Raw genomic sequence first — 286399 nt, 5'->3', positions numbered from 1 at the left:
CAGGAGACTCCAAACCCAAGTGAACCGATCCCAGCACCAGATGGAACATCCAGGAAACAAATCCCGGGCCAGAAGGTCGTGGTGGTGCCAACCTACAAAGCTCCAGGAAAACCAGGGGCATTCTCCAGTGCTTTTCCAGCTGGGAAAGGTGGGAGGGTGGGAGCAGTGAGCACAGGCAGCCCCTGGGCTTGGGCGAGGAAGGTGATGCCATTCACACGCTGCCATCCCTACCCTGGTGCCAGTTTAGCCACACCTGGAGCTCCAGACAAGCCAGCTCACATCCCTGACCTTCCCAAAGCCACTGTGAATCCAGCCTGGAGAATCCCCCCTTTCCCCAGTGGAGGATTTCCCAGCTGTGTGAATTTTGGGGGTTTAATACCTGGTCACCATGGAGAGTGAGGAGCTGCATCTCTCTGAGGTGGGATGTCCCCCAGGGGTGGCAGTGCCACATCCAGAGCCTTGGAGCAGCACAGCACCAGCTCCTGATGGAGAAAACAGCTGCAATAACTGGAAAACCAGCAGGATTTTGCTGGAGTTAAACCCTCCTGTGCCTGGAGCAGATGTGAGGGGACTGCATGTGGTGATAAAAGCCCTCAGGACATGGTGGAGATGCCTCCACGCTGCAGCTGAGGCCTCTCGAGCTTAGCAGGGCCAGAGGTGGAGAAATCAGCTTGGAAACTGTTCCAAGAGTTCCCAAAGGCACGAGGTTGCTTCATCTCTGGGGTTAAGGCCTCTGTGTTCCAGCGATGTGGGGCTGGCTGGATCCATGGGATCCATTCCCATCCCTTCCTGAGGCACAGAATTCCCTCCAGGAGCTGCTGATGGAGCCAGGTTAGTGTTGGCTCCTCAATCCATTCATAGGAGAAGCTCAGATCCTGGTTTAGTGATGCCCTTGCAATGCCCAAAAACAGAGGAGCATCTCCTTTGGAGACCTTTCCACCTGAAGGGATTTTTATTCCACAACTCCTTCGTTTTACTCAGCCTTGCAAAACCACCATGAATTTTCCACAGGGGACAAGGGGGGTGATTAACAGGGAGGTGGAACCAAAGCTGAGCAGCTCCCATCATCTCAGCCTGGTGGGTATAACACAATCCAGGCATTTCATCCTCAGAAATCCTTGGGATCCCAACACACTGCATCCCCACATCTTCATTTTTGGAGGCACAAAACCCCAGAGTCTCATCTTGGGGCAAGATTTAAATCCATATTGCTCACAGGGAGTATAAACCCAAGGGCTTGGGGACAAGCTATGGATAAAAGGAGATTTTATTTCCCAAGGAAAAGCCCAGCTTTCAGTCAGCTGCGACCAGCCTGGGCAGAGGGACATCCCCCTGTCCCTGTGCCAGCAGGACACCAGACCTCGTGTACTGAACTATTTCTTAAAGAGCCTCTCCCCCAAGTGCAGCGAGGAAAGTGGCCTGGGCTGAGAGCCAGGGTGCTGGTGGGGGGATCCCAATCCTTCCTCTTCCTTCCTCTCCAGCAGGTGGGAATCCCCCTCCCAGCCCTGGAGCCCTTGGCATGGGCACATTCCCGGCAGCGCTGCCGTGGGCGCCTCGGGAGCTTTGTACCGAGTCACCCCTGAGCAAAGCAGAGATAAGGACAGGGCTGGCAGCCCTCCAGCCTGCACAGATGCTGAATTATTTTGAACTCCACAAATGATTTATGTGCTTGAGGAAGGATCCCAACACCTCCTCCTCCTCCTCCTCCTCCTCCTCTCAAAGTCCTTTTTCAAAGTCCTCCATTTCTCCCTCCACATTGTCCCTGTGGTGTCAATACCTTTACTATGGGCACCCCCCCCAAAAAAATAAACAACCAAGGAAAGGCCAAACCAAATATTTTGTTGAGAATGAAATGGAGTCAAAGCTCCAAGGAGGGAGCAAGAAGAGGTTTTGTTTTATCAGCAAACCGAACACCCTGTTCGGGAGCAAAATGCTGTTTTCCCTCTTGGAGCAGCCTCCTGAAAATGAGGCCAATGCAGTTTTCATTTGCAACACTAATTTGATGAACTCCAGCGGGTTAATGATATTGCTGGATTTAATTAAAGCAGTTGTTAGTCAGGCTGAGTCCCTCCTCCTTAGGAAGGGCCTGGTGCTTTGGAAGCGCTGCTGACATCCAGGACCGGAGCCCAGCCTCTGGCCAGAATCATGGAATCATGACTGTGGGCAAGACATGGGGGTACAGCCCCAAATCCCTGTTTCATCCCCAAATACCCCTTTCAGCCTCATTCCCCACTACAGCTCCAAATCCCTATTACAGCCCTAAAATCCCTGTTTCAGCCTCAAATTCCTGCTTCATCCCCAAATTCCCATTACAGCCCCAAATCCCTGTTTTGTCCCCAAACATCTCTTTCAGCCTCACTCACCATTACAGCTCAAAATCCCTATTACAGCCCCAAATCCCTATTTCAGCCCTAAAATCCCTGTTCCAGCCCCAGATTCCTGTTCCAGCCCCAAATCCCTGTTCCAGCCCCAGATTCCTGTTCCAGCCCCAAATCCCTGTTCCAGCCCCAGATTCCTGTTCCAGCCCCAAATCCCTGTTCCAGCCCCAGATTCCTGTTCCAGCCCCAAATCCCCGTTCCAGCCCCAAATTCCTGTTCCAGCCCCAAATCCCTGTTCCAGCCCCAGACTCCTGTTCCAGCCCCAAATGCCGTGTCAGCCCCAAATCCCCGTTCTAGCCCCGTGTCTGCAGCCCTCAGGTGCCACCAGGTTTGATTTGGGACACCAGAGGTTCCACATTCAGGTGAGACACAGCAGGGACACTCCTGCAATTTCTCATCTCTTCCCAAAACTCCCTGACACCACAGAGTGTCCTGAGAGCTTTGGAAGTGTCCAAGTGCTAAAAGCCCTGGCAAGCCCTGAGGAGCTGTCTCAGCTGTAGCTCTGACTTCTCTCCAGCCTTAAAATAACCCAAACACAGCGGTGGCTGCGCTTTCCATGGAAAATGCTTCCTGCGGGAAGATCCCGAGCGGCTCCTGTGAGTCACTGCGGGGTTACCTGGCACCACTGTGGGCTCTGTCCCCGTGGTGACACCTCTCCCCTCATTTCTGGGCTGGCTGTCACCTCCTCCGTGACTCGGAGTGAAATGATTCCCAGCCTGGTGCTGTCTCTGCCAGGGAAGCGCTGCTGGGAATGCTGAGTGATGGAAAGTCGCGGCAGACCGGCAAATATCCCGCTGTCAAATGTGGGATGAAGGCTCTGGGGTTGTTCTGCATCCTAAAAACCCTCAGCCTCCTGCTCATACTCACCCTGGTCTCTCCACTGATGCTGGACTTGATCTTGGAGGTCTTTTCCAGCCGTAATTCTGTGGGTGGGAATATTTTGCCGGAGGATGCTCTGGCTCCTGTGGATCAATTTTCCAGTCCAGTCCTGCATCCCTGCTCACGGACCAAAACCTTTCACCAAACTGTCACTTCTCTGCTTGGAAAATCCACAGAATTGGATTAATTAAAGGAATAATAATCTCCTAAAAACCAGTGTGATATCCCTGCAGGTTCCCCATCTCATATCCCAATTGCTGCAATGCTAATTCCCAGTGGGATGCCTGCCAGGAAACCTTGGGGAATGAGTAGCCTTCCCTACCCAGGACACAGGGATCCTTCCAGGGCTTTAATTCCCATCCCTAAATCTCCTGTCATTAAGTTAATAACCCCATTGTTTTAAGTGCATCTTCATTTTTGGAGACACAATACCCCAGGCTTTCAACTTGGGGGAAGATTTAAATCTGTTGTAGCCAGGGATGAACCCTTGTCCCTTATGGGACACCTCAGGAGAACAGGACAGGTGACAGAGAAAAAGGGTGACTTCTCCAGTACGTGGAAGATTTTTCAGGAGTAAAAGCATTTTTGAAGGTGTTCAACACAAATACTTTTGATTATTTAGGTTTACAAGAGTGTGGGGTAACAGGACAAGGGGGAATGGCTTAGGACTGGAAGAGAGTGGGTTATGATTAGGAAGAAATTGTTCCCTGTGAGGATGGTGAAGCTTTGGAATAGGAAGTGTCTGGAAGTGTCCAAGGCCAGGCTGGACAGAGCCTGGAGCACCCTGGGATTGTGGAAGGTGTGCCTGCCAAATCAGGGGATAAAACAGGATGGGCTTTAAGATTCCAACCCCAACCAGCCTGGGATTCCATGATTTACACCCACCCTCAGCGTGAGCATTCCCTGTTTGGGGCACAGCCAGTGCCACCCACCCCTGGTGACATCCTGGCTGCTCCCAACGTGGCTCCACACATCCCAACCCTCTGGCCTGTCAGGATTCTCCCTTCCAGCCTTTTGCCTGCAGATGAAGAAGGTTTCCCTTGTCACAGCCCGAGCCTGCGTTTCACATTCTTGCATTTAAAGCACAGACAGGCTTGTAATTAAATCCCGGAATATTTTAAGCACTTGTAGTGATTTGAAGGTCTTGTAACTCAGCATATGTTGCTCTCATAGTAAGCTCGAGTTCTGCCAGCTGCCTGCGTGGGCTCTCCCTGCCATTCCCATTCTCCCATCAATGAGCTGCATCCAGGAGCAGGAATCCTTCCCCAGCCGCAGCAAAGCCTGGCCCCTTCTCTGCCCAGGAGCAAAATCCTGATGTTTTCCCAGCCAAAGGCTCCAAAGCTGGGGAGGTTTAACAGGAGCATGGCAGGAATTCACCATCTCCCAGGCTAGCGAGGATCCTTCGCTATGGTTACAGCAGCCAGGAAGAGAAAACGAAAGGTGGGGGATACTCAAGTGTAATTTTATTTCTTTTTTAAGCCCAGCCAGTTCCCAAAGGCAGTTCCCAAGGCAGGAATGTCACCAGGCAGGAAGCGCTCGTGACCGAGTACCTGACCCACGTGCTTCACCTTCCTCCTGTTTGTTTTTTTCCTGGAAAGAATCCCATCCTCGCCTCCCAGCTGGTAAATATTGCTGTTTCCTCCCATGTGCTGCCAAGTCTGCGAGGCTCAGCTTCATCCTGGCTGCCCCTCGGGGTTTGTTCATGGCTGGGGGCTGCCAGGGACACGGATGCTCCTGGAGGATGAGGAATCCTTGGAGTGGATCCCTCAAATCCTCCCTGTTGGTGCTTGCATGGCACCCAGGGGTGGAGATGTCACCACTGACAATTCCCAAAGCGTCTGTCCTGGAGTACAGATTGGAATAATCCTAATCCTACATCATCATCATCATCATCATCATCATCATCATCATCATCATCATCATCATCATCATCATCATCATCTAATAATAATAATAATAATAATAATAATAATAATAATAATAATAATAATAAATCTATACAAAAGTCAAGTATCTGCCCAGGTGATGCCCCCCTCATCCTTTTGTCCTCCCACATGAGCACGGAGCAATTCCTTGGTGTTAAAGCCGATGTGAATTGTGTCTGGAGCCCGGGGCGAGTGCCTTCAATAAATCATCAAAATCAGGGACATTCCCGGCGTCATCCCAAAAAACCAGAGAGCTGGGAACGCCCCTGGAGTCAACCAGAGCGTTCACACCCTCCCAGCCCGGCAATCCTCAGGCTTCAGGACTTTTGAGACATCCGGAATATTTTCTTTTTTTTTTTTTTTGTTTTAGAGTTGGGAAAAATTCCTGGATGGCAGCCCCGAGGGATTGGGGGGTGGCCGTGTCCCGTTCCTGGAGATTCCCGGGATGGGGCAGCGCAGCCCCGGCTGTTCCCGATGCCCTCGCTGTGAAATTTTCCCAGAGTTTGTCAGGAAAAGTCGCTTTTTCTTGGAACAGCTCATTAACACCGAGAGGAAATCTGCAGGCTCCTGGCCAGGTTTCGTAATGCTCCAGGAGCAACGCGGGGACAGGAGGTTCGCATGGAAAAAACACAAAATTCCAGCAAAAAATGATAAACTTGGAGCTCCCTGCGTGTACAAACATCGCTTTTCCTCTGCTCTGAGCTCAGCAAAAGCGCTCTGGATAAACCACACGGCCGCAGTTTGTCCCAAAATAACTTTTTTAGCGGAATATCCACCACGTGGGGTTGTTGGCTGTGTGGAAACCGCTGCTCTGAAGGGCTGGGGAAGGCTCTGGAAACACAAAATGTTGGATTTGTTCAACCCTCCCCACGCCAGCCAGGGGCTCCGGGCTCCCACACATCTCAGCTTTCCCCGGGAGCACTTCAGGGCGCTAAAAAGAGGGAAAAAAGGGGAAAAAACCCAACCAGAATCTTATTTATTCAGGGAATAAAGTGAAAAAAAATCCTTATTTTATCTGTGAGAGTCAGTCCCATCCATGCTCTGGTGTAAATCCACGAGGGACAACGTGGGAGGAGGAAATCCTGGAGCTCCTGGGGGCTGCCCGTGCCCAAGGCACGAAGGAAAAGCTGCCAAAATCCACGGAACGAGGAGAACCCAGCGCATCCACACCCCACCCACAGCCTCCAAAAGCTGCTCTTTTTGCTCGCCTCACCTTTCTATTCAAATTCAGCCCTGCTAAACCAATATTTATTCAGTTTTTCCCGGTCAGGAGCCACTCCCTGCGTGCTGATATTTCAGAAATGTGGCCGGGTCCCCCGAGGAGCTGTAGCTGTGTGTGTGTGAGGAGCAGAAAGGTTGCACAGGGATATTTTTAGCCTCGTGTTTGTCTGCACAGCCACGTCCCAGAAGAATTTTTGGTTTTATCCCCGCCTGGGGACTCAAATCCGTTTGGGTGAGATGAGCAGCACGAGGAGTTCAGTGTTACCAGCCCATGCAATGGGTTTGTAAACGGAATTATCCAAGCGATAAAATATTCCAGTCTGGCGTGAAAATCCTTGAAAGCGGAGCCGAGCCCGGCTGGAGGGAGCGGAGGGGTGGGAGGGACTGGCTGGGGACACTTGGGTGACTGTCCCTGCTGTCACCCTGTGTCCCCTCGGAGCTCCCAGGATAAGGTTTTCCCGGGATAAAGCAGGCGGCAGGAATGCTGCACATCCTTATTTCTGTGTGTTCTTCCAGCCTGGAGCAGCCGGGGTGTTCTCACTGCCCTCTTATCACCGAGCAGAGGAGCCTGTGCTCAGCGCTACCCGCCTTGGGAAGGGTCAAAATCCCTTCTCCTGCCTGTTGTGGGGACAGAATTGGGGTGATTTAGCTCCTGAATTCCCAAATCCACATTTCCAGCACTCCTCTGTCCCCAGCACTGCTCACCACCCCTGCCCCAGGCAGCAGGGATGCGCTGCTTCCTCACTATCACATTTTTTGGGGGTAGAAAATGATTTGACTGATTGATTTTCTACCTTGCAGGACTGTGGGAGTCTGCCCTGTGCTGCTCCATGGGCCACCAGCTGATTTCAGCCCATCTTTGAGCTGAAATTCACTTTAAACTGAATTTCCTGAGTGCTCTGCCCCGAGTTGCCTCTTTAAATAACAAGAGGTGGAGAAGGAAAATGCCTTCCCAAGCCTCTGCCCTTCCCCTTCCCTGCAGCCACCGCCGGGTTATTCACACCTTTGGTATCCTCACCACCTCGGCTTTAGGATGAACTCATAAACAGAAATATTTTGTGCTCCACAGGGAGTTTATTTTATGGTTTCAGGGTATTTAGCAAGCACTTCATCAGCCCCAAGCTGTGGGCTCCCCCCAGGAAAGGGATGTGCAGGGAATGGGGACAGGGATGGGGTCCCTGTACTGCAGCATCACCACTGGATCAAGAATTGATGGTTTTGCCTTTTTATTAATGTATTAAATTTTATTAATGTATTAAAATACTCTTTTTTTTTTCATTTAAAGGGTTTTTCATAGCCATTAAAACATAATTACAGGACATTCAGGACTTTTGTCAGGAGTTGCCAGGTCCCTCAGCCCCACACGAGGAGAAAAGGAAAACATGGGCAGAAAATGGGAATTGGTGGCTGGAGGCAGGGTGTGCTCATGAAATGTAAGGGAGGAAGCGCTGATGGAGCTTTTTCACATTGGAAACCCGGTTAAAGATGAGCTCAGTGTTGCACAAAATGTACATTTCTCTCCCTGCATCTGCTGTAGGATGAGAAATACTCCAAGGATTGCCAGGAAAGGTGGGGCACAGAGGGTTGGGAGCTCCTGGTGGGGGCTCCTCTGGGATGGGGAGGGAGTTTTGGTGAGGGAATCCCACTCAGGGCTCGTTCAGGCTGCAGCAAACAGGGATGCAAACATGGAAAACCTGCTCTTGGAGCCTCCCATTCCCTCTGTGGCCTCTGCCAGTGACAGATGTGCAAAAACATTTCAACAATGTGCTCCAAACCACTTCCAAATGTTTTCCAGGCTGGAGCAGAGCTGCCACGAGTGCCACTGAGCTGCCCTCGCTCTGGGCACGCTGCCCAGCAAATCTGCTTCCTTTGCTGTCCCAGCAAATTCCTGCTGGGAAGAGGATGCTCCTGAAGGGAGCGGAGAGGCATCACCCTGCTCCCCTGCAGCTGAGGGAATGCGGAATTTTATTTGATTTGATTTGATTTGAGTCATTTCCGTGGCTGCTGAGCCTCCCTGAGGCCGGCCACCCACTGTGGATGCAGTCACCTTGGGTCATTTATCCCGTGTTTCCTCGGGAATCTGGGAATGGGACACAGCCCGTGGTTCCTGGCAGCCTCTGAAGGGTTTCTGGTGTCAGGGACACCTGGATGGACATTCTGGAGCTCTGGAAAAGCATTCCCAATCCTGCCTCCACAGCATCGTCCTCCCAGAGCAGCCGGCGTGACTAAAGGTGAGTTTGGGATCGCTCCAAATTCCAGCTGGCTCCATCCTGGATCTCCCCTCCAACAGCAGCAGCAGCAAATTCCCTGTTTTTGCAGCTCCATGAGCCCCAGACTGCTCCTGGGATGGGATCTGAGGTATCCCAGAGCTGCCACTGCAGGGCTGGTGTTTTGAATCCTGCTCCCTCTGCTATCCTGTTTGGGAATTTATCCCAAATTCCTTCCCCCACAAACGAGATGTGGAGTCCAGGAAAGGAGCCCACGGTGGGGTGGCACCGATGAAGGTGGAAATGCCAGCTCTGCTCACTTCACTGAGGCTTTTTTGGGACAGGGATGAAAAATCCAGCTCCTTTCCATCTCCTGTACTTCTCCACTTCCCTGACCCGGAATTCCACTTTTTAAAATAACTCCATTCTGCAGGAACAGTGTCCTAAAATACACACCTGACCTACTTTATCCAGCTCCCTTCCCAAAATGTCATCCTTGAGCAGCGGGATCTGTGGAGCAGGACACGGCCAGGGGTCAATCTGCTCCTGGGAAGGTGAGGCAATTATTCCCTTTTCCCTAAGGATGAAGGTGGGAATTGGAGCTCGGCAGGAAATCCAGCGTTTGGGTTGGGGACACACAGGGAGTATTCAGGACTTGTCCAAACCACGCAGGAATGCAAACTCTGCTGTGAAATTCCTGGGCTTTCTGCCTCCCAGCCAGTAGTCATCTCCCAGAGCTGGGAATTCCACATGGGAAGAGCTCTGGAAAGGAGGACAACAGCCCCCAAGGCAAGGCTTCAGTGCCAGGCACGTGGCTTGGGACATCTGGCTGCTGTCACCTCCCAGGGCCGCAGGAACCTGGTGCTGCTCATGATCCAGCAGAAATCCAGAGCTCCTTCCCTGTGTCCCAAATCCAGAGCTCCTTCCCTGTGTCCCAAATCCAGAGCTCCTTCCCTGTGTCCCAAATCCAGAGCTCCTTCCCTGTGTCCCAAATCCAGAGCTCCTTCCCTGTGTCCCAAATCCAGAGCTCCTTCCCTGTGTCCCAAATCCAGAGCTCCTTCCCTGTGTCCCAGCCAGCAGCACCACCCTGGATTCAGGACAGGAGCTGTGGACATCAGGACAGCGTTTACATCCCACCAGGATCAGGACAATGTTTACATCCCACCAGGATCAGGACAGCGTTTACATCTCATTTTTCCTTCCATTTTTCTCCCATTCCAGAGGCAAACCCCCTCATTCCTGAGGGTTTTCAGGACATCTGAACCGGTGTCACCTCCCTGGACACCTCTCAACGCCACAGGAATCCGGTGATGGAATTCTGATCCATCAGAAATCCAGAGCTCCTTCCTTGAACCGCCCTGGATTCAGAACCGGAGCCGTGGACATCGGGACAATGTTTACATCCCATTTTTCCTTCCACTTGTCTCCCATTCCAGAGGCAAACCCCCTCATTCCTGAGGGTTTTCAGGACATCTGAGGTTTGTGGAGAATATTCCCCCAGGGAAAGGGGAGCTGTGAGGAGGAGAAAGGACATCCAAATCTCCAAGGATGGATGAGTACATCCAGGAAAACGATGGCTTCATCCAGGTCGCCTTTTCCACCCGCACCCAGGAAGGAAATTAATGAAGCTCCCGGAGTTATTCCCAACTAATTGATGACCTCTTAATGGCAATAAAGCTCTGAGAAAGCACAAATGTATTATGTGGAAGGGCCAAAGTGATAAACCACTCTTGGTGGTTTATCCTGGTGATTTGGGAGAGGGGAATTACAGGGAACTTGATCCCTGCTCCACATTTTAATGGGGAATAGCGTTAAAATTAATCCTGGCACTTACAAATGGTGATTGGGTAATTACAGGTTGATTAATCCAATTTTATTTAGGAAAATGATGAGGGAAGGAGTTGGTAAATGGGAAATGATGGAAAAGTGGAGCAAAGGTGAAACAAAGGATAATTGGGCCTGGCTTTGGAAGAAAAATGGGATTCTCAGGCAAAGGGAATGCAGGAGATTGGAGCTGTCTGGACAGCAGGAAAAGGAGGACACAGGGACAGGGAGGGGATGGCAAAGACAGGTAAGAAGTTGAGCAGGGACAGGTGACAACCCAAGGAGCCAATTCCTTCCAGATCCACATGGAAAGCAATATTTGATATTTTCATTAACGACCATAAAAAAGAGAAGAAAGTGCGTGGAGGGGTTTTGCTGGTGAAATTCCCTGATCAAACCTGCTGATGGCCCCAACTGAAGGGGAAACGTGGACAATTTGGAATCTGAAGGATTGAAATAAAGCACTTGAGGACCTCCCAGTGAAGATCTGAGCTGTGTGGGAAGAGTGAATCGGCCCAAAATGATGGGAGGGGAGAGATCCCAGGAGATGCACAAGGATCTCACTGAGTTGAGAGGTTGGATCAAGCTCTGATCCACAAAAAGGAGCTGTCCCAGATTCCAGGAACTTGGTGCGTTTAATCCTCCAAAATCTGGGCAAAGCAACGCCTGAGAAAATCTCTGAAGATATTTAAGGGCCAGATAACGAGGCAGAGGCGAATTTCTCACAGTGGGAACCGGAGGAACCCTCTGAGATCTGCAGGTTCCAAAGGCCACAGCACTGTTCTGGTGGCCAGTTGGGCAACCAAGGAGCCACCTCTGCTGAGGCCTGGGTGAGTCCATCGTCAGGTGGAGGAGCAGAGGGTTTGATGTGGTGCCTGCAGGAGAAGAGCTCTGATAAACCTGGGATCCTTCAAGTCGGACCAGAAAAACCTGAGGTGCTGCCACCCACCCTGATCCCTCTGAGATAACTGAGGGACAGGAGGGCGGGAAAGGGGCCAGGATTTCTCTGTTCCCACGGGCAGCTGGGAGCAGATCAGATCAACACCGAGAAATGGGAATAATAATTACCTCTGAGTCTCCTGAGACAATTCCCTCCTTCTCCTGGAGCTGCATCCCCAGAGCTGAGTTTTGGGTGCTGTGGATCTCAAGAACCTGATGGGTTTTGAGACTGGGAAAAAATTGAGGAATGTGTTGGTGATAAATCATTTCAGTTTTCCCATGTTTTTACCACAGCAGCAGATCAGAGGAAAAAAGGAATTCTCACCTTCTCCTAAGATCCCACCTGCAGAGCTGCCCCCAGCTCTGGAAACCCAAAAATAAGGATGTGGAGCTGACAGAGAGAGAGGAGGCCATGGAGATGTTCTGATGCTCTGGAGCCAGGCTGGGAGAGCTGGGAATGTTCCCCTGGAGAAGGGAAGGATCCAGGGAGAGCTGGGAATGTTCCCCTGGAGAAGGGAAGGATCCAGGGAGAGCTGGGAATGTTCCCCTGGAGAAGGGAAGGATCCAGGGAGAGCTGGGAATGTTCCCCTGGAGAAGGGAAGGATCCAGGGAGAGCTCAGAGCCCCTTGCAGGGCCTGAAGGGGCTCCAGGAGAGCTGGAGAGGGACTGGGGACAAGGGATGGAGGGACAGGAGCCAGGGAATGGCTCCCAGTGCCAGAGGGCAGGGATGGATGGGATATTGGGAATTGGGAATTCCCAGCTGAGAGAGTGGGAAGGGGCTGGGCTGGGATTCCCAGAGCAGCTGTGGATCCCTGGAAGTGTCCCAGGCCAGGTTGGAGCAAGCTGGGATGGCAGAAGTGTCCCTACCCCTGGAAGTGAATGAGCTTTGAGGTCTCTTCCAACCCAAACCATTCCAAGAGTCCCTAAATTTGGCACCAAAACCTCCTCAGTGGGTCCCAGACAACCCCTCCATGTTTTCCCTGCCCCAGACATCAAAGTTCTCCGTGGCTGAGGGGGCGTTTTCCTACATCCCTCCATCTCCTCACAGGGCTGGAAAAACCAACCCCGGTGGCTGCATGAGGATGCAAAGCCCAGTGAAATCCTCTGCTCCTCTCAGCTTCATTAGCAGGGCTAATTAGGAGGAGCCAATCAAAATCCCCTTTGCAAAACAGGAATTAACAAATGGGGACACGTAAAAGGCCTCAGTTGTGAGTGATTCCAGCTGCTGCATCCACAGCTCCTCAAACTGCTGGACTGGAGCTCAAAATGAGCCAGAGAATCCTGGAATTCCCAGGGATGGGCTGCACTGGGAATGCTCATCCAGGGAATCCAGCCCAGCTCAGTCATGGAGGTTCCCCATCCAGGGAGAAGAATTCCAAACCATTCCACAGGGCAGATTTCAGCATGGGAAGAGCCTGGAAGTCTTTCCCCCTCTCCGTTGGGATGGATTTTTCAGGATTTCCCCATGCCAGGGGAAAATCCTCCTTCCAGGGCCTTGTCTTTGTGCTCATCCCAAGAAGAAACATCCTTGGGATTCCATCCCAATCCCAGCCCTCGATGAGAAGGGAGTTTTCCAACATCACATTCAAGCTTCCCAAGTGAGAAAATTCCCCCCCTCCCATCCATTCTGCCGAGCAGATTTGGGAGAGCCTGGTGAGGAGCCGAGTCAAAATATTGGGAATTCTGCATTCTGTGGCCTCTTCCCGCTGCCAGACTCGTGAGAGGGAGGTGTCAAACACGGCGTCTGCCTGTGGAGATTCATCCCAGAATCCACAGGGATCCCTTAATACCAGGAAAACCCTTTTGGGGAAGGAGGAGTGGGGAAGAGTGAAGCACAGCACGGGGTTTTTCTGCACCTTTCAACCAGACTCTTCGCTTGATCCATGTTTTTATGAATCCCTCAAATATTCTCCTGGCCAGGGCCCACAAGGCAAACAAAAATCTTGGAATTTCTTGCTGTTTTCCCCTATAATTTGCCCGTTTTTCAGATAACCAAATATTGTTCCCTCTGCTCAATGAAGTGCACGCTTTGCTTTGCAAAGTAATGGGAAATGGGAAAGAATTTAAGGAAAAATCCCCTCTGGAGATCCTTTCCTGCAGATAAAACAACTTGTGGAGATGGGGGAATATTTGAGGAGCCAGCAAGTCAGGGAAAAAAAAAATCCTTATCCACTCTTCCCAAGGCTCTGCCCAGTTAAATCCTGAGGCTCCAGGTTATCCCAGCAGGATTTGAAGCCCTAATGATGCTCCAAATTTCCCTTTCCCGGAGCAAGGACAACCCCGTGGAGCAGGCAGGGAGATTCCTGCCCTTTGGAAAAGCATTCCTCAAACTGCTCCTGGCATCAATCATCCCTCTGCAGCACAGCCTGACATCCTCCCCATCCCAAATCCCTCCCCAAATCCCTCCTGCGGGTCAAACACGGGCTGGGCTCAAGATTAATGGCAATTAAAACGTCTCTTGTATAATTTATATCATTCCCATCATGGAAAGAGCAGGAATTGCTGGGGATTGGAGCCCCTCGGTGCCCAGGGCTGAGCTCTGTTGGAACACTGGGGAGAAAACATCAGGGCCTGGGCTCTGAAAATAGAGAAAATGGTAATAAACCTCAAGGTTAGCCCCAAAAATGGCTAAATAAAAATAAATTTAAAAGAAATTATTTATGTCTGGGGAAGTAAAGAAGGAAAAGTTTTGCTTTTTTTTTCTTTTCCCATTTCTTTCCAGGGTGTTTGTCACAATTTAGAGGGGATCTGCTTGGATACAATGAAGGATGATTAATGTTAATTACTAATCACAGAGCCCTGTGATTAACTACATCTCTGGGTGACGCTGCCCCTCCCTGTTATCCAGCAGAGAATTCCAAAAGCATCATTTTCCCCCTTAAAAAACTCCTTTATCCAGCTGAAACCTCAGGATGAGAGCGGAGACACGAACGGGGCTGAGCTGCAGCCCGGAGGGTGATTCCAGGAGGGAAAATTCCCGAGTTTTGATGGAATTCCAGCCTTGAATCCATCCTCTGGTGTGCCCAGCATGTTGAGAGCTGCAAAACTGGTGGGGAAAGGCTGTGGGAAAGGAGCTTTTCCAACCCAAATCGTGACTCCATGATTTCTGATGCCTCCTCTCCAAGAATTTTTTGGGCTCCTCTTCAAAAACGGGGACACGAGGAAAATATCCCTGGTTTTGGTACCCCCAAAATCCCCCAGCAAATCCCACTCCTGGCTTTTCCAGCTCCCTGACCTGCAGCTGCACTTCTCTCCCTCAGGACAAACAGGGGAAAAAAGCCTTTCCAAACTCAGCCTATTATCCTGATAATATCAGAAAAATTGCACCCGACCCCATTAATATCCATTTTTTTCTGGGCAAGAATCCAAAAGCTGCCTTTGGGAAGAGTGGAGGGAGCAATTACCCCATTCCCAATTATCCCTGATCCCGGGGGGCTCCGCTTTCCCCACCTTTATGGCTGGCAGAACAATCCCCCACATCCCTGGGCCGGGAGAAATCAGCCCTAAATCTTTGGGAAGGGAATTTTCCAAGCTGTCACCATTCCTCCCCTGGATTTTTTATTTTTTTAATTTTTTTTTTTTTTTGGTGTTTTAATGAGTTCTCCGAGAAAAGAGGGGAAAAAAAAAATAAAGGGGGAAAACCAGGAAAAAGTGAGGATGATGTCATCAGGCCTGGTTTTATTATCTCAAACATCAGCAGCTTGTTCAGCTGGGACAGTTTTGTTTTCTGTCTAAATAGAGAGGTGGAGGCAACACAAATATAAACACAGAAATATAAATATAGATATAAAAATACAGAGGTGGAGGCAGCACTGCCCCTTGGCCACTGAGGTAAATATTTCACCACGAGAAATGGGAATAAAAGGAGTTTAAAACCATGTTTTGGTGATAAAAACTGGGAGAAATGGGAATAAAAGGAGCATAAAATCATGTTTTTGTTGGTAAAAACTGGGAGAAATGGGAGTAAAATGAGTGTAAAATCATGTTTTCGTGGTAAAACAATGTTCTGTTGGTAAAAACTGGGAGAAATGGGAATAAAAGGAGTTTAAAACCATGTTTTGGTGTTAAAAACTGGGAGAAATGGGAGTAAAATGAGTGTAAAATCATGTTTTGGTGGTTAAACCACGTTTTGGTGGTAAGAACTGGGAGAAATGGGAATAAAGGGAGTGTAAAACCATGTTTTGGTGGTAAAACCATATTTTGGTGTTAGGAACTTGGAGAAATGGGAATAAAAGGAGTGTAAAATCATGTTTTGGTGGTAAAAACTGGGAGAAATGGGAATAAAACGAGTGTAAAATCATGTTTTGGTGGTAAAACAATGTTTTGTTGGCAAAAACTGGGAGAAATGAGAGCAAAATGAGTGAAAAACCATGTTTTGGTGGTAGAAACTTGGAGGAATGGGAATAAAAGGAGTGTAAAACCATGTTTTGATGGTAAAACAGTGTTTTGGTGGTAAAAACTGGGAGAAATGGGAATAAAATGAGTGTAAAACCATGTTTTGGTGGTAGAAGCCGGGAGAAATGGGAGTAAAAGGAGGGTAAAACCATGTTTTGGTGGTAAAACCGTGTTTTGTTGGTAAAAAATAGGAGAAATGGGAATAAAATGAGTGTAAAACCATATTTTGGTGGTAAAAACTGGGAGAAATGGGAATAAAAGGAGTGTAAAACCATGTTTTGATGGTAAAACCATGTTTTGGTGATAAAGCCTGGGAGAAATGGGAATAAAATGAGTGTAAAATCATGTTTTGTTGGTAAAAAACTGGGAGAAATGGGAGTAAAAGGAATGTAAAAGCAGTATTTTTATGGTAAAACAGTCTCCATCCAGAGAGTTTGGGTTATTTTTTGGGAATTAATGTGGTTTTCCCAGCAGAGGTTCAGGTGTGGAGGAAAAGAGGGATGTGGGTGATTGAATTCCTTTCTGTGGGGTTTTCCTGTTGAGGATCCCTGCCCATGGAATTTGGGTCAGAAATGGATAAATAAAGGGCCATAAATTGAGATATTCCCAGGGATGGAGCCAAATCCCACTTGGGTGGTGCAAGGAGCTGATTCTGGGATTCTGGGATAATAAAGCAAAATGAACAAATCCCAGAATAATTTCCCTTTATCATCTCAGAGCCGGGGATGTTTGTGCAGCAGGGAAAACCCAAATCCTATCAACAGGGACAGGTGGTGGCTTAATTGATTGATTAATTAATGAATTATTGGTATTGATGAGAATTTCTGGTATTGATCACCCACCAAAGGTCAGCAGCCTTTTAAACCAGACCCTTCCCTTTTATCCTCTGGTAGGAATCCAGCTGGAATCAATAGGAAAGCTTGGACTAAAGCTGAATTAAATGGAATTTTGATTGAGTCCTAAAGTGGGAAAAAACCCAACTAAACAAAGCCCAAAGTGAGATTTCTGAGCCCTCTGCTGCTCCCGGGGATAAATGGGTTTGGGAAGTGCTGGAAGGACTTGGATTTATTTGGATGGGAAAGGTTCCATTGCAAGTTATTCATTAAAAAAAATAAATTTTTCTGGTTTTTTTTTTGGTTCAAGCTTGAAAAACCAAAAATGTCTGAGTGCATTTTGTGAGAAAATTATGATGGCTAATAGTAATAGTAGTAGTAATAATAACAATAATAACAATAATAACAATAACAATAATAACAATAATAACAACAATAATAATAATAAAAATAATAACAATAATAACAATAATAATAACAATAATAACAATAATAATAATAAAAATGTTATATTATATATAATATATAATAAATGTTATCTAATATACAATATATAAAATATAAAATATAATATTTAAAATATATATAATATATAATATATAATATATAATATATAATATATAATATATAATATATAATATATATTATAGTATAGTATAGTATAGTATAGTATTAATTATATTACATATTATATTAATTATATTACATATAATATTATAATATATATTGATTACCTGATATAATTAAACTATATAAAATATTATATTAATATTACTATATTAATTATTAATCATTAAATAATATATTAATTATAATGTATTATTATATTACATATACTGTATTATACTATATTATACCTATTATATTATAGCAATATATTATAATAATATAAATAATAGTAAATAATATAAATAAATAATATAAATAATTAATAAAAATAATATAAATAAAGACTAAATATTAAATCTCTCTCTTCAATAATATTTCTGTCCAAACCAATATTTTCTGGGAATTTCAGCCAGGAGAAAAAAGCAGTAAAAAAAGCAAAGTAAGTAAAAAAAAGGCAAGTAAAAAAGCAGGAAAAATCTCCTGTAAAAGGAGGAGAATCTTGAATTTTTTCCTCAATTTCCTCGACAGGACTGAGAAGGTGTTCAGAGCTTTATCTACAGGAATAATATCACATCATAATGTAAAATAACAGGGAATTTATCAAATTCCAGCCTTCAAATGTGTATATCTCAGTGTTGAAAGCTCTGTAAAATTCAGAGATGGAAATGAGGATGAGGATGAGGATGAGGATGAGGATGAGGATGAGGATGAGGATGAGGATGAGGATGAGGATGAGGATGAGGATGAAGAATGTGCCCTGGGATGGAGGGACAGTGTCCTGTGTGCTGCTCTCCCAGGCTGGATGGAGAGAGGAGGACAAGAGGAAGGAGAGGGCAGGAAAAGGAAATCAAGGAAATCAGGAGAAGAAAAGAAAGGAAATAAACAAACTTATAAAAAGGAGCTGAGGGAAAAGCAAAACACTGAGAGACGTGCAGTGAGTGTTGTCTAAAAGCTGAATTTTCCACTGATTCATGCTGGATTCACCTCCTGGGCTGATCTGAGGGGAGAAATGTCCCTTTCCCAGCTTTTCAGAGCACAGGGAATATCCTTGGAGAGCAAATCCCTGGGGACGAGGTGAGGCAGGGCAGCAGAGTGCTCTGGAGCTGTTTCTTTTGGAAAAAGAAGGAAATCGGTGTTTAAAACTCAACTCCTCATGGCCACACTCATGGAGCATCCGTGCTCAAACCCAAGCAGCTCATTCAGATCTCCTGGTGTTTTCCAGGGCCATTTTGTGTATTAGACATGAAGTGTGCCACAAGGCCTTGTTTGTACCATCAGAAAAAAGAAATGTTCCAAATTGCAAAGATTAACCTTGTAACCAGCCTGAAGAAACCTGTTAAGTTTTGTAAGGATCCTTCAATAAACACGAGAAACAAGATTCTAATGAGCTCGAGAGTTTACTTCAAATAATAAAGACTGAGACAAGTGGAACTCCCCACGAGGGAGGATCCCAGAAGAATTCAGCCCAGAGAAGGCTGGGAAACTATAGAAAGCTGTATCTACAGAGAATTGAGCCCAGAGAAGGCTGGGAGACTAGAGAAAAGCTGTATCTACAGAGAATTGAGCCCAAAGGAGGCAAAGAAAAGAGAGCTTGGAGAGGGCTGGAAGTTGGGAAAGGGCTGTCCCAGGGCACCTCTGTGCTGCTGTGACGCCGATTTATGCTCAGGAGCCTCTTGGATCAGAGTGAGGAGCTGGCAAAATCTGGCTCCGACCTGACCCTTCCCTCAGATCCCATCCAGGGACAGGGAAAAGAGCTCCTCCATCCCATCCCAAAGTTCAGCCTGGTGGACACTGACCTCCTCAGCCTTGATTACGTAAAAAATTCCATGGAAAAACAATTTAAACCCTTGCAGGGAGAGCTGCTCCTTTCATATGGTGAGAATCAAGCTGAGGGAATGAGTCCTTTAATGGATGAATCCTTTAACCTTGGGATAAAACCCTGGAAGTGTTGGTGCTCTGATAAACCCTAAAATTCCTATAAAATAAACCCCAAAGGCAGCCTAAGGCTGTCAATAAGACAGAGCTTAGTGGAGCTGAGGGGAGAAGGGAAAAAAACCTGCATTAATTCCATCTGCTCTTTAATTATCCACAACAAATCCTAAATCCCAGGTTCTTCCCTCAGCTTCTGTCCCCTCCTGGACTGAGGGATGAACAGGACAAATGGTTTAATCCAGGATATTTTTAGGGGTTCTGTAGCTGTTTGAGGTCTTTTGGGATAAATTCTCCTGCCCAATGTCAGGATGGGGGCATTGAGGTTTTCCCAGTTTGAGGGTTCATATCCCATTCCAGCCACGCTGTAGAATGGTAATCCACAGGTTCCTGCCAGATCCTGAATTATTTGGGATCAAGCTTGCATGGAAAAGACCATTAAAGTGTTTGGGAAGCACTTGGAGTCACCAAGGACTGTGGGATCTCTGGGAGATCCAAATTTGGGGTTTTTGTATCCACATCAAGGCACCAAATCCATCTGAATAAAAGGAATGAGCTTTTGGGGGAAAGAAGGATGAAATTTGGTGTCTGTGGTTCATTTTGTGCTGGTGGGGGGCAGTGGGAGCCTGGTGAGGTCTGTGAAAAGCCAGGAATGGTTGGTGGGAAGCGATCCCAGGTGTGAATTCCAGGAACTGGAGCCTCGGGTGCTCCCAACAGAGAGATTTGACTTTTCATCCAAAACCAGAGACGTGGAGCTGGATGCTCCTGGAAAAGCAGGGCATGGAGCAGCCTGGGGTTAAAGCCGGGTGATCCCAAGACCTTGGCAAGGCATCAGGTGTGGGATGTGATCCCTACACGGATTCTGGATCCAGCCACTTCACGGCGCTGAGCTCCCTCTGCACCCCCAGGTGACTCTCAGGGATCTGTTTGGGTTTCCAACACAACTTTCCCAAGCCAAAATCCAGAGGGATTCCCACAGCTCCAGGCTGCTCCAGAGCATTTCCCAGTGCTGACTCCATCCTAAACCTTGGGATTATGGATTTGCCCCCAAATTCTCCCACAAGCCCAACCCCAAAGCCGTTCCCAGGATCCACAGAGGCCGCTGGAATATTTTCTGGGATGCTGCATGCTCTGCACCACGTTTCATCTCCATGCTCCACAGAATTCCTTCATTTCTCCCATTTTTCCAGAACCATCTGTCCCTTTGCTTTTGGCTCTGCCTCTAATCACTCCCATTCCTAATGAGTGATCCCTGGATGCTAATTAGCATCCAGTCCCATCCATGGATATTTTTCCATTCATCCCTAAACCCCACAGGCCATTTCCCATTATTCCACGGAAGGATATCCCAGGAAGCAGATGCGGGGGGTGTGGTGTGAGATGCCAGCCTGAATTCCATGCGGGAACAGGTCAGGAATGATTTATATCCCCCTCCATTCCCAAACAACTTTGCTGACGGCATCCATTCATTTTCCAGCGCTGAATTCCGGGAGACAAAACATTCCAGGCGGATCCGGCGGGATGTGCTTCACGTGCTGTGCCAAACACGTGTTAAAAACCCAACTACAAGACAATTTTCCAATGAATAAATTCCGTGGATGACTGGGAGTGCGGCAGGAAAACGCTGCCGCGGCGCGGAGCAGATGTCGGATGCTCGGGAAGAATCCCTGCAATTCCTGCTCTGTGGCGGGATGAATTTCCAGAAGGGTTTTGTGGATCCCAGCCCTCGGGGAGGAAGCAGAGCCGCTTTTCCCAGCGTTCATCTTGGTTGCAGAAATGTTTTGGAGCGAGTTGGGGTTGGATTTCCGGCCGGAGAGGCGCGGTGGTGGCACAGGGGTATTTATGGGGTGCAGCTGCCCCTCCCTCCCACAGAACCTTCACGAGTCTCCCACCATCGGATTTCCTTCTGGCTTTGCAAGGTCAGCTCGGAGCACAAAGGCAGGGAAGGATTTCTGAGGGTGGTTTGGGGGTTTTGTTGTGAAAACGTTAAAATTTAACCTTTGCTCTCTGCAGGACTCGTCCCTTCAGGGGGGATTGGGCGGATAATTATCATGGAATCATGGAATTGAGTTGGAAGTGACCCAAAGGATCATCCATCCTTCAGGAGTCCTGCACAGGACAACCCCAAAATCCCACCACGTGCCTGAGGGCATTGCCCAGGCACTCCAAGGATATTCCTGGACCTTAGGAAGGTGGGGGGAGATCCAGAGCTGCTGCAGATGGCACCAACCTCCCATCCCACTCTAATTCCTTCCCCTTGTCACTCATCACTCCCAACATCCACGTTTCTCCCTGTGATCCGCACCCAAAGCTCTTCCTGATATTTAAAGCAGCTTTTTCTCTACCTCCTCCTTGCTAATTCCCCATCTAATTTTAAACCTCATCCATAATGGGAGCTTTTCTCTGCTTCCTCCATGTGTCACCACGTTTTTCCTCATCTTTTTCTTCCATTTGCCACCGGCTCCTATTTACATCTGTGTTTGGAAGAGACATGAAGCAAAACTTATGGCCAAACCCAAACTATTCTATAGAATCCGGAGATGCTTCCCAGCGTGGAGAGTTGCCCGGGAAAGGAGCTTTAAATAAAATCCCAAAAAAGCAGAAGATGCATCCAACTGCTGCTCGAATCCATGAGCTGGGTGTTTTGGCAGGGCTGAAAGAGCTGACAGTCAGCAACTCAGGAAAGGAATTCATTCTGGCTATTGAATTAGAAAAATATTAAAAAACAGGAGTGTATGAAAAGATTAAATTCAATATTCAGATTTTTTTTCGTGCTCTACCAAACAGAAGAGCCCCAGATTGTGAACGCCACGATTCAATAACATTCCTGCAGTTTAGGAAAACGAAGGGAGATGTTACACAACGATGTCGCAATGGGATCCCCACCCAAGGCTGGGGGAAGTGGGCGCCCATCCAAGCCCCTGGGCTGCATTCCCTGCCCAGCCAGCTCCTTTTAACTCCAAATAAACGGAGTTCACTCAGCTTTGACCTTAACTCACTTTTTAATTTATTTTTTTTTAATTTTTTTTTTTTTTTACTAGGAAGTCGTCGGAATGGTCCAACTGGCAGGTCAGCGAAACATCCCGCAGCTGGAGGCTGCCCTGACAGAATTATGGGTTGCAGATGTTGCCTGGGAGCTGTTGGGATTCCGAGCGGGGCCAGGAATCCCTGGGGTGGCTGTGGAGCTGCTTCCCGAGCCTTTGGGGAAGAGGGGTTTGTTTTCCACTCCAAATGAACTTTTAACCATTTGGGGTTTGCTCTGTGTGCTGAAGACAAGTGACAGAAGGCAGGGAAAGGCGAAGATCCAGATCCTGCTCCCTCCCTTCTCAGGAGGAATTTCTTTGTGGAAAGGATGGGCAGGGATTGGAACTGCCCAGGGAGGTTTGGAGTCCCCATCCCTGGAGGTGTCCAAGGAACGACTGGACGTGGCGCTGGTGACAAGGTGGGGATCGGGAACATCTTGGACTCGATGACCTTGGAGGGCTTTTCCAGCCTCTGCCGTCCTGGGATTCTTCATGCACACCTGGGAAGTCTTTTGGAAACGTGGCTCCAGGGCTTGGACATCCCCTCACCTCAGAACCTGGTGTCAACACAAGTCATTGGCCACCAGAGAAAGCCAAAACCTGAAAATTATTTAATTTACTGGGATTATCGTAATTAACAACATTCCAGGTGTAAGGATAAAATGGACAATGCAAAATACTGACTTTGGGTGAAATAATCCTGAGATCGGGCAACTGAAACTATAGAGATCCTTAAATCAGCTCCAGGAAACTGCTGGAGGTCCAGCCTTTGAGCCAAGCCTAGTTAAACTGAGCTCTGTAGGTTTTCCACTCCCCATTTATTCTCTGGAGAGAAAAGGTGCTCTTATCTCCATGGCCTTGTCCACAATTCCATAGGGAAAATGTTATATTTCAACTTTTTTTCTTTTTCCTTTTCTTTTTCTTTTTCTTTTTCTTTTTCTTTTTCTTTTTCTTTTTCTTTTTCTTTTTCTTTTTCTTTTTCTTTTTCTTTTTCTTTTTCTTTTTCTTTTTCTTTTTCTTTTTCTTTTTCTTTTTTCCTTTTCCTTTTCCTTTTCCTTTTTCTTTTTCTTTTTCTTTTCCTTTTTCTTTTCCTCCTTCTCCTTCTCCTTCTCCTTCTCCTTCTCCTTCTCCTTCTCCTTCTCCTTCTCCTTCTCCTTCTCCTTCTCCTTCTCCTTCTCCTTCTCCTTCTCCTTCTCCTTCTCCTTCTCCTTCTCCTTCTCCTTCTCCTTCTCCTTCCTACTATTATTATTAGTAGTATTAGTATTAGTATTAGTATTAGTATTAGTATTAGTATTAGTATTATAATATTTATGTACAAATTCCATCTATTATTCTGCCCATTTTTTCCCCAGAAGTCAGATTTGACTCCTGGAGATGAATTTGTTGTCGAGAAAGCCTCTGAGCATCTCCATGGACAAACTCCCCCAGATGCATTCGCTTCTCTTACACCTCCTGATCACTCCTCAGTTTTTATTGTGGCCCTTTTACCCAATTTAATTTGTAAAATGTGAGGATTCATTAATAATTTTTATCTCTTCAGAGCTGGTGGACATGACAAACACGGGGAGCTCAGCCTGAGGATGTGAAGGTCAAGAGGGGATGAAGATCCTCCTGCAGGGACACGGTGGAGCTGAGTTCCCTGGATCTGTTCCGCCTGGCAGGAGCCCAGGATCGCTGGGAATGGCTCTGGATATTTTTCCAGGCTGTTTTCCGTGCTCAGCTGTCGGTCTGTGAGGATTTGGGGACCATCCTGTGTCTCGTGTGCCCCTGGGATGGGGCTGTGGGGCCGGGATGGCTGCGTGGCCCGAGGAGCTGGGTCTCTCAGGAATCCTTTTTTCCAGGCTGTCCGAGAGCTCCACGGCACTAAACTCCTCTTCATTTCCCTCCAACCTCCCTCCCCAGACCTCACATCGCTTCTCCCCTCGCCATCAGCCAAGAGAAGACCCAAAGTTTACATTTTTCAAGAGAGCACTAAAATCAACAATTTCCTGTGCTCTCCTTGCCCAGAGAGCCCGGCCAGGGAGTCAGGGAGATTTAGGGATAGGAACTCCTGTTCCTGCTTTCCTGGGCTGGAATCTGGGATAATGAGGTGTTCACACTTCACCAAAGCTGGGGGAAGGTGTCAGATCCCTCTTCCACAGCTGGGCTGGAGTCAGGGTGTGAGGGAACATTAAAGGCTGGGAAAGGAAAACAATAACAAACAGAGAAGGGGAGAAAAGCCACGTTGTAAAAAAAAAAAATAAAAATAAAGGGGGGAATAAAAAAGAAAAGAGGTGAGTGGGTGTGAAAGCTCCGAGTTGTGTTTAGGGGATGCTGATGATTGTCCCAAATAATCCCCCCCTTCCATCGGGGTTTTTAGAGGCTCTCCAGGGAGGGGTTTCCCTCAGCTTCTTTTGGAACCCAAACCCTCCAAACCAGCCGGCTCTGAGGTGTGTGAATGAAGAACACAGAAAACTGGGATTAGTTTTTTCTAGAGATGTGGAGAAGCTGCTCCAGGCACCCTGTGCCAGGGCCTCCCCACCCTCCCAGCCAGGAATTCCCAATTCCCAATATCCCATCCATCCCTGCCCTCTGGCACTGGGAGCCATTCCCTGGCTCCTGTCCCTCCATCCCTTGTCCCCAGTCCCTCTCCAGCTCTCCTGGAGCCCCTTCAGGCCCTGCAAGGGGCTCTGAGCTCTCCCTGGATCCTTCCCTTCTCCAGGGGAACATTCCCAGCTCTCCCTGGATCCTTCCCTTCTCCAGGGGAACATTCCCAGCTCTCCCTGGATCCTTCCCTTCTCCAGGAGAACATTCCCAGCTCTCCCTGGATCCTTCCCTTCTCCAGGGGAACATTCCCAGCTCTCCCAGCCTGGCTCCAGAGGGGCTCCAGCCCTGGAGCAGCTCCGTGGCTCCTCTGGATTCATTCCAGCAGCTCCAGGTCCTTCCTGGAGGTGCTGGGATCCCTGAGCTGGGGCAGCTCTGCAGGTGGGGTCTCAGCTGAAGAGGCAGAGCAGCAGAATCTCCCCTTTCCTGCTGCCCACACCGGGATCAGCCCAGGATTTGGGGGATTCTGGGTGCCAGAGGACACAGCTGGGACATGTCCAGCTCCTGTGACAGAACCCTGGGATGAATGGAGGGAATGAGCAGGAATTCCCCCACCTGGAGCCAGGACAGACCACGGGAAGAGGAGGGAAGGTGCAGCAGCACTGGGGAGCGCAGCCTGGAGCAAAGAAAAACATTTATTAAGAAATATTATAACTGTAAACGACCCAGACACAGAGGAGGGATTTTTTAATTTTTTTTTTTTTTTTTTCTTTTTTTCTTGTTTTCCTTTAAGTTCTCTCCAGCTGGCCCGGAGACCCCTGGCAGCAGCTGGAAACCGAAGAGGTTTGGAGCCTGGGAGGAACATGAGCCCCAGACTGTTTGATTGCTCAAACATTTCTGAAAGATTAGCTTTGTCAAAGCAAGCACCAGGGAGGATAAATCACGTGGCTGGAGCTCAGCTCTGTCCAGACTCCAGAGGGGTGAGGAGATGGCAACGAGCTGGAGCTGCAATATCACACGGGAGAGCTTCCCACGTAGACCAGGAATAAAATCCAGGCAGGCACTTGCCCCATCCAAAAAAAAAACCTGGCTCAAGGCGTCACAGAGATGAGCCAGATGTTCCTCTGGTTCAAAAGGACATTAAACCACTATTTTTACCCTAAAAATAAAAGACAGCAGCTTAGAGGAGCCATCCATTTTGTCAGTGCTGTTTGCAGAACCCAGGGGTTAAAGTTAAGAAGAGGGGAAAAAAAAAAAATGAAACAAGTTTGATGGTGATCTTGAGTCCATCTGACTGTGCTGCTTGCTGCTCTTGTTTATTTTTAAATCCTGAGCTTGGAGCAGGGGGAAGGAAAGTCCTTGGAGCTGCTGCTTGTGCCCAGAGCCTGCTGGAGGGTCAGGTCCCTGTGTCCTGCTCCAGAGGGCCAGGGCTGGATTTGACACATCCTGAGGGATCCATGAGGGATTCCCTGCTCCATTCCAGGCTGGTTGAGCGTTACAAACAATCACAGAATATCCTGAGCTGGAAAAAACCCCGCAGGATCATAAATCCAACCCCTGGCCCTGCACAGACACCCCAACAATCCCACCCTGGGCATTCCTGGCAGCATCCCTGGAGCTCTGGCAGCCTTGGGAATGTCACCATTCCCTGGGGAGCCTGGGCAGTGCCCAGCACCCTCTGGGGCAAAAACCTTCCCCTAAACTCAGGCCTAAACCCCTCCTGGCACAGCTGGCAAACTTCTCCTAAGTGAAAATCCATCACAAACTGCTTTGGACGAGCACCAGAAGGAAAACCCCCACCAAGGGGGTTAAGGATCCATCCCAAGCATCCATTCACCTTTCCCAGCACATTCCAAGCCCTCTGTTGTTGTTTTTGATGCACTTCAGTCTAATTAAGCCCAGTTTAAATATAGCACAGCTCTTCCTTTGCTCCTCCAGCCCCAGCCTGGGAGGTTTTTTTCCAGGGCCACATGTAAGAACGATCTGCTTTCCCTCACTTTTATTTATAGCTGCTGTTTGCTACTGGCTGCTTCTCAACCCCAGCAGAACCAGGAATTACCCTTAGGAAAGGGAAGAAAACACAGGCGGGGTGGGTTTAACCCCGATGTTTCCCCAGCCAGCAGGGTCAGAGGCAGAGGATGGATCCTGGCACGGGCACTGAGCACAATCTGGGACACCACACACTTATTTTCCAGCTCATTTTCTACCCACACCTCATCAGAGGTGAAAATTCTTCTCATTTCTCTCATTTTTCTAATTTTTCTTTTTAATTTTCTTTTCCTATTTGTTCTGTTTTTTCCAAGTCAGGAGCACTGATACACAGAAATGAGTCCATGAGGTTTGACCAGGAGTAAAGGAACACCAGACTTTGTACAAATGACTTTGAAAAGATCTTTGCCCAGATCTTTGTTTTTTATTTAAAACCAGTTTCTGTCTAAAGAGGATCTGCTACCTTTGGAGGAAAGACCAGTGATCCCAGGTGCAGAGGGGAAATAAAACAAGATTATTTCTTGCACTGAAATGATCATTATTTTGGGCTTGCCATGAAAGCAGAGATGTGATTTGCCCCAGTTCTGGGTCTTTGGGAATCTTGTGGTGAGGGTGTTCACAGGGGGGTTCAAGACATGAATTCATTGCTGTTTTATTGATCTGCTCAATCAAAAAACCCCACAAATTATTTGTTTTCATCCTACAGCTGTGGCCAGATGTCATGCAGAGAGGAAGAGGAAGAGGAAGCAGCTCTTCCTCCCCCAGCCAGAAGTTTCATTCCATATCCCATGGGATATCCAGGGGTACTTTCCCTCACAGTCACTCAAAATCATCCCCTGAAGAGCCCCATGTGTTTGATCCTATGGAGTGACCCCAAAAAAAACCCCAAATTCCAACTGGGACTTAATTATCTGGGTAATTATATTAATAACTGGGTTATATTACCTCATGTCCCAGCTTAGCTAGAGAGAATTCCAGCAGAAAATGAAGTTAAATAGGTTAAGGGTGCAGCTTTTCCTGGGATGGGATGTTGGGAAAAGCTGCCTCATGGGAAGCTGGACATGCAGGAAAGGGAAGGGCAGGATTTGGGTGGGAAAATATGAATTAAACATGGAAGGATTCTTGGTGCTGTCCCACAAAGGTGAAAGAGTTGGACTTGTCAGGAAAATTAAATCCACAAACGCCAGAGGTTTATGTCCAAAAAGGAGACAGAGGAGTCCTTTTTCTTTATTCGAATAAAGGGAGAGGCCATGGGGCATTCCCCTGGGGTCTCTCAAATTCTTGGAGGGCGCAGCCTCCTTTTTATCCTAATTCCCGGCCGCTTGTCCCTTCTCTCTTTCCCCATAGGCTGAGGTACTTGAGAGGTACAGACTGCCTGGAACGCCTGATACCTGCGGTGATACCTTTCTCCCCCCCCTCCATGCATAATCCCTTCTTAACTTTTATAGAATTCATAGTGTTCTTTTAGTGTCCCTTTGATCTTCTACTGGAATCCATCCCATTGTTTCTGTCGTCTCTCACTGATAGTACATCTTATCAACTGACCCACAGCTTGTTTGTAAAGACAAACCTGTCATTCCTCTCAATCCCTCCTCTTTTAATTTTTGTTAATAATTGTCTTTACAAACTTTAGTTATTATTGACTTAATTTCTTGTTCTTGGGTCTTTTTTGGCTTTGCAATTATTTGCAGGGGCATCACTCTGTGCCCTTTTGTAGCCATCTCTGGGTCAGTAGGCACTGCTACTACCTGCATTCTTTTGATCACATGTTGAATGAGTTGTATGAAGCAAGGGATCATGCATGGTAAAAAGATTAGAGTTGCTACAACACATAAGAGGAAAAAAAGCATTTGTTTGACCCATAGGCCACCAGGTAACCATGAAAACATGTCCCATTCCCATCCTTTCCATGTTTGGACCGGTACATGGGCTAACTTTCTTATTCCTTTTGTTATTTGTTTCACTACCTTTCCATTGTCATCTATTTGCAAACAGCAGTTTGAGTCATTAAATTTTCCACACACCCCCCCTTCTTCTGCTAATAAGTAGTCTAATACCATCTGATGTTGAAATATTGCATTTCTCATCTGAGTAGACTGGTCAGCAAGAAGGTCAAGAGCTGTAGCTGTCTGGTTGATTATTATTTCAAAGACAGCTTGCAACCTAATTATCCGATTTAGATTATAAATGGGTTCTCTGGCACCTGATATTAATTCATTTGGGTTCCAGGTAGCTGGTCCATAGTGTTGTATGATTCGTTCAGGTGGCCATTCATCTTTTCTCCACTTTTGGGTGCTCTTTTCAACCAGGGATGTATCAATGGACCGCTTTTCTCTAATTAGATCATCATATACTTTGATTCCTAACTGATTTCCCTGAACTTGTGGTAGCAGAAAGAACAATGGTCTAATATACCCCACATAACATATTCCTGACCAGTTTGGGGGTAGCCTGCGGTAAGCATTTTGGCCACAAATCCAGTAATGCCCCTTTAGAGCCCAGGTCCCATTAGCGAAGGGACCTTTCCAATTTTCATCATCAACTGGTGGGTCAAAATACACCTTGCTTCCAGGGCCTAGTGGTCCACCAACAATAGTTGCCTCGCCATAAGAATCACAATATTTACATTTCCAAGCTCCTACATGAGGCTTCCACTTGCAATCACATCCCAGATCTGTTTTATTAGATCTGGACCAGAACTTACTGAAAAGGGTTCGAGTTCCATTCCGGTGTTGCCATTTCCACTGATAGTCTCGGACAACATGTGTCGGACTTGTGGAATTATCTCGGGGGCAGCTTAAAAATAAAGGGTCAAAAAACTTATCCTTCCCCACTGCTTTACAGCCTTCAAAATCTTTTTGGTAATTATGGAAGGAACACCTTACTCAGCTACCATTAGTGAGTTTAACATGTGTTTGATTCCATCTGCCTTGATATCTGGAACAGTCATAAGGAGGGCAGTTGGGGGTCCAACAATCTAAACCCAAAGATAAAGTCCAGTCACAAACGCTCTTTCCCACATATGTGCTTCCTGTTCTGTTTAGGCAATAAATGCCTCTTTCAGAAGAATGAAGCTGCCATGGACTTCCTTCTTTGTCCCAAAATCCTGTTTCATTATGGACTTCACTCAGGGTGCTAACCCACCATTTAGGCTCGACTGGGCTGGCTACCCATGGCCAGCTTTCAGATCCCCCCGGCCCCCCGCAGACCCAACAGTTCTTAAGGTTAAAGGTCTTTGCTACTTGTTCTCCTAAAGTAAAAAAATTATTTTCCCACTTTAGACTCCAACTTAACTGAAAATATAAAGGTAAAATTATTAAGAGAGACATTCTAATAGTGTTACAATCTAATTTCTAATTTTCAATTTCACGTTGTCTTCTACACCACCTGTGGCAAGTGAAAGCACAGAAACAGTTTAGCATAAAGAAAGCAATGACAGCATGGATTGGCTCCCAGTGTCTGGAGATTTGAGAGTAGGGATGCCCATACAGACTATTTCAGCAGTCAGTCTGTGGGTGGGCACTCAGGGCTTCCCCCGATGTCGACGCACCAGCTACTGCTCCGGGCCACTCCTGCGGAGTGTCAGTCGTGGCTTCCCATCCTTCTCCTCCAGCTGAGATGTCCAAATCTCTGGAGCTTTAGAGACCTTGACTCGAGTGTGATGTGTCCACCCGTGTTCAGCTGTCTTGACGGCTGTTTCTGTAGTCAGTAACACCTGGAAAGGTCCACGCCACTTAGCCACCAGGGGTGCTTCTTTCCACTCCTTAACTAGGACCCAGTCTCCTGGTTGGATATTATGCACAGCAAAGTCCAAAGGCAGGGTCTGTGTCAGCTGAGCTTCCTGTCGAAGAGATTTCACAAGAGACAGTATCCGAGCCACATACTGTTTTAGATATACATCACTTATCTCTACCCCCGCCCCAGGCTGAGAATTACAAGGATAAGGAATTCCAAACATCAATTCAAAGGGAGATAGTTGAATATCTTCCCTGGGTCTGGCTCTTATTCTTGCTAAAGCCAGTGGTAAGAGCCGCAGCCATGGCATTTTGGTTTCTATCACTAGCTTCAGAAGATGTTTTTTTATCTCTCCATTCATCCTTTCAACTTGGCCTGAGCTTTGGGGATGCCAGGGAGTGTGGAGGTTCCATTGTATCCCTAAAGCAGTCATTACTCCTTTCAGAATTTTTCCAGTAAAATGAGTTCCTCTATCTGAGTCTATTGCTTCTACCATCCCATATCTTGGAATTATTTGTTCCAAGAATACTTTAATAACTGACCCTGTGGTTGCTGAAACAGCAGGGAAGGCTTCTGGCCATCCTGTTAATTGACATATTATTACCAAGAGATATTTAAATTTCCCCACCCGGGGCATCTCAGTAAAATCTACCTGGCATCTTTGGAAGGGACGTACGGCCCAAGGCTTTCCACCCCTGGCCAGTTTCTTTGTAGCTTTGTTATTTGTCTTAGCACAAATTAAACAACCATCAACAGCTCGTTTTGCTAGAACAAAAAGACCCACAGCAACATACATCTTGAGGAAGGTTTCTGCTATCCCTCGGGAGCCCCAATGACTCCCTTCGTGGAGCTGTTTCAGCAGTTGTAAGGCTAAAGCTTTCCGTATCCACTGCTTACCATCTCTTGTAAACCAATTACCCCCTCTTTCTTCTGCCCCACTCTTTTTGACTATCTCAAGTTCTTCTGGTGGAAAAGACAGTTTTTCTGGCAAGGGGGTAATTACTGGGAGCAAGGGAAGTAACTTAGAGATTTCTGGCAACAGTGCAGCTTTTCGAGCTTCTTCATCAGCCAGTCTGTTTCCTATTGCCTCTTCCGAGCACCCTGCCTGGTGTCCCTTGATGTGTATTATTGCTACCTTTTTTGGTAAATTCACCACTTCCAATAGGCGGGAGATTAAGTTCTCATGAGCTAACGTTTTTCCTCTGCAGGTTAATAAACCTCTCTCTTCCCACAGTTTCCCAAATGCATGTATCACACCATATGCATATTTAGAATCAGTAAAAACATTTACTGTCTTGTCTCGGTATAACTCACAGGCTCTCACGAGTGCATAGAGCTCGGCTGTCTGAGCTGACCAGGTGGGCGGTAGCCTCCCCCCTTCCTTTAATTGCTTTCCATTCACGACAGAGTACCCTGTAAACCGTCTTCCTTCTATTACCCTTGAAGACCCATCAATAAACACATTTTCTCCTTCAGGCCACGGAATGTCTCGCAAATCATTCCTTGCCCTAGTCTGCAGATCTATTACTTGAATACAATCATGGACTTTGCCTTGGCTCTCCTCCTCGGGGCCATTCAAACAGGAGGCTGGGTTAAAACTTTCCTTGCTTTTAAATTCTAAATCCTCCTGTTCTAATAAACACATCTCATATTGTAACAACCGAGAGCTGGTCATCCACTTAGAGGCTCTCTCAGTTAACAAAGCTTTAATCTGGTGTGAAACTTTAACAATCAGATAACCCCCCCTTGTCAGCTTTCTAGCCTCAGCGACCATCAGCGCTGTGGCTGCACAGTTTTGCAAACAATGGGGCCAGCCTCTGGCCACCGGGTCTAACATTTTTGAAAAATAGGCAACAGGTCTTTGTGTTCCCCCATGCTCTTGAACTAAAATTCCTTTTGCATGGCCTTGTGTAACATCTACATATAATTCAAAATCTTTTTCTATATCTGGAAGAGCTAGGACTGGGGCTTTAACCAATTTGTCTTTTAACTTTTTAAAACTTTGTTCTCCTTCTGGTGTCCATACTACAACATTAGGACTGTCTTGTGTTAAAAAGCTATATAAAGGTCTGGCCACAACAGAAAAGTCTTCTATCCACACTCGGCAGTATCCTACCAACCCTAAAAACTGCCGCAATTCCCTTTTTGTTTGGGGTAATGGTACTTGTAGAATTCCTTGTATCCTTTCTGGATCAATACACCGTAACCCTCCAGTTAAAATATGCCCTAAATATTTGACCTGTTTCTCTACTAACTGTGCTTTCTTTTTAGACACTCTAAGTCCTTTTTTAGCAAGAAAATTAAGCAGTTTCACAGTAGCTCTTTCAACCATTTCTTCTTGTTCTCCTGATAACAATAAATCATCTACATACTGTAACAACTTAACTCCTGAGGGTGGAGTAAATTCTCTTAGTATTTTTTGCAAAGCTTGTCCAAACAATACAGGTGACTCTGTATAACCCTGTGGGAGGACTGTCCAAGTCAATTGCTGTTTTATCATTTTGCCTCCTTCTTCTTGTTCCCACTCAAAGGCAAAATACTGTTTACTCTCTTCTGTAATCGGACACCCCCAGAAAGCATCCTTTAAATCCAGTACTGAATAGTACTGATGTGAGGAGGGGACCTGGTTCAGAATCGTATAGGGATCCGGAACTGTGGGATGCCTTGATTTGACAATTTTATTTATTATTCTTAAATCTTGCACCATTCTGTAGGTTCCATCTGGTTTCTTAACTGGTAAGATAGGGGTGTTATAAGGAGACATGCATGGTTCCAACAGACCTGCCTTTAGCAGGGACTCAATGATAGGCTGTAACCCCTTCTTTCCCTCCCTTGAAAGAGGGTATTGTTTTTTTGACACAACTTGTCCTGGTTGCTTCAAAGTAATTTGGAGAGGCTCTATGTCTAATTTTCCATATTTTCCCGGGGCTGCCCACACTTCGGGATCTATTTCAGCATAAGCTCTCTCAGACATTTTACACAAAGATATTACAGTGCTGGACTCAGTGTCATTTTTTATAATACTGATTTGCATTCCCATTTTTGCCATTAAATCTCTTCCCAGTAAATTACAATCACAATTAGGAACAAACAGGAACTCATGCATTTCAAACTTGTCCCCCATATCTATTAACAATGGTTGAATAAAATACACTCGCTCATCTTTTCCGCTTACTCCTTGAATAACCAATGACCTCTTTGACATTTTCCCCCCTTTAGGTATAAAATTTAAGGTGGATCGAGAGGCACCTGTGTCTACTAGAAAACACACCTCCTCTCGATCCGGACCCACCTTAAAAGTTATCAAGGGCTCCTGAGTGGTGGGTCCCTGGTATAATGGAAGCCCCTGACATCCCTAACAATCCATTTCCATTATCCTCTGGACTTCTTCCTCTTGTGGGTCCAGCTCTTTCTGTGGGCATTCCCTTTTCCAATGCCCTTCTTTCCTGCAGATGGCACATTGGTTCCTCCCCAGACGCTGTTTGGGTCGGTTTTCCTCTGTCGAGGGGGGGATGCCCTGCACACCTCTTTGTGGCCGACCCCATCCCCTCTGCCCCGGGGGACCCCTTGGACCTTGTGGTTTATTCTTTTGGGGCTGCAAAAACTCTGCCATCATTTTTGCTTTAGCTTTTACTTTTTCTTCATCCCTTCTTACATATATTTGCTGTGTTTTTCTCACCAATTCCTCTAGAGGCTTATTTTGCCACTCTTGATCTTTTTGTACTCCTTTCCTTATGTCAGGCCAAGCTTTAGTAATAAATTGTACTTTTAACAATGTGTCAAAGGCTTGCCCCTCAGGGTCCATTCCCCCATGCTTACGCAAGGCATCCCTAATCCTCTCTAACCAATGAGAGGGGCTTTCATGCTTCTCCTGTTCTAATGACATAGCCTTAGCTATGTTGTTAGTTCTAGGAGCTGCTGATTTGATTGCCCTAATCAAATAAGCACGGTAATCACGGAGGCGAGCCAGGCTGGCCTGGTTATTTGGATCCCACTGGGGGTCCGCCTGTGGGATGGCATCATCCACTATAGGTACATTAGGTCCAGCTCCCCCCACTGCCTGTGGGTGTTCATCTTCCCACAGCTGCTGAGCTTTTTGCAAAATCATCCGTTTCTCTGATGGCCCAAACAAAATCCCCAAAAGAAAATCCCAGTCTTTCCAGGTATAATCTGCGTTTCCCAAATATTCTTCTATCTTTTCCCCCACCCCTATGGGATCATCCAAGTATGGGGGTAATTCTTTTTTCAATCCTCTTATATCTTGGGTAGTAAGTGGTACGACTACAAACCCAAATCCTCCCCCTTGACCTCCCAAAGGGACTTGGCGGAGTGGCATTTGATGGATCCCTGTCTCTTGGGTCCGGGGGGCTTCTGATGCTCTAAATTGAGTTCCCCTTCTAGTTCTAGGGGGTGATATGATATGCTGCTCCCCCCCCCCCACACCATTGTTATTCTCAGGTGGAGCTGTAGGAACAGCATTTCCCTGATCCCTTTGCCCTGGAAGGTGGGGATACAGGGCATCTGCAGCTGCCCCTGGGTCAGTTGGTAACACCGGAGGACAAGACGGGGGAAGGTGCTGAAAAACATCCCAGTCTTCACCATTTTCTTCTTCCCCCCCTTTTTCCTCTTCTCCTTTTTTTCTTAACACATAGATTTCTCCTGTTGCTTGTTTAAACCATATTAATCCACATTCTCTTTCAATCCATCCTTTCCAATTCTCTTCTAGATACCTCCACAGAATTCGACACAAATGAATCTTATCTGTTCCATAAGATGGCCATATAAGTCCATTCGGCAACTTATACTCTGGCCATACATAATAACAATATTTCACCATCATCTCCATAGTTACTTCTGGGTGAATGCATAATCTGTCCCAAGATCTCAGCATTCTCCCCAAGGGACTCTCCGGGGGTATTGTGGGATCGTCATCCCTTTTGCCGAGACCCCTTCCCGGCTGTACCCTTGCACCCCTCCATGGGTGCCCTGTTTGACCTGTGCTACCCTCCATGGGTGCCCTCCCAGGCTTGCCTGTGCTACCCTCCCTGGGTGCCCTCCCAGGCTTGCTCCCCGAAGATCCCATTTTACTCACCGGTGAGGTTTTCAGTGGTCCTTCCCTGTGGACTCTTCACGGACCCCCCTGGTCCGCCACTCGTCTGTCTCCTGGACAGTCTCGGGAACCCAATCGATCGCCCGGTGCCGGCCGCCACCAAGGGGAGCTGATCACCGAAACTGGGTGAGGCGCGCCTTCAGCTCCGCTCGCTGCCCGCCGCCCCGGACGGTGGAAATATCCCGGACCGAGCCCCCAAAATTGTCAGGAAAATTAAATCCACAAACGCCAGAGGTTTATGTCCAAAAAGGAGACAGAGGAGTCCTTTTTCTTTATTCGAATAAAGGGAGAGGCCATGGGGCATTCCCCTGGGGTCTCTCAAATTCTTGGAGGGCGCAGCCTCCTTTTTATCCTAATTCCCGGCCGCTTGTCCCTTCTCTCTTTCCCCATAGGCTGAGGTACTTGAGAGGTACAGACTGCCTGGAACGCCTGATACCTGCGGTGATACCTTTCTCCCCCCCCTCCATGCATAATCCCTTCTTAACTTTTATAGAATTCATAGTGTTCTTTTAGTGTCCCTTTGATCTTCTACTGGAATCCATCCCATTGTTTCTGTCGTCTCTCACTGATAGTACATCTTATCAACTGACCCACAGCTTGTTTGTAAAGACAAACCTGTCATTCCTCTCAGACTCAATCCTTGTGGGATCCAATTCTAAATCAGGATATTGCAGGATGCTGTGATTCAAAGAGCAAAATACAGAAGATACATCCGGAGGGATGGGATTAATTTATATTTATATTTATATTTATATTTATATTTATATTTATATTTATATTTATATTTATATTTATATTTATATTTATATTTATATTTATATTTATATTTATATTTTAATTATAATGATGATAATGATTATAATGATGATGATGATGATGATGATGATGATGATGGTGATGATGGTGATGATGATGATGATGATAATGATGATAATGATGATGATGATGATGATAATAATGATAATAATAATAATGATAATAATGATAATAATAATAATAATAATAATAATAATAATAATAATAATAATAATAATAATAATAATAATAGTAATCTGCTCCAAAGACTTTCCACTTAGAAAGTGAGTGATTATCCCACTTTCTGGAAGTGTGGGGCAGCCTTTCCTTGGGAAACATAGAATTATCCATGTCCTGTATCCCAGCACTGAGAGGCAGCTCAGCCAAAAAATCCTTTCTGGTGTTTAAAATGCTGCAAAAAATCAACATTTCCCCTTGTGTTCAGCCAAAAACCTGCCAGAATTAAGTCAAAGGCAACATCTGTCATTTTAAGCAGAGAATGATTTCGGCCCTGGCGCTGACCTGAATAAGCAGAGCCCAGATCTGTATTTGGGACAGGAGTTTTTTCAGGCTGGGATTCGGAGCTGACCCCCGGGAGAAGCTCCAGTTAATTCCAAGGGCTCCTCCCGGCCCTGCTCGCGCGTCATTCCCACGTTGGATCCGCACAGATCTTTTCATCGAGGATGAAAGGAGAGCAAAATGTTCTGTATTTGCAGAGATGTTGGAAATGAGAGGTTCCACAGCTGCTGCAGAGACCTACATTCCTCCAGGCTGGGCATGGGGAGAAGAGCCTGGATCCACGGGCAGGAATTATGGAATATCCTCCTGAGATCCATCCTCACATCATTCCTGAAATCCAGCTGAGGGATCTCCTGGGGAAAACAGCACCAAACCCCCCAAAATCCCCCCTGAGCTGCCCTGGCCCAGCCTGAGGCCGTTCCCTCTCCTCCTGTCCCTGTTCCCTGCCAGCACAGCCCGACCCCCCCGCCTGTCCCCTCCTGCCAGGGAATTCCAGAGAGGGAAAAGATCCCTCGGGATCCTCCTTTGCTCCAGGCTCAGCCCCTTCCCAGCTCCCTCAGGAATTCTCCAGCCCCTTCCCAGCTCCCTCAGGAATTCTCCAGACCCTTCCCAGCTCCCTCAGGAATTCTCCAGTCCCTTCCCAGCTCCCTCAGGAATTCTCCAGACCCTTCCCAGCTCCGTTCCCTTCCCTGGCCACGCTCCAGCCCCTCAGGGTCTCCCCCAGCCGTGAGGGGAAAATCAAAAACTGGGAGAAAACGTGAGGGGGAAAAAAAGTGAGGGGAGTTTGGGGAGGGCTCTGCTGCAGAGCTTTTCCCTTTTGGATCCTCCTTTTCTCCAGTCTGAGCCCCTTCCCAGCTCCCTCAGGAATTCTTCATCCCCTTCCCAGCTCCATTCCTTTCCCTGGCCATGCCCCAGCCTCTCAGTGTCTTTCTTGTCTTGTCTTGTTTCCATATGGGAAAATCCTGTGAAGCACTGCTCTTTACAAGGTACTTCACTGCTTCTGGGAATTAAATCCCAATTATTTTAGCTGCTCTTATCTGTCCCTCTTAGTGCTTGGCAAATCCCAGCCCAGTCCCGTGGCATTGGCAGGGAGAAAACAAAAGATGCTTTAATGATGATCCAGCCCAGTGTGGGGCAGGGAGCAACAGAGAGCTGCAGGAATTGTTATTATTTGTGTTTGGAAGGTTGGGAAATAGTTGGAAGTATCCAAATATGAGGAATTCATGACTGGGATTTGCCTCTTTGGCTGGCAGAACCTCTCCCAAATATTCCAGCCTTGCTGTGATTCACCCTGGAGGAAATGATGGATTTCAGCTCACCCTGCGCATTTCCCTTGATCCTTTTTGGATCATTTGGACAAACCATTATTCCCTATTCTTTGTTTTGGCCGGGATGAGAAAAAAAAACCAAAATAAAACAGGTGATTGAATCATTTCCCCTTATCTCCAAGCTATCCCAGCAAAAACTCTGCCCAACTGTCTTGGGAATGACTTAGTGCATCCAGTTATTGTGCTCAGGGAGGCTGTGGGTGGCTATTTCAGTATATCCAGGGATTTTTTTTTTCCTATAATTCTCCTTTTCAAACATTTTACAAGCGCTCCAGAGCGGGGAGGTTCCCAGCCTCCCACTGGTTTTGCAAGAGCCCAGCCAGAGCCAGAGGATTTCTATTTGCAGGGGCTCCAATAATACTTGATTTGAAGGAGTACGAGGCTGCCTCGTTTTCCAGGAGATGAGAAAAACTGGCAGAGAAAAGGGGAATAATGGGAAAGGTGGGAAGAGCTCGCTGGCGTTGTACAGGCAGGCAAAAGTGTTTCAGAGCTGTCAGAAAATCACTGCCTGACCCTCATCTTCAACCCCAGGGAGGGAGGAAAGTGTTACCTGGGGCATCAGGAGAGGGAAAACTCTTTTTTGATGATTCCTGCCTTCCTTTCCCATGAATTTCTGAAGGCTTGGAGCGTTTTCCCTGCAAAGCAGCTCATGGCATCTCCCGGTGAACCCCAGTGACGCCCGTGATGGGCACTGTTTGTGGCTGTGATGGGGAGAAAATTGGAGACTGGGATTTCCCCCTGGAGCAGCTGCTTGTTCTCTTCTTAGTTCCATTTAAAATCTCCTTTGGGGGCTGTCATCCCCTTTATTTTTCCTTCCTTTCTCCGTAATTCTCTCCACGCTCCTCCCAGCTGATTTGTGCCAGCCCATGTTCCAAACCCTTTTGCCCAGGCGCTTCCCAAGCTTTGCAGTTGTATCCCTCAACTTTTTGTCCCTTTTCAAACAGTTCCTCTGTGCATCCCTTTCCTGTCACCTGAAGCTTTCCCACCCTGCTGAAAAATCCCACTGAAGAATTCCTGCCTTCCTTGCTGGGCTTTAAGCTCCGAGTTTAAATTATTTTTCCACAATGACGGCCTAATCCTTTCTCTTATCAGCACGGCAGATTAATTTTCCCAAGCATGGTTGGTACCTTGTCTTCTCCCTAATTAGACAGAGACAAATTTTGCTTCCAGATGAGCACGGGCTTGGAATTAATGGCAGGAAAAGCCCCAAAGTAAAGCCCTGCCTTGGAGAGCATCTTCCTCCTATCCCAGCTGGCTCAGCCAAGGCAAACACGGAGCATATTGTGTGTCAACTCGAAATATACTCATCCCTCCAGCTGGGATTTAGGGACACTTCCCAAACATTCTCGGATAGCAACGGGATGTGTCAGCTGGAGCGAGTCGCTGTCAAAGCCTCCCTTCAGCCCAGGGCCAACCTGCTTGGCCAGGGATGTTTCCAGGGCAGGAGGAGCAGAAAGAACTTCCCAAATAATTCCAGGAGCACAGGAGCTGCCACATTTCAGCTGCAAAATTGGATTGGGAGTTTAGTCATGAGCTGAAGGTGTTGTTTGATCCAGTTGTCCTCACACTTTTCCCATGAATTCACCTTAATTGCTCTTATTTTCATTAACAGCTTAATGATCATTATCGTTGTTCAGTCCCTGCCCCAAGGGATGGCACCAGCAGGGATAAACTTTGTGCCAACACAACCCCAGGAAAAGCACTTTGGAAAAGCAAACCCCTTGTATTTCCCTGGGATAATATCCCAGCACATAAAAGCATAAGCACAGAACTCTCACTCCAGGAATTAATTCCTTTAAATCCTCATTCACCTGAAAGCCCAGACCAGCCCCTCCAGACTTCTTCTCTTTTACCCAGCCCAGACCGGAATTTCATTTAATTTTAAAATCCTGCCTTTGGATAAGACCAGAAACAATTCCAAAGCCTCTGGGAAATATTTCCCAGTGTCTTCCTGGAGAAAGACTGAGGCACCCCAAGGCCAAATTCCCTCCTGCTCTATCCCTGTGTGCAGTGGTCCCAGCTCAGGCAGCTGCCTCAGGAAGTCCTCGGCTTAAATTTGTGCTCCCTGCTCCCCACGGGATCTGGTTTGGATCACAGGGATGATTCCACGTCCTGGAAGAGTGAGTTCACCTGCTGGGAAAGGGTTTGGATTCCCTGGATCATCAGTGACCGCTCTGTGTTGAGCCAATCAGGCGCATCCTACAAATACCCCCACTAATTAACATCCCAATTAACACCCTCTTTATTCTTAATGAGCACTCAAGACCAATAAATCCATTTATCTCCTCTTTCTTTCCCACTTAAAATGGCCCTGTGGATGTGGATCACGCCCCAGTACACACAGAGCATCACAAACCCCACAACCAGCAGTGTGGAGAAATTAATATCTTAATCTCATAAAGATTTTTAAATATTAACTTAAGCTGCTGAGGATGGATTATGGATTCAGAAACCAATCACCATTTCCCCCTAAATAACCGTTAAAATAGGAGAAATGTGTCTGGTGTGTCAACGTTCCTCTGCTAAAAGGCCTGACTGCCATGGGAATATTTCTGGGCTCCTGATACCTCATTAAGTTATTTAACAACATTCCAATTTATTGTCCTGTTCAGTGACCACAAAAATTCTTACAATTAAGCAGAGAAAGAGAAAAATAAAAATAGGCATTTATCAGCCTCCCTACAGGAAAGGACACACCAAGGAAATGTGAAATATGGGATAACAGAGGGTTGCAACATAGAGCAAATTCCAAATCTGTCTGTGAATTCCACAGGGAATAAATATGTAATTATATCAGTGGTAGTGGGCACAGAAAGTCTGCTATGGCCTGGTCTGGCTGCTTCAGATTCTGTCTTGAGAGAGAGAATCTCCAGACCCTGGAGCATCTCTGTGGCCTCCTCAGGACTGACTCCAGCAGTTTCTCTGTGCCAGGGCCTCCCCACCCTCCCAGCTGGGAATTCCCAATTCCCAACATCCCACCCATCCCTGCCCTCTGGCACTGGGAGCCATTCCCTGGCTCCTGTCCCTCCATCCCTTGTCCCCAGTCCCTCTCCAGCTCTCCTGGAGCCCCTTCAGGCCCTGCAAGGGGCTCTGAGCTCTCCCTGGATCCTTCCCTTCTCCAGGGGAACATTCCCAGCTCTCCCTGGATCCTTCCCTTCTCCAGGGGAACATTCCCAGCTCTCCCTGGATCCTTCCCTTCTCCAGGGGAACATTCCCAGCTCTCCCTGGATCCTTCCCTTCTCCAGGGGAACATTCCCAGCTCTCCCTGGATCCTTCCTTTCTCCAGGGGAACATTCCCAGCTCTCCCAGCCTGGCTCCAGAGGGGTTCCAGCCCTGGAGCAGCTCTGTGGCTCCTCTGGGCTCTCTCCAGCAGCTCCAGGTGTTGCTGATGTTGAGCCCCAGGGCTGGGGCAGCTCTGCAGGTGGGGTCTCACCCGAGGGGGGCAGAGGGGCAGAATCCCAATCCTTTCCCTGCTGCCCACACTGGGGGATCAGCCCAGGCCACAGGGAGTTCTGGGTCCCACATGGTCAGGGCATATCCAGGTTTTCCAAAATCAACAGTTCCAGGTGCTTCTCCTCAGGGAGAAGCTGCTCTCCAACCCTCTCCAACCCTTCTCCACCCCGCCTGGATTTGTGCTGGCATTCCCTGATCCCCGTGCAGGACAAGCACTGGGCCCTGCTGAACCTCAGGAACTCCGCATGGATCCACCTCTCCACGTCCCTCTGGATTTCAGGAGCTGCCCCTCCACTTCCCTACATGAGATTACAACCAGCTCTATCCACCCACCAAATTCCTATTCCTTATTCTCTTTTATCACCCAGAAATGGGTTTAAAGCTGAATCAAACATTCCAAATTAAATATTTTCTCTGCCAGCAGGAGAAAGTGGCGACGTGACTCGGTCCCCACAGCAGAGCAGGACAAAACCCATTAGTCCTTGATTGCTGCACAGGTAATAAAAGAGTTTTATAAGGAAAGGTTTGTGCAGGGCAAAGCCAAATTATTGCTGAGCAGCCTTGGAGCCCTGTAAGGCTCTCTCTTAAAACAGACCATTAACATATGCACGATTAGGCTGCCTCAATTGTTATGCCACAAGCAAAAATGCAATCCCGTCTTGGAATATCTAAACAGCCTTTTAATTCCAGCGAGCTGGCGCAGGGGGGGAAAAATGCGTTAGCATTAAAGGAATGTGTTTTTTTTAATCACATCTAAAAATAACATTTATGTAACCACCTACCCTGGCATTTCACATCAGCAAATGTCCAGAACCGCCTCGCTCAGCTGTATTAAAATATGCAAACACCACGGGGTTTAGCAGATTTCGGTTTCCTGAAAAAGAACTGCAGAACTCCCAACTTTGCAGGCAAGAGGGAAGTCAGAGCGGTGTCTATTCCAGTTGAAATAAATCATGTACAACGTGTTCTTCAGCAGGTCAGTGACAGCCAGGGCCTGGATAATTCAGTCGTGGAATCATGGAATGGTTTGGGCTGGAAGGGATCTTTGCTGGAAGGTGTTGCTTGTTAGGATCTACAGATTGCCTGGGGAAGCTGTGGCTGCCCTGGACCCCTGGAAGTGCCCAAGGCCAGGCTGGATGGGGCTTGGAGCAGCCTGGGACAGTGGAAGTGTCCCTGTCCATGGAAGGAGGTGGAATGGGATGATCTCTAAAAAAAACAAACATGGATTTGTGGATCCATGAGGAAGACTTTGGAGCAGGTGGTGAATGAAGAGCAGATTCCATTCCAGCTCAGTAGGACAATGCAGCTGCTTTTTTTGACTTCTTGTTCCAGCCCCAGCTCTTCTGCTCCAGCTAAGAAAGCGCAAGATGTTCTCTGGGAACACCTCTGAGGCGCAGGAAAGCTGAAATGGGAATTGGGTCGTGTTTGATAAATACCCAGAAACCCAGTTCCCATAAAAGAATTTGTCAACCCTGCCCTTTGTAAAATGAGGGTTTGAAAAGAGGAGGTTTGATTTGAACATTGGGAAGGAGTTCCTGGCTGGGAAGGTGCTGAGGCCCTGGCACAGATTCCCAGAGAAGCTGTGGCTGCCCCTGGACCCCTGGAAGTGCCTGAGGCCAGGCTGGAAAAGCCTGGGACAGTGGAAGATGTCCCTGCCCTTGGCAGGGGTGGATTGGGATGAGCTTTAAGTCCCTTCCAACCCAACCCATTCCATGATGTTGAGATTTATCCAAGGATCAGGAGCAGCACAAGGCAATGCTTTGCTTGAAGCCCCTCCTGGTGCAACTCTGCTGCCTCCAAGGAGCATTTCCGAGCTCTCCCCGTTCTCTGCTGACTTCCTACAAATCATTTGTTACTGAGATTGATATTGCAGTTATGTAAACATCCATTATTTATCTGCTCTGGCCCTTTGAACCGGATGAGTGCTCCTGGATTTCCATGATTCCGTGTCTAAATTAATCATGGAGCATAAAATCAGTCACCATTTATGCAACATGAAAAGGAAAAAAGAAAGATGTAAAAATAGCTCTTGTGGTGTCAAGATTTCATGCCGTGTTCCCTGGGCAGGAACTATTCAAGCATCCTGCTTTTTCCTGCAGGCCTGTGAAATATTGATGGCTTTTTATTGAAAGGAAAAAAAAAACCTCTCTGAAAATTATCTGTCTCCTCCAGAGAGAGTTGTTCCCTGATTCAGTCACTGACTCCCTCACCACGGGGAGCACAGCAGAATCCCATCCATGGGCAGCTTCCCATCCTCTGGCAGATCCATGTCCTGCATCCCACAGCAGGCTGGCACTGGGATCTCCTCCTGGGCACAGCCAGGAGCCTCTGACACCTTTCTGGGAACGTTTGCACAGACCTGACAACAGAATCCCACAGGGAAGTGTGATGTGGGGAGCTCCAGGGGGGATCTGACAGCCTCCTCCAGGACAGGGTGGAGGTGACTCATCCCTGCTGGATTTTAGCAGGAATTATCACTTCTCCAAACCCAAATGGGCCTTGCCACCCCCATGGAGAGAATGGAGTTGGTTGGGGACTGGGATTCAGCTCCAGGCACTTCATGGAATCTTGGAATGGTTTGGGTTGGAAGAATCCTTAAAGCTCATCTCATTCCAGCTCTTTTGCCACGGGTAGGGACAGCTTCTGCTATCCCAGATTGCTCCAACCTGGCCTGGGACACTTCCAGGGATCCAGAGGCAGCCACAGCTGCTCTGCGAATTCCAGCCCAGCCAGGAATTCCCAATTCCCAATATCCCACCCATCCCTGCCCTCTGGCACTGGGAGCCATTCCCTGGCTCCTGTCCCTCCATCCCTTGTCCCCAGTCCCTCTCCAGCTCTCCTGGAGCCCCTTCAGGCCCTGCAAGGGGCTCTGAGCTCTCCCTGGATCCTTCCCTTCTCCAGGAGAACATTCCCAGCTCTCTCTGGATCCTTCCCTTCTCCAGGGGAACATTCCCAGCTCACCCTGGATCCTTCCCTTCTCCAGGGGAACATTCCCAGCTCTCCCTGGATCCTTCCCTTCTCCAGGGGAACATTCCCAGCTCTCCCTGGATCCTTCCCTTCTCCAGGCACCATCCACAATTCCATGCACTGCTCTGGTCCAGCATCAGGATTTGGGAGACCGCAAGGGAAGAAGGCAGGGAGGGGTAAGAAAACGAGATCTTTGGAACAATTCTTTCACTGCACTGATTTTTCAGCACTTTGGGGATCCATCCCTTCAGCTAATGCTGTGTGAGCAGCAGAATTAAGCAACAGACCACTGAGAAGCCCAAATTAACAATATCATTGAAATAAATGGGCACAAAAGGCTTCTTTTAGGGATCAAAACCTCTGCTGAGTGACCAGATGAGATGTTTTGTTTTGATTGGTGATGTTCCTCCAAGCTTCAGCAGCTGCTTCACGGCCTGATTTGAGCCTGGATCCCAGCAGAAGCCAAAGCCAGCCGCCAGCCTCCTCACACCCCTGTAAGTGAAGGAACAGCCACTCCTGTGGGAATATCCTGGCCATATCCTGCAATATCCCAGCTCAATCCAGCTAATAATAACTGGCCTTGCTTCCCCTCCAGCAAGAGTGGCTGGAAGGAGGAACCTCTCCAAGCTTTAAATAACCTCCTGGATTCCCCCCTCCGGACCTGTGCTCCAGCTGGGAGCAGCTTTCCTGTTTGTTTGTTTGTTCCTTTTTCCTTGCCATGATTGCAGAGAGGAAGGAATCTGGTTCCTACCTCCCTGAACACCTCGGGCTTGGAGAGCAATTACTCAGCACTGCAGGCTCTGGTGGAGAATTAAAGGTCAGGGCACTTTTACTGGGGCTTTTTTATTCTGGGCTTGCACGAGGTCACAGCTGATGATAAGCACATGTTCAATTCCACGTTTCCAAAGCTGTTCACAGTCCTGAAAGTGGCTGTGAAAATCCAAGGAGAGCATTTTTAACCCTCTCTTTTCTCCTGCTTTTAGAGAGGAAGAAGCCTTTGGAACCAAATTCCAGTGAGGCAGAGGGAGGGTGCTGGTGGGACCTCTTCATCAGGGGCTGTGCTTTTGGGTTTTTAGCAAACCCTCCCCCAAGCTGCCTCTCTCCTGGAGGTGTTGGTTCCTTTGGGCTCTGGGGGATTTAATGTGCTCCAAAACTGTTTCTGAAAAGCAGCTCTGACCTTGGCTTGGTACAGGCTGGAATTGCAGACACTGGAGCCTCCAGCTGGAAGGATGGTTTGGAGGAAAACTCCAGGCACCGATTATCCCTGGGACATTCCCATCCTGAGCATCCTGGGGCATTCCCTGCCTGGAGCAGGATCCCACCTGTCCTTATCCCACCATGCCCAAGGTCAGACAAGGTTTTTCAATCCACCACACACCAGGATCTTCCTGGAGGTGGAATTCCTGGCTCCATGGAGCTGGAAATGAGCTGCTGGAGGAGAGCTGGCAGGGGGCTGGGGCAGCTCCTGCCTCTCCTGACCCTGGAATGCTGCACTTCCAGTGCTGATGGATGACCCAGCCTGGTGGAACCCCAGCCTGAGCTCAGCCAGATGTGGGATTAATTTATTGCACCTGTCCAAACAGAAAATATTCCTGTTTTTGTGGGTTCCAGCTTGATGGAGAGTGCCACGCTCAGGTGACTTTGGCCCAGCCTGGTGGGTCTGTCCCTCCTGGGGGTGAGGGGACACCAAGCATCACTTGGTTTCATCCAAAGATGAAACAAGGCAGAAAATCCAGCTCCTTGGAGCAGGAGGCTGAGCTGGGATGTGCAGGGGGGAAAAAAAAAATCCAAGCTCTGCTTCAGCTGCACGAGGAGGAGCAGCAGAACAGTTTGTGTTTTAATTAATAAGGCAATAATTTGGCGTGGAGCATCGTAATGCGGCTGATTCCACACTGCAGCATCGCATCCTGCGGCGGGGGAGCAGCAGGGAAAGCTTCCAGCAGCACAGCCCAGGGCAGGAGGGATCTGCAGCCACCAGCAAGAGCTGGGCCAAAGCTGAGACTTCAAATTCCCAGCGAGTTCAGTGGGATTTTTGCCTGATTAAAGCTTGAGCTGCAGTCCAGGAATTTCTGTCTCTGCCGCAATCCAGCCAGGCTTTGCGCAGGGGCTTGGGAGCAATCTGTTCCCCTTGATGGAGGCTTTTCTTGGAGAGAATTCAAGTTTATTCCATTAGAAAGGGGTTTAGTCTTCCCTTTTTATGGTGGTGGGAAAGAAAAACCACTGGGTAGTCCCTGAGCTGGGACAGCTCAGATTTCCCTTGGTTTTAACCTCCTCTCTCTCCTGAAGGGAAAACTTGCTGAAGGGCTTTAGACTTGAGAGACGACTTTAGACTTGAGAAAGGACTTTAGACTTGAGAAAAGAACCAGAAATTGTTGTTCCTAATAATGAGGGCCAAAGGATCTTGGGGAAGTGAAATAGGATCATAATTAGGTGGGCACCTTCCTTTTGCCGGGTCAAGAAATTGGATAATTCAACTGGAATTACAAAGGGAAGAGCAATTGGAGGAAGATGAACTTCTGACCTTGTAATTACAAATCAGAGCTTGGCAGAAGGTGGGTGGCATCCTGCCCAAAATGACACGACAAAATTAAGAATTAGAAGGGCTAAAAGCCACTGAATGTGGTCTGAAATAGCTCAGTTTAGAGGAATTACAAAAAAAAAACAAAACAAGGAAGAATTTCACTTGGGGAGATAGGGAGAATCATAAGGAAAAGTGAAAAAGGGAAACAAAATCTTGGTGATATCTGAGGGGATTTTGCCTGAAATGCTGCAGGCAGTGCCACATCCACACGTTTTTTGGGCACTTTCAGGGATGGAGACTCCCTGTGCCAAAACCCAGCCATCCTTTCAGCAGAGAAATTTTTCCTGACTTGGAAAAATGTGGGAATGAGAGAAAAATGACAACAGACACGATGTCCTAACATCATCTGTTTGCTGGTTTGGGTGCTCTGCTGGATGGCGGGGACAGGGCTGGTTCTTTTGGGTGGATTTTGGGGGTGCAGACACCTCCAAGCTCCCCTCATCGCTGGGGGCATCCCACCCTGTCCCACCAGCTGCTTTTCCAGCAGGAAAACCAAAAGCTGGAAGGAAAAAAACCATCTCAGCCCCCAGAGTGAAGGCCCTGCCTTTGTCACCAGCTCTCCTTGCACAAAGCTCACTTTATTTTCTCCTCAGCATTCAGGTCCCTGTCTAAAGAAAACACAGAAAACATTCAGAGACTTTTTTTATTTTTTTTTTTCCCTTCTGCTTTGTTTATCAGCAAGATTAAGATTCCTGGCTATGGAAGAAAGGAATATCTCCATTTATTTGTTTCGGGGCATGTGGAGCGCATTTGTTTCCTAGGATGCAAATTCATTGTTCCTGCTCTGAATGAAAGCCCCGGTGCCAAGAGCTGCCGTCGGATTGGGATCTCTTGGCATCACTTTTGCTGCAGCTCCATGCACAGAGCAGGGATTTGAGTCCTCTCAATATTCTGCCATTGGAAAAGCTTTCCCAGTTTAATTCTTAAACTTTCTTTTTGATTATTTCCCCTTTCCTAAAGTCCCCTAAAGGGTGGGATTTTGGAATGTGGGTCACACCACCAGCTGCCTCCACCACCAAAAAACTGTGCGTTCAGATACGATCGGCCGCACTTCCTAACTCCATCTTTTATTTATTTCTCTCCCTCAGGATTTTTTTATAAATGGGATTTACACACACACACACACACAGATCCCAAAGTGGCAGCTCCCAGCGCCACCAGGAAAAGCCGCAGTGTGAAATTCCATGGGATGAACCCCCCTGGGGCTCCCTGTTTGTCCCCAGCCTGGCTCAGGGGCTGCCACCTCCCATTATCTGCAGCAGGGGATGGCACGTTGTGACATGGCTGTGCCTGACATGCCATGTCACCTTGGCAGATAATGACTTGGAAATTTGTGCTAATAATTGTTTTGACTGTTCCCCTGCAATGAGTGGGTTTGGTTTGGTTGGGTTTTTTTTTTTTTTTTCTGTTGGTTTTTTGTTGTTTTTCTTTTTTCCCCCCTCAGCAGAATGTCTTGCACTTAAAGTGATTTTATTAGGGAATTGTTGTTTTTTTACACAGAAAATACAGTTGTGCCAGCTGGAGTTTGGGAGTTGGGATTGACATCCCTGCAGCCGCTTGGGATGGTTCTCCAGGGAAGATTCCACACAGATTCCAACTCCTTGTAACCAAATCCTGCTGCCCCAGACACCGTCACCTTCCTCAGGACCACAACTGATGCCTTCACCGCTGAGTAAAGTAATTTTATCATAAATATCCATGGGAGGATCCATGTCAGGAGAGGAACAACAGAGCTGGGAAAGGGGCTGGAGCCCCAGGAATAGGTGAGGGAGCTGGGAAGGGGGCTGGAGAGTTCCTGAGGGAATTCCTGAGGGAGCTGGGAAGGGGCTCAGCCTGGAGAAAAGGAGGATCCAGGAGGGCAAAGCTCTGCAGCAGAGCCCTCCCCAAACTCCCCTCACTTTTTTTTCCCCTCACGTTTTCTCCCAGTTTTTGATTTTTCCCTCACGGCAAAGGAGACCCTGAGGGGCTGGAGCGTGGCCAGGGAAGGGAACGGAGCTGGGAAGGGGCTGGAGAATTCCTGAGGGAGCTGGGAAGGGGCTGGAGAATTGCTGAGGGAGCTGGGAAGGGGCTGAGCCTGGAGCAAAGGAGGATCCCGAGGGATCTTTTCCCTCTCTGGAATTCCCTGGCAGGAGGGGACAGCCGGGGGGGTCGGGCTGTGCTGGCAGGGAACAGGGACAGGAGGAGAGGGAACGGCCTCAGGCTGGGCCAGGGCAGCTCAGGGGGGATTTTGGGACAATTCCCTCAGGAAAAGATTGTCCAACACTGGCACAGCAGCCCAGGTCAGGGGAGTCCCACATATATCAAGCAAGAAATGTCAGGTTTTGGTCAGAACATTTGGATGTGTTTTTTGCAGTGCCCTCGATCCGGGCTCAGAGTTTGGGCCTGAGAGCCCTCCCTGTCCTCCTGCAGTTCTGCTCCTGGGGGATTTAGGGGATTTTCCAGCCATCCAAAACACCTCATGTGGGCAATCCTCATCCTGAAAATCAGCAAGTCTGGGATTACCTCACGGTTTGGCCAAGTTTTCCCAGCAGGAAAAACAGGATCTTTCCCCAGGCCTACAAAAAGGCCCCTCCCTTACAGAATCATAGAATCCTTTAGGATGGAAAAGACCTTCAAGATTTGGGTTTGGGAAAAAACAGGAAAAAATTTGAATTACTTGGAAAAATTACAGCAAGACAAGCAAGGTAAATGGTTCGGTTTCCTCCCTAGGCAAAATCCAGCAGGAATTTCTGGCCACAGAAATATGCACAGCAGCACCTAAATATCTGGAGGTTCTCCTTCTCTGGAGAAAACACTCCAGAGAATCATGGTCATGTTTTCTGGAAAAATCTATCCTCTCCTCCCCCCAAAAACATAGTTTATAGTAAAGAAATAAATTAATTTAGCAGCATTAAAGCCCATTTCAATTTGACTTGTGAATTTAGTTCTGTGTAGACGTTTATATTATTAAATAGGGTGCAAAGCCTTAATTAAATAAACTGTAGCTCTTGCTGCAGGATTTTATCTGGGAAACCCAAACAATCCCTTCTGACATCATTTAACTTCTCCCTCTTTCTTTCCCTTTTCCTTGTCAAAATATTCATCCCAACTGGCATGTTCTCCCCAAGTATTTAGATTTTTGCAGACATTTTTACAACCTATTTGCATTTTTGTGGAAAAACTCTCCCATCTGTTTATTTCCCTCTTGCAACTGGCTGGGATGACTGGAATTGGAGAGATCAGGGAAGAGCCGGCCGTGCCGGGAAAGAGCCCAGAGTGGCTTTCCCTGGGCTCAGTCCTGGTGTTTTCCCCTCAGAGATATTTTTCTTATCTGCTTGGAGATCCTGCCCTTGAAAACAAATTATCCAAGACATCCCTATTCCAGCAGGTAAAATTTGGGAAATTCCTTGCAGAACTCCAAACAAAACCCTCGCTGACAAAGGCGCTGTCAGAATCTGAGCTGCAGATGCAGCCCGAGGTGAACAGTACATTTTGCAGAAATATCGTGAATATTTTCATATCATATGGGCTGCTCTGACAAGCAGAGAGACTGTTTTCCCTTTTAAATGAAATAATAAATAAAATAAGAAAAGCAGGGCTGCAGGAGGATGGGTTTAGGTGGGATATTGGGGAAGAATTCCTGGCTTGGAGGGTGAGGAGGCCCTGGCACAGGATTCCCAGAGAAGCTGTGGCTGCCCCTGGATCCCTGGAAATGTCCAAAGCCAGGTGGGAGCATCCTGGGATAGTGCAAGGTGTCCATGCCCATGGTTTGGTATGAACTGGATGAGCTTTAGGATCCCTTCCCACCCAAACCAGTTTGGGACTCTCTGGTCCAGCATCCCAGTCCCTGCCTGAGGCTGGTTCGGGCTCTGTGCCCATTGCTGGTTCCTTCAAGATAAATTCCATCAGGTTATTCCCACCTTTTTCTGTAATTTATTTGGTGGCAAGCAGGGGGAATTCAGCCCCTGGAAGTGCAGACGGTGTCACTTTTATGCATAAATTCCAGGCTGTTTAAAATCCATGTGGATGTGGCACTTGGGGATGCAAGCTTAGTGGTGGGGAGAAAGTTGGACTTGATAATCTTGGAGGTCTTTTCCAACCTAAACAATTCCCCAATTCTAAACTCCTTCTCTGGGCAGCTCCTGGCGAATGAAGCATTGCTGGAATTGCTGGGAGTGTTTCACAGCCAGCACTTGGAATGCGCTGTTGGAGGGCGGATCATGCTGAGAACAGGGAAATTCTACATTAATTAATGCAATAACATCAAAAATAAATAGTGTGAGGTTTGTACACACAGCAGATGCTGAAAGTGGGGTCCCTCCCAATCCTGATTTTTCCCAGCATCAGGTTCCAGTGGGATGGGCTGGGCTGGAGAAGCAGAGCCCCTGGGGAACCCAAACTTCCTCCTCCCTGCCCTGAGCCCTCAGGACAATTGTGAGTCAATAACCTTTTCCTGAAACCACTTTATACTCAACCTTTATTTTTTTCCTCTGGCATTGTTCCTTCTTTCCCAGGGGAAATGTCCAAGCCCTTATTGCTCCTCAGGAGGTCACTGGGAATGATGTTATCACTCCATGGGGTCCCAGCACTGGCTGCAGGTGAGCACAGCACATCTGGATCTGCATCCAGACCCCTCGTGGGGCAGAGAAAAAGAAAAGCACCAAAAAGCCACTTGCCAGAGCTAATCCAGGGGGGAAAAAATGTTAAAAGAAAGTTTTTACAAGGGCATGGAGTGGCAGGACAAGGGGAGTGGATTCACACTGGCAGGGCAGGGTTAGATTTGTGATTAGGAAGGAATTCCTGGCCGTGAGGGAAGGGAAGCCTTGGCACAGGGTGCCCAGAGAAGCTGTGGCTGTTCCTGGATCCCTGAAGTGTCCAAGGCCAGGTTGGAGCTACCTGGGATAGTAGAAGGTGTCCCTGCCCATTGCATGGAACGGAATGAGATGAGCTTTAGGGTCCATTCCAACCCAAACCAGTCTGGAATTCCATGATTTCTCTTCCCTGGGCTTTGCAGAGCTCCTTGGACAAACAGAATCACTGTGATGTGGTCCAGACCTGCTGCTGGCTGGGGAGAAGATTTTTCAGTCACAGAACATTAAAATCCTTTAGGTTGGAAGGGACCTTTAAGGTCATCATGTCCAGTTGCTCAGATGTTATTTACAAATCTGTTTTCTTCACCTCAGTTTCTCCAGTGCAAAGAAAAGCTGATGTTTATTCATTAAAACATTAAATAAATCCAGCAGTGCCACAGCATGTTCCCAGTTATCTTTTCACGAGGTTATTGCTATATCCATGGGTTCTCCCCTAGCATTCCAGACAGCAGCATCCACAGAATGGGAAGTGCTGTTGGCCCATCCCAAATTAATTATTTGGGAATTCACAGGGAACCACTGTTTCCCACCTCTGTCTCATGGAGAGCCTGGCTGAATTCCCCAGGAACATTTCAGCCCTCAGCAACTTGCACCCAGCCTGGGTTCCATCTTAAATACTGGAGATTTTGATTCTCCACGAGGTTTTGAGCACCCCCAGTCCAGGGGGTTGTGCTGGAAAAGGCACCTTACGGCTCAGGAGATTCCTGGGATCACTCTGGGAAGCGCCAGGCTCTGTCCTCAGTGCCACCCTGAGCTGTGCCACAGAGGGGGCAGCTCTGCAGCCTGTGCTCCCTCTCCATGTGATGTCCCATGCCCAGGAAGCTCCTGGGATCCGTGGGGAATGATCCAGCCCTCAGTGATGCTGTTTCCATAGATCCAGGCTTTGCTTGGAGCTGGACACAGGGATTTGGAGTTCCCCGCTGCCCACATCCCAAACCTGCTGGTTTGGATGGAGGCAGGAGCTCATCCCACATGGATGCAGAACATTCCCTGCTCTCATTCTGCTGCCACAGGTGATATTTGGTGGGGACATTTGAGCTTGGAAGCACAAGAGCTGTTGGAATTTCACCCTTTTTCATGGATAGAGCCGCACAGCTCTGACAGCCATATCCTGCTGCTCCCAGTTTGGCTCACAGATCTTCTCCTACGTGCTGGAACAACCTGCAAGAGGCTCAAACCCTCCTTCCCTTCCACTTGTGGCCACTGGCATGATGACAGCCAGCAGATAATAAAGAGCACAGCCCAAACCATTGCAAAAGGCAGCGCCGCTCCCGCTGGGAATCCTTCAATCCATGGGTTTGTCTCCAGGAGAGCCCGGAGGCCTGGGAGCTGTTTGGAGAAGAGAATCCAAAACTCGTCCTATCAAACCAAATTGGCAGGAAAGGATCCATTTTGGCTTATCCCTCATTTCACATGGATGTGGAGAAATCCACACACATCCCATTTACGGCTTCGAGGAAATTTCTCCTGGCCCAATCCGTGTGGGACATATGGAATCCATTTTCCCTCACACCTGGCCACATATATTTGTTATGAAAGGTTCATGACTCCACGGGCTGTGTGACCTATTCCCAGGGTGATTGGAGTGAAATGTGTTTCCTGCTCTCCCAAATTCCATATAAACCGAATAAACCAATCCATAGATCCCCAGAGTAATATCCTGAGCCTACAAACACACGCAGGCAATAAGTCAGGGAGGAGGGAAAAATCCTATTGCTGCTTCCCATTAGTGAGCAGCTGCCAGGGGAAGGGAAGGAGGGAAAGAAAAACCCTGGAAATTCAGGAAACAACAGGAACTTTGTCACACTCAAGCCCTAAAACCAGTTTCAAGCCCAGGTGGGGAAACTTCTGATCTCAGAGCTGATGGCTCCATGTGGAAAAGGTGATTTTGGAGCCTCAGGGAATGGGAATGATGCTGCATGCATTGGGGTGTTCAGGCATCATTTCAGTGCACTTGTAACAGATAAAGGAAACTTCTGAAAAATATGAAGAGGGAATTTTTCCTTGGGCAGGTGGGGACTGGACAAGGGGGAATAGTTTTAAACTGAATGAGAGGAGATTTTGATTAGAAATTGGGAATTAATTGTTCCCTGTGAGGCTGGGGAAACCCTGGCACAGGTTCCCAGGGAAGCTGTGGCTGCCTCATCTCTGGAAGAGTCCAAAGCCAGGCTGGACAAAACTGGGGTAATGGAAGGCCTTGAGGTGGAACCAGATGAGTTTTAAGGCCCCTTCCAACCCAAACCAATCTGGAATTCCACGATTCCATGATGCTCTGACCATCACAGCTCAGAGAGTTGGGAAGGGCTTTGGATAATTCCTCCCCCATCCTGCATCCTCCAGCAGGGCACAGCCACATGCTGCATCCCCATGGCCCTGACCTTTCCGGGGAAGCCAAGTCAGCTCCTCTTAGGATCAGCAGCTGGCATTTATCTCTACATCCCATAAATGCAGCACCCTGCTTTTCATCCCAACCCAGCACCCCACTCCCGCTCTGCTCGCCCCCATCACACCGGACAAAAATCCACCCCAATAACAACAGCAACCACAAAAAGTCACTTTAGGGAAGGAGGACGGAACAAGGATCAACCCCGCACTTCCCAACCCTCCCCTCCTTTTCCTGGAGAGAGTTTTCCCTCAAGGAACCGAAGCGAGAGCTTGTGCAATGACTCCGTGCTGATGCAGCAGCACGAAATACCAAGCGAATCCCTTCCAAAAGAGTCGGCTTGGATGTCATTATTTCCTGTTGGTAGACAGAAGGAGAGTGGGAAAAACTCCTGTTTTGGGAGCCAAGCGCTGCTGAGGAGAGCGATTAGCAGATGGCGTGGAAATTAGCTCATTATTATTAATTTGCCAGGCCTTTCCCAGTTCCTGAATTGCCCTTTGGAAGTCGCAAAGCAGCGTGTGCATATGGACAAAAGGAGGCTGCTTTTGGCAGAGCAGCTAATTAAGAGCTGTGCCACCCACTCCCTGAATGGGAACCCTTCCCACCTGCCCCATCCCGGATTTGGGATGAGCGGCGCCGGGATAATGCTCAATAGGGAACCCCCACGCCTGGTGCTTATTAATGTGCTGGTGTTTTGTGTGAAGGAGTTGATGCTGCAAAAGGCCTTTTTTTTTTCTGCTTCTAAGGGGTTTTTGTGGAGGTGGTTAAAGAGACTGTTTAACAGCACTGAATATATCTATTTATTGGGAAATTAATTTAGGGAAAAACATGCTTCAGCACACCAAAAACTCTCCTCCATCCTCTTTCAAACTGGATTTTTTGCCTGGATTGTTGCACGTCCTTTTATTTCTTTCCAGGGTGTCACTGCCCTGTGGAGCTGAGAGAAGAATTTGGGCTGGTAGCCCAAAATTAGCTCAAAAAGAAAGGAGCTCAGAGTCTGAATTTATAGTGACTACATGGCCTCGAGTGGAGCTGCAGTTTCTCCAAGCTCCTTTGTATAAAAGCTGCTGGTGCAAATAATAATAGTAGTAGTAATAATAATAATAATAATAATAATAACAATAATAATAATAATGATGATATGATGATGATGATGATGATTATGATAATAATAATAAAATATTAATAATCATGCAATGGTTTGGTTTGAAAGTACCTTAAAGATCACCCAGTTCAATCCCCTTGCCATGGGCAGGGAAGCCTTCCACTATCCCAGGTTGCTCCATGACCCATCATCATCATCATTATCATTTCCCACACCAATATCAAATATTATTGTCATAAACTATTCAGTATAAATTATAAATTTGTACACTTTAAAGGGACATCCAAAGGTTGGTTAGGGCCACGCAAAGCCATCCCTTTGGATGGTTTTTTCCATCCTCCCCAGGAGCTTTAATCACTGAGACAACTCCACTTGGAAATGAAGCCCCGCAGCCTCACTCAGGCAAATTAAATCCAGCACGGAGGAGATCCCACCCTCGGAGTCTTTCCAGGGCAGGAAAGTGGGAATTGTCATCCTCATCCAGAGTGGCAGCGCTGTGAGCCAGGGGAAGGCTGGAAGTGACACCGCCGCCGTGTCATCGTCGCGACAGCGCTAATTGCCCGTGTGGCACGGCTCCTAATTGATTTCCTCCTCATTAACGATGCTGCTGCGGGGCTTGATCCGGGGTGAAGCGCTGTGGATCTGGACTATGGGGAGATGGGTGAGGGAAAGCTGGGCATGGAAAGGCCGGGAAATGGGAGAGGGAAAGTTAATTAGGGGGCTCATGTTAATGTGGTGTCAGAACAGAACGTGTTGGGGTGAATCAGGGGATACCCCTTGAGTCACAGAAGGTTTGGGGTGGAAGGGACCTTAAAGCTCATCCCATTCCACCCCTGCCATGGACAGGGACACCTTCTGCTATCCCAGGTTGTTCCAGTCTGGCTTTGGACACTTCCAGGGATGGGGCAGCCACAGCTTCTCTGGGAAGTTCATTCCAGGGCCTCCCCACCGCCACAGCCAAGAATTCCTTCCCATTGTCAAATTGCAATCTCCTCTCAGTTTCAAACCATTCCCCTCTGTCCTGCCACCGTCTGCCTGTGAAAAAATTCCTTCTCCAGCTCCTCCTGCTGCAAAAACCTGGCAAGGAAATGTCAGGTAACCCAGGAATCCTGTGCCAGGGCTTCCCACACTCACAACCAGGAATTCCTTCCCAGTATCCCATCTAACCCTCCCCTCAGTGGGAAGCCATTCCCCCTCCCCCTGTCACTCCATCCCTTGTCCAAAATCCCTCTCCAGCTTTCAATATTCTCCCTATTTTCACTATTTTTCACTCTTTTCTATATTTATTTGGAATTTTGAGTGTGCACGGAATCCTTAGGAAAAGCCTCCATGACGTTTCCCTGGGTGTGAGGGGCTGAGCAGCTCCGTGTCATTCTCCAGACGGAAATCCTCGGAGCAGCTACAATGCGCTTTGTAATTAGAGTTAATTAACACTTCTGCAAATTGGTCTTTATTTAAGACCAGCTGCCGAGGAAAAAAAAAAAAAAAAAAAAAAAAAAAAAAGTCTATCAAGCCCATAAAATATTAATTAGCACAAGTGTCTCGTCTGCTACCACTGCGCTGTGTGAGGATGAGATTTGGGCAAAGGGAGCTTTGTTTCCTTGGATAAAGAGTTTGGGAGCAGGAATTTGAGATGGATAAATTCAGATTCCCTCCCCGAGCCCCCCACACGTGTCACAGGTACAGGGACAAAGTCTTGTCCCTTGAAACACAACCCAGCAGCCTGGAAATACGTTTGGAAGCGCAAGGGAGAGGATGTGGGGAGGAATAACAATCAAATTGAATTCACACATCAGTTGTGGGAGAGCCCAGTGGTTTAATCACGGAATCATGGAATGCTTTGGGATGGAAGGGACCCTAAAGATCAAAATTCCAACCCTGGCCTTGCCCCTATCCCAGGTTGCTCCAAACCCCATCCAAGCTGGCCTTGGACACTTCCAGGGATGCAAAGATGTGAAAAACTCTTCCAAATTTATCTCCCCTTTCCCTCCAGCACCTCCTTCCTCTGGGATTTTCCCGACTTCCTTCCCTTATTTTTTTCTGCTCAAATCCACCCGAGAACTTCATGACAAATACTCTTTAAAACAAAGATTTTTTTTTTCCCCCAAACTTTCCTGCTTGTGGGATTTTGTGCCGAGGCCACAGCGGGGCCGATTCCTCCTCTCTGACTGAATTAGGTCAGAGTCTTCTCCAGGCTATAACCATCTTCAAATTATGTGACAGAAACAAATAGGAAATATTTAAAGTTAAGGCTCTGCAAGTACTTTTATTCAACCTAAAGATGGGATCACTCGGAGTTTATATCTGCTTGCTAAAAATTCCTGTAAGGAGCTTGGTGAGGGATAAGAAAATTGGAAAAAATGCCTTTTTTCTCCCTTTCTGTGGAATCTGGATTGGTGCTCACGCTCAGCCTGGAGTTTGCAGGGGAAAAAAAAAACAACTCCAAAAACAAATAGCTGCAGGGAAGGCAAATTGAAATGTAAAAATATCCTGATTTCAATGGAATTTTTCAAACTGGCTTTGCAGTGAATTCACTTGAAAATGTGTCAAGTCTGCATGGAGGCCATTAACCATTCCTGGTGGATCCAGAGAAGAGTTCCAGCAAGGAAACCGTCTCTTTGCAAAAGGGAAAAAAATACTTAATTACAGTTTAAGGCCTGGATGTTGCTTGTGTTGTATTTTTATTTTGTTTTCCAGCATAAACTCAGGAAAGGTTTTAGGGGATTAAAACTGAGCTAAGCTGAAACAGATTCCACACCAACACCAAGGTGGGGGTTTTGTTTTGGGGTTTTTTTTTATCTTTCCTGATCATTTAACAAAGAATGAGCCATTTTCTTTAATTTTGCCCTCAATAAATTACTATGAAATATTAAATTATTAGGAAATTAATAGGAAATAAATAGGAAATCTTAAAGATTCTCCTAAAGAGAGGAGAAGTTGTTTGCAGTGGTGTCACCCCATGGGTCAGCCCGTGCTGGGCTCTGTTTTCCACCATGAGATGCTCACCCTTGACCTTTGTGTCCCCTGCTCCCAATTTTCCATCCTGTTGCAAACCCATTTTCCATGGAATATTTGCTGTCAGCAGCTCACAGTGGTTCTCAGTGGAAGATGGGACTGGAGACACCTCCAGGCAGGCCCCTGAGGGATGTTGGATGCACCCATGGCCAATCCAGAATGTTGGAAACACCCGCCCTGAGGGTGATCCTTCATCAGCTGGAGGGAGGAAATGAAGCACAAGGAGTTTGGGGTGTGTGCTGATACATTCCTGCTAAAATGCTGGGGATTTCAGGAAAAGGGTTCAGGAAAAGCACGGAATTCCCTCAGGGAATGGTCACATTCCCAAGGCTGCCAGAGCTCCAGGAGAGCTGGGACAACACAACAACACTTCCAGGGAAGCACAGGGTGGGGTTTTTGGGTTTCTCCTGGGCTGGGCCAGGAGCTGTATCCATGATCCTCGTGTTCCCTTCCTTTGGGAATGTTTGTGGAAGTGCTCAGTGGGAAAACGTGGTGTCTCCTGGACTGGGAAACCTCCTGTGACGTGCATGGAGAACTTCCAGGAGCCGATGGAGGAGCCTGATCCCAGCAGGAAAAGCTCCAGGTGCTGCCAGGACACGGCTTTGCCATCCCTCGGCACAGAGAACTCCCCGTGAGTCCCACAGGGCTCGTGCTCACCTGGGCAGGTGACAGGATGGGAGGTGGCAGCCGTGGGAGCGGGGAGGGTCGTGCCAGGTGAGACAGAGCGGGAGACGCCGGCACATTCCCGGGAAGATGTTGGAACACCGCTCGCGTTTCCACCAGCCCCAGCACAATGTCACAACAGCTCCCACAGGAATTAATGTGATGGGAAAAGTGCACTGCAGACACAGGGAAAACACTGGGCAGACTGGCAGCTCCGAGATCTGCCTTTTCCAAGGGTGAAATCCAAGTCTGAGCCGTGGCAGAACCCTGTGGAGAGAGGAACGACGTGGATCCCACTCCCCTTTGTGTGGCTCTATAATCCCAAGGAAAAAAAAAGGCTCCCGAAGATTTAAAGAGGCTTTGGCTCAGCCTTTGAATGCCTTTTCATTTTCCCCTATTCATGGATCAAATAGAGCTCCCTGCTCTGAATAATTGCATTTTACCTGCTGAAAACATGGTCTGGAAAGCTCAGAGTGCTTTATTCCTCCTGATGGCACATAAAGCATAAACATTAAGTTTGTTAAAAACAGGGAAAAATAAGAGTAATTTTTTTCTCTTCAGTATAATTTACAAGGGGAAGCATTAGCTCATAAATCATAGGCACAAATTCAGCGAGGATTGAAACACTACACTCAGCAGCAGGCAAATTACAGCCACACCACTCCATCACCCAGGGCTCCTTCCAAGGGCATGGTTGGAAATATGTTCCTCATAAGGAGAATTAAGGGGGGAAAAAGAAGGAAAAAAAGCACTAAAACCATGAGGAAGGAAAGTCCCAGCACCCCCAGCCAAGGAAGGGCTGGATTGAGCTCAGCCCATCCTGCCTGGACTCTCCATCCTCTCAGGGAAGGATTTATCCCAGTATCCCATCCATCCCTGCCCTCTGGCACTGGGAGCCATTCCCTGGCTCCTGTCCCTCCATCCCTTGTCCCCAGTCCCTCTCCAGCTCTCCTGGAGCCCCTTCAGGCCCTGCAAGGGGCTCTGAGCTCTCCCTGGATCCTTCCCTTCTCCAGGGGAACATTCCCAGCTCTCCCTGGATCCTTCCCTTCTCCAGGGGAACATTCCCAGCTCTCCCTGGATCCTTCCCTTCTCCAGGGGAACATTCCCAGCTCTCCCTGGATCCTTCCCTTCTCCAGGGGAACATTCCCAGCTCTCCCTGGATCCTTCCCTTCTCCAGGGGAACATTCCCAGCTCTCCCTGGATCCTTCCCTTCTCCAGGGGAACATTCCCAGCTCTCCCTGGATCCTTCCCTTCTCCAGGGGAACATTCCCAGCTCTCCCTGGATCCTTCCCTTCTCCAGGGGAACATTCCCAGCTCTCCCAGCCAGGCTCCAGAGGGGCTCCAGCCTCGGAGCAGCTCCGTGGCTCCTCTGGATTCTCTCCAGCAGCTCCAGGTCTCTCCTGTGCTGGACCCCAGAGCTGGAAGCTCATGATTATATCTGGGATTTTCCCTCTGGTCCATCAGTCTGTGAGAGGCCCATCAAAACCTGGGTTTGTGGGGCAGAAAGATGAAAACACCAAAATTTAGCACCCCTAAAGCACCACTGGCACTCCCTGGACCCTCAGACCTCATCCCATGGAACAGGGCAGCTCCAGCTCTGCTTTGGCTCAGGAAAAGAGTGTCAGAAATAAGGATTTAACAGCTGGTCTTTGTACTTGCTTCCTCTCCTATTGAATATTTCCTTTCAGGTCCTCCTCTCCCAGCAAATGTTTAAGGCTGGACTTTATCGAGCAGAGCATCTCTAAAATCTGCTTTATGCCCCAATCTCCAAAACTCCTGTTTTCAGATGCAGTTAATTATGGCTGTGAGGGTTTTTTCCCTTTAATTCTTGCTCTGTGACTTATCCAGCAAAGAGGGAGCTTCTCCTCAGCTGCAGAAACCCAGCCCAGATGTGGCTGCAAGAGGTGAAAGGGAACATCAAAATAATTTCTGCTTGTTCAGCACCCAGCTGTGCCCAACCCCAGCACCCAGAGCTGGGTCTGGGCAAAATTTGGCAGCTTCAGGGAATATTTTTACATCCCAAAGGCTGGCAAATACCTCAGAGCTGGAGGCGTGCAACACCTGAGGTTTTGCCAAAAAATTAGTGGAGCAAACTGAGGAAAATGCGATGCCTGTTCCCTATTTCCATTTATTATTTATATTATTTTTTGCATTTTCTGTGGCGTCTCCAGGGCAGAGGTTCCCCTTCCTGCTGCAGGCTGAGTCTCTGCAGTGGGGAAGGAAGATATTTCTGGGTGTTTTTAACCCCTGTTTGTGTTGCTGGGATGGATGGATGGAATTGCTGGGGTGTGACACAGGGAGCTGGGCATCCCTCGCCCAGCCTGGAGCAGGGAAGGAGCTGCTGGGGGTCACCAACAGCACCAAAAAACCTCATTAGAGCTGTGAAAAATTCCCAGGAATGTGCCCAGTGACAATGTTTTCATTCTGGCAGGCAGCAGACGTGGTCTGGGTTAATTTGGAGGTGGAAAACCCTGTCTGCTGTAGCCATGGGGGATTTACAGCACGAGGAGATGCTGGGAATGATGGACAAATGAGTGAGGATGGAATAACTGGAGCCACTGGAGAGATGTTCATGGGCACCCCAAGGCCTGGGTGCAATAATTTCAGCTTGGCAGAGCCGTGTCCGTCTCCTGGAAATTCATGGGCCACCATTCCTGCTCCAGCAGCCAGTGGGAATCCCAGGGCACATTTATTAGACCTGAGGAAAAAGCTTCTCATCTCATTTTTACTGCAGCAATTGATGAGAACGGGGATTAAACTGGCAGCCAACAATAAAAACAACTCCTGAGGCAACCAGAGCCCAGCAAGGCCAAGCACATCTCGAGGATGGGCCAAAACTGTGTTATCACATTAAACCTTGCCTTAGACCAGAGCTGAATTAGATCAGACTAAACAAAGCTGATCTTAAGAGAATTTCTCCTCCAGGTTTTCCAGTGCTGCCTGATGGTGGTTTAGACCCCAATCCTTCACACTCATGCATGGGGTGAGGCTTTGAATATTTGTCACAAGGATATCATGGAAGAATAGAATGGTTTAGGTTGGAAAAGCCCTCCAGGACTGGCAGGAGGAAGCAGCAGCGCTTGTGGGGCAGAGCAGGCTCCTGCACCGGGGTTTGGTGGTCAGCAAACTTCCCCATATCGCAGGAAACACCTGATCTTGTTCCCCCTCCATCCTCTGAACACACCCTGGGTATTTTAAAATTATCTTAAAAATCTGAACAAGCAGCAGAAATGTGTTGAGTTAGGAAGGGAGCTGGTAGAGAGCAGGGCTAGGTGAAAAATGTGTCTTTTCACCCTTCTTGCTGCTGCTTTTGAGGCAAGGAGGTGAATTCTGGGATAGAATATGAGGGAAAAACCTTCCCAAGCTCTTCATCCCTGCAGAGTTCACCCCACACAAGCACTAGATTGCCTGGAGTTTGAGCCTGGCACAAACTTTTTAATCCTTGTGTCTTTCCAGCGAACAGCAGACCTCTGCCAGCAGTAATTGCATGAATTTCTGGAATTTATCTCCATTGGATTGCCTTTGGCATCTAATCCCATAAAATTGCCTCTTTGCTGAAGGGATGTCGTATGTCTGGAGGCGCTGGAGGGGTTAATGTGATGTGTAACCAATGGAAGATATATTTAATGATCTCTGAAATTGCTTCTGTGAAGCATCCCCATAACTGCCACAACTCGATTTACTACAGATCCTGCAAATAACAAATGTAATTACTTGGGAATCAACATAATATTGGGTCAGACAGGCTGATATTCCCTCAGTTTGCTGGAAACTTAATATAAATCTGGAGCAAGTGTCTATCTCCAGTCATATTCCCAGGCTGTGCTCTCAGAACAACATCCAGCATGGATTTCTGGAAAAGTGTTTAAAAAACAGAGCTCTGTAATATTAATTTTTTGCCTTATTAAGGGTTGTAATATTAATTTTTGCCTCATTCTCTTGCCTCATCGCACCAGGACTTTGCACCTTTGCATCATCAGGTGAAAGCTTTTCACTGTCAGGCCGGTTTTGCTGTGTTCATCATGTTCAGCAGCACAGCCAGAGGCGGTTCTGTGTTTCCCAGTCCTTGACATTCCTTGCTGTGCCTCGTGAAGGACGAGCAGATGAGGGAGATAAAAACCACCCTGTGATGGGAATGCTGACGCCCACAGCATCCCCAGTGCTCCCTGCAAAGGTGGTGTGCAATTCCAGCAAGGTTTGGGTCAGCAGTGCTCAGCGAGGCCACAGAGGGATGGGAAAACCTGGATTTTGGGGGCTGTCTCTTTCCCATTTCCTTCAGCAAGCCAAGATTTGAATTCTTTCCCAGCTCCAAGGCTGGAGGGTTTAACTGGAACCAGTCACCTCTTGTGTGCCCGTGGTGGTGGCAGCCAGGCCCTGGAGGGGAAGATCCTCTGGAAAGCTGGGTCTGTCTGGCAGAGGGATAATTGTTGGATAATTTTTGGCTCCCAAATCTTCCTGGGAAGATTCACCTCACCAGGAGGCAGAGGATTTCTGCCAGCCTGGTGTTCCCAGGTCTCACATTGTCCTCCCTTTGGGAAAACTCACTTTGGACCAGGAGAAGACAAGAGCTCCATTCCCTGGGTGCTGAGCAGCTGCAGAGGGAATCATGGAATCATTAAGGCTGGAAAAGCCATCCATTCCAAGGTCACCCCCATGTCCCTGGGCACTACATTCACACATTGCTGAGCACTTCCAGGGATGGGGATTCCTTCCAGTGGTCAGACAGACCAGGATTCCCTCTGAGAATCGGAGGATTTATGAGCACTGAGACTCTCCAGTGGTGATGAGCTCTCCTTCCCAAGCTCCAGGTGTTGGATGATCATCTTGGATAAAATCCCTGCACAGGTGACACCGTGATCCCCCTTCTCAATCCCCTAAAAACACCCCTTCCCAGGCAAACCCCAGCACAGCTGATGCCTCCCACTTTTCAGGAGCCAAGGTTTTATTCCTGAGAGATGAAGGTCCCAAAATCACGGCCCAGGTCCAGGAGCCGTGCGGTGACAAGCAAGATAAAGCGGACAAAGGCACGGGGAGGCTCTCGTGTTGCAGCGCTAATAAATAAAGGTTCTCCGTGGTCTCTCCAGAGGAGAAACATTCCAGTTGGTTCAATAAAACAGGCTATAACAAGAGATTTATATGGAATATATTGGATTTATTCATCGAGGATTGCAGGGACATTTTTTTCCTGCTCCAGGTCCTTCTGCAGCAGCAGCTGCTTATCACCGGTGCCTTTGTGCAGGGGACAGGGCTGGGGGGCTCAGATCCTGCTCACAGACTATTGATTGCAGGCACATCACAGGCAGACAGATGTGTGTGGCTTTTCTGCCTCCAGCAGCTCCAAAATCCCCAACCCAGGTTATCTTCATGAAAAAAAAAAGAAAAAAAAAAAGCATGAAAAATCAGCAATTTTTGGCTGTTCTCCCGCCACATCCTACACCAAAATATTCCTACAGTAGGCAAACAGGCAGGTTTAAATGGCTCAGAGTATGATTAAGGCTAAAGGTGGCTTAAAACATAGCTGTAGGATTTTGCTAAAAGCTGAATTTGGCCTTTTTGGGGCTTGTTTTGTCACACAGAGTGAGCAGCCCTTACACAAAGGCTGAGACACAGATCTAGGTAAGGCCATGGACGTGTGTAATGTACACACCCAGCAGACCCTAATAATGAGCCAAATTAGCCTAAATTCATTAAATTCTCATTATAGACCTAGAGATTTAATTATTTTCTTCTCTAACTGTTGAGCAAATGCTTTGCAAGTACTGCAGTCTTTGCAGCCCTAAATTCCTCTTAGTGAGAGAACTTTCCAATTATTATCATTATTATCTCAAAAGGATCTGACCAGAACCCCAACCCCAGGCTCAGTCAATGCCTCGCTGCCCGTATCAAAGCATGGATAAGGTTAATCCATCCCATCCCAAGGCTTTTTCCACAATAATCCTGTAACCAGATGTCGCAGAAGGAATTATCAGGGAAACCTGGCTTTGCTTGGGCGCTGCTCCTCTTTATCACCAGATTACACCCAGTGAAACCCTGAGAGATTTGAGGCAACCAGAAGCTCATAAAGGAAAAGGGTCAGGAGGGCAAAGGGACAAGGTTTGGATGTCAAGCAAGGACTCGGGGAAGGAGACACAGCCGGGGATCACTCGGCATAAATCGGAGGATGCGGCGCGCTCGTAATGTAAAATGCATTAAGCTGTCAAAATGAAGATCCTGTCTTCAATCATGCCGAGTCCCCCAGGCCCCCATGTTAAATATTACATCAAGACATTTCCTGTCTGGTATTTAGGAGGGGGGAAAAATAAAGAAAGGGAAAAAGCAAAAAGCAAAAAGGAGAGGAAAGGTGGGTTCGGCCTCACGGCGCGGGGCTGTCCCCGGCGTGAGCGACACACCCAGGGTGACACAGGGACTTGGTCTGTGGAAAATTTTGCTCCTTTTCCCCGATAAATGCAGTTGGTCAGTGAGAAGAATTCCCAGGGGACGCTGCCATGCTGTTCTGAGGGAGTTCTGGCTTTTCTGAGGCCCCGATTTCACCTCTCACACCGAGGCCTCTCCCCTTAACTGAGCCCGCCATGGAATGTCCTTGTCCTTCCTTCCTCCCAGCCTGGTGCCTGGGGACACTCAGAGAACTTCATCTGAATTAATTTCTAAAGTGGATTAGTTAAACTTCATTAAAGCCCGGTGTAGACAGCCTTTTTCTGAATTAAGGTGGCCTTAATTTAATTTATGCAGGAGTTTAGTTTGCTTCACTCAGCTCCTGGTGCAGCTCACGGGGACAGCCCCAGGTGGCCTCAGTGACTGTCAGCATTGTCAGGACATTTGGGGACAGCCACCCTGCTCCTCCCTGTATCACCACTGCCATCCCATCCCAAAAGGGGAGCAGGAATGACAGAATTCATCCCAAAAAAGGAGATCAGGAGTGACAGAATTCATCACCTGAACCTGCCTGATGAGAGAAGAACCACAAACCCCATTTTCAACCATGAAAGGCTCCATAAATAAGTGAACCACTGCTTCTTAAAAACTTTACAGCTTCCCTCATAAAAAATGCCAATAAATCCTGTCCTGGAAGCAATTTCAAAGCATGGATTCCTGTCTTTCCTCTTCTGCTTTGATGGTTGCCTGTAAATTCTCGTGGCATCACCTCCAGCCTGGAATAATAGGGAGCCCTGAATTTCAGCTCCAGTGTTTCCAGCTTGAATGCCTGTGTGGAATTCTAGAATCCCAGAATGGTTTGGGATGGAAGGGACCTTAAACCCCATCTTGTTCTATTCCCTGCCATGGGCAGGGACACCTTCCACTGTCCCAGGTTGCTCCAAGCCCCAACATTCCCAGGGATGGGGCAGCCACAGCTTCTCTGGACCCCAAATGTCCTTTCTAGAAAGCAGCAAATGTGTTACCCCCCTGTCCCCGAGGCTGTAATTTCATTTAGCAACAAGAGCTGCAAGAAAAACAGACACTTCCCAAAAATCCTGACCATCACCAAGTCCTTCTCTCCTGATGCAAGATTTGTAGGAAGTTGTAAAGCCCCTGATTAAAGTCTCCAGGAGCTCTGACACCCCCAGGGACGCTGCTTTCCATGGAAAAGCAATTCCAGGGACCAGCCTGAGCAGCAGACATTGGGGGCTGCATTTTGAGCAGTTTTACCTCATTGTCACTGGGTTTGTTTTTTGATGAAAGCTGGAGCCATGCAGATTAAAGAATAATGTCACAGAAGGGGCTGCTCAAATTGAAAAGATCCATCAGATTAATTACCAGGCTTAAAGGAGCTTGTCCATTTATCAGAAACAAAAGCCTTGGGCTTGCCACCAAGATTATGGTATCTCCCATTTTCCAATATTTCCATTTGATCTTGTAAAACCAAATCCCAGGACTGATGTAAAGTGGAAAAGAATTTGCATGGAGCCTTTCCTGCCTGCTGGGAATGCTCACTGGATGCACGCTGGATACTCACCATTCACCTTCACCCTCTGGAGCACTCGCTGCTTTTTATTGAAGTGTTCCAAGGCAGTCCTGGCTGCTTTCCAGTCCTCACCCGGACCTGCCTGAGCCCAGCACGGCCTGTTTGAAATGCTGCATCAATATTTATCACAACTTTGGAGGATAAGGAATATTTTAATCTTAAAACACCTCCCTGGCTGGGGCGAGATTAAATAAATGCATAACTAAAAGATGTAGGCAGTGAGGCTTTCACCCGGCACCAGCGACTTGGTAAAGGCACAGGGAGGCAATTCTGGGGCTCCAGACTCTAAAGATGTGATTCTAAATTAAAATCATCTGTCAGCTCACCCAAAGCCTTTGAATTCACACGTTGCAATTTCCTTTCTGACCATAATAATGAGCACAGGGTTAATAGAGCAGCCTGAGCTTTGCTGTGTGATCTCCTAAAGCTTCCCAGACAACCAGAGGGGTTCAGTTCTCTGTGTCCCCAAAAAATCTGGCATGGCCCAGATGGTTCCTGAGGGAAGCAGGGTGGTGGATTCCCATGGGATAACCTGGAGCCTGCTCCAGGTCCCTGGTTGGAGCCAGGCAGGGGTTGGGGGTTTAACTTTTCCCAGGAAAAAGGGACAAAACAGCCTCAGCTTGTGGCCCAGAGCAGCTGTGTCTGCCCCTGGATCCCTGGAAGTGTCCAAGGCCAGGATGGATGAGGCTTGGAGCAGCCTGGGACAGTGGAAAGTGTCCCTGCCCATGGCAGGGGGTGGACTGGGATAATCAAACCAGTCTGGGATTCTGGGATTCTACCAAAGAACCCATCACAGTTTGAGAAACTGTCATTAGAAGCTGATAGAGCTCACAGGAGGAGGTTTTCCTAAATTTCCTGTGAAATTCCCATTCCCTCTCTGTGGCACCCTGGGAATGGTGTCTGCACCACTTCCCAAGGAGCTGGGCTTGGAATCCATTCCCACCATGGAATTGGAATCAATTCCATCCATCTGGAACTCCACCCCTTTCACTGCCTGCCCTTCAAGGCAATTATCCCTCACCAAAGATCCCGGCTCAGGGAAAACACCATTATTTTTTTGGGAAGGAATCATTTCCCCTTGCAGACACTGCAAACGTGATGTGAAACATCGGGAAGTTTTCCACACGCTCCGCCTGGGTGGGATTTCAGCAGGGAGCAGTTGCAAGGCTTGGAATTGCTGTGGGTTTCATGCCTGGCTGAGAAGCTCGGCAGGAGGCAGCGCATGGATGAGCATTTTGGGTGCTTTCCCTGCGGCTTGCAGACCTTGCCTGAACCCATCAGCCGCGAATTCCGCTTCTCCTGCTTCCCAGCATCTCCCAAACCCGGAGCCAGCAGCCTTTCCAACACACAGCAGTGCAAAAGAGACATCCTGAGCCCCTGGTCCTGGATGAGATCCCTAAATCTGAGCGTGGCTGGGGCTCCTGGCCGCACACAATAAATAACTGAGCTGATTTTCTCAGGGCTCTTCACACTCATGCAAGCAGGGATCGTATTTTGAAGCTCCCACTAAGCAAAGCTTCCCTATAATTTGCTAAATTTATCCCAAACACAATAGCGTGTGTGTAAAGGGGGATCTAAGTATGGAAGCCACTGTTTTAATATAATTGGCCTTTTAGATTAAAAGGCTCTTGTAATAACCTTTTTCTAAGAAGCAGAAAAAGTCATAATTACAGAGCAGCCACACATGACAGATAGATGTTCCAAACTGAGAAAATTAACTCTTCCCTGCGTTTCCTATGGAGAAATCCTTGCCAGGATCAGCCACCAACACTGCAAAAAAGGAAAGACAAAACCCCCTCACTCACATAAACTAATTTTTAGAAACTTGGGGTTTCTCCCTTTTGCCTGGGAAGTCAGTGTGGGTTTTTCTGCTTGGTTAAGGAAAAGCTGACCCTGGCTGTGTAAGCATTTGTTATTTATTATTAGTTTAATACCCTGCCTGTTGCAATGCATCCATTAAATGTGGATTTTTCTGAAGGTGGGACCAGCCCAGCCAAGCTCCAAGGGGCAGATCCAGATGTTGCTTCCCATGCTCCGTGTCCTAAACCAGGAGGTGTAGATGGGATAAAGGGAAGATTTCCCCATGGAAAGGCTCATCCAGCCTGGCACAGTGGTGAAGTCCCCATTCCAGGAGGAATTTAAAAGCCATGTGGATGTGGCACCTGGGGACGTGGTTAGAGATGGGATTGGCAGTTCTGGGAATGGTTGGATGGTCTGGGAGGGCTTTTCCAACCTTAACAACTCTGTGATTCCATGTGCATGGAATACAACGAGCTGCTGCCAAGAAATTGCTGCCAGGAGAAGAATTCCTCGCTGGGATTAGCCGGAAAACAAATATGATGAGATCTTATCCTGATGAACAGAGATGGAGACGTCTGGGAGCTCCAGATGAGAAGCTGGTGATGCACAGAGGGGTCCGTGACCTCTTGTGACAGAGGTGTCACACCGGGAGCAGGGCTGGCACCACCAAAGCAGCACCCAGCTCCCCTCAGGATGCCTGCAAGGCCCAACATTCCCATGCTGGAATGTTTCTGCTTCTTTGCCACCCGAATAAACACCCCAAAGGCAAATCCAGTGCCCTCCATCTTCCATCCTCATGGAAACCCCTGGAATGACTTTCCTGACTCACCGCTCACGGACGCTGTGCCAGCTGCTGTCACTCCACTCTGAGCTTGGAGGTGTTTTTCCATCGTGGCCTGAAACTGTTTCTGGCTGGTTAGAGAGGGAATTTTAACTCGAGCTGACTGGGCTCACATCGAGGAATCACATCCCTCAAACATTTAACGCCGAGCGTGTCCGCGTCAGACACCGCTCCCCCTTCTGCAGAAACAAATCAGAAAATTAATATTTAAAAATCTATCAGTCACAAGATCATTTTCCTCTCCTTAGCAACACGAGAAAGGCATTTGTGACCACCATTTCCTCCACGCTGCCTTTAATTTTTATATATCGGTTTCAGCATTCAAAAAAAAAAAAAAAAAATGGGACCAGTAAATCAGCCCATTAATCATTCCAGTCCAGGAAAGCTCCAGTAAATCACCCAAGTTTTATATCTCTATTTTTTTGAACTTAGGCCCAAGAGCCCAGGGATTGAGGCCATGTGCTATTAATTTGCAAACAGGCAGTTCACATTTTTGCGTGCTGACCTCAGCCCTGCAGCCCCAGGTGCGGCGCGGGGAGAGCGAAACCCGCGGCTGCGGCGCACGAGGAGATGATGTGTCAAAACAAATGTCGGGATTTAGGATCCATTTCACGGGGCCCCAGCAGTGCCCAGGTCTGATTTATCCACAGCTCACTCCCATGATGCGCAGGAGGCTCGAGCAGGGGTGTTAGTAACGAAATAATCCACGGGATTATTTATTGCCGCTAATTAAAGCGAGGAATCTCGTCACACATCCAGAGCTGGCGTTCCTGGTGTCCCTGGTTTTCCCTGGATGAGAGCTGGTACCCTCCTGGGTGCTGGGGATGTCTTGGGGCAGCAGCCAGCGTGGCCCAGGTGACATTAAAGCAGGATTTGTCCCCCAAGCCATGTCTGTCCCCAAAGGCGTGTCTGTCATCAGCAGCGCTCCAGCTGAGCCCGGCTTTGCCCTTCCCGCCCCTCCTGCCTAACGATGCGAGCAGAGAATCTAATGAGGGAGAGGATGTGGAGCCACTGCCAGGGAGGCAGCTCCATCCCCTTCCCTCACTGACCTCTGAATTCCCTGGAATAAGAAAGAGCTCGTTTCCAGCGCTCCCCGCTCTGACCACAGCCTGCTGCCCACGCCGGGGCTGTGGGAACACCCAGGAGCATCCTCAGGCCGTGGCGTCGGTCAGTGGGAGATGGAAGGTGCAGAAAATTCCCCTCCCCGATCTCCCAGGAATGACCCAGGAATGCTGGGCCACCATAAAAATCCACGTGGCTTTGGCTTCACTGGAAAACCTCGAGCATTTGAAGGACTAAAGCCAATTAATGGGTGGAGCTGTGAAGTTTTAACCCTCAAGGTTGGAAAAGCCCTGTGGGATCATCGAGTCTGACCACGAACCCAACACTGCCAGAACTCTGAGCCACGTCAGGGACACCCGTGCCACCCATGGCACAGGGATTTCTCTGCCAAAATTTCCTGTGAGGATCAAACATCCTGAATCCTGGATTCCTGCAGGTCTGGAGCAGGGAAAACTGCAGTGCTGGTGGGTACTGGCAGGGCAGAGCTGTGGTTGGGTGCCCAGCACCCTTCACAGAAAATTTTTGGGCCCCCTTCAAAGTCCTCCCAGCCAAACATTCAGGGGCCTGGAATGAGTCTCAGATCACTGAAATTTATCCCCTGCTAAAGATTTTCATTGTTTCCCCAGCACAAATTTGGTGCAAAACAAGAGGGATATGAACAACAGAGGAGAAAAGAGAGATAAAGTGTCAGGGTTTATTTTTAAATTATTATATTTTGTAATTTTACACTCTGTCCTTGTGCAACCACAAAAAGGCTTTCAAAGGTGCAGCTTGGGAGGCTCTAAAAGGGAAAAACAAATTATTTATCCCACATCTACACGTGATACTTTGTGGGGTGGGGCTGGGGGCAGCAGATAAAAGTTCCCATGTGCTGACCCCGAAACAACACGGCCCCATCACCAGGCATCAGCATTTCCTCAGCTACAAAACAGAGACCTCAGCTCCTTCCCCCTCTGGGCATCTTCAGTGTGGGGTGAAGGATAAATCGAGGCTGGAACTCAGGAGGAATCATGGAATCATTAAGGATGGAAAAGACCTCCAAGATCATCAAGTCCAACTTTTGCCCACTAAACCATGCCCCCAAGTGCCACATCTTGTTTTTTAACACTTCCAGGGATGATGACTCCACCACTGCCCAGGGAGGCCTGGTCTGATGTTTAATTACTCTTGGAGGGAAGAAATTTTCCTTAATATCCAAGCTGAGCCTCCCCTGGTGGCCATTTCCCCTCGATTGATCACTGGTAAATGCTCCACGAGCTCAGGAAAGACAAAAACAAACCCAAAACTTCTCTCTAAAGTCACCTGGGCCTGCAGCTGTCTGTGCCAGCTTCATTTCAGAAATGGGAAATATCTTATCCAGGGATTGCACCTAATTATGAGGCAGGGGTGGGAATGATTGGATAGGGAGGAAAAAAAAAGGGGATGCCTCAAAAACCGAGCGCCGGTCGTCACTTCCCAGCTCAGGTAATGGGAGCCAATGTGGTGGAAAGCAGCACAGTGTGGGTCACTGGGCACATCCCAGGAACTGGGAAGGTGGGGATGCAGCTGCACAGCCCAGATCCTGCCTTCAAAATGCCTTTTGCTGGCTGAATTGTCAGCTGGGTTCAGGGGAGGAGAGGGAAAATGGGGTGAGGGTTTGCTTTGCAGGGCTGCCGAACGTGGAGTGGGGGTAATTAAAAGAGGCAGGCCCTGGAAAGTGAACAGTGAGGAGAAAATGGAGAAATCCATTCTTCCCATCACAGGCCAAGGCTGAAACATGGATTTGTAGCTAAAATAGAGCAAGGCAAGGAAGGTGATGGGTGTTTGCCTGATTGATGAAGGGTTTTTCCCTAAGAGCAGGATCTGCCATCACGACGCTGGGCCTGTTGTGCACCCCCTGTGGAGGCTGAGACTACAGTCCCAGCACCCAAGGGTGCCCCAGCCTCACAGAGGGGTCCCTCTGCATCTCCTTGGGGATATGAAAGCTCCAGCAGCAGGAGGAAAAACACAGATATGAAATCCTGTTCCCATCAGCTCTGACACCTCAGCCTCGCTCAGGCACTCCCAGGCACGGAGAATCCATCCTCCCACAGGGCTCCGGGGATGGAACACGGCACAGGGAGCACCCAGAGGTGTGGGAAGGGAGCTTGTGCTGGGGAGCTCAGGGTTATTGCAGAGCTGGGCACGGAAAAGCCAAGTGACAGTGACTCTGTGATCCTGGGATCCTGTGATCCTGGGATTCTGTGATTCTGTGATCCTGGGATCCTGTGATCCTGGGATTCTGTGATTCTGTGATCCTGGGATTCTGTGATTCTGTGACTCTGTGATCCGTGATTCTGTGACTCTGTGATCCTGTGTTCCTGGGATTCTGTGATCCTGTGATTCTGTGATACTGGGATTCTGTGATCCTGTGATCCTGGGATTCTGGGATCCTGGGATTCTGTGTTCCTGTGATCCTGGCATTCTGTGATCTTGGGATTCTGTGATTCTGTGATCCTGTGTTCCTGGGATTCTGTGATCCTGTGATTCTGTGATCCTGGCATTCTGTGATCCTGTGTTCCTGGGATTCTGTGATCCTGTGATCCTGGCATTCTGTGATCTTGGGATTCTGGGATCCTGGGATTCTGGGATCCTGTGATCCTGGGATTCTGTGATCCTGTGTTCCTGGGATTCTGTGATCCTGGGATTCTGGGATCCTGGGATTCTGGGATTCTGTGATCTTGGGATTCTGTGATTCTGTGATCCTGGGATTCTGGGATCCTGTGATCCTGGGATTCTGGGATCCTGGGGTTCTGCTCTGCCCACCCATCCCTGCCCATGGCAGAGGTAACTTCCATTAAACCCTGACATTTTCCTGCCAGGCTCTTGCAGCTGGAGGAGCTGGAGAAGGAATTTTTTACTCAGGCAGTGACAGGGCAGGGGGAACGGATTTGAACTGCAGCAGAGGAGATTTTTATGAGAATTTTGGGAGGAAATCCTTCCCTGTGTGGGTGGGGAGTCCCTGGCACAGGGTGCCCAGAGAAGCTGTGGCTGCCCCTGGATCCCTGGCAGTGCCCCAGGCCAGGCTGGATGGGGCTGGAGCAGCCTGGGACAGTGGGAGGTGTCCCTGCCATGGCAGGGGTGGCACTGGGTGGGCTTTAAATTCCTTTCCAACCCAAACCAATCTGGGATTCTGTAAAACAGGAATTCCATGAAGGAGAAAGAAAGAAATGAACCCTCTCCCGGCTGTCCCCTCCTGGCAGGGAGTTGTGCAGAGCCAGAAGGTCCCTCCTGAGCCTCCTTTTCTCCCGGCTGAGCCCCTTTCCCAGCTCCCTCAGGAATTCTCCAGCCCCTTCCCAGCTCCCTCAGGAATTCTCCAGCCCCTTCCCAGCTCCCTCAGGAATTCTCCAGCCCCTTCCCAGCTCCCTCAGGAATTCTCCAGCCCCTTCCCAGCTCCCTCAGGAATTCTCCAGCCCCTTCCCAGCTCCCTCAGCAATTCTCCAGCTCCTTCCCAGCTCCCTCAGGAATTCTCCAGCTCCTTCCCCAGCCTCATTTCCCAATTAATAATTGTATTTATGATCCAGCCCTAGGGAAGAGCCAGGTCCTGGTGTCCAGGGTGGGTCTGGTTCCTGCAGTGACCATCACCTGCAAACATCTGGATCTGCCAGGGCTGGGCCAGGCACCTTCCCAGCGCTCCCCCCACCCCTCCCAGGGCTCAATCCCTGGCTGCTCCATCCCTGGGAAGTTTCTTCTCCTCCAGGTTCAAAGCCAGGTCTCCAGGACCTGTCTGCTCCTCAAAGGATGAGTTTATAGGACTTGACAGAGTTGGCTTTTCCCGCTGCAAAGGAAGGAAGTTGCTTTAAGCTCTAAAAAAAAAAAAAAGAAGCAGAACCATCTGGCAGAGCACAGCTGTGGAAATATTATACATCTAATTATTTATAGAGGTACCTGTGCAGGGACCAGATCAGTTCTCATAATTACATCAGGAAAACGCTCTTTTGATATAAAACCAACTCACAAAAATACGCTGGGGGCCGGGGAAAAAAAAACCAACATCATTTTCTTTGCTTTTTGCAACCTCAAAGCAGCAACAAGTTTGTTTTCTGCCGGTGGTCCGGCCTTCAAATGAGACCTTTGGCATCTGAAAGCCATTAAAGTGCACGGTCACAACAGCCCCAGCCATTAGAGACAAAACAAAGGCGCAGATAATGAACCCACTCTTGTTTCTCCTTAAATCAACCGCAGGAACATTCCAGGAAAAAACAGCCCCGGGTGTCCCCGGGGATGTTCCCGGGGAGGCGGCTCCAGCCGGGCCCCCCAGGAGCTGATTTCCAATGGAAATGACACTCTCGAGTCCTGATTTTTATGAGCAGATTTCCCCTTTTTGCTTCTCTGGAAATCCACGGGGAAGAGCTCAAGCGGAGCTGGCTGTGGTCTGAAAATTCGGAATTTCGGGATGCTGAGCGCTGTGTTGAGCGCAGGAGCGAGGGAGGAAACTTTCCCTGAGCTTTCGAAGGAGAAAATCGGGAATTTCTGCAGAAATCCCAGGTTGGGATGCCCCAATCCCTTCAGCCACAGTGTCCATCCCCAGGGAATGCTGGCACAGGGAATCACCCCAAGGTTCAAAGGATTTAACCAGGCAGGAGAAGAGACCTCAGGGAAGGGCTGTAAATTTAGTAAGAGCTTGATAAATGCTCCTTCCGCCTTAATTATCCCAGGAGCTGGGATTTTGTGCCTGCCAGGGAAGTGTCTGGTGCTGGGTTTTGACAGTAAGTGCTTGTGCATCCCAAATTACCCATTATAAATTAATAAAGGAAATGGGAGTTAAATGAAAATCATCCCTGTAGCGCACCTGAAGGGGCTCCAGGAGAGCTGGAGAGGGATTTTCGACAAGGCCTGGAGTGACAGGACACGGGGAATGGCTTCCCACTGCCAGAGAGGAGGGATGGATGGGATTTTGGGAATTAGGAATTCCTGGCTGGGCTGGAATCCCTGGATCCCTGGAATTGTCCAAGGCCAGCTTGGACAGGGCTTGGAGCAGCCTGGGACAGTGGAAGTTTTCCCTGCCCGTGGCAGGAGGTGGAATTAGATGGATTTTAATGTCCCTTCCAACCCAAGGCAGTCTGGAATTCCATGATTTACAAGTTATGGAAGTGCAGAGATGATGAATTCATCCGTCAGCTGAGCCAATGTAGGAGGAAATGTTCCCATGTTTTATAGGGAAATGTCTCAGGAATGAAAACAGTCATTTTCACCCCTTTTCCCTTCTCGTTTCGCACAAAGCAAACTTACAGCCTTTCCAAGAATAAATGTTATCTCAGTTTTTAAATTAGAAATTAAAGTCTTGTCAGCCCTGGGAGACTGGGAAGGAAACTTTGATTATAATACCACAGGAGACTGAAGGCTGGAAGAGAAGGGGGCTTAGTCAAATGGTTTAAAACCACAGTTTTAGGTACTGACAAGCTCTTACAAACACTGGGCCAACGTGATGTCTCATAAAAATTCAGCTTTCTTAGGCTAATGCATCGCAGCCAGGAGCAGGGATGGATTAAATCCCAACCAGGATCTGGGCAAAATGAGGGGAAAACCAGCAAGGAGATTTCTACTGCCTTTCAACACCCGAGTTTTTGTCATTCTGTGGCACAGAAGAGAGCTCAGCCACAAAAAACAAACAAACAAAAAAAAACCAACCAAAAAACCTTTCATTATTAATATTATTAAGATTATTGATATTATTGATATTATTAATATTATTAATATTATTGATATTATTGATATTATTAATAAATAGGAACTCAGCCCTTCCATGTGATGTCATTTTCTCTTGATGCTTGTGGACCATGACCTACAGGCTTTGCTCTTTCCATGCTCCCAGTCCCCACAATGTGCTGCAATCCCAAATTTCACGGCTGGGCCTCGTGTGGAGGTGTGTGAGCAGCAGATTGAGGTTTGGGCTCTGACACCGTGTCCTACCTGTCCCCATCCCAACAATTTAAAGGAAAGAGACTCCTCCAGCTGCTCCTGCAGCTCCTGCAGAGCCTGTGCTCTCCACACTCACAGGGATTATTGGTTTTGAGAAAGGAACCAAGGAAAAGCAGCTTTGGAAATGCGAGGCTGGAGCTGGCTCCTGATCTCTGCTGACAAATTTCTGCCAGATTTCCTGACAAACCCTGGGATCTTGGATGTTTAAAGCATCGGTTTTTACCTGAAAGCTGCTTTCAGGAGAAGTGGGATGCACTCTCTCACATTCTCTCCTTCATTTCTGCTTTCTCCCAATCATAAAAATGTGGAATCTGGGTGAGGGTAAAAGGGAAAAGCAGCAGGTGCTTGAGAGTCAGGTGTGAAAAACCTTTCTTTGTGTATAAACAGAGTAGAGAAGCTTGTGAGGGGCTGATCCCAGTGAATCTTTCCTGCTGTGGGATCACAGAATCCCAAAAGGGTTTGGGTTGGAAGGGAAAGGAAATCCCATCCATCCCACCCCTGCCATGGGCAGGGACATGTCCAACTATCCCAGGTGCTCCAAGCTGGCCTTGGGCACTTCCAGGGATCCAGGGGCAGCCCCAGCTTCTCTGGGAATTCTATTCCAGCTCCTCCTCACCCTCCTATCCCAATATCCCATCTAAATCTCCCCTCCTTTTCCACTCCTCTTTGTCCTACCACCAAAATCAACCTCTATCAAAATGCATTTTCCTTTTTTTTATTTTTATTTTGTGGTTTTCCGCCTCATAACCCACATTTCCCATGGCAATTCCATAAAAAAACCTCTTTCCCAGGAGGTTCCCACCTGCCCTCACTGTTCCACAGCAGAAATGGACAAACCTTTCAGATTTCCCTGGATTTATTGCCATCAAACAGCACCAGAATTTAGCATACATTACCAAGCACGGGCTTTAAATCAAAGGAGCATTTCTTAATCCATTATTTATAATGAATCAATTATTAATGGAGATAGCTTTTTCTCCCCTAATAAATTATTATAAACTCTGCTGTAACACGCTGTACCAATATGTACTATATAAATTATGGGATGTGGTTGGGGTTATGAGGAATTTAAGCATCTCACTGAGACGTTTGCTGGCACGGGGCTGGCAGCGTTGCATTTATTGCAACTTCAAGCAATCAGAGCTCCTCAGTGCAGCTCCTTTATTTGCTGGGAGACAGATCCTTCCATAAATCACCTGGTAAACCTGTATTATTTACACAGCAGTGGGAATAAATGTGAGGCTTGTATTACTGGAAAGAAGAAACTTTTTTCTTGAAGCGTTTTCTGGTTTCTTGCCTTCAGAGCTGAATTTTTTTCTTCTTGTTTCTTGGTGATTTTTCTGGGTTTTTTTTAATTTTTTTTTCTGTATTTTTAGATCCAGCACCATGGGTCTGGCTTTGCTGTGGTTTCCCAACAGAAACTTGTGGTTGAGGGAGGAGGATTTTGCTGTGGCTCTGGTTTTGGGGTCCTGCCCAGAGCCCCTGCAGGACCTGGGCATCTCCTGGTGAGGAGGAGAAGAATCTCCAGAACCACAACTCAGTGGTTGTGGAGATCACAATTCAGGAGGATCAGTAAATGCTAAAGCCTTCAAGAAATCCTTCAGTAAATCACCTGGTAAAGATCTGATGTGAAAAAATGTGAATAAATGTGGAGCTGTGGATTACTGGAAAGAGGAAACCTTTTTCTTGAAGTTTTTTCTGCTTTCTCATCTTCAGTGATCAATTTTTTCCTTCTCATTTCTTGGTGTTTTTTTCTGGTTTTTTTTTTTTTTTTATTTTTATTTTTTTTATTTTATTTTTATTTTATTTTTCTCTGTATTTTCAGATCCAGCCTGGCCTTGGACACTTCCAGGGGCCCAGGGGCTGCCACAGCTTCTCTGGGTAAACCTCACCACCCTAAAAGGGAATCGTAAGAATCACAATGATAATCATTGAAAAATTCCCCAAAATAATACTCAGTGATTCCCTGGCAGGGTCTGGATTTAAGAGCCAGGTGTCTGATATCCAGCACATTAAATCCTGGATATATCCAGGCTAAACCTTCCCACAGCCCTCTCTCAGCCCTGATTCCATCGGAAAACTGCGGAATCCTGCTCCGTGGGACGGCAAATTTACCTCTCCAACATCCTCATTCATTTCCTGAATAAACACAAAGGCCCAGCCTCCCCCTGGCCTGAATCCACACATTCCCAGTGTGCCAGGAGCAGCTCCAAAGGCTCCCAGCCCCTGAGCTTTCCGTGTTGGTGGCGGATACCGCTGGGAGAGCCGCAATCAAAATCCCGCTTTTATCATCATATCAAAGCTCTTCCAGAGACTCGTTTCCATTTTAATGCCTCTCTTCTCCCACTTTTAGTCATTTCAGGTTTAATAACGCTGCATTTAAAGAGAAAGTGAATTCCCTGCTTTCAGCTCGCTTCCTGTGTGGATCCCGATGTGCCATGGTGATCCATGGGTACAGACCCATATCCCAGAGAAGCTGTGGCTGCCCCTGGAAGTGTCCAAGGCCAGGCTGGACGGGCACCCTGGGACAGGGGGAGGTGTCCCTGCCCATGGCAGGAGGTGGAACTGGATGAGCTTTTCCTTCCCTTCCATCCCAACCCATTCTGGAGTTCAATGATCCATGTAAATCCCAAAGAGAGCTGCAATTCCAGGGTCTCTATGACAACGGTGACAAGCCCAGGCTGGCTGTCACCGCGTTTCCTCCGTGCAGGATCCAGGCTTTCCCATCAGACAGGAATATTCCCCCTCCGCTCCTTATGGATCCACCTCTGCCCAATGCGACCAGGAGTGACCAGCAGGTGGTAACAGGAAGGAAAACTTCCTCTCTTCCCGGGAATAGCGAAGAATAACCTCGTTCCTGGAGGTCTGGAGGCTCCAGGAGCTGTCTGTGCTGTTGAGGGGACAGCCATGGTGGCCCAGCTGTCCCCAGTGTGTGGGGACACAGCCAACCCCTGCCTTCAGGAGCGCTCCAAGCCTTTTTTCCCTGGATTCATTCCCCCAGGCTGATAAACCCCGGGATTGCTGCTGTGGTTCAAGGACCTGCCACGGTGCCAAGGAGCATTCCTGCACCAAGAACACCTTTCCATGCTTCTGGCAAAGCTGCATTCACCAATTCAACCCATCAGGATTTTGCCACATGCTCCAACTTTTCCTTGACCTCCTGTGCTGGCCGTGCCCACGACAGGGACTCAAACTTGCAGATCCTTAAGGTCCCTCCCAATCCCAACCACTCCACGGTTTTTCTTTGTTTTGGAGCTGATTTTTCTGTGGCAGGACCCCCGGGATCCCACAGGTGGAAGGGGCCATCCCCCAGCAGCGCTGGAAATCATTAAATTGGAGCGGTTTCGGAGCAGAGCCGCGGGGATGGCGGAGGATCTCGGCCGATAATGAAAGACGCCAGGAACTCAATTTGTTTTCCTTAACGAACAGAAGGTTAAGAGAGGATCCGCTGGCAGCCTCTAATTACTTCTGGAATTTAAATGTGATAATAGAGGGCTCCCTGGCCAGGCAGATGAAAGTACACCCAACCCTGGGCCCGCGAGATTAAAATTCAGCCTTGAATTAAAAGCACCTTTTTAGCAGCGCAGGTTATTAAGCGCTGAAACAACCGTTGAGAGAGCTTCTGATTTGAAGAGGGTTTTTTATTCTCCCCCCCCTTTCCAAACCTAAAGCTTTAATTCAAATAGAAAAGTCCCCAGGCATGTTTTACATGGGAGTTCAGGCCAGATAATCACGATGGCTTTTTGCCAACCTTATCAAGTATTAATGTGCCATCACCCCGCTGCCCTCCTTTTGTGCTCTGCTCGTCAAGCAATAATTTTGTCAGTAAACACAGAGAAGTTCTCCAGTGTGGTGTCACCAGAGGTGGTCAGCAATGAGGAGTCCAGGGCTGTGTCCATAAAACACCCTGGACGTGTCAGGAAACACCTGTGGGTGACAGCTGAGTGTTGTCAGCAAATCCCTGAGGGGTTTTTCCACCTGGATGTTGAAAGGAGGTGCTGGGACAGCAAAGGGTCGGTGGCCATGGGGGCAGTTTGGGGACAGGCTCAGCTGGAGCCAGGAGCAGGAGCTGGAGAACCTCCAGGAGGCTGGAGAAGGTGCCACCAAGGTAGGAGATACCACCTCAGTGGAAGGTGGCACCACCACGCAAAGTGTCACTGTGTCACCACTGTGAGAAGGTGCCACCACCACTCCAGGTGCCACCACCACTCCAGGAGCCACCACAATGGAAGGTGCCATCGCCATGTGAGGTGTCACCACGATGGAAGATGCCACCACCACCACACGAGGTTAAACCTCTTTGGAAGGTGCCACCAACACTCCAGATGCTCTCATGGTGGAAGGTGCTACCATGATGGAAAGTGCCACCACCACTCCAGGTGCCACCACCACTCCAGGTGCCACCACCACACCAGGTGCCACCACCACTCCAGGTGCCACCACCACCCAAGCTGCTGCCATAATGGAAGGTGCCACCACCCCACAAGCTGTCACTGTGACAGAAGGTGTTCCTGCCATGCAAAGTGCCACTGTGAGAAGATGCCACCACCACACCAGGTGCCACCACCATGGCAGGTGCCACCACCATGTGTTGGTTTTAAGCCCAGCTGGAGATGAAAAACCTCAGAGCCGCTCGCTCTTCTCCCTCCTTCTGGTGGAATGAGGAGGAGGAGGAGGATCGAAGTCTAATTTGTAGGTTGAGATAAGGGAAAGTGGGAGTTTAATAATGGAAAATATAGAAAAATTAATAGTGGTAGTTAGTAAGTAATAAATAGTAGTAAATATAAATATAAATATAAATATAAATATAAATATAAATATAAATATAAATATAAATATAAATATAAATATAAATATAAATATAAATATAAATATAAATATAAATAATAATAATAATAATAATAATCTAATATACTTTTTTTTTAAAAAAACCAACAATTTCTCACCATCCACTGAGTGATTCCAGACCCCCCTTCCCAAATCCAGAGCAGCCCTTGTGCGCTGCTGTTTCTCCCCTCCACACCGGTCCCCCGGGGCTGTTTTAAAAATGCACACGTGGAACATGAATCAAGAGCGATTTCCAGCCCTCTGGTTGTGGTTTGTGTTGCTCACACGGTGCAGCAGGTGGGATGGATGGTGGGATGCTCCGGGCTGTATTCCCCACTGGAATGTGCCCTTCAGAGAGCTCCGGTGATTTGTCATCGGGCATGGCTGAGGAGCTGCTCAGCCTTTGGAGAAATCCTGTTCAAGGAGTAATGGGTTCAAAGTGAAAGAGGGGAAATTTAGGTGGGATATTGGGAAGGAATTCCTGGCTGGGAGGGTGGGGAGGTGCTAGGGTGGAATTCCCAGAGAAGCTGGGGCTGCCCCTGGATCTCTGGAAGTGTCCAAGGCCAGGCTGGACAGGGCTTGGAGCAGCCTGGGATGGTGGAAGGTGTTGTGGTTGGAATGGGGTGGGATTTAAGGGCCCTCCCAACCCAAACCATTCTGGGATCTCAGGACCTGCCCTAAACAAGCCCTGTGGTCAGGAGATGTCCCTTCAGTGACAGGAAAAACACCAAATGGGTTTTCAGGGAGCTGTTGGGAACTGGGAATGAGGGCAGGGCCTTCAGATCTTGGTGGCCCCACAGGCAGGGCCAGGAAATAAATGGGTGAGGCAACTTAGGGAGAGCAACTTATCCAAGTGCTGGTGTAGGAAGAGTCCAGGGGAAGTGTCAGTGCTGGCAGAGGCTGTGAAGGGAAGGAATGTTTATTCTGTGCCCTGAGCAGCAGGAACCTGAGCAAGTGCCCTCAGCACATCCCGATCCTGCTCCTCCCAGCCTGCCTCCCTCTGCAGTTTCACAGCTGAGTTAGCTAAAAATACTCCTTTGTCCTGTGCTTTCTAACTTCCTGCAGTTTCTCTGTAGTCAAAAGTGGAGCTCGCTGCCAAAATCAGATACTCGAGGAGCTCTATTACTTATAAAATCAACTGCTACCACGTGACAGCTGCAAACATCTGGAATCCATCGCCCAGGCTCCGTGTGGGACTTGATCCTGCTCAAATATCAGCCTGGAGCTTGAGTTTCTGCAGCTTTCTCAACCCCAAAACAATGCCTGCAGAAAGTGGCTTGCAGATAATCAACATTTCAGGGGGAAAAAAAAAGCCTAAAAATAAAAATTAACATTGTCAAAACAGGAGGATTTTTAAAAGCTTTAATGATATTTTTTTTAAAGCTAAGGAAAGCTTTTTCCTCCCTTTTTTCCTCCAAGGGAGGTGGGAAGCGTTTCTCATCTGTGGGTGTGAAGGGAAACGCTGCTCCCCAGCCCTCCATGAGCTAATCCACACGTGGAGCTGCTCCCTTGGGCAGCGCAGGCTGAGCAGGAAACCTTCCCAGCAGGATATTGGTGTCCTGGGAGGCTGGGGAGGCACAGCTGCAGCCCTGGGAGGTGACAGCCACTCCTCCAGCAGCACCTGGACAGGTCCTGGGGCAGGACAGGCACCTGAGCTGGGGACAAGGCCCTGAGCTCCATCCCGTGGGATGCTGCTCCCCGAGAAATGTGGGGTTCTGTCTGGGATGGAATGCTGAACCAAAGTACATGGATCTGGGACAGGTGGGACAAAAACATCTGGAGCACAGGTTGTTCTGGGCTGGAGGGCTGCCCCAAATGATGCCAACCATTCCTGGCATGTCCCTTTCCCGGCAGAAATGCCAACCTGTGATCCAAACACCACTGCCAGATGAATTCCGTATTTTCATTCAGCATTACTGAGAATAGCACATGCTCCCACCCCACATTCCCAAGATGGATTAATCCTAACAAATCCATCTAAAATTTTACTGTGGGTGTAGGATCCGTGCAGGGGGATTGGGAAGGGTTCTCTGCTTCATGGAAAGGGTGGAAACAGCTTTGTCACCCTCATGTGCAGCCCTCAGGTTACAGCGGGCAGAGCATTCCCTGCCGCTCCTGCTGCACCATCCCAGCTCCTAAAACTCCTGGGATTCATCCTGTGTGGCCAGAAACAGCAGAATGACACAACTACCAGGGTGTAATCTCTCTATCTAACTAGCTGAAATAATTTTAATTAATTCCTATAGAGGTTCAGCTCTGGTGAGATGCAACCACGGCCTTCCCTTCTCCCAGGAGCATCCCAGGGCACGGCTCCAAGTGCTCAGCCCCTGCAGGGGGGTCGAGAACCAAACAGGACTTTGGAGCCAGCTCTTCCTCTTCCCTGACTTTGGAATTTTACTTTATTTCCAGGCACATCTCCTCCCAGCTGCCTGTGCACAGCTGAATCCCCGCGTACGGAATATTCAGCAGGAAAACACGGGAAGAGCCAAGCAGCCTTGTGAGGGAGGCCTGGGAAAAGAGAGGAGGAAAACACCTGCACTCCCAGCCCTATCCCAATTAATATCTGAACATTTTCCATGGAGCTGGGACCCTCTTAGCAGAGAGCTTTGGGAAAACTCCGGGATGGTTTAATCCGGAGTTTCCCAAATTCCCTGAGCAGGTTTGATGCGCACAAAGGCTCAGGCCCAGCTCGCTCCCCCTCCCCTGGCACTGAGCTCCTCCTCTTGAGATGATTTTTATTAATTAAACTCTGAGGTTTTATTAATGAAACTCTGAGGTTTTATTAATGAAACTCTATGGTTTTATTAAGAGGAGGATCAACGTGTAGTCCTGGGCCACTTCAGCAGGCAGGGGAAAGCTCAGGAGGACACGGAATTCCCAGGAGGATTCCAAAGGCAACTCCAAAATTGTATCTATTAATTCCTAAAAATCTCAGCTTTTCAGTGGCACTGAAAACTGAATTCCAGGTTTCTTTTTTCCCAAGTCTTGCACCTGTAGATGGCAAATGACTGATGGCTGCAGGCTCTGCTGGCAAAACAAACATTCCTGAATTCAATCCTATCGAGAAGAGCTACAACTCCAGGGCTTTTCCCTTCCCCACGCTCCCTGGGCAATTCTTGTCCCTGGAGCTCCATAAATCCTTCTCATAAATTAACCAAGGAATGCTAAAAACCCCCAAATTATTGCCACAAGGTCCAGTCAATCTGTGTCTGCCATCTCAGGAGGATCTTCACCTAAAATAAAAAACCCTGCAGCACCTCATGCCGATCCCTAAATCTTCAGCCCCAAACACAGCGATCCCAAAGATTCATATTCCTACAGCCAAGCAGGATTAATAATTTTTGTGCAGTCGTTTGTTTAATTTTCTTTTTTGTCATATCACACAATTTGTCACCCAGGGGAAATGCTCTGCTCCTTGTGTTGACAGGAACAACACCCTCAGGGCAATCCAGCAGCCAAAATCTTGGGATTCACTCTGGTTTCTGACCCCAAAAGCTGTTTTGACACATGGAGTTTGACCCTTTGGGGAATTTACCTGGAGTAAGGGTATCCAAAGTTCTCCCAGCACTGGATGGCATTGTGGCTTCTGGAGAGTGGGAATTGGAACTAATCCAAATTATTATTGGGAGTTAATCCAGGAGTTCCAGCCCAGAGAGAACTGGGAAAAACTTGGTCCATCCTTGGGTTGGTCTCAGAGATCTGGTTAGGAGTTAATCCATGTTAAAGGGATATCATTCCAGAAGGAACTGGGAAGAATGTGGTCAAGCCCCGAGTTGGACTCACAGAGGCTTAATTAGAATTTAATCCCCATCCAAGGGCTTTCATCCCAGAAGGAACTGGGAAAAGCACAGACAAATCCTGGATTTGACTCCCAGGGGTCTGATGAGGACCTAATCCCCATTCCAGGTGCATCATCCTGGAAGGAACTGGGAAGAGCCCTGGATTGGACTCCCAGGGACCTAATGAGGATTTAGTCCCTATTAAAGGGATATCATTACTTGGAAGAACGTGGTCCAACGTGGTCCAACCTCTGGGTTGGATTCCCAGGAACCTAATGAGGACCTTGCCCCCATTCCAGGTGTATCATCCCAGAAAGAACTGGGAACAGCCTGGTCAAGCCCTGGGTTGGACTCCCTGCCATCCACACCCTCCTGCCACACTCCAGAGGTACAAGGCAGCCAGGGAGAGGATATTTTGCCTTTCCAAAGCTGTTCCCATTTCTCACAAATCCCAGATTTTGTTCCCAAACTGCTGCAGGGAGGTTCTCCGGTTGCTCAGCAACTGCTTGATCAGAGCTTGGGGTGGTGGCAACCGCCCGCAATTCCTGCTGGACAAGGAATAGGACAGGATCTGGAGGAAGATGTGGAAATGGAAGGGCAGGCACCGCTCCCTGAGAGCTGGGAAATCCAGTTTATCTGGATTTAGCTGGAATTTTGGGTGGGAAAGTGCCATTTTGTGTGGAAAGTGTAATTTTTCACTGCTCCAGTTATCTGTGGGAAGGAAGGGAATCCATGGCATGGGACAACCCATGGCTGTCACAGGAGTGTTTGGCCCTGCCAGGGAGGGGATTCAGGAATTCAGGAATTCAGGAATTCTGGAATTCAGCCTTATTTTCACAGATTCACAGGAACACAGAGTTTGGGCTGGAAGGACTTTAAGCTCATCCAGTTTCACCCTTGACACCTTCCACCATCCCAGGTTCCTCCAAGCCCTGTCCAGCCTGGCCTTGGACACTTCCAGGGATCCAGGGGCAGCCCCAGCTTCTCTGGACAACCTCCCCACCCTCCCAGCCAGGAATTCCTTCCCAATATCCCATTTAACCAACATTCCTTCAAAAGGAAGCCGTTCCCTCTTATGTTTTCCATGTGAGAAAAACCGAAAGGCTTTGAATGCTTCTCCAGAAGTTGTTGGTTCTCCTTCCCCTTCCCAGCCTTTCTCCTGGAATGACGTCTTCTCCTCTCCCCCCGCAGATTCCCGCTCTCCAAGAGGCAATTACGCTGATCACGGCGCCGCTTTGCAGCTCACAGAACCTTCTCCTTAATTATTAAACACGGGATTTGCATCCCATCCCAGCAGATTCCCTTTGGAGCTCCGGCTGAGCTCGGAATTCCGTCCTGCTGCCGATCCCAATCCAACCTCCCGCTGCTTCCATCTGTGTTTTTCCCAATTTTTCAGCTTTCCAACCCAATCCTGGCCATTTTATGGCTCCCATTCCTTGCTTTTCCAGGGAAATCAAGCACAGCCACTGATGCTGTTGGATGTGCAAAAAAACAAATGTGGAAGTGCTCCTGAAATCGTGGGGGTTTTCCTCAAAAATCCCATTTTTGGAGGTCGTATTTCCAACCACATTTGGAATAGCTTTGGAATGGGGGTAAAAATATTCCTTGATTCTCCTGGAGAATTGGATTCCCCAGGAATTGGTGCTCTCAGACACCTGTGCTGATCCTTATCCTCCAGTCTCATCCCATATTTTATGGGAATATGCTCAACTCCCCCAATGGATCTGATATTTAAAATCCCAGAAATTCCTCATATTATATATTATAATATATGTAAATATATGCATTTTTAATATATATATTTAATTTCTACAAAACACTCATTTCCCAGCACATTGGCTGGTTATTATTCTTTATATGATAATTTTGATGGGAGTATTTTAATTTTCCCAGCATAAATAAATTTCTGGTGTTGGAATATCCGTGTTTTCCCCCATGAGGGAATCTTTAAGCAGAGTTTATTTTCAGGAGCCTCTTTCCAGAAGTAAAACCCTGGTGCAGGTTAACATGCTCCAGGAAATGGGAAAAGGAGGGGAAAAGGAAAAAAAAAGTGGGGAAAAAAAGGTGGGGGTGGGGGAAAGGGGGAAAAAAAAGGAGGGGAAAAAGGAGGGAAAAGAGGAGAGAAGAGAGGGAAGGGGAAAAAGGAGGAATAAAGAGGAGAAAGGAGAAAAAATAAGGAAAAAGGAGGGGAAAAGGGAAAGGGAAAGAAGGGGAAAGGAGGGGAGGGGGAAAAAGGGGAAAAAAAGCAGAAAAAAGGGGGGAGTAAAAGGAAGAGTAAAGGGAGAAATAAAGGGAAAGAAGGGAGGGAAAAGAGGGGGGGGAAGGGGAAAGAAAAAGAGGAAAAAAGGAGGGGAAAGCAGGGAAAAAGGGGAAAACAGACACCCCAAGGAAATGAGAAGATTCTGCATCCTCTCCTGACAGAAAATCCTCTCAGGAAATATTCCCAGGTCACTGGTGCATCCCCCTGCCCCTCCACACTTGAATTTCACTCCCCAGCAGTTCCCAGGCCAGCAAATCCCGGGATGTCCTGGAGCCCCAACTTCCAAGGATTTTTATTTCCATATTTATTTCCCCTCCCTCCACCCCTACAGGACAATGAAATTCGGGCTGGATTTTATTTTGCTTAAAGGAATCTGGAATTCATCCCTGCTCCTCTGGAAGAGGAGGAATTCCTTCCACCCCATCCAGGATTCCTCCCAAAAAATCCTCCAAGGGAATTTTCTCCTGCTTTATCCTTCCTCACCCTCGGTTCAGAGGTCAGGGCCCAAAAAATGAGATTTCTGCTCGATTGTCTAATCACTCTTAATCCCATTACAGCGATCCCAGCCTCCATCTGGCCTTCCATGGATCCCACTTCCACTTTTCCCATTCCTTCCTTTTTATTTCCCAGGATTTCTCCAAGCACATTTCTGTTACATTTTCCCTTTGCTAAATCTGGAATTCTCAACGTTTTTATTTTTACACAAAACTACCTCTCAAATCCTCCAAATTTCTGAATTTTTCATTTCAGAACCAACAAAACTTTACAGAAAATGCTATTTTTTTTTTCAATATCCTAAATTTCTGCTAAATTCCCAAAAGCTGCCTTTCCCTGCATCCTTTGAATAACCTTCTTCTTCTTCTTCTTCTTCTTCTTCTTCTTCTTCTTATTATTATTATTATTATTATTATTATTATTATTATTATTATTATTTTATTTTATTTTATTTTATTTTATTTTATTTTATTTTATTATAACTTTTATTTTCATCTCTAACCCAACACAGCCTGGGTACAGAAATTTTCCACCCTTTCAAGACCTTCCCTCTCCATACATTCCATCCATACCATGTTTTACCTCTTGTTTTTAATCTTAAATATATTAAAAATTTAAATTCATGCTCTTATTTTTAATTTATATTTTTTACCTCTCCTGCTTTTTAGCTGGCTCAGGTGTTTGGGAACTTCTCCTTAACAAAAAATAACTGCTCTGCCCCCAAAAAAATAATGAATACTAGGAGCAGAATTGTGCTGTGGAGACTTTTTTTGGTTTCTCCACCGGTGATCAACCAATTGTGGGATTTTTTTCCACTGCAGGAAAAAGAGATTCTTAAAAGGTGAAGAGAGAAAAAAAAAAACCTGATTTAAAGCAGCGAGCAGAACAAAACTGGGAAGTTTTGAATCCTCAGCTCTGTCATTTTTGTGTCAAGTCGTGCGAATCCCAGGCATTATCCAGCTGACAGGATGGATGCCTGGGATTCTATTTTTAGAATGAGAAATAATCTTAATAATCAGTTTGTCATCACCGAGGGAGGTGTGAGGGTGGCCCAACGCTCCTGAACTCCTGCTCCCGCTCCCTTTGCTGGGAAAAAACCAGGAAAAACAACCAGAATTCCCATTTTCCCTCCTTCCTTCCAATGCTTCCCCTGCCAAGGGCTCACATTAAAGAGATTTGGGTTTCCTGATGGGAGAAACAACTTTGGTTTCCTTGAGATGGGTTGTAAAAGTTTAATAATGAGCAATGTTAGTAATATAAAAAAGTATCTAAAATATAAAAATAAAAATAAAAATAAAAATAAAAATAAAGATAAAAATAAAGATAAAGATAAAAATAAAAATAAAAATAAAAATAAAAATAAAAATAAAAATAAAAATAAAGATAAAAATAAAGATAAAGATAAAGATAAAAATAAAAATAAAAATAAAAATAAAAATAAAAATAAAAATAAAAATAAAAATAAAAATAAAATTATGTAAAAAAAATAAAAACAAAAATAAAATGAAGTAAAAATAAAAATAAAGATAAAAATAAAAATAAAATTAAAATTAAAATTAAATAAAAATAAAAATAATTAAAAATAATAACATCAATAATATTATTAATAGTATTAATAGTAATAATAGTAATAGTAATAATATTCTTACTATATTATAATAATTATAAAATATAATAACTATAAAACAATATAAATATAAAATATTTATATAAATAAATATAAGTATAAATATAAAATATAAACTAAAATAAATATAAAATAATAAAGTATAGAAATAATAATAATAATAATAATAATAATAATAATAATAATAATAATAATAATAATAATAATATCCTTCTCCCCTCCTGCTTTTCAAGTGCATTTTGCTCATGTTCACAATTATTTAGAGAGAATTACTCCCTCTTCCCTCAGAGCAGGTTCTTGTAATGCAGGAGTCAAAAACCATTTCATGATTTTATCCCAGCTTTTTATCCATCCAGGCAGGAAAAGCATCCCTGAGGTGCTCCTGGGATGTGTGAGCTGCAAGAAAGGGAGAGGAAAAGATCATTTCAAAAGGGATTCAGCACCTGGAGAAGCTTTGGAGAAGGGAGGATGTCAGGTCAGGCCAAAGGTTTGGGAATTTTGGGTGGGATTTGAGCAGAGGAACAACCCCAGAGTGCTCCCCTGGAAAGGACAATTCCCATTCCTGGCAGTCCTGATTTGAGAGGATGGAACAGGGCAGGGAAAACCAGAGAGAATCCTGCGACAGATCCTGGGAAAATTGGGAAAATTGGGGTTCAGAGCTGTTCCCAGAGATGTTCCAGCATCCCCAAGTCTCTGGGACAAAGAAATCCAAACACAGCTTCCCCAGAGCTGAAACTACTCCAAAAAAAATTAAATTAAATTCCCCCATCCCTCCTTTGGAAGGGAGAGACAAATATTTTGGGGTGATGGAGCATCTTTTATTGTGTTAGAAATGGAATCTGGGGTTCAGCAGGAGCCTGCAAGGACAACAGGGGGATTTCAGCTTCCCCAAAAAGCCACCTGGGCACCAAAGAAAAGCTTTTTGGAAGGGCACTGGAGGGTTCCAAATGGGCTCCTCCTTATTTAAAAGTCAGCATTGATAAAGTCCAGCGAAGTATTTGAGCTTAAACTCGAGTTTAAGCACTGCTTTGTCAGGGCTGGATGGCTCAAGCCCCACCTGTCCCCATGGAAATGTCGCTTTTCTGTCACCCTAAACCCACCCTGAGGATTTTTCCCCCTTCACTGACAACACAATCCATAAGAAAGAGGAGCTGCCAGCACTGAAATTTGGGTTTTTCCTCTTTAAATGCAGATGGGTTTGACCCTTCCTCCACCTGAGCAGGGATTTCAGCCCATTTTCCTTCAAAATGCAGCTCTGGGAGGGCTCCAGGCACCATCCAGGACCATTCCAGGGATCTCAGCTCCTTGCTGTGCAGAAAAAAATCAGAAATTTTTTAGATTTTAACGGATTTTTTTAGGTTTTCTCCTTCCTCACTCCAACCCCACGAGTTCAGACCTGGAGATCAGAGTCAAATCCACCCCAGTCTGAATTCAGGTGGGGTGGATGTGACAGAAGAACCAAAAAACACCCAGCAGAAAGCGAGGCTTCACCTCTCCCCACCGATACCTGCACACAAAGAAATTACCCCCGAAACGTAAAAGCACATTAGGAAAAACTCCCATTTCTGGGAGGAAAAAAAAAAAGATAAAAAATAGAAGGAAAAAAAGCAAAAAAAGCAAGGCTTGACAGCTGTGTTGAAATTACCTCTGGTAATTTGAACAGAGTGGAAGCTTTTAGATTCGATTGCACCGAAAAAATGTAAAGCATGTCACTTATTAAGCTTTTATGGCTGACATTCAGCCTGGTACCTGACGAGTCTTCCCAGCAATCTGGAGATCAGGCAGCTAAATGTGCTTGGAAATGGGAGAATTGGGGATGTTGGAGAGTCATTACACCGGGAATTAAATGGGCTCTCTTGTTCTTGAGGGTAATCTTACCTCCCCAACAAAAAAAAAAAAAATAAAATAAAAGCGTCTGCAGAAGTCAAAAATCATCTCCCTCTTCGCCATCTGAGCTTTGCTGCTCTTCCTTTAATAACAATAATTACCTGAGTCGAGTGATGAGGGAGGGGGGGACTGCAGCTCCCAGGAAAAAGAAGCCTCAGCTCCTCCTCTGTTGGCCCTGTCTTAGTCTGAGCTTTGTTAGCCCCGTCTCAAAGGTTAAAGAAGGTGTCAGGCATCACCTCTGGCAAGCCAAGCTCTTTTCTACAGCAGGAATTTTACTGGGAATTCAGCGTGAGCAGCTGGCTGGGATTGCAGGGACAAAGATCTCAGCCCAGCCTGTTACAAATCCACGGCAAAATGGAAATATAAAAATAGCTGGAGGGGAAAAAAGAAAAGCAAACCCGCCTGTAAAGTGTTTAGGCCAAATTAACCAGCCCAGAAATGCTTAAAAGAGTTGTTGCCATGGTTTCCTGAGCCGGTAGGATGCTCTGCCAGCCGCGCTCCGCGGTTCTTCCCGGGAATTTGGGAATTCCAGGCGTTTTCAAGGTGGTGGAAGGCTCGTGGCTCAGCAGAGCTCTGCCCTGGCCCAGCTGGGGGTGGTTTTGTGTGTGGGTAAAGCTGTGCCAGCTCCTCTGGTGTTCCAGGTGTCCAAATTCCCAACTTTTCTGGGATTGGGACTCCTGGAGCCCCTCGGAGCTCTCCCGGTTTTCCCGGCAAAGGGAAATGAATTCTTGAAACCCCTTCTGGAAAGGAACCTTCCAGAATAATCCAAACAAAGCGGTTTAAAGACAGCCTTTGGTGCTTCTGGAATGTGGGAGCATCCATGGATCATGGAATAATCATCATTATTCCTGGGATGGGGAATAACGGGATGGGGTCATCCTCACCGAGGATCCCGCTGGGTTTCATGGAATTCCTCACCCAACAAGGAGGAATCTCGGAGTTATCCTAACAAACACACTGAAAAGTTGTGCCAGAGAGAGTTTGTGTTGGATTTTAAGGAAAATTTCTATCCCTGGAGGGATTTCAAAGCTCTTGGATGTGGGACCTGGGGACAAGGAGCAGTGCTGGGAATGCCTGGACTCGATCTCAGAGGGATTTTCCAACCTCACCAGTGCTGCAATTCCCTGAGATTCCACAGTGGACACTGCCACAGTTTTCCATTGCTTTAATTGCCAGGGGTTTTAATCTTTCCAGCAGAAAGGTTGGGAATATCCTGAATTTTTGGTGGGTTTTGGATACATCCCCAGGGCAGAGAGCTCAGCACGGGGACTTGAGGAACACAAACACTGAATTCCCAAATTCCTGAGGCTGACAAAGTGTTAATATTCCCCTGGCCTGACCTTACTGTGCCATTGTCAATTTTTATTCTCCCACTGAATGTGCAGCCCCAGGCAAGAATTTTCCCTCTTTGTCTCTGTTTTTCAATCCATCAAATAACAAAGAAATCCCAATATTTTGTTGGTTCTGAAAACACAGAATGTTTGTCGCTGGTTTTATGTAATGCTCACTTTTCCAAACAATTGAGGCATTGCCTTCAATTATTATTATTAAATAATAATTATTTATTATATTATTATGTGATTATATATCATTCTATATTATTATATATGCTATATAATTATATGTATTATATATATGATATATAATGATATATATGATACATATTGTATCATCTATTATCTATTATCTATTATATTGTATATTGTATATTGTATATTGTATGTTATATATTGTATATAATATATATTGCATATTATATACTGTATGTTGTATATTATATACTATATACTATATATTATCTATTATCTTATCTATTATCTATTATCTATTATCTATTATCTATTATCTATTATCTATTATCTATTATATATTATCTATTATCTATTATCTATTATATATTATATATTATCATCTATCATCTATTATCTATTATCTATTCTCTAGTCTCTATTATATATTATATATTACATATTACATATTCTCCATTATCTATTATCTATTATCATCTATTATCATCTATTCTATATTCTATATTCTATATTCTATTATTATATTGTATATTATATATTATATATTATATATTATATATTATATATTATATATTATATATTATATATTATATATTATATATTATATATTATATATTATATATTATATATTATATATTATATATGATTATATATTATTATCATGTCATTATATATTATTATATTATTAGTAGTAGTAAAGTGCTGGACTATCATGGGAATTAACTCCAGAGAAACAGGATCAAATCCAGGTGGAACCCAAACTTCTCAGCACAAGGCAGCAGCAAACCCCTGGCATCCAAGGAAAACCAAATCCTGTTATTCCAGGAGCCCAAATTCCATGTTAATATGTTGGACTATCACATGAAATAATTCCAGAGGAATAGGATAAAATCCAGGTGGAACCCAAAGTTCCCAGCAGCAAACCCCTGGCATCCCTGGAAAACCAAATCCTGTTATTCCAGGAGCTCATCTCTGGAAAATTTCCCAAGGTTGAGGTGCCACAAACACATTTGTGGGAACGATTTCAGGATTTCAGGATCCGGGGATGTCTCAATATTGAGGATGTAATAAGGAATAATTAGTGCTGAAGTGGTGCCTTTCACTCAGGGTGCAGAGTGATGACCCTGGAGATTGCACCCTGTCCTTGCTCAGTGACACTTCCAGCCCTTCCTCAGCATTCCCAAAAAACCAGTTACAGACAACAAATCACAAATCAACAAATCAAATTCCAAAGGGGGATAAATTATCCTTCAGGAGAGGCTGCCTATCCTTATCAAAACCAGAATTATCTCTGGCAAATGAAGGGAATTCTGGCAAGGCCGGGTTGGATGGGGTTTGGAGCACCCTGGGGTAGTGGGAGGTGTCTCTGCCCATGGCAGGGGTTGGAAAAATGGGTTTTAAGATCCCTCCCCACCCAAATTCCTTCTGATTTTAAGACAAATACAATCCTTGAGGATCTCTTGTTTGATTAGGTATTCAATCTGTGATTCCCAAGGCGGCACTGCAAGTCTGGAAGCTCTTCGAGGTTACTCACATTAAAAAAACTGAGAACTTAACACCAAAAAAAATAATAAAAAAAATTATAAAAAATAATAAAAAATAATAAAATATTGAAATTTAACAAGCCCCAAATCAGCAAGGCTTTGAATATGTTTGAGGGTGCTGACACTGCACAGAGAGGGGTGTGAGATCTGGCCCTGCTCCTGGAGATCCGAGCACAGCCCTGGGAGCGCAGATCAGGCTGGAACGGGGGCAGAGCTCCAGCATCCTCCTCCTCCTCCAAGGGAGGAGAGCTCCAGGCTGCCGAGGAGCAGAGCAGGGTTAGAAATCCATATTGTGGATTTTTAAATTGGCTTTTTGCAAGAATTCAGATGAATGTTATATGTTTTTGCTATGTCTTTTTCTTTTTCTCCTGCTAGCAAGTTTTAGGTGTAGGTAAAGAAGAATTTGGAACTTTAGGGCTAAGTCCTGTCTGTACAAAGCCAAATAACCTCCAGGAAATAGAGGTTTTTTATATAAAAAAACCTGGAGCCCAGGCTGCTATCAACACTGACCCCCTGTAGAAGAAGAAACCCCAAATAAACCAAATAAAAATGTGATAAATGAGAAATTAAAAACAAATGCACATGCTCTAAAAAGGCAGACCTGGGGAGTGGCAAACTAGCTCTTAGAAAAGTTTGAATATGCATTAAAACCCTCCAGCAAAATGAGATAAAAGGGATGTTCCAAAAATATCAAGTTTTAACCCTTTGCTTTATTATCCTTGTCTCATAATTGTCTTTTTGTTTATATTAAACCTCTCATAATTTATTGAGTGAACCTCGTTTTTCACAGCAGGGTGAGGATGGGCATGGAGGGATGTGGGTGGCACTTGGGGGACAACAGCAGAGCAACTGAATCAGCACAGTTAGGTCTGACTTCAGGAGGATTGAAATGCTGTTATTTTGCAGGTTTTCCTCATCTGTCCATCTTCAGCTTCCTCTCCTCTGCAGCTGATTTACCCTGGCTTGATCTGGGGGTGGCTCCAAAAGCTCCAAAAGTGTGGGGGAAATCCTCCAGCCAACATTTTCAGCCGTGCTTGGGAGAGAGGTTTTGGAAGTGCAGGTTAAGCCATATCTGAGTAAGACTCTGCTCCCTCTTCCCATCTTTCTTTGCATCCCCTGCCCTGCAGGAATTTCTGAAAATCCCTCCAGGCTGTTTCTCCCCTATGGAAATCCCATTCCAGCCCCTCCAGGTCTGTCAATGTCAGGCATTAAGGAATCTGCAAAATCCTTCCAGCTCTCATTGGGGCTGGCACAGCAGATGCTGGAGGTTCTCAGTGGGTTATTCAGAAAGTTTGGGAGAAATGCTGCTGAGAGAAATGCCAAAGCCTTCACTCCTGGGGGAGATGTTCATACAACAGAGCAGGGAAAAGCCTCTCAGGGGGGCTTAGTGTGGGCATTAAAACTTTCCACTTGTTCAGGACTGGTTGCATGAACATTTTTTAGCTTTTTTCTAAAAAATAAAAGTAGCCAGATGATGGTGAAGATGATGATTTTTATGCACAGCAAGCCCACAGTGCAGGCCAGGGCATGACTCTTTGTAACATTAAGGAGTGAAAAGGCTTTTGTTGCAATACTGGGAAAAAAATTGTCACAAACCACACAAAAGTGGAAACGAAGATTTTAAAAATTTTTATTTATGGGTGTCTAAACCAACATCAAACCTGTGGTGCCACTGACTGCAGCCTGGAGAAGGGATGGATAATTTCTGTGTGCAGGAAGGGTTAAATTCAGCGCGGTGGTGGCCGGGAGCTGGAGGTGTCTATCCTCCAAAATCCGTGTTTGGAGGGATCTGGAAGGGATCAGGAGAGATCTGGAAGGGATCAGGAGAGATCAGGAGCCCAGGTAAGCTGGGATCAGAGCAGGGCCTCACCTGGAGGTCTCTCCTCTCCAAAATCCGTGTGTTTGGAGAGTTCTGGAGGGGATCAGGAGAGATCTGAAAGGGATCAGGAGGGATCAGGAGGGGATCAGGAGAGATCAGGAGGGGATCAGGAGAGATCTGGAGGGGATCAGGAGAGATCAGGAGCTCAGGTAAGCTGGGATCAGAGCAGGGCCTCACCTCTGAGTGGTGGGAAATAAAGGGAGCATCCCACACAGAGAGAAGAGTGGAAAAGGGTTGGAAAGGACCTTAAGGATCATCTCATTCCAGCTGGAAACTCCCTCCTGTCTCTGGTCACAGCTCACCTGGCCCCGTGCGGAGCCTCGCTGAGCTCACCCGGCTCCGAGGGATGAAATCCAGGGTTTAACACGGGATTCATTACAGCACAGCTTAATTACACCGTGCTTAACAAGGGATTCATCACAGCCTTCTGCTCATCTCAGACATCCACCAGGGCAGCCTGAAATCCCGTTTGTACAGAAGCTCCAAAGGAGGAGCTGGGAGAGCATCGCGGGCAAGGAAAGATGGGAAGGAGCCGCTCCCAACATCTCCAGGGAAAGGTGAGCTGAGCTCGGCTTCAGGACCTGATCCCAACATCTCCAGGGAAAGGTGAGCTGAGCTCAGCTTCAAGACCTGATCCCAGCATCTCCAGGGAAAGGTGAGCTGAGCTCAGCTTCAAGACCTGATCCCAAATCTCCTCCAGGGAAAGGTGAGCTGAGCTCGGCTTCAGGACCTGATCCCAACATCTCCAGGGAAAGGTGAGCTGAGTTCGGCTTCAGGACCTGATCCCCAATCTCCAGGGAAAGGTGAGCTGAGTTCGGCTTCAGGACCTGATCCCAGCATCTCCAGGGAAAGGTGAGCTGAGCTCAGCTTCAGGACCTGATCCCAACATCTCCAGGGAAAGGTGAGCTGAGCTCAGCTTCCCGCAGCTCGGGGATGGAGCAGGAGCTGATCCCAAATCTCCTCCTCCTGCAGCAGGGCAGGACCCCGGCGCAGACCTTGAAATTGCTGCTCCAAAGCATCTGGCTCCCTCTTGCGTTCCCGAGCTTACGGCAGGAGCAGGAGGATGGACAAGGCCCGGCTGGTGGCAGCTGCTCCTGTCCCCGTGTCCAGCCCGAGGAGGGACCCCAAAGGGACCAACCCCGCACCTCGGGGCTCGCAGGGATCATCCCGCTCTTCCCAGAGCACCAAGGGAACTGGGAATAGGATGAGCAGCTCCAGCACACACAGCCTGCTCCATCAGGGATGAGCTGTGAGAAAATCCCACCCTGCAGAAATCCCAACCTGGAGAAATCCCACCCTGGAGAAATCCCAACCTGGAGAAATCCCACCCTGGAGAAATCCCACCCTGGAGAAATCCCACCCTGGAGAAATCCCAACCTGGAGAAATCCCCACCCTGGAGAAATCCCACCCTGCAGAAATCCCACCCTGCAGAAATCCCACCCTGGAGAAATCCCACCCTGCAGAAATCCCAACCTGGAGAAATCCCCACCCTGGAGAAATCCCAACCTGGAGAAATCCCAACCTGGAGAAATCCCACCCTGCAGAAATCCCACCTTTCCTGCACGATCCCAATCCAGCACTGCCACTTGTCCATCCCACCCCCGATGTTCCTTCTCCACCGTGCCAGGGATTTCAGGAGTATGAAAGTGTTCCAGCTGTACAAACACAACAGGACCTTGTTTTCCCAGTATTTTATCCCCATTTTTTTCCCCCTTTGCCATTCTGGGTGGCAGGTGCTGCTCCACTGCTCCAGGCAGGAGCAGAAAGGACAGGGAAAATCCGCCTGGAAACTGCTTTTAGTGCAACACCCCAGCACCGGTGGCTGCTACCTTCAGAGGTGGTGATTTTCTTTAACCGAGTTCCTTTCAGGAGATTTCTTCAAAGGTCAGTAATGGGTGTCAGGAGACAAAGGAAAGCTGCGTTAGGAAAGCAGAAAAATGGATTTGTTTTCCAGCAGATGCTCTACAACTCTTGTAACTAAGGGAAAAGTAAGTACAAGCAGACCAGGTGCTGTCAGTCCTGAATTGGGCAGTCTTACTCGATTTTTCTGGTTTGCTTTAAATCAGAATTAAAATTAATGGTTATTTTTTTATCCCCTTGGCCAGCTTGCCTGATTATCTTCAGGCAGAAATCAGGGAACACTCCCATCCTCTAATTTAGGTGAAGGTGGTCAAGTATCCACAAGGGATTTCTCCTCATTTAAAAGAGAGGGGTGGAAAAGGTCTTTTCACTGGTAACTGCAGCGACCGAAGGGAAGGAGCCCAAAGGAGTTATTTGGAATTAAACTGGATGGAAGCCAGGGATCCTGGAGCACCGACCACCCTGGATGTGAGGGAGAAGCCACCTCGGAAGGGTTGAGCAGAGCAGAAAAGCATTTCCAAGCATTTCCCAGCCCCTCTGGGAAGGGTCCCTGCTGCTTTTCTCTTGCACAAGATGCCACCAAAACAGAAACCAGGGTTTGTTCCTGCAGCCAAGGGAGATCCCTGCTAAACCCATCTCCTCTCTCCGGGTGGGATCCACCCCTGGATGGATGCAGGGAGTCACCAACCACCCTCAGCAGATAAATATTCCCATTTTCATCTGGTTTTGATGCTTCCCGCTCTCCAGCGTGGCCCGACAAAGATGTAGGTGTGAAAGTTGTCTCAGATAATTTCATTGTTACTAACGCGGTTTATTTTTCTTACACGTCGTTCTGGGGGTTATTTTTAAATAAAACAAACTGCTCTCAAAAGCAGAATATTCCTTCAGAATAGGATTGCAATTTTTCAGGAGATGCGACAGCTCTTTTGCACTTTGTGCACTTGGAACAAACGCACCAAGTTTGAGCTCAGCTCAAAGGTGGCAGGGGCAGCTTTGGGGACAAAAAATGTGCAGAAAGGGATTTTTTTTCCTTATGGAAAAGCTCCTTCCTGCAGGAACGGCATCCATCCATCCATTCCCGCTGAATAATGAGATGCACAGGTACAATGGGGAATAGGGGAGGCTTTGTCCTCCCTCCCCTGCAGGAGCAGCGCTTTGTGTCGGGGATGCTGAAGGATTCCAGTCAATCACTGCTGCAGCATCACCTCCCCCAGCCCCTCAGGACAACCACGAGATTGGGTAATATTTTCCTGCTGAGGGATATCCCTCAAATCCTGCTGGTTTTAAGGTGTTTTTAAGGTGTTTTCCCCACTGACTGTAGCGAGGTGCTGCCAGGAGCTGAGCTCACATTTTTCTCCTATTTCTGCCCTTTTAAATTATTATTTTTCTTAGGCTTTTCCAGTAAGTTGTGCCTCAAATCAAAATTTGGCTTTGTATTTTTACAACTCTTATTTATCCCCTTCTGGGGAAGGGCAGCGAGTGAGGGCACAAATGTTTTGTTGAGGTCTCCTGAGCAAGTTTTTTATTCAAATTAATGTGTAAACCTGAGAGTCCTGAGTCAATTAACAGATCCAGGAATAACAGCTGTTCCCAGGATGTTATCCAACACAAACAAATATTTTTCAAGTGGAATTTCATAGGGACAGCAGTGCTTTGCTTGCCATAAAAATAACTGAGAAGGAGAGCTGGCAAATCTCTGAGCAGCCCTCACATGGATTTGTTTGGTTGGATTTATTGGAATATTCATGGTAATGACCAAATTGGAGGGGTCCTGGCTAAATATCCATTGTTTTCCATGGAATCTGCAGGGTGAGGGAAGGAATATGTTTCACTGGGGATGTTCTGGCTGGTTTTCCAGCACACCCTGGGCTCTCCTGGATCACAGCTTTGCTCCTGTCACGGACACCACGAGCCCTGGATCCATCCCAGGTGCCCAAGGTGGGGCATTCCCAGCCAAATCCAGCCTGGAAAAGCATCCCTGGAGCACGACAACAGCTCCTCTGCTCCTTTCCCCCATCCACCACCCCCGATGCCTCTTTCCAAAGCACTCCACAAACAAAACAGCCGAGGCAAAAGCTCTTTTTGTCTCCAGAAGCGACATCCTGGGAAGGAGGGAGCGGCAGATGCGAGAGCTCCGGGAACAATGGGATAATGCAGAAGGGATGCCAAGGACGTGGGGGCAAAGGGGCTGCACAGGGAATGTGAAGAGGAGCTGTTCCAGCAGAGCAGCCAGGATTCGAAAAGAACATTTTATTCAGCAGCGATTTCAAGGTTGGGAGGCTGTGACTGCGAGTGGTTGGGTAGGAAGGAGTTGTTTGGCAGCAAACCAGACTTGAAGGACACCTGAAGTGCTGCTGCCAACTTGTGCTGCTGCCAAAGCTGACTCAAAAACCACCCTCAGCCAGCAGCAACCGGGCAGGGCTCACACAGACACCGGTGCCACTGCTGTGCCAGCTGAGAAAATAGGAAATACCAAAGCTCTGAATCAGAAAAAAAAAAATATAAACGAGGCTCTTTGGAAAAAAAAGAGCAGCTCGGTGTGGATACTGGAAAACAGCACTAATTTCGTTAAAGGATTAGCCTTCCTAGAGGATTTTGTCTGTGACAAGGTTGAAAAACTTCCCATCTCTGCCTGAGTTCAGTGGGGAAGAGCCCAAACAGCTCCAGGGGGAGTTTCCAAGAGTTTCTCATCCCTGAGCCCCTTGGAGAACCTGCAGAGCATGGGGGAATGTGGAAAAGATGAAATAATATTTAAATTATATATATATATATAAAATATCTACAAGATAAAAAATAATATTGAATATATAAAAGAAAATATTAAAAAATATAATGTATATTATTAATATCTATTATTTAAATATAATCTTTAAACATTACTCCCACCCCCCCAATTCAGCTCACTGCTTTGACAGTCATTTTTAAATCACTGCTCTAACAGCTTTCACTGGCATCATTGCCATGGATAATCAGGGATGACAAGAAAGTGCCTCGAGCATTTCTTGGGCTTCAGGTTTGGGCTTCCAACCAAAAACTTGGGATTTGGTTAAAATAACATAGATAAGATGTTTTGGACAACTGCTTTCTTTTGTGGCATAAACCCCTAAAACTTTCCCTGCACATCAAACAGAAGAGCTGGTGCTGTGGATGTTTTGACAAATTATTCTAAACACACAGATATCACAAAATAAAAGCTATTTTCTATATTGGTTTAAAAAAAAACCCTCTCTGTGCCCTTGTAATGGATACAGAAACAGATCTGCATAAACAGAATCTGATTTCAAAGTCTGAATGCCCCCAAATTTTCCCATCAAATCTCTGGACACACTTTCACATCTAAATAACGTGCTGTCAAGAGATGCTGCAGAAGCCTTCACAGCTGGAAAAAACTCCATTATTGCTCCTATGAAAATAAACTTTCCTGTTTCCTCCAGAGAAGAACTTTCAAGGCTTTCTGAAGCCTGCCCATCCCATGTGCATTCTGCTCTGCCAAGTGTCCCAGCTCTCTTCCCAAGGGGGAGAAGGTCCCCCTGCAGATCAAGGTCCCCATTCCTGTCTGCTGTGCTCAGCTCCTCACACAACCTCCCACAGAACTTCCCTGCAGTGTTTCCTACAAGGCTGGCACCCTCAGATTAAAAAAAAACCCAAAATCTCTCTTCTCATCACCTACTCCTTGACAGCAAGTTGGGATGAGAATGCAGAGGTATCAAAAGGAAAATGTGGCTCTTTCTGGAGGTTTAAATTCTTTTTGCTGCCTAAGTGCAGAGATCATTGGTTTCTTGTTCTGACCTTAATTTGGTATTTGGGGAGGGCCAGGCTGGGTCACCCTCCCAGTGAGTGGGACAAGGTGACCCAGAGTGACACAGAGGGAGATGTGAAGTGCCACAGGGCCACAGGCACAAGGCTGGCTGAGAAGTACAAACTCCAGGAGCGCTCCCTCCTACCTGGAGAGCCTCCTCACCTCCTCCCTAAATGCAAAAACATCTGCAGACGTTCCCACCACGTCAATGTGGGTGTCATAAGGAAGGATCAGCAGCCCAGGGTAACGGGCCTTCAGCCTCTCACAGAGCTGTTTGTATCTCTGCTTCTCCCCTCTGCTCTGTTCCTTGAGGCAGATCCTTTCTTTACGTAAAATCTTCTGGAGTTCTACGGAGCAACTTTCAATGATTTCCTTGGCCCTTGATCTGCGAGCAGCACCAGCCTCCCTGCCAGCACTCTCAATGCACACCGTGGTGATGTCACCATCAGTGACACCAGAAATCACAGCATCGTTTGCCTGGAGCTTTTTGGGAAAAAAGCACTTCATGTAGAGATAGATATCCGTGTCCAGAACCAGCACTTGTTTTTCCCTGTGCTCATTCCAGGAATTCCTCGTCTCCACGGCACCTCTGTGCTCCTGCAGCTTCTTCCTCGGTTTCTGATGGGATTTTCCCTCTCTTTTGCCCTCCTCTGAGAGGGATTTTGCCTTTAACAAGAGGAATTCTCTCAGCACTCTGAGTGCTGGGAAGGACCCTTGCACAGCAATTTGTCCATCAGGCTGCAAAGGCCCAAAATTCAAATCCGGGCTCTGCTTTTTCATCTCTTCCACCAAATCTTCCAAAACAAAGTGATGTCTGAAAAGAGCCACGTTGAGGGTGGATGTGACACAGAGGAAGACCTGGAATTGTGAATTGGAGAAGTTAAGGAGTGGTTAGTAAGTGGTTTATAAGGCACTGAGCACAAGGAGATGAATCAGGGCTCACACTGTCGCAGCAGCGGGTCACCGTCAGCGGGTAGCTCCTGGGCAGCCTCTTGTCCTGCAGGAGATGCTGCTCCTTCTTCAGAACACTCTCCACAACTAAAAACAAACCCAGATTCACTTGGTGAGCAGTGGAACAGTCACCTCTAGCCTGCTGGAACCCTTCCTGTACCCAAACACGTGCAGGCCACTCAATACTCTCACCTAATATTTTATGTATTTTACTCCAAATTGCTCAGAGAGACACGAGCCCGCCTCCTTGGCACATTAATTGGCAGAGATTTATTCCCCAGAGCCTGACTACAAAAATAATACGTTATTCATGGCATCAATTTGTTCCTGCAAAACAAACATATCGCTTTGCATGACGAGTGAGTCATTACTTCAACGAGCAGAAATAAAATCCTGAAACTTGGCCTGATTACCAGAGAGGCTTCAGCCTCCCAGTTCTATAAAATCCCAATTTAAAATCATTTGGCTTGGGATCAACATTCTGGGGCTTATTCTTTGGGGGATGGCTGTACTTGAAGACACAAATCTAAAATACCTTCTTGATCCTCAAAGGTTATGTAGGCAACTCCTTCATTCCATGTGGGATACGTGACCTCTTCCACATCCCCGCCGTTATTCCTGGACATTTGGAAGTGGATGGTGAGGATGTCAGCCATGACATCATCCTGCAGGAGGCCAGCTGGGACACCAGCAATGACAATTGTCCTCGTGGATCTGGCAGCTTGGCCCGTGGCCTGTGCAGAGATGGCACATGGTAAATGCAGGAGGAACCTCCCAAATTCCCACCCCTGGAGAGGACTCCCACTCCCTTTGCAAAGTGCGTTTAAGGGTTAATTAACGCTGCTCAAACAGATCTCTCTGCCAGGCTGCCTAGTGCATTACTGTGCACTAAAAAATGGTTTTAAATGCCATTTAAACCCTCTCGGTATCTCCTTAAAGCAGTAAAAAAGAGCATTAAACTTGAGTTTCTCAACTGGAAGGTCCCACTGATAACGTGGTTTTCTCTGCTTTTAATATTCCAAATTAGAAGAGAATGAAAAATTGTAACTGCACGTGGTGCTCAGCAAGGATTCCTTGCACAGTGGAAGGGGCAGATTCCTTGTTAAATGCAGGAGAGCTGGGATCTGACTCAGATCTCTCCAATTATTACATGGATAACCCTGTTAAATCGGGAGAACATCATCCCAGCCAGCCCAGACCCGCAGAGCATGGAACAAACAACCACACACACGATTTCCATCAGAGCCAAAGCCCCAGGAGCAAACACAAACCCCATCCCAAACAGCATCTGCATCCACGTCTTGCTAGGAAGAGCAGATTTTCTTTCCATTCTTATTACACAGACATAAACAAGAACATTGCACTGGGAGTATCACAGCAAAATCCCTGCAAATCATGGAGCACTGACTTAATTTAGTAACAGTTCGCTGACTTTTTGGAAGAAAGGAGGTAAATTTGATTTGTCTGCATGGCAGCGTTTGTGGGAACGAGCTGTCAGTAACCACACTTGAGGTCAGTCACTCCATCAGAATTCTTTAAACTTCTTTTAAGTTGTTTTTTGCTGCCTAAAACACGATCCCAGCTCCAGCCCCAGAGCAGAATGTGCTGCTGATGTCTGTCCAAAATCCCGGCGACCACCACGGCTCTGGAGACAAACCCAGCGAGAGGCTCCGCAACCTCCTTTTATCCCCCGTCAAATTTCCAGAGCCGGGAGCTTTTAATTAATTACAGTAGCCAATTATCCTGGCGGTGAAGCTCGTGTGAGAGCAAGTCCCCGCTGTAATGAGGCAGCACGGAGGGAATACAAACAGGGATTTTCTCACGCCTGGCACAGCCGGAGCTCAGCTCAGCTGCCAGACAGCCCTCGCACCTTCCCAGCTGGTGTTTGGGAGCAACACTCGGGCCTGCTAGTGGGGTTAGGGGAAAAAAAACAACCCAAGAACACACGGTTTGTGCTGAATCACTCCCGAGACGCGTCTGTGCCGAGCAGCTGCTCCCGGGCAGGGATGGGCGCTGCGGGAGGGGCCGGGAATGGGGCCGGGAATGGAGCCGGGAATGGAGCCGGGAATGGGCCGGGAGGTGGGAATGGGGCAGAGGCTCCGGTGACAATCGGGTCCTGCTGTGGCTTCCCGGCACATCCCAGAGTGGGTCGGGTTGGGAGGGACCTTAAATCCCATCCAGTGCCACCCCTACCATGGCAGGGACACCTCCCACTGTCCCGGGCTGCTCCAGCCCCAATGTCCAGCCTGGCCTGGGGCACTGCCAGGGATCCAGGGGCAGCCCCAGCTGCTCTGGCAATTCCAGCCCAGCCAGGAATCCCATCCCAATATCCCATCCATCCCTGCCCTCTGGCAGTGGGAGCCATTCCCTGTGTCCTGCCCCTCTAACCCTTGACCCCAGTCCCTCTCCTGCCCCCTTTCCACCCTTTTTCCCCAGCTCCTCCCGGCCCTGCCCCTCCCCGGCACTTGCCATGGCCGTCGCTCCCACGGGACGGGGATCCCACCGCGATGGGGCTCCACGGGACGGGGATCCCACCGGGATGGGGCTCCCACGGGACGGGGATCCCAGCGGGAACGGATCCTACCGGGAAGGGCCCGGAGCGAGCGGGCCCCGCGGGGAAACGAAAGCGAAAGCGGCGGGGAAGCGGCGGGGCCGCCCCTCAGGCCGCCTCCAGCGCTGAGGGGACAGAGCGCGGCCGGGCCCGCCCTTCCCGCCTGGAGCTGCGGAGCTGGGAACGGCGGCGGGGCCTGAGGGGCCGGGAACGGGCTCAGGGAGCCGGGATGTGCAGCACATGCAATGGAGAGGGCCAGGAAAGGACAGGGAACACCTCCAGGGATCCAGGGGCAGCCCCGGCTGCTCTGGGCACCCTGTGCCAGGGCCTCTCTCCCAGCCAGGAATTCCCAATTCCCCACATGGCCAGGGACACTCCCGAAGGCTGCGCTTGCACAGCTCCAAAGATCCCCGTGTTTAGCTCGGCACCGACGTCTGGATGAAAGCTGCAGCTGGGAAATGTAATTTGGGTATAAAAACCTCGCAGCCCGAGAGAAAGTCACCCCAGAGGGGAGGAAAAAGGATATTGACATTTATAGAAACATCATTCATTTTTACTTTTCATCCCTAAACCCAAACTCCAGCCTTTAAAGCACCAGTGCTGCTTTAAAATTGAACAGGGTAATGATCACAAGCCATAATTCACGAGGGACAAAAGCAAGACATTTACAGACATGGTCTTTAAAATGTAAAAATCTAATTTATTTTCTGGGTTTTAAAAGCTGCAGCTTCTCACTACTCCTTGTGAGTGACACCTTATGAGAATTTAAAGCTTTTTCCTTCTTAAGGATTTACTTCTCAATATTTTATCGCTGAGATACAGTCGAAATTCATCACATTTTACCTTGCTCAGGTTTTTTCCCCTTTCTTTTTAAGGTGTCTGGTCTTAGCAAGTTTTTGAGAGTGCAAAAGTGCACAATCTCCATAAATTCTTCAGCACTACTTTGTTTGAAGTAATTATTATTATTTTACAATGGTCAGGTAATCAGTCCCTGCCTTTGCACACCCTAAACAGTGAGAGGTGCTACAGTCACATGTATCTCACTCGACAGCAAATTCAAAATAAACTGTGCTGTTTGCAGCCCTTTAATTTTCCATATTCAACATTTCTCCATTGCCAATTAACAGTTTGTCTGGAATAATAATCCCTGAGGTATTTTTGCAGTGCTCTTCTCAGTGCACTCTCCTTTCCCTGCATATCAAGATGTCAAATACCCTGAAATTATTTTCAATGTCAGGCTCATGTTAGTTTGGAGTTAAGATTGTTGGGGCCAAACCATTTCAGTCTACAAGTGTGACAAAAGTTCAAACTCACAAGAAGATTTGTTTTCCAAGGATGACAGCAGAAAAGACAAAACATTCCTCCTTGGAAAATTACTTTCTCCAAGCCCTCCCAGCCCCAGCCTGGGATCACCAGATCCCTCAGGGCTCTTACAAAACCAGGTACAGCATCAGCTCAATCCCTGTTTAAAATAACCAAAATCACAAACGAAAATGAGGAAGAAATTTAATTGCAGAAACAAATATTAAAATCAAACAATAAAGCAGGCTATGAAGAGGCAGAAGCCCAACAGCTCAAGGCAGCAAATGCCAGAGCATTTCTTAAGTGCAATTTCTTGGTTTTGCACCCCCTGTTTCCTATTTTAATTCTATCACCAATTTGATATGGTGGCTTTTATGAAATGACAGGATTCTTTCAGATATTTGAGTTCTGGTGGCGCTCAGAACCTCAGCAGGACTGGAGCTGTGTCAGAGTTACCTTCTGAAGCTCTGGCACGTCAAAAAAGCGAGACTGTGAGGAAGCTTAGAGTGGGATTAAATATGGCTTTTGTATCCAGAATGCAAGGAATTATCCACTCATCCCACTGTGGAGTATTTTAAAATCTGCAAGGTATAAAATATGCAAAGTTTCAGAAAATCTGAGATTGTGTTTCAGGGGCTGCTGAAGGCTTGTCTGTGCCTTTAATCTGCAGCACAGGCAGGGAGTTTTGCTGACTTCCTATGCAAAGCCAGTGCCACGAGACAGATCAGAAAGGCAGGGATTGCTCTTTCACAGTAGCAATTTCAGAACATGAAAGCACAGTATCTACACAAATTCCTGTGCCTCTGAGGAACAAAACCTCAGAACTTCACGAGTCCCCTTTGATTTCCGAGGTGGCATTCCCAGTATCCTCCTCAAAACAAACATAGGCTTCTCCTCTGGAGGTGAATTTGATTTTCTCTATCTCGCCCCCACTGTTGGTTGGCTTTTGGAAGTGAATTTCAATCATGTCCTGCACACTTTCTTCATTCTCTTCCACCTCTGGGATTCCTTTCAGCAGAATGGTCTTCTTGGAAACCCTGCAATATGCCTGGGGAGGAAAGAACAAACCTGGATTATGCAGCAGCTGTGCATCCAAAGGAACTGCCAGAGATGGGAATTAAATTCCTCGCTCAGGCGTGGCTGGGATCTCTGACAAGGTGAAGACTTTAATAGTGGGAATTTCTCTGGGAAGAGCAGGAATCCTGGATTCACACTACAATGAAGGGTCTGGAGGGGCTGTGGAGGAGCAGGTGAGGGCACTTGGTTTGTTGGAGGAGAGTGAGGGGAGACTCAGCCCAACCTGGAGCTTCCTCCTGAGGGGCAGCTCCGATCTCTGCTCTCTGTGACCCAGGGAACGGCTGGAACTGGGCCAGGGCAGGTTTAGGTTGGATTTCAGGGAAAGGATTTTTCCCCAGAGGGTGCTGAAACTCCCCAGGGAATGGTGACATTCCCAAGGCTGCCAGAGCTCCAGGAGCATTTGGACAGCGCTGCCAGGGATGCCCAGGGTGGGATTTTGGGGTGTTTGTGCAGGGTCAGGAGCTGGATCCACGATCTTCTGGGTTCCTCCCAGCTCAGGATATTCTCTGATTCCATAATTCTGAGCCCACACCTTAAGTGGTGTGTCTTGCACTCCTTAATGCAGCCACACTCTGGATTTGGGGATCTCTGACAGCAGCAGCCCATAAAATCCCTGCCAGGACTCGCCCCAGACCTGCAGAGAACCCTGCTGGGTGTCTGCACTCTGCAGCCCATGCCTTAATTACAAGGGCCTAATTATATACACAATGCTGACCTGATCACCATCTACTCAAAAAGCAGCAGCCAAGTGGAGGGAGAATGTGATGAGCCAGCTCTGTGTGACAGAGGCACAGTTTGGGCTGAATGAAGGAGTGAAATCAAGGAATGAATGAGCAAATGTTGAATTTGTTGGGACTCTGGGATCCAGAGCTTTGTGACTTTGGAGAACTTTGTGGTCAACCTCCTTCCCAAACAGCCCAGCACAGCCATGTGGGGAGTGCTGAGATAATTCCATCAAGGAAACACAAGCACAGCCTTTAAAAATAAATTACAGCTTCCACACATGAGCTCAGCAGCCTATTTCACACTCACACTTGCTGTTCAGTTCACACAAAAGGAGTGAAAATTCTGCCCATTCTCCCATTTCCCACTTATCTGTTCTGTCAGCCTGGAGTAGATTCTTTTACCTGAAACTTCTTCAAGTGAAAATCAAAACCTGGGGAGACAGAAAGGATGAACCACCTGCCCTCTGTACAGAAAGGGTATTTAGTATGTCCCACAAAGTTGTAGCTCGCTGTAAGAGAGCAAGAAAAAAAACCAACAGTTAATTATTTAATATAATTGAACCAATATTTTATAAACATTTCAAAGACTAGACTCGTCTTTGTGGGTGTAGAAACTGATGGAGGATGGAACACTTGTAGATTCTTCATGTGCACTCTGCAAAATGTTTATTTGGCACTTCCAAAAAAAAAAAATAGTAACATCATTAAATGCCCACAAAAGCTCTGAAATAAATCTAAAACAGCTGCTCTAAGTGGATGTGGCTCCACTGATCATGGAATTCCTTCCAGTTGGGCAATAGGAATCCAACTTCACTGTCATGCAACAGGAGCTAAAATCAAACACTCTCCTGATTTTCTGTTTGCAATGTGAGTGTCTGGCAATGCAGAGGGGAAAAAAAACCAACAGCTTTTTTGGAGAAGTTCTGAAAGAAAGCTCATGAACTGGGAGCAGGTTATGTTTGCTCAAAGAGGATGTAATGAAAAACTGCTTTATTTCCCCACATCTCTGAGGGATCCATGAAATCCCTGTGGGAAGAGTTTGCAACACTCAGTGGTTACCCAGAATGGACAATTTGGCCTGAATTTGGGTAAGAAAATATTCCAGACTCTACCTCCGGGTTTGAGGAATGTGATGACAGCTGTCCCAGACTCCTTGTTGTAGGTCACATTTTCTATTTCTCCTCCTCCTTCTGCCTGCTTAGTTTTGTAGAAATGCAGCTCCAGTTTGTCTCTCATCCAATCTTCAGGAATGGGAAGCTCAGGGATTTCTGAAACGTTGATCTTCTTTCCAGAGACAGTGACATGGAGCTAAAAACATCAAATTTTTGTGCATTTTGTGACTGAAAACACTGGAGGAAAAAAAAAGAGCCTACAGCATTTAAAGACCTTGGATGTTTAGAGCTGCCTATTTCAGTTGTTTACCTCAAAACGGAATCCCATGTCAAGCTGAAAAGACTCCACTGTCACATTTGCTGTTGTGTTGTCCAGGTTCACACAGTGCTTGCTCATCTTTGCCAGCCTCTGGGCAACTGAGAGAAATCAGATGTGAAAATCATTGTTTAATCATTGTAAACCCCAAATTATTCCCCAGTCTCTTAAAAAAAACAAATCTCCTTTTGCATCAGTAAAGGAGAAATAAATAATAATTAGGCATCCAGATCCTAAGCATCCATGTCTATTGCCATAAAATCTCTGTGGTTTTATGTAGGCCAAATAATATACTAACAAAATATTATATCAACTTTAATAATAATGAACAATAAACAATATTATTAAAATAATATACAATAAATACAGCAAGGGCATTATTAATTATACATATAAAAATAGATTTTGAGTGAGAATAGTAAAACTTTTAAGCTGTCAAAAGATGCTCTTATTGTATAAAATATTAACAGAAGGTTTTTTCCCATTCCATTCAAAATAGCCTTGGAGGAAAACCACACCACTACCAGGTGAAATATGTCAGAGACGTTAATTTTATAATTAAAATACACATCCTACCTCCTTCATCTTCAAAAGTCAGCAGTGCCTGGTTCTGATTGAGTTGGAAGGGGACTTTTGTGGCTGCCCCAAAAACACAGTGGGTGTCCATATCCACATCTGCCCCATCATCCTTCATCTCTTCCAGGTGAGTGAACTTCAATTTCATTCCTGCCACATTCTTTTTAATCTCTAACTTTAGAATTGACACAGGAAAAAGAAAATTTGAAAATTACCAATGGTATGAGTATTTTTTATTCCACTGCCTTCCGTGTAATAAATGTCTGTGTGTTTTCATTCCTCTCTGCTTGTTTTCATTCCTCTCACACTTTCGGTCCCTCTTGGGTTTATTTCCATATCCTCTGCCTGCTTCAAATTGTCTTGCCAGGGAGAAAAGGAATTTCAGCTTTATTTTATGTTTAAATAAGTAGAGGTTCAAATGCTGAACAAGTGGCCCAAACAGTTTAAGAGGGGCAAATTCAGTGGGGAGGCTCAGGTTTCCCAGAGAAGCTGTGGCTGCCTCTGGATCTCTGGAAGTGTCCAAGGCCAGCCTGGACAGGGTTTGGAGCAACCTGGGATAGTGGAAGGTGTCCCTGGGCTTGGAGTGAGATGGGATTTAAAGTCACTTCCAACGCAAACCACTCTCTGAAAATAAAAATCTGCCTTCCTAAAAGACAAACTTCCAAATATTTCACTTCCTTTACCGGATTCTTCTGGGACTTGAATTCTTCCATGTCTTCTTTGAGCTTTTCAATCTCTTTCTTCAGCTCAATGTTTTCTTGGTTTAGCAGGTTGAGTTCCAGCTACAGGCCAAAAATAGGAAATGCAAAATTAAACACTTAAATAAGGACAGAAATATATTTCAGCACAATCTGGGCAGTTTCTGCCATGCTGCTGCTCTTCCCTCTTCATGTCCTTCTCCTTCCTCCTGTCTGCTCCGTAATTCCTTCAGAACAATGAATCCTGCTTGGACACGGAGTTCTGTAATCTAGGATTTCCTGGACAGGGAATGTGACAGGATGAGAAGGAAACAGAGATGTTGTCAGCTCTGGCCAGCCACCATCAGAAGGTGCAAAGCCTGACGGTGATAATGACCTTTCCTGGGTATAAATCCAAACTTTTATGATTAAAGAACCAAAATCAGCTTTCAGAAAAATCTCTCTGAGTGTGTTTAAGCTATTAATTATATTTTAACAGCTTGAAGCTGTAATTCCTCATCAGCAGTTTACCAAAACTCACTGAAAGCACCTCCTTGGCAGCCTGTGGAACCTTTTGCTCTTCCTGCACGTGGAATATTGAGGGAATGAACCAAGGGGCTCTAGAACCAAGCAGTTCTAGAAGGAAAAATCTTCAATCAGGGCCTGGCTCTTGCCCAGCTCACTGGGCACTTAAGAAATGCTGATCCTTCAGGTGCTGTGACCTCTCATAGAACAGGGGGTTGGCAAAGCAGTGGAATCATCCCCCTGAGCTTCATCCACTTCACCCAGACCTGAAACTCATCTGTAGGGGAGAATCTTGGAAGAGGAGGACTGGTTTTGGCAGGTTTCATGCCAAAACAGATTCAGTTTATTGCACTGGTTCTTTGCCTGCCAGTGAAAAACTAAAGTGCAGCAAAAAATATGTGGAACATTAGACCAGGACAGCCTGCACACTGGTAAAGTCATGGAAACTGGGAATATTCCTCTCATTTTCCTAATCCACACCTCCTTCCCACCCCTCCAAACACCACCAAGCCTTCTCCATACCTGAAAGTCAGTAATTCTGTCCTTATGCTGTTTCTCTTGCTCCTTCAGCTCTGTCAGCTTCTTCTCTGCTTCATAACATTCTTTATCAGCAATTAATCCGGAGAGAACAAGGTCAGCTTTTACATTTTTAGCCTCTTCAACTCTTTCCTGGATAGCAAAAAAGAAAAATATTTTAAATTTTATTATGATTTATTTCTGCAGGAACAAACGAAACCTTGAGTAAGGCCTTTGTATTTATTTACTTTTAACACTTTGGGTAAATATTAAACTTACAAGAGTGGGATCAACACAAAGTGTTGAAGAACAGAACAAATGAAAGATGCTGTAAATGTGGGGGGTTTTATCTGATTTTAGAAGCATGCAGTCATCTTTATCTCCTGGCAAATTTCCATGATTCCATGTGCTTTACAGAACTTGCCTTCCACATCCTCAGCTCTTCCTTCAGTTTTTCCATCTCTTCCCTGGATGTCCCAAGTGGATCAGCAGGTACCATACTCTGCAGAGAGAAGAGGAACCACGTTGGTTTGATCCTCTGTTGGTCAACATCTGAGACGCCCCAAACAATTAAAAAAAATCTAAAAAATTTAAAAGTTTAAACAAAAAATTTAAAAAATCATTCACTTAGGTCAAATCATTGAATTATTTTAATGGCTGGACAGGACAAAAATCTACTAAATTGTAGGTGGCCAGCCATTATTATTTGCTGATTATCCAACTGCTAAAACCCACAGGTTAATATTTAGGTAACTAATAAATCAAGTTGTCTCCATGTTCTCCCACACAGAACAACGCCCCTCAAACCCACAAATGTTTAATTCTGTGCTTTCTCAGCAGCTCCTCCAGGAGGAGATGTCAATAAAAAAATAAATAAAAGTGATCTTCCAAGCTTGGGGAGATTGGGTAATTAAAGGTAATACCAGGAAGGTGATAAAAGAACCATTTCAGAATTGAAATTCAGGACAGAAGTTCACAAGACCAGGGAAACAACAAAGCCCAAGGAGAGAGGAAATCTCGGTTCTGTTTTGCTTCTATGGCTGCAATATTCTGCAGGAAAAAATAAAATAAAATCCAAAGAGATCTGCTGAAATATTCCCTCCCTTTTTACTCAAGATCACTTAAAGTTTGAATGGGAACCATGAAATTTAGGCACGGAAAAGGTCTAAATTAGATAATCCATGGAAAAGATCTGAATTAGATGATTTTCATGGTAATGCTGGGTATTTCCTAAAAATAATAAAATATAAAGTATTTCTTCCAGTTTCAAATTAAGCAACTGGGAAATACCCATCTGTGTCATAATTAAAATGGGAAAAATATTCCTTCACTCCAGGGATTGACTGCAGAGAATAAAAAGGATGCATGTGCCAACAGCTGGAAGGCAATAAGAAAAAGGATGTCTGTTTTTTACTAAAAAAATTGTTTCACACAACAGTTTCCAATCTGAAAGAAGGAAAAAAATAACCAAGAAAACACAAGAAATGCCAGAAAAAGTCCCATGAATACCACTTAAGCACTGCTGGAGCTGAATCCCAGGAAAAAGGAAATTCCCCTAAAATCCTCCATGAAGACAGATGAGCAAGAGAGGCAGGGCAGAAAGTTCTAAGAGGATCTGTGATGTAGAACCTTGGGAAATGGGATTCTCCCTATGGAAACAGGAGGTGGAAATGAGCAACGTCCCAAGTATTAAAAGGTGGAAGAAGGTGAGACAAGCAGAAGCAGTGGTAGCACAAACCTTCAGTCAGGGATACAAAAGTCAAATACAGATTTTACTCCCAGGCAGCACAACAGGAAATACTTACAAAACCATTGTCTTTTAGAGATGATGGGGGGCTTGTAACATCCATGGAAACCTGAGGGAAGAAATGACAACCTGTGTATATTGATTGGGGATTTTTGATGCAATGGAATATCAGGAATACCAGAAGCTGTGCTGAGCTGAAAGAATTTTTAAACATAAATGTGTAATTTCATAGGCAAAAGTGACAGGTATTGGATATGTGAAGCCTCCTTCCTTCCAAGGAAATAAAAGCCAGAGAGTGATGTGAGGAATTCTGCGGGACACAACTCAGCTTTGCTCTTCTGGTAGTTCTGTTTTTACCTTTATGCTACTTTTGTGCAGTTACACATATGGCAACAGCCTCTATGTTCTGTGCTTGAGAGACTGGAGAAAAAAGGGACCTCAAAGCCCCTTCCAGAGCCTGAAGGGGCTCCAGGAGAGCTGGACAGGGACTGGGGACAAGGGATGGAGGGACAGGACACAGGGAATGGCTCCTACTGGGAAAGAGCAGATTTGGGTGGGATTTTGGGAAGGAATTTCTGCTGGGAGCATGAGGAGGAGCTGGAATGGATTTCCCAGAGCAGCTGTGGCTGCCCCTGGATCCCTGGAAGTGTCCAAGACCAGGTTGGATGGGGCTTGGAGCAGCCTGGGACTGTGGGAGGTGTCCCTGCCATGGCAGGGATGGCTCTGGATGAGCTTTAGTGTCCCTTTCAACCCAAACCATTCTGGGATTCTACAAAACCTGCTTAACACAAATGGAAATGCTTTCACACAGCAGATAATTTGAAAGCTGGAATCCGTTGCCACAACATTTTGTGGAGGGAGATAAAAAGGAATTTGGGGAAGTTCCCAGGCCAGTGACCAGGGGGAGATCCCAAGGTGAAGAGGCTTCCAAGCCAACCTGTGGCTGCCAGGGCAAGGTTTGATCCTCTAAGATTTAGGCTGAATACTCCACAGGTCAGACACTCTCTGACTATAAAGTCCCAGCTGGAGCAGTCCCAATTCCTGACCCTCTCACCTCGGAATCCTCACCTTAATTCTGACCCGACACCACCGAACCTGCTACACCCAGAGGCTTGAAACTGAGGTTATGAATCCCGGAATCACTTTCTGCTTTGGGTCGAGCAGCCAGAACTCAGAAACTTCTGTACAGTTTCCTGGGAAGAAAAAAAAAAAAAAAAAAAAAAAAAAAAAAAAAAAAAAAGGGAAAGTGAAAGCATTAATGATCAGTACCTTCCCTTGGTTTATCCAGACTCCTCCACGGGATCCGAGGGGCTCCCTCACCGCTCACCTCTGGACGGACACGGCCGGGGCCGGGCTGGGGACGCGACCCGCGGCTCCTCACAAATCTCCGGAGCCCTCCCGGGGCTGCCTTTCGCTTTCGCTTCCCGGCCGCGGCGGAGGGAGGGGCCGCAGCCCGGCCGGCCCCTCACACGCCCGGGAGCCGCGGGGGTCCCGCCGGGGCACCCGGCTCCTTCTCGCTGCGCCCGTGTGGTGTGAGGGAGGCGGAGCAGCCGCGGCCGGCCCTCAGCCGAGCCCTGGTGAGGCTCACGGGCACAAATGTGGAGAAAACGGGGAAATCCCGGGGAGAGGCGGGGAGCGGAAGGCTGGGAAAGGGCGCTGGGGCAGCGCCCTCAGGGCGGGCGTGAGGGCGGCCATCGCCTCACGGCGGAGCCGCTGCTCGCCCGGCCCGCCGGGCTCGTCTGTGAAATCGAGTGACACAAACTTAGCGGACTCTGCTGAATTAGTTTGTATAGTAATTTATATTTATTTTATAATTCTCTGGGATTACGTGTTGTATTACAAGAAATACGGTTTCCTTCTCTGGACAGAAGGAGCTCTTGCGGATGGAGGTGCCGCATTCCGAGGAATTAATGTATAGAAGAATTCTGGAGAACCGAATATCAGCTTGTCACCGAAATGTGGCCTCTAAAGAGGTTTCTGGGGAAAATAAACCCACTTTGATTTCAGTGGTTATGATTTTGAGGACGAGAAAGCCGTGGGTTCTCATCCAAGGGAGGGTAAAAGGCTGGAGGGACAGGAGCCAGGGAATGGCTCCCAGTGCCAGAGGGCAGGGATGGATGGGATATTGGGAATTGGGAATTCCTGGCTGGGCTGGAATTCCCAGAGAAGCTGTGGCTGCCCCTGGATCCCTGGAAGTGCCCAAGGCCAGGCTGGATGAGGCTTGGGATGGTGGGAGGTGTCCCTGCCATGGCAGGGGGTGGAACGGGATCTTTAAATCCCTTCCAATCCAAACCATTCAATAATTCCACATAGATAACTAAAGGAAAGAGTCCATATCCTAGACTAAGAAGAAAAATGAAGTACATTACTTTGAGGTTTCCTGTCCAACTAAGCTGATGGATCTTTTAGTGTTCCCCTCAAAATTGCAAACAGACTTGTACTCATTGGCTGAAGGATTTTGTACGGGTTGCAGTCGAATAGCGCTGACTGTTCAATAAATTAATCCTCAAAAATTCAAAATATGCCAAATAGCTGGGGAAAGCGTGAACGCTGACTTTGTCACTTAGCAGATGTGGACTCCACTACTGGAGAAAGAGCAGACGAAGCTGGATAACAACGAAGCTCTGTGGTGAAATTGGTTGGGCTCTGTGAGCACGCTCGAGGAGCTCTGTGCTGGAGCAGCCAGGTTAAGGGTTTCAGAATTTTTGTTTTCACTGGCTCCACAAAGGGAATCTTGGATTGCCCCCTGCTTGGATAGTGATCACCTCATGCCACTGAATTCACTGGGAGTTTTACCCACAGCGTGATTGTTATGGCGGCTTCGAAAGTCCTTATCTGTTTTTCTAGATAAGTGGATGAAACTCTGACCCTGTGTTTGAGGGTTTATTATTGTTTTTATTATTATTTTCTGCCTTGACAATGGCTAACAATGTTTACTATTGCTTTATAAACACAAAGTCGGTTACTAATGAGTAAAAGGGAGAGGTTTGCTGGAGTAGCCAGGGAGGAGGAGGTGGTTCTGTTATGACCTAAGTCCCGCAGATTTTCAGATTCAAATGTCAGAGTGGTGGGCTGCTCTCCAGTGACCGTGGTCATGTTGGGATCTGAAGGAGCTTTATTTCCCTGAACGCCAGGGAACAGGCAACGTCAGTCTGGTTACACGGCCAGCTCTGGGATTTGAGCAGAACAATGTGTTTGTGCTTGTTTGGTAGAGGGAATTTATTGGAGATGCTGACCTGGGCCAAGTTCCTTAAGTGAAATGGGGTTGACTTGGAGTTGATGTCTTAGTGGATTTCTGGGTGTTGTGGATTTATGGTGTTAGCCACATGTGAAGCAGAGTAAAGGGAAAAGCGTGGATTTCGTAACTCTGAGGAGCTGAGCTAAAGGGGAAAATCGAGGAGTAAAATATAGCATGGATTACAAGAAGCTTTACAACTCTCTGAGCTGCCTGCATGAATTCCAAACTTGCTCTTCAGGAGCCTGAAAAACTCTGGACAAGCTCAGGAAGATGAACTGGAAACTTGGAAAGAAAATCATTATTAGAACTCATCTACAGCAAGAAATATTGTGATTAAGCTGGAGGAATTTCACAGCCATAAGGTACATTTTGTTGGTAAACAAAACTGTTTGACCATAGCTCAGTTAAGAATCTCGTGGCATTACCTTCAGAGGGAGAAAATTTGGGTTCTTTTAAAGTTACATCAGATTCAAAGAGGGAAGTGAATGGAGATTAGATGTCTGGGAATTAGTGGTGTCTTCCCTGCTCATCTCCAGTATTTCCAGAGTCTGGAAAATGGGCCGTGCTTTTGTAGTTTATTATTACCTGGGAAAAAGGAAATAAATTTCCAGGTTCTTCTTTAAGGACCTGTGTGTTATCACACAAGCAGGACACAATCAGGGTCACAACCACCTCCCATCCTCAGGAATCCCTACTAAATTACTGAGGAAAAAAAACCTGCAGACCTCAGGCAAACAAAGAAATCTTTCCATAATTGGTGCCGTTGAGGAGTGGATTGGGATCTTATATTTATTGTGTTCTCAGCATATGTAGGTGATAACTTGGGCTTCAAAAAGCAGCATTAAAATACATCTGGGTAAGAGTTCTGTATCTCACTACTGAGGCACCAAAATCTGGAGTTATCAGACCTTGATGTCAATGAGACTCCAAGAACACGTGCATCCCTCAAGAAGTTTCCTATCCTTCAATTCCCTCTTTCTCCTGAGTATTCATGCAGCCAGTCCAGGCTGGAAAATGAACCCAGAACAAAGCTGGCTTTATCTGGCTCGTTTCTCCACTCCAGCTCATCCTGGGCCATCCCAGGGGGGTGATGTGCAGCAGCAGGGTCAGCTCAGGGAGGGTGAAGGATAACTTAGCTCAGGGTGACGGGGCTTCAGCCTCCTCTGATGAGGGACAGGGGACCCCAGCACAGGTTCCACCTTATGTTTCAAGGGGCCAATGTTGTAGGCAGCACAAATGCCTTTTTCAACTCTTTTTTTTCCCAGCAAGGCAAAGGAGGAAAATAGACCTGACAAGGAACAGCCAACACCCTGAGTTTAGGTGTCACATACCTGCCTCACATAAATGTGCAATTGCCCTCCCAACACAGGCAGAAGGATGACATGAACGCTCAATACCAATCTCCATCCTTCCCAAGAAGGATTCTGAAACGTGTCCCGCAGGAGTTGGGCATGTTCCAGCTTCCCTGGGCTGTGTTTCCTGGGAAGCAGCGCTATGAGGCAATGCCCTGGGTAGGAATTCATCCCAGCACGGCTGCTGAAAGCAAACAATGCAGAAGGAATCATCTGAGATGCACATTGTCAGGCCTGAATCCCATTCTTTGGAAAATCTCTGCATGGTAATGAAATAACAAAACTAAACTCATTGCAAATGGCACTGTTGGTGTTGCAGGGAGGATGAGTGGTTTGTTGAGGCAGAATAAATTCCAAGTGCAGCCCATTTTGTGCTGAGAAGATGTAAATGAGAGGGCAGGGAAAGCAGGAGAGCAGCTGTGGAGATGTGCCTGACAAAAGTATTATTCTGTGGGATACAGAATGACTTCCCACTGCCAGAGGGCAGGGATGGATGGGATATTGGGAATGAATTCCTGGTTGGGAACATGGGGACAGGGTGTCCAGAGAAGCTGGGGCTGTCCCTGGATCCCTGGAAGTGTCCAAGGCCAGGCTGGACAGGGCTTGGAGCACCCTGGGATGGTGGAAATGTCCCTGCCCATGGTCTTTAACGTCCCTGCCCAACACAAACCACTCTGGAATTCCATGGTCCCATTAAAAAAAAACAGACACCTTTCCTGTTTCTTGCCAAACTTTGTAATCAGCAGGATTTCTGAAAGAATATAACTCTGACTGCAAACTACCAATATAATCTTTCTGGTAATATTTAAGTAATTAAAAAATAATATCTAAAATAATTTTTGGCAATATTTAAATACATGCCTCAGTCTCTAGAAATGATTTTTTGAGAGCAATTGTGACGTTTCTCCCCCCGCCTTTTTTTTTTGATTCCCCAAATTATTTTATACAACCCATTCTTCTTGAAAGAAGCACTGAGTGTCAAGCAAAGAAAAAGTCTTATATAGAAAGCCATGGTGCAGCTGAGATGAATTAAAAAGTGAGTATGTGCAAGTCAAAACATGGGAATTGTTTGTGTAGATATTTCTAGGAAGAAGAGTAATCCCAGTGTTCTAGAGCCTTGGCCTTGATGCATTCCCAGAAAAACTCATGAGTGGTGAGGAAAGGTCATTTCTGAGAAGCTGTTAATGAGCACTGGGTGTGCTGGGCTTGGTGCACGAGCACTCCTGGTTTGGCTCATCCCACTCCCCAATCCTGACAAACCCTGGGATCTCATCTGACATTCCAGACCTCATCTCCCCCTTTCCCGGCCCTGACTGGGAGCAGTGGCAGTGAGAGCCAATGGGAAGCTCCTGTGTTCAGGGAATGTCCTGAGCTTCTCCTTCCAGCCTGAGCCACGGGGGTTTGGCAGAGGGGAGCTGGGAATGCCCAGCACTGCCTGGAGAAGATTCCCCATCCTTTGTTTCATTCCCAGGTTGTGCTGGAGGCCCAGGGGAAGCCAAGGATTGATGGAGGAGTGATTCCTTCCCTCCTGTGGGAATCCCACTTCCTTCTTCATGGAGACACCTCTGCAGACAGGCCCTGCAGGGGAAATACAGGAGATTTCCCTTTGCATTTTCCCTTTTCCTTTAATATTCCTTTCCCTTGCTCTTTTTCCTTCTCCTTTTCCTTTTTCTCTTCATTTTCCTTTTTCCTTTACCTTTCCCTTTTACCCTTTTTATTTTCCTTTCCCTTTTTCCTTCTCCTTTTCCTTTCCCTTTTTCCTTTCTCCTTTTTTCTCTTCCTTTTCCTTTCTCTTTCCTTTTTTCACTTCTCCTTTCCGTTTCCCTTCTTCCCTTTCCTTTTCATTTTTTTTTCCATTTTTTCCAAAATAACCCAGGCTTCAGTTGTTTTGGATGTACTTATATTTCAATTTCTGCCTTCACTCTTGTACATAAAGCACCAACAACTCTCAGCCCAGCTCATTTCCAAATGTTGCCAATTCCTAAAAACTGTTTCATTTTTACAGGATTTCTTTAAACTCTGTTTTTTATGACACTGATTCTGGCTGAAGATACTTTCCTGTGTCCAGCTCTAAAAGAAGTGGCTCCTAATCCTGAATTTTCTGGTTTAGATCTGACAAGTCTCACGGTAATTCAACATTAAATATCTACTCTGATGTTATTCACAGCCTTAAAATTCACTGAATGAATTTGTGGTTCTATTATTTCACCACACAAAACTCAGAAAGTTTTAGAGAGGAGAAAACTTTTTTAAAAAGTTGGGTAAAAAGCAGTTATGGAAAGAAAGAAAATATATTGAAATATATTGAATTCCTCAGGAATTACCTTTCCCAGGATTAGTGTGCTGTCAGGAGGAGTCCTGCATCAAAGCCTCGGATATTCCACAGACAGTAAATCTTGGTAAATTTGTATCACCAACCTTTGGGGAAAAAGATGATTCATTCCGCTTTCATCACCCTGCTCTAAATTTGGGATATTGATTTATTTAATGGGATGCAGCTGCTGCTATTCAGGGAGGAGAGAGAACGGAATTTCTGGGGCGACACTGCCAGCTTGGGAGCTTTGCAAATCTGCTCGAGTTGGGCTGGGATTCCTGGAAAAGACCTGGATCTGGTCTGCAAACCACTGGATATCAAACTCCACACTTGTTCCACCAGGATGGCAACATGAACATGAAAAAAATATAGGAAAAAAAGTAGGAAAACTGTAATAAAACAGAAGGAAACAGAAATTAACCTAGTTTTCATTAGGGTAGTCCATTGTGGCAATGATATCAAGGAAAACTTTGATTATAAGTTTTTCTAAGGCTGAATTTGAATATTTTGAAGCCATGGAATCATAGAAAACCTTGAGTTGGAAGGGAACTTAAAGCTCCTCTCGTTCCAAGACACCAAATTCAGGCTGAAGTTCCATCCTGCTTCTGACCCAGATGCAAACCCCAGTTTGTCACTTGAATCAGCCACATTGGGTTTGTGGCAGTGCAAAGTTGGCCTAAAATTGTAAACTCATGGATATCCATCTTTAAATGCAGTAATTCATACCCATAGGGCACTTTGGTGGTGCTGTTTAAAAACTCCTCATACTGAGAAAAATAATATTTTTCACTTATTTTGTGAGAGATGCAGAATTCTTGTTTTACCTTTTCAGCTTCAAGTGGCAAGAAATACAATTTTCCATTTATTAGCCCACTGATATTTCTTTCCACACTGCCTGGAGTGGTGTTTAATAATATTTACTCTTGGGCAAGATAATTATCAGAGGAATATTAATCGATTCTATTGTAAACAACAGGGAATTTGTGTTTTCCATTCACAAGCTGCTGAAGTCTCAGAATGAGTGGGAATGTTTAAGAGCAATTATCTGGGTTATTTTGATCCATTTTTGACACTTTGGATGTGGTGTTGATTTAAAAGAACTCAGTGTATTTGTACAAGGGAATTAATCTGGCTGAAGGGGATTGGTTTGCCTTTGGAATTGGTATTTAGGAGTGAAGTGTTCTAATGGCTCTCAGGCTGGTGGATTAAGAGAAGCACAGGCAGAGCATGAAAAATAAAGACAAATTAATATTATAAAAATAAAATGTGATCAGTCACAACCTGCCAAGTGCGTGAACAAAGCAAAGGGGAATTTTAATAAACGTGTAAAGAGGAGGTTGAGGCCACAGTAGTGTAAAAATGACTTTAATGGAGTGATGTTACCATGGGATAGGATATTCCATTTTATTTCATAATCAGAAAGAAAAGAGAGAAAATAGACTTTAAAAAAGAAGTAAAGGAAGGAGAATTGAAACTCCATAAAAAACCCATGCCCACCAGGATAATCTGGGAAGGAGACAGTGGCTCACAGGCACAGGAAATAAAGAAACATCTGAACCACAGGATGGTTGGAAGAGGAAAGGGTGAGTTTTAAAGCAAATCATTTATTCAGTATTTACAGCAGGCTGAAATGCTGGGATTGCCTCCTTTGGAAGCCCAGACCTCCAGCAGCTCATTCCTAAGGGAAGATGCTGATTTGGACCACCTAGAGGAGAAATTCCAAGCATTACTTCAGAAGAAGATGAAATAATCCATACTTTATAAAGCCATTTCCAGCCAAATTGTGCAAGCAGGGATTTCCAGGATTAGGAGGCTATGCCAGGAGCATGAGCTGGCACCACGCTGGATGCTGCAATCATGGAATTCCAGGAGTGAGGCCATGCTAGAGACAGCAGCTGGTTTCTCCTGATCCCACAGGATGGGAACTTTGCCCACTCACATAAGGAAATCCACAGCCCCGCCCTGCACAGAAGTTAGGAAATGGGAGACAGAGATCTCACACATCACGCTAAAATAAATAAATTAAGAGTACCAGAAGAAAAGCTGATAAAATCTTGAGTCATTAGGAAAAGACAGAAAGTTCATTTCCTCAGCAGCTGGAGCAGACAGCGGGAGGGAGGAGAGAAAATCCATGGGCAGAGGGTAGGAAATGAGTGTTGCAGACATGAGGGGACATTTTAGGCAATACTGATGAGACTAATCCCAGTGTGTTATCCCCAAATCCATCTCTGAATCTGGGATTCAGGGGGAATTTAGCCTCAAACTGCAGACACATCAATGTGTGAGCTCCATTTTATGGAGCTGGAGGTTCTGCCTTTGAGCTGACCTTGGACAAGGACAGGTTCCACCAGCACCTCCATATCATTCTCCAGGGTGACAAAATAATATCTGGAATAATGGAATCCCTGGATTCAACTACAAACTTTGGAATACAAAATGAGGAGTGAAGGGTGATGGCCTTGCTGGGAGACCAGGACATGGCACAGGGAGGGGTTTGTCCGAAACTGTGAATATTCCTTTAAATAAGAGTTGCAGACATGAAGGGATATCTTCAGCAATGCCTGCTGAGACTAATCCCAGTGTGTTCTCACCAAATCCATCTCGCTGGGATTCAGGAGGAATTTATCCTGACACTGCAGAGCAGATGAATTTGGTGCTTGGTTTTCATGAAGCCAGAGGTGCTTGCCTGACCAAAGACAGATTCCACCACCACCATATCAGTGTCCAGGGTGATAAGGTCATATCTGGATTATCCCTGTGGAGAATCCCTGCATTCAACTACACCCCTTGGAACACCACCCAAAACAAGGAGTGAAGGAATCTGGTGATGATCTCCTGGAGCACCAGCCCAGGACATGGCACAGGGAGCAGTTTGTCCTAATAATCATCTTTTTCCAGACCTAGGTGACTGGAATTGTCACCTGGATTGTCCAGCTGGGATTCGTGGTGTGGGTGGACACCTTGTCCCACGGGAGGCACAGGAAGAGGAGAGCAGGTTTTAGCCTGGCTTTTGTGGAAGGAGCTGCTGGCAGTGCTGGAATTCTGCATCCCAAGGCATTGGAAGGTGTTAGGCTCAAGGAATCCCAAGGAAAAAGTGGAAGAGAGAGCCTGAACAGGCAGCTCCTGGAGATTCAGGGATTTTCCCTTTTCCCTGCACTCCAGATTCTTTCTGTGTTTTCCACAGCTGTGTTTTCATGCTTGGACTCGATGATCCTAAAGGTCTCTTCCAACCTCGGTGATTCTGGATTGCTCTGGAAAAAACACCCAAGGAGTTCCAGCTTCTCCAAAGTGCAGAGTTTAAGGAAGAATGATGGAGTGCTGGGCTATCCAATGCCATCCTGGGGCTAATAAATTCCTTTTTTAATCCACCTACCAGGACTATCAATCAGGAACAGCACATCAAGAACATGGAGAAGATGATGACTAGAAAGACAAATTTTTCCAATGGATCTCTAAAAATTTTCTCAATTATTATTCCCAAAAATGTCATTTTCTCAATTTCTCATTCCCAAACTCATGGCAATATTTTGCTTCTGAAAACTCCCAACCTGCCTATGCTCAGCTTAGGGGATGAGAGGAATTGTTATTATTCCTTTCTCAGAAGTAATTATTCCTTGCAGTTGATTTATACTTTTGAAGGGCATAAAAAATTATCTCTACTATTTCACACACCAGAGGATTTCTTAGAATTCCCCATTTTTAAAGCTTGGGAGATTACAGGAGTATTTATTCCCCCAAACTGCTTGAACAGAGAGTCTTTTTCCCAAAAATTGTCTCCACGAGCTTGAATGGTCACCAGTGATTCAACTCCAACCTTCCTTTCACCACTGTGAAAATAATTCATATAAAATGCTTTAAAAATTCCTGCAAGGTAAATCCCAGATGTTTCACGTACGTCTGCCAGGCAGTAATACTTTTATTTTTATATATATATAAACATAATATATGTTATATAAATACATATTACATTAGGCCTGCCAAGTTCCCTTGGATGCTTTCATTTTGGATGCATTTTCCTGCTTAAGGCATCTTCTTGTCAAAGTCATTTTAAGTGAAAGAGGTGTTTTAAAAACCTGACTTATTTCTAAAGGACATTTCTCCAGCAGCAAATAAATATCTATAATAGTGTATTTTTATAAATAGATGATGTATAAAGAAATGAATAGTGTATAATACATACCATGAGAGGACGTAATTTTGAAATCTCTGATAATTTGGTGTCTATTTAATACACAAAGAACAAATCTCACATCCTACCTGTGCTCCTAAATTCTGCACATCTGACCCTTTGCATACATTAATTTTGCACTTGAACATTCATATTTTCATAACCCCCCCCCAAATTGTTGTAGTTGGCTTTGTCCTGGCTGGAGCTGCAAGTTGTTTTTAATTTGCAAAGTTTCTTGGCAATCCTTGGAGCCTGTTTGTCTTGGCATCCCCCTACCCCATTACCTATTCCTCAGTGCCACAGGCTGAAAACTCTGTTTACAACATTTTGTGCTTTTTGACTGGATTTCCACAGTTTTAAAACATGGAAGGACATCCCTGAGACGCTTGTTAATTTTATATCTATTTTATATCTATGTAATGTACACATTTTAAATGTTGATGGGTTCAACTCTTTTTCTTGAGAGCAGCTGTCACTATAGGACTTCAGATATCTGCCCTTGGCAAACGTTCAGGCTTTTTATGAGTGAATCCATTCTTCTCTGCTCACATCTGCTCTTAATAATCCCAAATGTTTGGGGTTTGTTCGGCTTTCACATGAAGGTTTTTGTTTGCTTTCCCTAAACCAAAGCACCGCTACGCACAATGGTCGATTCTTGTCTCTCGTTGACGTCGCTGATAAAAACGGGAATCAAGGAGAATCCGACCACAAGACAAAGGAGAGAAGGTTTAAAAATATTTATTACCTCTCCTTTTCCAAGAGAAAAAAATCTTCCCTGAAAGATTAACTTAACTCCAGGACAATAAATAGTAACATCGTTGGCCAAGAAGTTCTCACGTTATCAAATTCTTCTAAAATTGCATCATCTGAAGCCTATAAGGAACAGAAAAAGTTGGGAAATGTCATTAAAATTTCTCCTGTCTTTCCTTAAGTACAACAAATGTGTGAAAAATTCAGAAATCTAAACAACAAGATATCCATAAATATCCGTACAACAAGGCTTTTCCAACAAGAAATCCATAAATAGTGATTTTTCTCGTTAGTCTAAACTGTAAGTGTAAATATTTCACCAATTCTTTCCCCAAAGCCACCATTTCTGCATCACTTTTAGTTTTCACTGGAGCACAAGGCATCCAAGCTAATTACAAGATGTTCTGATGAAGGAAGTTTTGAGTATCCAGCAGGAATAACTCATATAATGATAATTATTTCTGCCATTTGGTTGGGATCTGAGGGTTTCTAAATTCTCCATGGAGGTCCTGGGACCACCCTTCAACTTGTACCTTGTACCTCAGTTTATGGAAAAAAAGTTTAAAATAAAATAAAAATCAAATAAAATAAAATCAAATTGGTTTAAAATGGGATAAAGAGAAGATAGGTGGAAATGGCCTCTTTTTAAAGAACATCAAGTCCAAATTCCTCCTCAAATATCCAGAATAAATCAGGTGTTCTTCTTGTTTGGCTGTTCTAAAACTTAACTTCTAGTTTGAAATTATCTTTGGCTTTTCAGCCTAAATTTAACTTGGGATGGGATGGGGATGATTTTATTGTCAGGCTTTTTCCTCTCTTTAGGTTAAATAGCTCCTCCTCCATTCCCAGGTTCCCCCCAGTGTAAATTCAAAAAGTAAATTCAATTCACAGCAGCTATTTTTAGGGTTTTTTTCTCATAAGAAAAAAACCTTAATTCTCCCACTCCCTCTTCCCCTGAACTCCTCTTCCTACACTTCCATCCAAGTAATTTTTTCTCAATGAGATTACAGTTTCTTAAAAAAAACCAAAATTCCCAATGAAAAGCTTTTCCCTGCATTCCTTTCATTTCAATCCATTATTTTTGGGATTGTTCTTGGGCTCATTCCCAAAGCCATAAACGATGTAATTGTTATATATTCTATACCACAAATAATAAGATATGAATACAAAATCTAAAAGCTAAACTTTGTCTATAAATATTCTCCCTGTGTATATAAATGGAAGAAGAAAGAAAAGTTTGGGTGTTTGAAATTTAAATTCATGCAAAGAGATTCATGACCCACATACACACATTTTTAAAAAATTCCTTCCTCCTCAGTGGTTCATTCATTAAGCTCCTGTGTGGTTTTTTTCCCTTTCTTTTATCACTGTGGGTGTCACACCAGTTTGGGAATCACCAAATTTAGAGTTTACTTTGAGTGCTGGTAAAACCCAGAGAAAAACTTTCAAACTATTTCTTAAAGAGGAAAGAGTTAAAGAAAGAGTTAACAAAGCCACTTATCCCCCTCCAATTTATATAAGATTTGTCTGGGATATATTTAAATGTGGGAAACTTGGAAGAAAGCTGAAGAATGTCAGCTGGATGCTGTGTCCAGCTGTGGAATGTCTTCCTGGTGGTGAGAGCTTCTGCTGGGGTTTGCAGGTAGAAAATTTCCTTTGCAGCTCCCTGGGGAGGGACCAAAATGCCCATTGTTCACTATCAAACCTTTGCTGAGCCTTGCAGTGATTTTCTTGGAGTCCCAGGATCATTGAGGCTGGAAAATCCCTCCAGGATGATCCAAGCTGTGCCCACCTTGTCCCCAGCCCAGAGCACTGAGTGCCACCTCCAGGCGTTGCCTTTTTCCCAGCCTGGAAATGAAACTCGGGATAATTTGAGTAAGGAGGTAATAGAAAAGTGGATCTTTATTTAAAGACCTTCAGGGGCAGTTCTGGAAGGATGTCCACAAAAAACATTTTATACATTTTCATAGGTTTTGGGAAATTAGCATAATTTATAAAAAGCACCCATTAGTCCATCAAGGGAATCAGCTTCACCTCTGACTGTAACAAATCTCTCAGCAGCTCTGTGACAGGAGGTTGGCAACAAGGGACAGGACAAGGGAACGGCCTCAGGGGGGACAGCAGCAGGAATTTCCCCATGGAAAGGGAGGTTTGCAGTGCCCATCCCTGGAGGTGTCCAGGGAATTCCTGGGGGTGGCACTCAGGGCTCTGGATGGGGACACGGTGGGATCGGGCACAGCTGGGACTCCATGGGCTGGAATGACTCTTCTAACATCAGTAATTCTGGGATTCTATAGAGCAGAAAACAAGTACGGATAAAGCACCAACCCTGACCATTCAGCATCCACCACTTGAGGGCTGGAGTGATGAAGAACCTTCCTCAGTGGTACAAGTCATCTGTGCCAAAATATCTGTGAGTAGGCACAGACACCTCCACCCTTCCCTTTCCATCCATCTCATTCCTTGGGTTGCATGCTCATGAGCACGTCTCTGTCCACAGCTCCTGACTCACAAGTTATCAGAACCGGAGGGCAGAGTTTTCCAAGGACTGCTGGTGAGTGTGGAGCCCCAGACCATTTTTCCATCCCCTCATCTTTCCCCCTTTCTCCTCTCCCACTCATCCACGAGGAGCAGCTGCAGGATTCACTTGCAGCCAGAAGGGAAGACAGGCAGACAGCTGTCACGCTGTGAACCAGACCTTAAACTGTGGTTTGGAGGGGAACTTTTGAGCTTGGTTTCCCACTTGCAGAACAAAGAGCAGCTGCTTTTGACACTTGTAGCTTTGTGCTGATGCTGGAGTTCGATTTGCAATTACAGATCCCACGTAGGGAAACTGGATTCAAACAACCAGTGCAAAACATTCTCACCGGACTTCTTTTCATTGATCTTTTCACTGGGAAAATAAACCCGCTGGGAAAATGAATCCACGATGAAAATAAACCCAAATTCTCTATAAAATGAGAGAATGTTTAAATGAGGATGAGAGGGGTGTGTGGGATCTCAAAGGAGGGAATGTTTAAATGAGGATGTGAGGGGTGTGTGGGATCTCAAAGGAGGGAATGTTTAAATGAGGATGAGAGGGGTGTGTGGGATCTCTTGGAGGAGGGAATGTTTAAATGAGAGTGAGAGGGGTGTGTGGGATCTCTTGGAGGAGGGAATGTTTAAATGAGGATGAGAAGGAGTGTGTGGGATCTCAGAGGAGGGAATGTTTAAATGAGGATGAGAGGGGTGTGTGGGATCTCAGAGGAGGGAATGTTTAAATGAGGGTGAGAAGGAGTGTGTGGGATCTCTCAGAAGAGAGAATGTTTAAATGAGGATGAGAGGGGTGTGTGGGATCTTTTGGAGGAGGGAATGTTTAAATGAGGATGAGAGGGGTGTGTGGGATCTCAAAGGAGGGAATGTTTAAATGAGGATGTGAGGAGTGTATGGGATTTCAGAGGAGGGAATGTTTAAATGAGAGTGAGAAGGAGTGTGTGGGATCTCTCAGAAGAGAGAATGTTTAAGTGAGGGTGAGAGGGGTGTGTGGGATCTTTTGGAGGAGGGAATGTTTAAATGAGGATGAGAGGGGTGTGTGGGATCTCAGAGGAGGGAATGTTTAAATGAGGATGTGAGGGGTGTGTGGGATCTCAGAGGAGGGAATGTTTAAATGAGGATGTGAGGAGTGTGTGGGATCTCTTGGATGCTGTAAATGGTGTGACTGGAAACACTCACAGCAGATAGGCTGGCTCCTGGTTTTATTGTACGGAATCTGAAGGCAGCGAGCGCTGAGGAGGGAGCAGAGCTTGGCTCTGTGTCCGTGTGTGCTGCAGCAGCGAGGGATGGGATGGAATTTTGGCCAGGCTGGGAATGAGCAGAGCCAGCCGTGAGTCACATGGGCCGCTGCAGACACCACAGCAGTTGGGTAAGAAGTGCAGCAGCACAATTGGAGCAGCCCCGCTGACCTCACAGCTGAGCACTCTATTTAAGATCTGGCTCCCAGATGTTGCGGGAGGATCGAGGCAGCTGCAGAGCCAGCCTGGAGTGGGAGAGCCGGGAATATTCCCAGCCCCTCGCTGCCCTGGAGATGATTGCGCTGCTCTTCTTCTCTGCCCTGCTGTGGGACGAGGCTGGAGCGTGGGGCTTCAAGGATGGAGTGCTGCACAACTCCATCTGGTTAGGTAAGAAATCTCTTCCTTATCACCAGTGGTTTGCTGCAGGGTAAAGATGAGCTCCCAGCACCGCAGAGCGGAGCTGTGCGTTGGTATCGGCCAAATTCTGCGCTGAAATTTCTCGAAATCGCTTTACCTGAGTAGTGACTGTCCCTTTTTACAAGCTTACTATTTGTGCAGTTTCACTGAGCTGCAGGGAAAGGTAATTATAGAACATTTCATCTGAATGTCTTTTCCTGCAGCAGGAGGTAAAGTGAAAACTGTGTTCATCAAATAACAGTGGCTTTGTTTTGAGGGAAAAAACGAGCCTGGAAAGAAACATTTGCCAAAGGAATGAATTACTTTCTGCATGAGCATACTTCCCATGCCTGGGGTCCTGCATGTGGAAATAAATGATCTGGAAATAATAGTGATAACATTTCCTGGCTTTCTGGAAAAGTGCAGAAATGGGGATGTTTGGGCCATTGGCTTGTTCACATCATTTAGCAGCATGGAGAAGATTTCAAATGGGCAAGACAAAAATGCTGTGGGAATTGGTTCTTGTACCTCAAGTGGGTTTCAAGAGCTCTGAGGGTTCTTTTATAGCTCGTTATAATTATCCAATACAACAGAGAACTGACTCAGGGTAGAGCCTCATTGGGGATGCCAAAATCAAGGCACACACTGAGTGCTCTGCTTTCCAGACAAATGCTTACAAATCCTTTATCCCCCGTAGAATGCCGTGTATTTCCCTGAGGATTTTCAGGAATCCCTGGAGCTGCCTGTGCTCAGGTGTCTCATGAGCCACCACGTGGCTCCAGCCCCTCTCAGAGGAGCCTGCAAAGCACCAGGAACACAAACGAGGCACAGAAATGATCTTTTCCATTTGGCTGCACATTTTTAATGACTTCTCCTTCCCCCCCAAACCTTGGGCCGTGCCTGTTGTGCCTCACAATTCCTGAGGGTGCTCAGGTGGGGAGAGCCCCAAGAAAGAGCAACTGGACAGCTCCAGGCTCCACCTCAGCCATTCAAAAATTTGGGATAACAGTGATCATTTGAGCAGTTTCATGAATTGGAGTCAAATGGAAGAAAAATCTTTTCAATGCTTTAAAATGGAACAACTGTGTGCTAATTGGAATGCATCATAAAATTCTGTTTGGCTACACCTCTAAGCATTTACCAGGAGAGTAAATAAAAATAAACCAGGGGGTAAAAAACCTGATGGCTTTCTCTAAATAAACAAACCAAAACAGAAGTGCACCATCTTGTGTAAGTACAGCAATAACATTATTGAAATGAACCTCAGAGTGCAGTTAATTGAATTACCAATGGAATTCAGTCACTCTGTATATAAATGAAGATAAAACTGGCGAATTTGCAGCCATCCAGTTCATGCTTCTTTGCATTTAAAAATAACTTGAATAGTAAAAGAAGTCACCCCAATTTCAGCCTCACCGTGCCCGAGCATCAGTGGAATAAAACCTGGAGATGCACAGTGACATCTGAGCTTTGCTTTTCTCCTCTTCTGAAGAGGAACCAAACCCAAAATCCAGGAAAATTTCCATTTCACCTTGTCCCTCCACAAACCCTTGGCATATGTAGATGTAAAATCTGGAATTGCTGCCACTCTGGAAACTCTCCTGCCTTTTACCTTTCTCCTTGTCACAAAACCCTCGTGCTCCTCAGCCAGTGCTGCTGCAGGTGCCTCTGTCACCTCCTTGGGAATTCATTCCTGGTGCCAATGGAATTTCAGTGATTCCTGGGTGCCAGTGGAATTTCAGTGCTGCCCAGTTTTGCCACCAGCACGTTGTGACCAGGGATTTATTGCCAGCTGAGCTGGGGGTCAGTGCAGTTGTGCCCAGGTTTGTTCCTAGGCTCGTTCCAGTGCCAGTTCTCAGTGCCATGGGGTTTTCCAGGACAGCTGCTGCACTCTGATCACAATTCCAATTCCTTTCTCATTCCCATCCCCATGTCTGGGGGGTTCAGGGGCTGCACCAACCCCATTTGGTGAAGTTCTCTGAGCAGCAGAGGCCCCTGCCCGGAGCTCTACGTGGCCACCCTCTGCTTAAAAGTGAAATATTCCTCTTTATTTACCATTTAGCATTGGTTTCATGCACATTGTAGGTATTTTATTGGCCAAATTTCACGCTGCCTGTGTTTGTGCAGCAGAGGTTGGCTGCATTTCCCCACCTCCCGCTGCTGTGGGTGAGCTGAGGGTCGCTGTCCTTGCAGGATCCCGCTGTCTCCGTGCTCCAAGGAGGCGTTTTGGGAAGTGGGAGTTGGAACAAACACGGACTGCCAGCCGTGGAACCAAACCACGGCCCTGTGGCACGTGCTTGTGCTCACCAGAAAAATCAACATTTCCTGCAGGTTTATCCACAGGGCCACGAGCTCACCTCCATAAACAGCAATTTGTGCACGTTTTCCTGTGAATATGTGTAGGGAAGTATATCCAGAGACATAAATATGTAAGTGAGGAGCTAACCCTGCTCTGATCTAGGTCTAGGTTTGATCAGGAGCTTATCTGCTCGCACAGCCCCACCTGGAATTAAGGAGAGAGGGGGGAAAAATTTGCCAGTGCAAGCTCCCATCAGTTAATTAGGACTTTCTGTGTCATTAAGTGGGACACCCAGAGGCAGCAGCAGCTCTCAGAGCTGGGGGGAGGACGTGTGTGTGGTCTGTTTTCCCAAAGGCTCTTTATTCACGTTGCAGAGGAATAAAAGAGATGAAAGCCGGTTGCTCCTCACAGGGTGGTGCTGCTGCTGGTCTCAGCCTGGCAGACTCTGTGAAGGGCTGATCTTGCCAGCAATATTCTGGAAAACTCAGTGCCTGTCCATAGTGACATTCCAGCAATAAGTGGGGGCAGATACATTTAGAGGGATAAGATCTGAAAATGATATTGCCAGGTGAAAAAAACTCGGTAATGGTGAGTTTGTAGTGGCAGCTCTGAGAGCTCAAGGAATACCATCAGTGGTTTCCAATCACCTTCCAGCTCCCTTCCCTGGGCTCTGCAGGGATCAATAATGTGGATTCCAGGCTGTTCCCAGAGCAGCCAGGCTCAGATCCTGAGGGATTCAGGGCTCTACCAGCGCTGCATTCCCAATCCAACCCAACATTCCCAACTCCACACACACAGTGAGCTGATTGATCCTGATTTCCCATGAGCTTAGCCACAACAGATTATTGAGTGACTGCAAAGTAATACTTCCTTTGAATAAACTCTTAATTAAAAAGGAGTTTTTGTACCAGAACACACCATGATCCCCCAGCTGTGGGATGTTGTGGCTAATGGAACTGGCTCCTTCAGGAAGATTTTTCCATGTAAGAGCTGTTATCCCGTGCCCATGCCAGTGATATTCCCAGGCATGCTGCAGAAAGAGGCTCTCCCTCTCCTGAGGCTGTTGTCAGCAATATAATTTATTTCTCTAGGCACAAGGCCAGCGACTGCAGGTCCAAAAATCACCCTGGCAAACGTCATCCCGTGTCTATTAAGGGCTCTCATCATTCCTAACCACAATTCCGTGGCTTTTTATATAAACCTCCCCTAACCCTGGCTCCAAGCGTGTCCCTAGAAAATACATCCTTTATTTTTATGCTACAAATAACTACTGTAAAAATGCTGCCTGCTTTCCATCTTTTCTCAGTCACGTTGGCTGGGCAGAGCTGCAAACAGCCATTCCTCTCAGATTATGCTAAATATAAGTGAGACCTAAACAAAAAGCCCCTTCAGATTAGATATGCAGATTGCTGCTGAGACAGATTTCCATGCATATGGCACCAGACAAGTGCAACATGCAAAGATTATAAAACTTGCAGCAGCACCGGCAGTTTCTAGGTTTCCTTGGAAAGCTGTTTTATCTCAGACTTGCCACAGCAAAGTAAAAAAATAATGAAGAAAGTCCTTTAATTTTCTGTGCAGCAGAAATGTCAGCCAGCAATTGTTTTGGTCCTGCCCTTTGTGACACACACTCAGATATTTTTTATTTGACATTTTTCCCCCCTTTAATTTCTGCCTCTCCTCTATCCAAGTAGCTGTGATTTCACCTCTCTGGAGGTTCAAAACAAAGCTCTGATTCATCTTCCAAAGGCTCTGGGAGTTCCAGCCAAAAGGCTGCTGTGATAGGGATGGAGAAGGAGCTTTCCCCGAGTCAGATGGGACACACAGAGCTCGGGATGCTGACCCCACATGGTTCCCATGGCTACTGTCCCCAGAGCCATCCCGGGGGAGCCTTCCCAGCTTTTGTTCCTCTTCTGTTGTTCACAAACTCTCCAAGCACCGACTCGCTCTGTTCTGAACTTCTCCCGCACCAAATCCTACCTTTGGCTGTCACACACACACCTTAGGGTGTCACACACACCTTAGGGTGTCACACACATCCCTTAGGGTGTCACACACATCCCTTAGGGTCACACACATCCCTTAGAGTCACACACATCCCTTAGGGTGTCACACACATCCCTTAGGGTGTCACACACATCCCTTAGGGTCACACACACCCCTTAGGGTCACACACATCCCTTAGGGTCACACACATCCCTCAGGGTGTCACACATCCCTTAGGGTCACACACACCCCTTAGGGTCACACACATCCCTTAGAGTCACACACATCCCTTAGGGTGTCACACACATCCCTTAGGGTCACACACATCCCTTAGGGTCACACACACCCCTTAGGGTCACACACACCCCTTAGGGTCACACACATCCCTTAGGGTCACACACATCCCTTTGGGTGTCACACACACCTTAGGGTGTCACATACACACCTTAGGGTGTCACACACACACCTTAATGTCACACACACCTTAGGGTGTCACACACATCCCTGTGGGTCACACACATCCCTTAGGGTGTCACACACACCCCTTAGGGTGTCACACACACCTTAGGGTGTCACATACACACCTTAGGGTGTCACACACATCCCTTAGGGTCACACACATCCCTTAGGGTCACACACACCCCTTAGGGTCACACACATCCCTCAGGGTCACACACATCCCTTTGGGTGTCACACACATCCCTTAGGGTCACACACATCCCTTAGGGTCACACACACCTCTTAATGTCACACACACCCCTTAGGGTGACACACACCCCTCAGGATCACACACATCCCTTAGGGTCACACACATCCCTGTGGGTCACACACATCCCTCAGGGTCACACACATCCCTTAGGGTGACACACACACCCCTTAGGGTGTCACACACATCCCTTAGGGTCACACACATCCCTTAGGGTGTCACACACATCCCCTAGGGTCACACACATCCCTTAGGGTCACACACACACCTTAGGGTGTCACACATCCCTTTGGGTCACACACACCCCTTAGGGTGTCACACACATCCCTTAGGGTGTCACACACATCCCTTAGGGTGTCACACACATCCCTTAGGGTGTCACACACATCCCTTAGGGTCACACACATCCCTCAGGGTTACACACATCCCTGTGGGTCACACACATCCCTTAGGGTCACACACATCCCTTAGGGTCACACACATCCCTTAGAGTCACACACATCCCTTAGGGTCACACACATCCCTTAGGGTGTCACACACACCCCTTAGGGTGTCACACATCCCTGTGGGTCACACACATCCCTTAGGGTGTCACACACACCCCTTAGGGTGTCACACATCCCTGTGGGTCACACACATCCCTTAGGGTGTCACACACACCCCTTAGGGTGTCACACATCCCTGTGGGTCACACACATCCCTTAGGGTGTCACACACATCCCTTAGGGTGTCACACACATCCCTTAGGGTGTCACACACACCCCTTAGGGTGTCACACACATCCCTGTGGGTCACACACACCCCTTAGGGTGTCACACATCCCTGTGGGTCACACACACCCCTTAGGGTGTCACACACACCCCTTAGGGTGTCACACATCCCTTAGGGTGTCACACACATCCCTGTGGGTCACACACACCCCTTAGGGTGTCACACATCCCTGTGGGTCACACACATCCCTTAGGGTGTCACACACACCCCTTAGGGTGTCACACATCCCTTAGGGTGTCACACACATCCCTTTGGGTGTCACACACACCTTAGGGTGTCACATACACACCTTAGGGTCACACACATCCCTTAGGGTCACACACACCCCTTAGGGTCACACACACCCCTTAGGGTCACACACATCCCTTAGGGTCACACACATCCCTTTGGGTGTCACACACACCTTAGGGTGTCACACACACACCTTAATGTCACACACACCTTAGGGTGTCACACACATCCCTGTGGGTCACACACATCCCTTAGGGTGTCACACACACCCCTTAGGGTGTCACACACACCTTAGGGTGTCACATACACACCTTAGGGTGTCACACACATCCCTTAGGGTCACACACATCCCTTAGGGTCACACACACCCCTTAGGGTCACACACATCCCTTAGGGTCACACACATCCCTTAGGGTCACACACACCCCTTAGGGTCACACACATCCCTCAGGGTCACACACATCCCTTTGGGTGTCACACACATCCCTTAGGGTGTCACACACATCCCTTAGGGTGACACACACCCCTCAGGGTCACACACATCCCTTAGGGTCACACACACACCTTAGGGTCACACACATCCCTCAGGGTCACACACATCCCTTAGGGTGTCACACACGTCCCTTAGGGTGTCACACACACCCCTTAGGGTGTCACACACATCCCTGTGGGTCACACACACCCCTTAGGGTGTCACACATCCCTGTGGGTCACACACACCCCTTAGGGTGTCACACACATCCCTTAGGGTCACACACATCCCTTAGGGTGTCACACACATCCCTTAGGGTGTCACACATCCCTTAGGGTGTCACACACATCCCTTAGGGTGTCACACACATCCCTTAGGGTCACACACATCCCTGTGGGTCACACACACCCCTTAGGGTGTCACACATCCCTTAGGGTGTCACACACATCCCTTAGGGTGTCACACACATCCCTTAGGGTGTCACACACATCCCTTAGGGTCACACACACCCCTTAGGGTCACACACATCCCTTAGGGTCACACACATCCCTCTGGCTCGGGCAGGATGAGCTGTCCTGCCGCTTCCTGCATGGCTCAGCTGAAGGTTTCACCTGGGCGAGGATCAGCCTGACGTGCAGGGCTGGGGGAGCTGCTGGAGCAGGTGAGAGCTGATCCCTGATCTTTGTCCCCGTTTGTCCCCGCAGAGCGAGCAGCCGGCGTGTATCACCGCGAGGCGCGCTCCGGCAAGTACCGCCTCACCTACGCCGAGGCCAAGGCCGTGTGCGAGTACGAGGGAGGACACCTGGCCACGTACCAGCAGCTGGAGGCAGCTCGGAAAATAGGTCTGGAAAAAGTCAGGGCCCCTTGGTCCTCATGGGGCTCCTTCTGAGGGTGGCTGGTTGTGTGTTTTCATGTGTTCTGAGCTCCAGGCCTTGGAGATTTGGAAACTCCATGGATTTTTGCCTATTTGGTAACTGAGCATGGGTGCCAGGGTGTCCTCACCCTCCCAGCCAGCAATTCCCAATTCCCAATATCCCACTCATCCCTGCCCTCTGGCACTGGGAGCCATTCCCTGGCTCCTGTCCCTCCGTCCCTTGTCCCCAGTCCCTCTCCAGCTCTCCTGGAGCCCCTTCAGGCCCTGCAAGGGGCTCTGAGCTCTCCCTGGATCCTTCCCTTCTCCAGGGGAACATTCCCAGCTCTCCCTGGATCCTTCCCTTCTCCAGGGGAACATTCCCAGCTCTCCCTGGATCCTTCCCTTTTCCAGGGGAACATTCCCAGCTCTCCCTGGATCCTTCCCTTCCCCAGGGGAACATTCCCAGCTCTCCCTGGATCCTTCCCTTCTCCAGGGGAACATTCCCAGCTCTCCCTGGATCCTTCCCTTCTCCAGGGAAACATTCCCAGCTCTCCCTGGATCCTTCCCTTCTCCAGGGGAACATTCCCAGCTCTCCCTGGATCCTTCCCTTCTCCAGGAGAACATTCCCAGCTCTCCCTGGATCCTTCCCTTCTCCAGGAGAACATTCCCAGCTCTCCCTGGATCCTTCCCTTCTCCAGGGAAACATTCCCAGCTCTCCCAACCTGGCTCCAGAGGGCTCCAGAGCATCTCCCTGAGTTCCTCTGGACTCGCTCCAACCACTCAGCATCTTTTGTTTCCATCAAGATATTTTCTCTGCAAGGGAATGAGTTCTGTTCTTCGAGTGAAAAGTGGAGCTGAGTGAGGGGTCCCCTGTATTTCCCTGTATTTCCAGCTGATTCCTAATAAGTTTCTCATTCATTCAGAACCCTGGGAAAACAATGGAAAATATCCTGTACTCCAGACATTTTTTCACTCTGCTGTTGAGTCAGAAGCTGGCTCCCAGCACCAGCACATGTGAAAAGGGTACTTTTGTTTCTTCTGAGGAGCTCAGAGCCCTAAAATGCCACAAATATGTTCCAGTTCCTCTCCATAAAAACATTGGATGGGTTTTTACCAGAGGGTGAACAACATTGCATTTTTTGGCTCTTGCTGTTAAGTTCTCAGCCACAAAATGCATTAACGGGATCTTTCTGTTTGGCAAGAAATACTCGAGGCATTTCAGGTATTTACATTTAAATTGAAAGTGTTTTAAGCAAATACTTGGGGATTTTAGCTGTCTGTAGTATTTGTCTGTAGTATTTTATGTATTTTTAGAACTTAATGCTGAGAACTCTTGAGACAGGATTGAGTAAATTCATGTAACTTCAAAAGGGAAACAAGAGAACACCCTTGGAAAACTCATCCAATGGATAATTGGATTACAAGTGCTGGTAGAGCACTTGAAACTGACTGCCCGGGGAACTGTGCAGTCCATCTGCGTTTGATTTGGGGCTTCAGATGAACAACCAGTAATCACATCACACAGAACTTAATTCAGTTTTATCCTCTGTATTTAAAATTATCCTCTCAACGTCCTGTTCTCCCTTGTAGCTCAGTTTCTATCAGGCCAACTACACCCAGGTCACCGAGCCATCAGCTTGAGTAAGGCTTTGTTGAGTAAGAGCAGCCCAGGACTGATGGAATCCACGTCTCATTTTCCCTCTGCTGCAGGTTTCCACGTGTGTGCTGCTGGCTGGATGGCAAAGGGCAGAGTTGGTTATCCCATAGTAAAAGCTGGAGCCAACTGTGGCTTTGGCAAGACTGGAATTGTTGACTATGGAATTCGCCTCAACAGGAGCGAGAGGTGGGACGCCTACTGCTACAACCCCAATGGTGAGGATGACAACCATGGGGGTGTCCTCTTCTGTCCTCTTCTGTGTCCTCTTCTGTCCTCTTCTGCATTTAGCCCACGATTAACTGAATAATCTAAGGGGTTTCTGCCCATAATCTGAGGTGTTCTGCCTGCAACAGGATAAATTTAGTGACAACCTAATTTTTTGTGTCTGAGATAGGGCAGCTCTGAAAATGAATGCCCTGCCTGGGACTGGTGCTTTTAGGAGCTTGTCCTAGGGAATTGTTCCCTGGGAGGGAGGTGAGGCTCTGGCACAGGGTGCCCAGAGAAGCTGGGGCTGCCCCTGGATCCCTGGAAGTGCCCAAGACCAGGCTGGACAGGGCTTGGAGCAGCCTGGGACAGTGGGAGGTGTCCCTGCCACAGCAGGGGTGGGATGGGATGAGTTTTTATGTCCCTTTCAATCCAAACCATCCCATAATTCTGCGATGCTACGAGTGAAACTCCCACCAGCTCCCAGCAGCGCTGTGTGTGTAATCAGACAAGGAAAAGTGGATCTCCAGAGCAGATCAGAGCTCCACCACGACTGACAAGAACCTCAGCAGAGACATCTCCCCATCACCTCCACACTGCACTGCAGGCAGCTGCAATACTCACATGGCCACTGCTGCCATGGGGACAGGGACGCTTTGGCTCTGGGTCCCTTCACTCAGCAGGGGACACGGAAAACACCAGGAAGGGAAGCAAAGCTCAGCTTGGCTCTGCTGCTGCTCCCAGTGCACAGCCCTGCCTGGCAGAGCCAGAGGCAGGCCATGACGTCTGCACAGCTGTGCACATTCTGTTTGTGCTCCCAGGGCTGGGGCTTGTTTATGTTCATCAAAATAGCTCTGTGGGGTGGGGGCCGTTCCCAGATGTTCCACACACAAAGAGCTGCACAGAGACTCCTGCCCTCGGAATTTCTGCATGGGACCATGTCCTTTGTCAGCCTCTCCCCTGGGACATGGGGAGCTGCTGTCCAGTTTGATCAGAGCTCAAAAGGAAACCAGAGCTGCCCAAATTGCACAGACACGAGTCCCCAGAGCTGCAGGGATCTGTGTTCACAGTCTGAGCTGCCCAAACTGCACAGACACGAGTCTCCAGAGCTGCAGGGATCTGTGTTCAGAGTCTGAGCTGCACAAACTGCACAGACACGAGTCTCCAGAGCTGCAGGGATCTGTGTTCATGCTCTGAGCTGCACAAACTGCACAGACACGAGTCCCCAGAGCTGCAGGGATCTGTGTTCACAGTCTGAGCTGCCCAAACTGCACAGACACGAGTCTCCAGAGCTGCAGGGATCTGTGTTCAGAGTCTGAGCTGCCCAAATTGCACAGACACGAGTCTCCAGAGCTCTGTGGATCTGTGTTCAGAGTCTGAGCCGCACAAACTGCACAGACACGAGTCTCCAGAGCTGCAGGGATCTGTGTTCACAGTCTGAGCTGCCCAAACTGCACAGACACGAGTCTCCAGAGCTGCAGGGATCTGTGTCCATGCTCTGAGCTGCCCAAACTGCACAGACACGAGTCTCCAGAGCTGCAGGGATCTGTGTTCATGCTCTGAGCTGCCCAAATTGCACAGACACGAGTCTCCAGAGCTCTGTGGATCTGTGTTCATGCTCTGAGCTGCCCAAACTGCACAGACACGAGTCTCCAGAGCTGCAGGGATCTGTGTCCATGCTCTGAGCTGCCCAAACTGCACAGACACAAGTCTCCAGAGCTCTGTGGATCTGTGTTCATGGTCTGTGGAGCCTGGCAGGGCTGTTTGCAGGTGGGACAGGAGCAGCCTGGGGGGATGGGGACAAATCTCTGACAGAACTGAGCCTGTGCTCTGCTCCAGGAGGCCAAAGATGGCAAGAGGAACTCGTGGAACTGTTTGGGTGTTTGAAGTGTTCATCCCACCTAGCAGTGAGCATGGAATGATGGAATCATGGAATGGGTTGGGTTGGAAGGGACCTTAAAGCCCCTCCAGTGCCATCCTTGCCATGGTCAGGGACACCTCCCACTGCCCCAGATTGCTCCAGCCTGGCCTTGGACACTTCCAGGGATCCAGGGGCAGCCACAGCTGCTCTGGGAATTCCATTCCAGCTCCTCCCCACCCTCCCAGCCAGCAATTCCCAATATCCCACCCATCCCTGCCCTCTGGCACTGGGAGCCATTCCCTGGCTCCTGTCCCTCCATCCCTTGTCCCCAGTCCCTCTCCAGCTCTCCTGGAGCCCCTTCAGGCCCTGGAAAAGGCTCCAAGGTGTTTCTGGAGCCTTCCCTTCTCCAGGTGAGCACCCCCAGCTCTTCCAGCCTGGCTCCAGAGGGGTTCCAGCCCTGGAGCAGCTCCATGGTCTCCTCTGGACTCTCTCCAACACATCCAGGTCTTTCTTGCATTCCAGCCCCTGAGCTGGAGCCATTTCTCCAGACACTGGAGCTGAGCTGGGAAGTTCTGGGCTCATGGACAATGTACAAACTCAGGGGGTTGATCCATCTTAGTGCTCCTAATTCCTGTGCCCTGGATACCCTGACACAGCACCTCCCCTTCTCCAGCTCTAAACTGGGATAAATCCTAAATTCAGGCAGGAATTCCCAGTTTGGTCAGCCCCGCTGTCAGGGAGCTGACAAAGTCCAAACAGCCCCTGGAAAAAAACAGGAACGTTTTTCTGCCAAAGGGATCCCAGAGCAGCAGGAACAACAGGAGTACAACACCAGCTATGTGATCACGAGCTGCTTTTTGTAGGAGACACGCTTGCAAGAGGTTTTTGAAGAAGAAAGGATGAACCTGAGTGTCAGTGGGACTTGCAAGTACAGCTGTAAAGCATGAGAGAGACAGAAATCCCAAACACCTTTTACATAAAACACAGCTCTGGCTCCGAATCCACCGCAGGCAGTGAAAGCTTTTCCTGTGAATTCAGTGAGGTTTGGATCACGCCTCTTGCTTCCCAAATATCTTCTTCCAAAAGCAAGGAATCACTGCCATTCACCAAGGGAACACAAGAGAAGCTTCATCACTCTGTATGGATGCTAACTGTGAAGCAGGGAGCACAGTGCCTGTGGAAATTGCAGGCCACATAACTTTCTCAGTCTTGCCTGGGAAAGTGGCCTGGGAATTCATAAGGAGGAATTAAAACAATCCTCAGAGATAGAAGACAGCCTTGCAGGTGCTGTTTGTTCCTTGGTTTCTTGCAAGAGAAGGTCGAGGGGTGGTGAACCCCACTGACCAATGATGGTGATGTGTTAGTTTACTAACCAATAAGAGTTTTCTTTTCTGTACTTTTCACGTATCAGTCTATAAAAAAGACCTGAAGAAATAAACGAGGAGAAGTTCTCCAGTTTGACTCCACGAGAGAGTCTTTGTTGTTCTTCTCACCGTTCCCAATAGAGTGACAACTCTGGATGTTCCCGTGTGCCTTCTGTTACCTCTGTCTCTCTCTTCTTTGCTTCCTTTGGGCTCTGTTCTCTGTGGATATATTTTTTCTTTAGTTTCTCAGCCTTCTCTGGGCTCAATTCTCTGTGAATACAGCTTTCTATAGTCTCCCAGCCTTCTCTGGGCTGAATTCTTCTGGGATCCTCCCTCGTGGGGAGTTCCACTTATCTCAGTTCTCATTATTCAAAGTAAACTCTCGAGCTCGTTAGAATCTTGTTTCTCGTGTTTATTGGAGGATCCTTACAAAACTTAACAGGTTTCTTCAGGCTGGTTACAAGGTTAATCTTTGCAATTTGGAACATTTCTTTCTTCTGATGGTACAAACAAGGCCTTGTGGCACACTTCATGTTTGATACACAAAATGGCCCTGAACTACGCAGTTCTTTTATCTTTATACCTATTTTTATCCAATTAACAAGAGACACGTATATTATTTTTCTTAATGACCCAATGACCCATCACCTCTGTGATGCACTGCGGCATTTTCTATCCAATCACTCACTATTACCCAAAAACCTCCAGGAAAAGAACATGAAGAAGAAAGAAGAAGGACAAGAGACAACACCCTAAATCCTCCATCTTGTCTCCTGTTCTCTAAACTACTTTTTCACCCAGTGATTTAAGAAACTTTCTAATCTACACACCTACCTCTCTTATCTAATTTTAGCATTTGTTTTCATGTATCACTATGAAAACATGCTCATGAATTTCATATTATATGAAATTCAGTGTTCTCTTGAATCCCAGAACTAAACATTAAAATCAAGGGCACACAGTCTGTATTTCAGACTCCAACACCTTCCTACGCATCTCCAGGTCAGAGCACCGGAAGATTCAAATGAAAACTTAAACAAACTGGTTTTATTTCTCTGCTAGGAAAGGAGTGTGGTGGAGTCTTCACGGATTCCAAGCACGTTTTCAAGTCCCCGGGCTACCCGAAGGAGTACGAGAATGATCAGGTTTGCTACTGGCACATCCGCGTGAGGTACGGGCAGCGCATCCAGCTGCAGTTCCTGGAGTTCGATGTGGAGGAGGACACCGCCTGCCTGGCTGATTTCCTGGAAATCTACGACAGCTACGATGATATCAACGGATTTGTGGGCAGGTAAAGCGCATTTTAATATGCAAATTTGATATGCAAATCGATATGCAAATTCGTGTTTCATTTGTTCCCTCCCAGAAGAACGCTGTTTAGAAATTATAAAATATACTTACATGAATAAAAGCATTTTTAGAATTCTGTAAAAATCTGAAGGATTCATTGCTGCTAAATACTTTTATTAAAAAAATCTATATTTTTCTAGATATTTTTATAAATTATTTTTCTTTAAAATTTTTTTCTTTTTCAAATTTTTAACTTTTATAATTTTTTAAAGTGATTTTTATAAATTATTCTTCTCCTCATTTCATGCACCATTTGAACAAACTTTTTTGTGCAACTGTTCCAATTATTTGGAAATTTAACAGGCTCTTCTCTCCTTATTTCCCTTGATTTCACCCCTCAGAAAAACTTTATGCAATTGAGATTCCCCCTAATTCCTGTAGCAATATTCTCTGATTAATAATTTCTGGTAAATTTACTTAAATGTCATTCTGGTAAATTTACTTTAATGTCATTAACACAGACCTGGGAGGAGTTTCAGGGAAATGAGCTTTGCCTTTTTCTTTGTTACAATGAGATGAAAGGAAGCTGCGAGACTTTTTAGTTCTCTGCTTATCCCAATTCTCCAGGAAGAACCCCTGGCAGTCTCAAACATTTGTATTTTGTGTTTCCTTTAATTGAGAGGGGTTAAACTGTTAATAAAAATATATTTCATTTAAGTTGCTATCTGCTAAAGTTATTTTCTAACAATATCAGAACCAGGGTTTTAGTTCATCTCTCTTATTATTAATTCTCACTTTCCTCGATGTTACAGTTTTACTTACCCTTTTTTTGGTATGAAGTAATAAATGGAATTATTTGGAAATAGGAATATGGAATTATTCCATAATTTGGAATGAAAATTAAGGTAAAACTTTCCAGAACAAAAAGTAAAGCAAAGAAACTGATAAAAACCCCAATTCCCGCCACTTTTCACACCCTCTCTGCAAATCATGTGCAGCAAAGCAAGGATTCAGTCAAATTTCTGCTTTTACAGATAATTTAAATGGATTTTTTTTTCAATGTTGTTCCTCTCTTAGCCTTGGCTCACTTTTCCTTAAACCCTTGTGAAATTGCTTTTTTTCCCTTGTTTTGCATCATTTACATCCTGCAGATATTGAGAACTGCTTTCTCTCCTCAATCAGTGGGATGATGACAAAGAATTCTTTCTGCAATTGCTTTAACACAGAATTTTTATCCATAATAAGAAGATTTAAATCCAATTTTATCCCCTTGAGCCCCACGGAGCAGAGAGATGTCCTTTAATCATCAACATTTCATTTTTTTCCAGGTTTTGTGGAGATGAGTTGCCAGATGACATCATCAGCACAGGTAATTTATTTGTACTCTTTGTGGCAGATCAAAAAGCCAATTAATTACTTCTAAATAAATGTAAATCAGCCTAATTAGGGAGGCTGAATAACAGAGAGAAGTGTTCCCTGAAAAAAAAAATTAAAATCCCAAAAAACATGTCTGGGAAAAAACCTTAAAACCCAAAATATATCTGGAAAAAAAATCCTTTAAAACCCCAAAAATAAATCTGAAAAAAATTAAAAACTCAAAAATAAATCTGAAAAAAAGTTAAAACCCAAAAAATATTTCGGAAAAAAACCTTAAAACTCAAAAATATACCCAAAAAAAACCCCTTAAAACTCAAAAATATATCTGAAAAAAGTTAATACCCCAAAAATATATCTGGAAAAAGCCTTAAAACTGAAAAATATGTCTGAAAAAACTTAAGAACCAGAAAATATATCTGGAAAAAACACTTAAAGCTCAAAAAAATATATAAAAAAAACCTTAAGAGCCCCAAAATATTAATGTTAATATTATTCATAATGTTAAACTCCTCAAAAATATAACTGAATAAACCTTAAAGCTCAAAAATATATATCTAAAAAAGTTAATACCCCAAAAATATATCTGAAAAAAAACTTAAAGCTCAAAAAAAATCTGAAAAAACTTAAGAACCCAAAAATACATCCGGAAAAAGCCTTAAAACTGAAAAATATATCTGAAAAAACTTAAGAACCCAAAAATATATCTGAAAAAAACCCTTAAAATTCAAAAATATATCTGAAAAAACCTTAAAACTCGAAAATAAATCTGAAAAAAAGTTAAAACCCAAAAAATATATCTGAAGAAAACCTAAAAGCTCAAAAAAGTATCTGAAAAAAGTTAATACCCCAAAAATATATCTGAAAAAAGTTAAAACCCCAAAAATGTATCTGAAAAAAAACTTAAAGCTCAAAAAAATATCTGAAAAAACTTAAGAACACAAAAATAGATCTGAAAAAACCCTTAAAATTCAAAAATATATCTGAAAAAACCTTAAAGCTCAAAATATGTCTGAAAAAACTTAAGAACCCAAAAATATATCTGGAAAAAAACCCTTAAAACCCAAAATATATCTGGAAAAAAACTTTAAAACCCCAAAAATATATCTGAAATCCATGATTTTGATGCCACTTAAAGCCATAATTTTATTTTTTCTTTTCCCTGGCGCAGGGAACGTGATGACGCTGAAGTTTCTGACGGATGCCTCGGTGACAGCTGGAGGGTTCCAGATCAGATACACAACCCTGGACGCGCCTCCCAAGGCGGGGGATGGCAGGAACGCCACATCCCAAGGGAAAAACAACTTTTTAACGGGAAAATTTGGGATTATGTGAGCAGAGTAGGCAGCCACAGAAAGGTGTTTTAGACTGAATTCAATTCAGATATTTGTGGCTTCAGATAAGACATTTTTGTCATCTCTTTCGGAGTTTTTCTCTTTGGCTTTTCTATGTTTTGTTAATAAACTATGCTAGGGAATAAATTATAAAATATACTTACATGGATAATAGAAACCTATTTTTAGAATAGAAGTACTGTAAAAATATGAGGAATTCTTTGCTACCAAAGACTTAAAAAATTATTTTTCTATATAAAATGCTCTTTCTCCTCATTTCTTGCACCACTTGAACAAATTTTTGTGTGACTGTTCCCATTATTTTTAAACTTCACAGCCTCTTCTCTCCTTATTTCCCTTGATTTCCACATATTTATTTTTTAGACTGTTGCTTTTTTTTCCTGTTCTCTACACATTATTATAATTTTTATTTTTTTTTAACACCTGATTTTCTTAAACTCTAAGGGCTTTCAGTGCAAGCTTATTTTTAAGACACCAAAATTCATTTTGTGGATGGCCTGGCAGTTATCCAGGTGAAGATTGGGAAGAGCACAGGATCATTTGGATCCACACTTTAATCTTCTCATCAGATCGATGGATTCTGTCAGGGTTCCCTCATCCAGAGAAGAGCTCTTGAAGTCTTTTCACTTCTCTTAGTAAAGAATTAAAGGAATGACTTGGTGATGAGAATAAAAGCGTTGAGATGAAGCAGCAGGAGGAACTTCTCACCGAGCACGTTCAGAAGACACCAGCGAGGTGTTGGATGTTGTTTACACGGGTTTAAGACTGTTCTGGTTTAAATTGTTAAATTTAAATCCTTCTCTGTGTGTTTTTAACTGAAGCAGCATTAAAGCTACCTCTGTTCTAATCACACCGAGCTTGCAGAGAGTTATTTCTGTTTCTTGCTAGCGTTCCACTCTTGTTTTATTCATTTAAAGGAGTAAATAAGTTTGGCTTCTGAATGTTTTCTTGAGTCCAGATCTGCTGAAATCTACTGCTCACTAAGAATTTTCCTGTGAATTTTGTCTGGAGCATCTGTGTTCCTCATCATCATAATTCATCAGGAATGGTTTTGCACAAGGAAGATCTTAAGCTAATCAGCCCCATTTTTGCTTTGTTTATTCTAATTCTCGATTGTTTAAATTCATTTAATTTTTGAGCTTTTATTGTAATTTCACCGGGAATATAATCCTGTTTTCTGGCTGTACTGGAGAGCAACACTGCAGCTCCTCTCCTGGTTATTTCCAACACTTTATTCGTGCCCCACGAAACAAGTTTTGTGTCACGGCACTTACAGGGATTTAACTGTATCTAAAATGTGCTTTTTAATCCTGCCACCTTGTGTTCACAGTGCCTGTTGTACAACATTATTCCCATTTTCCAAGATCAGCAACACCGCGTGTCTAGAGGAAAGAGAATGAGGAAAAGTATGAGAATGTTAGTATTTTATTTATGACCTCGGGGTGGTTTTGTTGCTATTGTTGTTTTTCAGTGGGAAGCGACAGGTATCGCATTGATATGGATGAGAACCAGGGAATAGCTGGGATCCCCATGGGGTATTTTTTTGGGAAGAGACCCTTCCCAGGACAGCCACTCCCGCTGGGAATCCCTGGAGGTGACAGAGGCTCAGCCACGGCCGTGACTGCTCCGGCCCGGCTCTATCCCGGAGATCCAGGGCTTCCCAAAACTTTGGATTCGCTGCCAGAGCCGGGATTATTCCTATTTCACCTCTGCTGGGACATCCCATACGGGGGGCTCAGGGAATCCCGGTTTATGCCGGCAAACTCCTATGGAGCTGGAGGATTATTTCCAGTCATTAATTAGGGGTTTGACCTCACGTGAGCTGACCCACAGCTTCCTCCCGAGGGGCAGCTCCGATCTCCAGGGAACGGCTGGAGCTGCGTCAGGGCATGTTAAGGTCGCAAATTAGGGAAAGGTTCGTCCAGCAGAGGGTGGCGTGGCACTGACCAGGCTCGCCATGGAATGGTCACGGCCCCAAGGCCGCCAGAGCTCCAGGAGCGTTTGGACACCGCTCTCGGGAATGCCCAGGATGGGATTGTTGCCCAGGGCCAGGAGCCGGACACGGACGATGCTTTTCCGCAGCTTTTCCCAGGATTTGCGGGCTCAGGGGCCGGCTCGGACCGAGCGCCCTCAGCACCGCGCTGGCCCCGCCCCCCGCGCGCCCCCGCCCTTCCCGCCGCGCCTCCGCCAATCAGCGGCGAGGGGCGGGGCCGCAGCGAGGCGCGGGAATCTCCGGGCCGCGCTGCCATTGGCCGGGGCCCGCGCGCCGCCGGGCCCGCGCGCGCCGCCATCTTAGCGCGGGAGGCGCGCGGGGCTGAGGGGCGGCCGCGCTGGGGGGAGGCGGCGGCGCCGCCATGAGCGCTCCCGGCCCCGATCCCGCCGCGCCCGGCCCCGATCCCGCCGTTCCCGGCCACGATCCCGCCGAACCCGCCGCTGGCTCCAGCCTCGGCCCGCTGCTCCACACTCTGGAGGACCCCGCTGCACAGCCGGGAGAGCTGACGGACGCGCACCTCACCATCGTCAGGTGAGCGCGGGGGGGACGCGCACGCTGCCGGCGGGGAGGGGAGCGGGCGGCCTGAGGGCTCGGGCCGGCCGTGAGGAGGGACAGAGCCGGGAGGGCGATCGGAGCGGGAGCTGCTGCCCTGGCTGGGATCGGGGCTGGGGGCGGCGTGGCCGCTGGGAGACATGCGGGGCTGGGGGGAGGGAGAAGGGGAAGGAGAAGAGATGGGAGGGAGGAGCGAGGGAAGGAAGGAGAGGAAGAGGAGGGAGGAAGGAGCGCATCTTCACAGGATCTGCGCATCCCAGAGCCTCCCTACCCTCTTGGATCATCAAGAGGTGATGATCATCAGAGGTGGGTGAAGAACGTTGGGAAAAGACAACTTTCTGTTAATGAAAAAGCGTTGCAGCTTTATGATTGGAAGCTTGAAGTTTTTAGTTGCGTTTTTCGGGTTTTGGAGCGGTCGTGCCTTGTTTTAATGCATTTCTTTCTGGAAGGTGCTTCTTCCCCACGAGGTTGTGTCTTTTACCCGCATCTTTCCCATTTTGTCATGTGCAAAGGCACGATCTCTTTCTCTTGGTGTCTCACTTCAGTTCTGCAGTGACTTTTAAAGCTGTAGCTACTCAGAAACCAGATTTTACAGGTTTCTAGAAATAACTGACAGCCAAAAAAACCCCTCCTGATGTAAGTATTAAGCAGCAACAGGTTTCTCAGGTTGTCCCTGGATGACTGAACTTAGCACGGTTTGGGTTTTGCAGTGAGAAACTCATGATTAACGTTTTATGGGATAATTACAGCTCTCCTGCAAGGATGTTCCTCACCCATGTGCAGAATCATCCTTGCTGCTTGTCAAACCAGGATTTTCCTGCATCCTGGAACTGCTCATGAGGAACGTGCTTTTTCAGCTCCTGCATTTCTGTTTTTCTAATTTGCAGCAAGTCATTTCAAGTTTACATGCTAAATTTTAATGGCTCTATAGAAGCTGACCAAGAAGTGAAAGCTCTTAATGTTTTTATAAATGTTCTATAGGCAGAAAATGAGTCATTACTCACTTTGGGCTGTAACACAGGGTTTTGCTGCTGGGTCAGACCGTGGGGTGGCATTTTTGCTCTCTCAGTGTCGATTTCCTTCAAGAAAACACACTGCTGTGTACCAGAAGTTGAAAGTTAAGTCAATTACAATGTGTTTAATCTGTAAATACTGTTTACTTTTTCTCCTGCTCCCTGCAGTCGCTTGAGTGGTGAAGGAGGCAAAGCGTTCACTGCAGATGTCAGGAAACACTTCCGTCAACTCTGCAAAGTGTTCAAGGTATGATTTTTCCACTCAGTTCTCTTGCACTTTATTGAGCAAAGATATATTTTGGTGGGCAAGGTCAGTGGGTGTTGAAAGATTCAAATTGAAGTTAATTTATGGAGTCCTAGAACCATTAAAATTGGAAAATACCTCTGAAATCTTGGAATCCAACCTTTAATAGGATTGCAGGGTAATGACAGAGCAGGAAGGTTTTTTTTTTTGCAAAATAGATCTTTCTTGTGGTGAGGAATTACTGCAGAAAAAATAAAATGCTGGGTTTTGGATGTGTTCAGGCAGCATCCCACAGTCAAATCTAATCTTCCAGCCACAAGAGATAGTGTGTTGTGGCTCCCTAGAAACACTTCAGAATTTAGAATATGCAGTAAACATCAAGCTTTTTTAAAGATTAATTTAAAGGTTGTTCTTAGCCATTTTTTTCCTTCTGTTTTAGAAGCTTAAAAACAATTGTAGAGTCAAGTGAGAGAACTTAAAATACAAAGTGGGAAGCTTGAAATGTTTGGGATTTATTTTATTAAAGATGTTTTCATTACAGAGAGCAGAAATGCTGTCAGCACCTCAAATTGTTTTATTGATTTGGTGTGTACAGAATTCAGGGAGGGTTTCCTGCATTTTTCACCAGGTCTTTGCTTTTGTCAGAAGTGTTGGTATTCAGACAATAAACTCAATATTTCTCAGTTACTTTTCTCACCTGAGAATCTGTGGATTTGGGTTTTGTTTTTTTTTTCCCAGGCACACATTTCCAGTCCAAACTTGGAGCTCAGTAATGCAGCACTGCAGGCCTTGGGATTCTGCACTTTTAATTCAAATAACACAGCTGAATTATCCGGTAAGCAAACAAAACTGTGAGTCTAAATATATACAGCAGAGCTCTTTCTTTATGTTTTTCTTGGCATTTGTTTTAATTTTTCCCAGGTTTTGTCTGTAGTATGGGTGGTGTCGTCAGTTCATTAATTACATCTTGTACACAAGATTTTTCATGCTGTTACACTAATTCTGTTTTACTAACTCCTAGTTTCATTAAATGCTTTGGTAGCAATCAGACTAGTAATTAGTTGTGTAGAATTAGTGATCAAAAAAAATATATCCTTGTGGGAAAAGACTGAAGAACCTGTTTGTAGGATTTGGGTGTGCACAGTAGAGCTTTTCCACATTTTCCAGCTTTTTCTTGGAGATTTCTTTGTTCTGTCAAATCATGGAGTGGTTTGAGTTGGAAGAGACCATTAAAGGTCATCTAGTCCAGCCCCAAATATTTCAAATTAATCTAAAGTAATCCAAAATCTTATGACCTGCATTCCTAGAAGGTGCTGAATCCCTTTCACAAAAGGTTTTGGTTTTGAGAACTTGAGGCTTTGCCTCAAGGGTAAAACCACAGGTTTTTGGTCACAGGAGAGGGAATTTTTCCTGTTTGGAATTGGTTCTTCTGGTTCTTCTCCTCAGTTTTTTCAGTCTCTTCTGCTTTCCTGTTATGCAAAATTTGCCTTGATTTCCTGTGAGAATGAGGCATTTCTAATAATGTCCATGTGGTATCTTTCTTTCCTCTCATAACTTGTTTTTTCTAACCAGTTAAATAACAACTTTGTTATAGAATGTCAGGCTCCAGAAATCACAAAGCCTTGGAAACAATGGCGAGTTAAAAAGGGAGGGAAGACAAGCAGCTCCTGTACCTTTGGGTGTACTTGAGATTGGGGGAGAGGAGTCCAAGTGTCCTTCCATTTCCCTGACTGTGAGATCATTCACCCACAAAGTGCAAATTTGCAATAAATCAGACTTTTTACCATTGAATTTTAAAGGAACACATGATTTCTCCAGCTGTGTTCTTAGTTAGATCTAAATCCTATATTAACCTTATTAATTTTTATGTAACAAGCTACAGTTTTACCACCTTTAATCACAAAAACCTCTTGTAGGCTCTGAAAGAAATTAAATTATGCCAATTTCTGAAAAAAATGGTGCTAAATTCACTTAAAATCCATGAAGTTTTGGGTAATTAAATACTTAATCTTTAGCTCAGGTGTATATAACTCAAGGTGATTTCTAATTTTACGGATTCTTATATAGGTAATACAGATACACTGCATTATTAGTATTAGTATATAATTACATTTTCACCTTTTTGGCTACTTTAGTAGGAGAGAAATTACTCCAAAGTGATGTTTAAGACATTAAACCATTGGTACTTTTAACTGAATGGATCCTGGGCAAATTTAAGTGACAGAATGACCTGGAATGTGTTGAAGAGGGTTTTGAGGATTTGTGTGTTCTGCTTGCAGGCACTGAAATCCAGGACTTGCTGGCAGCAGTGAACAGCATCGCTGTCAAATCCTCAGACAAAAACACTCGCACTCGGGCACTTTGGGTCATCTCTAAGCAGGCATTTCCTCCAGAAATTGTTAAAAAGGAGGTGAGTTTCTTCACTTTTCTTTTGGTGGCCTCGTTTCTCACAGAGAGGAGGCTTCAGAAGTGCTTAAAAAGATGTTGAGTTTCTTCATTTTACATTTTGGTGCTGTCATTTCCAAGGGAGAGGAGGCAAATTCTTTGTCACTCTCAGTAGCTTTTGAATCCAGAGGTTATTTCCCATCAAACCTGACAGCCCAGCATCAAATCTTGGAAATCCTGAGCCAGAAATTATTGATTTCCTTGAGGGGAAAGCTGCAATGTGAGCAGTTCAAAAAGCAATGAAATATCAGAGGGGAGAAAGGTTGTGAATATTCCATTTGAAAATGAGACCTGCCATAATCCAAACACAATCCTGGAAAATCACAATTCTTTTGGAATTATTTATATCTGGGTGCTCACTGTGCTGTTCTCTTGTTTCCTCAGGTGTCCAGTATTCTCTCTACCCTGGAAACAATCCTGACTAAAGGAGAAGTTCAGTCTGTTGTGGTTGAATATGAAGCACTTAACGTCATTATACGGTGAGTGCTCTGCAACATTCAGCTCTCATCCTTTATTCGAGGGGGAAACTCTTCATACAAAACCTTAGTGGCACTAAAAGTACTAAAGAAAAATAAACTTCAATGCTCCTTGAGTTGTTGATTATGTTAAGGATTGTTCTCCAGTGTTTTACCCTGGTTTGGACTGGGCCAGAGGTGGTGGCTGAGCGCTGTGGCTTGGATTTGGGATGGGAATAATGTTGATAACACCAGGGGTGTTTTAGTTCTTGCTGAGCAGTGTTTGCTCTAAGTCAAGGACTTGGCAGCTTCTCACCCCACCCCTGGGGACACTGGGAGGGGACACAGCTGGGACAGCTGATCCCAACTGGCCAGGGGATATTCCATGGAATTGTGCCCAAGTGGGAACTGGGGAGCAGCTGCACTGTTTTGTGTATTATCATTACAAAATATTACCTTAATAATAATAATATAATCATTCTGATGCAGAAATTAGACAATATTGCTTGCATATCTCATGGCTTTTTAGGAATTATTTCCCAACCCTCACCTGTACTTCCCTAGTCATGTTCTTACATTTTGTTTCCAGAACCTGCCCACTTGAGAAATTTACTGCTGTTTAAATATTAATATTAAATTAATTAATATTAATTAATTATTAAATATAAATTTAATATTTATAAATATAAACTATCTTATTTAAGAATATCCCCTTGGTAACACATTTTAGTGCAACGTTTCCTATAACTGTTGAATTTCCTTTTTAATTACAAAGGTGACTTTTTAGGACCATCACTGTGAGCCCATTGCTCTGCTCAGCACAACTAAAACATTCAAATTTAATCTTTACTTAGTGTTAATTTAATTTCTGTATTAGTAAACACGTTGAGCTCGTATCTTTACTCGTTTTTAAGTTTTTCTCTTATTTGGCATCTGGTTTGAGCTGCAAATTAATTTTAAATAATTATTCTAAACGGTTCTTGTCCTCTGGCTTTAATAAAATTACTTGAAAGGCAGAACTTTTCCTTACTACAGCAAATTCTCCATAAACTGTAGGGATGGGGATTTGACTTTCCTGGGGAAAAGGGGGACTTCACAAAATTCCAGGATTTCTAGATACAGGCTAGCTTGAATAGATGCCAGATATTCCCATTTCTGCACGTTTTTTGGTGTGTGTGGGATGGTGGAAACGTGTGGAATTTCATCACAGTGTGCTCTAATAGTTTGGGAATAGGAGGATAAAATCAGAGCTCTGAGCAGATCAGTGTTCATGGAGTTTGTGCAAACCTGGCTTGGGATTTTTCCAAAAGCTGCTGGGAGCTGTTCCCAGCTCTCTTGGAGCTGCCTGGGCTCCTGGGAATTCCCAGGGATGGTTCATGGCCAAACTCTCCTTGGGCATTGTGCATTCCTGTCAGGCTCCTTTTTCCAAATAGTTGTGATAAAACAGAAGGGACAGAGTCAGGCTGTTGTGCTTTTGGAGAGGTTTATCTGAAATACCACTTGAACTCTGCAGTTTTAACACAACCTCAAAAGACAATTGATTAAAAACTTTTGGAATATTTTCCTATAAATCACAGATTGAATTAGAGCACTTATTGATGGTATAAAGATAACTGGAGTGCCTGAGCTGGCTGTTGGAGATCTGTAATCCCTATTTTTTTGGGTTGTTTGGTTTTTTTTGATCCAGTTTAATGGAGCAAACTCCAGCCCAGATGGGAGAAGAGGCTGTGAGGTGGGCAAAGCTGATCATCCCCCTGGTTGTCCACTCAGCTCACAAAGTGCAGTTAAGAGGTGCCACTGCCCTGGAGATGGGAATGCCACTGCTCCTGCAGAAGCAGCAGGAGGTGGCAGCTGTCACCGAGCACCTGATGACCACAGTGAGTGACAATGCTGGGATTTTGGGCAGCAGGAGCACTTGGGGGGTGTTGGGGGGCACTCATCTGATTTCCTGTGCATTGACAGCACCTTCTTGATGCCAGTTGTTTTAATGGAAAAAAAAAAAATAAATGGAAATGTGGATATAGGACCACAGCAAAAAAGTGCCTGGCAACAAAGGGGATGGGAGGCAGAATTTGGAGGCCTGGGAGTGGGGATGGAGGCAGGAAAGCAGAGGATACTCAGCATTTTCCACATCCTTTAAAGTTCCCTGTCCTGTGCTGCAGCAGCCCCTTGGTGTTTTTGATAAAGCTTTTCATCTTCACTTCCAGCCCTGGGCTTACTTGGCTTATTTATTTTGCCTTATTTTCTGCTGAAAAACCCAAAAAACCCAACCAGCCAAGGTGGTGTTTTGGGGTCAGGGTGTGTTTTGCCTTTGGAGTTGGAGGAAGTGCAAATATTTGAAGAAGTGGATTTTGCTTTGTTGGTTGCCACTGTCAGAACAACAGCCATAAATTGCAGCTAAAAAGAGAATCAGGTGGTAATGAATGAATGAAATCCCTCTGATGTAGAAACAGGCTGGTTGTGTCCCCAGACATTGGTATGAGTGTCATTTTTAGAGTGTTTTTAATCTATTTCTTGTAGAAATCCTGTTTCTTTCTGTCTGCAGAAATTAATTTCCGAACTTCAGAAATTGTTTTCTACAAAGAACGAAACCTTCGTGTTAAAGCTGTGGCCCCTGTTTGTCAGATTGCTTGGGAAGGTAAGCAGAAAGGTGAGAAATCTTCAGAAAATGAGTTTTTAACAGCAAAAACCTCTTTTAATTCTGAATTTCTTCCTGCTCAGACTCTGCATCGCAGTGGCAGCTTCATCAACTCCCTGCTGCAGCTGGAGGAGCTGGGATTCCGCAGTGGATCCCCAGTGGTGAAGAAAATTGCCTTCATTGCATGGAAGAGCCTCATTGATAACTTTGCTCTAAATCCAGGTAGATTAAAAAAAAAAAAATTAATTAAAAATTAACCTGACCTGTTTTGCCTATTTTAATACATAACTGGAAAAAAATATTCTGTTAGTGGTCAGTGCATTATTTGTGTACTCTGGATATCCACATAATGATGCATAAAAATTCATTGTGTGTAGGCACAGCTAAAATTAAAGTTTTGGGGTTTCTTTGTTGGTTTTTTTCTTGTTTTGTTTTCTCTTTGAGGCAAGGTGATAGTTTGATCATTTGTTCTACCCTAATTTTCCTGCTGGGAATGCTAGAAATAGAATAAAATAATAAATAGAATAAGAATAATAAGAAGAAATAGAATAACATTAGTAAATCCTGTTCTGTAGTGCTGTAGTTGATCCAAACAGCAATACAGAGGAATAAATAAATAGAGAGTAAAACATATAAATAGAGAGTAAAACATATATATACATACATAGCTGTGTATTTTATTTTGGATGGTGTGGCTTAACTGGAGAAAGGCAACACTTCAGGATTTTTAAACTTTTTTTTGTTAAAAGAAGTTGTTTTAAAGGTGTAACCTAGATCTGGACAGGTTTTTAGTCTACCCTGTGTCAAAATACAATATGTTTTTTTACCTTGATTGTGCTTCTCTATGTTCTGAAGAGAAAACTCAGGGTTTGGTTTTCCTTTCCCTGGAGCAGTTGGGACCTAACAGAGCAAGCAGGAGGGAATTTCTTCTCTTTATCACAGAATCCCAAAATGGGTCAGGTTGGATCCAACCTCCCTTCTCAAACAGGGTCAGGCTGGAATTCAGAAAATCTAATTTGAATCTTGGTGTTGCAAGGAAATACTTGATTTTTCTAAGCAATAATTAGAGCAGTAAGAGAACTTGAAAGGTTGGTGTGGTCGAGTTTTGCAAATTCCCAATAATTGAATTAGAAGCTAAAATACATTAGGAAAAAGCGTGATGGTTTTAATGAAATTTCTCTGTAATGTGATTTAATTATTTGTATGAAATAAATGCACCTTTTTTGCTCTCCCAGACATCCTGTGCAGTGCTAAAAGGCTGAAGCTGCTGATGCAGCCCCTGAGCTCCATCCACGTGAGGACAGAGGCTCTGGCACTGACCAAGCTGGAGGTGTGGTGGTATTTACTGATGAGACTGGGACCCCACCTGCCCTCAAACTTTGAACAGGTAACACAGGTGACAATAATCCTGATCCCTCTGCAGCTCAGGCTGCTCTGAGTGCTGGGAAATATTCCTGCTTCATCCCTTTTCTGCTTTGGTGCTGAAATCAAACTCCCTCGAGGAACCAGTTTGTCCCTGTGTGTGACTTAAGAGATTGTGTGGAAGGAATATTTGGGATTCACAGCCCCAAAATATTGGGGAGAGTGTGGGAATGTCCTGTGAGCATCTCTGAAAATGTCCCCTGAGTGCAGTCATGGATTATAAATCTGTGAAATAAAAGCTCTTTTCTCCTTTCACTAAGGAAGTGTGGGCTTGGAAAAGGCTGCCATGGGAAAAGTGATTAAAAAATCCATAAATATTTAGGAAGATAGAAAGAAAAATGATGTTGTTTCATTCCTAGTCACATTGTAAGTGGAATGGACCTGTTTCTGTTCAACACCTGCATTTCATTAAATTAATCCTCAACATGGGAGTAAAGGGAGGAAAAAGGATTTTCTTAGGGCTATTAAAATATATTGCACCCAGCAGGAATTTTTGTTTGATTAAACATTTTAATTCATTATAAGTACCCAGAAACTCTTGATTTGTGAAGAACAGCCCAGTCTGTGATATTTGAAATGAGTTTTTTTATGGCTTGCACGTGTTTTAGCAGTTGCTGGGATCCCTTTGCAGGTTTGTGTCCCATTAATCCAAAGTACCCTGAGTGTGGATCCTGCTGCTGCATTCCCAGGAACGCCCTCACGCCCCAGCAACCCCAGCCTGGGCTCAGCAACCCCTGGGCAGAAATCAGGTACTGAAACATCAACCTGTTGAAATTTCCAGCTGCATTTCAGGTGCAGAGACTCATCTGTTCTGTTTCTCACCTTTCTGCTTTTTCATTTGTAATTATTGCTCTTGAAAACAGAGGGATTTTTCTTTGTGGTCACTGCAGGGCTCAGAGGTTGTGATTTATATTGGGTAAAATGAGGCTGTTGCAGTCATTTTTTAAAGTTTAAAAAATGGTGCCAATCACAGTTTGAGGACCAGTTTTAATGTCTTGAATTGCTGCAAGGGAGCTCTGGTTTGAAATCTTAGTTTTCATTTATTAATATATGTGCTATTTATATGTGCCCTTTTATTCCTGTGGCATTTTTAGTTTCTGCCTGAATAGTAGAGAATCCTGGAATAGTTTGGGTTGGAAAGGACCTTAAAGCTCATCCAGGGACACCTCCCACTACCCCAGGTTCCTCCAAGCCCTGTGCCAGGGCCTCCCCACCCCCTCAGCCAGGAATTCCTTCCCAATATCCCATCTAACCCTGCCCAGTGATGATGATCCATCAAGAATTTGAATCCTTTAACTACATGTGAAACCACATCTATTTGAGCTTTGTATCTAAATACCCAGTAAAGAACTCCTGGTTTTTCTTCCCCTTCTGGAAGCCTGGCATCCATGGCTTGTGCCACTCTGTTCTGCTGTAATTAGGAGCCTCTTTTAGGAGGAGAATTCTCTTTAATTAGGAGAATTAATTCTGCTGTAATTAGGGATATCCTGGATTTGGGGAGTTTCCCGTGTTCCTATCTTAGTCCTGGGAGATCACAGCTGAGTTGATCAAAATTATTTTGCCAAGACCTCTTAAATTTTTATTCCAGGTGACAATTTCCAATGGAAACTGTTCTGTAGCAGCAGATTTCTACAACAAGAGTTCAGTGACTGTGTAACCACAGCTTCCATGGAGATTTGTGGGGCCAAAATAAAATGTGGTCTCCCAGAATTTACAATTTTGGGGTAGATAAACATGGATAAAATATGGCTGTGATGGCAAACCCCACTTAGCTGAGAAAGGTGGCCTGTCAGAGCTGCCTTTCAGCCAGCACCACTTCATGATTTGTCTTTTTCCTGGGGAATTTGGTGTTTTTCCCTGGAATGTGAGACTGATTTCTGTCCTCTCCCTCAGGTCCTTTCCCATTTGTGAGCCCGGGCACGCCCAGGATGGCGCTGAACAGCAGCACAGCAGGAGTGGTGCTCTTCCCTTCCATCCAGCTCCTGGGAATTGAAATGCTGCTCCACTTCCTCATGGGACCACAAGTGGTGGATTTTGCTAAGCAAAACAAACTCGTGCTTAGTTTAGGTAGATGAGGGTTTTTTTTTATATATATATTTATTTTTAAATAAATGTATTTGCACAATCACAAATCTTGTCGGAATGAAATGATTTAAAGTCGTAAGTGTAAAATTATTTTTAAGTGTTGTCATCTTTAAGACATTTTGATTTTAAAAGTGCTGTAAATACACAAATACTTGATTGTTTTTACAGCTTATTTTCCCAGTAAACAGCAAACTAACAGGTTTATGGAATGTGGTTTGTTTTTTTTTGTTCTTGCAGAGCCTCTGCAGTACCCACTGATCAGCAGCCCTTCTTTTTTTTGTAAGCATGCCAGCACTCTGATAAATGCTGTTCAGGATGGCTTTGTTGCCATTGGAAAAGAAGTTCCTGGTAAGAAATTTAAACATTTTCTTGGGAAATCAAGTGGGCAAGGGAAACATAAGAAATCAGCACTTTGTGTGATATCCTGATGTTATAAAAAGTAGAACTGGTCTGACTTGCATTGAAATTTGAGTTTTGGCTTAAATCAAAACCTGTCCTTAAACACAATTTGTATTTTAGCTGCAGTTTTGTTGAATGTTTTTATTGCAAACTGAATAAAACCGTTGTTACCTTGCAGATTGTTTGCTGAATGTTATCTGGAAGGACATAAATGGATATGTAAAGACAGCAATTGAAGCAGGTAAAAAGGGTAATTTTATTTAATTTGGCATTGCTCACCAGTCAGAGGTGGTTTATTTTTAAACTAGACCACAAATTGTTGGTGCTTCATTGCTTGGGTTTAGTCTGAATCAGTAATTCTGTTCTATTTTAATGCAATTTCAAAAGAAAAACAACCCCTTCTCAAGTCTTTAGTATTGAGGAATGGAGACAAAAAATTAAAAGTTTTTGACTCTGGTGCCTTTTTTTCTTAATTTAAATTCTGTTTCACAGTAAACTGTAGTGTCTGCAGATGTATAAAAGTTGTTTCCTATTTAAAAAATGTCCTTTATCCAAGGAAGGTCCTGAAGAAAGTCCAAAATATTCTTAATAATACAAACTTTAATATTGCAAACCAAACAGAAAATGAAGAATCATTCTTTGGATGAATACAAAATTCCACAACTTCAACATATCAGAATTCAAATCCTTAATGAAACAAAGGTGTTTCCATTTCCTAATTAAACTTGGAGGTTTTTATTTCAACTTTGAGATTTCATTTATGTTCTGAGCAGAATTGGCACTGAATCTCTGAAGTATTTGGTAAATTTTTACAAATTTACACAGAATTTTTTTTTTTGCTTTTGCACTAAAAGTTTGAATGATGCTCAGAGTGACTGTTCTGCTCTCACTGGGAATTTTCTTTATTCCAGGAAATAAAAAAGAAAAGCAAGGCTCAGAAATACTGACCATGTTACTCCAGGCCTTAAAAAACACCGTGAGATCAAATTCTCTGCCTGTACAGAAGATATTGGTAAGTTTTTCTTGAAAAGCATTTCCAGATTTAGCAGCAGAATTGGCTGCGTGGTTCTCCTGTGCTTCAAAAAAACACTTTGGAGACCTTTTGGTTGGAATTCTTTTTGGATTTTAACTGAAGGGAATAATTTCAATTTTGCTTTTATTTGTGGTGTTGCTTAAAATATTTGAACCCTTGGAAAAAAATATATTTTAACGTTTTGTTTTTTTTTTTCTCTTCTTTTATTTAGTCTCTCATCGATATCACTGTCAAGGAGTTGCCTTCCAAAGTGTTGGGATCCCCAGCTTATCAAGTTGCTGATATGGATCTTTTAAATGTAAGTCTGAATTAATTCTGGGACTTTATTAATGCTGAAAAGTATTGGGAAGCCAAATTATTTCATATTCCACAGATTTGGTTTGGTGGCCTCACTTCTGAGGAGTGGTTTAATTGTCTCTAGTTAATGAAGTTCCTGCAGATAGAGGGCTGGTCTTCATTAGTGAATATCATATTCTGTGTGCTGCATCAGAAGGGAGGAACAGAGAAAATATTTAGAAAATAATCACAAAAAACTGTTAAAAAAGGCTGAAATTATGCAGAATTTGGGGGATTTCTGATTGGAGAGGAGCAGACCAATAGGAAGGAGTGTGCTCCTAGTTTGAATTGGCAGATATTAAATATTTGTGTTAGATTTGAACAGAAGTTGCCCAAAAGATCTCTTGCTGTAACCTGGAAATAATCAAATACCAGGGTCTGGCAGCATCTTGGGTTTCCAGTTTCCCCTCTTACTCTTTTAAAAAAAAAGTAAGTTTAAAAATTCAGTTTGTTTCTCAAATATATATATACAGTTATGTAATGTATTTTATTTATAGTTTTCTCTCCCTTTTTATGTTTAAGTGTTAGAATTGACAATTTTGGACAACTTTGAATAATTGTGAGTTTCTGGCTCAGGGTTAAACACAATAATAATAAATAATAAATAGTTGTGGAGGTGAGGCAGCCATTTCATTTGATCAATGTTGTTTTAACCTCTTCAATTTTTCTCCCAAGGGAACTCCAGCTTTGTTTCTAATCCAGCTGCCTTTCCATAATAATCTCTTGGAATGCTGTGTGACAGATGAGAGGTACGTGGAAATACCACACAATTTGTATTTTTTTTGTCCTCTTAATTTCAGCTGGAAAAAAAAAAAAAAAAACAACAAAAAAATCTCTTACCTGTGGAATTTCCTTTCCCAGATTCTTTGGGATTCTGGAAACTCTGGTGGGTTTTGCCCTGTCTGGGCCCACCTCTGCCCTGGCTTTCAGTGAGTCTGTGCTCTGTGTCATTGATCAGAGTGCACAGCAGGTGGGCAACAAGGAGCACCTCTGGAGGATGTGGAGTATTGTTGTTAATCCTCTGACTGAGTGGATTAATCAGGTAATTAATTCCTTAATCAGTGGTTTTTGGTTCTCTTCCCAGCTCCCAGAACCCCACAGGAGAACTTTGCTGAGCATTTATCTGAATTTTTTTTAGGAATTCCATGTCTTGAAGTGATACTGAAATTAGGTATCTTGGCATAATCCTGCTGGTAAAAAACGTGGAAAGCTTCCCTGCAGGAGCTGATAAATAAAGTTATTAGTTAGTTATTGTTAAATAAGTTATTTTATAACTTATAAATACCATGGGTTGGTTTGCTTGGTGGGAAAATAAAATAAATCCCAGACTGGGATTTTCAGGATGTGATTAGAGCAGAGTTTTACTCATGTTAGCCATCTTCAATGTAATAAAAGCCACATAAATGATAATATTGAAGAGATTTAGCAGTTTATTTACTAGAAAGATGTTAATTGTAATGTAGGAGTTGCTGAAGGAATTTATCCTCATTAGATTTAAAAATCCTAGAATTCATGAAGAAAGTTTTAGGTGCTGTGAGTATTTCCAGCAGCATGGACACAGGGAATGGCTTCCCACTGGGGACAGATGGGATATTGGGAATTGGGAATGCCTGGCTGGGGGGGTGGGGGAGGAGCTGGAATAGAATTCCCAGAGAAGCTTTTTCTTCCTGCAATCTGTGTTATTGATCAGCAAATGTAAAATTTGGTGTCCAAGGAAGCAAAATGTCCCTGAAGATGATTGCTGCTGCTGCAGGCTCTGTAATGCAGATTCTCAGAGTGCTCAGGGAGGGGCTGCTGTGGCCAAGTCAGAGCCTGATCCCAACCTGGAGAAAAAAAATTCATTACAACCTCATTAACAACAACCTGATTAACAACCATTTCCTTATGGTCCTTTGCTGTGTGACCTTTCTTTGCCTTCCCGTGCCTTGAACATCCCTGGGAGTGTCCAAGGCCAGGTTGGGACAGTCTGGGATAGAGGAAAGTGTGGAATGAGATGAGTTTTAAGATCCAACCCAGCCCTTTCCAGGATTATTCTCTTAAGTGTGGTCATCATTTCTGGCAGCTGAAATAAGTGAGAAATGCATCAGACATTTCCTAACAGAATGGTTTCATTCCTGGAGTGGATTTTGGCATTCAGAGCTTTTTACCCTTTGCTGGCAGGATCCTCCTGAACTCTTGAAAAAGAGCAGAATACCCGATTTCAAACTGTATTGATGAAGTGAATCAGGAACAGCCTTGTTTGTCATCCCAATTTTGCAGCTTCATGAAAGGCCTGGTTTGAGACAAAATTTGGGGAGGAGGCTTCCAAATAAATAAATAAACTAATAAAAATTTAGTTTATATAAACTTTAAACTCCTCTTCTAAAAAAGCAGATTTCAGCAGCTCTTCTCCCAGCTTATTTAGGAGATAATCTCCTTGGAGAAAAGTGGAAAAAACTGTTTCTTAATAAGCCAAGTATTCACAAGTTTGAAGAAACGAATAATCTTAAACCATAAAACTCTTTTCTTGTTGCAGAATAACGAGGTGAACCAGGGGGACGCCCTGGAACACAACTTCAGTGCTGTGTACAGTGCTTTGTTGCTGCCAGTATCCCACATTTTCCCCACTCAGGGATTCCCACAGGTAACACCAAATTAATCAAATGAATTAAAAACGTTTATATGGATTTATTTATATGGATTTCTAAAATCTCTGAACTCTCAGAGCTGATTTTGGGTTCACTCAGCTGGGTTTGGGGCTCAGTACAACACCTACATTCTAACCATTGATTTAAAACCCTAAACCTCCAACTTAAAACCCTAAAGAATTCCCTAGGTTTTGACAGAAGAAGAAAACACAAAGCAAGTTTTCACTCTGTGCACAGATATTGATATTTATCAACTTTTTCTCTCTGTTGTTAAAGCCAACTTTGAAATCCTTGTTGCGCTCTTGGTCAGACCTGTATCGAGCTTTTGCTCGCTGTGCTGCTCTGGTTGCAACAGCAGAAGAAAACCTGTGCTGTGAAGAACTTTGTGCCAAAATAATATCTGGGCTAGAAGGTGAAACTCCAGTAGTGAGTATAAAACATATGATTTAGCAGATCTCTTCTAAATTAGATATAAAAACGTGTTGTAAATTCTAACGCGGTGATTTCCGTCGTGTGGAGTGGTTTGGGTGAGACTTAAAGCTTGAAGAATTCTTTCTGCTGGCAGGAGTTGGTGGAGAAATGAAAGAAGGGAGTAAAAAATAATTAGAAAGCTTAAATAATCAAATAGTTAAGCAGATTTTAGATTTGTCTTTTAATTTGTAATAATGATTAATGAGTGTCATGGTGGTGGTCAATGGGATTTTTCCAGGTGAAAGGGAACAAACCCAGGCACTGCTGTTAGGAAGGAGGAACATGGAACCACCAGCCTTGTACACTAAAATTGAAGGATTTTACTCCTAAAGCTGTATAAAAGAGAGATTCTGAAAGAATCAGTGTTTTTGTTACCTAAATTGCCTATTCCCAAACCCACACCACAAAGGGAAGGGGATGAACATTTATTTACTTTGGGATATAAAATCCTTCATGCTTAAAGTTCACTTTGGAAGAAAATCTTGTGAAAGAAACAAAAAAATGGAATTAAAAAACCTGGAATTGAGAGCATTGCATCATTGTAACTTACCTTGGATGCTGCTGTATCCTGGTTATAAACATCACTTTCAAGAACCAGTAGTTACTAAATAAGCCAAACTTAAACAATTTAAAAAGTTCTGTGTGAAGTTACATTGAAACTTCTTTTAGCTCACAGTGTCAGTGCTCCTTTTAAAGCAAGTTTGGGCTTAGTGAGGAGAATTTGGATGGATTGAGAGTGGAAAAAAGCAACTTGGATCATCTTTTTCTATTCACTAAAAATGATTCGTGCTTTTATTGTTAATGGCAACTTTATTGTTGTGCCTGTAATGACTTTCCTGGCAACCAGGCTTTGGTCTTGAGCACAGAGCGACCCTTGAACCTTAATTTTATTGATTTATCCTAAATGTGACCCCTTCTCCCAGCTGCCTGCCACTGTTTGCTGCTTTAGACACTATTTATTAATTATTCAAATGGGAAGCTCATCCTCAATGTAAATGTGTATTTAAAATGGAATTTTATCAGTTAGACCTGATCATGTAGAACAAAAAACTTATAATTTTTTTAATTAAAAGTTGTTTCTCTACTCTCCTGAACACTCAACATGGTTTTTTTCTGTCATTGTTGCTCTTTTGAGGATTGATATCTGTTTCTCCTGATTGGTTTCTGGTTTTGCTGATGGATTTCTGTTTCTCCTGATGGATTTCTGTTTCTCCTGATGGATTTCTGTATCTCCTGATGGATTTCTGTATCTCCTGATTGATTTCTGGTTTTGCTGGTTAATTTCTGTTTCTCCTGGATGTTTTCTGTTTCTCCTGGATGTTTTCTGTTTCTCCTGGTTGATTTCTGTTTCTCCTGGTTGATTTCTGTTTCTCCTGATTGATTTCTGGTTTTGCTGATTGATTTCTGTTTCTCCTGATTGATTTCTATTTCTCCTGACTCATTTCTATTTCTTCTGATTTCTGTTTCTGCTGATTGGTTTCTGTTTCTCCTGATTGATTTCTGTTTCTGCTGATTGATCTCTGTTTCTGCTGATCTCTGTTTCCTCCTCAGGAGTTTTCCATGCTGGAAGGTCTCACCCACCTTGTGTCAGTCATGGTTGACTGCATCAACTTTGCACCCTATGGCACTAAATTCCAGCCCAAAAATAGATGTAAGGAAACACTTTTCTTTTGGGGTTTCTGTGTGTGGCCTCAAGAGTTGGTTAAAAATGAGAGTGTAACAGAAGACAAGGGGTCATTGTATACAAAATGTTCTTTATTTTGTTTCCTATTCCCAATTCAACTGCTAAAGCTGAAGATACAATTTCCAACAAAGCATAATTCAGTAAAAAAGTAGCTAAAATTTATCTGCCCCATGGGAGTTGGTTAAAGTAGTAAAATACAGAGTTGGGGCTGCTGAAAGAATGAAATGCTTTAATTGGAAGTGTTGGTGAGGAAAAACATCATGAAAACTTCACTTCCAAATAAATAAACTAATAAAAATTTATATTTATCATTCCCTCCTGTTCACTGTTCCAGAATTTGTGGATCTGAGGAGTGGTCATTGTTTATTTTCAAGTTGTTCAAAACCTTAAAAGCAGAGTCTGAACAGCCAGAAATACAAATAAGAAAAACAGAAATCAGATCAAATTCTGCAATAAAAACGTGTTTCAGTTATTAAGTAGATTTTTAAACTATTTATATATAGATTTAGTTTGGGAATCAAAATTCTGCCTCTCACATAGGCTCAAAGTTCAGCTGTCTTTTGTTGTCAGGCATGTTGGTTAAGGAAAAAAACCCCAAATTTTTAATTATTTAAATTAAAATTGAATTTTAATTTTTGACTCTCAGCTCCCCAGACACCCACAGACTGGGCTAAGAAGAAGAAGGAGCCCCTTGGCAAACTGGCCTCTCTCTTCAAGCTCCTGCTGCTGCTCCTGAACTCCTTCCACGAGTTCAGCTCCCAGGAAATCCATGAGGAATCCCTGATTTCCCTGGGCCCTTCCCTGCTGGCTGCCCTGCACTCCATCATCAGCCACATCTCCCTGCCCTCACTCATTGGCTCCACATTTGCCATTTTTTCCAAGCCCTTGGCAGTGTTTTTTGAAAAAAACAAGTGAGTATTTCAAGGATGGCTGGGAAAAACTCTGGAGTTGTGTGGGATGGAGCTCTGGCTTCGCAGGACTTGTAAAAAGCTCTGTATTTCAAATTTTGATCCCTTCAGAGTAACTCTGTTGGCATCTCTGCAAGGCTCAAAAGTTTACTTTCCACCTGCTGGTAATTTAATATATTTATTGATAGAAATTTATTTTCTAGTGGCCACTGCTTGAGATTTTTTTAGGAAATTTATGATAATTACTTGATGCTCACTGAAATCCAGGAAGTTTTTAAGCAGAAGAAAAATCTTGGTTTGGTGCTTTTTTCCCTGAGCATTTTTTCTTGGAGTTATTCATAGAAATGGAAAAGTTTCTTTTCTGAGCATCATTTTTTTAAAGATTTATTCCTGATAAAGGAGAAGTTGGATAAATATTTCTGAAAGAAGACATGTAGAAGCAAATAAAAATTTGGGAACTTCTTCAGCTTAAAAATTAAATTATTAAATGCAATTTCCTCACATTTTTCTGGCTAATTGTACCTAAGGAATTTTTTTTGTATATGGAATATATTTACTTCTATGGAATATGTTTATTTCTGTGGAATATAATTTTCATGGAATATATTTATTTCTATGGAATATATTTATTTCTACAGAATTGCTTCGTTGATGGAATTGCTTAGTGCTACTTTAGTTTTTTAATGCAAATATTTATTTTTATATATTATTATATGTAACACTGGGAAATGTGTTTAAGGAGAGCATTAAGAGTGCAATTAGAAGTTAATTTATAAGAAAAACATTAAGTTTGTACTAATTACCACAGACTTTTCTCCTAAAGTCAGCATTTCCATGGAATTTAAAAGATAATCTAAGGAACTCCATCAGGAAATTGTTTAATTGTTTAATCCCCAAATGAGACCATTCCATCAAGTTACTAAAATGAGTGTGCAGTGCTGGAATTTATGATCTGTTCCATTTTTATGCTTGGCATAAGTGAGACAGCAAAATAGGAATTATTTGAATTTGTTTTGGCAGGCTCCCTGAGGTACCCAAAGTCTACAGCAATCTGAACAACAAGGTAAGTTTGCTACAGAAATCAGGGGCTGGGGGAAATGTGGAACAGCAGAGTTTTGCCATTTTTTCTGTATTAAAAAAAATAATAAAAATCAAAAAAGGAGTGATGAAGGTAGAGATTTAATTTTTAAATCCTTGTGGGGAGGAGCACTCAGCTCTCGGACTGATGGGATGTGACATTTCGAGGCGTAATAATAATAAAATTTAAAAATGACTTGAAATTCAAATATTGCAGATTTTAGTTGAAAATTGAGATTAAAAACAAACCAACAGGCTGTGTTTTTGTGTTCTCCCTGAGCTGGAGAAGCTGCTGTCAGAGATCCTGCAGTGCCTGCAGTGCCACTGCCCGGGCTGGTGTGACTCGGAGCTGCTGCAGCAGCTCAGCCCCGTGCTGTGCGTGGCCTTCCAGCACAGGAACAAACAGATCCGGCAGCAGAGCGCCCAGCTCTGGAACTGCACCTTCGCCAAGGCCTCCTCCCTCACCTACCCACAGCAACTCAAGTGAGAAACACGTTTTTATTGTTTATTACACTGTTCTGTGGGCTGTATTAATATAATGATGTCATTAAATAGTATTATAATGACTTTGATGCATTATGTTATATATAAATGTAATTAAATCTATCATAACTAAAGATTTAATCATAATAATATAGCAATTATAGCATATATTAATATAACAAAATATAATTAAATATTTAATTGTAATCATAGCAATTCTGTAATATGGGTATTATATTATATATTGTCAATAATTGCAATTAATAATAATGGATATATTATAATTGGATCTAATAAACTTAATATAATTAGATACAATTAAATACAAAATATATAAAAAATATAATATATATTATATATAATTATATATAATGTATAATTACATCACCATATATATTATATATATGATATATTATATTATATAATATATATTAATATATTATATAGTATATTATATAATTATATACAATATATTATACTATACATAATTATATATTATATATATTATATAACATTTTTATATATAATATATTATATATTGTATTATGTAAATAATATATGTAACATATGTAAATATAAAATATGTTATTTAATATTAATTAAATATTAATGTAATTTATGTTATTAATTATTATATGCTATATTGTTATATTATGCTATACTATATTATGTTACATTGCATTATACTTATTACATTTATTATACCATGTTAATATTATGTTTATTATATTTATAGTATATTTATATTATATTTATATTATATTTACATTATTTATTTTTATTACAATATCATCACAGGAAGAGCTCACAAGTTTTGTCGTACCGTTCTGGTTCCTCGTGCAAGCTGGGGGATCTTTTTATCGTGTATAAAATATTCTTTGGTTTGTTTCTTAGTCCCAATTCAATTGCTAAAGCTGAAGAAATCGTTTCCAACAAAGCACAAATCAGTAAAAAAGTAATTAAAATTAATCTGCCCCATGGGAATTCATTAAACTGTTGGGCTGCTGAAATTCTTTAATTGGAAATTTAAGTGAGGAAAAACATGACATAAACTTCACTTCCAAATAAATAAACTAATAAAAATAGAGTTTATTTAAACTTTAAACTGCTCTTTTTCTGCACCTTTCCCCCTCCCATAAATCTAAAATGATTTTTGTTGTTGTTGTTGAGCAGGTCTGTGTTAAGCCAAGCCAAAAAGAAAATCCCTCTGCTGCTGCCTGGTTTTGAAAGCGTTGAGATGTCTGAGGAGTGCAGTGGCCCCTTCTCTGACATGGTAAAAATTAAATAAAAATGTTGGGATTTCGTGGGATTGTTCAGCAGGGAGTGAAAGGCCAGGTTTTTTAGGAATTTAATCTAATTGACCTAATCTAATTGTTTTCATGTTTAGAATGGATAAACTGGGCTGGGTTAGCACTGCCAAAAGACTCAGCTGGTTCTGAGCAGCTCCTGCATATAATAAATATAATATTAATAATACATTAATAAAATATGATTTAATTATAAATTAATAAGTAACTATATTATAATAATATAAATATAATATAATATTATAAATTTCAATTCTAAGAATTTATTTGAAATAGTTAATTTTTGAAGTTGTCTTCTAGATAATTTAGAGGAAATCTGCGAGTGTGGGATGGTTTTATTCTAGACATTAACACAGGGTAGCTTTTGAGCTTGGAGTTTCTTCCCACAGTGCATTCAGTGTGGTTTTGTCTGAACAGATGGAAAATTCCCAGCTGGATGCAAAGATAAGTGGGATGGAGGTGAAGGTGGGACAGAAACGAGATTCAATATTGGCACAGATGAGTGAACCAAAAAACGATGGCAAAGACAAGTCCAGCAACGTGCAAGCAACACCTGCAAAGGTAAAGTGTTCCCAGAGAGGTGTCCTGGAATCAAATCCAGGATCTGCAGGACAAAATCAGGATGCTGAAACATTTTTCTTTCCAACTTAGGCTGCCCAGCACAGCCTGATTTAATATTCCTGTCAGAATTCTCTGCTGAGTTTTGGGGAGGGGTCAGACCAGGTGGGAGGGTGGCAGAAAAAACCTCTCATTCCTCCCTCTGGCTGGAGGTTGTGACAGATTTGGGTTTTGGTGGGTTTTGAGGTTGGCACATCCCTCACAGAGATAGGTCATGTCCTTCAGAAATTCCTGATTTTCAGTTCCTCTCTTGTTCCTAACCCAGGATTTGGGGTTTTTATCTTTTCTGCAGTTAAAACTAGAATTTTCATCTCCTAAGACAACAAGTGAGACGCCTCTGGAAGAGGAGAAATCTGTTGATTTTGTGTTTATTCCTCCAGAAACAAAACCAAGAATATTGACAGAACATCAGAAAGAAGTGCTTAGGTCAAAGAGGTCTGTCATTTATTGTTTTAAACTTAATGTGAAATGTCATTCCTTGAGGAGCTGAGTTAAGCTTGACTTAACTTCAGTTGCTGTTTCTCACTCCACCACAGTTAATTTAAGTCCTGTTCTTCCATACAAGTTACTAAGTTTAAAGCTGAGAGAGTTCCTTACTTTACTGTTTTAAAGCAACCAAATGGTTCTTGCAATTGCTTTTCCTCTTTTGATGAAGTACACACTCTCTAGTCTGTTTGGGTTTGGGAATTTGGAGGTCAGGTTTTTACTTGGTGACTCACTACCAAGTAAAATTTTTATTTCACTGCATTGTGAAATAAAAGCTGTCATTTTTCATAAATCATGGAAATGAAAAGATTGGGTAAAACAATTTAAAAAAATAATTTCTTGAGTCTGCAGCATGTCAGGAATTAGGATATTCCCAAGACTCATCTTAATTGCAAAAGAATCTTTAGAATGATCCTCTTTTTAATGTGAGAAAATAATATTGGAGTGTGTTCTGTGCTTGGGCAGCAGAAGCAGTGTAAGCAGGACTTGGGTGGCTGTGAATTCTTTGCAGAGTGGGGTCCCAATCACAGCTTTTATTCCCCAAAAATAAAGATTGAATACAGCTGAAAATACCGGCCCTGCTGTAAGGAGATTAATAAATTCCAAACTGCCATTCCTGGTGTTGTTCCAGAGCTGATATTCCTGCCATGTACAACACCTTGGATGCATCCCAGGACACCACCTCATTTTCCCAGTACAGCCAGAGCCAGGAAGATTCTTTGTAAGTAGAAATGCCCAATTCTGGTCATTAAAGGTTTCTCCTTTGGCAACAGCACTGATTTCAATAATTCTCTTTCAGGGAAGTGCCACCTTTAGTAGAAAATGCCAAAGAAGACACTGCAGACAAACCTCAGGTAATTTCCCATTGTCTGATAGTGATTAAAATCAGAGTTTCTGCCCTAAGATGAGAGGTTTTGTGGTTTGTTTTCCATTCTCAGCACCAAGTGAGAGAAAATTTAACACCACAGCAATGCTGGGTTCTGCTTTATATCATTTATTCCTGACAGGAATAAATATCATTGGGTATTTGATTTCAAAATGTGAGGGTTTATCTGAGCAGTTTCTGATCACTCAGTATTTTATTGGGGTAAAGATTGTAAATCCTAAATTCCTTTTGGCTGCTGTGCTAACTGTAGTGCCAATCAGACCAGGTAAAATACAGCCCAACTTCAGACATTTTTGGGGTTCTTTGCTTTGGGATGAAGTGGTTTTAAAAAGTGTCTTTTATAAAACTGTCAAAACACAAATAATAAATAATTTGGAGGAAGGGTGGCTAGAAAAACCTTGAGGGTGTGTTATTGTCCACTGCACCAGAAATAAATATATATTTGTAACAGTTGACTGTTTTATTGTATCCATAGGACAAGTACAACTATTTCATTTGATTCCTAGGATTTGATTTCGTTTTGCTGTTGATGTTTTTGGGACAGGAGGAAAAGGCAGGGAGTGAGGGATGTCCCTCAGAGGAGAGCCCAGCCTGCAGCAGCGAGGGGGAGGCCAAAAATGAGACAGCCGAGATGATCCCAGAGGAAACATCCATGGGAGAGGGATTGGAGACAAGTTCTGTGGAAGCAGCTGCTCAGGAGAGCTCGGCAGAGAAGGAGGACACCTCAAATGCCACCAACAGCTCGGCCTCCAGTGACATCATCTCTGGCACCCCCCAGCCCGTGAGCCGGCGCCAGTCCTTCATCACCCTGGAGAAATTCGGGGCTGCAGAGAGCAGACCCTTCAGCCCAGCCCCCCTGAACTCTGTGCTGGAGCTGGCTGGGAGCGCTCCCGATGCAGCCAGGCAGGAAAACAGCGGCGGCGAGGCCGGTGCTAACGCAGAGAAACGCGGAGAGGAAAATGGGAACGCTCCGAGAGCGGAGCCCGAGGCGGGGGCTGCGGCGACGCGCAGGGTGACGCGCAGGCAGAGCAGGATGGAGCTGCAGGGGGGTAAATCCGAGCTCCTGAGCAGCCTGGGGGAGTCCCTGGCCTCTGAGGGCCTGGAGAGCAGCAGCGCTGAGCTGGGCTCTGCGCTGGAGGACGTGGAGCACATCCTGCTGAGCCAGCGCCAGGCGCTGCACTCCACGGACGCAGACATCCAGAAAGCCGAGGATGCAGTGGCAGAGATGGAAAAGGCCCAGGGGCTGGACATGGACTCGAAAGAAAACACCCCCCCAGACACCACCAGCTGCTCTGAGCAGGCCCCAGGGGAGGACAGCCAGGTGCCACAAGCGTCCCCTCACCAGAAACAGCTTCGGCGTTCCTCCAGGAGACGCTCCGAGACCGTGGAGAGCTCCTCGGGGAGCCAGGACAAGGAGGATGGGCTCCCAAAGAGAGACAGGAGGAAAGAGGAGGAGAAAGCTGGGCAGAAGAAACTGTCCCAGGGGAAAGGAGATGGATCCCAAAAGCAGAAAGGAATCCCTGGGAAAACAACAGAAAACACAAAAGAGAGCAGCCAAGCTGAGAGAGCGGCAGAGGAGCGGAGCTCCAAGGACTCTGCTGCCTGCAGGGGCCTGGATGAGGAGGGGAGCAGAGGTGGCAGGAGGGCAGAGGATTCCCCCAGGGCCGAGGAGGAAGGTCAGGGAAGCCTCAGCACAGCAGGGCAGAAGGTGGAGCGCCCACGGTACCACACCAGGAGATCTTCCCAAGGTTTGCTGGCCAGCATAGAGAACTCTGAGGCTGACAGCTCTAAGGGCAAGGAGGAGAGCACGAAGAAGAAAAAACCCATGAAAGTGAGGAGTAGAAGCAATTCTCTGGAAGGTAAATTGAAAGAGGGACAGGCAGGGAGCCAGAGCCTTGAGGGATCTCCCCAGGGAGATGGAAGTAAGAGTGCACTGGAGGCAAAGAAAGGTGATGCTGAGGTCAGCACCAGTGCTGCGCTGCCAGCTGAACCAGGGGGCCTGGAAAAGCAGGAAATCCCTGCAGCTGCTGGAGAAGCTGTGGGGCCTGGAAGCTCCGAGATCCCAGGTGCTCTGCAGGACAGCAGCGTGGAGCAGAGCAAGGGTGACGTGTCCATGGAGTCACTGAGCAGCCCCTGTGTGTCTGAGCAGGGTGAGAGAGCAGCAGAGGAGAGCAAACTGGAGAAGCAGAGCGGCGCAGGCGACTGTGCAGCAGCAGCAGCAGCAAATGTTTCAGGTGCTGAGCCCTCCTCTCTGCAAAGCCCTGAGTGTCAGAACAAGAGAAGCAAAAGGGTGAAAAAAATCAAGAGCTGTGATTGCTGCTTTAAAAAACCAAAGCAGCAGGTGACTGAATCAAAGTTGACTGAGTCCAAAAAGGAGAAAGCTGCTGAGCTGGAGGAGCCTGAGACCACCCCAGTTCAGACACCTGGGAATGTTTCTGGTCACTCAGATCTGGAGGAGAGCTTGGCCCTGGCTCCGTGTGCCATGAGCACTCCATTGCACCCTCCTGAGGAACCCACCACCTTCAGCTTGGACAGCCAGGGAATGGCTGTGGAAAACCTGCAGGGAAGCGAGGTGGTGGTGGAGGAGGAGAATGCAGAGAATCCAGAGGGTTCAGCAGCTGAAAGCACCGAGTCCATGGAGGAAATAAAGGAACCTGCTGAGCAGAAGGAGCAAACAGAGCAGGTTCTGCCTGAGAGTGTTCCTGGAGAGCCCAGGGAGAGCTGCCTGGACTCAGGGGACCAAGGGGAAGAACCAGCAGCTGCAGAAAAGGAAGAAATAAATGAAAGTGGACAGCTGGAAGAGGTGCCTGAGGAACTGAGTGTTGACAGCAAACCTGAGGAAAAAGAGATGAAGGAGCTAGAAGAAAATGGGGAGGATAAAGGAGAAGCTGAGAACTCTGCTGGAGAAACTTGTGTTGTTCCAGATCAGGAGATAAAGGAGGAATTGATGGAAACTGAAATAAAAGTGCCTGAAAACGTGGCCTTGGCAGATGTGAGTGTGGATTCCCCTCTGAAGGTGGAAGGGGATCCCTCAGTGCAGGTGGCTGAAAGCCCCACCAGCCTCCAGGCCCGCTGCACGTGGTCCCCCTCAGCCTCCCCCTCCACCAGCATCCTGAAGAGAGGGGTCAAGAGGAGCCAGGAGGATGATTCCCTGTCCCCTGCCAATAAGGTATTCCATGGGAATTGTGTGGTACTCGGTGCAAAACGGGGATGAGGATCTGCAGGCATTCCAGATGTGTTGAATTGCTGGTTTCTATTGTGAATAATCTTAGAGAAAAGATGAGGTTTAGCTTTGGAACCTAAACTTGTGCTGACAGATTTGCTTTGTGAGGGGTTTTGTTTTGAAACAGAGCACCAGAGTCTGTTCTGCTGCCTGGATCACTGCAAATCCAGGAGCAGCATCCTCAGGGTTGTACAGAGAGGTTCTTTTGGGAATCCTCAGAGTCTGGCCTTGGCTGAAACATTTCCTTTGTCATTCTAGACCTTCAGTGATTCCAAACTGAATTTTTTTGTCTCCTCAGATTGACTGAGCTGTGCTGGGTTGAGTTCCCACTCTAAAACCTCCTTCTCTCCTCCTCAGATCCGTCGAGTCTCTTTTGCAAATCCCATTTTTCAGGAGGGCCTGGCAGACGACATCGACAGGAGGAGTCCTGTCTTCAGATCCCACTCCTCACCCTCTTCCAGAAGTCTTAAAATCCTCTCCAACATGCAGGTCAGGGTAAATCCTGTTACAGCATTCTGTGTGCCCCGAGTGTTTGTGTATTTATCATGAATAGCAGGGCTTTGGTGCATGTTTGTAGTCACTTACACACAGTTGTAAGAGCTGAGGATCAGAAGTGTAAGAAATTGCTTTAGCCTGACTCATTCTGTTACTGTGAGCTCCAGTGAACTCTGAGGTTTCAGGGGCTAAAATCTCAACTGTTTACTGAATTCCTACTGTTAACTGAATTCCTACCTCCCTGAGATATTTTTTTCCTCTTTTTCTATCCAGCACATTACCACTCCAACCAAAGGATTTCTGTCCCCAGGATCTCGTACCCTTAAATTTAAGAGCTCAAAGAAGTGTTTAGTAAGAAGTGCTTTAGTTCATGTTTCTCTTCTATTATTTTTTTTCCTGTATTCAGTGTGTGACAGTTAATTTAACACTTTGCTTGTGTTATCCCAGATCTCAGAAATGGCCAAGGAATCTCTGCCGTGCCTTACGGAGTTTGTGTATCCTGCCTTGGCTGGCTGCAAAGCCCCTGTGGATGTCATTTTACCTCAGATCACATCCAATATCTGGTGAGTGGCTTCTTTGGAAGGTGACATTTCAGTAGAAACTGACTTCTTCCTGAACCTACAAAACCAGAATTTTAGCCAGAATTCTTTAAAAGGATTTGGGTTGGTTGGTGAGGGAGAGACTTCACAGTTTTGGAATTCTTCAGACCCTTTTTTGATGACTGAAAAGCTCCCCAGGGGTGGGGAGCAGGGCCAGGAGTTGGGTTGATGATCCTGTGGGTCCCTTCCAGCTCGGGATATTCCCTGGTTCAGTTCCAGTGACCCATTTTCCCTCCCCTGCTGCAGTGCCCGGGGCCTGGGGCAGCTGATCCGAGCCAAGAACATCAAGACCGTGGGGGACCTGAGCACTCTGACAGCTCTGGAAATCAAAACTCTGCCCATCCGCTCCCCCAAAGTCTCCAATGTCAAAAGAGCTCTGAAAGGATACCATGAGCAACAGGTAAAGTTGAATTTTAGCACCCAGGAAGCCAACATTGATCTGATTAGCTGCAGGAGGAATGATGTATTTCCTCCTTCCTTAAAAAACGCACTTTAAAACCTAATCCCTGCCTGCCTCAGTACCGTGGACTCAAGATACAGATAACTTGGTTAAACTATTATTATTAACAGGAAAAGTGGTTTGATTTATTATGAGGCTAAAATATATCTATTTTAATATTTTTTATTTTTTATTTTTTTCAATATGAAAATGTTTTCTCTCCCCAACGAATGCCCAGGTAAAATCTCGAGCGTTGGAGGAAAGCACAGTGCCTGAAGATGCTGAAAAACCTGGAAATGATGTGGAGGAGAAATCTCTTAGTGGAGATGAGGAAAAACTTGCAGCAGGTACCTGCTGGTGGCTTTTTGCTTTGGATGTGGAGGGTTCTGCTGTCTTCTCTTCATTCTCTCCTGGTGGCAACACCTCATCCTTCTGTTTTTATTTTGGGTTTGATTTTACAGCCGTGATCAAAGCCTGCAAAACTCACCCAAAGGAAGGGTAGGGTGGAGTGCCTTTGCAGGGGATGTTTCCCACAGAATAAATACTCTGTAGGCTGCTCAAAGATGTGATTTTATACAAAACCAGCTGGAATTGTGCACTTTTCCCCCTCCTTTTCAGATCTGGTCGACACAGGCACCAGCCCCAGCGAGCAGCCCCCGCTGGATCTCCTGGGGCAGATCCAGGCTCTGGCTGCCCAGCTGAGCTCGGAAGATCTCGGTGGCTATTCTGGCAGGCAGCTGTTTGAGATGCAGGAGAAGCTGGCAGGGATGACCTCGTGCATCCTGAGGAGCCTGCAGGCCCGCTGGCACTCCCCTCCCCACGAGGGCCCCGAGTAGCTGCAGCCCACAGCTCGCTCAGGAGCACTTGGCTACAACACTTCTCCCCCCACTCGTTTTCCTTACTGCTCAGTTACTCCTTGAATCTGCTTTTTGTGCTATAGGATATTTTTTGACACCTCCATAAATTCTATTTTATTTTTTTTTTCCTTTTAAATTTTTTTTTGTTATTTTTTTTTAACCCCCCCCCCTTAATTTGTGGGACTCTTTCCCCCCTGGCAGAGGTGTTTCTATGGGATTGCTATGCATCTTTCTTTCAGACAGTGAAAGAAAACCTGACAAAGCTGTGCAATAGCAAAGACTGTGAAAAAAAAAACCAAACCAACAGAGTAATTAAATTATTTTTTCATATCCAAAGTGTTCTTAACTGCTGCAAACTCTTGCTGTAGGGTGAGAGCTGCAGCTGCCAGCTCTGCTCCCCTCCTGCCCCAGCTGGTTCCTTTGGAGCTGCTGCAGCTCTGGCAGCGCATGTGAGGTGAGCTGGGCTTGATTCCTTCCAGGAGGAGCCTGGGATTTGTACTGGATCTATTTTTCCATGTATTTTTGTACGACTCAAGCTAAGGAGTGCTGAGGAGAGGTGTTTGTAGGGGAGAGAGACTCTGCAGAGCCTCCCAGGCTTTGCCCCATGGCCTTTGCTGGCAGCAGCTCTCCTTGTGGGAAGAGTTTTTTTTTTCCATGGGGAAATGGATGGATTGGACAAGAGCTCTTTGTATATTGTGTACAGACTCACAGCAGATGTTGGGTAATAATTTATGGAGTTTTAATTGCATGGACTGCATTGCTGCTTCTTGGAGACCTTCAGCCAGAATTCCCAGGTTTTCCCTGTGGAATTCTGATCTGTATATATTGTTCTGGAGCGATCCAGATGGATGTTTATTGGAAGGAGCTGCTGCAGGTGGTTTTAGAACTTAACATGGGCGAATAAAAGAGCAAATAGATCCCAAACTTGGTTGTGGCCTTGTGCTTTGGTGGTTTCTGGGCTTTTTTCTCTCTTCAGCTTCCTCTCAAATTTGGATTCCCAAGGCTGGGAGGGATCTTGGGGAGTCATTGGTGCTGGTGTGAGGTAGGAGCAGGTCCTAAAACTCTGAGTATTGTTTGGCTTCTTTGTGTCTCGTGGAGAAAAGGGACAGGACAAAGAGCCTGGAGCTACAAGAGGAAGCTCTGTGGCTTTTCTTGCTTTTCTGAGGAGTTATTTTGCTTCCAGATCTGCCTCCTTAGGAGAGGTCAGCTTTACATCCCATGAGGTAAGGATGTTCCTGACCCATGGAAAGGGTTTAATCTCAGTCCTGGCTCCTGCCTTGGGGAAGGACATTTCCCATCCAGGCTGGCTCTGCTGGGAATTCCCTCTGAACTGGGAATTCCTCAGGGGGGATGCTACAGACCCTGCTGTTAACTGGGATTTAGTCTGTGGGAGATGCAGTAACCAGGGATTTTTATTCCCTTCTTGCCTCTGCAGTGCCTGCTACCAAGTGCTGCAGTAGATGAGCCAAAAATGGTGTTCAAGTGTGAAATAACCCCAGAACTGAGTCCTTCCCTTCCCAGTGGAGTTTGGGGGATGAATTCCCTTTTCCAGCACCACAGAGTGCATCCATACTGCAGAAACCTCAGCTTTATTCATCACTAATTTACAAGAAATCACAGCTTTTGCCCCCAGAACAGTTGCAGAACGCATTCATGAGAGCTCAGCAAGCAGGAGGAGAGGGGTGGTTGCTTTTCCCTCCCCAAATAAATTGGTTTGAAATACAAAGCTTAAATGGAAAAGGAAGTGATTCAAACATTTTAGAACCCAGAAAAAATTCTTAGTGGGAGAATGAATTATATAATGAGCGTGTTAGTCTTTAATAATGGAATTTTAGAGATGTGATGCAGTGAAATGTTTAAAATTCCAGACATTTGGGAGTGTTTGGCACTGGGAGAAAGGCAGGATGTGCTTAGAGGTACTTTTTAAAACGTCACCAAATCTTCAGGTGTGTTTTGTTGTGCAGTTGTTGCTGCTGTGGCTGAGGGGAGGTGCCCCAGGCAGGGCTGGGCTCACACGGCCTCCACGTAGTTGGCCGGGAGCATTCCGGTCTTGCCGGTTCTCTGCACGGTGCCGTACATCCAGCCCTCGTCGATGGCCTGCACGTTGACAATGGTGTCCCCGTCCTTGAAGGACACCTCGTCCGCGTCCGCCGCTGTGTAATCGTACATGGCCCGGAACGTCTTCTGCAGGGACACGAGGGACAGGGTCAGAGCCTTGCAGGGGACATGAGGGACAGGGTGACACCCTGACATGGGCCAGAACCTTCTGAAGGGACACAAGGGACATGGTGACACCCTGACATGGGCCAGAACCTTCTGAAGGGACGTGGTGACGCCCTGACATGGGCCAGAACCTTCTGAAGGGACGTGGTGACACCCTGACAGGGGCCAGAACCTTCTGCAGGGACACAAGGGACATGGTCAGAGCCTGACATGGGCCAGAACCTCTTCTGCAGGGACACAAGGGACAGGGTCAGAGCCTTGCAGGGGACATGAGGGGCTGGGTCACACCCTGACATGGGCCAGAACCTTCTGCAGGGACGTGGTGACACCCTGACATAGCTCAGAACCTTCTGAAGGGACACAAGGGACATGGTGACACCCTGACATGGGCCAGAACCTTTTCTGCAGGGACACAAGGGACATGGTCAGAGCCTGACATGACCCAGAAGGGACATGGTCAAACCCTGCCAGCTCAGAACCTCTTCTGAAGGGACACGAGGGACAGGGTGACACCCTGACATGGGCCAGAACCTCTTCTGCAGGGACACAAGGGACATGGTCAGAGCCTTGCAGGGGACACGAGGGGCTGGGTCACACCCTGACATGGCCCAGAGCCTCTTCTGAAGGGACACAAGGGACACAAGGGACATGGTCACACTTTGACATGGCACAAAAGGGACATGGTCACACCCTGACAGCTCAGAACCTCTTCTGAAGGGACACAAGGGACATGGCCAAACCCAACATAGATCCCTGAATGTCTCCTGCCAGGCCCAGGGGGACGTGGCCAAACCCCAGGGGTTGGGAATTGGGGTCACAGCAGGGTCTGGCTGCTCCTTCAGATCTGGCTGTGGATTCTTCTCCCCCCTGAGCACTTTGGGTCCCTGAGTGCCACCAGCCCTGGCTGTGCTGGTGCCACAGCCTGAGCAGTGGCCTCAGGGTGCTCCTGGGCACCACCAGCTCCAAGTGGAACTTGGAAGTTGTTTTTGGAGCTCTGCAGTTTTTGGAGGCGATGCCATTCCCACTGTCCTTTACTCCAAGGCAATCAGAATGAAAACACTTCTTCCCACTCCTAAATTTTCATGTGTTGAGTAGGAAGAAGAGCTCATTCAAAGTTTCCAGGTGCTAATTCCAAGTTTCCAGGCACACTGGTTTCATCCAGAGCTTCACCCCCAGGGACTGGAATGTCACCAATTAACACTTAATTAGTGTTCCCCACGGGCTGTGACCCCTCCCCGGGGATCAGCAGGGTTACTCACCCCAGCAGTGGAGGGGTGGGAAGGCACCGAGGACACCGTGGTCTGCTGGGTGGCCACTGAGGACGAGCGTTGCTGTGGCAGCTCAATGGTCTTCACCTGCTTGTAACCCACTGCAGAGGGAGGGGAGAGTGGGGGTTATTATGGGATTGGAGCTGGATAAAGGTCATTGTGTGGGGTTGGGATGGGATTGGGATGGAGCTGGTCAGGCTCCATCAGGGATGGCCACTGGGAGGGGTCACAATCAGTTTAAAATGCACATTTCCAGCTGTTAGTTGTGCACAACTCAGCGCTTTGCAGATGTGGTTTTTCCTGGCTCTGGGAATTGCTGACCAGTCCCACGAGCAGCTGGGGGCCCTGTCTGTCCCCAGGGGTGTCCTGTCTGTCCCCAGGGGTGTCCTGTACCTGAGGCTGTGGCGGTGAAGAAGCCCCCGTTGCTGTAGTAGGACAGGCGCTGGTCGGTGCCGTCCGAGGGCTCGGATTTCTCATCGGCCGCGCCGCTGATGCTCAGGGCGCTGGCAGAGCGCGAGTGCTCCCGGCTGCGGCGCTGGGCCTGGACTGGGGGACAGCAGGGACAGACAGTCACCACCCTGGAGCTCAGAGCCACCACCCTGGAGCTCTCTGAGCCACCCCTGGGGTTCAGAGCCACCACCCTGGAGCTCAGAGCCACCACCCTGGGGCTGAGTCACCACCCCTGGAGCTCTCAGAGCCACCCCTTGGGATCTCAGAGCCACCACCCTGGGGCTCAGTCACCACTCTGGGGCTCAGAGCCACCACCCTGGGGCTCAGTCACCACCCTGGAGCTCAGAGCCACCACCCTGGGGCTCAGAGCCACCCCTGGAGCTCTCAGAGCCACCCCTTGGGATCTCAGAGCCACCCTTGGGGTTCTCAGAGCCACCCCTGGGGCTCAGAGCCACCATCCCTGGGGCTCAGTCACCACTCTGGGGCTCTCTGAGCCACCCCTGGGGCTCTCAGAATCACCAGCCCCAGAGTAGAAACCCCACAGAACCCAGCCCTGCTAAATTCAACTTTTCCATGATCCCAGTGTAGGTTTATAGTTCCATAGTGGGATTTCCCAGTGTTTTTTTAAGTATTCCATGCTGAAATCCTGATCTTCAGTATTCACAGTATTTTATCCTTTCTCCAGCCTCATTCCCCCAAGTCCTGGCTGCTTCCAAAAGTTTTATTCTAATTATCTTGTGATTTTCTTCCTGACACAGCACTCATTTTCCACCATCCAGGTAGAATTTTTCTACCCCACAATTTTCTACCATCCAGGTATTTTTCCTCTCAGAGAAGTTAAAAAAAAGTCACTGAGAGCAGCCTGTTGATCAGTTCCAAAAGGAAGCCCAGGTTGTATCATGGCAGCTGTGGATCATAGAAACAATCCTCCTCCTGCCTCTGTTGGATCATTTTATGGTAGGAAGATTATTACTGTACTTTTTGAACATGAGTTACGCTGGTGAGGAGCAGCTACAGCCGGTTTCTCCTCTGTCCCCTGTGTCCCTGGGGGTGTCTCAGCTCAGTCTGGCACCCAGACCACACTCACAGGAGTTTAAATCCCGTTTTTCCCCTGTGGAGCCCGTGGGACACACCTGAGATCATGTGCAGGCTCCGGGACTGGATGTTGTCCTCAGCGGGGTCGTAGTCGAAGACGGAGCCGGGGTTGGTTCTCCACACCCGGAGCCCTGCAGGAAAAATGGAATTTCCTGAGGAGAGGCTGAGCCTGGCCTGGACAGCAGGACAGGAATTGTGCCCTCCCCAGCCCTGGAATGTCCAAGGCCAGGCTGGACTGGGTTTGGAGCAACCTGGGATAGTGGAAAGTGTCCTGGCCATGGCAGGGTGGCACTGGATGAGCTTTAATGTCCCCACCCCAAACCTGCCTGGGACCCTTTGAAAAACGGCCCTTATTTTATACATTAGTGCTTGTCACTTCCATAGCAGAAATTTGGCTTTTTTACAATCAATCTACAGCAAGGTGCTTCTCTGATCCATAGAGATGAAGTTAAAAATAAAATAATTAAATGCAGTGTGACATTCTCAAGGTGGGGACAGCAGGTCCCGGGCCATTTACAGCTGCTGGGAGAGAATATTTCCAGAAAGGACTTGGATGGGAACAGCTCCAGGTGATGATGAATTGGAATTGATGTGGCTGAGCTTAAATTAAACCCCTCCTGTAGCAGATGTGCCCAGCTCTCCTGACCTGTGATGTTCTCCTGGTCCTGGTCCACGCGTTTCCGCTCCATCTCCACCACCCTCCTCTGGATGCCCCTGTAGCTGATGTCACTGAAGTCCTGCATGTTCTTCTTCACGCGCTCCGTGATGGGGTCGGTCACCACCGGCGTGAAGCTCCCTTTGCTCTTCTCAAAGTCCTCGTGGTACTTCACCTGCAATTCCAGAGGACTGTGATTCCTGCTTCCCCAGGAGGCACTTCCAGCACGGAGAGCTCCTCAACTTTGGTTTCCCAATCCCGAGAGAGCCTAATCCCAAACTCGCTTTAGCGTTAAAGACTTGGGTAACCAAACCCGGTAGGACACATTGTCCTTGCTGCCAGGCAGGGTTATTTTGATATTTAACTGCCTTGCCAAGGGAAGGGCACCTCTGGATGTGTTCTTACAGTGGAGATGTGTTTCTGGGTCTCCCGCACGCGCCGCATCTCCGGGGTGTCCAGGACGTAGGCGGCTTTTCCTTGGACTTGCTTGCGGAAACTGTCGGAGTAAAGAACCTGCCGGGGGAGGAGAAGGACGGGAGTTACCTCTGGAGCACCAGGCTGCCAGAGAAGGGCCTGGAGAAGAGCCAGTCCTAGATTTTTATACATTTTTTTATAAGTGACTCTTGCTGAAGAACGATAATTTTATACATCAGAGTATTGCGGCAGTAATTTGAAATTTAACTGTTTAAAAACCCCCAAAACCAACCCAATTCATCACAGAAAACCAGAAAGTTTTAAAGGATTCCCTGTGGTTCCATGGCCTTCCAAAGCTCTCCCCTGTGGGTGAGGATTTCAGGGATGAAATGTCCTTTGTCACCCACCGAGCTGATGTTCTCCTGGTTGCGTTTGGCTCTCTCCATCTCCGGGGTCAGCGGCGTCGGGGTTCCCTTGGCCATGTGCTCCTTGTACAGCACCTGCAGGGCACAAAGCACTTCCAGCTTGGACTGGAAGAATTCCAGCTTGGACTGGAAGAATTCCAGCTTTTCCTGGCACTGGGGTTAATGTTCAAGCAAACCCAGCCCTGCAGAGTGGAAAAGATCTGGGGAAACAAAGCAGCTGAAACGTTATTGGCAAAAGGTTAAAAAAACCCCCATATATATATAAATATATATATAAAATAATCAAAGGGAAAATAGGCAAAAATAAGGAAAACTGGGAAAATAAGGCTGAATTAGGTGGAGTTTGGCTGAGGATGGTTATTTTTGACACAAGGCTGTGCTTTCAGTACCGAGCTGATTTGTTCCTGGTTCCGCTTGACTCTCTCCATCTCCGGAGTGACCGGGCTGGGAGTGGCCTTCCCTAAACCTTCCCTGTATGCAACCTACAGACCACAAAGGAACTCAGTCACCAGGGCAGAACTCCACAACTGGGATGTTACTGGGTTTACACTCAAAACCAGCCATTAGAAATGGGGAAAAAATTTAAAAAGTCAGGAAAAAATCGTATTAAAGAGTTAAACAATTAAAAAAAAAAAATCCTTTAAAATTACAGTACTTAAGAGGTGACTTGAAAAAGAAAAAATTAGAGGGTTAAATAAGACCAGGCAGAGTGAGGTTATGCAGAAGAGCTCTATGACATCCTCTGGGGTTAAGCACTGCAGTGGGAGCTTTGGGAAGTGTTTCCCTGCGGGAATACCGAGCTAATCTGCTCCTGGTTGCGTTTGACTCGCTCCATCTCGGGAGTGACGGGCGTGGGGGTCGCCTGCCCCACGTTCTCTTTGTACAACACCTGCAGGACACAGAACAGCGAGCTGGGCTCAGCCCCACAGCACCCACCTTGGAACACAAATTATTGCTTTGGAAAACCTCAAACATTTAGTGCTGCCAGGAGGGGTGAGGAACAGGGAGAGGAAATCTGGGATTTGGGGTTAGGGCTCTATCCAGGGTGGCTCCAGAGGCTCAGGAAGCTGTTTAAGAAATGCTTTATCTGATTTTTTTTTGTCTATATTTGAAGCAATTCCTGATCTTTTTGGGAGGGAGGTGGAAGTTTTGTTGCCACACTGCCCCAGATAATGATGTCAGGGATGGGTGGTTTTCCCTGAAGTCAAATCCGCCTGAAAATCCAATGAAAAGGTGAAAACTAAACACAGAGAGAAACCTGAATATCCCTGGCAAAACCTGGGCTAGTGGGAGGTAAGGGAATAAAATGTCCCTTCCAACCCAAACATTCCCTGATCCCCACCAAGGGATCCAAACTGTTGGGACTGGATAGAACCCACAAATTCACAAACCAAGTTGTGAAAAAAACTAAAACTCTGGATCACACCGTTCACACCGAAGTAATTTGGGTTTAGAAGGAGAAATTAATGTGCAGGGGAAAATAAATAAATAAATCTCTTTTTAAATTAAAACCAGCTCTGAGTGGGAGTTAGGCTGTTACTTGATTAAGTTGAAGCACAAAGGAAACCAGAAATTTCTGGGAAGGTACCGAGCTAATGATCTCTTGATTGCGTTTGACTCTCTCCATCTCGGGGGTGATGGGGGTCGGGGTCACCTTCCCCACATTTTCCTTGTACAAAACCTACAGGATACAAGGGAGTATCCAAATGTCATTGGAAAGGAAAAGAAAACCAAAGCAAACCAAAGAGCAGAACAGACAAACAGCGTTTTTACACCGAGTTAGGGCTGGGAGGAATCGGAGCTTTGTCGTTAATCTGGGATGCAGGAACGGGCCCTGGCTGGAATCGTCGGCGTCAAAGCACAGGTGGAGTAACAAAGGGTTAAAAAAATTCCATCAGGACAACAAATTCCATCACCAAAAGGGATTTTTTTCCTAGTAAAGCCCTGCCTGGGGCAGTGTTAAAGAGAAGCCGGGGTGGTTTGTGTGTGAGCACGGGGCAGCTCAGGTTAATAAGCGCAGGGCGCCGATGCTCCAGCCGGGTTAGACACTTCACTCCCATTTTTAGGAACTTTTCCTGCTGCAAGTACCGAGCTAATGATCTCTTGATTGCGTTTGACTCTCTCCATCTCGGGGGTGACGGGGGTGGGGGTGGCTTTCCCTATGTTTTCCTTATACAACACCTGTGGGACGAGAGAAGGAGCCGGAGAAAGCCGCAGTCAGTAACAGCTCTCCCCACACATTTCCTTTTTCCTCGGATTTAGTTCCCCAGCTGGTTTTAAAGCAGGTCCTGGGCACGGTTTTAGTAGAGGAGGAGTTTGGCAGCCTGGCTCGAGCTGCTGGTGATGAATGGGGTAAGTACTGCACCAAAAGAGCACAAAATCCCACCGGAGGGGCTGAGCACGCCAAGAAAACACAATTAATTAACAGCTTTATATAAATGGCAACTCTGCAGAGAAAAGGAGAGGAGTTTGAGCAGGTTTAGGATTAGAACAGGACATTAAAACCACTCTTAAAACCAAGATCAACTGAACTGAGTTAACATTTCAACCTGAGAAAGCCAGGAGTGAGGAGTGAGCCCTGCTCCGAGGGCAGCGTTATTTTGGGACAAATCCTTCTCCAAACGGTTAAAAAAAGGGCTTTGAAAGAGTTAAGAGGTTTCAACTCTGGGTTTAAAGAGTTAAAGGGAAGTTTTGCTCTTGGCAGAAGTACCGAGCTGCAAATCTCCTGGTTGCGTTTGACCCTCTCCATCTCGGGGGTGACAGGAGTGGGGGTCCCTGTCCCCACGCTCTCTTTGTACAACACCTGCACAACAAGAAACCATCCAAACCCATCAGCAACCCCAAAACCCATCACACCCCAAAATTCACAAAGTGGGAGCTGCAAACCCCCTGAGAAGTCACACCCTCCCCTCTTCCACGGTTAAAACAAAGGCAAGAAGAATTTTAGATATTAAAAAAAACCCCACACACATCAAAGGAAGTCGGAGCAGGGAGGAAAACGGTTAAAAACACGTGGAATAACGCAAATATTCGTAAATAATTCAGAGTAACGTAACTATCCGTGGATAATTCCATCAGTGAAGAGGTGGGAGGTCAGTGGCACAGCGAGGAAGAGGAGGATGTGCCCGTGAGGAGTGGATTAGGAGGGATGAGGAGAGGAATTACGGATTTTTAAGGAAGGTTAAGGAGCGGTGGAAGAGCGGAGTTAAAGGGAAAACTCCTCCTCGCCACAAATACCGAGCTGAGCTGCTCCTGGTTGCGTTTGACTCGCTCCAGCTCGGGAGTGAGAGGGATGGGAGTGCCCGTGCCCAGCTCCTCCCGGTACAGAACCTGCGGGAGAACAGGGATCAGGGATGGCCAAAATCCGCGTGGAAAGGAGGAACGACAAAATCCTGCCCCAGACAGGAGCCCTGCTCAGAGCCTGGACACAAAACTGGGGGGAAAAAGCTGTGAAAGCATCAAAAAATAACAAATAAAGCAGTTCTGGTTCCTCTGGCAGCCCAGCGCGTCCCACACCCAGGCAAGGTTTAGTTCTTGAGTGTAAAATAAGGAAAATCGGGAAAATTCACTCCATGGAATGAAACTGGAGGTGGGACTAAATTGGGAAAATGGGGAGGGGTTTTAAGAGTTAAAAAAAGAATTATTGGGACTGAAAAAGGAAAATAGGGCGGGGTTTTAAGAGTTAAAAAGAAAAAGAATTATTGGGACTGAAAAAGGAAAATAGGGCGGGGTTTTAAGGGTTAAAAAGAAAAAGAATTGTTGGGACTAAATAAGGAAAATAGGGCGGGGTTTTAAGTGTTAAAAAGATTATTGAGACTAAAAAAGGAAAAGAGAGCGGATTTTTAAGAATTAAAATTGTTGGGACTAAATAAGGAAAACAGAGTGAGTTTTTAGTTAAAAAAAAAATCCAGAATTTTTGGAACTAAATAAGGAAAACAGAGTGGGTTTTTAGTTAAAAAAAACCCCAGAATTTTTGGAATTAAATAAGGAAAGTAGGGTGGGTTTTAAGAGTTAAAAAAACAGGATTTTTGGGACTAAATAAGGAGAACAGAGTGGGATTTTATGAGTTAAAAAAAAGGATTTTGGGGTCTAATTCAGGAAAACAGAGTTTAAAAAAAAAGGCAATCACACCCCAAAAGGTGGGATTCAATTACTAAAAGGATGTAATTAAAAATAAAGGGAATAAGAACAACGTAAGTAATAATTATGAAGGAAAAAAAGAAATTCCGAGAGGGACCAGGATATTATTTTTTGGGTAAGTCGATTATAAGGAAACAAGAATATTGGTTTGTTGGTTAAAAAGTATTTTAAAATCCATTCAGAGGGATTTTCTTTTGGTTTTTGAAATTCAAAAATACCGAGCTAATGTGTTCCTGGTTGCGTTTGACCCTCTCAATCTCGGGGGTGACGGGGGTGGGGGTTCCTGTCCCCAGCTCCTCCTTGTACAACACCTGTGGGGCAAGGGGCAAAAATCTGATTTAGAGCAGCACCAGAAGCACCCAGAGCATCAGAGAGGAGCCTCTGACACGTCCTGGGTTGAAAAATCCCTAGAAATAAAAAAAAAACTTGAAAATTCTGATGTGGCTGAGGCTGAAGGAGGGTGGATTCAGGTGGGCTATTGGGAAAAAAATTAAAATTATATATAAAGTATTATTATATATGATATATAATTATATATCTAAAATATCTATTACTCAATTAATATATAATTTTATATTTTACATATATTATATATATATTACATATTACAGAGATATAATTTCTAGTGCTCTCCTGTTTTTAGTGGCACTTCCCTCACCTTTCCACACATTCCAACACCCCCAGTGCACCCCTGACACGTTTCCTAAAGGGAAAGGCACCAACTCCAAAGGGAAAGACACAAAATCCAAAGGGAAATGCACCAAATCCAAAGGAAAAGGCACCAAATCCAAAGGAAAAGGCACCAAATTAAAGGGGAAAGGCACCAAATCCAAAGGGAAATGCACCAAATCCAAAGGGAAAGGCACCAAATCCAAAGGAAAGGCACCAAATCCAAAGGAAAGGCACCAAATCCAGAGGGAAAGGCACCAAATCCAAAGGGAAAGGCACCAAATTAAAGGGGAAAGGCACCAAATCCAAAGGAAAATGCACCAAATCCAAAGGAAAAGGCACCAAATCCAAAGGAAAAGGCACCAAATCCAAAGGGAAAGGCACCAAATCCAAAGGAAAATGAACCAAATTAAAGGGGAAATGCACCAAATCCAAAGGAAAGGCACCAAATCCAAAGGGAAAGGCACCAAATCCAAAGGGAAAGGCACCAAATCCAAAGGGAAAGGCACCAAATCCAAAGGAAATGCACCAAATGCAGAGGAAAAGGCAACAAATCCAAAGGGAAAGGCACCAAATCCAAAGGGAAAGACACAAAATCCAAAGGGAAAGGCACCAAATCCAAAGGAAAAGGCACCAAATCCAAAGGGAAAGGCACCAAATCCAAAGGGAAATGCACCAAATTAAAGGGGAAAGGCACCAAATCCAAAGGAAAAGGCACCAAATCCAAAGGAAATGCACCAAATGCAGAGGAAAAGGCAACAAATCCAAAGGGAAAGGCACCAAATCCAAAGGGAAAGACACAAAATCCAAAGGGAAAGGCACCAAATCCAAAGGGAAAGGCACCAAATCCAAAGGGAAAGGCACCAAATCCAAAGGGAAAGGCACCAAATCCAAAGGAAAATGAACCAAATTAAAGGGGAAATGCACCAAATCCAAAGGAAAGGCACCAAATCCAAAGGGAAAGGCACCAAATCCAAAGGGAAAGGCACCAAATCCAAAGGGAAATGCACCAAATTAAAGGGGAAAGGCACCAAATCCAAAGGAAAAGGCACCAAATCCAAAGGAAATGCACCAAATGCAGAGGAAAAGGCAACAAATCCAAAGGGAAAGGCACCAAATCCAAAGGGAAAGACACAAAATCCAAAGGGAAAGGCACCAAATCCAAAGGAAAATGCACCAAATTAAAGGGGAAAGGCACCAAATCCAAAGGAAAAGGCACCAAATCCAAAGGAAATGCACCAAATCCAAAGGGAAAGGCACCAAATCCAAAGGAAAATGCACCAAATTAAAGGGGAAAGGCACCAAATCCAAAGGAAAAGGCACCAAATCCAAGGCAGGAGGAATCCAGGCACCAATTCCAGCTGATTTCCCCATCCCAAACCCATCCCAGCGGGTTCAGGGATCAGAGCTGGGCCACAGCCACGGATTTGGGTCAGGCAAGGAATGGTTTGGATTTGATACGTGGGAAAACAAGAGGGAATAAAAAAATAATCAAGGATTGAAGAGATTAATAAAAGGAAAAGCAGATCACAAAAAAATGTGGCAGGAAGAAGATGGGAAGAAGGAATCTAAACTCATTAGTGGGATGGAGCTAATTGAAATAAGTCGGTGATTACAAAGGAAAAAATGGCAGAAAACAAGGAATGGGATGTTCTTGTGTCAATCAATCACTTGGGAGTTAAGATTATTTTAAAATCGATTAAAAGGGATTTTTTTTTTTTGTTTTTTTGGCTTTTGAAATTCAAAAATACCGAGCTAAAGTTTTCTTGATTGCGTTTGACCCTCTCAATCTCGGGGGTGACGGGGGTGGGGGTTCCTGTCCCCAGCTCCTCCTTGTACAACACCTGTGGGGCAACAGGGCAGTCAAAAAGAGGTAAAAACAACCAAAAAAATCTGCATTTGATGGAGGGAATTAATGGAATTTTATGCCCACTATATGTACTAGAAAGCAGGAAAAATTAGGGAGCATAAATCAGTTATTAATTGTGATTATAACAAGCTTGAGAATAATAATCTGCTTGGACAGGCTCCAGTGGAGGAGCAAATTATTATAGGAAGGGAATTCAGCAAGTTATTAAGAAAAAAATGGTTTAAAAATGCAGAATAGTTTAAACTTCAGGGAAAAAAATTACTGCACATGAAACATCCAGTGTTAAATGATAAGAAAAATATTTTAAAAAATAAACACATAAAATATGGTGCCTGAAAACGTAAGAGCAGAAAGGGGATTTTTTGGAAGTTAATTTGAGAGGATTTGAAGTTTGCAGGGGTTAAAGAGTTACAGAGGACTGGGAGCTTTTCTGAAATGATAAAAAGATACCGAGCTAAAATTCTCCTGGTTGCGTTTGACCCTCTCCATCTCAGGGGTGACAGGAACTGGGGTGCCAACCCCCAGCCCCTCCTTGTACAACACCTGTGGGCAGCAGGAGTGTGGAAAATAAATAAAATAAAATAAAATAAAATAAAATAAAATAAAATAAAATAAAATAAAATAAAATAAAATAAAATAAAATAAAATAAAATAAAATAAAATAAAATAAAATAAAATAAAATAAAATAAAATAAAATAAAATAAAATAAAATACATAAAATGGAAGGGTAGAAAGGAGAAGAGAAATTAATATTGTGAAATTCAAAGTGGGAAAAAAAAGTGTTTTGCTTTGGTCAAAGCTCAGCAAAAATCCCAAGGAAAATAACCAGGTGATGATGCTGTCCCCTGACCGGGCCCAGAGCTGCTGGAATGTTCCAAGGCTCCTGGAAATTCCCTGGCAAAGGTTTTTCCCTGCTCCAGCTCTGGATGTGGACTTTGTCTCCAATGGATGGATGGATTGGATGTCTGTTTGTCTTGGGACTGAGGGAGCTGCAGGGAGCTCTGTCCCTGGAGCCCTGTCCCAGGAGCCCTGTCCCAGGAGCTCTGTCCCTGGAGCTCTGTCCCTGGAGCTCTGTCCCTGGAGCCCTGTCCCTGGAGCTCTGTCCCTGGAGCTCTGTCCCTGGAGCCCTGTCCCAGGAGCTCTGTCCCAGGAGCCCTGTCCCAGGAGCTCTGTCCCAGGAGCCCTGTCCCTGGAGCTCTGTCCCAGAAGCTCTGTCCCTGGAGCCCTGTCCCTGGAGCTCTGTCCCTGGAGCTCTGTCCCTGGAGCTCTGTCCCTGGAGCCCTGTCCCAGGAGCTCTGTCCCAGGAGCCCTGTCCCAGGAGCTCTGTCCCTGCAGCTCTGTCCCAGGAGCCCTGTCCCAGGAGCTCTGTCCCTGGAGCTCTGTCCCTGGAGCTCTGTCCCTGGAGCTCTGTCCCTGGAGCCCTGTCCCTGGAGCCCTGTCCCAGGAGCTCTGTCCCAGGAGCCCTGTCCCTGGAGCCCTGTCCCAGGAGCTCTGTCCCTGGAGCTCTGTCCCTGGAGCCCTGTCCCAGGAGCCCTGTCCCAGGAGCTCTGTCCCTGGAGCTCTGTCCCAGGAGCTCTGCCAGGACTGAATTCCCGCTGGGATCGGGGCCAAGGGACCCCAGAGCGGGCACAGATTCGAACAGAACCTCACAACCCAGCACGGTGCTCCTCAAAGCCAGCGTGTCAGGAGTAGGAATTCCCAGCAGGAATTTTCCCATCTCCACTGGATGTTCCTGGTGTTCCTCCATGGCCTTGGCCTGGGAATGTCACCCAGCTCCTCACAAAGAGCTCAGGACAGCAGAGACCTCTCACCACTTCCAACCCAAACATTCCCTGACCCCGCGGGTCGGGAAGGGTTGAGATCCCATTTTCCATTGGCAAGGGGGAGGCTGGAGGTGCTGGAAGGGTGGATTCTGCTCCTGAGGAGCAGTGACACCACTCCCACGAGGAATATTTCCTTAGGAAGCCAAAGAAGGCTCCAGAGCTTTCATTCCTGAGGTGAAAATCTTCCCTCTGGAACAGCAGCACGAGTTCAATTGAGGGGAAAATGAAAACATCAGGATCCTGCCAGGGCTTCAGGGGTTTGATTTTTAAGGAAAGCTGCTCCCAGCACAGCCAAGGTGTGACATGGAGGAGTTAAAGGGTTGGGTTTGGAAGGGGAGCAGGGTGTGGCAATCCCTCAGTACCGAGCTGATGTTCTCCTGGTTCCGTCGGACCCGCTCCATCTCCGGCGTCACCGGCGTGGCAGTGCCAGCCCCTAAACCCTCCTTGTACAACACCTGTGAGGGACAACAGCAGTGCCACAAAAACCCTGCTCAGCACAGGCCAGAGCCACCAAATCCCACTGTTATGGGATTGTGTTTAGAGTTAGGATCGCTTGGGATTCATCGCACGCTCGTTCCAGAGGCAAGGATTAAGGAAGAGGCTGTGGGGGATTATTCTGTGAATGGGTCACTGCAGAGAGGAGATAAAGGCTCAGGGTAAAACAAACACCACAACTCCACAGGGATGTTCTGCTGCCCAGTTTAGCTCAGGAAATGCCAGGATTATTTTCAGGCAGGTTTGTTCTTAGAAGAAAAGCACGTGAAGGTGTAAATCCCCCCCAAAAGCACAAACAGTGGAAGATCAACGAGTTAAAACCCTGCCAGGGCACAGCCAGGACTAAACCCCTGAGGAAGAACAAGGTTAGGGTGTTAGGAGCACAGGATTATAACAACATCCCGTTGTTATAACTCCTGCAGGCTGGAAATACCGAGCTAATCTGCTCCTGGTTGCGTTTGGCTCGCTCCATTTCTGGGGTCACGGGCGTGGGGGTGCCTGTGCCCAGCTCCTCCTTGTACAACACCTGTGGGACACAAGCACCAGCAGGGTCAGACCAGCCCTGGGGACATCCCTCACCTCTTCCCTGGGATTACAAACCCAAAAATTATTTATTACACAGAAATAAAACCACAGTTTGCATCCCTCAGGATCTTTATCGCCACAGTCAGCAGCTCAGAGTGATTTCCCTTCAGTGTGTCCTCATTTAAAGGACACAAATTAAAATATTCTGCTGAGCCTACCCTCAGAGGGATATTTTACTTTTCATCTTAGTTTAGGAAATATGATAGAATTACTTTTCAGGCAGTCAGCATTTCTTTATGGGATTAATAAACAGTTTAACCTTTTCTGGAATTGTTCAAAGATTTCATTGTGGGATTAATTCATTTTCACTTCTGTTTGTTTGCACCACTATTTTACTTTGGGTTAAATCTCTAGGAAACAAAACCAACTGAGTACCACCACTCATGTTATGAGGTTTAACTTAACCTGCAGTCATTTGATTTTTAAAAAATGTATTTTTCATGAAAGGAGATGTTTGTGGAATAAACATCCACAAGTGCACTCACAGCTCTTCTTGCAAGCAGGAAAATCCTTGTGCCAAAACAAAACTTGCACCAAAACATAAAAAAAATAAATAAATTCCCTTCTTGGTGTCATTGAAACAAATCAGTTACAGAGAGGGAAAACAACTTGTGGTGAAGGTTAGAAAAAATGAGGAAATCATTTGGAAAAACAACTCAGCTGTCCACAAGTGAGCTGTGAAATTTACACTTGACTGGATTTGGGAAAGTTTTGTTTCCCTTTATAATTGTCATACAAAAAGGCTCCAATTGGGTTTTATTCCCCTCAAAGTTCTGTCTTCCTGATCCCTTTTTTCCCAGTCAAACTTGGACACACAGCCTGGGTAATTTCTGTTCCCAGCTCAGAAAAGGCCACAGAGGAAACACAGGCGGCGACTGATTGGGATAATCCCTGTGAAACTCAGGTAATTCCAATTTCCTGCTGCTGGCTGCAGGGATCTGGGAGAGCTGGAGCTTTCCCAACGGGAAGAGGATGGAGCAGGGCCCTGGAGGGTGCAGGGAGCAGGGAATGACCCAGCTGATGGGCAGGGAACGGGGACATTACCGAGCTGATGTGCTTCTGGGTCTCCTTGACGCGCTTCACCTCCGGCAGGTCGGGAATGGGAGTCCCTTTGCCAATGCTCTCCTTGTACTTCACCTGCAGAGACCCAGGAATTAGGGAAAGGAAAAGGATTTACAGGAAAGATTCCCAAGGTTCATAAAGAGTTTTATCCTGATCTCGTGGAGAGGGAAAGTTTGAAGGACTCCACCACCTTCCCCTCACCTTCCCAAGGAATCTGAGCCAAGGCAATTCAGCTGTTGAGTCACTGGGAATGGCACTGAAAGGGTTTCATAAAACCAAATAAATTCCTTTAAACCTGATGCTGTTTGGCCTTTCCAGCAAGCCAAGGAGGATATGGGATGTTTAAGAATCCCTCCTATTTAACAAAGCTGAGAATGATCACAGTGTTTCAGCAGTGACGGTGCCATTGCATTTCTGCTTTGCTAACAACAAAAAAAGCCTTTCACAAGAACATTCTTAACATATTCTGCATGAACAAACTGGCTGCTGAGTTAGTGCAGGACACTAAGTGACGCCACCATTCAAAAAGAGCATGGAGGAGGTTTTAGGAGCTTTGAAATAAAATTAAGAGGTAAAATTATTCCAATTTTAGACTCCCATGACCTTTCAGATAACATCCAAGTTTGCCAGGACAAAACAAATCAAAAAAATCACCACCAGAAAATTCAGCCTGAGCAGGGTAAAACAGATTTTCCTGGGAGATGGCCCCACCCTCGAGCAGGTTGTGGAATCTTCATCCTGTGGGATACTCCAAACTCAACTCATCCTAAAGCTGAGCCACAGGGTTGGAATAGATGATTTCAACACATCCCTTCCCACCTAAATATTTCTTTTTTTTTCTGTCCAAACTCTATCTGGGATGAGATCAAATTGACAGCAAGAGCTTTCGTGGTTTAGGAATGGGTTGTGAGTAAGAAATGGAATGTTAATCATTAGAGAGGTTACTGTTAAAGTAACAAGGATGGGCAAAAACTTTCAGAAAGTCACCCTTAACTTGGGTTATTGCCAAACCACTGTTAGCAGGATGTAAAGAAAGGAAAAAGATATAAAAAGAGAGATTATTTCAAATTGAATTAGCGGTAGAGTGAGTATTAAAAATCAATCCTTGTATACCGAGCTGATATTATCCTGGGTTCGTTTAACTCTCTGCATCTCTGGGGTCTTTTCAATTGTGGTTCCAGTTCCAATATCTTCTTTATACAAAATCTTAACGTTCAGAATGGAGACAACAAGGTTAAGCATCCAAAACACAACGTTCTTGCTCCCAGACACTGAATTTGGGCACAACAGAGCAGCTGAAAGCTCAGAGGATCCACTCTGGTGGCTGCCTCTCTCTGAAAGTGTCCAAAGTGAGCACCATTTGGGGGAAAAAAAGAGCTGATTTTTTATATTTAATGTTTTTTTAAGTAGAAGATAATTTATACAATAAATCAAATTATCAAATGTATTTCAGTAGAATATTCCTGGGCTAGTGGAAGGAGTCCCTGCCCATGGCAGGATGGAAGAAGATGAGCTTTAGGTCCCTTCCACCCATTCCATAATTCCATAATCAAAACATTTGTGGGCTAATTTTAGGATTGAAGATCATCATTTGCTCTAATTTGATTTATACAAATATTTTCCACTTTGTTCATGGTGCTGGAGGCAAAATGCCACAGGAGACTTGAGGCACTTGATGGCAACAGGAACTGGGCAACAACTCAGGCACACAGAGCACGAGGGGCAGCAGGACAGGGGAACAGCACAGAGGAAAGGGATAATAATTATATTCATTTACTGAGGGATTGTTTATCACAGCTGTGCCTGTGACAGAGGGCAATCACCCCACAAAAACAGCAGGAAAAACACTTTACAAAGCCCAGCTAAATCTACTGTACCTGTAGCAGAAGCATCAAAAAAATGTGATTTTTATTAAAGATATTAAACTCTACTTTTTAGGCTGAGGAGTGAAGACAGAGGTGACCATACCGAGCTGAAATTCTTCTGGTTCTCCTTCACCCTCAGGATTTCTGGGGTGTCCTGAACCACTGTGACTTTTCCTTTACTGCTCTGTAGGTCTGACTGATACTGAAGCTGTGGAAAGGGAAAATGTCCAATGTTAACTTTATGCTGTACAAATTCTCTCATGATTTTCTTCAAAGATGAGGAAAATATGCTGGGTTTTTTTATTAATTTCTGGACTTACCATGCTAAAGTTCTTCTGATTCTCTCGGACTCTCTGCATTTCTGGTGTGTCAGCCACAGGAACGTAGTAGGGCATGTTCTTCTCTGCATCTTCCTTGTATTTTTTCTGATGGAAAACCCCAAATGGATTAAAATAGAAAACACAAAAGCAGCAAGAAACAAACTGGAGTTATTTGTTGTTGAGTAGTGCCCATCTTTGTGGAGATGTGAGTTCTCTGTCTGATAGAAACTGAGATTATGCCTCTGTGCAAGATTTATTTTAGACAGCAGGTTATTGAGGAGTAGAAAGTGAAGAAGAATCTGCTTTAAAAAGAATTAGCTTTGCAAAGCAAGAGAAATTATTGTGTCACCCGACACAGCAGTGAAATTAATTTGATTATTGCTGCAGAATTCCAGAGCTCTGGAAAGATTTGTTCCCTGGTGCCTCCTGAAGGTTGTGAGAGGTGGTTATTTGGGTGTTTAATTAGTACTTCCTGGAGTTCCCACATGAGCAGGATTAATTGCTTCACTCAAGATACCTGGCTGGAAAGGTTCTTGACCTGCTGGGCATGAATAATCTCTGGAGTATCAACAACACTGGTGTAGTTGGCTTTCTCCATTTCTGCCAATTGTTTGTATTTGATCTGTCGGGCAAAGCTCACGTTTAGGGGCCTGGATCGTCTCTGCACAACAACTCACACTGGATTTAACCAGAAAAATCCAAATTTTCCCTTAAAGAGAGCTGGGGGAGGCGGGGGTGCCACAGACCTGGCTGGCGATGTCGGTGGCGTTCTTGGCCCTGACGAAATCCGGCGTCTCCAGCGCCAGCTCGGTCAGGCCCTTCCCGCGGATCTCCAGCTCCAAGGCTTTCTTGTACTCCTTCTGCAGGGGAACAAAGGGATGGGGCATGGAAAAGGGTGCAGCAGCTCCAGATTCACAGCCACAGACCGGGAATAACACCCGTCCCAACCAGGAATAGTGCCTGTTCCAAACCAGGAATAGTGCCTGTTCCAAACCAGGAATAGTGCCTGTTCCAAACCAGGAATATCACCCATCCCAACCAGGAATAACACCAATCCCAACCAGGAATAGTGCCAATCCCAAACCAGGAATAGTGCCTGTTCCAAACCAGGAATAGCACCCATCCCAACCAGGAATAACACCAATCCCAACCAGGAATAGTGCCAATCCCAAACCAGGAATAGTGCCTGTTCCAAACCAGGAATAGCACCCATCCCAACCAGGAATAGCACCAATCCCAGCCAGGAATAACAACCATCCCAACCAGGAATAATGCCAATCCCAAACCAGGAATAACACCCATCCCAAAGCAGGAATAGTGCCAATCCCAAACCAGGAATATCACCAATCCCAATCAGGAATATCATCAATCCCAAAGCAGGAATAGTGCACATCCCAAACCAGGAATAGCACCCATCCCAAACCAGGAATAGTGCCCATCCCAAACCAGGAATAACACCCATTCCAAACCAGGAATAACACCCATTCCAAAGCAGGAATAGTGCCAATCCCAAACCACGAATAACACCCATCCCAAACCAGGAATAACACCCATCCCAAACCAGGAATAACACCCATCCCAAACCAGGAATAACACCCATCCCAATCAGGAATATCATCAATCCCAAAGCAGGAATAGTGCACATCCCAAACCAGGAATAGCACCAATCCCAACCAGGAATAGTGCCCATCCCAACCAGGAACAGCAGCAATCCCAACCAGGAATAACACCCATCCCAAACCAGGAATAACACCCATCCCAAACCAGGAATAACACCCATCCCAAACCAGGAATAACACCCATCCCAATCAGGAATATCATCAATCAAACCAGGAATAGTGCCAATCCCAAGCCAGGAGTACCTCTAATATCAATTCATAATTATGCACACAAATTATATAATTTCAGATTATTCCAGTTTGTGCTTCATGACTTAAATCTTGGTTTAGCCCTTTGATTAATTAATTAATGAGCCCCTTGAGTGGCTGCTGATCCCAGCTCCCGTTTCCCATCTGAATTCTGGGCAGTGACTGCCCAGGAAAGAGCTCACTTGAAACTCCACTTTGATCCTTATTCCCTCATCCATGTTCTTTCCTGCCCTCTACTCAAGAGTTTCTAGGAATGATGAAGCTCACACCAGTCGAAGGGCAGGGAGAGATGGAATATTGGGAAGGAATTCCTGGCTGGGATGGATTTCCCAGAGAAGCTGTGGCTGCCCCTGGATCCCTGGAGGTGTCCAAGGGCAGGCTGGACCACCCTGGCGTGGTGCAGGGCAGTTGGAGGCTGTTCCATCTGCTCAGGTGTTTTCCAAGCAGCTCCTCCATACCTCGTTCAGGATTTGAGTGGCATTCTTGGCTCTCAGCATGTCTGGAGTCTCCTCCAAGGCTGTCAGTCCTTTCCCTTTGACTCCTTCCTCCAGATCCTTCCTGTACTCTTTCTGCAGGAGAAGGAGAAGGAAAAACACTACAAAGCCAATCCAAAGGGAGTTTGACAATCTACCAGCTTTGTTGCAAAAAAAAAATAATAAAAAAATAAAGAAAATGAAAGAAAAAAGAATTCCAAAAGCTCCAAAAGAAAAGAAAAAACAACCAAAAAAAAAAAGGAAATTTGGAAAACAAGAAAGAATATTGTAGAGGGTTATGGAAGAACTACTCCAAGAAAAGATAGGGATTACTGTGGAAGATAAATTGCCAAGGCACACACGCATGGACCAGTTAGGCTGAGGGAAGTCAGAGAGGGGCAGTAAATGGGAATATGGTTAAAGGACAAGGAAGAAATGTCCATTAGCACAAAATGGGTGTAAACATGCTCAGTGTGGGTGGGCAGGAGCGTGGGGAAGAAGAACTGGGAGTGCTGGAAGTGCTGCAGGAGGCAGAGGAAAGAAGCCCAGAGGAGCTGGTACCTCGCTCGCTATTTTGGTGGCGTATTTGACATGTAAGAGGGATGGTGTGACCTCCAGACCAGTGAGGTTCCTGCCCTTCATGGACTCTTCAAAGTCCTTCCTATATTCTTTCTAATGAGAGCAAGAAGAAGAAGAAGGAAAAAAAAAAAAAAAAGGCAAAACAGCAAATATTTATTACAATATTTTCATTATGTGCAAAGATAGGAGGGTGTCAATGTCACTGGTACAGTGGGTGTTAAATGAGTTCCTAAATCCTGTCATTGCTTTCTATGGAAGTAGGATCTGATCCTGCCTTCATTTTTTATTTTTCTACTCATTTTTCTATGCAGGGAAAGCATCCAAAGGTACCACAGGGACTTACACAGCTGCTTTGCAGCCTCCATCTGGGCCAGAACAGGAATAAACTCCAAATAAACACAAAAAAAACTGCTCAAGAAAAGAAAATGACAGGTCAGGGGAGAACCTGTGACAGCAGAGACACGCAGGGAATAAAAGAGTTTCTCAAAAATGGAGTTTTGAGGTGAAAAACAAGAGTCAGAGCACTTTTGGTGTCCTGTGACAACACACAAACACTGTGTTGTGTTGGAAAAGCTAAATTAATTTTGTACCACATTTCTTACTCAAAGACTTGTTCAAGCTTCATTTACCGACAAAAGAAATTACAGATAAATTCATTTCATGACAGGAAAGTGTCATGAATGTTCAATGCAGCATTTAACAACCATCATAGAGAAATATGAAATAACTATAATTTCTCAGTCTGTCGGTGTGCACAAGGTGCAAGTAGAATTGCCTGTTAAATCCCTAAGTTTAATTAAAAAAAAAAAATAAAATAAAGATTTCAGCCTATTAGTATTGAATTTACCTCGCTCTGCATGAGCTGAGACTCCTTTGCAGTCAGATATGTGGGAGTTTCAAAGTCCAGCATGGGCTTTCCTTTTTCCTTCTCATACTTTTCTCTGTATTTCACCTGAGAAGAAAAGACAGAGAGTCATCCTCCTAAATAATCAAAGACCCAACCATGTGGCTTCTATCAACAGTTCTGTGATAAAAATTGAATGTCTACTGCAGTTTGCCTTCCTGCAATCTGTGTTATTGATCAGCAAATGTAAAATTTGGTGTCCAAGGAAGCAAAATGTCCCTGAAGATGATTGCTGCTGCTGCAGGCTCTGTAATGCAGATTCTCAGAGTGCTCAGGGAGGGGATGCTGTGGCCAAGTCAGAGCCTGATCCCAACCTGGAGCAACAAGGACTGGCTTAAAAATTCATTACAACCTCATTAACAACAACCTGATTAACAACCATTTCATTATGGTCCTTTGCTGTGTGACCTTTTTTGCCTTCCCGTGCCTTGAACATCCCTGGGAGTGTCCAAGGCCAGGTTGGGACAGTCTGGGATAGTGGGAGGTGTCCCTGTCCAAGGCAGGGGTGTGCTTGGATAATCCTAAATGTCCCCAAACCATTCTGGAATTCTGTGCCAAGCATCAGGACAATCAGCTGTGGCCCTTGGTGTCCTTGCAGTAATTCCTCTCTTGCTTTACAGCCAATAAATACTTGGAACAGAGAGGATCAGAGACCAGATCAGACTATGAGTTTCTCTGGAGTGATCCAGTGTTTTATTCCAGAGGAAAAACCTCCAGGCATGTTTACAGTTTTGGTTAAAGCCCTTCTGGATGCAGGAAAGGACAGCAGAGCTCTCCTTTGGATCATGGAATGGATGAAGAACTTAGAAATCCACTGTCAGCAACAACCCTCATTCCTTCAGTTCCCAGGTCCCTTTTTTCTCCAGGGATAAATGCCCCTGATCAATAATAATGATAATAATTATAATGATAATAATAACGATGATAATGATTATTATATCAAAGCATTATCAGTGTAAAAAGATCCATGTACAGCAGAGGTGAGAAACGGGGACTGGCTCTGGAATGGAGGAATCACACAGAGATTTTATCTGTGTATTTTATTTGTTCTGAACTTGGAAATGTGCAGCTTTTGCTCCCTGGATCGGTCCCCAGGTGTGCAGGGCTGGTGGGACAGAGAGGCACAGGGAATGTCCCAGCCTGGAGGATTCACTGGGAGGATTTTGATGGGATTTGGTGCTCAGTGAGTTGGGATAACGACAAACACATCCGACTTACGTGGCTCTGGAGCTCTGAGGCCTCCCTGAGATGAACCTGTTCAAGATTATCTGGCACCACATGGTAGTGACCCTTACTCTTCTCATATTGCTTCTTGTACTGGTACTGAAGGGAAGGTGTCAAAAATCATCTCAATCCAAAAAAAAAAATCCCTCAGCAAATTTACTTCTTAGGTCCAATCAAAGCAACATCTCAAGGGAACATCAGAGAGAAATTAGAAATGCAAGAAGTAAAACAAAATCCAAGAAGTTTAGAATTGATATTGGGGGTTAAAGATGTGGGGGAATAGTTATTTTTTTAATGGTCATTTGGACTGCAACAAATGTTTTGTCCAAACCAGGATTAAAAGAAGAAAGAGAGAAAACACAGTGGGTAATGAGAAGGCTGTACCAGGTAAGAAAGGTTTTGCCTTTTCTCATTATCAATTATTTTGTTAGGCATAATTATGTGGATTTAAAATAGGGGAGTGTTAAACAAACACAAAGTAAAAAAAAACCAACAAAAACAGGTAAAAATTAAAAAATTAAACATAGTAATCAGCAAAGAAAAAAGGAAAAAAAGAATTTAAAAAAAGGTACTTGTTAGTGTAGTGCAATCAGTTAAAAATGGGATCAAAAACCAATCCAGCAAAAATTATCAGAGGATTTAAACCATTAGCAATTCTGCAATCAGTTAAAATGGGACCAAGAACCAATCCAGCAGAAAGGATCAGTGTTTAACACATCAGCAGTGGTAGAGGTGGTGAAGATTTCCCTTCCCAGAGCACAAACGCGGGGAAGGCGCCGGTTAAGGGGGAACCACCGGGAATCAGAGGAAGAGATCACTACCAGGTGATGCCCATGGAGGTACCAGGGGGAGCAGCTGTTAGAGGAGGAGTTAGCAGAGAATTCCCAAGGGAATTCCCAGCCCTGGGAGCTGTGGGATCACCCAGAACTTACAGCACTGGCGAGCTGGCTCGTGCTCAGCACGTGGTTCATCAGCAGCGACTCCTTCATGTCCGTGACGGGCTTGTGCAGCTTCTTCAGGTCTGCCTTGTACTTCACCTGCAGGGAATAAGGGTCACAGCCATCAGGAGAGGGCCCTGCTGGTCCAGCCTGGCCTGGGGGAGCTCCCAGCTGCACAAAGGAGGGATTTGGGAAGGCAGGATGGGATTTCCTCCCAGGAAAAGCGAAAGAGAACCTACCTCGCTGGCCATGTTGTGGGCGTCCTTCAGGGTCTTGTAGATTTTGGCCTCCTTCAAATCATATTTTGGCTTTTTCCCCATCTCTTTGGCAAAGTTCTCCTTGTATTTCACCTAAACAGAGAACAAGCAGGTGTCACAGCTGCTCTGCAGGACTCACCCTGCCTCAGGACAAGAACAAAAGTGCAGGAACTTGAAGGTGTCCACTGGAATAAAGATTATTTCCAAAATGACCTGAAAATGGAAAGAAAATCTGCATCTATTTGACATTTACAAGATACCACTTGCAATTTTTTCCTTCCAGTGCAAAGGTCACGTCTCGTAAAAAGAAAAGAGCCAGGAGAATTGTGTTGCCAAAATTCTGACCCTTGGAGGTGAGGAGTTTTTCACTTGATGGGAACAGTCCATTGATTAAAGATGTTTCACAGTGACAAACAGGGATGGGTATAATAAGAGCAAAATACAAGAAAATGGTATATTATAGAATTATTATATATAATATTAATATATAATAATATAAGAGTATATGAAAGAGTGTTTAGAAGATATTTTTGTATGTTTCTTGGAGAAATAAGAGCTCTAAAAACCTCAGGACTTCAGAGCACTGAAGATGTCAATACATCAAATACTTTTCTACCCATTGTTATGCACACAGTGTGCTCAGTCTGGATTCAAGGAGGACATTGATGATCACCAAGAGAGCAGTGACACAATTAATTACTAATGATAAACAATTAATTAGATTCTACAAGAGTTTTAGTAGCACTTCCAAGCCACATCAGCTTCAGCCAGGTCAAACACAGCAGTGAGAGCCATCAGAATCCAGAAGATCCAGCCTGGAGGCACAACAGGAATATTGACAGGAATATTGACAGCAATGAGAGTTATTGGCAGGAATATTGACAGCAATGAGAGTTATTGACAGGAATATTGACAGGAATGAGAGTTATTGACAGGAATATTGACAGGAATATTGACAGCAATGAGAGTTATTGGCAGGAATATTGACAGCAATGAGAGTTATTGACAGGAATATTGACAGGAATGAGAGTTATTGGCAGGAATATTGACAGGAATATTGACAGCAATGAGAGTTATTGGCAGGAATATTGACAGCAATGAGAGTTATTGACAGGAATATTGACAGGAATGAGAGTTATTGACAGGAATATTGACAGGAATGAGAGTGATTGTCAGGAATATTGACAGGAATGAGAGTTATTGACAGGAATATTGACAGGAATATTGACAGGAATGAGAGTTATTGGCAGGAATATTGACAGGAATATTGACAGGAATGAGAGTTATTGACAGGAATACTGACAGGAATGAGAGTTATTAACAGGAATATTGACAGGAATGAGAGTTATTGGCAGGAATATTGACAAGAATGAGAGTTATTGACAGGAATATTGACAGGAATGAGAGTTATTGTCAGGAATATTGACAGGAATGAGAGTTATTGACAGGAATATTGACAAGAGTAAGAGTTATTGACAGGAATACTGACAGGACTGAGAGTTATTGTCAGGAATATTGACAGGAATGAGAGTTATTGACAGGAATATTGACAGGAATGAGAGTTATTGGCAGGAATATTGACAGGAATGAGAGTTATTGGCAGGAATATTGACAGGAATGAGAGTTATTGGCAGGAATATTGACAGGAATGAGAGTTATTGACAGGAATATTGACAGGAATGAGAGTTATTGGCAGGAATATTGACAGGAATGAGAGTTATTGGCAGGAATATTGACAGGAATGAGAGTTATTGGCAGGAATTTTGACAGGAATATTGACAGGAATGAGAGTTATTGACAGGAATTTTGACAGGAATGAGAGTTATTGACAGGAATTTTGACAGGAATGAGAGTTATTGGCAGGAATACTGACAGGAATGAGAGTTTTTTAAACCCAAAAGAAGAGTTGCTGGGAGATCAATGCAAAACTAAAAGCAAGCAAGCCAGACAGACAAACTCCAACCAAAAAACTCAACTGGATAAACAGGGTGGACATGATGCTTTACAAAGTTTATGAAAAGAGATGTCCAAGAGAAAAAACAACTGTTAAAGATGTAAAGATGGTTTTCTTTACAACCATTTTTTCAACCATTCTTTGATCCCTGCAGCTGATTTTCCCTCAGAACCAAAATTATCTCAGCAAAGAATGTTTAAAAGACCAAGAGTAGGAAAAGAATGGAAAACCAGGATCTCATCACTGAATGGGAATAAACAGAACTTCTTTTTCTTGTAGATCAGTTTAGAATTCTTGGTTCTCCTGAGGAGATCCTTGGTTTTCCTGCAGACACCGTGGTGAACATTCCAATATCCAAACACGGCAGCAGACACAGCCAGACATGGAAAAACAAAATCCCTTCTTTTCACTTGGAAATGCATGTGTAAAACTGAAATAGCACAGACCTGTCTGCTGCAATTTCCAAATTGGCAATCCAGGCTCTGGGTTTCTATTTTCCAAAGGTTTTGATGTGGGAAAAAAATCTAAGAAACAATGAGCCCTCAAACCAGTACAGGCTGCACTTCTCAGTGGGACTGATGCAGTCAGAGCCTGCTCTTCCATCAGGAAATCCCAGCCAATAAAATAGTTCAGTTAATGTTTAAAGGAGGTTTAAATAGCAGTTTGAAGTGTTAAAATTAAGTTCTGGTGACTGTTCACTGAAAATTGCCAGAATCATTGTTTAGGTTGGTCATACACATTTATTTACACATCTATTTCCCTGTGTTTTTTTTTTCATTTTTGGACAATAACAGCTCAAATTTTAGGTTTTTGGGTGAAAAAGGTGAGTTTTCACATTATGTGAACGCACTGAAACCTTCCATAAAGAAACCTAGAAGTTCCAAAACCGTTATGAGGGGCAGAATGACATTTAAAGCTTCACATGGTGCTGCAGAATTGCAAGACAATTATGCCAGCAAGAGACAGATGCACAACAACGGCATTAATGGCAGTTAATTAAAATTCTCTTACATGACTACTTAGCATATTTGCTTTCTTAAAGGTTCTCATCCAGGGGGTGTCATAGGAAGCAGCTCCGTGGCCTCTCATGTGTTGTTTGAGGTACTCTGCCTACAACCAGCAGCAAGAAAGCAAGGTCAGAAAGGCAAAAAATCCAGAATTCAAACATGAAGGGGTGAGAAAGAACCAACAGGGACCCAGGTCCTGGCACAAGATTATTTTAAAGATACGAAGAAGAAAGAAAGGGGCTGAAAGAAACCAAGTGTCCATTCAAAGGATGGAAAATAAGAGTCAGGTTCTGGAAAAGCCAATACTCAAAAGAGCTAAAAAAGAACAGGGCAAACACCTCAGCTTCAGTATTTATGTCACAGCATCATCTTAGAAAGGTTTTATATTTCCATTAATGACAGCAGAAAAGTTTAACAAATACTTTGTAGAGGTATTTAATTTTTACTTCATCACATTCCCTTCCTTTCCCTTTTCCTCTAATTTGGAAATAATTCCAATTATAATCATGACATCACTCTGTAAATTAACCTTATGTCTCATTTCTCTCACTGCTTTGAGTCTCCCCAGGTTTTCATTTTGTCCTCACCTGGCTGGTCAGTTTGGACACCTCCTTGGCCAGCTCAATGTCTGGACGTCCCAGCATGGTCACACCCACACCTGCTGCTCCACGCTTCTTATACTCAATCTAATAAAAGAAATAAATCCTTTAGGAGTGAGGATACCCCCTTTTAATTATTCTGCTGGATTTTGGAATTAAATTAATGCTAAAGGATTATACAGAGGGCTCAAAACCACTCACATTGCTGATTAACTTGGCAGCCTGAGTTGCTTTCTTAATATCTGGTCGATCTGCTATAGGTGTGTAGTGGAGGTTGGATTTGGCATCTTTCTTGTATTCAATCTAATCCATGGAAAAAGACAGGAAAGAAAATTAATGAGGTTTATTCATTGGGAATGCACCAGTTAAGGACACAGCAACATTTCTGAGAAAATGCATGGGTTTGCTTTGGAAATCAATTCACAAGGCATGGATCTGGGAATCTGGTTTTGCAAGTTGTCTGCAAATAAAAAAGAAATGTGGGAAATTCTGCCTGTACCTGAAGGTCTGAAAAAAATTATTAGATGTGATTTCCACCAGATTACTTGAAATCCTACAATGGGATTTAAATACAAATCCCTTATTTCAGTGTAATTTTATATTTGTAAGTATTTATCTTTATCTTTCATCATATAATATAAATATGTATGTTTATCTTTCAGAATTACACCTGAACATGGAGGCTGGGAGGAAATTCAGAGACCCATAAATTTGGGGTTTTCCAGATGAATTTACTTACATAAACTACTAAATAATGGGAAAAAAAAGGCAAACTTACTGTGCTCTGTTTTTTAGCAACTTCCATGGCATGTTTCACCTCAGGAGGCTCCAGCATGACAGAATAATTGGATTTGCCTTTCTCCTTCACAAACTTCTTCTTGTAGTTTGTCTGGGAAGAGCAACAAGACCACGTATGAGATTTTAATGTCAGCCAGAGGGAAATGCTGCAAAAACTTGGGAAAAAGCTCCTTGAAGGTGGATAAAGAGGAGTCAGCTCATTCCCAAAATGTGTTGTCTGCAGCTTTTGGAGTTTGGGTTAGAAAAGCTCATTTTTGGGGACGATGAGCTGAGGCTGGACTCACCTCACTGACGTTCTTGGTCACCTCCTTGACGTGGACGGTGTCCCTGGTCTCGGGCAGGGTGGTGAAGGAGCCATGGGGCAGCTGCTTCTTGCTCTGCTCTTTGTATTTGTTCTGCCAGCACAGGGGAAAAGCAGGTAAAACCCAGCAGCTCCAGGATGGAATGGAATGAAATTAATCAATAAATGAATGGTTTACCTCAGACACCAGGGAGCTGACGTTCTTAGCCAGCAGGATCTGAGGGGTGTCTGGAACCACGTGGTAGGTCCCACGGGCTTTGTTGTGCTTCTCTTTGTATTTTATCTAGCATAGGAAGGAAAGATATCAGCTTAAATAATGTGCATTTTGTCTCTTCTGGCAGAATAAAAATTAATTAGTACAGTTGTGTTTGCTTGTTTGTGCAAAACCTTGCAGAAAACGCACATATTTTGATATTTTACAGCACAATCTGTACATTCCTGTGGCTCTCACTTGGAATTTTTTAAATAAACTGAATGTTAACATACTGCTAGTAATTATTAAAGATATTCTGTGCTATTATTAAAGATATCTTGTGCAATTGCCAGATATTTTCTCCAGACACTTCCATTCCAATATCAGGAATGCAGAGAAGCACCTGGGTGTAAGGTCTAGTGGTGTTCAGAAAATGTTAACTTTGAGTATTAATTTAATCCCTGAACTAGGCCAGTGCCTTTTACAAGACCAAATGTATTCAAATGTATTCAGTCAATTTGTTAATGAAATAAATCAAATAATGAAGTGAGACTGAGAACAACTGGTCAAAGCTTCGTTGTTAATCCAATTATGTTTGCAACAGAACAGTTAAGAGTGAGTGAAGTGGTAGTAGAGAATTTGGAGAGGAGAGGTGAGTTCTGTGCTTACATCACTGGCCAGGATGGCATTATTTAGGGCCAACACTGTGTTTTTATCATCTGTGACAGAGAGCTTGCACCCCTTGAGGAATTCCCGGTCCAGTTTGTATTCGTACTGCAGGAAGAAAAAATGAAAGATAAAGTAAGAGAGTCTCTGATCTTCCCAGATTTTTTAAAAATTCTGAATAGGAGAGATGGGGAAATGGAATATTCAGCGTATTCTGATTTTCTTACATCGCTCTGCTGCAGAGAGGACTTGGCTGCTTGCACAAAGTCAGGCCTGTCAGCGATCAGGTGCCAGTGGGCTTTGGCTGCTTCGTATTTCTTCTTATAATCCAGCTGTGTGCAGGGAAAAACCAAACAGGAAGAGTTCAGTGGAAACTGGGCACTTTGCACACGACAAACAGAGGGCAATTCTCCTCTGGTCCATGAGAAGAGGTAAGAAAATGTATCTACACCAGATTAGGGCTTTTCTCTGGGTCAGGCACAGCCCTGTCCCTGCAGGTTTTCCACTGCTGGGTGGAGAAAGGAATAAGAAGCTGGAGAAAGGAATAAGGACAGAAATGTTGTCCTGATTTTGGAGAAGGGGAGAGTTTTCAGATCCTTCCCACTGAAATAGGTGTTGGGCACCAGTAACAGGAGACACAGGAAAGTTTTTCATGAAGCTTTGCTTTGTCTCCAAGAGCATCATCCCACAGAATTTCTGGGGAGTTGTGTCTCTGCCAGGAAAACAGAGGACAACTGGAAGAACGGGGTGTGTGACATACAAGAACCTCCAGGACAACTCACCAGAGTGAGCACTTCAGTATGAAATAAACTAATCCACATTTTATTCCGGCAGCGTAAGGATTAAAAACGATGTCCAAGAAATTCACTGGGATTTAATTTCTTGTGGAATAATTCCTTGTGGAAATAATTCCTTGTGGAATTGGGCAGTTCCCAGCACCCTCCAGAATAAAATGAAAACATGAACAGGGCAGAACTCACGTTGCTGTTCAGTTTGTAGGCGTGTCTGGGAGTTTTGATGTGAACTGAATCTGCCACGACGTTGCAGCGAGATTTGCTCCTCTCATACATTTCTTTGTATTTCAGCTAAAGAAAGACAAAGATGTAAAAATGTTTATAAAGATTGTATCAGCATCAACAAGAAAAGCATCCAAATATGAAAAACTTGATTAAAATTGCTCCTGTCTGGATAAAATCTTAATAGAAAATGACTGGAGGTGGCACTCAGGGCTCTGGGCTGGTGATGAGGTGAGGGTTGGGCACATCTTGGATTTAATGGTCTTGGAGGGTTTTTCCAACCTAAATAATTCTGGGATTCCATGAAAAACAAATTCTATTGATACAAATTGGTATCAAGCACCTGCCTGAAGGAGGGTCCTCTCCAGCAGCATTCTCTTTACACAGAGAATGTGGCAGTTTTAACTCACCACGAGGCACAGACTAAGATTAAACAAAATCTATTCATGACCAATAATTCTGAATATTTCTAATTTTTTGCAGCCAAAAGAAATCCTTTGAAGAAACTTATTTTCTGATAGTTACACCAACTGAAAACTCCTTCAGAGAATCTCAGCACTCAGTTTGGAACTCAAAAAACGTCCCTGAATTCACATCTCTGTCTCAATGATCCACTTTAGATAAAAAATATTAACTTTCTTCCTGGATTTACTAATTATGTAGAAATCCGTGAAGCATCTGGATGGCATTCAGGCTACTTATTCTGAGTATTCAGACATTGAATTTCATTCATTCTGAAACTCAAACATTGAGTTTCAGAAGTTTCAGTATCCTCATTTAAGGAACAACAAAACAAAGGACAGAGAGAAAGGGTAGGAGAAGGAATTAGGAGCAGGAGTCCTAAATTCTGTATTATTCTATCCACTCCCTCTTCCTTTCTCTCTCCTTCTTACTTTTCTATTGCCCCAGAATCAAAAAATATCTATTTTAGATCAGAATATTTACCTTACCTGTTTACTGTATCCATATAAGAAATTAATAAACACATGCATATTTTTACATTAAATATTTTATTCAAGCCTAAAAAAAAAAAAAGCATTAGAGGCAGAAAAACCTGGGGAAAAAAACCCTCTCCAAATTAATGATTTAGAGACCACTTCTAGCTCATGGATTTTCTTTCTAGTGAGGGGTGGTTTTTGTCACAGCAAAAAAAAAGTTCCAAAAGCTCCAGAAGAAAATGGTACAAGAAACTTCCCGAAAATGTGACTTTTGGAAAAGCACTGAATGCAGATAGAGTTTTACAGGCCAATATGTGTAAGAAGGTAATGATTTCCACAGACAGTGTCACACAGGAGTCACAAACACTGGCTATCCAGTTAGAAAGTGAATTTGGTGTGTTTCTGATGCCACAGAGGATTTACTCACATCACTGATCCTGTCCTTGACCTTGCGCACGTGCAGCAGCATCGGCGTGTCCTGGATGGTGGTGTAGCCCTTGGGCTTGGCTTTGTTGTATTCCAGCTTGTAAATAATCTGAAGGGACAAATTGGGGGTTGGATTATTGCTTGGAATCCTTGGTGTCAGTTGGAAATCCCCTGGGGGTGGTTATCCCCTCTCCAAAGGATCCACACTTACGTCGCTGATCTGTTTGTTGACCTTTGTGGTCCGTAAATATTCCGGAGTATCCAGAACTGTGGTGTATTTGCCTTTCTTCTTCTCATAGTCCTTCTTGTACTGAATCTGGAGGTGGGGAAAGGCTCTGAGTTAATCACACAGAGCAGGACAAAACCTCTTCCAGAGGTGGGATTATATCCATGGATTAAATTGCCAAACCCTCCCACAAAGCCAGAGGAAGCAGAACATGCACCATGAGCTGAAATGCAAACCCCTTCCTTGCCTAGGAGGCTGCCTCTTTCTTTGTCTGATTAATTTTATGGTTATTTCAAGCTAAAGTCTCCAGGACTGAGCTAAAAAAATCAATCCTTGCAGATCAGAGACTTTTAAATTTCACAATGGACAATATCTCATTTTTAAATATTCATATCCAGTTGAAACTTGGACTTGGTGATCTTGGAGGTCTTTTCCAGCCTTAATGATTTTGTGATCAGAGTGAAGAGAAAGGTGAATCATCTCACACAGCATTACCAAATATATCACAACACCAGGATATTTTCAAGGCTTTGGCAGCAGGATTTGTGCCTTGGTAATAATTTTTGTAAAGATCACCTTGCCCTGCTCGGGTTTCTCAACCTTTTTTCACAGAGTTCAGTAAGAACAGGTTCACCAAGAATGGGAATTCATTGTAGGCAGCCTCAAGGCAGCTGGAAAAGGTTAGAGTACATTTTTTTAAAAAAATAATTTTCATGTTCTACCCTTTATCAGAAAATAAAACCATGCATTTGAAATGGGACAGCGACAGACAAAATATGAAAAATGGTAAACAAAGAATCAATGATAACACAGAGTGAGCTCAGGGGGACATGCAAAAAACTTCTTTTTTTTCAATTCAGACATACTCAAAGTTACCTGCAAGGAGTTTTTAGCAAAAAGAATAGAAAGCCACAGAAAAATGGAACAAAAATGTCTGAAAGGCCTTCAGTAATTTATTACTGAGGAACATCACTACTGGCACAGGCAATAACAAAGAATTACAATTCCCTCGGACAGAACTGTTTTCCACTGTTGCATTTCCAGTCTACCATTTATATTCCAGTTCACAATCAGGAATGATTTGTCCCCCTGCAAAGGGTGAGCTGACTGCCAGCAGCTGTGATTCCAGGGCAGAAATAACTGTTCTGTGTCTGACACCATTCTGGGCACAGTGGGAGAGAAATGTTGGAATCTCCCTGGCAAATGTTGGAATCTCCCTGGCAAATCCATCATGTTCTTCCTGAATTAAGGAACTGGGGTTATCAATCAAAGGTGGCCAGGCCAAGAAATGGTGTCAGAATGAGAGCTGGGTTAGGGAAACACCAGGAAGAGCTAACATCCAATATCTGAAATGTTTGGACAATTGGTTTTTTATACAAATACGTGAAATCCATACCAATTGTTTATAATGGAAGGAGAAAATGAGGACAAGCTCAGCCCGAGCTGAGTGATGTCCAAGTGACAGCAAATATGGGTTCAGATATTCTGTTTTATTTCACCACAGCAGCATGAAGCACATTGAGGAAGCTTTGGGGTATAAAATCCATGGGAATAGAGGGAGCAGTGAATATGCCAAGTCCAAGCAGCTACAGTGGGTACCTAAGGTGTCCTAGAGCAGCAGCTCTGCAGTTACCTGGCTCCACAGGTATGTGTTGTAGAGTGCTGTCAGCATATCTGGCCTCAGAATTTCATTGCATCCGTGCTGCAGGAGCATCTTGGCAAAGGATTTATAGCTTTTCTGTCCATGCAAATGGCAACCAAGGACAAGAGAGACTCATGAACAACATGAACAATGACACAGCTCTAGATCCCAGGCACTTGGAGAGTGGAGAGATTTAGGCAAGGTGCTGTATGTATTCATCCACATGTGCATACAATTCACATCTGAATATTTAACACTGCCAGGAGGAAATATTAACAAATTTTCCTGTGCTCACATTAAGGAAATTATGAATTTTGGGGGGAGGGGGGGGGAGATGAGAGTAAATTAGAGATCGAGGACGTATGTCCCTGTAGCTTTATCTAGAAATGAATAAGAAGATCTGAAAAGAGAGGTAATAAAAAAATAAATGCTGGAGACTGCACTTTTTAAAACCCCTCCAGCAGCTTCCAGAGGGATGGGACTCCTGATGTCCATTGATGCACAATAATGGAAGTACATACAGGACAGATGGACAGATGGCAGCTCACACAAAAAGTGGCTCCTTTTTGGGTGGCAGGATGGAGATGGAGTGACCAAGTGAAGAAACACGACGATATCACAGGGCTGTGGCACTGCTGGGAGTGCTGCAGGTGCCCCCACAGTACCTGACTGCTCAGAGTGCTGCCCCACTTGGCCAGCAGATTCCTGGGATCATCCACAATAACGCTGTACCTATCTTTGAGCTTCTCATAGGCTGCTTTATATAATTTCTGCTCAGAATAGCACAATACAGTGTCACAAGAGAGAGTTAAGGTACAGAGAGATCATTGGTTTAAGGTCTTTAAAGGCTGGGGTTGAAGGTCACGTCCAAAAGAGAAAAATAATTTAAAATAAAACCAAAGCAAACAAGCAAAAAAAAACCCCAAAAAAACCAAAAAAACCCCCAAACCCCCAAAAACACACAAAAAAACACCCCAAAAAACCCCAACAAAAACAAATTAATAAAAAACAAAAGCAAAAATACCCCAAACATCCCCCCCAAAAAACTCAAAGAAATCGATTGAAACAAAAAACCAAAACAAAACCAACCAACAAAAAACAAAACAAAACAAATAAATAAAAATAAAATAAAAAGGAAGAATGTTTCCAAATGGTAACTGCATTTCTAAATTGCCTCTGGAAGGCCTACAAGTTTAAGGATGTCTCTATTCCATCCCTTCAATAAGCAATTTTATGACTTATTTTCTTCATGAAAAGTAACTGCAGAAGCAACTCTGTGTTGTTGATTCCTGAGTTGAGTCCAAAGAGAACACAATGAGTTGTTACTGAAAAAACATCACTTACATAACAGAAACTATTTAGGCAAGTTCATTTCAATATATGGAGCTCCCACTGATAAAATTTTACCCATTTATGTTTCTGATATTTATTTTTTCCTTATTTGTTCTATGAACAATAATAAGGCTGAACAATCTTCATAAAAATTCTGGAATTTGTTGTGAAACAGCTTTTCTTACCTAGAACAGGTAAGACAGTAATAAACTTACTGCCAGGTAATGATATAACACAATGGATGGTGAAGAAGTATGAAATCTTAAGATATAAACCTAAATAACTGCTTTTTTAAATGGAAAGCATCAGATTTTGATGTTCTAAGCTGATGGGAATCACCCTGAACGTGATGTTTTCCATGGAATTTGTCCTGGGGTGTAGAGCACTAATCCTACAAACTCCAGGAGTGATTTGAATTTTAAACCCAGGGGTGTTCATTACTTATTAGGTTGTGTAAATTGTTTCTTCAGCACTGCAGGAGGAAAATAAGAAGCAGTTGAGTTGAAGAGTGGAAAAAATCCAGGCAAAATCACTGAAATTAAATTGAGCTGTGGCAACTTCAGACGTAACTCCATCTTCCTAACACCAATAAAGATTTTATCAGTGCTTTAGGAAAGAAACTGGAATTCTCTCCAGACCCTTTTTGAGATGGAAACCAACACTCAGGGTTACTGTAGCAGCAGCATTACTTAAGTCAGCAAAAGAAAAGTTCCTTTGCCATGAGAAATTAATGAACAGGGGTGGGGATTTCACTTTCTAGGCTCTGTCCTAATATTCAGAAAAACAACAGCCTTGTCTTTCATGACTAGGCTGGTCTTAAAGCATCTTTAAGCCTGACTGTAAGGAAGGACAACCTTCAACTCTGTATTTGCTCACAGACCAGCTACTTAAGCCTGAGGCTACAGAAATCTTTACTTACCCCATCCATCAGCTGAGTGGCATATTTAAAATGTTCATTGATTGGAGAGTCAGCCACGTACTTGAACTTGGACTTGGTCTTCTCAAAATCCTCCTTGTACTTACACTGGAGCCAAAGAAAAGCAAACACACAAAACCCAGTCCATGTTAGTCCCAGGAAGGGTAAGGCAATGAAAACTTGATTTTGGAGAGAACTTGTGGCAAAAAAAAATAAATGGTGGAATTATTGCATTTGTGAGTTTAACTTTTCTACCAACAATAAAATGTTGTAAACTGACAGCAAAATGTCCAAAACCATTCATCAACAATTCAGAGTGTTTCACTCACCCCACTGTAGAGCACTTTATTCTTCTCTGCCAGGACAAAACTTGGAGTATCCCACACATAGCAGCCAGTGCCTTTGAGCCATTCCAGGTCTTCCTTGTATTTAACCTGAAGAAAAGAAGTGAAAAAGACTCAGTTTTAAGCAGATAATCAGTGCTGAAATGAACCTCAGCACAAGGTGTGGCAAAGAGAGTTACATCCATTAGAAAATAAGTTTCTCCTATTATTGTGATGAGTTTTATTCACTCATATCATCTCTCAAGAGCTGTTGGAGTTCCTGTGTGAATTAAAAATAATCTTGTACAGTTAAGGAGTTATTGTGTATGTACATAAATGTACAATTCCAGAGTGTATTAAATCTGAAATGAATTTAAATTGTTAATTTGGCAAGGGCTGCAATTTTAGCCATCAGATTCTGTCAGTTCCCAGATCTGCCAGGGCAAATTGTAACTCACTGAAAAATTTCAGCTGCTTTCCCTTTGTTGAGAAAGAAGGTTTGGGTTCATTTTGGAAAGCACTTTTAACTTTCAGCCTGTGCCATGCAGGAGCTGTTTGGACTCACATCGCTGATGGCATCCGTCACCAGGCGGTGGTGGAAGTGCTCGGGGCGGTCTGGGATGGATCTCCAGATTCCCAACTGGCTCATGTAATTTTCTTTATATTTGACCTACAGAGAAAATTGAAGAATTAAGTAAAACCAATGAAGAGAACACTCCAGTCCACACAATATTCCCTTTTTTTCCCCCCCTGAAATAGAAGAACTAAAAGAGTGGAAATGAGATCAACTTGTAATGTAACAGCAATCAATATTCCAAAGAAAGAAATCAACACTAATAATGCTGATATTTTCCTAATTATTTGACATATTGAAATGGAACAAAAGGTTAAATGGCCTGTTTTAGGTTATTAAATGTCAAACACTAATTAGGAATGAGGAAGATGTACATACACTGCTGATGTCATCAGTGACTTTCCTGTGGTACACAATGTCCAGAGCATCCTTCACCGTGTGGTATTTGCCCTTGGTGTTCTCAAAGGTTTCTTTGTAGCGCAGCTGGGAAGAGGAAAAAAGCACAAAAGAAGGGATTAATGTGCCAGGGATTGTTTCAGTTACATTTCTCACTTCTCAGGAATGATATCCAGGGATGTGTTGCTGTCTGACATGCCAATGTAAGCCCTGAGGAATTTTAGGAGGCTGCAATTGCCTACAATCAGCTGTAATTTCACTGAGACTTGTGGTGAAAATGACAGAGAATTTCACCCAATTGGCTTTCAGACTGAGGAAAAAACATCCCTGAAAAAAAAATCACAGGAGTGGTTCTCTAGTACAGCACAGGTGCCACTTCTGGCATAAAAATCCGCTTATTCCTTCTTCCCTGTCCTCCTCTAGAAGAAATCAGGAAGATCATCCCAGTCTGGGGAGGAAGACTTTCTCAGAGGAGGAATTCCCGTGAGCAGAAGAGCTGGGATGCTCCTTGGCAGTATTTAAAAATCACTCTTAGAGCAGTAAGACTAAATAAACCCTAGAACAAAGCACCAGCCCTGCACATCTCCTTTCACATCCTGCTGGTTCTGAAATATATGGAAAAGCTCTCACAAACGAGCATTTTAAAATTGCCTTAAATCACAAATAACTATTCCAGGCTTGAAAAAATCAATTTCACCTTAACAACCTCCTGTGCAGCAGCTCAGATAATTTTTTCTCTCTATTCTACTTCTGAATTGAAAAATAAACACATTCCCAGTGACAGGGCAGTTTACTTCTAACACAAAACTGAGATGAAATAGCTGATCAAAGTTATTCTATCCTGGCCCCAGCATCAATCACTTCACTCCAGTCTGCTCTATTTGGAGACTTGATGTGTAAGCAAATTATTTTAAATAAATTCTAAATTTAAATTATTTTAAATCATTTCATTAAAGCAGATTTAAAATAGTGTGTGCCACACTTCAGTGCAACGGGAAATAAAAATGAATTATAATAATTGGAAAAGAAAAAAGCCATTGCAGTGGAATCAAATCAAAACTTAATAATGTTCCTAATTTCAAATGGAAATGGACATGAAAATAAGGGGATTTATTGATGGGGACACTGAGATATTCTATTCTTTGCATGTTTGCTTCCTACTGATCCTTTTCTTGTTTTTTTTCATAGAGAATCCAAGGAAAAGCAGCAGTGGGCTGTTCCTGGAGTACTCACATCACTGGCATTCAGGTAGGCTCTCTTGGCTCTGATCAGCACTGGGGTGTCAGGGACAGGGGTGTACTTGTCCTTCATCTTCTCATACTGGGTTTTGTACTTTTTCTAAGAGAGACAGCAAAAGGGAAGAGTCAGCACTGCAATTTTAGAGGCATTTGCCAATCCTCAAAAAAAAGCTTGTCTTATAAAATCCTAAAACGTATTTTCAGAATGTTTTCTTCTACCAGAACTAACAAGGGAAATGTAGAACTTAAGCACAAGAGAGAGGGAAAAAAAACAAGGCTAAACATATTTGAGCCTTGAAATTACCACTAAAATGAGAAGTAAAACTTCTAAAGAGTTCAGCAGAGTGGCACCAAATTAGAAAACAAAATTTTACCTCACTGATCATGTCCTTGACATTCCTGGCATGTGTAAAGGCTTGAGTCTGACCATCAGCATGATGGTGAGGTCTCTCCTTTGTGGCAAGTTCCACGTACAAGTACTGCAGCAAGAAGAAAATAATCAAAAAACCTACACTTCTAATAAATCCTCCCTTAATGTCTCTGAAAAGCAGCTGTAAAAACATAACCACCAATTTCTAGGAAATTCTACATTGCTTTGAGATGGAAAGCTTTTGCTGTACTTCAATATATTGAGAAGGATCCCCTGATTGATTTTTATATCAGCACAGTTTTTTCACCTGGCTCTGTATTTTTTGTCCTGTCTTGGCTCTTATGAAGTCAGGTGTGTCAAGGACAGAAGTGTATTTTGTCTTCAGCTCGTTGCCTGCAGCTCTGTAAACCAGCTGGAAAAAAGAAAGGCCCAGGAATTATTTCTTCTGCTATTATTTAGAAGCTGCACAATCACAGCTTTGCAATTATAACATCTCATCTACTCCAGTAAAAAAACACAGGGAGGGGTTATTACAGCTACAAAATTGTGCAGAAATAACAGAATTTACCTCACTCAGATGGGTTTTCAGTTCCTGCACTGCTCTGTATCCAGGAGTATCCAACACCACCTGGATTTTAGGCCACATTTTCTTGGCAGTACTTGTGTAGATGTAATTAGACTGGAAAGGAAAAGCAGTATGAATAAAGGAAATTTTACACTGCAACCCAACAGCAGTTTGAAACAATGAACTGGCTGCACAGCACGAAATTCTCTTCTTTTTTGCTCACTTTCCTGCATGCACAGAAATAAACCCATGGCTGTCATGCCCAATTCCCAGAGGAATTGTCTTACCCAGAGCTTGCGGAGCTCGCGGGCACGGACCATGTCAGGAGTGTCATACAGGAAACAACCCAGGCCCTTCAACCACCTCAGGTCCTCTTTGTATTTATTCTAGGAGAGAAATCAAAACCAACAGTCAACTTTTGGGATCATTTCAATCATCTGTCCGTAAACACAGCGAGAAAGCATTTTTTTGGTTAGGGAACAGAAAGGAAGTGAGAGAACCCCAATCCCACTGCCAGCAGAGAGGTTTTGGGGCTCTCAGCAGGGGTGTGAGGAGCAGCTTACGTCACTGGTGATGTCCCCAACGTAGCGACAGTGCAGCACGTGAGGGGTGTAGGGCAGGGAGATCAGGTGGCCCTGCATCTTGAAGAAATCCGACTTGTAGATCAGCTGAAAAGCAAGGAACAAAACAGCTTTTCACGTGTTTGCTCAGGGAATAATCTCATTTTCCTCAGTTGTGCTGATAGGAAGGCACCTACATCGCTGACAGCCTCCTGGGTGGCTCTGACTTGGCGGATTTCGGGCGTGTCAGGGGTGGTGTGAATCTTGTCCTTGTTCTTGTGGTACGTTGCCCTGTACAGCCTCTGTGACAAGAGACAATATTCTGCATTTTAACACAGCTTAAAACGGCAAAGAACTTCAGCACAGTGTCAACAATTCCTGCACAAATTACTATTTTCTACCCAGGCAAAGATTTTCCATTAAGTTTTCAATAAATTCTGGAAATCTCACACTCTAATCCTAAAAACATTTAAATACACATATTTTATTTAATTTAAGAGCATTTTCATGCTCTTAAAGCCAATGACCAAAGAAGTGAGTAAATGTATATATAAAACCTAAAACTATTGGGCCCTAGTTTTATACAGAGATTTCTATTCAAATTTAATCACAGCTAACAAAATTAGGCTGAAAATTTATATTATAAAATATAGATTATAAATATAATGTAATATAAACAGTAAATTAAATAAAAAAATAAAAAATATATATTAATTATATAAATATAAATATATTTTATATAAAAAATATAAAAAATATTGTATATATATTACATATATTTTTTTATATATAAAATATATATATAGGTATGTAAGTAAGTATATAAATATAAACAGTAACAGTTCAGCCTGGATCCACGATCCCTCACTGTTCTTCATGGATACTTCTCTAAATAAACTTTTATTCTGAAAAGCCTGAAAGAAGAGGGATCCTACGGCTTGCCAGTCAATGTACTCTCATTATGCAAATTTTGGGCACTGCAAATACAACCGAAAGCAAATACATGTATTTACTGTACCTCGTTAATGACTTGATTGACTTTCCTCACATTTTCAAAGCCAACATCTTTAGGTCCCAGAGTGTAGCCCTTGGCTTTCATGTGTTCATAGGCTTCTTTATATTTCAGCTGTAAGAAGTACAAAAGCACACAGAAATTAAATTTGATTACAATTCTGACTACACTGCAGCTCTGACAGCAATTTCTGCTGTATAAAGAGAGAGATTTTTAGAGATAAACCAGTGAGATGTAGCTTTATCAGAGTCAAATACACCACACATCATAATTATTTCACCCCTTATCACACGGCCCAAAATTAACAACAAAATTAGTTTTTGTTGCATCTAATAAAATATTTGCATAATGCTGAGGAAATTTGTGTTTTGGCAGTAAAGGGCCAAGCTGAAAGTCCCTTGTGTGGGGCTGCTGATCATTCCCGTGGTGCAGAAGAAGGATTTAGTCCCTGACTCACATCACTGCCGATGTGCTGGACGTGTTTGGCGTGCTGGAAGTTCGGCGTGTCCGTGGGAAGGCTGTACCCGGTGGGCAGAGCATTCACACCAGCCCAGCGATACAAATTCTGCAAGAGGAGAGAGAAACACTTTGTGCAACTGTCAGCAACATTTGAGGGGAAAATCCCTCAATCTTGGGAATCTCTCAAACAACTGGCAAAAGATTTCCCCCATGTCTGGGGGAAAAAATGCATTAAAATGAATTTTTATAGCCCAAATGAGGATATTTTCCCACTTCCATTCCAGAGCAGTGACATGCAGCTTCACCTGAAAAGCTAAAACCAGACAATTTGGTTTTCCAGGATCACAAACTCTGTGGAGCCCACAGTTTTGTACTTACCTCACTCTGTATTTTGTTGGCATTATACGCCCGCTCCAAATCCACTGTTTTATCAGTAGGGATCATCTTGCCTTGGACATTCCGCTTGTAATCACCACGATAGACAGCCTGGGAAAGAGAAAAAATCACAATTGTCACATTCTCTCACAGTGTGTTTTGTTTGCATACAATGGGAACAGCTCCTAAAAAAATGGATTAAAGCTTTTTTGGCTTCAGGCAATTAATGATTTTAGTGATTGTGTCCACAATGAGGTGTAGATAACCAACAATGATTAAAATTAAATTATTAAATACATATTAAAAGTCCCATTTCTAAAGCTGGTGAGCTAACAGCATTTGGAATATTGGCTGCAAGGTGAGAGAAACACTTACTTCACTTAAATTCAAGGCACTGAGCACATTCTGGACATAGACAGGAGTGTCTGTGACCACAGTGAAGTCCTTCTTCATTTTTTCTGCCTTAGATTTGTACTTAATCTGCAGAGAGAATGCAAGAGTTCTGATTACTAATGCAAGTAATTGTTAATTTAATTTATTGTATTATCACACTTACTATACTTACTATTTATTTCATCACTGAGCTATTTTATTAGTGAAACCAGTGTTGAAACAGAAAGCATATTGCAACTATGGCTTGTTATTTAATGAATCCTCCAATCAAGAAGGATAAACAACATTTTCCAGACTACACCTGGAGTGGAATAAAGCTACAGTGGAGTGAAAAAGAAGACTAAGAGGCAATCCCAGGGTTACCCACTCACATCACTGCGGAGGTCATAGGCTTGCTTGGCGTGGAGGATTTCGGGAGTGTCCCAGACAAAGCAGCCAATGCCTTTCAGCCAGTTCAGATCATCCTTGTAGATCACCTAAGGGAGCAGAGAAGGAACCTGTAAGAATTCCACCAGGATCTAATCCCTCATTTCTAAATCATTTCAAAACACAACTGACAAATGATGGCAAGGAAGGTTTCTACTACTTTGATTTTTTTTGTTTTCAGGGTTTGGTTTTTTTGTTTTGGTTTGTTTGTTTGTTTTGAGGAAAATAAAAAACAATTCCTTCTGGAATTTAAATAATTTTTCTTCAATTTGCTTCAGTTTGAGCAATAAATTAAAAATCTAATGATTTTTTAAAAAAAAAAACTACCTGCACATCCTATTGGACACTGATTTACTGCCAGATCCTACTCCTGGGCTGACCTGCTCAAGACAAGTTTCGCCCAACCAGGATTTTCACAGATTTCCAAAGTCTCCACACCTCATGCAACCAAATAAAGGACACTTTACAGACAGGGTAGAAGTGTAATTAATGATTATAATTATGACCCAAATGCCTGCACTATCAATACTGAAATTATTGAAGTTGTTGCACAGAGGTTGTGGACTCGCCATCCCTGGAAATGTTCAAGACCAGGTTGAAGCAGCCTGGGATAGTGGAAGGTGTCCCATGGGAGGGAGTGGAACTGGATAAGCTTTAAAGTCCTTTTCAATCAAACCATTCTGGGATTTTCTGATTCTATTCAGCTAAGCCCCATCTCAGTGACCCATTTATTGCCAAATGTCACAAAAACGAAGCCAAGTGGCAACTTCAGAGCGCTCCAGCGACATTTTTGCTAAATCATTTCCTCCAACAGAGCACAAAGGAAGGAATGTTCTCCAAAGTGAGCCAGGAACAAGTGATTTGGGGACTCACATCACTGACTTGGTCTGTGACTCTTCTCACGTGGGTGTTGACCTGCAGGTCGGGCAGGCAGATCCACTCGTGGAGCCGCGTGCGATAATCGACCTCGCTGATCTTCTTCTGGGCATCCTTGGCTGAGATGATGTCCACCATGTCTGGGACAATGTGCACCTTGGCTTTGGTCTTCTCATAGGTCTCTTTGTACAGACGCTGTGGAGTTAAAGCAATGCTTTCATCAAGCTGCAGCACAAATTGTTGCTAAATTTGGAGGAAATCGTTGCTGTTTTCATGGGATGTCAGTGCGAGAGCGATCGCTTTGGCCGTGACTAAAATGTACATCTGGCCTGCTCTAAAAAGAATTTGCAGAACCTCAGCAAGGGAGGAAAAATGTGATTTGTTCAATTTTCATTGCATTGATGAGCTAAAAGGAGGCAGATGAGGATTCTGCCCATATTACACTGAAAGTTTGGCCATGCAGATAATGCAGGAATTCAGTTAAAACTGAAATTCGTGGTTGTATTCTGGAATTTAGGAAATACTGCACACTGCCAAATGCAGCTGGGAATGGGATGTCTGGATCAAGGCACGTGGAGTCTTTGAGTGGCTGCTTTTGAGGTAAGCATGGCTTTATCAGGAAAACACACATCCAGAACCAGCACTTACATCGATGTTGAGCTTCCCAACCCTGAGGCACCTTTCCGTATTGGGATCATCCTCAACACCTCTGGGGAGGGTGTACAGGGCTTTGAACTTGTCATATTCCTCACGGTATTTGACCTGAGCACAAGCAAAGAAATGCAACAATTAACTGACTCCAGTGAGTCAATTGTGGTTTTGGAACAAAATTTATCATCATTAAGCAAAAAGTTGGAAAGTTGATTCCAACAAGTAGAGAAAAGTCTTTAAACCAGGATTTTACTCTTTTTTTTGTCTTAAATGGCAAAGAAAGCACATCATAATAATCAGGTTGTAAAACAACAGCTGATGAGAGGATTTTAAAAATCAATAGATGTAGAATAAGGCACTTATTTATTGTTCCAGCTGTTTCATTTAAAGGGATCTGTGGGGTGGTCTCTCTTAATTTTAACTTCAGTAAAGCATAAGATGTTTTCTATATTTACTGAGCATCATTTAAAGATTTTTGGTGTTTTTCTGACCTGAATGCTCATGAAACTTAGACTAGAAAAATTCTAACATTTTCAGTTTGGATTACTGTAAAAACTGACTTCTTTTTTTTTTTTCCCATGGCAAGAAGCCACAAAGGACTGTTACCCAAATGACTATCAGAGAAAAAACATTATTACAGATACATATTATATCTCAATTAAAAAGGAAAAGTAAATTAAAGTTTAAAAAATATAAATATCTATACTAGATGCATGGCATGAAGGATTCAGTTGTTAAAAAAGATGATCTGATAAAAAAAAAAATAAAGAATTGAATTCCCTTACAATGCTTGCATTGTGCTTCAGTTCTTTGGCACGTGCCAAGGCTACAGCATCTGGGGGCAGCGCATAGCTGGTGGCCTTCACTTTATCCCAGGCCTTCTTGTAGAGATTCTGTGGGGAAATAGAAAGTTTCTGTGAGTGGAAAATCAATTCTTGTAAATAATTACCTACACCCAATAGAAATCAAAAGCCCTTTTGCTTTTATTTAGGCACCACAAAGTATTGTAAAGAAGATATTAAGTGATACTTGATATCAAGTGCATGTAAAGGTTGATAGAAATCCCTTCTATTCATGTCTGTTCTCATATGAGGTTTTAATTTTGTTCAGGTGTAATTTTATTCAGGGAATTTATTCAGGGAATTTATTAATCCAGGTGTTTTGCCAAGAGTGGCATTACAGTTGGAAAATATGGCCCTTGCCTGAAATACAACACCTCCCTGAAGCTCAGGTAGTACAGAGCATCAGCTTTGAGAAGCTCCTGGTTTGGATGTTTGTCTTCAAACAGAGTGAACAAACAAAATAAAACAAAAATCCCACCTTAAAGATCCTTAAGAGAAAAACAATTGTGTATAAACACTTACATCACTATAGAGATGTTTCAAACTCTGAACTCTTTCTGAATCCACTGTGTCAGCCACAGTTGTGTACTTGTCCTTAGTTTTTTGGAATTCCTCCTTGTATTTCACCTGGAAGATGAAAGCTGGGTTTAGTGGATTGTTTCAATGCTCAGAAGGACAATCCTGAGCAGAAAAGGTGGGGATTCACCTCACTGGCGTTGGCAGCACTTTGCAGAGCAGTCACATAGACAGGAGTGTCTGTAACCACACTGAAGTTCTGGAAGTTCTCCTTCCCTGCAGAGGTGTATTTTATCTAAGGACACAAAACCAACAAAATACCCATTAGTGCTGAAAATTACCTGGAAGTAAAAGAATACAATAAAATAAAAGATTACAGCTCAGTTAAAATCAACTCTGAAAGTGACAGGTCATAAAACAGAAATACTTAATATACAGCCAGTATGAACTAAGGAATAATGGAATTAAAAAAAAATCACAGCTATCTTTACTTTCTCCTCCTCAAATAACACAAGTGATGTCTCTACAGAAGCAACTTCAAGACTGTATTTTCACAGTTTAAACAAAATATTTCTGATGTAACAGGAATTACTTCATTCTGCTCTGGACTAGGACATGTCAGCCCCAATGAATCATAAATGTAAGAAAGAAACACATAAATGTTTATCTATTTAAGGAAAACTTACCTGGCTCTGCAGGTCATAAGATTTCTTAGCCTGTAGGATCTGTGGAGTATCCCAGACGTAACATCCAAGTCCCTTCAGCCAGTTTAAGTCATCTTTATACACAGACTGCATGGAAGTGAACAGAACATTAGGTTAGGAAGAAATTTTCCTTCTGCCAATTAAACCAAGGAATTGTGCATCCTACTAAGCCACACAATTAACACACCCTCAGATTTATTGGGAAGGTTGGTTGGCCCAAGCTGAGACACCACTGACTGCAGAATACGAGCACCATTCTCTCAGCCGTGGGCTGATACAACCCCAACAAACAAGGGGAATTCTTTTCCAGACCCACTGGATCCAGAAGGATTCTGGATGCTGTCCTGGCCCCTGTGCTAATTCCAGCATTCCCAACTACAACAGAGAAGGATCACTGCAGTGGTTGGTACTAAGAACCCTAAGCCATTATTAATTTCATATTATTTAAATATTTCATATTTAAAGCCGGTTATTAATTTAATATTTAAATATTAGGGAAGATACTTGGGAAAAAAATAATGGGAAAGGCTGTTATGATGTCAAACAAATAGGTTCAATAAGTTCACATAAGTTTAGAAGGATTTGGACAATGCCCTCAGGCTCCTGGTGGGATTTTTGGGGTGTCCTGTGCAGGGCCAGGAGATGGACTGGATGACCTCCCAACCCAGCCTATTCCATGGCTGGAAATAAATGACAAACATACATCACTCAGAATCTCCTGGGCTTTCCTGGCGTGAATGACATCGTTTTCTTCAGGTGAACAGCTCCACTGGTGGAAGTACGTGCGGTATTCCAGATCACTGAGGATGTACTGGCACTTCTTGGCCAGGACGTGGTTCATCATGTCAGTTGGAATATGGACATTTTTCTTGGTGTCTTCATAATTCTTCCTGTAGGCCAGCTGAAAAGCAAAGATGGGGGAAACAGTGAGGGGAAATAAAAGTGATTTTCTGTAAAACTTTGGATTTTGGACTAAAAGGTGACAGCGTAATCTGAGATGTGTTTCCTGGATTTAATAGCTAAGCTCCCATGGGATTCAACAGGATAGAAATCTTAACTTTGATATTAATCACCTTTTATTTTTATGAAGTTCTGGAAGGACAACAATGACCCTCACTTGCAGTTTAACAGCTGATGAGAAAACTAACAAGTCTTCAGGGTTAAAAAACTCCTGCTCCACAAATGGCTTTCATCTAATTAAAGATAGAATATTTGGGATTACACTGATTTTATGCCCTGCATGACATGTTGTATGTGCAGTGCTGACAACAGCAACACACCAAATGTACATTTAATTTTCAAGTTCTTAAATTCCTACTTCAACTCAAAATCTGAAAGATCTCAAAAATAATTTCCTTTATTTGTGAAGGAAATTAATCATACATTGTATTTTTACTGCTCAGATCCTTAGACTGAAACAGAAAAAGGTGGATTTTTTTCCTTACTGTAGTATTTCTAATAGCTAAACAAATCCCTTCTCAATCTCCTAAATAATATAAAATTCAATTATTAAACTCACATATAAAATAAGCTTTCAGGAAATGTAAACGTGTTGAAATTACTTTTACTGATAATATTATGGATTTATATTAAGGCTGGACTTGATTTCGGAAGCCTTTTCCAACCTTAATGATCCTGTGATTCTACAGTTCTATTAAGCTTTGCCTTATTTATGTTTAAGTAATGAAACAGTGACTTTCATCAGTGAAATAAATGGTGAAACAAAACAAATGGAAAACATTCCAGACTCGTTCATTCCTTACCGCGCTCCTCATTTTCTGGAATTCCCGGGAATGAATGACACTGGGGAAATCACCAATATCCTTCCCAGCCAGGTAATGGCCTTTCAGCTTCTCATATATTTCCTTATATTTAAGCTGAAAAAAATATTCAGGTGGGAATTTTAATGTTCATTCCAACAAGATATTGGGGGGGAGAAAGGGAAGGAATGGGGAATCCCTCCTGACCTCACTGTTGATGTGGTTTGCATGTTTGGCTCCCACGAGTGGAACGTATTTCTCGTCCAGAGTGTATCCAATGGGCTTGCTCTGCTCCCAAGCCTTCTTGTAATGTTTCTAGACAAACAAAGCACATGCAGATTTTAATGAAAAAATCAATTCTGTTTCTCATTTATACACACAGGGGATATGACATGGAATACAGAATTTTTACTTTTATTTTAATTTTTATTTTTACAGTGGTTCCCAATAAATTAAATGGAGGATGTTCGTTTTGAACAGTCATTTAGTATAAGATAAACAGGGCAGGTGTTCACTTCAGGAATTTACTTGGGCACAAGTTTGAGCTGATTTCTGCTTTCTTTATTATATTTATATCAGAAGAGTACTAAAAAAATCCAAAATATAGATATGAACTCTGGTTTAAAAGTACAGTATAGAAGGGTTTTTATAGATAATATAATATAATATAATATAATATAATATAATATAATATAATATAATATAATATAATATAATATAATATAATATAATATAATATAATATAGAATATATAATAAAATATAATATATCATATCATATCTATATATAATATAAATATATACCTATATTATATATTATATCCATATATAAATATATAGATATAAAAATATATATAATATATAATACAAATATATAAATATATAGAGATATATAAATATATATCTATATTATATATAACATAGATAATTATAGAAGATAATTTTATAGATAATCAAAATTGTGAAAAGTCTTCAAGAAATATCGGTGTTTATTAAAGAAACATTAGTGTCAATGGCACTTTTCTAATACTTATTTTGTTAAATATTAAATATATTCACCTTCAGATTAAATTATGAAGTGCCTATTCACATGAATGAGTAATCAATTCTATTTTTAAAAAATAGAGGTTTCTCATTACAATCAACGTGACTACTCAAAAGTAACTGCTTAATAACGTAAATCATCTACACTTTCCATTTCTCATAGAAAAAGTAAATGTAAAATTTATCAGTAGTCTCAGAAGATATTACTGGATGGAATTACATTTGGTTTTGACACGCTGTTATGACTTCCAAGCACCACACAGCTGTCCTTTGAGACCACTTCAATAAGGAAAGAAATCACCCTGATTCCAGCAATCCAAACGGGAAAGCTGAAGACAAAAGGGATTAAATAACCTTGCCAGTGCCACTGCTGAGAGTGGAACAGCTCCTCAAGCCCACCCTAAACTCTGTGGCTTTCAAAGGTTGATATTTATGGGATCTCACCTCACTGTGGAGCAAGGCCATGTCTTTGGCATGGTGCAGAGCAGGAGTATCATCAGACCCGATGTACTGGCCTTTCTCCTGGTTAAAAGTTTCTTTGTATTTTAGCTGCAAAAGAAAACAAACACACAGTTAATTCCACAGGAGAAACACATTATTCCCATTAGTCCACCTATTAGTAGTAGACATTTATTTTCTCTTGTGACATAATGTAATAACCTTGTTTAGGACATTCCAACCACTGTAAGACACAGGCAAATGTTACTGTGTCACCTCAAAATCCACATGGCATTCTTGAAAAATTTGAGATACTGCTCAGCAAGTACACTTTAGGAACACCAGGAACTGCATGAACTGTTCATCAACAACAGGACTCAGTTTTCAACTACTACAGGAAAAATCTATGCGAACTCTAAGTCAGGGCATACCATATTCTCCAACAGGAAAATGTTAAATTATTTGGAGGACAATATTGTGTTGTTCATTCATATGACTTCTTACTTGTTTACCCCAGGAAAGCAAAAGCAATTAAATCATCTACTAATTCTTCTATATGAATTTTTATTTAATAAAAAAGGTACATACATCACTCTGATTGACAGAGTTCATCTTTGCCAAAACGATCTCAGGAGTGTCAACCACGCTTGTGTATTTGGAAAAGTTCTCCAGGGCTTCTTTTGTGTATGCTCTCTGCAAAGAGGTGAAATAATGTCTCAAACACTGTGCATGAGAAAGAAGTGCTAATCGTGGGACTGCTGAAATATTTTCTCTTTACCTTGTCTATCAGTTCCTGTGCATTCTTAACTTTCTTATGCTCCACTGAATCGAGAGGGACCCAACCACAGCCACGAAGCCACTCCAAATCAGCCTTATAGACATTCTAAATCAGAAAGACAATGCAAAAGGACAGAAATTACTGACCTCAGGATGGATTATGTGCCGTGGGCAATATCCTTAGGCCAGACCAGGTGGAAAGGACCTGGAAGGCTGCACCATCACTCACATCACTCTGCAGGTCGTAGGCCTGCCGCGCGTGGATCACGTCGTTCTGGTCAGGAAGGCAGGTCCACTGGTGCAGGTACTGCCTGTAGTCAACGTCACTGACCAAGTTCTGGCACTCCTTTGCTGCCACAACTGCCATGGCATCTGAAGGCATGTGGATTTTGGACTTGGTTTTGTTGTAGTCTGATTTGTACAGCCTGTCGTTCTGGATCTCGCCCGCGTGCTCGTACCACACCAGCTTGGGGTCGTCTCTCATCTTGGCAACTCCCACGTAGTGACCTCTCTGCTTGACATACTCAGCTTTGTACTTCAGCTGGTGGGAGAGAGGAGAAACACAGGGAAAATCAGCACTGGCTGTATCCACTCTGGTTTAACCTGGGAATGGCTTCAGGTTTGTCGACACAAAAAGCAGATGAGACAGGGAGTTGTCAAATGCAGCCTTAGGTTTTCAGTACACGACCAAAATCCGGTCACAAACAATAATATTACTTTGCATGGACTTTCCAGTTCAAAATATATCATCTTCTAGACTAATATACTCCAAATTTTCAGTAAAAGCTATTGTTAACACAAGAGGAAAGACTTGCTAGAAAATGTTTCCTAACAAGCACATTTAGTTTCATTTTGACAACAAATTGAGATTGTTTTAAGAGTGGATGCTTATTTACAGTGTTTACATCACACTGCTTTGACAAAATGTTTATTCCAAATAAGAGTCATGTAATAATTTCATGATCCATTATGCAAATGTTTAAAATGTAAAGTGTGTACTGGTTTTTGATAGGCCAGAAAGTGAAATCAGAAATATGTTATAATCATAGTATCACTTCAATTATTTAACATTTATAAAATACGCAAGTCCAGCTCAGTTGATTTTGAAAGGACTGCTTCTGGAAAGAGTCAATGTGGAAGGAATCTGACCTTCAGCACTCCAAACCCCATAATCACAAAGATGACTGAATTATTTGGAGAACAGTGGAATTCATAGGCCATGGAAAGTCTGGATGTTACCCCAGGTGGAAAGCTTTTTAAGTCTGTTTAGGAATTTTCAAGGCCTTTAATATTTCAGGCTTTCAAGCACTCATCTTCCTAATGAGAAAAATCCTTACCTCACTTTGGACATCACTCGAGTGCTTGGCATGAGAGATCTGCACCGTATCAGGAGGCAGGAGGTAACCAGTGGCTTTTTCTTTCTCCCAGCTTTCCTTGTATAAATTCTGTGGGAAATAAAAGTCATGAGGAATTCAGCACTACTACAATGATAACGATTACTGTATGTATGTAATTTGTATAGAAGTATAAGGATAACAAATCCTTCCTTCAGGTTGTTATCAATAAGGCAGGTATTTTAAATACCTAAAAAATGTGAGTAGAAGCTGTCAAGGAGAGACCACATACCTGATTTAGAATTCTGGCTGCCTCTCGGGCCATATCCAGCTGTGGTGTATCTGTGAGTGTATAATTTGCCTTGGTCTCGTTCCATTCTTTGTGGTATTTAATCTAGGACACAGAAAGAAATTATTGCCTTGTAACACCACCACAGAACAGGGAAAACACCATAATTTACACACAAAATAATGAACCAACCCCTGAATTTGCAAGGCCATTAGAAAAAGCACATTAAATACAGAATTACAGAAGTCAAATGCAGCCCAGACACTGAGAGCAAACTCACATCACTGCGGATTTCAGTGCTATTCTTTGCTGTGACATAATCAACTCTGTCGGCCACGGGAGTGAACGGGAGAGTTTCAGCTTTTGTGCGGTACTTTCTCTGTACAACAAAAAGAAGAAGAGATTACCCCAGAATATTGGATGCCTAGTACAGCAATTCTGAATAGATACACAAGACAAGGAATTTCTCGTGGAGAAAAACCTCTCCATACACATTGAATATTGTGAAAATACTGCAATTCCATTTTTCATTTGAAAAAAAATCTCATCGTTTAAACCATTTAAAATACTTTGAGTGACAAATAGCCCTGAAGAAAATTATAGTATTGAAAAACACTTGGTTACCTCACTCAGGAGATCTCCAGCATATTTGACATGCTTGACTCCAAGGGAATCATTTGGCAACCATCCAATTCCCCGCAGCCATTCCAAATCAGCTTTATAAACAGCCTGGGGAAACAAAACAAAACAGGGTCCACGCTCTTAGTTACACTTCCCTGTACCATCCAGCAAGATTCATAAATAACAGAATTTACTTCCAGTGGTTAAAAGGGGAGTGGTGATTCCAACATGAGCACTACATCTGAATTTATCACCCTTCAAACATTGCAATTTACAAGTGGCCTATACTTTGCTGCTCTAACAAAGAGCAAGGTGAGTTCCCTGAACTCGGGAAAAGATTCCCACTCTTTAGAGCTGAAGCAGAATAAAAAGAGGCAGCACAGAACTGCGTTAAGAGGTGTTTAAGGGGTGTTTCAGGTGAACTTACATCGCTCTGGAGGTCGTAGGCTTGCCTGGCATGAATGACATCGTTCTGGTCGGGGAGGCAGATCCACTGGTGCAGGTAGTGCCGGTAATCGGCGTCGCTCACCAGGGTCTGCCCGTGCTTGGCTGCCACAATGGACATCATGTCCACTGGCAGGTGGCACTGGGTCTTCTGCTTGGCAAAGTGCTTCTTGTACTCTCGTTCACTCTGAACTTTGGCTACGTCCAGGGCAAACTGGATTTTGGAATCTCCCTTTGCGTTCGGCACTCCCACGTAGTGTCCCTTCTGCTTCTCGTGCTCCAGCTTGTATTTGTACTGGGGCAAGAGCAGAGGTCACCATTAGTTAACAGCCAGCATGAAAGAGCTCCTGGAACATGGGAAATGCCTCTTTTGGCACTTACATCACTGGCAATCTCTCTAGAAGCCTTGGCTGTCTTGATTGGAATCGCATCTGCTCTCAAATCATAGCTCATCTTCAGCTCATCCCAAGCTCCTTTATATTGTTTCTGAAAAGACAGAGAAAACATCACACACATGCTGAATGCTCTGGCATTTGCCATTATAAAAACAAAGTTTCCAGACATTTATTTGCTGAAATACCATGAAATTTTTTGAGCACTCCTGCTCCTAACCATAAATGCAGCTGCCTCTGAAACATGCAACACAAGCTGTGCCACCTATAAAGCACAGAAGGGAGTTTGTAAAAGTGTAAAAAATATTTATATGCCTTGGATTCTCATCCATTTCAATAAAATATTCCCTCAGTGGGGCACGATATTTCTAATTTTAAAATAGCTGAATGTATTTATTTTAAAACACCTGAATACTTTAAGGATATTCGGTAGATGGAAGGGAATGTCACAAGCCCTGTATGAAGACAGACTTCAGTGAGATTCAAAGAGATTCAACATCTTAGAATTATGTAATTCACATCCTATTTTAGAGAAAAGAGAATGATAAACATACCTGGCTGTAATTAACAGCATTAGCCTTGGCTAGGTTGATTTCAGGTGTGTCTGGCATGATGTGGATCATAGTCTTGTCCTTTTCCCAGGCTTCTTTATATTTTGGCTGTTAAAACAGAAATTTCATAATATCATCAGAATTAAGGAACTTCACTTATCAATAACACAAAATCCCATAAGTCTCTCAAAAACTATCATCTCTAAAGAATAAAACATTTAGAAAAGCATTAAACTTAAAACACCACTGATCAGTTTTATATCTTAGCAGTGAGATTTCCCATTAGCTTTAGTTTCTGGTGTGGAAGCAGCTTTGAGGAGGTTGGAACTTACAATGCTGATCTGTTCAGCGTTGGTTTTGGCCAGAACAACATCTGGGGAATCCACAACACTGGTGTATTTCACACTGTCAATGGGGGTCCGATACACATTGTCACTCAGGAGATCCTGGGCATTCTTCACCCTCTTAATTTCTGGAGAATCATTGGGCAACCAGCCAATTCCACGGAGCCACTCTAGGTCTGACTTGTACACAGCCTGGGTGAGACAATCAGAAAAGGAAAACATTGATTAAAATTATTATCTTAATTATTTTAAGCCATGCAAAGCAGATTGTGTTTTATAAACCTAACTAGAGTCAGATGAATCCTTTTTATACACATGAGATGTTCAGCGTCGTAAGTAAAGTTAAATCTAAAATTAATTTAAATTAAGTAGTTCAGGTCTTAAACAACACATTCTAAACCTTGTAAGAAGAAACAACTGACAGGAGTTGCAGTTAATGACGATGAATGTTAAAAGCTTAGAAGAGTCTTACTGTCCCCTCCAAAACACTTATTCCATTAGTCATTCCAATGGTTTACAAGTCCTGAAAAAACCCCAAACTACCTACCTGGAAAACTGACAAAAAGCAAGGAACAGGAATCCCATCTCCAAAGCTTGTAATTGAAACAGTGGAAGAGGAACTGATAAGCAGCAAAGCCAGGTCAGGAAATCAGCTACTCTGACTCCTCCTGCTTTGCAATCAGCCACTAAAACCTCTAACTAGCTACCTCACAGAGTTTTCTTCCAATTAAACAAATTTCCAAGCTGACTCAAGCAAACTGAAGTAACAAAAGCCACCTGATTCCGAGGTAGCAAACAGCAGTTATTCCTAAGTCACATCAAAGCAAGAAAGACAAACCCTTCAGCCTCTCCAAATCACACCTGTCCAAAAGCATTATGCGACACATTATCAAGTTTTATAAAATTTAGAGATAAAATCAGTGCCTTTTAAGAGCATAAAAAATCACATAATAGCAGTAACAAAAAAAATGAAGAAAACAGTCTAACTATTAATCTGTTGTGACTGTATAGCATTGAACAATCAGAATAAGGCTATTATCTATTAAATGGTAATAGTACAACTGCACATCTCTATGCGCACTCACGTCGCTCTGCAGGTCGTAGGCCTGCCGCGCGTGGATCACGTCGTTCTGGTCAGGAAGGCAGGTCCACTGGTGCAGGTACTGCCTGTAGTCAACGTCACTGACCAGGGTCTGGCACTCCTTGGCTGCCTGCACTGACAGGGCATCCACAGGGATGTGGATCTGGGTCTTGGAGTCATTGTAGGCCTTCTTGTAGAGGCGGTCGTTCTGCAGGGCCATGGCGCGCGCGGCCCATGCCAGCTTGGGGTCCTCCTTGGCGCTGGGGCACCCGATGTAGTGGCCTTTCTGCTTCTCGTGGGTTTCTTTGTACTTGTACTGCAAGAGCAGAGAGAACAGAAGGTGTGTTGCTCACCTGGACACAACCAGCAGACAAAAGGCTTCCAGCTGCCCTGGGCTGCCTGCCTGAGCTTCGCTCGGTTCTGCAGACACACAAGCACCACATGAAGAGAAGGCTTTACCTCACTGGCAATGTCTCTGGAGGCCTTGGCTTGTTTGATGGGAATGGCATCAGCTCTCAGGTCATAGCTTTTCGCTTTGGCCTCATCCCAGGCCTTCTGATAATGTTTCTGTAGAGAAAATTAATCACCTTTGTTAAACATAGTGAAATGCCTTCTCTAAAAACCTGCTTTCCTGGAATGACCAGATTGGGAGCTCTGTTTGCTTCCTGTAACTGGCAGAGTTACAATAATGATCTTGGCAACAGAAAACTCATGACTTAAATAGGTGCAAGATTAAAACACAAAGGGGCACCAGAAATATTCCTGAAGACAGACCACTATGTCTGCAGACTCCAACAACTCCTCCATGGAACGTATTTGGCAGGTTTTGCCAAAGGGAGCAGGAGTTGCATGGAATTGCACACTGAGCTTGGGAGTTTACTGACGAACACACAACCTGGTGATAGGCTGAGAGCTGATAAAAAGCCTCTGGATGTAATTTCCTGTTTACATGCACATTAGAAGGTGGGTTTGTACACCACCATTTACAGCAAAAACTGGAAGAACAATTGCCAGGCTTCATTTTCTAACACTTCACAAATATTTCATGTTACTCTCTTACATTGCTGATGTTGAGAGCGTTGACTTTGGACTGCAGCATGACAGGAGTGTCCGAAGGGAGGGAGATCTGGGTCTTGTCTCTATCCCAGGCCTCACGATACAGACGCTGAGGAGAAAGGAAGAACCATGGCAATTCAGTATGGTGAAAAAAAAACACCAAAAAGAATTCTTGAGTAATTCCAATTTGCAAAGCTTCCCAACTCGTCATTCCCACCATAGATATTTTACTCTCCACCAGAAAGAAAAGAAATGTCATCCCACAAGTGGAAGGAGAACTTACATCACTGAGCTGCATGGCGTTGGTCTTGGCCAGGACAACATCTGGGGAGTCAGTGATGCTGGTGAACTTCAGCTGCTCCGGCCGCGTGCGGTACAAGCGGTCATTGAGGAGCTCCTGAGCTTTCTTGGCTTTGACCACATCCACAGAACCTTCTGTCAGCCAGCCAATGCCCCGCAGCCATTCCAGGTCGGACTTGTACACGTTCTACAAACGAGCCAAGGGTTAGTGGCATTGCAGAGATGAATTAGCCCAGAGAGCTGGTGGACTCTCAGTCCCTGGAGATGTTCAAGACCAGTCTGGATGAGGCTCTGAATAGCCAGGTCTAGTGGAAGTTGTCCCATACCCATGGCAGGGACAGGGTAGGACTAAAATGATCTTCTCCAGCCCAAACCATTTTGGGATTCTGTAGTTTTAACTCTAAGTGCAAGAAGGTTTTTTACAAGCCTTTCCCCAACTCCTTCTTGAACTCTTTACGCAACAAGCAGCCAGTGACGCCATGTTGTATCAGGTCCTTTCTAGACACAGCACCCCTGGTTTGCAGAGAAACAATGACACTTTTAAGACACTGCATTCAAACCAGGGGCACAATCTGCAAGTAGTCTGCAGGCAAACATTCTAGAGCAGACCAAGAAAACATGGCTTCCTTATGAACAGCCCCAAATATTTCTGGCACTCAGGCTGGAATCCTTTGGAAAGGATAAAATAGACATATCAGGACCGAGTGCGGGGTCATGAATGTGCATTTGAAGGTATATTTGCCAGTCACTAACAAACAGAGCCTCACACAGCTGCCCTAAAGCTTTCCTACAGTGATTGTCACTCACGTCGCTCTGCAGGTCGTAGGCCTGCCGCGCGTGGATCACGTCGTTCTGGTCAGGAAGGCAGGTCCACTGGTGAAGGTACTGCCTGTAGTCAACGTCACTGACCAGGGTCTGGCACTCCTTGGCTGCCTGCACCGACAGGGCATCCACAGGGATGTGGATCTGGGTCTTGGAGTCATTGTAGGCCTTCTTGTAGAGGCGGTCGTTCTGCAGGGCCATGGCGCGCGCGGCCCACGCCAGCTTGGGGTCCTCCTTGGCGCTGGGGCACCCGATGTAGTGGCCTTTCTCCTTCTCGTGGGTTTCTTTGTACTTGTACTGGAAATACAAAATGAAGAGAATCTGGGATGAAGGCCCCATAATTTCCTATTGCTACTGATCACAAAAATACATATTCTTGTTTTTAAAGTAACTGAAAATGAATGTAAAGGAAGAACATACATCACTCGCAATATCTCTTGATGCCTTTGCGGTTTTGATTGGAATCGCATCAGCTCTCATGTCATAACCCTTCTTTTTTGCCTCTTCCCAGGCTTTTACATAAAGTTTCTACACAAAAGAAGACAGAAAATGGCTTATCAATATTCTGAAAACTGGGATTTCTACATTTCATAACTGCCTCTCAAAATTTTCATGAATGCATATTTTAGAACATCTTTATGATTAAAGAAATGCTGACTTAACTCTGAAATTCCACTAGTTTAGTAAATGTTTGAAATGTCCTTACCTTGCTAACGTTGGCTGCGTTGGCCTTCGCTAACAGAATGTCTGGTGTGTCAGGCATGACATGGATGGACTTCTTGTCTGCATCCCAGGCTTCTGTGTACAAGCGCTGGGAGAGAGGAAAACAGCCCTTTACAAACAGTTCTTTATGAAATTATTTTACAATTACAATTATTTTACAAACTGCTGTGGTAGCTCCAGTGAGCTCTAATGCCCAGCAAAGCTTCTCTCTGAACAGCTCAAGAAAGAAACTTTGTCCCTCCTCATTATTTCTCAGGTTAAGCTGGTGCAGCAATTGATTGATTTTGGATTGTGGAGAAACAGCCATAGGAGGAAAAGTGTATTAATTATTCTGTATAAAACGTTTGATTATGTTTGTTATAAAGGAGGAGGCACTTAGTGACTTTCACCCTCCGGATCTGAGATATGCTGCAGCACTTTCACATCCAGAGGACTTCAGGTATTTCCTCATCACTTTTTCATCATGCACTAGTACTCTTGGAAATTCTGTGACTTAAGGGACTTTTGTCTGAAGATTTTTACCAACTGCTCGCTTCAAGCTAAGCCCTGAGAGAAGAAGCTTTCTTGTGCAATGTCTGAATTTAGATTTTCTCTTAGATCCACAAGTTTTTAGTTTTACTTTGCATTTTGAATTTTTCACCTCAGGAACAAGTGCTGTTAACTGGCAACACCACCCTCACCTTGTTCATGATCTCAGCATTCTGCTTGGCTAAGACCATGGCCAAGGAATCAGTCACGCTGGTAAATTTGATTTTGTCTGCAGGTTGCCGATACTTCCTGTCACTGAGGATTTCTCCAGCTCTCTTGGCTTTCTCAACTTCCATGGAACCAATAGGAACCCATCCAATGCCTCTCAGCCATTCCAGGTCTGATTTGTAAACAGCCTGAAAAAAAAATTTGAAAGTCTGTTACATATGTGCAAGGGTGATCAAACAGTAAAATAAATATAAACAAGCACATCCTATATGAACAACTGGGTATGTTACTGAGGAAAGAGTTCTGAAAACAATTCTTGGTTTTGAAGGTTAAGTAAAATAGTTATTAAATAAGAAAAATGAAAGGTATTGCAGGTAATGCTAATGTGCTAACAATGCTAATATCAGAGTAACACACGAATTATTGTCAGATTAAGACACAAATTATTGTGTCAAATTATTATCAAAAATATTATGTCTAATTATGTCAAAATATTGTGTCAAATTATGTCAAAATATTGTGTGAAATTCTGTCAAATTATTATCAGATTAAGAACTGAAAAAATAGGATTAAACATAAATTTGATGAAAGAAATGAAAGAATGAAAATATCTCAACAAGTCTGATGCAAGCGACTAGAGCCTTATGATCCATATTTGAAAAATTAGTTTGTGCAAGAGTACTTTATTGTGTACAGATTGTACAGAGTACTTTATTTTGTATTACAGAATTAGTGTCTTGCAGAAATACTGTTCTACAAATGTGAGGATTTGCTCACATCACTCTGGAGGTCGTAGGCTTGCTTGGCGTGGATCACGTCGTTCTGGTCGGGCAGACAGATCCACTGGTGCAGGTAGTGCCGGTAGTCTGCGTCGCTCACCAGCTGCTGGCATTTCTTGGCCAGCACAATTCCCAGCATGTCCACGGGGCTGCTGAACCTCGTCTTGGACTTCTCAAAGTCCTTCTTGTACTCCCTGTCACTCTGGATCTTGGCCACGTGCATCGACCACATCATCTTGGGGTCATCCTCGATGTTCCTGGCCCCGATGTGGTGGCCCAGCTGCTTCCGATATCCCTCCTTGTACTTGTACTGTAGGAAAAGAAATCCACACATATATTTATATATGCATTTAAATAGATTTTTTGGTATAAAAACAAGGAGCATAACCCAGAAAGAGTTATTCTCTGTCTCTTAGTGATACTGTCTCATCCTTGAAACAAAACCTGTCCCATTCAGTGCAGAGTTTTTTCCCTGGTTTTGTACTCCAACATTTCGGATTTCAGTGTGACACTGAAACAAAACTATTTTTTTCCTCCAGAAAAGACAAGCATTTAAACTTCTAAAGTTTATTTACTTACATATCTCATTAGGGGAGAGATTTTAAAGTACTTCCTATTTTAAATCAGAAATTAACTTGATAAAATCTAGCATAGACTCCTACATCTTTTTGTTCATCCGACTTGAACATCCATGGATAGTAATGGGAGCATATAAATAACCTTCATGTTATTAAATTCATTCATTACTGTGAACATAACTCACTCAAAAAATACTGGCTATCCATTATTTCTGTGCACTAAAGGCATTTGGTAGAATCACATGAAAAGAGATTTCTGTATTAGCTATTTTGTGAAATATGACATTAGCAAAGAACTGAACATAGATTCTGGTTCTTTTCCATGACCAGATCCTCAGAGAAATGAGAACAAAGCCTGCTCACCTCACTGGCAATCTCCCTGGAGGCTTTGGCAGACTGAATGGGAATGGCATCAAAACGCAAATCATGGCCCTTCTTCTTCGACTCCTCCAAGGCCAGCTTGTACATTTTCTGTGAGAAAAAGAGTCACATTTTAGTTGCAAAAAATAAAATTCAAAGCTGCATTTCAGTTCAGCACAACTGTGCAGTAAAACAAATGAAGTCCCTAAACTATTGTTCATCTTCAGACAATTTAAATACTGTTCTCTAGAAAAGAAAAAAAGAACCTAACCAGATTTTAAAAGACCTTGTAATTTTATTGTAGATGTTTGGAAAATGGAAATCATTTAGGGAAGGCAAAGACTGGAACATTTAAAAAGTTAAATTACCTATTTTCACAACTTGCTGTAGAAATGATTTCTCATTTATAGCAGATAACGTATTTTAAAAGAAAATTTAATTTTGTGAAAGAGCAACTCTGATTTCAGTACTGGAACTGGCCATGTATGAAAATAAACAACCTGACAATAATTTATCATTAATAAAAGATCAAAGGTGACAAAAGTGTACTTAGCAGAAACCCTGTAATTGTCTCAGCTTTCAGTTGCACTCACCTCACTGTAGTTCACTCGGTTTTGTTTGGCCAGCAGGATTTCTGGGGTGTCAGGCATGACATGAATCGTGGTCTTGTCTTTGTTCCATGCTTCAGTGTACAAACGCTGAGAAGGAAAATAGGAAGAGATTTATATGACCAATATATATATTATTCCAAAGCAATAATCTCAATAATCAAGGAAAACACAATAACTAAAATGATAGGAACTTGGTATAGTGGAAATTGTCTCTTCCCATGGCAGGGGGTTGGAACAAAATGATCTTTTCTATCCCTTCTAACCCAAACCATTTTATGACGCTATAAAATATAACATGGATATACAGTTATGTGTTAATCTCATAAAAGTAACATCAACAAAAGAAAAATTCATCTGAGTGAGTTTTAAAACATTAAGGAGACACATTGCTTCAGAATAATGAATAAACCAAAGCATTACTAGTGCCCAATGAACACACAAGCCAAGGAAAATATTTAAATGTAAAATGCAGAATATTACTCAAGTTTGAGTCTTTCATTACCAGGCCCAAGAGTTTTGAATAAACTAACGAGAGCACACTGATGGAAAACACATCAAGTCTGAACTGCAGCATTGCTTGTGCTCATTTCATTCCCAGTCCTGCCTCCAGGGGTGAGGCAGAGAGCTCTGAGGTGTCAGCCAGAGGGATCAGGACTCACCTTGTTCATGGTGTCTGCGTTCTGCTTGGCCAACACCATCTCCAGGGAATCCGTGACACTGGTGAACTTGATGGTGTCCGGACGCTGGCGGTAAATTTTGTCACTCAGGATCTCCCCTGCTCTCTTGGCCTTCTCAACTTCCAAGGAACCAATTGGGACCCAGCCAATGCCCCGCAGCCATTCCAGGTCTGACTTGTAGCAGTTCTGTTATAAGAAAAAATTACACAAGTTATTTTAATAAAATAATCATAATAATGATTAATGTATGATAATGTATGTTACACAGTGCAACTTTCCAAAGGAAAATAATCTTCCTATCAGCTCTTCAATCAAACAAATTCAAAGCTGTAAAGAAAATTGTAGAAAAAATTGCAGTATTTTACCTACGTTAAGGGTGAAAACATTATCAAACATTCAAAAAATGGTAAATGACAAATAGTCCAAATCCTGGAATTACAGGATTACATTTAAATATCAGTTAGTTAATATAACCTGTAGGAGATCTGAGTGTCTATTAACCGTGAAACTTAAAAATAAATCTGAATAAGTTGGTTCTACATCAGAACAAAATGGCCTCATCCAACTACATAAAATAAACTCATTCCTCAGCAAAAATCAAGTGCCAGACAACTCACATCACTCTGGAGGTCGTAGGCTTGCTTGGCGTGGATCACGTCGTTCTGGTCGGGCAGACAGATCCACTGGTGCAGGTAGTGCCGGTAGTCTGCGTCGCTCACCAGCTGCTGGCACTTCTTGGCCAGCACAATTCCCAGCATGTCCACGGGGCTGCTGAACCTCGTCTTGGACTTCTCAAAGTCCTTCTTGTACTCCCTGTCACTCTGGATCTTGGCCACGTGCATCGACCACATCATCTTGGGGTCGTCCTCGATGTTCCTGGCCCCGATGTGGTGGCCCAGCTGCTTTCGATATCCCTCCTTGTACTTGTACTGAAACAGAAGAGATTTAAAGTTATTTGGAGTATTAACAAGTTAATAAATAATTCTAACAGTTCAACATGCTCATTGTTTTGTAAAGATAAAAACATTATGTAAGTCTTCCTACTCTGGGATTAATTTTCACATAAGAAGCATTTTTATTTGATATAATTATCTAAGACTTTTTATATAACTATAACACACTTTCAATTCACTAAACATTAAGTGTCACATTCTAAAAGTTTGGTATTTCACATTTTTTTACTATTAAAATAATTACTATAACTATTGTTAATATTACCTTACTTTTAAAACTTTCCACAAAAGTCCTTGATCAAGACCATATTATGTGATCTTTACACAAAAAGTTGAAATATCAAATTTGATAGAAGACACAGAGCATAAAAATCTGTTATCCTCCATCTCTAAGTGATCCTGCCTCATCCCAGAAACAAAAGCTATCACAGTCATTGCATAGTTTATCCCTGTTTATATGTTCAGATGTCTTGAATTTCATTATAGCACTTGAACAGAAATATTGTCTGAGTTAGAAATTAATCTGACAAACTCTACCATTGGTTCATAAACCTTTTTGATCGTGCTGCTGGAATAGCCTTGGACATCAAGAGAAGGATTGCAGGGAGCATATCAATAATCTTCACACTATTATATTTATTTATTTATTACAGGGGTGCATTCCTCACCAATAGAAATACTGGCTTCCCCTTTCTTCCATGCACTAAAGGCAATGTAGTGGAATCATTAAAAAGAATCACTAAGAAAACAGATTTCAATATGATCTATTCTATGAAATATGACCGTAGCAAACATTCTGATTCTTTTCCATGACCAGATCCTCAAAAAAATGAGAACAAAGCCTGCTCACCTCACTGGCAATCTCCCTGGAGGCTTTGGCAGACTGAATGGGAATGGCATCAAAACGCAAATCATGGCCCTTCTTCTTCGACTCCTCCAAGGCCAGCTTGTACATTTTCTGTGAGAAAAAATTCACAATTTACTTTCAAAAACAAAATAGCATTTCAATTAAGCACATCTGAGTAATAAAACTATTTAAGTCCCTAAACAATATTGCTGATTTACAGGCAACTTAAATATCTTCAGCCCAGCTCTACATTTACTAGAAAATAAAAAACCAACAGATTTCAAAGGTCCTGTAATTTTTTTGTAGATGCTTGGAAAATGGAAATCATTTAAGGAAAGCTAAGCAAAACTAGTTATTTCCATACCTTACTGTAGAAATTATTTCTTATTTATGGGGAACAGTATATTTTAATAGCCCAATTAGATATCCAGGAGATCAATTCCTGGAAGAATTCTGATGTCAGCATGGGAACAGACCATTTGTGGAAATTAACAACCTGACAGTATTTAACATTAACTAAAAGTCGGAGATGACAAAAGCATACTTGTCAGAAGGACAAGATAATTGTCTCAGCTTTCAGCTGCACTCACCTCACTGTAGTTCACTCGGTTTTGTTTGGCCAGCAGGATTTCTGGGGTGTCAGGCATGACGTGAATCGTGGTCTTGTCTTTGTTCCACGCTTCAGTGTACAAACGCTGAGAAGAAAAACAGGAAGAGATTGACATGGAATCCAAAAAAAGGTTAATATTTCAATAATCAGAGCAAACACAGACCATACCAGATGAAAATACAGGAAATGCATCAAGGATAATCAGTTAGGTGATCAGGAAGAGATAGTATTGACAGAAGGAGGACTGACTTGTGGAAATGTAACAACACTTAAAAAGCACCACATTGATGAAGGAGAAGGAAATAACCAATGAGCATTGCTTGTTCATTCCCAGTCCTGCCTCCAGGGGTGAGGCAGAGAGCTCTGAGGTGTCAGCCAGAGGGATCAGGACTCACCTTGTTCATGGTGTCTGCGTTCTGCTTGGCCAACACCATCTCCAGGGAATCCGTGACACTGGTGAACTTGATGGTGTCCGGACGCTGGCGGTAAATTTTGTCACTCAGGATCTCCCCTGCTCTCTTGGCCTTCTCAACTTCCAAGGAACCAATTGGGACCCAGCCAATGCCCCGCAGCCATTCCAGGTCTGACTTGTAGCAGTTCTGTTATAAAATATATTAAAAATCACCCAGATGGGTTATTCTATCGATAATAACAATAATGCAACTTACATGGTGAATAGTTCACCAATGAGTAACCTCGCTATCAACTTAACACTTCATTTAAATAAATTCAAAGCACAAGAGAAAATATAGAAAAAACAACTGCATTTCTGCTACATTAAGAGTGAAACCATTATCCAGCTTTCACAGAATGGAAAATGATAGATAGCAATTCTGGAGTTAGAGGATTTCATTGAAGTATCAATTAGTTAACACATCCTCTTGGGGACCTCAGTTTCAATCAGCCACCAAATTTAAAAATAAATCTGAATAAGGTGGTTCTACCACATCAGAACAAGATGGCCTCATCCAATTATGTAAAATAAACTCATTCCTCAGCAAAAATCAAGTGCCAGACAACTCACATCACTCTGGAGGTCGTAGGCTTGCTTGGCGTGGATCACGTCGTTCTGGTCGGGCAGACAGATCCACTGGTGCAGGTAGTGCCGGTAGTCTGCGTCGCTCACCAGCTGCTGGCACTTCTTGGCCAGCACAATTCCCAGCATGTCCACGGGGCTGCTGAACCTCGTCTTGGACTTCTCAAAGTCCTTCTTGTACTCCCTGTCACTCTGGATCTTGGCCACGTGCATCGACCACATCATCTTGGGATCGTCCTCGATGTTCCTGGCCCCGATGTGGTGGCCCAGCTGCTGCCGATATCCCTCCTTGTACTTGTACTGAAACACAAACCAAGATATTGCACTTCTGTATCCCCTGCAAACATCAGTTATATTAAATACTAATATATCAATTATATATTAATTATTAATCATCATATTAAATATTTCTAGCAATAACCTTTCCAAACTTATCTATTACCTACCATTAAAAAAACCCCAAACAGTCAAATTAATTCTTGTGCTAATAATGTCCTAGGATTCTAAGACTAAAGTTTTTTGCTCTTTGAGTTAGAACACTAAACAGAAATTTTTTATCATTTTGCTTTTTGAAGAAATGTGTATTACTAATATTAATGAAAAATAATCCTGGTCTTATTAAGTGTATTTAATCCTTTCTACATATAATGATATATATACTGTAAATAATTACACATATATGGTCACGAGCTATACAATTATCATGATAGCAGCATTATATTGTTCTTATAATTTCAATATTTATTTTTTTTAACACATATGATAATTTACTTGCAAAAATCTATTACTTAAGGGTCACAGTTTAACTGCAGTATCTTTTTCAGAATCCAGCTGATAATTTCCAGGTTGCAGAGGAGAGATGTCAACACAGAAAGAAACAAAAAAGTAGATTCTTACATCACTGGCAATTTGCCTGGATGCTTTGGCTGCTTGGATGGGGATGGCATCAGCTCTCAAGTCATAGCCTTTCTTCTTTGCATCTTCCATGGCCTGTCTGTATTGTTTCTAGATGAAGAATTAAACAATGGGACTCATATAAGTTCCATATATTATATTCTATGCAAAACAAATTGCTTGGAAGTAGATCTAATAATTGTGTTTAGGTTTATTATACCCAGTTTTACCTACCTTTAACTCAAAACCTCAGATCAGTAGCTGATACAAATCCATGTCAAAGGAAGACTTTTGCTAAATACATTTGTTAATAAGTTTTGATTTTACTGCTTTAAATAATGTAACATTGACTACAATTTAGAGCTAAACTTTTCTTCTATACAAATGGAGTAAAACTTACTTTTTAAAACCACGGATGTAATTGAAAAAACTTACTGATGTGAACTTGTTTGCCTAAAATGATGTTGAACACTGGCACCTTTTCAGAATTATGCTAGTAATTACCTTTCTGATATTAATTTTTGCCTTCCCAACATTATGCACACTGGCAGAAATGACTCCCCAAAATTCAGTGTAAACACACAACTTGTGTGGAATGTATGTATTTCTTCTCACCAGTGTTCACTGTTCCAAGTATGCCCTACTACAAATATACAAACATGATTTCAAAGTCACAATATTTTGGATAAATATGAAAGTTACTTAAGGAAACTGATAGTGTCACCTCTAGAAGGTTTCCCAGACCATTCCTGATCCAGCCATGACACAGAGCAGTTACATTTGGAGAGATCCCACACTCACCAGACTGTAGTTTTTCTTGTTCTCTCTTGCCAGTGTGATTTCAGGCGTGTCAGGCATGATGTGGATTTGTGTCTTGTCTTTATCCCAGGCCTCTGTATACAAACGCTGCAAGACAAACACAGCAGAGTATTTGGAGACATTCACAATTGATAACGGTGACAAATTAACCCAGTTATTATCTAGGAAGATATCATTACATCAGCTCTTGATGAAAATCAGTTTCCCATTGAATACCAAGAATGGAAATTACATTTTTACAGCAGTACTGTGCTGAAATCTCACAGCACAGGCACAGGTCTGTGTCCTAGTCCTGTCTTAAGGGTTTAGGCAGAGACTCTTGATGTGTCACCTGATCCAATCCAGACTCACCTTGTTCATGGTGTCTGCGTTCTGCTTGGCCAACACCATGGGGAGAGAATCTGGGATGCTGGTGAACTTGATGGTGTCAGGATGCTGGCGGTAAATTTTGTCACTCAGGATCTCCCCTGCTCTCTTGGCCTTCTCAACCTCCAAGGAACCAATTGGGACCCAGCCAATGCCCCGCAGCCATTCCAGGTCAGACTTGTAGCAGTTCTGTTACAAAATATAAAGGCAGCAGTTAAAAATTTCCCTTTATATGATAATCGGCATCCCAATATATTAAAATTGCCTATTATGACATTATATGGAGCTAATTCCCCTGTTTGGCTATACATAAACCTTCAAAAAGCTCTTACATTCAGATTCCTTCAATCCTCAAAATATAATGACCTTGCTAGGAACAGGGAAAAAAACCCAAAATGTGACAAAATACTATATGAGAGCAATTAGTTTAGTTTATATTCCAAGGAAATTACAAACATTACAGCAGTGCAGGGCTTATGAGCAAGTACTCACATCACTCTGGAGGTCGTAGGCTTGCTTGGCGTGGATCACATCGTTCTGGTCCGGCAGACAAGTCCATTCATGCAGGTAGTGCCTGTAATCAGTATCACTGACCAGCTCCTGGCATTTCTTGGCCAACACCACTCCCAGCATGTCCACAGGGCTGCTGAACCTCGTCTTGGACTTCTCAAAGTCCTTCTTGTACTCCCTGTCACTCTGGATCTTGGCCACATGCATCGACCACATCATCTTGGGGTCGTCCTCAATGTTCCTGGCCCCAATGTGGTGGCCCAGCTGTTTGCGATACCCTTCCTTGTACTTGTACTATGGACAAAAACAAGTTCACTCTTAGGTTGGGATTTTTATATGGCCCCAGCAGCCCCTGTGGCACCACCTCCTGAAAATACTGCAGCTGAAGCCACACAGATTTTAGACTGAGAAAAGACTTAGCCCCAGCATGTGCCATGAGGGCTCATGTGCACTCACATCACTGGCAATGTCCCGGGAAGCTTTGGCAGATTTGATGGGAATGGCATCTGCCCGCATGTCGTAGCCCTTCTTCTTCTCCTCCTCCATCGCCTGCTTGTACAGTTTCTGAAACAGACACCACCATGCCCTCAGACAACGCTGCTGCCCGGGACGTGCAGCGCCCAGGGATGGAGCCCTCACCCACAACAACCACCCACCTCACTGAAGTTCACTTTGTTCTGCTGGGCCAGCAGGATCCCAGGGGTGTCTGGCATGATGTGAATGCTGGTTTTGTCCTTCTCCCAGGCTGAGATGTACGAGCGCTGAAAAACGAGGAGGACAGAGGGAGGTAAGGTCACACAGGCTGAGGAAAAACTCAACAGCAAGATCGGCTCCATGAACCAAAGCAAGGGGGCTCTACTTTGTACTGACCCAGAAACTCCTGCTCGTTCCCCAAACCATTCTGATGCTTCACCCTTTTCTTTTCCACATTGCACCCCATTACTGCTCCAATCACACAAAACAAGAGTTTATCTCAAATAAGGAACACAAATCCCTGAGGCAAGAGAAGCCAACATTCCCATTGCATTATTCAGGCCATGGAAGGACATAGACCAACACCCAGGGAAGGAAGGTGCTCATTCCCTTCAGGATGTAAACACACAGAAATCTCACTTGGTTCATGATTTCAGAGTTGTGCTTTGCCAGCACCATGGGCATCGAGTCAGGAAGGCTCGTGAATTTGATGGTGTCTGGGTGCTGACGATACTTCTTGTCACTCAGGATCTCACTCGCCCTCTTGTTCTTCTCAGCATCCAATGATCCAATTGGGGACCAGCCAATGCCCCTCAGCCACTGCAGGTCAGACTTGTACACGTTCTGGAAGGACAGGAAAAGAGATCAGCTCAGCAACCTCCACACTCCAAGCAACTCCATCTCCTACCACATGAAACTCCACTTAACAAAGCATGTTCCCCTGGGAACAACCCACCAGCCTGTGCCACAAAAGTGCCTCCAGATAAGCTCAGCTCCAAAAAACTTGTCTCCCCACTCCTGCAACACCACAAGAGGCTGTCAAGAAATCCACAAATCTTCCCTCCCTTTCATCTTGGTTTTGCCAGCAAAGACGTACCAAATTTGGCAATCTGCAACTGGCAGAGACATTGGAAGAGCCTTTTCCATCTCCTAAGGTTCTTCATACCTATCTCAGTAACAAAATTTCTTGGCTTTGCCAACCCTTGGTTCTCCAGGAAAGAAAAGATTTGAATTCCTGTGACCTACCCTTGGCTCACAGACCTCCTCCAACAGTAAAACAGATAACCCAAGGCTGTCACACAGCCAATAAAGAACAACTCACATCACTCTGCAGGTCGTACACTGTCTTGGCATGGACAACATCGTTCTGGTCCGGCAGGCAGGTCCAGCGGTGCAGAGGGTGACGGTAATCGGCATCACTGACCAGCTCCTGGCATTTCTTGGCCAACACCACTCCCAGCATGTCCACAGGGCTACTGAAGTGGGTCTTGGACTTCTCAAAGGCTTTCTTGTACTCCCTGTCACTCTGGATCTTGGCCACGTGCATTGACCACATCATCTTGGGGTCATCCTCGATGTTCCTGGCCCCAATGTGGTGGCCCAGCTGTTTGCGATACCCTTCCTTGTACTTGTACTATGGACAAAAACAAGTTCACCGTAAGGCTGGGATTTTTATATGGCCCCAGCAGCCCCTGTGGCACCACCTCCTGAAAATACAGCAGCTGAAGCCACAGAGATTTTAGACTGAGAAAAGACTTAGCCCCAGCATGTGCCATGAGGGCTCCTGCGCACTCACATCACTGGCGATGTCCCGGGAAGCTTTGGCAGACTTGATGGGAATGGCATCTGCCCGCATGTCGTAGCCCTTCTTCTTCTCCTCCTCCATCGCCTGCTTGTACAGTTTCTGAAACAGACACCACCATGCCCTCAGACAACGCTGCTGCCCGGGACGTGCAGCGCCCAGGGATGCAGCCCTCACCCACAACAACCACCCACCTCACTGAAGTTCACTTTGTTCTGCTGGGCCAGCAGGATCCCAGGGGTGTCTGGCATGATGTGAATGCTGGTTTTGTCCTTCTCCCAGGCTGAGATGTACGAGCGCTGAAAAACGAGGAGGACAGAGAGGTAAGCTCATACAGGCTCAGGGAAAAAACTCAAGGAGCAAATCAGGTCCACAAAGCAAAGCCAGGGGCCTGTACTTTGCACTGACTCAAGAACACATTTACTTTCCCCAGTGTTTCCGGTGCTTGAACCTTTTCTTTTCCACATTGCACCCCATTACTGCTCCAATTACAGAAAATAAGAGTTTATCTCAAATAAGGAACACAAATCCCTGAGGCAAGAGGGATTTCCTCCCCTTGCACAACTCAGGCCATGGAAGGACATAGACCAACATCCAGGGAAGGAAGGTGCTCATTCCCTTCAGGACGTAAACACACAGAAATCTCACTTGGTTCATGATTTCAGAGTTGTGCTTTGCCAGCACCATGGGCATCGAGTCAGGAAGGCTCGTGAATTTGATGGTGTCTGGGTGCTGACGATACTTCTTGTCACTCAGGATCTCACTCGCCCTCTTGTTCTTCTCAGCATCCAATGATCCAATTGGGGACCAGCCAATGCCCCTCAGCCACTGCAGGTCAGACTTGTACACATTCTGGAAGGACAGGAAAAGAGATCAGCTCAGCGACCTCCTCACTCCAAGCAACCCCAACTCCTACCATGGGAAACTCCACTTAATGGAACACATTTCCCTGGGTCAACCCACCAGCCACCAGGAATGGGACTCTCATTAAGATCAACTTCTCACACCGAGCTCCCTACTCCTGCAACACCATAAGTACCTGCCCAGGAATCCACCACCCTCCCTCTCCATGTTCTTGGTATCCCCAGCAAAGCCCTGCCCTGTGTGGCATTCTGCAGCTGACAGAGGCATGGGAGGTGCCTTACGCCTCCCAAGACCCTTTGAACCATGCACCACTGTACACAAACCTTGCCATTGCCACTGCTGGTCCTCCAAAGGCAAAAATGTTATCCTGTTGCCCTTCCCCTGCCTTACTGTAATGAAGGTCCCAAAACTCTCCCCTTAAAATATTCAGGGCAAGAAAGAATTCCTCTGTGACCATGAAGGATGAGCCCACACAAACATCATCGCTGACTGCCCATGAAAAGAAGTGCCACAACACAACCTTAGTGCCTCAGAATTAGCCAAAAATTATTATCCCCACATGGACGTCTTCCAGCAGAGGAATACGAAGAGAGACTTGTATTTGCAACACAGCCAATAAAGAACAACTCACATCACTCTGCAGGTCATACACTGTCTTGGCATGGACAACATCGTTCTGGTCCGGCAGGCAGGTCCAGCGGTGCAGAGGGTGACGGTAATCGGCATCACTGACCAGCTCCTGGCACTTCTTGGCCAACACCACTCCCAGCATGTCCACTGGGCTGCTGAAGTGGGTCTTGGACTTCTCAAAGGCTTTCTTGTACTCCCTGTCACTCTGGATCTTGGCCACGTGCATCGACCACATCATCTTGGGGTCGTCCTCGATGTTCCTGGCCCCAATGTGGTGGCCCAGCTGTTTGCGATACCCTTCCTTGTACTTGTACTATGGACAAAAACAAGTTCACTCTTAGGTTGGGATTTTTATATGGCCCCAGCAGCCCCTGTGGCACCACCTCCTGAAAATACTGCAGCTGAAGCCACAGAGATTGTAAAGAAAGAAAGGATTCAGCCCCAGCATGTGTCACATGGGTTCCTGTGCACTCACATCACTGGCGATGTCCCGGGAAGCTTTGGCAGACTTGATGGGAATGGCATCTGCCCGCATGTCGTAGCCCTTCTTCTTCTCCTCCTCCATCGCCTGCTTGTACAGTTTCTGAAACAGACACCACCATGCCCTCAGACAACGCTGCTGCCCGGGACGTGCAGCGCCCAGGGATGGAGCCCTCACCCACAACAACCACCCACCTCACTGAAGTTCACTTTGTTCTGCTGGGCCAGCAGGATCCCAGGGGTGTCTGGCATGATGTGAATGCTGGTTTTGTCCTTCTCCCAGGCTGAGATGTACGAGCGCTGAAAAACGAGGACAATAGGAAACAACATCACACAGGTTTAGGGAAACAACCTCAATTAGAAGATCACATCCATAAACCAAAGCAAGGTGGCCTGGACTTTGCACTAACCCAGAAACTCCTGCCCTTTCCCCAAAACTTTCCAATGCTTCACCGTTTTCCACATTGCACCCCATTACTTCTCCAACCACACAAGAGTGTTCGATCTCAAACAAGGAACTCAAATCACTGAGGCAAGAGAAGCCAACATCCCCCTTGCACAATTCAGGCCATGGAAGAACCAACATCTTCACAAAGGAAGGCATCTGTTTCCTTCAAGATGCAAACACAAGGAAATCTCACTTGGTCCATGATTTTGGAGTTGTTCTTTGCCAGCACCATGGGCATCGAGTCAGGAAGGCTCGTGAATTTGATGGTGTCTGGGTGCTGACGATACTTCTTGTCACTCAGGATCTCACTCGCCCTCTTGTTCTTCTCAGCATCCAATGATCCAATTGGGGACCAGCCAATGCCCCTCAGCCACTGCAGGTCAGACTTGTACACGTTCTGGAAGGACAGGAAAGGACACAAACAGCTCAACAATCTCCTCACTCCAAGCAACCCCAACTCCTACCATGGGAAACTCCACTTAATGTAACACATTTCCCCTGGGTCAACCCGCCAGCACCCATTCAGGGTTTGTACCCATATCCTAGGGCTCTTCACACCATTTTCATCTGCACCCAAGACTTACCAACCCTTGGTTTTCTAGAAGACAATTTCAATCTGTTTTCTTTCCCCTGACACACAATCCCCTCCTCCAACAGGAGAAGGAATTCAGGACAGGCAACACAGGAGTGTCACACAGCCAATAAAGAACAACTCACATCACTCTGCAGGTCATACACTGTCTTGGCATGGACAACGTCGTTCTGGTCCGGCAGGCAGGTCCAGCGGTGCAGAGGGTGACGGTAATCGGCATCACTGACCAGCTCCTGGCATTTCTTGGCCAACACCACTCCCAGCATGTCCACAGGGCTGCTGAAGTGGGTCTTGGACTTCTCAAAGGCTTTCTTGTACTCCCTGTCACTCTGGATCTTGGCCACGTGCATTGACCACATCATCTTGGGGTCGTCCTCGATGTTCCTGGCCCCAATGTGGTGGCCCAGCTGTTTGCGATACCCTTCCTTGTACTTGTACTGTAGGAAAAAACAGTATGCACTGAGTATTATTTTAGTTTCCTTTACATTCCTAGCAACCCCTGTGGCACCACCTCCAACCAATTCATCAGCTGAAACCACAGAGAGTTTACAGTGTGAAATGTTCAGCTGGTGACCCACATTACAGCTAGAAAAGAATCCACACATTATCCTTCTAATAAAACACATTTTCTAAGACTCTCCCTGGCCTATGTATTAAGACCTACTGGTCAGTACCTGAGAGGAAGAAAAATCTCTAAATCATGAAAGCTATACCAAAGACCTTAAGTGCAATAAATGAACCTAAAGAATCATTTACTGATCTTTAAGCACAATGGTCACATCAACACTTACTCAAACTACTGAGGCAATAAAATGTAACTACACAGAGAAGCAAGAGAGCAAACACATGAAGGAATGCAATTTTGTATTAATACCTGAGAGTAACAAACAATGATGCCTTTCATACAGCTTTAATTTTTATATGAAAAACTGGTTTAGGTTTTCCTTCCTCATGCACAGCTCAGCTATGTAGCTGCAGAGCCAATGACACAAAGATGGGCAGCATTGAGGGCAGCCCAACATCTCAGAACTCTAGGCTGTTGCATGAGGAGATGCAGTCACAAACCCAGGAGGGACCCAGCTTTGGGCTATGGCCATCATCCAGTTCCCATTGATACCCCTCCACTTCTCCTAGGCCTTCCCTTGCAGCAGTGCACACCCAAAACTTGCAGGGACAGCTACAGGTGGACAGTGTAGAATAAAACCTTTGATGGACAACTGAATGGCAGTGACATGAAATGGATTTGCAAATCCCAGGTTCAATTGCCAGCATGTGGCACTCATGTGACATCATGTGCCACATGGGTTCCTGTGCACTCACATCACTGGCGATGTCCCGGGAAGCTTTGGCAGACTTGATGGGAATGGCATCTGCCCGCATGTCGTAGCCCTTCTTCTTCTCCTCCTCCATCGCCTGCTTGTACAGTTTCTGAAACAGACACCACCATGCCCTCAGACAACGCTGCTGCCCGGGACGTGCAGCGCCCAGGGATGGAGCCCTCACCCACAACAACCACCCACCTCACTGAAGTTCACTTTGTTCTGCTGGGCCAGCAGGATCCCAGGGGTGTCTGGCATGATGTGAATGCTGGTTTTGTCCTTCTCCCAGGCTGAGATGTACGAGCGCTGAAAAACGAGGACAACAGGAAACAACATCACACAGGTTTAGGGAAACAACCTCAATTAGAAGATCACATCCATAAACCAAAGCAAGGGGATTCTACCTTGCACTAACCCAGAAACTCCTGCTCTTACCCCAAAATGTTCTAGTCCTTCACCCTTTCCCACATTGCACCCCATTACTTCTCCAACCACACAAGAGTGTTCGATCTCAAACAAGGAACTCAAATCACTGAGGCAAGAGAAGCCAACATTCCCATTGCATTATTCAGGCCATGGAAGAACCAACATCTTCACAAAGGAAGGCATCTGTTTCCTTCAAGATGCAAACACAAGGAAATCTCACTTGGTCCATGATTTTGGAGTTGTGCTTTGCCAGCACCATGGGCATCGAGTCAGGAAGGCTCGTGAATTTGATGGTGTCTGGGTGCTGACGATACTTCTTGTCACTCAGGATCTCACTCGCCCTCTTGTTCTTCTCAACGTCCAATGATCCAATTGGGGACCAGCCAATGCCCCTCAGCCACTGCAGGTCAGACTTGTACACGTTCTGGAAGGACACCAAAGGACACAAACAGCTCAGCAATCTCCTCACTCCAAGCAACTCCAATTCCTATGAATGGAAGTTCTCCTGAACCAAACATATTGCACTGGGTTAACCCACCAGCCACCCATTCAGTGGTTCTGCCCATCCCCTAAGACTCTTCATACCATTCTCCACTGCCCTCAGGGTTTGTCTTTCCCGCCTGCTGATTCTCCAGAAAAAAAACCAACTTGGCTCCATTGCCCTTTCCCAGAGACACAGATCCCTCCTTCAAAACTAGAAGAGACCACAGAACAGACAACCCAAGGCTGTCAGTAAAGAACAACTCACATCACTCTGCAGGTCGTACACTGTCTTGGCATGGACAACGTCGTTCTGGTCCGGCAGGCAGGTCCAGCGGTGCAGAGGGTGACGGTAATCAGCATCACTGACCAGCTCCTGGCATTTCTTGGCCAACACCACTCCCAGCATGTCCACAGGGCTGCTGAACCTGGTCTTGGACTTCTCAAAGTCCTTCTTGTACTCCCTGTCACTCTGGATCTTGGCCACATGCATTGACCACATCATCTTGGGGTCGTCCTCGATGTTCCTGGCCCCGATGTGGTGGCCCAGCTGCTTTCTGTATGCAGTTTTGTATTTGTACTAATTGAACACAAAAGAAACAATTACTACTCCTTTCTGAGCTGCCATTTCAGTTTCTCTGTTGTTAATACAGTAGTTAAGAATTTTGAATCTAACATATTTTAATTTGCTTGTGTTTTTTCCCAAAATTGTTAGCATTTGTTGTAATGTCCAGGAGATATTATGGGATTTCTCATACCTATAACCTATCATCTTTAAAGTATTGCATTTAATTTAATTAACTTTATACTATTAAGAATTACACCACCTTTGAGGAGGGCAGCAATACAACAGTGTTAAAATTTTACATAAATTTTATGTATAAGCATAAAATTGGGTGTAAGCATGATTTTCCCTCTGCAAGACCCACCTCACTGGCTATGTCTCGGGATGCCTTGGCTGCCTGGAGGGGGATGGCATCAGCAGGGAGGTCGTAGCCTTTCTTCCTCAGTTCTTCATATCCCACCTTGTAACGTTTCTGTTGGAGAAGGATTCAAAGGAATTAATGCAGATTAAACTCTCTTGGGAGTTTTTCAATTCTACAACTTTCCACCTGCGGTTATTGAAAAGAAAGCACAGGTTTCCAAACACAGTTTAATTAATTAAATTAAACTCCACACCCTGCTATCAAGGACATGTATTTTGTAAACTTGCATATAAAATATTTTTAAATTACACTTCTAATATTTTCTGATTATTTCATTGAATATCAACATTTTCTTTTAGCAAATATATTAATCTGAATTATTCCCAGCTCTCTCTGTAGCAGTGAGTAATACAACCCTGTGATTCTCTATTCCCAGTTTCAAATGCAGACTTACATCACTTGTGTTAATCAAGTTTGATTTAGCCAGCAAAATTTCAGGTGTATCAGGCATGATGTGAACCTTAGTCTTGTCCTTGTTCCAAGCTTCCCTGTAGAGTACCTGAAAGAGGCACAAACAAAAACCTGGTCTGATCCAAGATTCACCTGCACAGCAGTAATTTCCATTCACCTTTTCCTTGCATTAACAAAGCAAAGATGAACTAAGCAAGAATTTGGGATGTAAACAAGACAAGGTAGGAAAATCAAATAATACAATGACTTCTTACTGAAACACAACCTTTTTTTTTTTCTTCTTTACATCCATGTAATGCCAAGGAAATAGCATTAAAACAATACACTTACATACTGCCTACTAAAGGTCTTATTTGCAGTAAGACTGAGTAAATTATCAGTGCTCAAGAACTTCATATTCTGAAAAAGACATGAAGAGCAGTGAGCCCCTGACTAAAGACACCTGCTATCTGTATATTGTAAGTGCATGTTCTGAACCAGAGATCATTTTTAAAATGTACATTAATGTATTCACTTATTGAATCCCACATTCTCTCTCTAGAGGCAACTTACATCGCTCCTGTTTTTGGCATTAGATTTTGCCAAAACGACATCCATGGCATCTGGGATGCTTGTGAACTTAATAGTGTCTGGGTGCTGCCTGTACTTCTTCTCACTCAGTATTTCAGAAGCTTTCTTGTTCTTTTCAGCTTCCAGAGATCCCAAAGGACTCCATCCAATGCCTCTGAGCCACTGTAGATCTGACTTATACACATTCTGTTCAGGATAAAAATCAAAACCATAGAAGATTATTTCACTGTTCATTGATTAAACCCTATCAAAAGTCTAACTGGCAGTTTAGCTCCAATCTGATCTATACTGATATCAAAAGCGAGTCATCAAAGATACTTTCCAATAAGCAGTAATTCTTTTACATGGAAATAAGTGAATTAAACCCAGAGGGAGCTTACATCACTCTGCAGCTCGTTGACCCTCCTTGCCTCTGTGACATCGACCTGGTCTGGCAGACAAGTCCAGCGGTGCAGTATATGTTTGTAGTCCACATCACTGACCAGCTCCTGACACTTCTTAGCTAGAAGGAAGCCCAGCATATCCACGGGCATATTGAACTTGGTCTTCCACTTCTCAAAGTCTTTCTTGTACTCCCTCTCACTCTGCATTTTAGCTACTTGCATGGACCACAACATCTTGGGGTCATCCTGCAAGCTGCGGAATCCGATGTGATGTCCTTGCTGCTTGCGGTATCCTTCTTTGTACTTGAACTGCAATGGCAAAGGTGGCACCACTCAAATCACAGTAACAAACATGTAAAACACACAAGAAAAATACCAATATATTCCCTCATTTTAACATTCCTCATGAAATTACTCCTGGAAGTGTCCAAAGCCAGGCTGGATGGGGTTTGGAGCAACCTGGGATAGTGGGCACCCCGCCCACAGAAAGGGTGGAACTGAATAATCCTTAATGTCTCTTCCAACCCAAACCATTTTGTGGTTCTATGATTCTATAAATTAACAACTTGTTATGGCATCTCATGTAAAGTTATAGCAGCCCCTTGACTAATGTGCATGACTTGGTGTCAGTGAATGTTCTCTGGAAAAGAAAGAGTCTCTGGGAAGGAAAAGAGCATGGAAATAGGAATGGTCTCCTGTGCCATCTGATTCACACACTCACTCCGTTCAGAACTCCCTAATACTGACACACTGAAATATTATAATGAATAACATCATCAACAATGAAAAACTGTGAAATACAAAGATACTTAAGGACAGGAAACATTCCCTAATGATTAATAAAATCTCTTCCACAAATGCAGAGTTGTATTTGTACCAAGTTATGGTAACAGCAGCCTGTGTGTCACCACATCTGTTCAGAGTTGTAATGAGGATTTCTCTGGATAGGCACTGGGCTCAGCTAATTGGACTAAATTTGCTGCTGCTCTGAAAATGAAGCAGCCAAAAGAGCAGAAAGCCTCCTCCCTTTTATGACCAGCCATGTCATGAATGGACCAAACTTTGGGCTTGTTAAGATGCCAGAGAAACCCTTGTTAAATTGGACAAAAATAACTCAGGAAGGAGTTTTGTCAGCAAAGCTGTTTTTTACTCCAAGCAGCACCTTAGCAGAAAGGTGTATTTCAATTTCCTGCGACTCTGTAGGTTATAACAACCAGACCAATGCATGTCACATCGAGTTAAAAATGCTGCTTACATCACTTGCAATGTCCCTTGAAGCTTTGGCAGCTTTCACTGACATGGCTTCAGGTGTGAGGTCATAGCCTTTCTTTATCATTTCCTCCCAGCCAAGCTTGTAGAGTTTCTGAAATTGAAAACAATATTAATTAAAACCAGTCATATGTATGTCACCTGCTATTTAGACACACTAATGATGCAAATTCTGGTCACCTCACAGGCATCAGTTATGAGAGAAGGGCTGCTAGAATTGGAACTGAGAAATGGGGAACTGATAAACAAGGAATGCTGGTCTTCCAAGGCTTAGGAGAGGGACTAAATAGTTTTTCACTATTTAGCAGCTTCCTATTATAGCTTATCTTGATTTGAAACATATCTGGAGAATTTGAAATACATACATCTGAGATAACTGAACACTTTTTGACTGGCTTAACAAAATTTTAATGAAATTTTCCTGAAGCCATTTAACAGTCAAGTCAGTTTGTGCACAGTTGATTTTAAGTACAGGCATTCTTAAGTCAAAGATTTGCCTCTGAGCAATGATTCAAAGCAAAACCCCAGTATTTTCTACTGGCACAATTGTCACTTTCTCCTACCTGAAAGCTGAGACAAAAGCTGGAATCACTGCATCTGCTTTTTCCCACAGGTTATGTTAAAAATATACACAATTAACTTGTAATTTTATAGTGAGGAATTTTTAACATGGATTCTATACTAAGCATAGAGTACAGACTATGCACATCAAAAGCAGGACTTATATTTTCCATACATTATAATGCAATTTAGTCTGTTAGTCTGCTAGCCTGTTACTCTGAAAGTATTACCCACATGAAATTCTTGCCTGTGTTCTAAATCTCCAGTAGAAATTAATTTAAAATGTTGATAGGATGTATCAAAATACTCTACCTGACTGTAGTTTGTCTTGTTCTGTTTGGCCTGTAGAATATCTGGTGTGTCTGGCATCACATGGACCTGAGTCTTGTCCTTCTCCCAGGCTTGGGTATAAGCATGCTATGGACAGAAAGTTACAGCAGATGTGTTAATATAAAGGACAAAAGATGGTTCTTCCAGGGTTTTCACCTTTGCATTTGGATATGGATGAGTAAAAAGGAGAAGCTGCTGACTCAGATTTATTTTACTATGAAATGATCTAATCCAGAATCAGCTGAATTACTGCCCGGTCTTGCTTCTAATGATATTAGGATTTTCAGGACCAGTCATTTCTGCATAAGAATGGGATGAATAGAGTTTGGAGAAAAGTGAGAAAATATTTGTTTACCCAATGCTGTTTATCAAGAACTGTTTCACTGAAGAAAAAAACAAAACAATGAAAAAAGAGGAGCGTGTGGCAGTTGTTTTTCCCAGGGGAACGCTGCCACATAAAGATGTGACAGAGATTTGCAGAGTGATTTTTGGAATGGATGGTATGTGAATGCCTGCCTGGCTTTTTCCCTAAATGCTCACTTTGTTCATGATGTTTGCATTCTGCTTTGCAAGGACCAGGTCCATGGCATCGTTCTGTTTGGTGAAGGGGAACATGCTGGGGTGCTGGCGGTACTTCCGATCGCTCGCGATCTCCGTGGCTTTCTTTGACTTCTCCACATCCAGAGAACCAATGGGACTCCAACCAATCCCCCTGAACCACTCCTTGTAATCCTGCTTGTACTCATTCTGCCAAACAGGACACAAAAGCAAAGTTTACAATGTACAAACAGCTCACACAGAATAATCCAGTTCTTTCCAAAACACAGCCATGATGGAAAAACAAAAGCCACAAGAAGAAGAGAGCTGATAAAAAATAATCCTGCTTTTTCCAAACCGCAGCCACGATGTAAAAACAGAAGTCACAAAGAAGAAAACTTACATCACTTTGTATCTGATTCATGTTTCTGTACAGCTCCAAACTCATTGCATCTGGCAGGAGCATGTACTGGTGGATCAGGCGTTTGTAGTTGGCGTTGGTGACACGGTCCTGGGCCTCCTTGGCTGCCACCACGCTGAGGGCATCGGAAGGTGTCTGGTAATGAGTCTTGCTCATCTCATAGGCCTTCTTGTACTCCCTGTCTGACTGCATCTTGGCCACTTGCATGCAATGGACAAGTTTGGGATCATCCTGGAGGCTGCGGAAGCCAACGAGTTTCCCCTTGTCTTGTTCATACCCCAGTTTGTATTTATACTGGAAGAGAACAGAAACAGAGACGTTAATTGATTTAGATTTGAAATTAAGGAAAAAATTCTTCCCTAAGAGTGTGCTGAGGTGCTGGCATGGGGTGCCCAGAGCAGCTGTGGCTGCCCCTGGATTCCTGGAAGTGCCCAAGGCCAGGTTGGAGCATCCTGGGATAGCAGATGCTCTCCCTGCCCATTTTTTCTCCCAAGAACTTACATCACTGGCAATATCCCTGGAAGCTTTGGCAGCTTTGACAGGAATAGCATCAGCCCTGAGATCATATCCTTTCTTCCTGGTTTCTTCAAATGAAGACCTGTACATTTTCTGCCAAAGGAAAAAGAAACATCTTTTAAAAAATAAAAATTTTACATGTTTTCCATGTGCACAAATATTGGTGGAAAGTTACATCTCTAAGGATGTCATCTTAAAAAACAAAATGAGATAAAAATGTCTATTTCTGCCCACGTTGCAGATGTGCATAATTACAAGCAATACTTCATTTAGCATATGTGGATTTAACAATTGGCTACCAAAACCTGTCTATAATGCCATCTTTTACCAAAACACCAGGTGCTACCTACATTTTGAACCCTGTCCAAACCCTTGTGCATGGGGAAATAAAATAATCAAGAATAAAGTAACAAATACAGTAATAAACACTAACAGCACTCAAAGTCTACTGTATTTTGTTAGCAACTGTTATATTTTAATGGTCTGCATGAACACCTCACAACCTGACTACAAACATGGTTTTTTCTTGGCAATTCTACGTATCTAATTTTGAGGAAGGAAGCAGGGAAAAGGAAAATTAATAGGTTTTGTGAAATTACTACAGGTTAGCAAGGTGGGACTTTGCATGCTCTCATCTCACTTATTCCTAATCAAAAACATAAGAGCAAGGTCACAGCCTTACAAACAATACTCACTTCACTTATATTGAATGCATTTGCTTTTGCTAAAGCAATCTGTGGAATATCAGGGGTGATGTGAATTTTCTTTTTGTCTTCTTCCCAGGCTTGTTTGTACTTGTGCTGGAAGGATCAAAAAAAAAAAAATAAATAGAGACCTCAACATCTGCTATTATTAAATAAAACTATTTAAAATACTACTTCCCACTTGAAATCCAAACTGCCTTGACAAGGATGTGTTACTACCACGAGAGGGACACTTATCTTTTTATTTTAGCACTCAGAGCACATTCATTAGCTACAAACTAAAATCATGTTTTCTAAAGCTCTGCAATACAGTAGGGCTGACTATTAAATCAGGTGTAGATGGCTGCCCACTTCTGCAAGCTTAAACGAATTCTGATGAGCAATTCCTTACCTCATCCATGATTTTGGCATTATTTAAAGCCAAGACCATGTTCATGGAATCCATAGGAACAGAGTACTTCAACTTGTCTGGATGCTGGCGATATTTCTTCTCACTCACAATTTCCATGGCTTTTTTGTTCTTCTCAGCTTCCAGGGAGCCCAGTGGGATCCACCCAACACCCTTCATGGTTTCATCATACTCTGCTTTGTATTGGTTCTGCAAGCAGAAAGTAGATAAGAAACATTATGAAGCATAAAAATAGTTTATAAATTTGGAAGTACAACATAAAATGCGTTAAGGAAAAGTGAAACATCTCCTGTCTTGGCCTGCACATAACTGTGGTTCCTGAAGAGCCTGATGGGACATGTAAGGAGTAAATATTCATAAAATTGCTTATTTCTAAGCTCAAATTAATTAATTTAATATTTCAGAGTCTAGGAAAAAGAAAAAGTAGTTGTAATTGTTGAAAAACTTGTAAAATTTACTACATTTTTGTAGACATCTGACCTAATTTCACTAAGAAAATAATACTGTTTATCTTAGTGTTTTTTCATAAACAAAGCATCTTTGTATTCACAATGCAAAGGCTCTTACTTACATCACTTTGTAACTGCATCATGTTTTTGGCCAATTCGATGCTCATAGCATCGGGCAGGACGTTGTAGGTGTGGATTAAGTTCTTGTAGTTTGCATTTGTAGCCACTTCCTGAGCTTTCTTGGCTGCCACCACGCTGACCATGTCAACTGGAGTGTGGAAATGAGTCTTGGCCTTCTCATAACCCTTTTTGTACTCCCTGTCAGATTGCATCTTGGCCACCTGCATGAAGTGCACCAGCTTGGGGTCGTCCTCCAGGCTGCGGAATCCGATGTGCTTCCCTTTGGCCTTCTCGTAGGCCAGTTTGTATTTATACTGAGAGCAGAAAAGAGAAAAAACAGCAAAAACCTCAGTTAAAAAGTACAATATTAAGCTCTGTTTTATCACTGAAAAAACAGATCACAAGATCTCAGGTTTAGTCATTTAATTTAAATAAAGTCCCGGAATGGTATGGCACAACCAGACTTACGTCGCTCGCAATGTCCCTGGAGCTTTTGGCTGCTTTTATTGGAATTGCATCTGGCTGCAAGTCATAACCCTTCTTCTTGTCCTCCTCCCATCCAGATTTGTAAAGTTTCTAAGTTCAGATGTGAAAGAGAAGAGATGTCATGAAGGCAGAACTCTGAATTTAAACGTTTTCAAACAAGGCATTAAAATGACAGCGAGGCACTGAACACCCAGCAGGTATTAAAACAATAAATTTTAAAAAATTCATTTATTAAAGCAACTCACATCACTCATTGTCATCTGGTTCACTTTGCACTGCAGAATTTCTGGGGTGTCTGGCATCACATGAATGCTGGTCTTCTCTTTGTTCCATTTATCTGTGTACAGCCTCTGCAATTACAAAGGAATTTTTAGCTTTGACAAGGTACTGAACTCATAAAATTAGAGTTTGCTATTGTTTTGCTCATTTAAAATAAATCCTATTTCCTAGAAATATTACAGCACCAGAAATAACCTTCACAGAGCTGCTGAAGAGCAACATTATCTTCCTCCTTTCTTTAGTACTGTGAGAAATTTGCAAAGTATGTTTTGACAATTAATCAATATTGAAGCTGGAAGTTTCCAATCTGTGGTCTTCCCTGCATTAATGGGAAGTAGAGTTTATTTTCACAAACATTTTTTCCATGGGAAACAAGGAATAAGGATCAGGGGTGTCCTGGATAACTAGAGGTAAGTATAAAGAACTCCACTTTCCAGGAAACTTGTACAAAATTGGAAGAATTCCAGGTTTCCTGCAGTTCACTTATTGTGAAAACGTCCTACAGAAAAGGGATTATCAAAGCACTATCAATCTGGAGAAGAAATCTTTAATCTTTAGAAACAGAAAATGAAACTCCCTTCATAATGAGCAGTCAGAGGCTTACCATGATCCCTCAGTGTCCAGTCTTAACCAAGGAGCTACCACACCCATTGGAAATTTTAACAATTCCACTGGGAATAAACCTCGCCCCACAACTTTTCAAGACAAAGACCCAAACTTTGGGTCAACCCAACAACTTCCCACCTTGTTCATGGTCTTGGCATTTTGCTTTGCCAGCACTTGTTCCATGGCATCCATGGGGATGGAGAACTTGAGCTGGTCGGGATGCTGGCGGTATTTCTTCTCACTGAGAATCTCCGTGGCTTTCTTGGCCTTTTCTACATCCAGTGACTGAATTGGGACCCAGCCAACTCCTCTCAGCCAGTTGTTGAAGTCAGATTTGTACAGGTTCTTTCCAAAAATAAACAAGAAAAACACAGTGAGGCAAGAAAAAATAGTGTCTATATACATCAAACAGGTAAAGCCTTAAAACTTCCCCTGGTCATTCATTTTTGAGGGGCAATTTAGATTTAATTAAAATTTAAGTATGATAGGTTAGTATTTAGGAGAAATAAAATCACAGTAATTAAAATCTGACTACAAAAATACATCAATTAGTCAAACATGCTGATTTGCTGGGAATATGCCAAATATGGAGAGATATAAAATAAGTTGTTACTTGCTAGGTAAGTTTCTTAGAACTTAATAGCTACACATAATTCTGATAATGTTTGGAAAATAAACGGTTCCAAACCAACCACTTACATCCCAACCTACTGTTAATCCAATATAATATATATTTGATTATATAAATTAATTTTTTAGCCTTGAAAGATGAATAATGTCACACAGTCATGATGGTAATTAAAGATGAAGATGATTATTGATGACATACATCACTCTGAAGCTGCATCACGTTTCTGGACAGCTCCAGGTTCACAGCATCAGGCAGGAGGGTGTAATTGTGAATTGGCTGCTTATAGCCAGTGTTTGTCACCACCTCCTGGGCTTTCTTGGCAGCTGTCACGCTGAACATATCCAGAGGAGTGTGGTATTTGGTCTTGGTGACTTCATAATCTTTCTTGTATTCCCGATCCGACTGGATTTTGGCCACGTTCATGTAGTGAACAAGTTTGGGATCATCCTGCAGGCTCCGGTACCCGACCTGTTTGCCTTTGTCTTTCTCGTAGGATTCCTTGTACTTGTACTAGAGACAAAGGAAAAACAGCTTTACCCACTTGGGAAAGAGAAAACACACTTTGGATGGGTGTAAAACACTGAGTTTCAAAGTATTAATGCTGCAGTTCATTCTGTAACCTCATAAATGGTTTTTGCAACAGCACAGGATTATTTAAGTCAACACAAGAAGAGCACTTTTGGATTTTTGAGCTTGTCTTGACACCTGGTACATATCTCAACCCACACCTGAAGCTACAGGCCCTCCCTCACCATTGTCATTGATGCAGGCTTCCAACTCCCAGGGACATTCAGCTTTTAATTAAGACTATAATAATAATAATAATAAATTACTGAATAGCCTCACCAAACAATTCAATATTCCAATATTCAACTGGGGATGTTTAAGAGAGAAATGAAGAGTGACTTGTAATATTTTGCTAAAGCAGGATCACAGGGCTCCAGCACAGGTAAATAATAATAAATAAAGATGTTTTTTTCATCAGGAGGGGCACGTGTTCCACTGGATACAAATCCTACTTACATCACTTGCAATATTCCGAGAAGCTTTAGCAGCAATAATTGGAATGGCATCTGGTTTCAGATCATAGCCTTTGGCAAGGGTTTTCTTCCAGTCTGCTTTGTAGTTAGCCTTGGAGGGAAAAAAGGGAAGAGTTTGCAGTGTCAGGAATAGCAATTCTAATAGAGAGCTTAAACCCATGTTTTTCTTGTAGGAGATTTTATTACAGGAATTAGAATATCCAGTTTAGTCCATGTAATCTCAAGGAAAAAACGTTAACCTGTACACAAACTACTAATAAATAAATCTACTACAAAGATAAACATGAATTCCACAAGCATTTTTGCACTTTTTATTTAGAACAACTCTATCAGTGGCATTTTTGCCCTCTCTTATGCAAAACTCTATTTCATTTGACTGAACCTTCAGAAATTTTTTCCTGTTAGCTTCAAACTCAGGCTTTGTGCTCTTAAAGGGACTGGAGAAAGTAGCCTGGCTGATTTTTTTTTTTATCAGTCTGGCCAGACTATTAAAATTCCAAGGTTATTAAGGGAGATGTCAGTTTTTATCTCATTCCTGGAAGGCTGATAATGCCACCAAAAAAATTAACATCACAAAGGCAATAAAATTGATACCATCAGTGGAGACCTTCATGGTGTTGAAATTCAAAATATACTCACATCACTGATGTTGTAGGCATTAACTCTAGCCTGGATGAATTGGGGCACATCAGGAGGGAGGTGGTACTTGTGAATAATTTCTTCCCCTTTGGATTTATACAATATCTGCAAAGAAAAATAAAGGAAGGTATTTAGCAGCCTAATGTATAGACAGTGAATTGAAAAACTATTTTAGAAAATCTGATTTCCAGGTGATGTTCTTCTGGAATTAAATTGTGAATACACATTGTCACCTACACAATTATTTCAGAAGTGCTCTTAAAGCTGGAGGATGAAGTGAAGGTGGGCACCAGGCAGAAATTGGGAATGTCAGACTGTTTCCAAAATTTACTTACATCACTCAGCTGTTTGCTGTTGATCTCTGCTTGCTTCTGTACTGGAGAGTCAGTCACTGAAGTGAATTTGGTTTGATCAGGATGTTTTTTGTAGGTGTACTGAAAGAAGATAAAAAATATTTGTAGAAAACACATACAAAGTATTTTCCAAGTGTGGATAAGATAAATAAAAGTATTAGTGAATGAACTTAAGTACTTTTAAAGTATTAATTTTTTAAAATATTGTTTTAAGCACGTGAATGTTTGAGGTTCATTCTTCATTTTGGTACTACTGCTCTCATTTTATGGGTTTATTGGTTACAAAAAGGATTGTGCTATATCTGTTTTGATCACTAGATGTCACAAACGGCTCTAAAATAAAGATGAAGGTTTTTTGGGTTTTTTTAAAAGTCACGAATGGCAATGAGGCCAAACTCAGAATCGCTGATGTTACCAAGGATCACTCAGTTAACTTTTCTGTGGTGAACAACTGCTGTCCTGTACTCACATCTTTACATTGCTCCAACTTCTTGATTGCTTCATACTCTTGAGTTATGGTCTGAGGGAAGTAGCACTTTGTCTTTTCCTCCTCATAATCTGCTTTGTAATTTTTCTAGGAACAAGAGCAACATTCAGTAAAGAACCACAACTGAGCTTTGTCAAAACTGCCAAAGTGATGGGGAAAACAGAACGACTGTCACACTTACATCGCTTTTCATAGCTTCAACCTTCATGCAGTGGATTTGATGTGGATCCTCAAAGCTGCCCAAGTAGTGCCCCAAAATATTCTTCTGATATGCATCTTTATATTTCACCTGCCAAAATAACCACGAGTTGAGAAGCAAAAGTAATCGAGGGGGTCGGTACTGAAGGATAAACCCCAAGTGAAATACCTACATCACTAAAGTTCTTCAGAGCAGCATCAGTCTGGAACTTGGGTGTCTCACAGTAATTCATCCTGTTCCCTCTGGATTGTTCATAGGCTTCTTTGTACAATTTCTGCAAATCAAATAATAGCAGATCATGCAGGAGATTTCACTGCAAGTCACCCCCACAAGAGTAAAATAGAGAAACGGTTCCAAAGAAAATCCTTCCCACAGGATTGAGAAACAGATGGCACTGCTTTCCCAGTGGTCTTTAAAAATAACTTTTTTTTAGGTTTGTAAGGGAAGACAGAAAGGTCTGACTAGTGGTTTTTGAACTTCTAACACTGAGAAATATTCAATCTCTTTTCATACAAATAAAAGAGGAATTGAGAAGACCGTTACAGCGAATAACCATAATATAATAGAAAAATATGTAAAAGCACTACATTTATTATCATTATTAGCTGAAATTCCTTAAAACAGTAAGGGAAGAACTGTCCTCTTGTGATTCATTATCCACAAGGATCTAAATGAACTATCCACCAATTAGCCATCCACGTGGCACTGCTGTTGCCACCCTCATCTGTGGAGAATTCATTCTTTACCTGAATTGTTCTGGCTGGTGCTATCTCATAACAAATACGGGTCTACAAAGCTAAAAATTCTGCAGGATCCAAAGGAGAAGCCTTGTGAAGAGATGGTGAGTGTGGTTTCTGATATATGACTGAAAAGGATGTAGCTGCATGTTGATAATACTCACATCACTCAGAATATTTCCTGCAGTTTTTAATTGCTTCAGCAATGGGTTCTCTGTAGCAGGGAGCACATTATAATCTGCAACAGCTTTTTTCTTTTCATAGTCTGCTCTGTATTTGAACTTGAAAGAATAAAAAGAAAAGAAAAGGGGGTTAAGAAATCAGTGTTAAAAGCCAAATGCTCACTAACCTGTGTGATTGCCCAGAGAAGCTGTGGCTGCCCTCTCCCTGGAAGTGCCCAAGGCCAGGCTGGATGGGACTTGGAGCAGTCTGGGATAATGGGAGGTGTCCCTGCCATGGCAGGGGCGGCACTGGGTGGTCTTTAAGGTCCCTTCCCACCCAAACCATTCTGTGATAGTGTGATGGTTTGGCATTTAAGAAAAGTTATGAATAGATAAGGACCTATTCTATGATATAATCATCAACTTTCCAGGAAAAATGCCTCTGTTATTTAACTTATGGTGGCAGAGGACCACAAAAGGTCTTGCTAAAACAATTTTGGCACAAACTTGTGTGAGCTCAGAATTGTTCCCAAGCTGAACAGGCGGCACACAGGTCCCTCACCTTGCTGACGTTATCTGAAGCTCGTTTGTTGGCTTCATATTCTGGAGTTTCAGTCTGCATGAAGTAGATTTGGTCTTTCATGTTTTCAAAGTCTTCCTGGTATTTCCTCTGTTAGGAACAAACAGAAAACAAGACATCATCTAATTGTAAATTCAACATCTACAACAGGGATTATTTAGGAAATAATCAATGCCACAAATGGAGCCTCGGTATTTTCCAAATGAACATAAGCAGGGATAAAGATTTCCTGCAGGATTCACTCACCATACTTAGATTTTCTGCATTCATTTTTGCAATTGCCACGTCATAGCACGGAGTTTGACTCCACTTGCCTTTGATTTTGTTTTTATAGTCCTCATGGTAAATAACCTATAAGGAAACAGAACAATACAATTGAATCCCCAAGACACAGCTCCATTTTCACTTGACAGATTAATTTTTCAAAGCTGTCTTTTTAAAGCTGCTTCATATTTGACACCTGCCTTATAACTATTTTAGCAGTTATGGTCAAAAACACCTTAAATACGATTTGGCCAAACCATTTCAGTGTTAAGTCATTTCTCTTAGTACCTTCCCTGACCTAAAAAGAATAAATAAATCATCTCTAACGTATTCCTTTAGTTCTGTTTTCTCCCTGGTCACATAATATTAGGATACTGCCCATTAAGTCAGAATTTACTGGTATTGCTGCTGGAACTGGCTATAAGCAACCTTTTATTTTAAATAATTTTGTTTTTTTTAATTACGTGGTATTTGTGATTTCTATGGTTTATTCAAGCTCAGAGAAATCAAATATTAAAGGTTTAAAGAGTTTGTCTAACAACAAAACACCTGCCTGAGTTTTGACTCAGTGTTCCAGGTGCATTTTCAGCCACAGCTGCATGACATAATAAAAAATAAAACTCCTCCAATGTTTTTTTAACATTGCTAAGGAACATATATGCCAAAAATAATCTTTAAAAAAAATAAATCTATATTTTATAGTTTTGGAGATACCTACAAAGCTTATTATTTTATTAATTTCAAATAATTATGGTACTGATCCTTTTATTTACATGCTATAAAATTTTCTTGATGACAATTTAGCTTTTAAGCTATGGAAATGTAAGATTAAGGAAATTTTCTCTAAATTAATTCTTTTACCTTACAGGTCAATGCAATTTTCTTAGTGGCTTCTCCACCATGAGTGAATACAGCAATTTTCTAATCTTAAAATGCAGATAATTTTCAATGCACAATAAAATAAATTTAAAAAAAAATAGTTAAATTTTGAATGGAGTTAAAACCCTACTTCCAAGATTATGCAATTTGGTCCCAATTTCTCCAGCTAAAGTTTGTCTTCCTGTGTGTGTGTTTTTCCTTTTGCCTTCCCTTTCCTTAGGTCCCTTTTTGTCTCTCTACCTGCAGGAGTGGGGTTTGGCCACTGGGTTCTACTCACATCACTCAGCTGCCGTGTCACCTTCTTGGCTTGTTCCACCTCAGGAGGGTCTGGCAGAGAGGTGAATTTTGCTTTCCTTTCATCGTGCCCCTTTTTGTAGACAATCTGAAAGGATGAAAGAAATAAACGTTTATTTGAGCATCACAGCATTGAATTCTGCTACCACCCCATTAATAAAAGAAGTTTTGCCCAAAGACCCTGCAGCAGGGATTCTTTAATTTGTGTGTTATCAGGGAACTTCTGAACATCTGCAAAATTCACTGAAATTATCAAGTGAGAGCTGAAATCCCCTGTTGAAGAGCATACACAGAACTCTGTGTATCTAAAGATCACCAAATCCCAGTCCCAGCAGTTCCTGACTTTTCCTAGCACTGTTTCAGAGGCACATTTGCACACCCACAAGAGTGAGCTGGACTTGGAGACAGCCCTGAGAGCTCCTGCATTTGGGGAGATACTCGAGGTCTTCTTACTCACTTAATAAATTAATGATTTCATTCATTCCTCATCCAGCATCAAACTGCCAACAGATTTATACTCTAATACGCTCTACTTTGTATTCTAACATCAAGTAGCTATTTTTCTATGAAATGCCACTACTATCAGAGCTGTCAGTGCACACTTAACACATTTTTCTGTTCCATTTGAAGCTTTTATATCCAATCAAAGTCCATGGCATGTCCCAGGTTACACCAGAACCCAACAGCCCTTGGTACATGCAAATCTCTGCTTTGATACTCACATCACTCAGAGTCTTCTGAGCCTGTGCCACTCTTCTGAGCTCTGGGCTGTCATTGTAGGGATAAAACAATGTTTTGTCTGCATCCCAGTCTTCAGTATAGAGTTTCTAAAAACCAGAAAAATGCCAGAATGCTCATTATTAATTAATTTCTGGCTTTGAAAGCTTCTTTCACTTCAGCTGCTGAGACCTGTGATTATTTTTTCTTACCTTGCTGAACATTGCTGTGTTTTTTATTGCATTCACAAGCTCTGGAGCATCAGGGGGAAGCAGGTACTTGTCCTTATTCTCCTCCCAGTTCTGTTTATATAATACCTGAAAGGAAAGTCCAGCAAGTTGGTCACTCTACCATTAAAAAAAATATTTACTTTTGTGAATAAACTGTCTGCTTTAAAGACTTTTTTATTGAAATCAAAGTCTCAGAGCAGTAACATCTGAAGAGAGCAACTGGAAATATTTAAGATTATATTTCTATTTGCCTTACCAACTTCTCTGCTATGCCTCCCTGGGCTTCTAAACTGTTGCATAAAAGTTGCTTTAGCACCCTGAGCTTAAAACTTCGTTCTTACCAGTAACCTCAGGATCCACCAGTGCTGGGAAAGTCAGAAGTTGCTCACCTTGCTCACTTGCTGTGACACTTTCTTTGCGTGTTCTATATCCTTGGCCTTTTCATCCACGTGGCAAATGGTTCTGGCAATTTCCCCAGCCATGCGGTATTTAACCTGGAGCACAACAAAGTTCATTGATTCTACAGCAAAACGGACTGATTTAAAATAAAAACCCCAGAATAATGACATTTTCACTCTTCACATAAACACCCAGAACCTGGATGAACCTAGAAATGCAGTTGTTACCCACCTCACTGAGCTGGTCCTGCACTTTCTTGATCCTCCGGATTTCTGGGGTATCAACTGTGGAAGCATATGGCTTTCCTTTTTCTTTTCTAAATTTTTCTTTGTACTTATTCTGGAAGAAAATAATGATAAAAATAATTAAGACATATCCCCGAGCTCTGGCAGAACTGTATTAGCAATTATTGCCATATTTATCTGGTTAGGACAGGACTTCGGGGCAAATTATTCAATAATATAAACTAAAATTATTCAATTACATTTGCACTTATGCTTATCTTAGCAAACTGAGTTTTTTCCATTTGAATAAACAGAATTATTTCCAACAGGAAAAAAATCCATCTCTAACTTGGACCACCTCTTATTTATTATATTCTCCCCATGAGATTGATAAATCCAGTTATTTGCACTATAACTATCCAACAACCCCTACAAAACAGTTTTAAAGCTGGTGTTCCTCAAGAAATAAGAGCCATGGGACAGCCTACCTCACTGAATAGGTCCTTCATTTTATTGCTGTGTTCCAAGTAAGGTGTTAAAAACTTGGATGGGTCCACTTTTGTCCGGATTGTTTTCTTCCTGATGGGAGGGGCTGCATCCTCCCTGGAGGGCTGGGTGTGCTCAGCTGTGTAGGTGGTTGTGGTGGTCTCAGGCTCCGAGTATTCTGTGCTGATGGTCTCAGTGATCTCAGTGACCACCTGGAGATCAAAAAAACCCATTCATCACTTGTTTCATAGCTGTTAAAGTTCATTAGGATTAGGGTTTTTCACTGCCCTGAGCTGGGTGTGCTCAGCTGTGTAGGTGGTTGTGGTGGTCTCAGGGCCTGAGTAATCTGTGCTGGTGGTCTCAGTGCTCTCAGTGACCACCTGGGCATTAAAGAATTTCAATAATCTCTTGTTTTATAGTTGTAAAAGTCCATTAGGATAAGGGTTTTCAGCCCCCTGAGCTGGGTGTGCTCAGCTGTGTAGGTGGTTGAGGTGGTCTCAGGCCTGAGTAATCTGTGCTGATGGTCTCAGTGACCACCTGGAGATCAAAGAAATCCAATAATCACTTGTTTTATAGCTGTAAAAGTTCATTAGGATAAGGGTTTTTCACCCCCCCTGAGCTGTTGGAAGGATGCTCTGTTCTCATCCAGATCCAGATGGAGACAGAAAATCAGGGACACTTTTCCTACTGGGATTACCAATATCATCCACCCTAAAAAAATCCACAAGGAATGAACTCTCTGGATGATTCCTGCATCAAACTCATGGAATTATTCTCCAGAGGGTCTGGGAGAGTGGGGCTCCAGCTGCCTCTGCTCTACAGGCATTCATTTCCAATCTATTTAAATGTTTTATACACTTGTTTATCAACATAGTCATGCTGCAAGCAGTAATTTTAATGCTAAGATTCTAATGAGAAGCATCTAAAAATAATTATCACAACTAAAAAAATGTGCTCTGAAAACATCCAAATAATGTCAGGTTTTATTTCATATCAATTAGCTTTATAAAAAATTGCCTTTAAAAAGGAATTTGTGAAGGTCAGAGTTCTGAGAACTATTTGCATCAATGAGACAGAGCTGAAAATGCACCAAGAATTACACAATTAATAACTTCTGATTCTGCAGAAGCCCATGCCATAAAGAATATTTCATGATAACACAGCAGAGAGTTGTGTTATAGCTGTTTTAGAAGTAGAATTTCAAATTATGGCAATCACTCCTTAGTGACCCAAATATTTTGTTACCAGTGACATGATGAAAGACCTGCAAAACTGTAATTTTTCAGTGAAATTACACAAGGTGAAGGGAACAAAACTGATACATGTAAACTGATCTTAGACCATCACACAGCAGGGACTTGAAGCAAAAATAAAGTATTAAGAAGGAAATTTTCACTGATATATTTGCATGTTTAATGTGAAAAATTAAACCTCAGAATACAAAAGGCTGCTAATTTAGTGTTTCATGTTAATTACATGCATTTATGTGCTCCAAGCAGCATGACAGGGACCTTTACCTCGTGTGGCTCACCCTCCTCAATAACTGTCTCCTCAATGTAGTACTTCGAAAGAAAAGAGAAAAAACATCGTTGTTAGGCCAGATCAGCAAATTGTAGCTTCTGTGAAGCTGTTTTAAAACATATTTCTGGAGAAACAGGATTTTAGTTCACAGGTGATAATGGAGTCATTTGGTAACTCTGAATATCTGTTCACATTTTGCACTAAGGATTGGATTTTTATTCCATACATTCCCCATCTATTAATCACCTGAATAATCAATGAAAGATTATCTAATTTTACCCACAAGTGGGAAGACACTGATGACCACACTAAAAGAATCAGCATTTAAACCCCAGGATTTTCCTGGTTTTTATTTGGTGACACTCATGACTGTTGTCCTCAGGGTTGCTCCTACAAGGACACCAATAATTTCCAGCTGCCGGTTAAACTTTATTGCTGATCACTGAACCTGCTGATTTTTAACCCATTTCACTCCCAATTATCCAACCACATCTCATAAATTTGGGGACAAAACCACAACGGGAGGTTTCCCTAAAGCAGACCAGGTACACAACCTTCACTGGTCACCCCTTGTCCACAACAGCTGTGAACTCATTATAAAAATTAATGAGGTTCATCAGCCATAGATTGCTCTTGACAACTCAGTGTTCACTTCTCCACACGACCTTCATGACTTTCATGTGTTTAAAAATAGCTTCTCAAAGGACTTGTTCCACAGCCTTCCCAAAGACCCAAGTGAGGTTGACCAGCCTGTGGCTCCCTGGATCTTCCTTCTTGCCTTTCTTGAAGTCCAAATCCAGCTGAACATTGCCCATGGATGTAGGAATGGAGTTTGTAATGTTTTAAATCTTCAAGTTTTTCCCAAGTTGTCTGCTCCTGCTTCCACCTTCAGTATATTTCTTTTTTGTGTCATTTTTCTTAGTCAGGGTCTCTGTATTCCTCCACTCCATCCTCCTGCTGTTTGATTTCTGCACTTCGGGCTGAGCTGTGTGCTCAGGAAAATTCAAGCTGAAGGATCACCCAGCTAACCTGGGTTCCTTTGCTGTTTCCCATGGGATTTGCCCCAACCAGCCCCAATTCTGCTCTTCCAAAGTCTCAGATAATTCCATTTATTTTGCTCACTGCTCCCTGGATCTTCAGCTCCATTGCCCCATGGTAAGTGCAGCCCTCGATCTTTGAATTTTCCATCAGTTCTGCCTTGTTTGTGAGCACCACGTCCAGCGGAGCATCTTTTCCAGGGTTGGGAAAGGATGTGGAGCCCCAGGAGCGGCTGAGGGAGCTCGGAAAGGGGCTCAGCCTGGAGAAAAGAAGGCTCAGGGGGAGCCTTCTGGCTCTGCACAGACAGCAAGTGCAGCCAGATCAGCCTTTTCTCCCAGGGAATAACCGACAGGACAATGAAAAACAGCCTCAGGTTGTGCCAGGGGAGGTTTTTGTGGGATTTCGGGGAAAATTTATTCCCCGTCCGCCATTTCCCGCCCGCGGCCGCGCGGTGGCGCCGTCCCGCGGAAATGGCGGCCGCGCTGAGGGGACCGCCGGGGCCTCGGCCTCCCGCGCCTGCCCCGCTCAGAAATGACGATAAAAAACACTTTTAAAGACATTGCTGCGGGAACAGCACCTTCTGTCTGCGGGATGTGCTTCACCTGCACAAAAAAAATGGGAAAATGCGGGGTTTATGTTGGAAAATCTCCTCCGAGTTTGGTAATTGCTTGGGGTCACTACTGCGGGAATGGAAAACCCTTTGAAACCTATAAAATTTCTCGTTGAAATTTAAGCCTCTTTCTGAGAGCTCTTCCTCAAAGTTAGTTCAAGTGACCGAGCTGTTCTTCCCATGCTGTGGCATATTGGGCTGCTGTGAGGTGATTTCCATGCTGGACCCACCTTCAACACCACCTTCCACAAAACCTTCCTCAAACTTTCTACAAATCCTTCCTCAAACTTTCTACAAATCCTTCCTCAAACTTTCTACAAGTCCTTCCTCAAACTTTCTACAAAACCGTCCTCAAACGTTCTACAAAACCGTCCTCAAACTTTCTACAAAATCTTCCACAAAACTCTTTGCAAAATCTTCCACAAAATTTCCCACAAACTTTCTACAAAACCTTCCACAAAACCTTCCACAAACCCCCCTGCAAAATCTTCCACAAACTTTATATAAAACCTTCCACAAAACCTCAAGTAACTTGGCAGCAAATGCTTGTATCAGTCACTGTGGATTTTTGCACATCCCAAGACAGCTACAACATCCAGTAATGGCTCATAATTCCAGAGAAAGATTAAAAAATAATCTTAAAATCCTTGGCGATGCCTCATCTGCTCAATATTCAATGATCTGTCCTCCTTCAGAAGATGAATTTCTGATAGAACCTATAGGTTTAAAATTTTGGATTGATACAGGGATTAAGAAAATTCTGGAAAGGCTTAAAATTCTACCAGATGCTGTTGTTGTTCCTCTTTTATTTAGCATCTCACCATGAGTATCCCAAGGGAAGCTACTAAAGCAGTGTGTCTCAGCCCAAGGGATGTGGTTACAGCAAGGTGGTCATTGAAAATTAAAAACAAAGGATGAAATGGGGCTGTGTGAAAAGAAAGTCAAAAATACCGTAACTCCTGCTGGAATAAATAAACAATGAGAGCAAATAAATATCCATTACAGAGAACACACAATGCACAGGAAACAAAGTCAATTACCAGTAACATGGGAATAAGAAATTTAATGAATGGTTGGTGTTGTGGTAGCTGGGTAGTAAAATGTCTTTAAAATCGACTTTATGAGTGCTGACACCTATTTTGCAGAATGCATTTAACTGCTCTGACCAGCAAATCATTTGGCTTTACTTCATTCATTATTTGAAGTACATAAAGCCAGCAGTGTCCTCACACCACCTGAAATCAACAGTCCGCTGAACAAAGCGTGGTGGCAATGGGTTGTAGGATGTTTACATTTATACTCTTGTTCTTTTCCTCAAACATTGAGTGACTTTTTACAAGACTTTGTGTATTTCATAACACAGAATTTAGTTCCAGAGTAATAGCAATGCAAGGAGTAAGACCACGCTGTTAATTTTGTATACTTTCAATAACAAAGTCCTTGTTCCGGTGGCTCCAGCTGTAGGTTGCCCAGCTCCTGGGGAATTTTTTTATTCAGTTTCCTGAGATTAAATAATTCAGCATCCACCTGTGAGTTTAAATACTGGCAAATTAATCCATGATGCACTTCCATGGACAAAGAATCGTGGAATCACAGAATGCCCTGGGTTGGAAGGGACCTTAAAGATCCTCTATTCCACCCTCTGCCATGGCAGGGACACCTCCCACTATCCCAGGCTGCTCCAGCCTGGCCTTGGACATTTCCAGGGATCCATGGGCAGCCTTGTGCCACGTCCTCCCCACCTTCACAGGGAAGGATTTCTTCCTGATACCGAATTTAAATCTACCCTCTGTCAGTTTAAAGTCCTCCCCCCTTGTGCTGTCACTTAAACCTGGCTCCATCTCTGTAATGTCTCAGGCTAAATTGGTTTGTGGTCCCCTGGTGGCACAAAGCTGCTGCATTTCTGCACAGGCAGGGCTAGAAAGGGGCTTCCAAAGTCATCTTCTCCAGCATGGATTGGGTGACAGAGGGCAAGCCAGGAGGGAAAAGAACTGGCCCAGGGCATCTATAATTACACGGAGAGTAATCAGAAAACCTCGCACTGTGAGTGTGGGATGGTTCCAGTCCTTATTTAAACTGAGGAACTATGACAGGAACCAGGAGACTTTGCTCCACTGAGAGCAACTGTTGTTGTTGTTGTTTTACTTATGAAATCATTTAATAGATATCTAATCATCCCTAATCTTCAGAGAGCAAACAGCAGCCTCTGCTCCTGAGCAGCATCTCAGTAAGGTGATTAATGTATTCAGTCACAAAGCAGGAAACAAACATTTCCACTCTCACATTTTCCTCTTACCTCCACAACTTCCTCATATTCTTCTTCCTCCATTCTGAGGGTTTGCTTCTGTCTTTCCTCAACTCTGGTCACACAGCAGGTGAAAATGTGAATAAACAGTATTAGCCCATGACTGAAAGTACCATGAGAAGGTACAAGTCAAGCTCATGAAACACTTGGGGTCGTGGTTAGTAACTAGCCAGACCCTAAATAAAGTTGGGACCGGGCATTACTTGGACTGTTTTGGAAAACCATTGGATTAAGTTTCAAACATACTGATGTAAATGACAATTTTGGACAAATACCTCATTCCAGTTATAACATCAACACTGGAACCAATGAAAATAAAATAAAAGAGATAAATAAAATAAAAGAGAAAATAAGAAAGAGATCTCTTGAAACATGATGTGATATTTTCATTACAATTGAGTTATTTGAAGCATTTTTTTTCCTTTGTGACTATTCTATGCTATTCCATTATATCATTCAAGCTCACATTTGAATGGGAGATTTATATTCTAGTATATTCATTCATAAGTAAGAACATAATGTAGAAAAAGATTGTAAATATTTTTTTAAGTGACCTTAGGTTAATGAGGCAATTTCTGTCTTCCCAGCATCAGCCTACAGAGATGCTCTGGGGTTGTTTTTTTAATCTCTTGTGGGTTTTTTCTCTCTCTTCCTTCAGACCTGGAAAAGATGAAAATCCATAGAGTTGGCTGAAGTACAAAGCACAGATTAGTGTCAGAACCTTTGAACGAATTAATTAACACACTGATTTTGCTGTGAGGCAAAGCTACAATTTTCCACCAGAGTCTGCAGCCCTGTTTCTAATGTTGGGAGGGGATGAGGCTTTGGAACAGCTGCTCCTGAGTCCAGGGATATTTGCCGTGTAAGCTAATCCTGCCAACTGATGGGGTGGTTGGGTTGAGCTGGCTAAACTGCAATTCCTTCTGAGGCAAGGGAAGTCAAGTCATGCAGGTTAAATATAGGAACACAGAATACTGGCCCTTTTTAGTCCCAGTGGGCTGAGAAAAATGGCCAAAAATTGAATTGGAATAAGCGTGTTGTTAACTATTAAAATAAATGAAGAATGACTCAAATAATGAGTAACGAGTCACATGGAACAGTAGGCCGAGGTGTATGAATAAACTCAAGAAGTGGGGTTTGCATATAAACACAGTCTCTTCAACCTGTCACTGTTACAACACTTCAGCCACACTTCCAAACCCCATTCCAGGTCTTTTCCTCCTCCTCCGATCCGCAGCCAATTACTCAGACAGAAAACCTGACTTCCATGGGCAAAGCACAAGTATTCCCAAAAAACTACAGAATGGGGAAACAGCTCAAGATCCTCTTCTAAGGAAAAGAAGTGCATTTAAAATGTTCTTACCAGTGACATCCAGTAAATATCCTTTGGAGCAAAGGCTCTCCAGTCTTCCCTCCTGAGCAGCACTGGGCGAGAGCGAGGGGTTCAGTGGCTCCCGGTGACGCCTGTGGCCCACACAGCCAATCTGGTTCCAGCCTGCTCGAGTTTCATCCCTAAATATACTCGGTGACCCCGAGGGAGGCCACCTGTTCTCAGCAGCATCAGAAAGGGAGCTGGGCACCTCCGTGCTCCTCAGGAAACCCAAAACACAGCAGAGCTTGACTGGAGCTCACCAGGGCTCGGTGAGGTGGAGCCCCAGAAAAACCCAAGGGAGTGCTCCCATGGAAAAATGTAATTATCAGAGTGGTTAATAACACTGAATTTCAATTGATGGAGGCAATTTCATTCCTATAATGTGCCTGAATAAACACCATCCAAATTAAAGAACCTCTGAACTTCAGGAGTCCACACTGCAAACTAAGTTTTAGTATAAACATCTTTAATTTCAGCCCATAAGTACACCTGAAGTGCTTTTTCACCTTGATGCAAATCATGCGACAATATTTTTATCGCTTAAGAAATTTTATCGCTTAAGGAACGTGTGAAAAGCACCTGTTTGCAAGGAAGGAACCCAACAAAGAGCCAACATCCCTGGTGAAGGAAGTCCAAGCAGAGTTGATAAACAGATTAAGTGACAGGGGAGCAACCCTGGTATTTTGGAAGGTCAGGAATGCCGTGATGTATGGAGCAGAATCAGGGTGATGATAACAGACGTGACTTCCTAGGGGATCACTCAACTGACAAATAGAGTTGACTTTGGTTCTTCAAGGAGGTGCATTCAAAAGCCAATATCAACAATGGTCCCTTTCCATGTGCTAGATCACATAATTCAGTAAATGACTGTCAGGAGCCCCTGAGAGACATCTTTTTCCTTAACTCTTTCCAGAAGTTCATATTTATATCCAGATGAAATATCATATCTCATTCACTACTGCCAAGTATTTTAGACTCTGCCCAGAGCTGCAGACCCCTCCCTGTCTCCTCTGGCCACGCCATTTTCAATTACTCTGCATTTTGCTTCACTAGGCAATCCTTCCCCTTTTCATCTGATTTCTGTTCGTTTAAGTTTCTTAACGTCTTTTGAAATTGTCCAGGAATTACCACAGCGTGTTGGTGGAGTCTCTGGAGAGGAACATCAGCATAACCTGCTGCTCTCTGATCCTGATCCTCTGTGTGTGCATTCCAGAAATAACTCACAGGCCCCTTTTCCTCCCCAGTGCTGCTTCTCACTAGGTTGGATGCAAAATGTGACATCTTCATTATCAACATATTCATTATCAATGGAGTGAAGGGCCAGCTTTCCTTACCGAACATGTAATTCATTATTGTCATTCCAGCTCAATCCTGGGAGTTCCTGCAAAAAATTTCTCCCTCAGTGATACTCTGCAAGCCCTGTGCTACTGGAACATCACCTTCAGACCATTTTACACTGCTGATATCTTGTTTAAAGACACCAAACAAGGCTAAAATTACATGCAGGATGCCAGCAGCACTTTTTCTGCCACTGAAATGCAGCTGTCTTTAGTGTGAAATGTGGCAGATCTTCAGCAGCACAGCTCAGGCTGGAAAAAAAGCATGGAATAACCCATGGGGGTTACAGAAGGGGGCTAGGAATGAAAACATTAGTGGTGAAATGAAAAGTTAGGCTGAACATAAGGTTTTGTTCTGGCATCAGAGCATGAAGAGGGGGAGGAGGGTGCTCTGGGGTCACCTGAGAAAATATTTCAATTCCTGCATTTTGCTGCTTTGCTCCTTCAGCTCCAAATCTCAAGGAACAGCTCTGACAAAACTTTTGCCATGGCGTGGGCAAGGAGAATCCCAGGATCACTGAGACTGGAGAAGTCCTCCCAGCCCATGGAGTCCCAGCTGTGCCCAATGCCCACCTTGTCCCCAGCCCAGAGCACTGAGTGCCACCTCCAGGAATTCCTTGGACACCTCCAGGGATGGGGATTCCAAACCTCCCTGTTCCAAACATGTATAAGGTAAAGGGAATACTAATGGTTAATATTCCTTTTTTCTTTTAAATTGGTTTGTTGTGCAAATTTATGTCTGACTCTGATTTCTGATGGAATATTCACAAAACCATAGAATCATTAAGGGTGGAAAAGACCTCCAAGATCATCAAATCTAGCTTTTAACTTCGTTGTGAGAATATGAACTTGACTTTCTGGGGGACAAATGTTTCAAAAGCATTAACTGTGCCCTAGGTGGAGCCTGGCAGCTCTGCCCCAGGTTAACACCCCAGGCCAGATTTATCCACAGCACATAAATGAGCACGTGCTCAGCAATTCTGAGCTAAAGACAGAATGCTGTAAAACTACTGGGGCACAAAAAGATGCTGGTTTGCATTTCAATCACAAAGATTTAAAGCAAAAAAATATTTTATTGTGCTTAACGTATTTAAATATTGAGTTCAATCAGTCCTGCTTATCCAACAGGAGTCTCTCAGGGTATGATGGATAAATGTCCTGACATCCCAGGTGCTATATTTAACCTCCTGACATACCCAATAGAGCACCTGGCCTTAACAAGCATTGTATCATTGCAAAAGGACATTTAAATACATATTTGTGCCACTGTCTCTATTTTTAACCCACCACTAGTGAGTTCTTTCTCATTCTTTTCACCATTCCCCATTCTGCCCCAGCACCTTTTGGTTTCATGTATGGAAATACCGCAGAGAGCATTTTTACCAAAGATTAGGAAGGGCTTGGTTGGACAAATGCAGAGGATTGTCTTCAAATTAAATATACATCTATTTGTCTGACCCCTCCATTTTTACAGCTGGCCAATTTTTTTTCTTCTGGATGAAACCAGGCTGGGAGCACAGACCTTGCCAGGGATCTGGTCTTGGCTTACAAAAAAAAAGGATTTTTAGGAATTTTTTTAGGAAAGGATACATGCTCTAACAAGAATTCTACTTTTACTTCAGTGCTGCTCATCCTCTTTCTCAAAATATTAATAGAAAGGATTAGATCATAACAAGTAATATTCTTGGGGGCAGTGAATCAAAGTGAGCAGATCACCTCCAGTGATCTTCAGGTTTATTTTTTGATGCTGACAGGCTGATATGGGGTGAGCAGCAGCACAAGGTAGTGGCTGTGTGGTGTGTAAACACTTATTGTGCTGCTGTGACTCCAGAAGACTTGGAGGAATAAAGAAAAGAGGAGGAATAAAGAAATATTGATATGGAACTAAAATTCATTTTATGCTTCCCAAGTTCCAGAGAAGGAACTATGGCCTCACTGATCAAATTGTTTGAGTAGAGGCCCAAACTTTTCAGTATGGAAAGTGTCCCAGCAGAGTATTTCAAAGACTGAATCAAAAGATGATTCAAAGTGGGGAAAAATACAAACAAACCCAAACTGAAAAGAAGAACAAGGTGCCAAATATTGGTCAACTTTTTTTGTTATAAGATTTGGTAAAGCAAAGAGAAACCATATGAACAAAGTCACCTCCAGCTGGTTGTAGAAACTTAAAAATTAGGTTAATATTTAAACTCCCCAGCACTGAGGAATAAAATCAGAGTGTAAAAGATCCTGTAAATCAACACAAGATATTCACTGGGGCCATTGGCACGAGGAGAGTTCTCCTCACATGACAGCATCTGTCACAGCCTCCCCTGTTCTTTACTTAGGGCCTTTGAGAATCCTAAAAGAAAATATTTATCCACAAGATGATGTCAAACAGCCTAATTTATCTCCCCTGCTAATGTTCCCAAGACAGCCACAGGGTCTTAGACACAGATGCTCATCAGAAAGAAGATACAGCAAAAGCAAATGTCCTCAAGAATTCAAAGCCAGCTCTGACTGGGAGCTGGTGAGGGAAGCTGAGATACAGCACCCTACTCAACATATTCAGGTTCTGGAATATTAGTATCAGTTACTATAAATTAGGAAAGGAAGGTGAGGTTCTTCTCGACTCTTTTCTTCTTCCTGCTATTTATAAGACAAATAAACTTTTATATTTTTAGGACAGAGGTACAAACATGAGCTGTAAATGCCAATGAAAAGCCCTGATTGGCAGCCAGAGTTCCAGTTCTTACCCTGCCTCCCACACTTGTCCCTTTGGACAAGCCTCTGCCTCACTACTCTGCAATAAAATAACCCAGCTCTTTTATCCTTTAAAGACAACCTTTTCCACTATTAGCACCATTTTTCAAATCATTACAGTGAGAGATGTTGCTGTATGAGCAGATTGATCTGTTTGGGATTGTCCCGTCCATGGGAGTGTCCAGACTGGGTTGGATGGGGCTGGGAGCAGCCTGGTTTACTGCACCTGCTGCACTGATGGTGCTTTCCCCTTCCCAGGGTGGGTTATTCCTCAGGAAATACAATTCCTCCTTGGAATATTCCACCCTGGAAGAAATTCCTTCTTGGTGCTCCCCCTCAGGTGCCAACACACAACCCCAGATGTGCCATGAGGACACGTTCCAGATTTCTCACAGAGTGCCAGCCTCAAATTTCACCTCAGTTTCTCAAACCTACTGATTTCCAAATCCTGCATCCCTCCCCTGGTTCCTCACTGAACTCCTTGCAGTGAATTTGGAGCAGAGTTGTTGGTTCTGTATTTATGGAGAAACAATAACCCGGGCCAGGTTCATTTCTATCCCAGAGAACAGTCAGATCCTTTCATAAATCTTCACATTTCTACCAAAGCTCAGCAGCAGGAAGGTTTCACGTGGGGTTGTGCAGCCCTGCCAACTTCCCACATCACCCCAACAGCCACCAACAAAGGGATGGATTAACACAGCTACAACACAGAGCCATTCCCTGCTGTAAATCCTCTGGGATGGAGGGACAGGGCTGAACAGTTCCTTGGAAACTGTGAGCAGAGCATCACCTTCATTCTGCAGTCACCTCTGCTGCTTTTCCAGCCTGATACTGTTGAAGATGTTTGTGCCCTGAGTGAGGGAAGAAATCCAATATTTACTCCCCAGGTCTCCATAGCTTTTTCCACCAAGGACATGCTTTCATTCCAAAAGGGAACAAACTCTGAATACAAAGGGGTGATTGAGGTAAAATTGTGATTGAGTCCTTTTCGCCTTTTTTCTCCTTGGGCAAAAGAAGGAAAAGTGTGTAAAGAAGAAGGAAAACTATCCCTCTTCCCCATTCCAAGGGTTTTCCAATTAGTGCAGGGTTCATTTGTGGAGTTTCCAGTGAAATGGCCTCATGATCCTCCCTTCCTCCAGACCCCTCTCCTGCCAAGCCCCTCTGACTCCCCCACACTGCAGAGTGGTTCCCACAGTCTGTGGAAAATCAGATGTGCAATTCATGGGCTGTGACAAGAATTGTCTAAAGATCACAGAAGCTGCTGCAAAAGAAGATCAAGACTTAGCTCAAAGCTCAATGAATCTAGTCAAGAAATCCCAGAATAACCAAATCTTCCCACTGATAGACAATGAATGCACCTTCAGTCTCCTCACTCTGGAGGATGCAGAACCAGAGCTCACGTGCCCGACATCACAGCCTTTAGAAAACTGCAAGCTGCATCTCAGACTTCTTTTTAAAATACTCTCACTCTGCTGATTTAAAAGGAACATATTTATATGAAAAGTTCAAACACCTCTGACTGTAAAATGAGGGGGAGAGGCAATGTGCTTCACATTCCTGACTGGCATTGCTGGGGTGGTGTCTCATACCCTGAAATACAACCTGCAGTAGTCCATAAAAATTAAGACTACTTGCTGGCTGTGGCCAGGAATACTCTGCAGCAGCAGCAGTTCCCAGGGGCAGAATGCTCTGTGAAAGGTCACTAACACAGCACTGAGGTCACCAGCACAACAGCCACCAGGAGTAATTCTTCTCTGCACTATTATTAACAGCACTGAGCGGCCACGAGGAATCTGCTGGGCTCCCACTGCTCTGCAGACAATAAAACAGAAAATAAAACTGCCTTACTGCACCAATAAAGGGACATTTAATCACAATAAGGAATGATAACATCACAAATCACCTCTCCTCGCTCACTTGGCTCTCCTAGGGGACATCTCCTGAGTGGGGTAACCTGCAGGAGCTCCTGAGACAGCAGGAACTTGTGCAAACTGAACTGACCCCACTGAGCCACCAGTGCCATGGATGGGGATCTTACCTGGATAACTCACACCAGGGACAGCTGGAGCCGGGCTGGATGGGGATCTTACCTGGATAACTCACACCAGGGACAGCTGGAGCCAGGCTAAGTGAGGATCTTACCTGGATAACTCACACCAGGGACAGCTGGAGCCAGGCTGGATGGGATCTTACCTGGATAACTCACACCAGGGACAGCTGGAGCCAGGCTGGATGGGATCTTACCTGGATAACTCACACCAGGGACAGCTGGAGCCAGGCTGGATGGGGATCTTACCTGGATAACTCACACCAGGGACAGCTGGAGCCAGGCTAAGTGAGGATCTTACCTGGATAACTCACACCAGGCACAGCTGGAGCCGGGCTGGATGGGGATCTTACCTGGATAACTCACACCAGGGACAGCTGGAGCCAGGCTGGGTGAGGATCTTACCTGGATAACTCACACCAGGGACAGCTGGAGCCAGGCTGGGTGAGGATCTTACCTGGATAACTCACACCAGGGACAGCTGGAGCCAGGCTGGGAGAGCTGGGGCTGCTCACCTGGAGAAGGGAAGGCTCCAGGGACTGCTCAGGAAGAGCCTGGAGAGGGACTGGGGACAAGGGATGGAGGGACAGGAGCCAGGGAATGGCTCCCAGTGCCAGAGGGCAGGGATGGATGGGATATTGGGAATTGGGAATTCCTGGCTGGGAGGGTGGAGAAGCCCTGGCACAGGGTGTCCAGAGCAGCTGGGGCTGCCCCTGGATCCCTGGCAGTGCCCAAGGCCAGGCTGGAGCAGCCTGGGATGGTGGAAGGTGTCCCTGCCCATGGATGATGGAGCTGGGTATCTTTATGTCCCTTTGAACCCAAACCATTCTGTGATTCCATGACCCTGAGACAACTGTAGACCTTTGCTAAGGAGAGCTGTGCCCTGCCCTCAGCCTCACACCAGAAAGGTTGGAGTTGCCCCCCACACTCTGTGCACAGCCTCAGCCAGTGCCACACACAGAGCTTCTCACCTTTGTCTCCTTCACCTGTCCAAAATGATCCAGGCTTCTTAATGCACTTTTTCTCTGCAGTGAGGGCTCAAGGGGGAAGAAACCTTTATTCATTAAATAGTTTTCATTTCCAAGAGTCTGGCAGACTTTCAGCTCTTTGAAAACCATTCCACAGGACGCTGAACTCCTGCTGACTTCATGGGGCTTTTTATAAAGCCAGATAATGACTGTGGAGGGACAGAAGCAGCTGCACAATTCCCTGGCAGTGGCAGAGGTGGCCCAAGCAGCACAGCCTTCAGCAAATCCATCACCCCATGGATGCCAGGAACGAGATGCTCATGGACACCCAGGTTTCCAGGGGAGGACACAACTCCCCTTGCACATGCGAATGTCTCTTGAGATCTCGAGCACATCCTCAGTGCCTGCTCATCAGGGCTGCTGAAGGATGGGATGGTTTAATGCAATAATT

The 286399-nt window shown here is 44.4% G+C and overlaps 5 protein-coding genes and 1 long non-coding RNA gene across 28 annotated transcripts; 3 read left to right on the top strand and 3 right to left on the bottom strand.

Moving 5' to 3' along the window:
* The first annotated feature begins 45263 nt into the window (after nucleotides 1-45263).
* LOC131579774 (uncharacterized) lies at nucleotides 45264-58125 on the top strand. Of its 4 annotated transcripts, none has more exons than XR_009277769.1 (4): nucleotides 45264-45398; nucleotides 48663-48839; nucleotides 51656-51739; nucleotides 58027-58125. It is a non-coding gene; the product is annotated as an uncharacterized LOC131579774 (long non-coding RNA). The 4 variants fall into 4 exon arrangements; XR_009277771.1 differs by having other exon boundaries at nucleotides 48663-48925; XR_009277768.1 differs by lacking the exon at nucleotides 58027-58125 and adding an exon at nucleotides 53026-53253.
* Nucleotides 58126-100704: 42579 nt separating this feature from the next.
* RBM43 (RNA binding motif protein 43) lies at nucleotides 100705-105873 on the bottom strand. Its single transcript, XM_058839232.1, has 4 exons — nucleotides 105689-105873; nucleotides 103755-103953; nucleotides 103212-103306; nucleotides 100705-103126 (listed from the first exon to the last, which is right to left on the bottom strand). The coding sequence occupies exons 1-4, from the start codon at nucleotides 105689-105691 to the stop codon at nucleotides 102410-102412; spliced, it is 1014 nt and encodes a 337-aa protein (XP_058695215.1). The 5' UTR covers nucleotides 105692-105873; the 3' UTR covers nucleotides 100705-102409.
* Nucleotides 105874-107262: 1389 nt separating this feature from the next.
* On the bottom strand, nucleotides 107263-115928 carry NMI (N-myc and STAT interactor). Its single transcript, XM_058839231.1, has 11 exons — nucleotides 115671-115928; nucleotides 115412-115536; nucleotides 114402-114452; nucleotides 113021-113098; nucleotides 112603-112749; nucleotides 111562-111660; nucleotides 110879-111053; nucleotides 110297-110403; nucleotides 109987-110182; nucleotides 109277-109383; nucleotides 107263-108120 (listed from the first exon to the last, which is right to left on the bottom strand). Exons 3-11 carry the CDS (start codon nucleotides 114444-114446, stop codon nucleotides 107899-107901), a joined length of 1176 nt encoding a protein of 391 aa, XP_058695214.1. The 5' UTR covers nucleotides 114447-114452; nucleotides 115412-115536; nucleotides 115671-115928; the 3' UTR covers nucleotides 107263-107898.
* Nucleotides 115929-130166: 14238 nt separating this feature from the next.
* Nucleotides 130167-147581, top strand: TNFAIP6 (TNF alpha induced protein 6). The gene is made up of 6 exons (XM_058839233.1): nucleotides 130167-130322; nucleotides 137501-137638; nucleotides 139360-139521; nucleotides 143798-144026; nucleotides 145354-145394; nucleotides 146571-147581. The coding sequence occupies exons 1-6, from the start codon at nucleotides 130229-130231 to the stop codon at nucleotides 146732-146734; spliced, it is 828 nt and encodes a 275-aa protein (XP_058695216.1). The 5' UTR covers nucleotides 130167-130228; the 3' UTR covers nucleotides 146735-147581.
* Nucleotides 147582-149072: 1491 nt separating this feature from the next.
* RIF1 (replication timing regulatory factor 1) lies at nucleotides 149073-178962 on the top strand. Of its 2 annotated transcripts, XM_058839227.1 has the most exons (35): nucleotides 149073-149278; nucleotides 150481-150559; nucleotides 151295-151391; nucleotides 152836-152966; nucleotides 153386-153480; nucleotides 155144-155333; nucleotides 156002-156094; nucleotides 156178-156316; nucleotides 157330-157481; nucleotides 158148-158265; nucleotides 159410-159583; nucleotides 159839-159949; nucleotides 160179-160241; nucleotides 160912-161012; nucleotides 161245-161331; nucleotides 162045-162118; nucleotides 162231-162411; nucleotides 163885-163992; nucleotides 164273-164422; nucleotides 166019-166118; nucleotides 166798-167062; nucleotides 168080-168122; nucleotides 168417-168619; nucleotides 169793-169892; nucleotides 170344-170487; nucleotides 170837-170979; nucleotides 171662-171751; nucleotides 171830-171884; nucleotides 172461-175085; nucleotides 175497-175628; nucleotides 175908-175985; nucleotides 176082-176197; nucleotides 176480-176633; nucleotides 176911-177019; nucleotides 177291-178962. In XM_058839227.1, exons 1-35 carry the CDS (start codon nucleotides 149109-149111, stop codon nucleotides 177506-177508), a joined length of 6888 nt encoding a protein of 2295 aa, XP_058695210.1. In that variant the 5' UTR covers nucleotides 149073-149108; the 3' UTR covers nucleotides 177509-178962. The 2 variants fall into 2 exon arrangements, with proteins under 2 accessions (XP_058695210.1, XP_058695211.1); XM_058839228.1 differs by lacking the exon at nucleotides 175908-175985.
* Nucleotides 178963-179099: 137 nt separating this feature from the next.
* Nucleotides 179100-278983, bottom strand: NEB (nebulin). 19 transcript variants are annotated; one of them, XM_058839226.1, is made up of 150 exons: nucleotides 278846-278983; nucleotides 278037-278142; nucleotides 277474-277537; nucleotides 273526-273570; nucleotides 272011-272220; nucleotides 271530-271637; nucleotides 271289-271393; nucleotides 270882-270986; nucleotides 270675-270779; nucleotides 269936-270040; nucleotides 268762-268866; nucleotides 268498-268605; nucleotides 267939-268055; nucleotides 267210-267311; nucleotides 267020-267127; nucleotides 266821-266925; nucleotides 266334-266432; nucleotides 265999-266103; nucleotides 265343-265450; nucleotides 264518-264829; nucleotides 263827-264033; nucleotides 263049-263153; nucleotides 262786-262893; nucleotides 262320-262631; nucleotides 261731-261937; nucleotides 261331-261435; nucleotides 260621-260728; nucleotides 260102-260413; nucleotides 259702-259908; nucleotides 259144-259248; nucleotides 258257-258364; nucleotides 256999-257310; nucleotides 256601-256804; nucleotides 256032-256136; nucleotides 255581-255688; nucleotides 254920-255231; nucleotides 254392-254595; nucleotides 253947-254051; nucleotides 253747-253854; nucleotides 252552-252863; nucleotides 252028-252231; nucleotides 251582-251686; nucleotides 251382-251489; nucleotides 250908-251219; nucleotides 250061-250264; nucleotides 249607-249711; nucleotides 249407-249514; nucleotides 248933-249244; nucleotides 248251-248454; nucleotides 247794-247898; nucleotides 247594-247701; nucleotides 247120-247431; nucleotides 246613-246816; nucleotides 246244-246348; nucleotides 245446-245553; nucleotides 244537-244848; nucleotides 243908-244111; nucleotides 243493-243597; nucleotides 242906-243013; nucleotides 241720-242031; nucleotides 241085-241288; nucleotides 240408-240512; nucleotides 239818-239925; nucleotides 238875-239186; nucleotides 238082-238285; nucleotides 237385-237489; nucleotides 237099-237206; nucleotides 236664-236975; nucleotides 235840-236043; nucleotides 235561-235665; nucleotides 234960-235067; nucleotides 234505-234816; nucleotides 233408-233611; nucleotides 233079-233183; nucleotides 232514-232618; nucleotides 232116-232427; nucleotides 231692-231796; nucleotides 231348-231446; nucleotides 231071-231172; nucleotides 230782-230889; nucleotides 229674-229985; nucleotides 229446-229550; nucleotides 229256-229360; nucleotides 228674-228778; nucleotides 227394-227501; nucleotides 227190-227303; nucleotides 226130-226327; nucleotides 225409-225513; nucleotides 224913-225017; nucleotides 224729-224833; nucleotides 224150-224257; nucleotides 223362-223475; nucleotides 222711-222908; nucleotides 221783-221887; nucleotides 221394-221498; nucleotides 221022-221129; nucleotides 220642-220749; nucleotides 220191-220298; nucleotides 219370-219474; nucleotides 219176-219280; nucleotides 218900-218998; nucleotides 218616-218726; nucleotides 218355-218459; nucleotides 218052-218156; nucleotides 217673-217777; nucleotides 216422-216526; nucleotides 216035-216139; nucleotides 215476-215580; nucleotides 215150-215254; nucleotides 212890-212994; nucleotides 211242-211346; nucleotides 211032-211139; nucleotides 209631-209735; nucleotides 208878-208982; nucleotides 208654-208758; nucleotides 207970-208074; nucleotides 207775-207885; nucleotides 207471-207581; nucleotides 206894-206995; nucleotides 206681-206779; nucleotides 203115-203225; nucleotides 202870-202974; nucleotides 201932-202036; nucleotides 200657-200761; nucleotides 199792-199902; nucleotides 199216-199326; nucleotides 197636-197749; nucleotides 197407-197511; nucleotides 196890-196994; nucleotides 196673-196777; nucleotides 195818-195910; nucleotides 194687-194779; nucleotides 193491-193583; nucleotides 192925-193017; nucleotides 191189-191281; nucleotides 190620-190712; nucleotides 188418-188510; nucleotides 187297-187389; nucleotides 186770-186862; nucleotides 186148-186240; nucleotides 185648-185740; nucleotides 184856-184948; nucleotides 184449-184541; nucleotides 184042-184134; nucleotides 183626-183733; nucleotides 183212-183395; nucleotides 182604-182696; nucleotides 181414-181566; nucleotides 181012-181121; nucleotides 179100-179713 (listed from the first exon to the last, which is right to left on the bottom strand). In XM_058839226.1, the coding sequence occupies exons 3-150, from the start codon at nucleotides 277504-277506 to the stop codon at nucleotides 179540-179542; spliced, it is 20544 nt and encodes a 6847-aa protein (XP_058695209.1). In that variant the 5' UTR covers nucleotides 277507-277537; nucleotides 278037-278142; nucleotides 278846-278983; the 3' UTR covers nucleotides 179100-179539. The 19 variants fall into 19 exon arrangements, with proteins under 19 accessions (XP_058695209.1, XP_058695189.1, XP_058695191.1 ...); XM_058839206.1 differs by lacking the exons at nucleotides 184856-184948; nucleotides 191189-191281; nucleotides 192925-193017; XM_058839208.1 differs by lacking the exons at nucleotides 184856-184948; nucleotides 187297-187389; nucleotides 188418-188510; nucleotides 190620-190712.
* Nucleotides 278984-286399: the final 7416 nt, after the last annotated feature.

This window comes from Poecile atricapillus, chromosome 5 (genome assembly GCF_030490865.1).
Source record: "Poecile atricapillus isolate bPoeAtr1 chromosome 5, bPoeAtr1.hap1, whole genome shotgun sequence".
Classification (NCBI taxonomy): Eukaryota; Metazoa; Chordata; class Aves; order Passeriformes; family Paridae; genus Poecile; species Poecile atricapillus.
Note: the sequence above shows the minus strand (reverse complement) of the source record. Positions and strands in the feature narration are given on the sequence as shown.

Bases quoted from the DNA above. Each gene is read 5' to 3' on its own strand.
- RBM43 (XM_058839232.1), bottom strand. The intron at 103,307-103,754 runs GTATTTTAGATT...GTTTGTTTTTAG, and splicing joins AACCTTTGAGGATCAAGAAG to TTGTGGAGAGTGTTCTGAAG. The intron at 103,127-103,211 runs GTGAGCCCTGAT...TCACAATTCCAG, and splicing joins TGACCCGCTGCTGCGACAGT to GTCTTCCTCTGTGTCACATC.
- NMI (XM_058839231.1), bottom strand. From the start codon at position 114,446: ATGGATGTTACAAGCCCCCCATCATCTCTAAAAGACAATGGTTTT. The intron at 111,054-111,561 runs GTAAAGGAAGTG...TCAATTCTAAAG, and splicing joins TCAAGTCCCAGAAGAATCCG to TTAGAGATTAAAAAGAATGT. The intron at 109,384-109,986 runs GTAGAGTCTGGA...GCTCTCTTACAG, and splicing joins CACATTCCTCAAACCCGGAG to CGAGCTACAACTTTGTGGGA.
- TNFAIP6 (XM_058839233.1), top strand. From the start codon at position 130,229: ATGATTGCGCTGCTCTTCTTCTCTGCCCTGCTGTGGGACGAGGCTGGA. The intron at 137,639-139,359 runs GTCTGGAAAAAG...CCTCTGCTGCAG, and splicing joins GGAGGCAGCTCGGAAAATAG to GTTTCCACGTGTGTGCTGCT. The intron at 139,522-143,797 runs GTGAGGATGACA...TTTCTCTGCTAG, and splicing joins CTACTGCTACAACCCCAATG to GAAAGGAGTGTGGTGGAGTC.
- RIF1 (XM_058839227.1), top strand. From the start codon at position 149,109: ATGAGCGCTCCCGGCCCCGATCCCGCCGCGCCCGGCCCCGATCCCGCC. The intron at 155,334-156,001 runs GTGAGTGACAAT...TTCTGTCTGCAG, and splicing joins CCGAGCACCTGATGACCACA to AAATTAATTTCCGAACTTCA. The intron at 167,063-168,079 runs GTGAGTATTTCA...TTGTTTTGGCAG, and splicing joins GTGTTTTTTGAAAAAAACAA to GCTCCCTGAGGTACCCAAAG.
- NEB (XM_058839226.1), bottom strand. From the start codon at position 277,506: ATGGAGGAAGAAGAATATGAGGAAGTTGTGGAG. The intron at 236,044-236,663 runs GTGAGTGACAAT...GCTCGTTTGTAG, and splicing joins CCTACGACCTGCAGAGCGAC to AACGTGTACAAGTCCGACCT. The intron at 226,328-227,189 runs GTAAGGAATGAA...TTTGCTTTTCAG, and splicing joins TCCAGAAAATGAGGAGCGCG to CTGGCCTACAGGAAGAATTA.